Consider the following 288,358-nt stretch of genomic DNA (forward strand, 5'->3'; position numbering starts at 1 on the left):
CAACAAAAAAAATGCAAGTATGAAGATTGAATAGGTGAGTCTATAAGGTTAGTGATCCTCTAAAGGTAACTTCAACTTTCTAGGCCTAGGTAAGAAGCCACTGATTTTGCTATTCATTTCTATTTTTATTTTATTTTAATTTATTAATTATTTTTGAGATATGGTCTCACTCTGTCACTCAGGCTGGAGTGCAGTGGCATGAACACAACTCACTGCAGCCTCCAGCTCCTGGGCTCATGCAATCCTCCCGCCTCAGCCTCCTGTGTATCTGGGACCACAGGCACGTGCCACCATGCTGGACTAAATTTTTTATTTTTCGTAGAGATGGGGTTTCATTTTGTTACCCAGACTGGTCTGAAATTCCTGGGCTCAAGCAATCCTCCAGCCTCAGCCTCCCAAATTGCTGGGATTACAGGCATGAGCCATCCTGCCCTGCTTTATTTTAAATATACTTACTTAGTCCTCACCCAGCCTCCTTCTGGGGCTGGCTGTATCACATCCAAGGCAGTGTTCCAAATGCTTACCTCTGTTCTAATGTGTGTCTTTCTCACCAATCTGTGGCAACAGGAGAAAAACACAGCATGGACAATGCTGGGAGCTTGTCAGCAAGTGAGATTTAGTCCATTTAGGAGCAAAGTCTTTAATTCTGAGATAGTATCTTTCACTTCCCTACATTTTGGGTTTAAAATATATTTCCTTTTGTGAAATGATCATGATAATTTATGGTAGTTGATTCTTTTAAAAAATTGTCTATGCTTGACAGAAAAAGTGACAGCCTCTATTTATTTCATTTATTTACATTTAAAAAGTTATGCTTGTTTGTGTAAACCCAATATCCAGGGACATTTGTTCTAACTTGGAAGGAGTCAATATCCTGAGAAGGATGGATGGACCGAGGGACAGAAAGCTCAATGATACTTTGAGCAATGACCAAGGAGAAAGAGCTCATTAATGGACTCCAAGTTTATGAGGCTCCCCCCAAATCATACCTGCCTTTCTGCTCCCCACCCACCTTCTTCATCATTCTCCTTCTGTGGTTTGTCTTTACACACTTAATCTACTTGGGCTCCCTGCCTTCTACTTGCTGGTTTTGACCTCTGAGTTCATTTTGAGTCTACTTTCTGAATTACTTCCTCCCTTCTCCTTTTTACTTCACCTTATTGTCCTGAAAAAAAAAAAAAAAAAATTCAATGCCTGTCTCTTTCTGAAAGACATCCCAGGTAACCCACCTGGTCCAGAGCTCCTCTCCTCTGAGCCGCCTCAGAGTCTATCTACTTTGATGACCATTGTGGGAATTCCATGGTGAGAATTGCCATGGGCTTTGTGCTTCCTTTATTCACTGAGTTTGCTGATGGAAAGCACCTACTATGTGCAGAGTACTGAGCTGGGGGAGTGGTGATACACTAGAGTGAGCAAGGCAGACTGTTTTCCTCCTTTATGGAGTTACATTTTAGTAGAGGGAGACAGACAACAAACACATACTAAACAAGATGATTGCAGGTGTGGATAAGAGTTGTAAGAATAAACCAAGCTGATGGGAGAGGGAAGCAGAAGGACCACTTATTGTGGGATGATCCGAGGAAGTACCATTTGAACTGAGATCTCAGTAAAGAGGAGTTCATATTTTAAAAATCTGGAGGTAGAATGTTTCAGGCAAATGCAACAGCAAACACAAAGGCTTAGAAGTAGTAACAAGCTCAGCAATTTTGAGGAACACTTATGAAGCGAAAGTCCAAGTGTCATGTCACTGCTCTTATTAAAGTTCCTCCAAAGCACATTACCCTAAAGATAAAATTTCAGTCATATCAGGCTTCTCATGATCTGGTTTCTCCTCTTCTCTCCAACCACACTTCTGATCACTCAACCATGAAATTCTGTACTGAGTGTTTTTCAAGCTTAAACTTGAATTAGAGCCACCTGGAGAGCCTGTCAAAACACAGATTGCTGGGTTCCATCTTCTATAGTTTCTTTTGCTGCGTAGAAGCTCTTAAGTCAATAAGGCTATGGTAGCGCCTCGGAATTTGCATTTTTGTCAAGTTCCCAGGAGACGCTGATGCTGTCAGCCCCGACTCCACTTCAAGAAACACAGCATTACTGTAAGCAAAGTGAGTTCTGTCTTACCTCTGGGTCTTTGTACATGGAGAGCTCTCTCCTTGAGGTGCCTCTACCCTTTCCCTGCTTCTTTGGCTTGGATCACTAATACTTTGGGTCTTAATTTTCCCTGATTGCACCAACACAGAGAAGAATTCTTTTTTCATGCATCTCCTCAGCCTTCTAAGTTTAGCCCTTAATATCACAGATTACTCCACCCACACCCTGGATTGGAGGCAGAGATATTTTCCTACTACTTTGTTGAAACCTCAATACTTGGTATAATGCCTGGCACTTAGTCTGTGCCCAATAAATTTTGTTAATGTGTTACAATAATTAGAAAGGGCATGTGACTTGAGTTACTTTTTTAGCAGTCAGCCACACTCTCTCCGTGGTTTGGGGCCAGAGCCATGTTAAGTGGTCCACTTAATATTAACTCTGGCTTCATTCAACTCACGTGGAAACCCACTGATCTATCTTTCCAGGTCAATGCCATCTTCCTTTCTTATTTATAAGTTTCTGTAAGCAGGGAGTCTAGCCATCATTTCTGAATTTCCCAACCTCCTCATCTCCCAGGAGACCCCATTCAGCCCCAAAATCACCTGGTCTTGCTGCTCTCTGGTCACTGTCACATTCTTCATGTTTCTCAGACATAGGTTTTTTTTTTTTTTAAGGTTTCTTTTTTTTTAAATTATACTTTAAGTTCTGGGATACATGTGCAGAACATGCAGATTTGTTACATAGGTATACGTGTAGCCATGGTGGTTTGCTGCACTCATCAACCCGTCATCTACATTAAGTATTTCTCCTAATGCTATCCCTCCCCTAGCCCCCTACCCCCCAATAGGCCCCAGTGTGTGATGTTCCCCTCCCTGTGTCCATGTGTGTTCTCAGTGTTCAACTCCCACTATGAGTGAGAACATGCAGTGTTTGGTTTTCTGTTCCTGTGTTAGTTTGCTGAGAATGATGGTTTCCAGCTTCATCTATGTCCCTGCAAAGGACACGAACTCTTCCTTTTTTATGGCTGCATAATATTCAATGGTGCATATGTGTCACATTTTCTTTATCCAATCTATCATTGATGGACATTTGGGTTTGTTCCAAGTCTTCGCTATTGTGAATAGTGCTGCAATAAACATATGTGTGCATGTGTCTTTATAGTAGCATGATTTATAATCCTTTGGGTATATACCCAGTAATGGGATTGCTGGGTCAAATGGTATTTCTGGTTCTAGATCCTTGAGGAATCATCACACTGTCTTCCGTAGTGGTTGAACTAATTTACTTTCCCACCAACAGTGTAAAAGTGTTCCTATTTCTCCACATCCTCTCCAGCATCTGCCGTTTCCTGACTTTTTAATGATCACCATTCTAACTGGCGTGAGATGGTATCTCATTGTGGTTTTGATTTGCATTTCTCTAATGATCAATGATGATGAGCATTTTTTCATATGTTTGTTGGCTGCATAAATGTCTTTTTCTGAGAAGTGTCTGTTTCTATCCATTGCCCACTTTTTAATGGGGTTTTTTTTCTTGTACATTTGTTTAAGTTCCTTACAGATTCTGGATATTAGCCCTTTGTCAGATAGATGGATTGCAAAAGTTTTCTCCCATTCTGTAGGTTGCCTGTTCACTCTGATTAGAGCTTCTTTTGATGTGCAGAAGCTCTTTAGTTTAATTAGATCCCATTTGTCAATTTTGGTTTATATTGCCATTGCTTTTGGTGTTTTAGTCATGAAGTCTTTGCCCATGCCTATGTCCTGAAAGGTATTGCCTAGGTTTTCTTCTAGGGTTTTTATGGTTTTAGGTCTTACATTTAAGTCTTTAATCCATCTTGAGTTAATTTTTATATAAGGTGTAAGGAAAGGGTCCAATTTCAGTTTTCTGCATATGGCTAGCCAGTTTTCCCATCACTATTTATTAAATAGGAAATCCTTTCCCCATTTCTTGTTTTTGTCAGGTTTGTCAAAGATCAGATGGTTGTAGATGTGTGGTGTTATTTCTGAGGCCTCTGTTCTGTTCCATTGGTCTATATATCTGTTTTGGTACCAGTACCATGCTCTTTTGGTTACTGTAGCCTTGTAGTATAGTTTGAAGTCAGGTAGCATGATGCCTCCAGCTTTGTTCTTTTTGCTTAGGATTGTCTTGGCTATATGGGCTCTTTTTTTGGTTCCATATGAAATTTAAAGTAGTTTTTTCTAATTCTGTGAAGGAAGTCAGTGGCAGCTTGATGGGGATAGCATGGAATCTAAATTACTTTGGGCAGTATGGCCATTTTCATGATATTGATTCTTCCTATCCATGAGCATGGAATGTTTTTCCATTTGTTTGTGTCCTCTCTTATTTCATTGAGCAGTGGTTTGTAGTTCTCCTTGAAGAGGTCCTTGTAAGTTTTATTCCTAGGTATTTTATTCTCTTTGTAGCAATTGTGAATGGGTGTTCACTCATGATTTGGCTCTGTTTATCTATTACTGGTGTGTAGGAATGCTTGTGAGTTTTGCATATTGATTTTGTATCCTGAGACTTTGCTGAAGTTGCTCATCAGCTTAAGGAGTTTTGGGGCTGAGACAATGGGATTTTCTAAATATATAATCATGTCATCTGCAGACAGAGACAATTTGACTTCCTCCCTTATTTGAATACACTTTATTTCTTTCTCTTGCCTGATTGCTCTGGCCAGAACTTCAAATACTATGTTGAATAGGAGTGGTGGGAGAGGGCATCCTTGTCCTGTGCCAGTTTTCAAAGGAAATGCTTTCAGCTTTTCCCCATTCAGTAGGATATTAACTATGGGTCTGTCATAAATAGCTCTTATTATTTTGAGATATGTCCCGTCAGTACCTAGTTTATTGAGAGTTTTTATCATGAAGGGGTGTTGAAGTTTATCGAAGGCCTTTTCTGAATCTATTGAAATAATCATGTGGTTTTTGTTATTGGTTCTGTTTATGTGATGGATTATGTTTATTGATTTGTATATGTTGAACTAGCCTTGCATCCCAGGGATGAAGCTGAGTTGATCGTGGTGGATAAGCTTTTTGATGTGCTGCTGGATTCAGTTTGCCAGTATTTTATTAAGGATTTTTGCTTTGATGTTCATCAGGGATATTGGCCTGAAATTTTCTTTTTTTGTTGTGTTTCTGCCAGGTTTTGGTATCAAGATGATGCTGGCCTCATTAAATGAGTTAGGGAGGAGTCTCTCTTTTTATATTGTTTAGAATAGTTTCAAAAGGAATGGTAGCAACTCCTCTTTGTACCTCTGGTAAAATTCAGCTGTGAGTCTGTTTGGTCCTGAGCTTGTTTTGGTTGGTAGGCTATTAATTACTGCCTCAATTTCAGAACTTGTTATTGGTCTATTTTGGGATTCAACTTCTTCCTGGTTTAGTCTTGGGAGGGTGTACATGTCCAGGAATTTATCCATCTCTTGTAGATTTTCTAGTTTATTTGCGTGGAGGTGTTTATAGTATTATCTGATGGCAGTTTGTATCTCTGTGGGATCAGTGGTGATGTTCCCTTTATCATTTTTTATTGTGTCTACTGGATTCTTCTCTCTTTTCTTCTTTATTAGTCTAGCTAGCAGTCTATCTATTTTCTTCATCTTTTCAAAACACCACCTCCTGTATTCATCGATTTTTTGAAGGATTTTTCACATCTCTATCTCCTTCAGTCCTGCTCTAATCTTAATTATTTCTCATCTTCTGCTAGCTTTTGAATTTGTTTGCTCTTGCTTGTCTAGTTCTTCTAATTGTGATGTTAGAGTGGCAATTTTAGGTCTTTCCTGCTTTCTCCTGTGGGCATTTAGTGCTATAAATTTCCCTCTTAACACTGCTTTAGTTGTGTCCCAGAGATTCTGGTATGTTGTGTCGGACGTAGGTCCTTAAGACACCACAGGTGCCTTCTACTCAGCATGACAAAAAGCAAGTGGGGTGGTTAGGAGCTGGACACTTAGCCAGAGAGCTCAGTTCAGTCACACTGGATGATGAATATAGAAATACTCCCATTTAACTTGGGAAATAGCTTCTCCTATGATCTCACTCCAGTGCCCACGCCCTCTTCACTGACTTGGCCACTGCAACCATTTCCCTGGCACGCAGCTGTCCTATACCCAATATCCATCTGATGGGTCAGAGCCATGCCATGTGAGTTCATTTATTTGTTTTGTTTTGTTTCGTTTTGTTGAGACAGAGTCTCATTCTGTCACCCAGGCTGGAGTGCAGTGGTGTGATCTCAGCTCACTGCAACCTCCACCTCCTGGGTTTAAGCAATTCTTCTTCCTCAGCCTCCCGAGTAGCTGGGATTATAGGCACACACCACTGTGCCCAGCTAATTTTTGTATTTTTAGTAGAGACAGGGTTTCACCATGTTGGTTGGGCTGGTCTTGACTCCTGACCTCAAGTGATCCGCCCGCCTCTGCCTCCCAATGTGCTGGGATTACAGGCATGAGCCACTGTGCCCGGCCCATATGAGTTGCTAAGTGCTTTGAATATTACTCCTGGGTAAGAGCATGGGCTTTGGGCTCAGAAAGACCAAGATTTAAATTCCAGCTTTTCCATCTACCACCACTGCGTGACCTTAGACAAGACATTTTATCTCGCTGAGTCTCAGCTTCATCATACACAAAGGATGGATTCCAATAACAGCTCCCTCATTGTGTTGCTATAAGAAGGGAACGAGATGACATTTATACTTAGTTCCAATGCACGGCACATAAGAATCATTCAACAAATGCTAATTTCTGCTGTTATTAAAATTATTGTTATGAGTATTCTCACGAAAGAAAAATACAAAGAAGCTACAGAATGTCATTCCTAAGAGGATCCTCAAGCCCAGGAGTTGCAATGTTCAAGAGGGGAAATGTATATGCATGAAAAAGCCTGGATGAAATTCCATTAAGAGTGGTGGGGTCTGTGGCAAAAGGAGAACATTTTCCTTACCTACAGTCACTCACATTCTCTTTTCTTAAATAAATTGTGGCCATCAAACAAAACCACATCTGTAAGCCAGATTCATACTCTGGGCTGCCAGTCTGAGACCTCTGAGAGCCTAACCCTGTAATTTTACAGATGGCAAAACTGAGACCCGGACTTAGGAGTAAGAGTTGCCTAAGTTCAATGAGGACCAGAATGCTGGCCCTTCAAGCCTTCAATGCATTGCCCAACCTCATCTAAAGTCCTCCTTGAAGGAGACCAGATTGGGAGTTATGGCTTTTTGCTCATATTCCTGAATAATAGATCTAGGGACTCCTTCATAATGTCTAATTGAAAGAGATTTTTAAAAAACAGCATTTATCACCTTTCTAAAGACAAAATTCTATGGCACATTTATTATAATCACGAATACATCCCCCTCATCCCCCGCCATGGAAAAATAAAAGGGAAATCCACTCTAGATGTTCTGGCTGTCTGACCTCAGACAAGTCCCTTCACTTCTTACGGAGACTGCTTCAAAGGGTCACTGAGAATTAAATGTGAATATGTACATAAAGCGCTCATACCAAAGAGGAAAGATTAAATGCTCCAGAAGTTATTCTGGGTTTTTGGGTTATCAGGAGCTTACATAGAATCTGGCTTGCCTGTAAGGCAAACTAAGTTTCCAGGAGGAAAATGATGCATTAACAGTTGTGGTCACATCACAACACTGACTATCGATTTGTTCACTAATTACTTCTGCAACATCCAATCAGGGGGCAGGGTGAAAGGGAGGGTGCTGCTGCAGAGAGCTTTCTCCCAAAGCCCCTGGATGCAGAAGACACTCGTTTTCAGTTCTACCTCCAAATCTTCTGTGTACAAGGGCATATGAACAGCCTTGATTTTCTCTTCCTTGTCCTTTTTTTTTTTTTTTCTCCCAAACCAAAGGTCAGTTGCCTTTGTCTTCTGCTTCAAAGCATTCCAGGAGAGAATTCTGTACTCCTTTCAGTAGAAAAGAGTAACAGACAAGACAAAGCAAGCACATTCAAAAGTTGCATCCTATCTTTAAAGGCAGAAGGCACTTGAGGCTATATATATAGTATAGACACACACACACACACACACACACACAAATAAGACGAGCCATGACAGATAGAGAGATGCTTTTAGATGCAAAACTGGATTCTTTTAGGCAAGTTTTTTTTCCACCTTCCTGTTTATAGGAACAGAGGTTTGCACATCCATATTTAAATATTATACCAGCTTCGTACAACAGGTGAGATGCTCGCAGTGTGTATATGTCAAATACATGTTGTTCGTAAGTAAAGGAACTAAGCTACACACCTCTACACAAAAAGGCTGTCGAGTCAAATGCCAGAATTACTCACAGATAGGTAACAGGGTGCACACAAATGTTAATGGCTTGAATACTTCAGGGTTTCCATAGTGTCTATCTCTCACTGATGCTCTTGTGTACTACTTGTGCTTTTAAAAAACGGAACAATTCTGAATGAGGAATATTCTTAAGTGAAAAGATAAACCATAAAAAATGTTTAAAATTACCTGAGGAGAGGGAGGGAATAGGGTGGACAGGAAAGTGTGTGTAGGCTTGTCTAAATATACCTCCTTGGTAGTTTTCACTTCAGAGCCATGTAAATATTTTACATTTAAAGAAATAAAGTTATATTGAAAAGCAATCCTTAAAAATAAAAAGTAAACAAATAAACCTCAATGCAATCCCATTCCAGTTGACTTTAATATACAGTCCTTTGACTATACATCCAAATGAGAGGCAAAAAAAAAAAAAAAACCTTTAACTGAATTTAGTAATCATATTATGGAGGTAGGATAAGTATAGTTGTCCTAAAATGTGCATGTGTGTGCGTGCATGCACGCATGTGCGTGATATGGGATAAATGCATGAGTAATTATGTGAGTGTCACTAAATGTAGATTGTGGGCATATCAGAAAAGAGACACAGAGGTACAATTTATGAGGTTAAAAAAAAAACCTGTAGCCCTTATTTTAACTAGAAATACAAGTTAAAACTCATGATACATTTTTGGTCTTAAAATAAAATTTCCTAGGTCTGTATGCTAAAAAATCCTAGAAACACTGACCAACTAATCCAGTAATGATGAGAAACTCTGACACCTGTTGAAAGGAACCATTGCATTTTGGAGAAATGGCTGATTCCTGGTCTGGGTCAGGATATTTATAAGTTGAGCTTGGAACATCTTGACATATCAGAAAGTGAGAAAGCCACTGAAAGCCTTCTAGGTCATATCAAAGGACTCAGGAACCAATTGAATAGGCTCTCCTGGCTAAAGGTGGAACAATTAAAGCCTCAATAAGAATAATAATAGGAATTAATTGAAGCACATAAAATTTATTCAAATCTGAGTCCATTATAAGGATTAAAAAATGGCAACAGCAAATAACCAATCAACTCAGTAGTACCTTATAAGGATACTAGTAGCCCAACCCATTATTTTTATAAGCTAGAAAATAAAAGGCAAAGAATCAAATATCATTCTGCCATTTCTATACTAATGGTGCTCTAAATTAACCAAATAGTTGATGAGGGATATTTCTTTATAGAAGTATTCCAGCTAATACCTGAAAGATAAATGATAGATTAGAATATCACTATTTTGCAACCACTAAATTATAAATTATATAAATTATAAATTAATAAATTAAGCAGTGATCTTCAGTGTCAGCTAGCATCACAAGAAAAGAGAAAACCATACATTATTAACCTCCTGGTAGATTTTCTTTTGAACCTAAATCTGATTAAGCCTTCAGCATACCACCACTTAACAAAAAATAAAGAATGCAGAGAAACATGTTATCAATGCCACAGACTTGCAAAATCAGCAAAATACAGATTCTGGAAAACTCTAATAGGCAAATAATCAAGTTTCTTACGAAAAACAAAGAAGACGGAGGTAGAATGTTTGTGTGCATGTTGGCAATGTCAGAGAACCTAGAAATTAAAAGATATTTAAGGAGATCTATCACCCAACCATGAGGAATGGGCCTTATTTGAATTCCAGTTCACACAAGCCAATGAACAACAAACAAACACTTAAAAGGCAATTGGGAATGGGGGATATTGACTGGATACTTGATGATATTCAGAAATTATTGTTAATTTTGTTTTGTGTGATGATATTGCAGTCATGCTTTTAAAAAGGAGTTCCTGTATTTTAGAGATGCACCTTGTATTTACAACTGGGAATAATGCAATGTCCTAGATTTGCTTCAAAATAATTTAGTAGTGTGGAAAGTGGGTGAGGGTACCAATGAAACAATTGACTCTTTATTGATCAGTGTTGAAATTAGACAATGGGGACATTGGGGCTCATTAAGCTAGTCTATTTTTGTGTATGTTTTAAATTTTTCATAATAAAAAAGTTTTTTAAAACTGATTTATTCATTACTTAACAAATTTACCTAAAGAGGACATTTTAGAAATGAAAAACCAGTATCACATGCCAATGATGGGAAATAACTATAAAAATAAATTCAGTGAAAGCAAATCAAGGTTATTAAATTGTAATTGTCCGAACCTCTGAATCTGAAGTCACTTTCTTGTTGAAAAGCAAATGCTAAGACAGGTTCGAGACATTTCAAGAAAATCAAGGTGTGTAGACTTACTTCTGGAGGTAACCCAATGGCTAGAAAAGAGAATTGAAAAAGAAATAACTTTCTCACATTATGACCATGTATTCCAATGTTATTTGGTGTGCTTGATCTGCCTGGATATCACCTAAAACATGCTTGGGGCAGGGGGATACCACTAGGGTTCCAAGCCTCCTCACTTTGAGAAATAATGATATAAAATAATTGGCTTTTAAAACTGGGTGTAGTAATGGTGATTCCCTCATTTTGCATTTGAAAGAAAAATGAGACTCATTTAAAAGGAAAATGAGACTCAGAGAGTATAATTTCACTGCACGCAGCAAATTTTTTCACTAATTCCAACATTCTGCCTCCATTTTTTCATCACTATGTTCTCTGGACTTCAGCCTGTCTCTTAAGTGTACCCAACTCTTTCCCAACGTGTGGTCTTTGTGCATACTGAACTCTTTTCCTGAAATGCTATCTCCCTTCTTCACTTGGCAAATGCCTCTTACTCTTAGTTGAAACTTAAAAGCAACTGTCTTGGACAGACTTTACCTCTATACACTCAGTAAATTCTCTTTACACTTAGAAAATTCTCCACTTATCCAGTTTTACATTGTTTTCTCCTTTGAGGCATGGTTATTTTTTTATGATGTTTAACATAACTCAACTGGACTGAAGAGTTCAGGAGAGGAGGACCCATTTTTGTCCCTGTCCGATCGCTGTGCCCAATACATACTTGCACATTGAATGAATGTCACTTCAGGATATAAAAATCATATTAGAGGCAGTACATAAGAATGATTAAGGGCTCTGCAAGTCAGACTAACTGAATTCATATGTTGGCTCCACCTTTTGCTAACTGTGTGTCCCTGGTAAGTTACTTAAACTCTCTGTGTTTCAGCTTGTAAAATGTGGTTAATAGCAGGGCCTAATCCATAGGGTTTTGGTGAGCATTCAATGAGTTAATATTTGTAAAGTACTTAGAAAAATGCCTGGCACTGGGTACTGTGTAACTATATACACATATATTGTTATAATTGCATATTATTACTGTTGTACATACTACATAGAGTATACATAAAATACAGTGTTTTTCTCTCATCAATTCACAGTTAAGTGAATATATACAATACCAGTAAGCACAGTGTGAATACTATATTGTCATGTGTAATATGACTATAAAATCATGCCTCATTACCTGCGGGACTGGGTAACTTGAACATTCGTATAGTTTCGTACTGTATATGGAATCTACTCATTACACCAGCATTTATTGAACTTTTACTATGTGCCAATTCTATACTAGGCATTTGTGACTCAAATAAGAAATAGACATAGTCTGTTCTTTCAAGGATCACCCAGTCAATACTATGACAAGTAACCCTAAATAAATTATAAAGTATACCCATGGCTCAAAGGAGGTCCAAGAGAGGAAGATTTTATTATGGGTATGGAAGGCTAGCAATGCATATGTTAAGACTTCTGAGATAATGTGATTATGAAGTATCAAAGAATGAATAGGACATTTTCAAAAGGACAGAGATGTCAGAGGGGTTTGTTTTGCATGGTTTGGAGAGTTATGGAGTAGAACGGGGTATATAGAGATACGATGAGCAATGTGAAATAACTGGAGAGTGAAGTTCAAGGACAGATAGAAGGCAAGCACCAGATCATGAGAGCCGTAATGCAGAGGGGTTAGCACTGACCCTACTAATTTGGGGGAGTCAGTGCAAGGTTTTCAAGGAAGGAAGTTATGAGCAGGCCCCCAGTTTGAAGGAAAAAAAAGTCCCTAGAGAGAATAAGTACAAACGATAGGTTAGCAGAAGGTGAATTCTTGCAGCAGGAAGACAGATTAGGTGGCTGGTACAATTGCTCTGGGGAGGAATGGTCCCTTTATTCCAGTCTTGATTTTGAGCATCTCTCTCCTTCTCCTCCCACTGAGATTCTTCAGTTTGGTTTTCTTCAACAAAATCAATATGGTAGCCTTGGAGACTCATGTCTTTTCCTGCCAACTACCTATAAAATACCAAGTTGCACATATTAGGGTAGTACCAGGCAAGTACTCTTTGCTGTTGTGCAGAAAGAAGGTGGAGCCTCCGAAAATAACATCCTTGGTAGCATAAATAGATATGCAGACTAATGGGCAGCTCTAGACATGGACACAATATATAGACAGGATGGATACATTTTACACTCACCTAATGTTACACTTTTCTTATCCCGTTGCTGGAGGTCAGCATAGCCTAGACTTTAGATTAAGATATATCTGGATTTGAAAGCAGACTCCTCTACTTGCTAGCTATGCAACTCTGGGCAAGTGATTCTCCCACTCAGAGACTCAGTTTCCAAATCCGCAAAATTTAGATGATGACGGTTCCTTTATCATAGAGCTGTTGTGAGAATTAAGTGTGATAATGTTTATCAAGGGTTTAAGCACATGTTGTGACTAGAACATAGTAACATATATCTGATAAGTGTAGCAATTTTTATTGTCTGAGATGGCAATGAATCCATCTGTCTTGTAGAATTTTGGGATCTATGCAGTTGGAAGGAGGCTTTCTGGTTTATCCATGCTAGTCCAGGAGTATCTGAAGTAGTACACATGTATGTTCCAGAAGAGGAATGGACAATAAACAACAGAGGTGGGATTCAGGTTAGACACAAGGTAGAACTTTCAAGAAGTGAGGATTAAAGGAAGAAGTCAAATTGGGAACGAAGAAGTCAAGAAGTGAGGATTGATAAACCTTGAGTAGTGCAATCATGTTTTTCTCCCCAAATAAATAATCTTGTAATTTGAATGTTTTAGCATGATCTTGTTTAAAGACTTAAAGACAGATGAATTGGTCTCATTATCATATTTCCCATCATCTCAGTAATTATTTGAATCTTTCACTGTTCCCTGGACTTTTAGAAATGGGTACAGACTGTCGAGTTCTCTGATGCTGGTAGATAATGGTTGGCTCCATTGTACTCAGAAAAATCGTGGACACAGAAAGATTAAGAGATTTACCCAAGGTAACATGGTAATGTTAGTGAGGTGGGATTTGAACTGCCTCAGGAGAAGGGGTAGCTATTTCTCTGAGCTGGAGGTGCGTATCTTTGGATCACTAAGGAGAAGGATGCATAAGAATCTTCTTGGCTCCTGCTCTACAGTGCCTGGGTTTGCAAATTTTAGAATCATTTCTCCCTGCTGTCCCCTTTTTCAAATGAAAGAACAATATCAATCAGGTAAAGAAACATTCTCTAGACATGGATGGCAAATTGATTTTATCTGGAATGCCAAGACCAACCTATTAGCAGTGGCTATCTAGAAACTGTGTGTTGGGAAGGATTCTGAGGGTCGGTCTGAGAAAGAGTATTGTGAAGGATCAGTGATGTCTACCATCAGTATAGCACAGAGGGTAAGGAATAATTGTGCCATAAGTTTATATTCATAAACCAGCATATTAATAGGTCCTTGTTTATGGGGTGGGCTGGCCTGCATCTGGGGAAACAGAAAGCAATACCCTGAAGGAACGAGACACAAGATGGTTCTATTTTAATAAGGTGATGGAGGAACTGAAGTTCACGTTATACTGGAGAAGCCAGACCTAAAGTAGAAGTCACTGTGATAAGATGGAAAGGGGACAAGTGTTAGTCAGTGGGGACCCAGAAGGTGAATTAGGCTGTGAACTGCTTCAGGGCGGGGAATATGTCTGGTTTGTCTTTGAGTCCTCCATGCCCAGGACTGTGCCTGGCCAAATGCAAGATTGGGCATCAGTTAATGATTATTGAACTGAATATGGCCTGACTTAACATACTAACAGGTGATTATTCCAAGATCATCAGCAAGAAGAGCTACCATTGAATGGTCACTTGCTATAAACTGGACAATTTGTTAAGTCCTTTACAGGTAATATTTCATTTAATCTTCCCAACCACCATGTGATATCTCCTTTTTTGCAAATGGGGAAACAAAGGCAGAGGTTAGTTATTAGCAGAAGCTCATACAGCTACAAAGTGGCAGAGCTGGGCTTCATATCCTAGTTCTCTCTAAATCCACAGACTGGGCTTTTAACCACTTGAGTAATTGATATTTTTGAGTAAACTGTGTTTCAGACACCATTCTATAACCTGTATGTGTGTTAATTCTTTCAGTCCTCACAGCTAGTTCATCTAAACATATTATTTATAATCTTTATAGAATCTTCATGAAACCCCATCTCTACTGAAAATACAAAAAAATTAGCTGGGCCGTCGTGGCAGGTGCCTGCAATCCCAGCTACTAGGGAGGCAGAGACAGGAGAATGGCTTGAACCCAGGAGGCGGAGGTTGCAGTGAGCGGAGATCATGCCACTGCACTTCAGCCTGGGCGACAGAGTGAGACTCTGTCTCAAAAAAAAAAAAAAAATTCTTCATAGTATTGATAAAAAACTGTGACATAGGTGGCCGGGCGCAGTGGCTGACCCTTGTAATCCCAGCACTTTGGGAGGCCGAGGCGGGCGGATCACGAGGTCAGGAGATCGAGACCACGGTGAAACCCCGTCTCTACTAAAAATAAAAAAAAAAAAAAAAAAAAATTAGCCGGGTGTGGTGGCGGGCGCCTGTAGTCCCAGCTACTTGGAGAGGCTGAGGCAGGAGAATGGCGTGAACCCGGGAGGCGGAGCTTGCAGTGAGCCGAGATTGCGCCACTGCACTCCAGCCTGGGCGACAGAGCGAGACTCCGTCTCAAAAAAAAAAAAAAGAAACTGTGACATAGGCAAGTGAAGTCACTCCTCCAACGTTACACAGCTAGGAAATGGCAGAGCTGGAATTTGAAGCCAGGCATTCTGGATTCCAAGTCCTGAACTGATTACTGCAGACTCCCAATTTAGGAGCCTTAATACCAGGTGCTTCTAAATATGTTACTCATTGTTATCTGATTTATTTTTAAATGGAGGTCCATCCTGATATGCATAGTATCCCACTCTGTCCTCCACCCCACCAAGCAAAAACAGAAACTGTATTTTTCACAGATTTCCTTTGCTTCCTACTGGATCACCCTGGGGAAGTCTCTTGGTCATCCTCGACTTCTTCATCTTTAAAACAGAGTAAGATCGAATAGCAGGTCTACGTTTTTTAACTTTTATTTTAAGTGCAGGGGTACAAGTGCAGGTTTGTTACATAGGTAGACTTGTGTTATGGGGGTTTGTTGAACAGATTATTTCATCATGCAGGTATTTAGCCTAGTACCCATTAGTTATTTCTCCTGATCCTCTCCCTCCTCCCAACTTCCACCCTCCAAAAGGCCCCAGTGTGTGTTGTTTCCACCTATGTGTCCGTGTGTTCTCATCATTTAGCTCCCATTTATAAGTGAGAACATGTAGTATCAGGTTTTCTGTTCCTGTGTTAGTTTGCTGAGGATAATGACCTCCAGTTTCACCCATGTCCCTGCAAAGGACATGATATTATTTTTATGGCTGCATACTCTTCCATGGTATATATGTACCACAACTTCTTTATCCAGCCTATCACTGATGGGCATTTAGGTTGATTGCATGTCCTTGTTATTGTGAATAGTGCTGCAGTGAACATACACATGTCTTTATAAAAGAATGAGCAGGTCTACTTTTAGTTCTTGGAGAAATCTTCACACTGTTTTCCATAGTTGTTGTGCCAATTTACATCCACATCAACAGTGTGTTCCCTTTTCACTGCATCTACACCACCTATTTTTTTTTACTCGGGGTAAGGTACTATTCGGGTGACAGGTATGTAAAAGCCCATCCTTCATCACTACACAATTCATCCATGTAACCAAAAACACTTGCACCCTTAAAGCTATTGAAATAAGATAAATAAACAGAATAAGATCAGCTTTCTCTCCCACCTCACCCGGCTACTATGGGATTTTAAAAAGGCAATGTCTTGCACATGGGAGCTCTATCAACATTTTAGGCATCAGGAGCAGGCACACAACTGGAAGATGTTGATTGATCTTGTGGGAGTAGGATCCCACCTACCTCTCTCCTGCAAGTGACTCAGTTCATACCCTAAATGTCATGACTAAGGTTAGTTTTAAAGATGCCAGGCTACTTAAGAAGCCAGCTCTAGATTGCATTTACAATGATACCAACTTCTGATTGGGAAATGGGGGTCTAGCCCAATCAGGGAATGGGGGATTTGGGGCACAAGGTAAGAGGGAGAGGAAGGGAAGGGGTTAGCCTAGTCTCCACTTTGCTTCACCTTCAACCTTCCCAGGCCTGACCCCACCTCTGGCCCTCTCCCCCGGCAACCCACATAAGAAGCCAGCAAATGCACCTCTCGTTGTTGACCAGAAGGGGTCACTGCAGAGCGAGTAGCGCTCTCAGGCACTCAAATAAGCGGACGCAGGCCTGTGGAACACACACGCTTCAAACGTAGATACCCTTTGGGACGGGTACTCATTTACTCCAAGATTCTTTCTTCTCCTGCCCCATCTTATCCTCTCTGTTGGCCTCTTCCTCTTCACCTCCTAGTTACTTCCTGTTCCTCTTCAGAGAATTTCTGGAGTTCCCATTGTTCTCCGGACACCCCCGCCCTACCCCGCCCTCATTGGGTCCCCATTGTTATCTGCATTAGCAAAGAGCAGGAGTTTATTCTCGCTGTGACTGGGACTCCGCACCAGGTGCTTGGAGGCCTTTAAGACTGAGTGAGGCCTCCTTCCAGGAATTTACAGCCTGGAAAGTGGAAGCGGGGTTGGGGGGAGGGGGGGGCGTTAGGTGGGAGATGGGGGAGCAGCAACTCTGCTAAGATTAAAAGACTTCCAGGAAGGCAAGGGCTGAGGGGTCCCGCCACGATCTCTTTTTTTAATAATGAAAACCCTGGGGGAAAACAAGAGTCATTCTAACCAGGTCCTCTGTGTCTGGGGTTGATTTGGGATTCTAAACCTCCACTTGCTTGGGATTACGATTGAACTGCGAGGCGGTAAGAAGATGGGGAGGAGAGACCGAAAAGTAACTATCTCCCTGCTAATCCTCGAGATTTTCCTCTCCAATCCTCCTACTAAGCGCTTTCTTTTCCAAAACGTACTCCTTTCCCGAGACTAGCGGCATTAGGAAAAGTGGCTGCAGGCGGATTCCCCAGGAGTGGATGGGGGTAGGGTGGGGTGGGAGGGGAACTCTTTCCTTTGGACGGCGTTGGCGGCGGGGACGCTGGGCAGGCCGGCTGTGAGACACAAAAGAGATACCCTTGACAGCTCCGCATGCACAGATGTAACGCTGCGCCCCTTGGCGGGCGGGGGCCCGGCTGGGCAGATGGCGAGAAGCCGAATTGGTGAGGGATTGTCGATCAAATGGTACTTTCTGGATGGTGGAGACCTCGCTAACCCCCGGCGCAGGGGACCCTCTGTACCGGCCTAGGCCGTCTCTCCCAAAAGTGAGGGTCTGGGGGAGGCCGGCTGGGGTGGATAGATTAAGTTTTTTTACGCCCCCCCCCCACCCCCCCGCAGAAGATCAGCTACAAGACTTGTGAAGGGGCTGGAAAGAAAGGTGGCCTGGCCCCAAGGGGGCACCCAAGAAAGGGCTGAGGAAGGCCAGCGATGGTGGGAGAGGAGACGGGCCTGGGAAGCAGGATCTCCTGCCTGGCGCAGATTGGGGTGCCAGGATGGCTTCTCAGAGGGGTCAGCGCTGCAACTCGGTCGCCGCGGGGCCCTGGTGACAGGCGCACGCCCCGCCCTTTCTCCTCCCAAGACCTGCGGGCTTTTGTTATGCAGATGGCGGCAGGAGGCTGAGCCTGAGGAGGAGGGGGGTGGTGGGGAGGAGGAGAGACGGAGAGGGGGGAGGAAAGTGCAGCTCGCGCGACCAGCCTCCTCTTCCAACGTCACATTGTGCGAGAGACAAAACCCGGGCGCGCCGGAGCTCACACGCGCACGCACACACATCCGACCCCGTCGCCTCTTCTCTCCTGGTGCTGCCCAGAAAGCCGGCCCTCCCTTCCCTTCTTGGGACGCAGAGGCTCAGCCAGCTCAGAGCGCAGCCTGGAGCCGACCCAGAAGGGCGAAGAAAGCCCGGCGGACCAGCCTCCTTTCTCTGCTGCCTGCCCGGGCTGGGGCGTCCCATCCCCCGCCCTGAACTCCGATCTCTCCCATCCCACCCCTCTCTGGGTTTCACCCGGACAGAACCCGGAGCTGGGTGTCGCCCCCGTTTGGAATCCACGTTTCAGCACTTTGGACAGCGCCCCGGGCGCCCCGGCCCCTTTGGGTTGGCGATGGCGAGCGTTCAGCAAGGCGAGAAGCAGCTTTTTGAGAAGTTCTGGCGAGGAACCTTCAAAGCGGTGGCCACCCCCCGTCCCGAGAGCATCATTGTCGCCAGTATCACGGCCCGCAAGCCGCTGCCAAGGTAATGATCTCCTTCTTAGAAGGGGGGATCCTGAAGGTCCTCCTTTCTGGCCTGTGCCCCAGGGCCCGGAGGGGTGGATGCAGGCAGCCGGGCCAGGGCGCCTGTCTTTTCCCGTCACTACTCGGCGGCTCCCGCTGAAACATGGGAACTCATTACTTGTGTGCTTGTGTGAGGTGGAAGATGGTGAGAAGGGACAGGAATTCTTTGGGGAAAGCAACGCTCATTGGACCCCCGTAGCTCCTATTCAAGAGGTTTTGCTACCTGAGGGTGGGCGGTGCAGGTGGGGTACGACTTGACTGAAAAACTTTTCTTGGTGTCACAGAGTCCAAAGGGCAGGTGGGCCAAGGAATGGTGGATTTGAGATGTTTGGGGGGTGTTGTACCAGAAAAGGAGAATTGAGCCAGCTCAAGCAGCGTTCAGAGATAGCACACATTTCCATCCTCGGCTCGGAAACTAGCGAGCTTTGAACATTTTTGACAAAAGCCCATATGCTGTTCCCTCAAATACACCCAAAACAGCACCCTCCTCCACGCCTTTCTGACGGCTGCTGCCGCTGCTGCTGAATTCTCTCCTCTCCAGCATCCAAAACCAAGACTCTGAGCTCAGGAGTCAGGGAGGAGCATTCCAAGATCGTGAAGATGATCTTGGAAGAGTTTTATTTTGTTTGTTTTTTGTTTTTTTTTTTTTTTTTAAAAGAATCGGATTGTTTTGAACTCAGGGATGAGAACAGATCCTTGGATGGTGGTAGACATGGAGCTGATGGAAGGAAGAATAAGGGAAGAAATGAAAGAAAGAGGGGAACAGGAGGTGGGGTGACAGGGAGAGGAGGTTGGGGGAAAACGGAAGCATTCCAAGACAGAGAAAAATCCAATTCTTTTCATCAATCATTCAATTTAGTGGAGTTTAAGAATGAAGGGAAGAAGGCTGTGCCCTCTGTCAGGGAAAATCAAGGTAGTATGAAAACTCATCTTTTGCTGGTGTTGGATGAGTGGTTTAGTAGGAGAAAAGAAAGAAGTGGACCAGGAGGACCACTTGGAGGATTTATTAATCCTGGCAGTCTGCATCAGGGAGCAGATTGAAAACATGTCTGCAAAAGTGCTTCGGACAGACTGAACGTCTGTTCTGGCACAACTGATTCTGAACTTTCCAGTGAGTGTGAGGTGGAAGACGTATGGGGAATTGTGTCTGAAGAATCAAAGCCAGGCTGGAGAAGTTTTCGTCTTCACTGTCTTATTGAGGATCATACAGGTCTTTAGAGAAATGGGCGTCCCATTTTAGGAATGGGTGGACAAGCAACACAACAGGCCAGTAGGGTGTAGCAGGCTTCAAGCTGGAGCAGCACTAGCCAGTGTTTGCAGACGGGAAGGAGGGGACACCCACCCACCCACTGACACAGGCTGGAGAAGGGGAACAATAATACCAAATGCCATTAAAAGCTGATGCTTCTCTGCTTCGAAGGAGGTTCTTTGTATAGAATTTTGACGTCAGTGGTTTTTATCTTCTTGGGTTTCTGCTATCTATTCCACCTTTGGAACGTACCTACTGTTGGCTGATCAGGTGCTGCACTGGCCAAAGAAAATGCCCTTGTAGAAGGAACTAGAGGAAATTTCACAGGAAACTAGAAGTATGGCATTTAGTCCAGAGTCTTCCATCTATTTTACGGGTGGCAGGGAGAGGAAAGCGGATTCTTGGTGGTGTTTTGATTCAGGAAAGCACACCCAATGTCCACCTTGCTTGGTACTTTCCACTTTTGTCTGTCTGTCTGTTACTGTCCTCCCCTTTTCTTGGTCATATTTGCAATCACATGAATGGCCCACAGGGTCTTTCAACCCTCATGCTTTCTGCAGCTTTTTGCTAATTCTAATGTAATCCTTCTGAGACTTTTATAATACTCCACTCCCCCTCTGCAACCAGTATCATTTCACTCTTGGTGCCTTTTAATGTCGTGGGTCTCCTTTGCCCTAGAAACCACCCCTGGGGTGAAAGCCTGAACCATAAGCCCTGGATTTATGTCACGCTAGGAGAATCCTGTGTAATACTTCTGTAATAGGCGTGGCCTCTCTGTAGAACAGATTCCAGTTTTATAGCTGTTACTCCTGGTTTGGGGTAGAGAGTGAGAAGAGAACATTTGTTTCCAAGTCCTCAGGAAAGGTTGGATTGGAGTTGTCTTTTAACAGACCAGATAAAACCTAAATCATCCCCATTCTCACCCAAGCCAGCCACATCCAGTGACATTCAATTTCCACTTCCTTTTCAACAGTCTACACTTACTTAAGAGTGAAAGTGCCATGTTTCCAAAGCTGAGTTCTCAAGAGGAAAGAAGACAGAGGCATTGGCACAATATCAGCTGGGTTTGGGTGGCTTCCTCTAGAGGCAATCTGGGGACTTGGTCTCATCAGAAATGTTGTTTAGTTCCATGAGTCAAGCCCAGATCACAGTTGGCAGACCAGCACATGTAGCAGTCTGCAGGGGGATGGTAGGGAGTGAGTGGAGGAACCACTAGTCAGTCCTGTTGGTGTCACACTTAATATTTGTTTATAGATGAAGGCCACCCCCCTGAATAAACTTCCTCAGGATATTTTAAGTCTATCCCTGAAGGTAATTTAGTACCAGGATAGAAATATATATTCAATTCATTGATTTCATAGCAATATGTGTACATCATGCAACTGCAATCTAAGCAACCCCCTGCTTAGTCTCTCTTTCTCCTGTCCCCCTCTGTGAGGCATACTTGATGAGGCAATAGCTTTATAATGTATCAAATTGCAACCAGATGTCTGCCTCAAATGTCAGAACACTATAGCAGAGTGGGAAGCAGTATATCATAGTGGTTAAGAGCTCAGACTTGAGAATGAGACAACCTGGATTCCTGTCCTGGTTCTATCATTTACTAGCTGTGTATTCTGAACAAGTAGTTTTACCACACTGAGCTTGAAAATAGAAATGATAACAGTAGCCCCTCAGACAGCAGGTTGTAAGGATTGAGTTAGGTAAAGCTCTACCTCTGTGTGTGGTGCATGGTGTTGTTTAGAAGACATTGACTCTGGAACAAAGCTTCTAGTGGCCAAAAGGAAAGCGACAACTCCTCATCATTGTGTTCTCCATGCCTACCCATTTCTCCCCCAAGTAATGCTGACCATTTTTATTGGGATTTCAACTCCTGACGGACAACTACATTCAGATGAAGTTAACACACATGAGGCAAGGTAGAGAGTGGTCCCATAATCCTCGTCTCTGAGAAGAGGTTAGCTGCTTTCTGATCTGACTGTTTCAGTTAGGGGGTTGGGGATAATAAATAATTATCTGGATTCAGAATTGACTGGTATAACATTTCCATAGAGCATTCTGTTGGTTTGTATAGAGAAGACCAGGTACTGTCAATCTAAAGAAAGCTCGAACTCCTTGAAAAATCACAATTTTAATCCCACGGTTTCATCAAATCTACAGTGACTATGTGATTTATAGTTTATATCAAAATGTCCTTAAGAATGAAAGAGGGTGTCGTTAGTAATTATTCTAGGATGGAAGATCTAACAGAGATAATCCCAGGCAAACCAGGATGTATTGTGGTCCTTGTCAAACTTTATCTACCAGCAGGAAGGGAACCAGCAAGAATCGATAAGATATGTGAATCTCTAAGGTGTAGAGAGCCACCTCCCTTTTATCCCCACCCAAGAAGGGTGGTCATTTTGCCTGGCATTAACTTAATTCCCTTTTTTAATTGCTTAGCCTAGAAAAGTTTGTACCTAAGAAGTTTCAGCTCGGTGAAAACCTAGTGCTTAAGGCTAGATCAAGCCACAGTATGATTTCATATCACCGTATCGACCAATAGTAGCAGCTAAAGGCTTAATGAACATGTAAAAATCATTTGAAATTTGCATATCAATTGTTTGTGGATGCATGAGTGTTAGTAAAGGGCTAGAAAAGATATCCCCTTAAAGAAAATACACATTTTCCTTACAATTCTTTTAGCATCTATTAATCTTCTTCAAAAATCCTTTCTATGCAGAATAGACCAGAAACAGACTTCAGCCCAGGCCCTGTCCAAAAGGCCATAAATTCCAAACTATTGGAGATTTTACTGCATAAAGGGAAATTGTAAGGCAGAAAAAAAATGCCTTTGAACCATTTAATTCAAGACTCCCCGCGGTGCCAAGAGATCAGTTAGCATGTTTGTGCTGACTTGATCACCAGGAGCAGGGTGAGGGGCTGTTGAGAGGCGATTTTCTGGCAGCAGCCTGTGGTTAAGAGCCAATGTACTGAGGGTCACAGAAAATGCTTGCCCTGGCGGTGAATGAGCATTTTTCTCTAGGTAGGGAGCGTTATTGTTTGGGTCAAACCTTTCTCCTTTTGAAAGGCGAAATTTGTTGAATGGGATACAGGGGTTGGTTACAGGGGTCATTTCTGACATTTTGCTGTGTTCACCTGGCAAACGTGCTATCTTAGAGAACCAGGATGTGGTAGACGTTCAGTGAATGTTGGATGCATTAATTAGATGAATATGCATGGTTCAAACCCAGCAACAGATTAGCTCTCTCCTCACCCCACCTCCAATTCTGAGACACTGAGGCTTCTGATCAATGCAACTTGAAAGACACACATGCTGCAAATAGATTTGACTCTCCCTGGTGTCAGAATGAGGTTCCCTAGATAGAGACATCTGTCTGGCTGGGCAAGTAGACATGTTAGCCAGTATGGAGAGGCAGGAGGTTGGACTAAATGCCACTTGGATGTGCTTTCCAGGCCTGTGAGTCTCCATTACCTCCACCCGTGCTCCAGGCCACCAAAAAAAGGGAATATCCCTAAAACCCTAATTCTTTTAATAGGGAAGGAAGCCTGGGTCACATGCCTTCTTCTCCATGAACACTTCAGGCGTGCTGCAGAAGCGCAATACATTAAAAAAAAAAAAAAAAAAAATCTCTTTTTTTTTTTTTTTTTCAGAGCGGCTGGATTTACCTTCCTGTGAAGTGGAAGAATTCACAGGGGCTTAGCAAAACTAGAGCTCTTTAATTGCTTGTTTCTAAGACTTTCACTGAAGTGTGAGAGAATATTTCTGAGGTGGAGGAAGTAGAATGATGAAGAGTTTGAGCTCTGAAGTCAAATCTATCCAGGCTCAAATCTTTCTTTGCTACGTGCAAGCTGCAGGACCTGCTAGCCACTTCACCTCTTTGTGCCTCAGCCTCCCCATCTGTGAAATACTCCTCTGCTGGGGTTGTAGTGAGGAGTGAATGGGATAATTTATATAAAGAGCATGGCACTGTGCCTGGTACAAACCCAGAACTCCATAAAGCAGATGCTCTTGTGTACTATGCCAGGGGCTACCCAACGAGATGCAGAGAGGGGGGATGCTGAAGCCCCTTACTACCTGGGCTGCGCTTGTTCAGCAGTGTTGCTTGGGTTCTGTGGACTGGACTCCTGAGCCACTCCAATGCTCTGTATTCACTTTTAAATGTGGCTTTGGTGCTCCCTAAAGAGCCACTGGAGATCGGTAGAGCTGTTTAAAATATTTGACAGACCCCAAGGGCACACTAATCAAAGGAAGTGTTTTATTTCATTGGTTGCAAATGCTTACAGGCTATGAGACTTGGCAAGCAGCTTGACTTTCTCAATCTCAGTTTTCTCATCCATAAAATGGGGCTAATAATAGCAGCTCCCTCCAAGAGCTGCTGTGAGGACTGGATGAGCTAATTTATGGAAAGTGCTACTTGGCACCCAGTCAGGGCTCCATCAGTGTTGGCTCTTGCTATTAATAATAAATGATAGGTTTTTTCATTACTATTTGCCAGGCCCACTGGGGAGAAAAAAGTTGAATGTCCTCTTGTGAGGGCCTCAGAGTTTAGTAGCAAAGGTAGACACAACGTAAGTACATATTTCATAAGGGAGATAGTCTTTTTAATTTTCAAAATTTGTTTTCACATAATAACTGTACATATTTGGGGGTACATAGTGATGTGATACATATAATGTACAGTGATCAGATCAGTGTAATTAACATATCCGTCATCTCAAACATTTATAATTTCTTTTATTAGAAACATTCAGTATTTTTCTTCTAGCTTTTCAAAACTGTAAAACATATTATTGTCTTAAGTACAATAATATAGGGAGAAATAAAGACAGAGGAATGTTAAAAAAAAAAAAGGCAGCAAAAGGAGAGACCCTTAATGAAGCATGGAGTCCCTTGCTTATAGTCACACAGTTATTTTTAGTTACCTGATCTGCAAAATGGGGATGATTCTTCTATTTCATCAACGTTATCTACAAATACAAGGAATGATCAGAGAAAATGAGAACTTTGCCCCCAGCAGGGTCCCGAAGACCATTTCTTTTCCTAGGAGAAAAAGCAGGCTAAACTATCTGAGGGGGAGCATTAACTGCTGGGGAATAGTCAATGCTAGTGGAGGGGAGCCGTGGAAGGGAGCTGCTCATATAATGTACATTTTCCAGCTCAAGGATGCAGTCTCTGGCATGGGCTATTAGGCTTCTTGTCCTTCATGGACTAGCTCTGGCTAATAGGAAATCCAGTCTGCATTTCATGAACAACCGCCAGTGATGGGGGGATTATAGCAAGCCTGCAAATGTTGAAGATAAAATCAATCACAGGGGAATGAATACACAAAGTGGAAGAAGCTGCATGTTGGCTAAAAAAAAAATTAAGTTGTACTTTCATTCATTTATTCAGTCATTCAACATTTTTATTGAACCACTACTCAACGTAACAGTAAATGAACACAGGAACTCCCTGTTCCCATGGAGGAGAAAGACAATGAGTGGAGAACCAAATAAATAAATGAGAGCTGGTGGTAATGCGTTCTGTAAAGAAGAATAAAGCCAAGGAAAGGAACAGAGGGTGAGGGAATGAGCTGCTTTGTTGGACAGCATGATCCCTGAATGAAGGGAGAGGTGAGCTGTGAGGATAAGTGAGAGAAAAGTGTTTGAGGCAGAGGGAACAGCAAGTGCAAAGGCCCTGAGGTAGAAGGATGCTTGGCGTATTTGAGAAATAGCAAGGAGGTCAGTGTGGCTAGAGCAGAGTGAGTGAATGGGACAGTGACAGAAGATGATTCCCAGGATGCAGGCAGAAAACAGATCAAGTGGGGCCTTGTAAGCCAGTTCAGGAAATTCCTAGGTCCTAGGCTGGGGGGGCAGGAGGTGGTCCCAGGGGGGTTCTTGCCTTCTCAGGCAGAGTTCCAGATCTGATCTGCTTCTCTTGACTCCTCTTTTCCTGACTCTGATGCAGCCAGTGATGACTTTGAACAGCAGTATCAGAAGGTTGGCTGGGCCCCTCCATGTGTTATGGACAAGCATGAAATTTACAGTCTCTTTGATTATGAACAATCAGTAAAGGAAACTTTAAAGATGCTGTTTAGACTTCCAAATAGCAATGATAGATTTTGTTCCCACAGTGCAAGGGTTCGGTCTCTCATATTCATGCATGCAAACCTAGACTATCCCTTGCACCCAGTAGCCCCCTCCACTGCACACTCTTGAAGCTACAGTCTGCTCTTTCTCTCCCTCTCCCTCTGTGTATCTCTCCCGGCACCTGTCCCCCCACACCTTCCAGCCCTCCACTCCATTTAATATTTTGCTGAGGGAGCTCCCATGTGCTACAGCCTGTGTGCGGAGCTCTGTGAAATAAAACACTGAATTAAGATGTCATAGAGACAAAGCCAAACCAAATACAGGAACAATGCCGAACCCTAAAACAGTCATTAAGTAATTCATGTCTACATGTGTCTGTTCAAAACAAATATTAAGATCCTCTGGGCGCAATATTTCTCATCCGGAGAATCCCCTGGTTGCTGGATTCCCAGAGCTTAGATGCCGCTGTCGGACAGCTTTGCTGAGTACAAACACCAACAGATCACTGTTCTCTGGCTTCATTAAAAGTTAAGCTTAGGCAACTGAGCAGGAATTTAGAAGACAGTTGCCACTTCTGCAGAAAGAGAGGTGCCATTTGGGCCTGAAGCGTGCATCTTCATGGTGTGTGTGCGCGCTCGCTTGTGGGAATGTGTGTGCTAAGAGCCTTGTGTTACTATGTGCCTTGCCCTGTGCTGAACACATTTCATCTCTTTTCCAGTTCTATCCTTATAATAATTCCAGAAGAGAGGCGTCTTCAAGACCCTATTTTACAGATGAGAAAAGGGAGGCTCTGAGAGTAGAAATGATCTGCTCACAGACACGTGGCTGGTAAGAGTCAGAATTGGAATGAGAATCCAGAGCTCTTAACCAACATGTTTATAGGATAAGACACTTTGCAGAGGAGGAAAAAATGATATCAGAGAGGGGAGGTAAGCCCTGGGAATCCAGCAACCAGGGGAGTCTCTAGATGAGAAACCTTTGCATCCAGAGGATCTTACTATTTGTTTTGAACAGACACATGTAGATGTGAATTGCTTAATGACTGTTTCAGGGTTCGGCATTGTCCTATTTGGTTCAGCTTTGTCTCTGCATCATCTTAATTCAATGTGTGCTCACGATCACATGGTGTGTAAGTGATGAAAGCAGGAGCTGAATTCGGGTCTGTCTGATTGCTAGTATATTCTTCTCTCCTGGCTGGACTTCCTGTCACTGTGGTTTGGGTTCTAAGGTTGGGGGTGTTCTTGTTTTGTTTTGCTCAACTTGTTTTATGTTCAATCAGTTTAGGTGATTGCCATTGTTATAATCCCATCTCATACCACTTGCAGCAATACTGCTTTGCTCTCTCCTTGCCCCTCTTATCCATTATCCACATAGACCCAGAAGAACCTCTTTGAAAATCACGTCAGACCATGTAAGCCCTCTCTCCCTCCATCTAAAGCCCTCTATCACTTTCCCTTGTTTGTGTTTTTTTCGTTTGTTTTTGTTTTTGTTTTTGTTTTGAGACGGAGTCTCGCTCTGTCGTCCAGGCTGGAGTGCAGTGGTGTGAACTCAGCTCACTGCAACCTCTGCGTCCCAGGCTCAAGGAATTCTCCTGCCTCAGCCTCCCAAGTAGCTGGGATTACAGGTGCCCACCACTGCACCCAGCTAATTTTTGTATTTTTTTAGTAGAGACAGAGTTTCACCATGTTGGCCAGGCTGGTCTCGAACTCCTGACCTCAGGTGATCCAACCTCCTCAACCTCCCAAAGTACTGGGATTACAGGCATGAGCCACCATGCCTGGCCCCGTGTTTTTTTAAGTATACAGAGCCAGCTCCCTGCCATGGCCTCTAGCCTCTTCATGGTCCAGTTCCTGCCCACCTCCCTGAGACCATTTTTAAAATACCACCTCTCACTTCCTCTGTTTAGTTGCATCTTATTCCTTTTAGTTACTCACATTTCCCAGGCTCTTTCCTGCCATGGAACCTTTGCACATGCTGCTAGGAAAGCTCTTCCTTTCCCCTGGTGCCTGATTTATACCTACTCCACTTTCCAGAGCTCAGAGCAAATGCTGTTTCCTCAGGGATCCTTCCCAAATGCTGCAGACTGAGTCATACCCCTCATTACAGGCATTACTTTCTTATCACTGTTTTCAACACGTTTGTAATTGTATGTGGATCTGGGTGATCATTGGCTAAAGCATACCTCTCCTAATGGTTGAGGCCTCATGAGGAGAGGGACTGTGACTATGAGCTCCTTGTTGAATGCATCTCTTTCCCCAGATACACGGCAGGGACCAAACACATGTTGGTAGAATGCATGAACTGTAGCACTTTCCCCTCATCGAATCACTTTCACACCTAATAGTCTGAACCATACAGAATTGCCAATATTCAAAACCAGTAATGTTATTTCCTCTGATTCATAGGAGAATTGTTTGAACCACTGGGGATGGGGACCATGCCCGACTCATTCTTTGCGGTATCCCAGCACCTAGTACAGTGGTTCAAGGTTGGTCATCTTTAAATATTTGTTGAATAAATTGTTAATGAGGACAATACAGCCATAAGCACAGTGTACAGATGAGAAAACTCAGAGACCTACGGAGGTGTAGTATGAGAATCGTAGAGCTAACAGGACCTTAGGGATCGCCCGGTCTCATTTTACACGTGGAGGGCTGAGGGATAGGTTTGATAACATGCTTAACATATTGGAACCATGGTGCGCATGTGTAATTTGTAAATAAATACACATATATTGGGGTTTTGTTCTCAGCATTTCTCACTGAGAGAGGTATGAGATAAAAGCAACTTTGGGGTCCATTGATCTAATTCAGCTCCTCTTTTAGCAGAAAGAGACACTGAAGGCTGCAAAAAGAGAGAGATTTGCCTAAGGTCTGTAGCTTGTAGGTGAGCTCTGGGTTCAGAGAAGTGATGTTTGCCCAATGTCAGGGCTCTTGTTTGAACTTCTCTGCTGCAACCAGGTGAGCAGCCACCGGTTCTCTCTGGTGACCGCACCCACGCTGTGAGACATGACATCCCGCCCCCTCAGGGTCTCCTGTGGCACCTGCTGCCCACCCACTGGTCTGGGGATCCTGACAAGATGTCCATCTGCACCCAGCTTGTGCCTGGCAGAGCAGGTGAGCAGCTCTGGGTGTTTCTGGAATCAGATTTCAGAGCTTCCAGCTGATAAGGGGTTTTGTTTGGCCAGTGTTTTGCCCCAGCCTCCTGTCCACAGCCAGGTGGCAGGTGATTCTGGGACCCAGCCCACACCCAGAAGGGGCAGGTATCTGAGCAGTGGTGCAGGATTTATCATATGGATGGTTGTTTGCTGCAGGAACGAGAGGCCATCATCATTATAGCACCTTTCAATGGTCTGTTCTTTATAAATCCTCACTGCCTCACTGTGGCATTTAGTCTACCAACAGGATGAGAGGGCAGCCAGGGGGGACCTTCAGAACTCAAATATAGCCTCTTCATTTGATGGATGGGGAGACTGAGGCACAGAAAGAGCACAGGGCATTCCACATTGCATCAGAAAATTAGTGCCAAAGCTGTAGCTAAAATACGAGCTGCTTGGCACCCAGTCCCAAGACACCACGCTGCTCAGAATTCCTTGGGGGAAGAAGACAGAAAAATCAATTTACTCACATTTTACAAATGGACTAATGAGGCTCAGAGATGTGAAATGATTTTCCTAAAGTCACACCATGAAATAATGATATATCATTATTATCGTCACTGTTAAACAGTTACTATTGATCTTGTTTGATCTTCACCACAGTAAGTACCAGTGTTATGTCCATTTTAAAGATGAAGAAACTGAGGCTCAAGGTCTTATAAAGACCTGGAATAAGCTCCAGATCTCTTGACTCCAAGTTCAATGCCCTCATGCCACTGTGGGGAAAGATTTCTGACCCCAAAGAGGTTGTTCACTGAGCAGGGATCACCAGGCAAGGGTGGGAACGGTGTGACCATCTTTGATCACTGACCCAGGATGCACTGCCTAAGCAATCCCATTCAATCCCTCTCATTTCTATTCACCCACAGAATGTGCCAGCGTCATGTCTTCTTCAACTGCTCTGTATATACTGTATCTTTTTCCTGCATGGAGAGTCCCTTAGAATGACTTTCCTCTTAATGGCCTTGGGGGCATGGAGGGATTGGAATGGGCCCCCAAAATTGAAAGGGGAACCCAGAGATCAGTAGCCTTAGGAAGAAACACCATGTACCCCATTATGGCAGGGACCAGATTGAAGGGGAACAGGCCCCAAACTGCAGTGGGAAGAGTGCATGAGGGTCAGGAAACCTTCTTTCCATGGTAGGTCCTGGTTATATATGGCCCCCAAATAACAGACACCTTGACAACTAGAAGAAGTAGGGGTGGCCTCAAGACTGCTGTAGCCCAACCCTCCCTAACTCTTCATTTTACAGAAGGAATCTGGCACAGAGTAGTCAAGTCACTTGCCTAAAGTCTCACAAACAATCAATGCCGTTGACAATGGGTTCATTGTAGGGCACTTGTGGGTTTTTGGAAAGAGAGAAACTATTATGATTGCTTTCTGCTGGGTGCTGTAACACATGCCTGCAGCCCCAGCTACTCGACGGGTTGATGCAGGAGGATCTATCCCTTGAGCCCAGGAGTTCTGGGCTGAAGTGCACTATGCCAATGGGGTGTCTGCACTAAGTTTGGCATCAATATGGTGACCTCCCAGGAGCTGGGAACCACCAGGTTGCCTAAGGGAGGGTAAACCAGCCTAGGTCAGAAACAGAGCAGATCTAAACTCCCATGCTGATCAGTAGTGGGATCGCACCTGTGAATAGCTACTGCATTCCAGCCTGGGCAACATAGCAAGACCCCAACTCTAAAAACAATAGTAAAAATAAATAAATAAAAACGATTGCTTTCCACTCACCACTCCTATCCACACCCCAGAACACAGGTTGCTCCACCTTGGCTGTATAGCATTTATGTCCTTTTAACAAATCAACTCTCAAACTGTCCCCACGTGGTGGTTTGAATGCAGGAGCTAGAGGCTATGGTCTAAGTGCTCCTAGATGCTTTTAATGTTTTCCAGGGAAGCTCAGGCTGAGGCTTCCACCACAGAGACTCCCAGCTTGCAACTTGGGCAAGATGCCATTTCAGCCACCCTGATGTTTACTATCCCTACTCTAGTTCTTAAAAGCCTTTTGCCTTTCTTCTCCCTGGAAAATAGTGTGCTCTGCATTCCCACCCCTCCAATCCTCCAACCTAAGGAAAGCGTCAACTCCCAGTCACCAAGCAAATGTTAGTTCTGATGCACGCCAAGGGAGGGGTGTTGTATAGTTAGAAGAGTTCTGGCTTTGCAGTTAATGTGTTTGGGCTTGAATTCTACTCCACCACCTAGCAGCTGTGCGACCTTCGGCAAATCCCTTCACTACCCTGAGCCTCAGTGCCCTCATCTGTAATATGGAGACAAAAATCCTTAACTCGAGTGGTTGCTGATTCCCGGTATGACTGAGCATTTGCAATGGTTGCCTTTGGCCATTCAGGCTCATGTTCAAAAGCGAGTCAGTTTGATGGTGGTGGTGGAGTGAGAAAAGACACTGGGATTATACCCCTGATCAAGAACGCTAAACCTCACAGTTCATGGGTTCCATTCTCTATTATGCAGATGGAGAAAATAAGCCTCAGAGAGGGAAAGGCATTTGCCCAAAGTCACACAGTGAATGGGAATCCAGGTCTCCTTACCCCTAGAGTTCACTTCTCTGCCTCAGTGACCTCATAAATGTCCATTTTAAAACTTCTTCATCTGTCAAAAGGTTTAATAATAGTTACTAATAATAGTTTCTGACTACTTACTATACACCCACCACTGAGAAAAGTGCTTTATCTGCAATACGTCACTTAATCTGCTCAACTACTTTTTGAGGTAGATACTGTGACAATTTCCATTTTGTAGATGAGAAAATTAAGGATCAGAGAGGTAAGCGATTTGTCTAACTTACACAGCTAGGTAATGTCAGAGCCAGAATTTGAATCCTGGGCTGCTAACGCTCACTAACTCTAATGGGGAACACCTGTTCTGCCAATCTCCTGAGAAAAGGAGAGAGGAGAAAACAGGAGCGCCATATGGAAACTAGGAAGTGCTTGACAAGCTGTTTACATCTTCCAATATGTGGCTCCATTCTGCTCCATCCCAGTGCCACAGTGGAGCATCAGAGAGAATGTGGCTCAGGATATCTGTCCACCTGCACTGCCCCATAGTTCTATTTTGGGACTTGCCAGTTTGATGCTACATTAATGTAGAACCCTTTCCAGAAACAAGTTTCCCTAGGAATGAGAAAAAGACAAGGAGAATAAGTCTTTCTTGAGTGAGAAATTTGGGACTTCTAATTGCAATGCTTACCCCAAGCTGACCCAGTTAGGTGCAGCCATTATGCAATCATGGTTATTCTTCAGATGCACAGTACTTTATGCTTGCTGAGAACTTGATTCATGCATCTACCCATCCACCCATCCATTTTTCATGCATTTGCTCATCATCTATTGCTGCATCATCCATTTATTTATCCACCACCACCTATTCATCCATCCGTCCACCCTTTATCCATCTGTCAGTCAAGTAACAATTGATGCATTTATTATTTCATTCACCCATCCATCCATTTTCCAACAGTTTCTCTATTCATCCATTCTACAACTATTTTCTTTTTTCTTTTCCCATTGATCTACCCGTCCATCTACCCATCCATCCTCCTCTGCATCTAACGAGCATTTATGGAGCATCTAATTTGTGCCTTTCTTCACCATTTCCCCACATTTATGGTAAAGTGAGATTTATTTATTTCATTCAACTGACAGTGGGAATTACCAGCTCAAATTATTTTTTTCAAGACCACACAGGGATAAAGTTAAACCTGATCTTCCAGTCCTAGTTCTGTCCAAAACACCTATAAAACATTGTGGGTCCAAAGAACCACAGGCATCTTGGGTTTGTTTTTCTTCTCTGAGGTCTTTTGCTGTGCATATTTAAATAAGCATGCATATTCATTTATATCAGAAACAAAGGATCACAACGAATGCTATGATCCTTTTTCACTTGTGCAAAAAGATTTCACATATGCAAAAAACAAAAAATAAACTTTTCTCTATTCTCAAGTAGCTTACATTTTCATATGGGAGACATGTTTATGAATAACTAGTGACTAGAAAGCAGGGCAGGAGTTAATAGTATCAAAAAGAAGATTAAGGCCAAGGCAGGTAAAGTGACTTGCCCAAGGTCATACAAGTTAATACAAATGCTGTGTAATTACTTCGATTCCTAAACTAAGCTCGGTGTTAGGCAATTTATAGACAGATTTCACTGAATCCTCACCTCAACTTTGTGTAATAGGTATCATTGTCTCCATTTTATGGATGGTAGATGTGAGACTCAGAGAGTCTAAGCAACTTAGTCAAGGTTATCACTTGGTAAGGGTCAGAGTTAGCCCAGGCATGCTTGCTTCCACAGTTTTCTCTTTCATAAAACTTTTCCCAGAGTCAAAGTATGGAGCAAAAAATGTCACTTGTGAGGCCCAACTGTTTTCCTGCTTCTGAGTTTCTAGGTGATTACTTCAGTGGAAGTCCATTCCAAGACTGGGTTCAGATAGAGGAGGAGGGTTCTGCACAGGGATGAGGTGGACTGAATGAGGCAGTGGTGGAGTAGCGATGGTCCCAGCCTGCACTGGGCAATCACTCAGAAGAATCAACCAGCCAGGAAGTGTCTTCTCAGCAAGAAGGTTATCCATGAAGAGGAAAAACCCTTCAAGACAAGGAAACAAGAGATATTAGTTAACCATATGTGCTCTTGACCACAGCTCAACTCAAAGATGGCACCCCAGAGGGGCATGAACTGAGTCGCTGGTAATGAGGAAGGTGTTGGGAGGAGTGGGGTAAACATTCTCTAAGCACTAAATTTGGTAGGGATTTCCACTTCCTTATACTCACTTGTGGAGTGATTAAAAAGAGCCTTGTAACATAAAGGAGAACACAAGCCCAGTGAGGTTGTTTTATTTACCCAGGGCTGCCCAACTTGGCAGAGCTCTGGCTATTGGCCATCAGTCCACACACGTTACTGTGGACGCATCCATCATCCCTGCCATGTGGCACCTGTCTGGTCTTAGGGATCTCTCTCTCTCTCTCTCTCTCCCTTCTCCCCAGCCTGGAGGCAATCTCTTTCTGTTCTGGAGAAATCTTTCTTCTTTTGCATTTCTTCATGATTCTCTTCTGAGTCCATAAATCCCTTTCCCTAAGGGCTTTGACTTTTCCAAAAAGCAAACGCGAAAACACTCTCATATTCTTTCTGTTTTCAGCCTGACACATGCCTCCCTGAGGCAATAAGAGTAAAACCCATGGCCTGCTACAATGGTAAAAAAGAACAGGGGAAAATATAGGGAGAGGGAAAAAAATCCACGTAGATCAATATCTCAAAATATTGTCCCATTGCACATGCAACATATCCTTTAAGCTGCTTAAGCTTTTGAGGTGGATACTATCATTATCTCCAGTTTACAGAGGAGGAAGCTGAAGTGTGGGGACACTATGTGCCTTCTTCAAGGTGACACAGCTAGGAAGTGGATCCAGGATTCAAACCCAAGCTAGTAAGGCACTGATTGTCAAGTTTTTAACTACCACATCCTACTGACACACTACCTGTGTGGAAAAAATATGTATCAAAATTGTTCCCTAAGGAAAATTGACTTGCCCAAGATTGTTCAGCAGGTCAGTAGAATGGGAGCCAAGTTTGCTGGTCAGAGGCACATCAATCAGGATCTATATTTAATGGACACTATTTGCATACATCTGGGTCTAAGGGTCACGTAGCTTGGTCTCTGAGGAGGCTACATTCAACACCCAAGAAAAACGTTCAGAAAGGAAAGAGATATTTCTTAGAGTGCCAGCCAAGCTCCAGAACTGTGCAACTGAGTGGATAAGAGCAATATGGCAAAAAAAAAAAAAAAAAAATCACAGCGAGTGTCAACATCTCTAACCAATTGGTAGTGGTGGTCTGGAGCACTGTGTTGAGATGGACTCTAGGGCTATATCTGAGATCAGTAGCAAAGAGTGCTTGGATCAATTAGTAATGTCTGTCATCCTTGCAGGAAACGGAGGTTGTAGCGTGCATACTATGTATTTATCTTTCCCCCACCTGGAAGGGGATGCTACAGCTTTTGGAAGAATCAGATCAAGTGCTAACTATTGAACATTTACTACGCTGTTGGTGCCATGCTCACCGCATTCACTATTTCATTTAATGTCGTCACTGGATTCCCTCTCCTAACACTTTTTGCAAAGGAGAAAACAGAATGTCAGAAAGGTGAAGTTACTTGCTCAAGGCCAAAGAAGCTGGTCCATGGCTAACCAGCTATGACAATTACTGTGAAATACATAAACGATTAGGTTGATCAATAGAAATGTCAATAGAGAAACAATCCCAGAACCTGTTAATTGGTGTTTGAATGTATATATTTGGCCAGAGGGCTTTGTCTTATTTATCTCTCTATTCCCAGTGACTAGCACAGGGCTCTGGACACAGGTGATGCCCAATTCATATTTATGTAGAACTGTGAATAGGCACTGCACAAGACAGTGTTTCAGGGTGTAAAGAGATTTTATTATGCATATAATGGGAAAGTGTCGAGTTTAAGGTTGGGCGTGACTAAGTACACAATAAATATTTGTATAATCCAAGAGTGATAGAGGAGTTGGCTACTAGGTGGGATCAGGAAGACAAAATGAAGACAATCTTAGTGAAGACAGGACAAAGGTATTCTTTATCCTATCTGGAAGGATGTGAGGGGTCCAAGGACCCGGCCCCCACACGGCTGATTCCTAGGCTACCAGGCTATGCAGGCACATTTCATGATACCATCAGGCAAGTCCAGGAGGGAGAGTCCTGCACCTGGGGTGCTATTTCTGGCCGTGTGTTCTGCCAGCAGTGTGCTGGGAGGCTGCAGGAGCCGGATCTGCTGCTGGGGCTCTGGAACTCAGAGTCAGGACAACGCCAGCTTTGTCTTGCCAGGGGCACCTGAATGTCATGGCAGGAGGGGAAGGCAGCAGGGAGGGGCAGCCTCAGGGAGCCCAATCTTATTCCGCCACATCTTTTCCCAGCTGTGTCCCGCCTGTGTTAAGTTTGAGGGTGATTTATCTTATCTGCAGCATTGGCATATTGCATTTTAAAGAGTCTCAAATTATGAAATCACTGTGAGATTGGAAGAATTATTTTTTTCCATTTCATAGATGAATCAACTAAAACTAACAGAGTTATTTATAATGACAACAGTAACAACAGTGTATGTTAGGCATTATACTAAGCATTTCATATACTGTAACTTATTAAAGCCTTATAATGCCCTGTAAGACAAGGAATATTCTTATAGCTATTTTGCAGCTGAGAAAATTGAAGCTCAGAGAGGTCAAAACTTTTTCAAACCCAGTCCCATCTGATGCCAGAGCCCATAGTCTTAACCTCTATCCTATGCTACTTCCGTGTCAATCAACTAATTAACTTGTTAATCATTTGCATGTATACGGTGTTTTAAATTTCCCACATGCTTTATGTATATTTGTGCCTTAGAGCGGTGCTCTAATACTAGGCACTAAGTAGAAGGAGTACTATGTTTTGCTCACATCCTTTGACACATCAAAGCTAATGCCAGGAGCTGGGAAGGTACTTACTGCTCTGCACTGTACTTTGTACTGTATTATGACACATGATATTTTGTATTTTGTATAGAACACACTACACAATATGATACTTTGTACAGTACAGCAAAGTAACCCCTGTACTACACTATATTTGACTTCCCCAAGCCTCAATTTTGTCATCTATAAAATGGGGGAAATAACTTTTTCCTAAGGCCTGTGACCACTGGAGATGATAAATGGGAAAAGAGCCTGGCACACCTCACACATCAAAGAAGTGCAATATGCTGCAGCTGCCCAGCCACACATCTCAGAGTCATTTTACAGGCGTGAACAAATATTTCTCTTGCTAAAGTGAACAAGGTGACTGGCTAAAATAAGTCTAGTCCTCTGTAACTGAAGCATAACACAAGTTTATTCTTAGCATCCCCTTTGCACTCCCAGTCACTGGAAAAGAAAGGATTCAGACCAAGGAGCAGTGAACTTTCCAATACATTTGACCCCAGTGAACCCTGTGTTTCTTGTGACTGGCCCTGTACTAAGACCTCAGTGTTCTTGGTCTCCATTTAGGCAAGGTCAGACCAGAGCTTTAGTCAGAATTGGTTTAAACTATTTCCAGGTGCAAGAGGCATCTCTGGGAAAAGAGAGGCCAAAGGACAGAGAAAATATATTTACCATTGGAACATAGATTTTGTGAGTACAAGTCATCTGGCCACGCACGGCCCTGTCCTTGGGTTATAATTATATTCTTTCTGAATTTTCTCAAGAAACAGCTAGAAAGGGAGGCATTTTGCCAGAGCCTAACCTAGATGGAAGCTTATCACTGTTCATAGTCATGGGATCATTTGGCCAATGGGGGAACCTGGGAGGCAGGTGAGAATTTTCTTTCATTTCCTATCCTCTTTCCTATGAATCTCTCAGACCAGCACCATTTTTCTGCCAAGAAAAGTGGTCTCTGGCCATAAGGAAGTGTCTCTTGGCTGCACACACCATTTGGGCTCAAAGAATAAGCAGAATAGCGCCATCTTGGATTGTTACAAAAAGGCCATTAAATGAGGGTGGCATAGTTAGGGTAGGTAAGATTATCAGCTAAAACAGACGAGCTCTGGGATCTCAGTGGCTTCACACATACATTCATTTCTTGCTCTTAGTCCTTCCTATGTTGGTTGAAGGAGAGCTTTGCTTCTCGTGGCATACAGGGACCCACCCTTATGGCATGACTTAAAAGTTATGTGACGTGGTGGTGCAGCTGGAAGATGAGGAAAGTGCACAACGTTGGAGAGGCCCCACCTACTCTTGACTGTCTCTGCTGGAAGTGACTCAACACTCCTCTTTAAATTTCATTGGTGAAAGCTTGTCACAAGGTCCCCTGGGTGCTAAGATAACTGGGAAGGGCAGTCTCGTAGCATGTCTGAGTGGGAAGTGAAGGAAGCTTAGTACCAACCTCTCTCAAGGTGCGAATTGCCTTTCAGGCCAGGAATCACATATTAAGGTGAGCATCTCAGGCTTCTCTGATAAGTTCTTTCTCTGTATGAGTGGAAGAGGGCAGGAAAAATAACAGTTACTATTTATTGAACAATTACTATGGACCAGGCACTATGTTAAATTTTCCCAAGCCTTACTATGTTTCATATATGAACCCTGTCATGTATGTATTGTTATTTCTATATTATAGATGAGGAAAACCCCCATGAGAGAAAGTAACTTGATCAACATCACACAGCTAGGTGGGAGTGGTGACTTATGCCTATAATCCCAGCACTTTGGCAGGGCGAGGCAGGCAGATCGCTTGAGCCCAGGAGTTTGAAACCAGCCTGGGCAACATGAAAAAACCCCACCTCTATAAAATAAACAAAAATTAACCAGGTGTGATGGCTCATGTCTGTAGTCCCAGCTACTTGGGAGGCTAAGATAGGAGGATCCCTCGATCCTGGGAGGTGGAGGTTGCAGTGAGCTGTGATCACACCACACCACTCCACTCCAGCCTGGGTGACAGAGTGAGAACATGTCTCAAAAAAAAAAAAAAAAATCACGCAGCTAGAAAATGCTGGAGCCATGATCTATTCTGATTCTGATCCCAGGTCTGATTCTATAAACTGTGTTCTTACGCATTAGACCACACTGCCTATGTGAAATACAGCTTTCGATGTGGCCCTGAGGGATTAAACATGACGATAGACGAAGCGCTTAGCCCAGTTGCCTGCCATGCCGTTAGTCCTCATTAGATGCTGATTATGAAAAGAAAAGAAGCAAAAAAAAAAAAAATTTTTTTTTCAAGTTTCTCTTTGATCTTTGAGGAGTTATCTGCTCTGATGGTTTTTTTCCCTTGCAAACTGGCATCCCATTTATTCATTTGCACATTGAGTTAATGTATCTACTGAACGTGTCCTATGGGCTTATCAGACACTTGATATATGAAGATGAGCCAGATACGGTCCCTCTGCTCAAGGAACAGAGTGAGGGTGTGGGATGGATTCATTCTCTCCAAATTCTTGGGGATTCTGAGAAATGGCACTGGGGTTGTCAGAAACCTGGGGTCTGGTTGGACATTTGGGACAGGATGAAAATCTAATTGATTTGAAGTGTTTATTTCCCATTTGTGGGGCAAACAAGTAAGAAGGTAGATATAAGGAACTATAATATTTTTATTTAGTTCTCTCCAGAAAGTTTTTCCTGTCTGATACAGCCTTATCTCTATCCAGCTTAGGGCCACAATAGACACCATTACAGTTCTCGGTTACCCTAGGTACCGTGTTTGGTGCAGGACTAGCATATGATACTAGGAGAGCCAATATCAGCCCTTCCCTGGGGCTAAGTACGGAGAAGAGTGACTCTCACTGGGCTCTGGTGGTGACAAAGGCCATGCTGGACAGGAAGGATCACAGTAACACCCAGCATCTATTAGGCATCTACACCAAGGCCAGTGTTTACACCATGCTGCTGAACACTGCATTTGAATGAGATTGCTTCAACCTCACAACCACCCTTTAAGGCGGGCACATTTTCATTATCCTTATTTTACAGTTGAGAAACCTGGAGCTCAGAGGGGTGACAACACTCATTCAAGGTCCCACAGCTAGTAAGGGGTCAAGCAGGGGTTTGAATCCCACACCATGTGCTCACAGTCACCATACTACACCGCTACCAGTTATCTCTATGGAGCTACCTCTGCGTCCCAGCAAGGAAGGGCATATGGGAAGATGGCTAGGCTTGGGCTGCAACCTATGTTCAAAGACCGGGGCAAGTAGATTTAACCCAGCCATTTGGACTGTGCTCTCACCAGCCCCCCTCATCCCCCGCCACCAGCGTCATCCAATCTAAGACCCAAACTGAATAGCTGTGAGCCTTCACAGTTTCCGGCATATCCTGAGCCCCAGCCCCCAGGGCTCTGTAGCATCCTTGATTTTTGATTCTCTCAGGGACATGCTATAAAAGATTGAAGTCAGCAACTGCGTAGATTGCTGTCAAAAATGAGGGCAATTTTATACATGTTTTCAGTTCCTATTTCCCCTCCTTGCTTTCCTCCAAGGATTTGAGGTTGTTAAGCAGGAGAGCTGGTAGAGGTTTCAAGGGGAGGTCACCAACTGGAAATGAGGCACCTGCCAGATAGAGATAACTACACATGGCTAAGATACCACACCCAGATCAGCTTCAGAAGGAAGCCCTCCTAATGGGCAGCAGAAAGATCAGAGGGACACTGGAAGGTCTTGTCACCCCCAGTTCCCCAAGGGCTTGCTGCAGTGGCTTGAGGTCAGTCCTTTCCATGTATCTCCTCCACCTTCATATCTCAGTGAAAACCTTAGACCTCTTATCTTCATGGCCTCTTTTTCCCCCAAAGTTCTCTTAAGCAAACCATCATAGAGAAAATGCTGAATTATTCTTTTCTTCTCTCTATAGATGATATTACTAAATTGTCATATGAAGAGATGATCAGAATATGCAGGCAAAAAGTACAGGGAATAGAGTATGATAGAGATGTTTCAGGCTGTTAATTATTAATGAATTAATTGATCAGTTATTTAATTAATAAAAATTATGTTCTAGTCTGGATTTTGGATGTTTGTGGTTTCTCTCAGCTTTTAAAAATGAGTCATGTGTTATTATCATCTTATTCTGAATATCCACCTTGGTACCAAACTCTTTTTGAAAATTTGATCTTCTTCTTCTTAAAGAGGCTTCCAAAATTGTGCAAGCTGCAGGTCCCACACACCTGGTTATGCCCCTGGTTCTAAGATTCTTAGATCATAAGATTCATGGTTCATATATTCCCCAGATCCAAGGTTTGTCATCTCCTGATCCCTTTAGGGTCACAACCATTCTGCTCCTTGCGTCCTGTGGGATATTGTTCATTAGAACATCTGATTCCTAGACTTCACAATCCTGGAAGTTTTCTGTCTGTCTTCCAAACATTTGAAGACTAGGACTGCAAGGTCCAAGGGGTTTCGGAAAGTACAGTGGCTTCTGAAGGCAGCTGCTCCTGAGAGGGGGAGGGGAGCCTACAGCAGAGAGTTTCTGAGGAGGCCTAGTTTTGTTCAGATTTCTCCATTCATTTGGATTCCTCCATTTTCCATCCTGCAGCTCACAGATGGATTGACAGAACTAGCCTTCTGCTAGCAAAGGGTGGGTCAGAATCAGGGCTCCAACCCCCTTCTTTTACAGGCAAGGAAATTGACCAGAGTATGGCAGCCCATTCAACAAGTCAGCCCAGCTGATAGCTAAGACTCCTTTTCTATTCTCTCGGCTCCCCCAGACTCAGAAAAGAGGACAAGAACTGAGGAGGCACTTTACTTCCTGCCGAGGAAGAAGCGGGGAATGATTTTAAAGGCAGAAGTGAAGACGATGTCCAGTGTCTGAAAAATAAAAATCTCCCCATTGCCACCAAACCACAGACCCTTCTTCCAGGATCCATTTTCCTTTGTTCCTTGGCGGAACCCGAGGCTCCCCGCTCCACTATTATTTCACTGTATTTCAGGGGCACCCAACTGGTTCATCCAGAGAAGATTAAAACAGGCTGCTAGCAGCATCACAGTTCCTGTGGCTTCAGATTTCGGTGTTTCTAATAGCACAAAAACCTATTTGAAATAAACATAATAAAACTTTTACAACAGGCTCACTGTAGGCCCCTAAACTCTGGCTGACTCTGGGGGAAAGGAGGAGAAGGGACAGTCAGGAACAGACTGCTTCTGGAGCTCTCAGCTCAAAGCATTCAGGGATTAACACTTTCCTGTCCCAACCCTGGAGAGGATGGATTCTAGTCTGTCAAAACAGAAGGGGCCCCATTTTATAGACAGGGAAACTGAGGGAAACTCAGCTGTCTCACAGCTCCTCTGAGACGATAAATGGAAGTCTTTGAGGAGCGTGTGGTGCAGTGGTTCTCAAACTTGGAGGCTCACTGGAATCAACTGGGAATCTTTAAAAAGTACTGAAACCTAGGCCCCACCTCTAGACATTCTTATTTAATTACTTTGGGAAGAGACCTGGACATTGGGATTTTCTTAACTGCTCCCTAGGTGATCCTATTGTGCACCACTGCTGGAAACCACTGGTGTGGTGGAGAAGGGACAGGGAGGTGTATATTTACATCTCTGTCCACTGTTTTATAACTGTGTCCTTCAGCAGTCACGTGGGCTTCAGTCTCCTTCTTCTGTAAATTAGAGCTAACTGTGAAACCTACCTCATCCAGGGTCCAAGTGGGAATTAAATGAAATTATATGCATTAATTGCTTAAAGCAGTGCCTATCACAGAGTAATTGATCAATACATGTTTGCATTGTTGTTACTGATGTTACTGTTGTTACTTATCACTAATGTCATCGTTTCAAGGTCTCGGGATGGGAAATGAGGGAATACAATCCCCACATCCATTGATGGTTGAATTAGGATTCGGGAGATCTGATTTCCTTTTTGACTGTTCTGACAACAAACAAGCTGTGTGACCTTGGGCAAAGCTCTTAACCTCTCTGAGTTTAGTTACCACATCTTGCCAGATGGGTCTCACAGCCCCTGGCCATCTATTGTCCAGAAAGCTGTGAGATTCCAATAAGATAATGGATTTGAATGAGATTTGAAAACAGGAATGCACCAGAGGAATTTGAGATATTACGATTATGACGCCCATTGCATCCCCTTGTGCCCTGGCTGGCCCATCTGTTCTGGGAGCTTTCCGTTCTCTCTCTGCCTCCTTTGGCCGCCAGTCCTGAGCTGCTCTGTCTGACATTTGGGCAGTTTCCAGAGAGGATTCTGTCCCTTTTCCATCTGCTCTCAACTTAACTCTTTCTCTCCCCTCTTTTGGTCTACCAGGATCTGATGCTAGGGTGTGAGGCGATGGTGTGTGAGAAGAGACACTAGGGAGTGACTACTCCTTCTTTTCCTGGGGTCAGGAAGTAGTCAGTGATCTTGGATTTCTCACCATGGAAAAGTTGAAAAGTCCCTATGAAACCTTTTAGGTAGACCAGGAGATGAGGTAGAGTGGGAGGTAGAGCCAGGATTTGAACCCAGCTTCCTGGACTCCCAGATAGACCCCTTCTGCTCCCCACTCCCCACTCCACCCCATTGCCCTGAGCTCTTGGGGATGGGCTCTGCAATATGGGATCCCTCCTGGCTCCTCGGTTGCTCTTGGAGAAGTTACTGCCTGTGGGAGAATATCAGGACATGGGGGTTTGCTGCTTCCTTCAGGAGCCTGGGCTGTCTCCCAAGGAGAATTTGTGTCTTGGCCAGGTCATAGAGCTTCTGCAAGACTCAGTTTCCTCTGCTATGCAATGGGAAATACCACCACTGATTCTATTGGTCAAATGCGACCATAAGCAAGAAAGAGTTTGCAACTTCTATTGCCTGAAATGCCAGTGCTCCTGCTGGAGATGGGCATGGAGGTGGGTTGAATCTGCCAGGCTGATCTCCCCTGGCTGCAGACCGAGGCCAAGGCAGAGGCATCTGGGCTGCTCCAAGCTGTGTGGGCTGGGAGGAGCCTGTGAGAAGGCAGGGCCTGCTTGGGATTGGCAGCTGCGGGCCTGCTGGCAGATGGTCTCCTAAGTGGGCCACCTCAGGGTCAGCTTTACGGATTTGCACATTAACCCTTCCCTCCCCAGCAGCCCCTTAGCTGCTGGTTCTTTTTGACTTTGGCCTAACTGAGCTGTAGACTAGACGCTGGCCCACGTCTTGTCACTTCCCAGCCCTCTCTGAAGACACGAACCATCCATTGCACGTGGAGTGCAATTTAAAAGTGTGCAGAGTCAAATTCTGAAACCTCGTGACACTCAGAGCTGGGCAAAATTGAGGAAAGAATATCCTTTTAATATTCATCACTTGTATTAATACCAAGTTTTGTAAATACTGATGTACAAAAAACAAAATATTACTGTGCAGGATAACCAACATAAATATTTTGGAGTTTATCCTTCTAGACTCACTAACTTACTCTTATTTTATCTCTCTGTTTTCTCGTCTCTCCCTCTCTCTCCCCCTTTACCAATATGAGATAATGTTGGACATGTTTTTTTTATTGCAGACTTTTTAACAAATTTAGCAATACAGTCTGAGTACCTTGCCATGTAAATATCCATCCATCTCATCATTTTTAATGCCTTTATAATGTTCTATTATAGGCATCTATCAAAAGAAATTCACCCATCTGCTGTTGTTGGATGACACCATTAGAGAATGAGGAAACAAACTCAGAGAGGTTCAGTGACTTGCCCAAGGTCACACAGCTTAGAAATAACAACCAGAACTTGAATTTTGGTCTTGAGTCTTGAAATATGGTTCTCTTTTTCGGTCAGAGGGAGTGAGGGTTTAGCAGCACTCCTCCTGTAAACCAATATGGACCAATCCCACTCCAAGAGGGGCTCAGACGAGTGTTGCTTTTTGGTGGTCGTTTGGCTCAGTTCTGGGTTTGCATATGAGCCCCATCTTGATTGGCTGTGTGCTTCTGGGTAGCCTGACTCCCCTCTCTAGTGGGGAGGCCTTTCTGGAGCCTCAATTTCTTCTTCCATAAAATGAGGCTATTAAGATCTAACTTGTCAGGCCATTAAGGGGATTTGTTAGAGAAGAAATTGCCCAGGTATTTGGCACATAGTGGGTGCTCAGCGGTGAGGCTAATACTCTTCCATTGCTGCCAGAAGTTTTGGTGTTATAAGAATATGAATAGGCCTGGAGCAGTGGCTCATGCCTGTAATCCCAGCACTTTGGGAGGCTGAGGTGGGCAGATTGCTTGAGCCCAGGAGTTCAAGACATGACAAAAGCCTCATCTCTACAAAAAATACAAAAATTAGCTAGGTGTGGTGGTGCATGCCTGTAGTCCCAGCTACTTGGGAGGCTGAATCCAGGAAATCGAGGCTACAGTGAACTGAGATCGCACCACTGCACTCCAGCCACAGTGAGATCCTGTCTCGAAAAAAAAAAAAAAAAAAAGAACAAAAAGATTAATGTTATCTAATATCTATCCATATTTTCTGCTCTCCACTCTCATCTCATGTAACACCTAATCATGTTAGAGTTCTAAAGGTAGTAGTAGCCCCAGTCCTTAGCAAGTCTCCTCACCCTGCCTCAGTTTACCCACCTGTGAAAGTAGGCTACTGCCTTTGATTATTTCTGAAGGTGATTCTTTTCCTCACCTCCAGCTCCCGGTGAGAACGCATGTTTATCTCCTGATAGGCACAGGCCTGGTCTTGAAATCCCTCCCTCATCAGTACTGTCTTTCCCCTCCCCCACCAGCCAGAGCCAACGGGCCGCCCCTTCCCCCACCAGCTCTCCGGCCTTTGACACTAATTGATACGGAGTTTCCCCTTCTAATCCTGCCTCTGCCTGGGGCCCTTGTTCCTAGGGCATCTGCTTAGTGAGAGGAGGAGGAGGCAGGACCGACCGCCACCCGCCTGTCTGCCATCTGGTCCCCTTCCCCTCCCTCCTCTCATTGCCACCGAGGGAAATCTGTAATGAATCCGTGGCCCCCCGCCCAAAGGGGTGGGGTAAGACCGGTCACACGCTGGCGGTCTACACACACGCACACACACATACTCACATACACACACTCACTCGCACACGCAGCTTGTAGACACAATCATTAGCAAAGCTTTTGTGCGGCCCTCCCAGGCCCGCTCCAGCTGAACAGCTGCTGGGAGAGCTCCAGAGCGAGATGCTAACAGGAGGGGAACTTTAATTATCCCACCGAATGGCATCTTTGGCAGACCCCGGGGACTGGACGAGATAGGGAAGAGGGAGGAGAGCAGGGAAGAGAAAGACAATTAAAGTAGAGAATCCGGGGCAAGAAAGGGGTGGGATGCACAAGCTGATGGGGAAGAGATGGTAGAGGTTCACCTCTGCTCCCTGTCTCAGAGGGCCAGATCTCTCCCACCCAGGGGCTGAAGACAAGACTTGGGAAAATGACCACTTTCTTCTCCTCTTCTGACTGGGGTTACTCCACGTGACTTTCTCTGCCTCAGCCATCAGAGCTGCCTTCCAAAAGCTTGGCATGAAGAGCAAGGCTTTGAACTCTGCACACCTGGGTCTAATTTAGTTTTGCTCCTTGCCAGCTGTGTGACCTTGAGCCAACTACTTCACCTCTCTGAGCTTTGGAGTTCTTCTGTGCAAAATGGAGATCACAGCAGTACCTACTCACCAAGTTGCCAAATCAGTTAATATCATTCATTCAAACAGCGAATGTCCACTGAGTGCCTGCTGTATACAGGCACTGTGCTAGGAGTCAGGGATACAAGAGAACATATGATAGGGGGGTGGGAGTGCAGACAATAAACAAGGGAACCAACTAACTACAAAAAGGGTATTGTGCTTAGGGCCCAAATACCAATTGCTTCAAGCAACTTTTTCAGATGTTCCCCCTTTGACTCCTGTCAGAACAATTTTTCTCCTTTCTTCCTTAATTCCCTAGCTGATGTTCATTACTGCTGTAACTGGATCCCATAATATTCCATGAATGTTTACCAACAGGAGTGTATTTTCTTTGTATGGGAAGCTCAGTGCTTGGCGCATAGGAGGCTCTGAGAAAATATTTTCTTTTCCTGAGACGGAGTCTCGCTCTGTCCCCCAGGCTGGAGTGCAGTGGTGCGATCTTGGCTCTCTGCAACCTCCGCCTCCCAGGTTCAGGCAATTCTCCAGCCTCAGCCTCCCGAGTTGCCAGGACTACAGGCGCCCACCACCACGCCCGGCTAATTTTTGTATCTTTAGTAGAGACGGGGTTTCCCCATGTTGGCCAGGCTGGTTGTGAACTCCTGGCCTCAAGTAATCCGCCCGCCTCAGCCTCTCAGAGTGCTGGGAGTACAGGCATGAGCTACTGTGCCCAGCCTCAGAAAATATTTTCTGAGATGAATCATTGCAAACCCCACATATATTAAGTGGTTGAAGATGAGAAGTGCCACCCCTTACATGGGAGGCCAACAAGGGGTTTGTCCACTTTGAGAGTTCTCTTTGTTCAATCAGGGTTTAAACTACACATTTTGTACCCTCCAGATTGACTAAAACTAAAAACAGTGTGGTAATATCACATTTTGGCAATGATGTCGGGGAATAGATACACTCATACATTGCTGTTGGGAGTGTAAACTGTTGCAGCCTTTTGGGAATATGATATTTCGGCATTTATCAAAAATTTTTAAAATTCACCTACTCCATGAGCAGCTCTTGATCTCAATACTAAAGGAAAAAGGAGGTGAGTTCAAGAGTGTTTATTGCAGCCATGTTTATTATCAAGAAGAATCTGCAAATAGCCCAGATGCTCTTAATTAGGAAAATGGCTAAATAAATTATGAAATACTCATAATTATGGAATACAATACAACAGTTGAAAAATGTGGTAAATTCATGTGTATTGACAGAGATCTCTAAGAGACTGTGACAGGAAAAAGCAAACTGTGGGATGACACACAAGTTGTAATGTTATTTTATATAATATGTGTAGAAAAAAGCATTCTTGCTATCTATATATATATATATACAAAAGAACACTACGTACTGTATATAAATATATATGTCTAAAAAATGCTTCAAAGGATATACACCAAACTGTCAATGACAGCATCGTGTATGAAGAAGAGGGGGATATTTTAGCTTTATCTCTGTGACTACATATTTCATAAAAAATGTTTTCATCATTCACTAGCTTTCCTCCTGTATTAGTTATGTATATAAACATGAATTTGAAAAAAAAAAAGGAAGAGTAGGTGGAAGACACATAAATGGCAAAAAACAAATAAAGTCCTATGAAGATTAGATTTCCATAGTCAGGTTTTTCAACCTTGGCATTACTGACATTTAGGGCCAGCCAGATAATACTTCCTTGTGGGGAGCTGCCCTGTGCACTGCAGGATGTTTAGCAGCATCTCTGGCCTCTACCCACTAGATGTCTTTAGCACCTCCCTCCCTTTGGGCTGTGACAATCAAACGTGTCTCTAGACCTTGCCAAATGTCCCCTGGGGAGCAAAGTTGCCACTAGTTGAGAATCACTGATCTAGAGATACATTTCAATCTACCCCTAGATGATCTAGTCAGAAAAATCTGAAATGCTGAAAACCTCAGGACCATTAAGCCAACGTTTGCACACCAAGAGATGTCTAAGACTTTGGAAATTAAAAAATAAAAGCCACATTGATTTGTGTCTCCTACCTTCCCATGGGTTTGGGGAGTGCCAGAGCTGCACAGTGAAAGGAGGAGCATGTGTTTGGAGTCTGACAGTGCTAAGCTCCCTGAGTCTGTCCCTCCTATAAAATAGGGAGACTAGTGCCATTGCCGAATGTCAGCTGTGGGCATCTTACTGCACATAGCTTGAGCCTTGGAATTGGAAGACCTGGCTGCCAATCCCAGCTGGGCAACATTGGGCAGGCCACTTTGCCTTCCTAAGCTCTAAGCTCACCTGTAAAATGGGGATGATGGTAGTGTCCACCTCATAGGTTGAATTTGAGGATTAAGTAAGGTAACATCTGCAAGCATTTAGCACTGTCCTGATATCTGGTTAAGTGCTCAGTAAATGGTTGCTATAATGCTCTTGGTGACAATGTTTGTAAATTGTATATTAGACAGTGTCCTGATATAAATCAATAGTTTTTACATGGAAAAAGAGGACCAGAGTTTTTCTTTTCCACCTCCCTGGGATCATCGTCTGGGAATTCGGATGTCTGCCCTGAAGTGAAAGGGCACCAGTCATTCATTCGTGCAGCAAGGGTTTATAATTTGCTGACCAAGGGCCACTTCCTTAAGATAGAGATGAATGAGTCCTGCCCATGGGGGGATGGAAATGCTGCATCGTGACCTGGCATCTGAACTGGACTCACCTGGGTGTCTTTTTCATCAAGGTTGCCATGATATATCTCCCGAGAGGATATCCCTTGACTTAGCAACATTCCTCAGAGACAAAGCTTTCTGTGAACTCTGTGAATTCTTCTCTCCCGGCCACATTCCCTGACCCCAAACTCATCCTTTCCCCACTTTGGAATTGTAGGGCAAATTTATAACAATTATAAGAACACAGTTTTCTCATGTTGTTCTCATTCTTCTACCTGTCCTTTTCTTTCTCAACTAACAGACTCCCCCAAGATGATCTTTGTCTGCCACTGAGTCCCGCTCTCTTTCTTCAAGGGCACCCCTGATCACTGAGCCACCTTCTTCAGCCACGTGTGGACTCTGTCCTTGTTCTTTAACCCATGATTCTCTGATATTTCTCTGCAAAGACCCTACAATGTTCCTTTATTTTTATGCAGTCAGATACTTCTCACTTGTGCATTTCTGCTTTTCTTGTCCCTATTGATACTTCCTCTGTTTGGTGATTTTCTCTGTTGATATTTACATCTCCATTGACTCCTACCTAAGACATAGACGACCCAATTACCTTCTAAACCTTAGGGAAGGCGCCAAAGAAAAATCTCACCAGGTGTTTTACATCAACCTGGGAGGTAATGCTATTTACTCTCAGCATGCACTAGGCCACAGGTGGAATTAACAGAAGGAAAGGTGAATGCTGGATCACCCTCTAGCATCTCCAGATATGCCTTCACAGTGGGGAAACATAATTATTGTTTCCTTAACTAAGTTAAGTGACATGATCATCAAGGATACTAAATCAATGTTTGCACATGAGTAACAGACAAAATTTTGGAGTCAATCAGGCTGTTTCCTTTCTGTACCATTTTGCCCCTCCTGTAGCATAAAGAACATCAACAACAACAACAAATCTGTAGCATTTCCAGTTTAGTGATGAGAAAATCAGGCCCAGAGAGGCTGAGCAATTAACCCAGTGTAACACAGACAAAACAGAACATGAACCACGGTTAAGATTCAAATGATCTGATTTTCAGATTTTAAGTTCAGTACTGAATGACCTGCTTTCTTCTAAAGATTTTGTAAATGAGTTTTAATCATAAAAGTTACACATGACAATGGTTTATAAAAAGTACTGCAGAAGTACAAAAAAAACCCAAAATTTCCTTCATCTCAACTTTGTACTCCTTTCTTTTAGACACAACTGCTATTGTGCTTTCTAATGTATTCTCCCAGAAATATTTTATATGAAAATACAATGTATTATGCTGGGAAACTTGCCTTTTCTTCTTAACTTTGTATTTTGGATTTTTAAAATATATGACTGCATTTAGAACTACCCTGTTATTTTTTTAATGGCTGCATTGTATTTGATTGTATAGATGCATCATTTATTTAATCAATATCCTATTGATTTATAATCAGGTTGTTTTCAGGATTTTTGCTATAACAAACAATACTACAGTAAACATTTTGGTACATTTATTTTGGCCCACCTTGGAGCGTATATCTATACTATAAATTCCTAGAAACGGAATTGTTAGAAATTTCCAGAAAATGATACTGTCTCATTGCCCACCCCAAAGTGTGCATGCTATCCTCCCTTTCTTCCCAACCCAGGGTATAAGAATCATTTGACCATTACTTGATCATTACTTGACAAGCTGGGGAATTATCAAGCTCTTTCATCTATCTCATTCTGTGAGTTAGAAAGTAGTATACACTTGTTTTTATTTCTCTTTCTTTAATGAGTGAGGGCACATATCTTTGCATGTTTGTTGACAATTTTATATTTTGCTATGATTACCTTTTCATGTCTTTCATCCATTTAATAGAATTTGATTATTCTTTTTTTTAATTTGTAAGAGCTCTTTGCATATTAAAGGAATTATTCTTCTGTCATATGTGTTGCCTCAAACTTTCTGTTTGTTTCCTATGAATACAGAGATTTAGAACAGACAAAAAAAATTATAGGTAGCTTTTGGAGAAGGGATAGGAATTAAAAAGGGATTTTATCTCCTTCCCCAATCCCCACCCCCCACCTCTCTCACAAGAATGACTTGCTGTAACAGATGGAGAGCGATGAGTCAGAACAGGTATGAGGCTCTACTCTCTCCTCCTGCTGGACCTGGGTTCAAAGGAAGGCAGGTATTAGAGGAAAGAAAAACTGTCTGCAAGGGGGCTTGGGCTATTTCCCAGATCCAAGCTGCAGTTGGCAACCTGATCCCCATTCCCAAAATGCCACTCCATGTTTTTAAAGACTAGACACAAGGTAGCATATGGCTTACAGGAACCTTGCAATTTTTAAATTTAGGAAGACACAGGAAGTGAGGAGGTGAGAAGGGAGGTACAGCGGGCTCCTCTGGGGTTGTTTAGCTTCAGAGGGTTGGGAAGGGATGGCTTTTTCTGCTTCATAAGAGACCAGCTCATCCCTGGCCACTGAAACCATGGGAATATCTTATGATTACATACAATTCTGTTAAAGCAAAAGTACCCTGCAACCCAACTACACCCCTTCTAGCTTGGAGAAACCCTCACATGTGCCCAAATGTTGTTCAAGAAATTTGTTGAAAAATTGAGTGATTGGATTGATGTTTATGGCAGCATTGCTGTAACTGTGAGAACTTAGAAACAACTTAAGTATCCAACAAAAGGGGAATTAATAAATACTAGATTGTGATCTGCCAATAAGATGGAATGAAATGAAGCAGTCAAAATGAATGAGGCTGAACTATAGGTGTGGATATGAGAAGTTTACCAAGGTGTTTGTTGAGTGAAAAATGGCAGCCGCAGGTAGATATGGAAACAGTATAACCCTGAGGAGTCCAGGATCATCCTCTGCCTCCCCAGCATATAATCAATCCACCAGCAGGTCTATCACTTATAAATAAAGGCAGAATCCCTTTTTCTCCATCTCCAGTGCTACCGAACTAGTCAGAGCAGCCATCACCTCTTCAACCAGACTTACACGGACCATCTTCCATAACCCCCTCTGCTACTGACATTGTTTACTCCCCTCCAAGCTGCGCTGCATGCAATAGCTACAGTGATCAATTATAAACCAAGCCAGTTCCACATCACTCCTCTGCTCAAAACCTGTACTTCTGTGCTCTGAATAAAGCCCCAAGCTCCTGTCAAAGCTTCAGCCCCCACTTTCCTTCCTCCTTTGGCCCTCACTCACCCTTCTACATGCTGTTGCCTTTTCTTCTTAACTTTGTATTTTGAATTTTTTAAATATATGACTGCATTTAGAACTACCCTGTTATTTTTTAATGGCTGCATCGTATTTGATTGTATAGATGCATCATTTATTTAATCAATATCCTATTGATTTGTAATCAGGTTGTTTTCAGGATTTTTGCTATAACAAAAAATACGCAAATTCCTCAGACACGCCATCCTCATCCCAGGCTTAGAGTCCTCGCACTTCACCCTGGACTGTCCTTCCCCCTGATTTGTGCATGGTCAAGTCCTCCTCGTTCTTCATATTTCAGCACAATTATTGCATTCTTGAAAAGGCCATCTCTGATGACCTGTAGTGGTGGTCATCAGACCATGTAAATACACCCCCTGCAAATTCACGCCCACCAAGAACCTTTGAATGCGATCTTATTTGGAAACAGCATCACTGCGGATGTCATTAGTTAAGATGGTCACACTAGAGTAGGATGAGGACTTAATCCAATACAATGGTGGCCTTATGATGAGAGGAGAAGACACAGATGCAGAGAGAAGAAGAAGGTGAATGCAGAAGTTGGAATGATGCTGCCACAAACCTAGGAATGCCAGAGCCACCAGAAGCTGGAAGAAGCAAAGCAGAATCTTTTTCTAGAGTCTTTGGGGGACGCATGGTCCTAACAACACCTTGATTTTGGATTTCTAGCCTCCATAACTCTGAGAGAATATAAGTCAGTTGTTTTAAGCCGCTCAGCATGTGGTACTTTATTATGGCAGTCCTAGGAAATGAGCACACTCCCCCTAGCCCTATTCAGTAATGACCTTTCACATCACGCTCTATGAGGGGGACTCTTCCTGGAAATGAACAAGGTGTGGTTTTTGCCCTCCGGAGTTCAGAATTCAATAGGATGTAATTAAAAAAAAAAAAAAAAGAAAAAGAAAAAATAGACTGCTGCACTTCCCCAGCCCAACTTCTAATCAAGAATTATGAAAACCATATAACGCAGACTTTGTATTTTCCTTTTGTCTACCAGGAGACTCAAATACAAATTTATGGTTCAACACTTGTCACTCTGGGAAAGGTTAGACCTTGCAGATCCCTGTTCCATGTTCTCCTCCATCACCTTGGCTACTGAGTGCCATTTATTTTTTCTTAATTCTGACATTGCATTGTTTGTTTGTATTTTTACCTCTTTTACTATGTTTTGAGGGGCTTATTGGTAGTTTTCATTTTTCCTTTACAATATCATGCTATGGAAGTGCTTGGGAAAGGCAGGGTAGCATACTGCAGACAAGGCAGGCTGACTCTGAACCCCAGCTCTGCCAGTTCCTGGTTGTGCAACCTTAGTCAAGTTACTTCATGTTTCTGCACCTCAGTTTTCTCATCTGTAGAATGGGGATTAAATACTACTTACTTCACAGGATTGTTGTGATAATTAAATGAGATGATATTTGTAAATACTATGGTGTCTGGAATATGAAAAGTACTATCATGCTTGTTAAAAAGCAAACTTTAATATCTGCATGGATTATAAGACTTTTTAAGATGGAGTTCAAATCACCACAACCTAGTCTATAAATCCCCTGAGGTTGTTTTATTCCATTTTTAATCTCCAGCTTCTATGATTGGCACAGGGTAGATGACTGATAAGTCTTCCTTGAATGAGTGAATGAATGAAACCCATCAAGTGCATAGTGGTAGAAAAGTCATTCTCCCTTTTTGGACTTTACTGTTCCCATCTTGAAACTGACACACCCTTATAATTTCTTCCAGTTCTAAAATTCCCCGATGCTATGCCTGGAAAGGCACATCAGCATCCCGTTTCCTTGGGCTAGGCATTTCCTTCTTTCTGGATATTTACCTCTGGAGCTTTGACTAAGCCCCCTCAAGACTGTGGGCTTGTGTGTCTGGGCTGAGGACTCAGCATATACTAAGTGGGCAGATGGCTGCTGCATTCCCTGGGCTGAGGAAGATGGGAAGCAGAAGGAGGCTGGGGAAGAGTGTAAGGGGGTGGCAGGAGTGGGAGCAGGGGAGGAGACATGGGTGGGTGTGGCTATGCAGATGAAAGTGGAAGACTGGTATCTTGGGGACTAGAAGAGGAATAACAAAGAGTGGAGTCCATTTTGGGAGCAGTCGAGAGTGAACGTTTCTGGCATCCTTTGGGGAGGGGTCCGTCTCGTCTTTGCTCTAGCAGAGACCCTCCCTCACTCACGTTGAACCTTCTATGGGCTCATTACACCACAGTGAACTCATTCTGCCTCACTCCTCTCAGCTTATCTGCTCCCACCCACCTGCATGCTGGTAGCTCCACACTGCCCATCTTCTAAATTCAGGCTGACCTGAGTTCAATCCTGACTCTGCCACGTATGGGATATGTTGACTTGGGCAGGTTAGTTAACCCATCTGAACCCCAACTTCCTCATCACTAATGTGGGGCAGAATAATTTAGCAGGATCATTGTGAATATTAAATAAAACAATGTCAATAAAAGGCTCAACACAGAGTTGTTGTCAAGCAAAAGGGGCTCACTGCCCCCATGTGCTATGAGCCAGTACTATGACATGGATTTTTGAGAAAAGAAAAGCTTTACATTGAAAGTCAACTCCCAAGGAGACAGGAGTCAAACTCAAATCTGTCTCTCTCTGCTGGCTTTAAGGCAATATTTGCATTAGAAAGGCTATGAGGATAGATTCTGAAACTAGTAGGTGATTGGTGGAAGAAAAGGGGGGTTTTGGAAAGTCCTTGGGCATGCACAGTTATCTCTGTGTGCTACTTCATGGGTTCCATGTGCAAACTTGAGGAGAGTTAGTATGAAACATGCTGAGGAAATTCAGCATGGACTCCAGTTGGCCATCTTGGTTCCAACTGACTTCAGCCATTTTTTTTAACGAAGGAAGTTTCAGTCTTTCACCAAGTTGTTCCTTTTCTTAACTGTCATCTTGCAAACTCAAGAATTTTTTTGTTAGTCATTGGTTTCTTTAACTCTTTGGGTCACAGTTTCAGTGTTAGGATGTAGTATGAGTTCAAAACATTACAGCTATTGCAATTATTACAAGAAAAAGAGAAGAGGGAGAGGTAGAGAGAAAGGCATTTGTTCAGATACCTGAAGAAAAAGAACAGGAAGAAATGGGTTTAACTGAGAATGCTGGGTGGCCACTCGTATTGAGAAAGAATCCAATGGCTGGTACTCTAGAGTAATGGAAAGAATTACTCTATCTAATTTGTTTTGTTGTAAGTTAGAAATTTTGTATCCTCAGTTTTTTAAAAAGTAGGGTATCCCTACTGTCAAGTACTCTAGGAATCATAAAGACCCCACTGGAAATTCTAGGGAATCAAATCTGCAATCACTCACCCTCAGGAGTGGCTGAAATTTGTGAGTCTCCTTCAGAATGATTTGGTTGCAAAAATCTCAAACTTAATGAAGCTCACATGGAAAGAAAGAGATTTATCACAGGGAACTTTCCCAGAACTGAACTGCTCCAGAATGACAGGTATGGTCCCCAACCCTTCATAACCTTCCTGGTCCGCTCCCTAAAGCTGACGGACTGAATCTCCTTGCCACAATGCCACCTTCCCTGCAGAGAGGATCTGATCGGTAAAGGTGATGTGTAAATCAATGTGACATAAATCAAATTCTAATTCAAATGCTCTGTGGGCCAGCTACTTAAATATTTAATGGAGGCTTTAAAAAGTTGAGCCCCAAATCCTTTGTGCAATGTGAACAATCAAATCCTAATCAAAGACACATCAACCATCCCTGGGTTGAAATAATGGGTGTTCGGCAGATGGGGGCTGCCTACAAATCTGAGCCTGCTGCCTCATTTCCTCTAGTCAACATGGGTAGAAAGGGGATTTTAGTAACTCCCTGAAGCTTCCCAGGGCTTGAATTCCCCTCCTCAGCATTTCCCCTCCACCCACTCACTCCAGCTGTGTTTGTTTTAATTTTTTGTTCTCAGCCTGAGACCTCAGACAACAGCAGTTCCTTGCCTTCTCTGTTGGCAACTGCTCATGCACCGTGTTACCTTCCAAAATTACACAGTTTATTAACTTGTTACCCTAACCTACACCACCCTTCATAAGAACTCCCTTCTCTGCTTGTGAACATCCCGCCACAGGCTTCCTGGGATTAAACTGCTTCTCTGAGAAATGAAACCATTGCCCAGCCCAACATCCCCTTTCCTGCTATTTTATTTGAGGAGTAGGGTTCTGTGGTTATTGATCATTTGAGAGGTAAAAGGAGGATGTTTGAAGGGAAAGGAAACACCAAGAAAACTTACAGAGTGGCAGGGAAGCCTGAGAGATCTCATAAACTAATGGCTTTGAAGCCTTCATGGGGACTCACATGCTTTGAGAAGCTGGAAAGCTCTGGACAGATCCCCCTGGCCTTCCAAAAAAAAAAAAAAAATCACACACATGCAACAGCACCCAGGCTGCTGCTTAACCATACAGCACCTTTGTATGAATTAGGGAAGGGAGTTGCTTTCTCTGGGTGGCACTGTGTGGTCAATGGATTAGGGTAAACTCCAGCCCTCACTTTCCTTCTCAACAGGGCATCCTCGTACATATCAAAAATTGCACCACCGGGGTGGTGGTGCTGCATGGGTCCCCCACAAGTTCCCTGCTCTCTGACTTAGTTCACATCCCTTTATCATACTGATGGGACCCTGAAGCCCAGAGTGAGGAAGTGACACTGTCAAGGTTGCAACGTGTGTTATTTGTCCTTGCTATTTTATTTCCCCATACCCAACATACACAGACCCTCTCACCTGCCTCCTCATTAAATAGCCCATTGATTATGCTCACCGTACTAAAAGGCAATATGACCAGTATGGTAGATAAAAATCTGTTGCCTAAATTTCTAAATTAAATCCTTGTAGAAGATGCTCACATCCAAGTGTTGGTAAACCCAGTGGCCCCGGGCAGGGAGGAGCTATTCGTTTTATCAGTAACTGTCTGGGTAGAATGATCCATTTCAAACAGCCCAGTGAATGAAATCATGAAAAGGATAAGAGTCCTGATGGAGGGGGAGTGAGTCGGAGCTGGTGGCATTGAAAAGGTGTAGCTCAGAGCCAGCAGACTGGCCTGAAGAGGATCATTCAGGTGTGTTAAAGACAGGCCCGGTGTGAAAGCACAAATGAATTGCTCGAAATAGATGAGATTTCTCTCCGTGGTAATTGCAAGAGGAGCTGGCGAGAGGTTTTATATCAAAATCACAGAAAGGAAAGCGCTGGGGAAATAAAGAGGATTTTATTTTGGAATCCAGAATGAGGAAGGACTTTTACAAAGAAAGCTGGGAGAGGGTGTTCTCTTCCAACGAGAGAATAGCCCTAATGGGTAGACAGGAAAAGGAGATGCCTTCTCGCCCGTAGAGGGCGCTGTAGAGGCAGCGGGAAAGTGATTCCTAGAGACGGTGGGGATGAGGCGCTGTATTCTGCCGGTTGTCGGGGTGACTTTACCTGCGATTCCTCTTTCTGAGCCTTAGTTTCCTCAAAACCCAGACAAAACACATCTAGACGTCAGGTAAGTCAGGGAAAGGAGGTGAGAGAATCACTGCAAGTGAGTGTGAGAAGGGTGAGGGGGTGCTTCTGGACACTGGGAATATTTTGTTTTGCAATCTGGTAGACATTGATGGAGTTCTACCGTGATCATTTGGACACTGTTCTGTAAGTATATTCTAGTTTATTTAAAAGTTTACTTAAGAAAAAAAAAACAAGTGATCGTACGGTCATAGTGTCTCAGAAGAGATGGAACCTGTACTTCAAGGCAGAAGATAAAACCCTGTGGAAAAGAGGCAGAATGACTAACAGAAGAGATTGGCTAACTTGAAGCTCTGGAAGGCTGTGCTTTCATCAGGGTACAGGTTCAGAGAATAAGAACACATAGGACTCCTTGAGTCAGATAGGCAGGCAGGAACTTGAGCAGACTAGAACTTTCCAAGGACCCAAGATGTCTGTGTGCACACGAGTGTGCACCAACTACCGCCAGTGGTCATTATAGCCGGATGTGCATTTTGAGGAGGTGCCTTCTCATAGATGGCTGAAAATTCCAGCTTTTGTCCCCTCCCACTGGGGACCCCACCCCTGAACTAAAGTTAGCAGAAATAGATGTGCTTGCGACTTGATCAAAAGAGAAGAATGCTTGCTGAGGATGAGGCTTCCAGCTTCATCCATGTCTCTGCCAAGGACATGATCTCATTCCTTTTTGTGGCTGCATAGTATTCCATGGTGTATATGTATTACATTTTCTTTATCTAGTCTTTCATCGATGGGCATTTGGGTTGATTCCATGTCTTTACTATTGTGAATAGTGCTGCAATAAACATACATGTGCATGTAACTTTATAATAGAAAGATTTATATTCCTTTGGGTATATACCCAGTAATGGGATTGCTGGGTCAAATGGTATTTCTTGTTCTAGATCCTTGACACAGGGAGGGGAACAACACACACTGGGGCCTGTTGGGGGCGGGGGGAGGGCAAAGCATCAGGATAAATAGTTAATGCACATGGGGCTTAATACCTAGGTGATGGGTTGATAGGTGCAGCAAACCACCATGGCGCATGTTTACCTATGTAAAAATCCTGCACATTCTGCACGCATCCTGGAACTTAAAATAAAATTTAAAAAAAAGAAAGAGGAGAATGCTTATTTTCTTTCTCTGATAGACAAGCCTACACTTGACTCTGATGATTTCACATTTTTTGGTTACTTCAAACAAACAAAAACCCTTTGTCAAGACCCACTCTCTGCTGAGCACTGGTCTAGATGCTAAGGATTCAGTCACAACCATGGTTATTACCCGGTGGGGCCAAAATTCTAGGTAGTGATTTAAGGCAAAGAGATGATCTTCACCAGCCTTCCTTCACAAGGAGATCATCCCCAAAGCAGCAATAGAAATGTAAGCCAGATGCCAGGAAGAACTTCCTGACTGCAACATTAGTTGACTGTCTACCTGATGTGAAGGAAGGAAGCTTTACTAGACATAGATTTCATGTACCCTGGAAACATGAGTTTCTAGCCATATCTTATCTAACATTTGCAGAAGGATTGTAAAGTTTTGTCACATGGTCACATATATCTCAGCATTATCACATATATCTCAAACTGAGCATGGTCACATACGTCTCAAACTGAGGCCCAGAGAACCTTTATCACTTAAAGTGTTTTCAGCTACAGTTTCCAGAAGACATAATAATCAGGGAAATGCATTCTCCTACTTCATAAAAGTCCAGAGGCAGGATTGGTTAATTCAGCAACTCAAATAGACTTCAGGTTTGGCTCTGCCATTTTCAGGGTATTAATGATGTTTCCCCTCACCACTGCAAGAGGGCTGCAGTGTCTCCAGCCATTGCATGCAGAAACGATGAGCAGAGCATCTCCTTTTGTGTCTTTTTGAGAACAAACAAAGCCCTCTCTTGAAGCCCCCCAGAATTATACTCCATACTTTTACCTACACCCGTCATGGTAAGAAGAATGTACTTTCCATGGTTGGCTTCCATCAATTCATTATCTGGGGTTGAGGGAGAGCTCAGTCTCCTCTGATGAGGTACACTGTCTTTCCCTCAATCCAAATGCTTGAACAGGAGCAGGATAGTGGTTAGCAATTCCTTGCTCCCCTTTTAGAAGAAAGTATCTGCTAGGTGGATAATGGTGTGTCTCAGTGACAAATTAGAAACCATGAACTAATCCCTAGGTCACAAAATGGAGATGAAACTGGGTGATTTTGCATAGAGGTGAGCACTCGGAACAGCTTAGTACTTGAGAGGGACAGTTAGTTCCGTTTATCCTTTCTTCCTCCTCGACCTAGTTTCCCTTAGGTGAGGGTGACTATGGAAGCCAAGCTCCCAAAAGACACAGCAATTCCTTTGATCCCTATCAAGAGCCAAATGATAAAGAAAGAGGTTGCAGGTATCCAGTCACATGGCTAAGGGCTTTTAGTTGTGTCCTAGGCTAGCAGAGCTTGAGCAGTCCTTACCATCAGGCTCTGGTCTCCCGAAAGCAGCCAGTGTGACCTTCCCGACATGCAAACCAGATTATGTCACACAGCTGCTTAAAACCTTCCAACATCTTTTCATTACTCTCAGGAGAAAACTCCAAATTCTTATCTTGCTATCCTAGGTCTTGAATGATCTGGTCACTGCCTCCACCTTCTACATAAACTCATCCCATTTTCCCTCCCATTTCTTTGTTCCTGCCTCAATGAGCCCTTTCTTTGTCTTCATTGTTTCAGACCCAACACATACTAGGTGCTCAATACATATTCCAACAGATAAATACTATTCCTCAGCCAAATATTTTACTTACCCCTTCCCCTACACCCCACATTTTAATTAACTCCTTCTAATGCTTTGACCTTAACAAGACTTTCTCTTGCAGATGAGACCCTTCCTGTAATTCTCTCTCATTGTACTCTTGGCTTTTCTGCATGTTACCTATCACATTTATTTTTATTTGTTTATGTGATTATTTGTTGAATGCCTACTTTCCCCATCTATTCATGTATTTCAAGTGGACTGTTTGACTTTCTCTCTTGTCCTCAGCTATATACGCAGTGTCTATACCCAGCTCCTGGCCCATCCTGGGGGCTCAAAAATTGTACCTGAAGCCCCAAGAAGGAGGTGCTCTGCCCAAAGTCATCCAACATGTTGAGGCTGACAAGGGCCAGAACTCAAACTCTGCTGACCCCCAGCTCCAAGTTTTTCCCGAGTCCAGCCTGTCCTCACCCAAGCTCACTGCTAGCTTGCAGCATATCTCCGTGTAGTTACCAAAGGTGCCCTCTCTGTGTTGTTGAATTCTAGCCGATGCAGTCTCACTGCAGGGCACGCAGGGTGGCAGAGGGAATGTGGGCTGGGTTTCAGCCCCTGCAAGCCCCCTAGGCTGGGCGTCTTTGTGTAACTCATCAACACACACACATAGAAGCCCTGCTCTTCACAAGCCCATTTTCTATGTCTATTCTACTCAGCGCATCTCCTGTATGTCCTGGGTGCCCCCTCCCCTAACAGGCAGCTTGTCAGCTTTGATCTTTTAATCCAGGTTTCTCCAGAGCATGATTGACGTGCATTTAAACTGAGCTTCCCTGGGGCTGAGAACTGCTCCTGTCTAAATCCAAGGATGGCCAGGCTGGCCAGGCCTCTAAGCTTGATCTTAGTGCCTTAGGATCTTTTCCAATCCCTTTACGTCCAACCCAGGCTGATGCTGGGAGTGAGTGTAACATGAGTGTTTTTTAGGACACTCTATCCTGAAAAACAAGGATTCTCTGTGTCTCCCTAGCCATGTACGGCGACAATAGGAGGAGAAGGAGATCATCGGGCCATAAGCACTCACTGTGTGCCAGGGCCTGTTCTGGGGATTGGACAAATGGGGAGTGAGAGGATACGGTGCTGCCCTACATAGAGCCTCATTCTATGTGGGGAAGCACTCAAGTCAGAAATTGCAGCATAGATGGATGGGTGCTTTGATGGAGGTTGGAAGAATGTTCTGGGCATTCAGTGCAGAGACACATAACCCTGGTGGGTGTGTGTTAGGGTGTGTGTGTGTACTTGTGTGTAGGGAAAGGGAGAATAAACAATTCCAGGAAAAGGAACATTTACATTGAGATGTCAGCCAAACATGGAGTGTAGGAGGCAATGGTATTGGGGCAGAGGATCGGGCAGTGCAAACACCAGTATGTAAGGGGAGGCTGTCTGCATTTCAGGGCAGTTGGAGTATATGGTGCAAGGAGTATGCATGGGACATGAGGCTGGACAGTCAGGCAGAGTCCAGATCATGGAGGTTTGTTAATCCAGGCCTGCTTAGATGTGGGTGTCAAGACAAGATTGCTCATATATGGATTTTTTTTTTTTTTTGAGACTGAATTTTACTCTTGCTGCCCAGGCTGGAGGGCAATGGCATGATCTCGGCTCACTGCAACCTTTGCCTTCCGGGTTCAAACGATTCTCCTGCCTCAGCCTCCCGAGTAGCTGGGATTACAGGCATGTTCCACCACGCCCAGCTAATTTTGTATTTTTAGTAGAGACAGGGTTTCTCCATGTTGGTCAGGCTGGTCTCAAACTCCCGACCTCAGGTGATCCACCTGCCTTGGTCTCCCAAAGTGCTGGGATCACAGGCGTGAGCCACCGTGCCCCGTCTCATATACGGATTTTACTAGGGGAGCTGCCCAAAGGAGAAATGGGGAGGGAGGCTGAGAAAGCATCAGACCTCCATGCAAATGATCAGACCTTGGGCCAAGGACAAAGGGGAGGAAGAAAGATTGGGCAAAAGCATCCTAGCCTGCTGTGCAGTTTGAGAAAGGTTTGGCAAGGCACTTTGGAAGCCCTTAAACCAAAGTTGGCTATCAGCGGAGTCCTCTGTGTTCCTGCCTTAGAGTCACGGCCACCGAGCCATTGGCTGGAAGCAATCTGTGGGAGGTTTGATCTTCCACAAGGTCAGGGCTCCACATTGGAGGTCCTGGTGCCCTCTGTGGTTGAAGATCCGGGTGGTAGATTCTCATGGCCGCCACATCTGGGTTTGGTTTTATTCTAGGGAGAATAGGAAGCCACAGAAGATTTTAAGCAATTTATGTCATGAAAAAAATCACTCTGTGGCTATGGAGGAGATACGTAGGAAGAGTTCAATAATGAAATTAAAAAAGAAATTGTGAGGTGGAGCTGCTGGAGAGGTTCGGGAAAGAGATAATGTTGACCTAGACTTGGAAGGTGACAGGATCACATAGAGAAATGGACAATTTGAAGTTATATTAAGGAGGCAAAATGCACAGAACTTGGTTCCTCTATGTGAGCGGTAAGAAAAAGGACTCAAAGAGGAAGTAACAGAGGATGAGGGCCACATCTATAAGTGTCACTTGTGTGCTAGACATAGTGTATGTACAATGATCTCATTTTATCACCACAATGATCCTTTTTCTAAATTAATTAATGTTTTAAATTTTAATATTTATTTATTTATCTATTTATTTATTTATTTATTTTTGAGATGGAGTCTCACTCTGTCACCCAAGATAGAGCGCAATGGCGCGACCTTGGCTCACGACAACCTCCGCCTCCCAGGTTCAAGTGATTCTCATGCCTCAACCTCTCGAGTAGCTGGGATTACCAGTGTGCACCACCTCACCTGGCTAATTTTTATATTTTTCATAGAGACAGGGTTTCAACAGAGGTTAGACAGAGGTTAGCCAGGCTGACCTCAAGTGATCCACCCACCTCAGCCTCCCAAAGTGCTGGGATTACAGGCATGAGCCACTTTGCCGTGCCCACAATGATTCTTTAAATCTGGTTCTAGGCATAGCATTGGAGAACCCCCAGTTTATCCACAACACCTCGGGTGATCAGTGTAAACTAATCATGTTAATCCCATTCTCACACCTGCAAATGTTTTAGGAATGGGAGAAGTCTGCTTAAGAGGCTTTGGGGAAAGATTTCTCCTTCTCAAGAAGGAGTCACATTTAGATGCTTCCTTTATTCCTCTGGACGCTGATGTCTGGGCGTGATGTCTGGGACTGCCTGGCGTCTTGGAATCCCAAGGGAGGAGCTGAGAGCTAGCTCTCCATCAAGAACAGGAGGGAAAAAAAGATGGGCCCCAAATGACATCATGGAGCACCAACTAAACCAACACAGGACCACCCACCCACCCAACCAGACTCCTGGGAATTGAGATCCTGTATTTCTCTATGGTTTGCACCAATGTGAGTTAGGGCTTTCTGTTTCTAAACTCATGTAAAGTATCACCCCTGTTTTATAGACAAAGAAATGGAATCTTAAAGTCACAGAATGGGTAGATGGCAGAGGAGGGACAAAATCCTAGGTCTTCCTGAAAGATCACGTCCCTTTTTCAATGGCAATTTTCCTTCGTGATGTCAACTCAAGTCACCTGACCATGAGAATGCTAGTAATCTTATCTTATAGGATATTAATATATGGCACAATGAGAGTCAGATCTACAAGCATTCATTGTGCCCTTGCTGTATACCCTGCATGATGCAAATGAGCTACATATCAGCCCTGCTCATGAAGAGTTTATGATATAACTGAGGTGAGATGAACACAATTGGAGACTATAATAATAGATAACTTGGGGGGCACTCATTATACACTAGACAGTGGGCAAGTATTCTACATGTCTTGTTAGGCTTTACTCCCCACAACAAACAACAGAGTATTTATTATTACGATCCCTGTCTCCATATTACAGGTATGTAGACACTGAAAGGATATGAACTCTCCCGAGATCACAAAGCTTGTATAAATGGAATTTAGAGCAGTCTGAGTCTGACTTCGGAGCCTGTACTTTTATAACCACTATGTTCTTTTGCATTCCCATATAGAGATTAATTAATGCAAGACAGCATCAACCCAAGTGGAGTATGCACAGGATAATAATAGCAAAGATTCTTAAACATATGCATGCAGGTGCTTTGCACGTGTTGTTGCAAATCCTTAGTGGGTCTCAAACTTCAACATGAATTGGAATCACCTGGAGGGCTTGTTAAAGCACCGAATGCTGGGCACCACCCCTAGACTTTCCAGCAGTTTTGGGGTGGTGGTCTTAGGATTTGCATGTCTAACAAGTTCTCACTTGATATTTGTTCTGGAGATCACATTTTGAGAGCCACTGCCTTAAAATAACTTTGTGAAGGAAGGGTGACTACCCCCATTAAACAGATGTGAAAAGTGGCTTAGCATAGGAAGCTGATATGGTTTGGCTGTGTCCCCACCCAAATCTCATCTTGAATTGCAGCTCCCACAATTCCCATGTATTGTGGGAAGGACCCTGTGGGAGGTAATTGAATCATGGGGGCAGGTCTTTCTGTGCTAGTCTCATGATAGTGAATGAGCCTCATGAGATCTGATGGTTTTATAAAGGGCAGTTCCCCTGCACAAGTTCTCTTCTCTTGTCTGCCGCCATATGAGACATGCCTTTCGCCTTCTGCCATGATTGTGAGGCCTCCCCAGCCACACAGAACTTGAGTGCATTAAACCTCTTTCTTTTGTAAATTCCTCAGGCTCAGGTATATGTTTATCAGCAGCATGAAAATGGACTAATACAGCAATTCATCTGTACATACCTATAATGGACAAATTCCAGAGCCAGGATTTGAACTTGGGTCACCCTGGCTCCAAAGTCCATGCTGTGTTTATTGTACCATGATGTCCCCAGATATAAATGCACCACAAATTTGGGAGGAGAGACAACAGTGGGCTGCACATGCAGGAGAGACTTTTTCGAAGAAAAGGCCTTGAAGGAAAATAAATTTGAATCGGTGATCCCTGGCTATAGGCAAGATGAGAGAAACACTGGACTTGCCAAATTATAGCTGATCGACACTTTGCCTGGGGTTTCTACGTAGCAGGAGGGATTATGGTGAGGACACACAGTCAGGATTGTTCCATAAAAGGGAGCAGGAAAATAGCAGGGATCTTAGAGACAGAAAGGGAAAATGCAGAAGGCCACCACTGCAAAAAGCACACAGGTGGGAAAATACTGTGCCCCATATGCAAAGGTGAGAAATAACTTACAATATCTTTTTTCATGAGAGGGATGGGTAGGCATTACACCATCCCCATTCCCTCAAGGAAGAAGGAGGAGCATGGCTTACATATACTCTCACCAGAACCTGCTCCCTTATTCCCATTCTAATTTCCTTAATCAAAGCAAAGGACAAGGACAGTGATTTCTCCTTTGTCACTGAGTGGAAAATGATACTATTCTAAGAGTGATTGAAGGCGCTGGGTATGCTAAGCTGATGAAGACATGAAGATGCAAGCATGTGAGCAAACAGAGGAGAGAAGGTTTGTGCTGTGTGATTGCCAAGATAAGAAGTTGGACCAATGGGTGAAAATTCCAAGCTAATAATGTGCTAGAAATTCTTCATGTCATCCATTCAACAACCATTGGGTCATTCAACAACCACTGAGGCATTCAACAACCAGTCATTAGGAGGCCTCTGTGTGCCAGGGACTGTCATAGATGCCTGGTGAGTCAAGCAGAAGTGATCCTTGTCTTTCTGGTTGGCCTAAATCCATCTTGTTACAACCTAGACTTAGCTTCGAAGTTGAAGTATTTTAAGACCTTTCTCAGTGAAAGAAAATGTAGAGAGTCACCAACTCACTCTTCTACACATTTATTTCTTCCTGCAGTGATAAAACATGTTTTGATGGTGATGGAACTTGCCGAATATGCCAAAATCACATCACACAGATCCCCTTCTCCTCCAGGTAATGGGAGCCTTGGATTAAATGCAGACATGGCAGGGTCAGACACACACTACGCAGACAGCACCAGGTAAATCTGGTACGAGCGAATTCTAATGTAGGGGAATAGGTTTCTCGGTGAGGATGACCTTCCAGCTAATGGCCCATCCCTGGGGACCCATGCAGCTGTCCCAAGGCATTTCTGGCATCTGAGAGAGAAAATCCATCAGCCATTCTTGACTAAGCTGGGGAACATTTCAGCTTTCTAATAGGGTTATTAGCTGGGTAACAGATGAAATGGAACAGCAACAGAAGGGCAGAGGTAACTGAAATGCAAGAGAAAAATGCATAATGATTTTCCACGTTCTTTCAGCACACATATTTTCCTCAAAATTCCCTCTACTGCCCAGCATTATGAAATGTTGGGAACCAAGGGATTTGGAGAGGGCAACTCAAAGAACCAAGGGTATGACAGAGGATGGGAAGAACCTCCCCACAAGGGAGGATAACAGATTTCCATAAGGCAGAGAAGTAATCCAGTAGAGCTGTTGATGATATCACAGGGCACCTCTAAACACACTCTCAGGGATTCTGCAAGCCCAGGAAATCAGGCAGAGTGATTTGTGAGCAACAAGGGACAGTGTTCTAAACAGAGAGTTTAGTTCTGGCTTAGGAATTTATTCCATTGTTGACTTGTATTAATTAATCTTGATTTTTGATTACAAAAAAATGTCTGTTGTGGGAAGTACAGAAAAAAAGAATATAAAAATCACTCCAAATTCTATCATTTGAAGGTAAACATTATTCACTTTTTATTGGTATATCTGCAGTCTTTTTCTCTATGCATATCTGTATATCTCTCTTGCAAAATTACATTCATATTTTCATTGTTTTATAAACCACTTTTCTCACTTAACAATATATCATGAAATTTTATGATGCTCCCCCATATTGTATTTTTCATAAATACTATTTTTATGTCCATATCATGTGAATGAATTAGGTTGAAACACATAAAATTAGTGCTATTCGACCTTTTTTAACCTGCAAAAATGATTTCATATGGTTCACTTATATTATAATTGATTTCTCCAGCCTTATATTCATTGACATTTATGCTGTTTCCAAATATTCTCAATTATTAAAAATTATTTAAAAATTTGCAGTGAACATCTTTGTGTTTAGATCTTTGCACACATCCATGATTATTTTCTTCTGGTAAATCCTTATACACTAGATACGTACTGCCGGGTAATAAGTTTCCACAAATTTAGCATTAAACTGCTAAATTAAACAACACATTAAACAACACACATTTTATTTTACAGTTTCCATGGATCAGGTTAAGCTGGTTCCTCTGCTTCAAGGTTTCTCTTAGGGCTGCAACCTAGGTGCAGGTGAGCACTGGGTCTCATCTGAAGACTCAACTGGGGAAGGGTATGCTTTCAAGTTCAGTCAGGTGGTTGTTAGCAGGATTCAGTTTCTTGCTGGCTGCTAATCTGAGACCTCCCCCAGTTCCTTGCCAAGTGGGCTCCTTCAAAGAACAGCTCACAGAATGGCAGCTGTCTTCATTAAAGCTAGCAATGGAGAGAGTCAGATAGTAAGATGAATGTTGCAATCTTATGTAACTTAACTAAGACATGATAGCCCATCATCCTTGCCATATTCTATAGGTTAGAAGGAAGCTCTAGGTCTTGCCCACACTCAAGAGGAGGGGATTGTACAAGAATGTGAACACCAGAAAGAAGGGATTATTAGGGATCATCTTGGAGTATGCCTACTACATTCTAGAAGTGGAATTGCTAGGCAAAATGATGTGAACATTTTTAGGGTTTTGAGATTTACTGATAAATTGACCCCTGGGATAGCCACAAAAGTTAGTCTGCCCTCTAGGAGTAAATGAAAAAACCTAGCTGCCTAAAGTGTCATCATTTTTAAAGTCTTTTCAATTTGATAGGAAAACCATGATATCCTGTTTTTACTTGCATTCCTTTGAGAGCTCATTTATTTCTTCCTTTGCAAATTGCTAATTCATAATTTTTGCCCATTAAAAAAAGCTGTTCAAAATTTTAATAGAATAAAGATTTTATTAACCATTTGTCTTTAATGCATATCTTAGATATTTTTTCTGATTTTACCATTTGTTTTAAAGTCTTGGTTGCAAAATTTATAAAAATATTTAATTTTTAAGTGGTCAAACCCAGCAATATTTTACTTTATAATTTCTTCTTTTGCTTTTTTTCCTAAAAAGCCCATCACCCCCAGATTAGATAGATTACTATCTAAAGTTCATTTTTGATAGTAATTAGTAATTTTGTTGTTTCATTATTTATCTTTAACTCTTTAATCCACAGTTCATCTTTTCCTCACTCTTCTTACCTGAGCAATGAGTGATGGTATAATAATATCTCATAGTGTATATCCTGACTGGGAATGAGGGGTCCCCTCCCAAGAAGGGGTATTAGAATCTCTCTTGTTGGTATGGAAGGGAAGGATGGTGTGTGGAAATACCAATCCTGTTATTTCAGTTTTCTGCACTAATTAGAACTTCTGAGGGAAATTGTAAGATAAAAAAGACAGTAGTGAGTGTCTTTTTCAAGAATGTCCCCAGTGTTTCACCACTAAGCATGGTGTTCTATGTAATACATATTCTTGATCAAATTTATTTTTTGTGCACAGACACTTCAAATATATCTGTAATGAGTATGGAATTTGGAGAGGAGAGTATTAATTTAAATGATCCCAATATTTTTTCTTATTTGACTTTTTGGAATAAATCTCATTGGTTGTGGCTCATTTCTCTCTTTAAAAACTTCTGTTTTCCATTTGGTAATAGTTTATTAATAATTTTGACATTTGTATTTAAAGTGAGATTGATTGCTTATTTATCAAGATTAGGGTTATGCTAATCTCAAATACTTTGGGAAGCTTTCTCCTTTCTCTATGTCTTGATATAATTTATGAAGTATGATATTGCTGGTTCTTGGAGGTGGAAAAGATCTTACTCTAGAGTGGCCAAGGCTCAAGACTTTTAACAGAGTTAACCGTGAAACAATCCTTCAGATTCTTTATCATTAATAGTCTCACCAATTTTCTGTCTCTTATGTTAATATGGTGATTTATGTTTCCCCTGCAAATTGTCCATTTTGTTGAGAATTTAAAATTTATCAGCTAAAAGTTATAATAGTCCCATAATATTTAAATCTAACTTTTGATCTATAATTATATTCCTAATGATATGTATTCTTTGTTCCTGCTGTATCCTCGGTTAGATATGATGAATCACCTATTTTATTGTTGATTTTTTTCAAGATCCAGTTTTTATATGTATATATCCATCCCATTAGCTTTCAATTTTTAAAAACTTCATTAATGTCTTCACTTATTTTTATTATTCCTTCCTCCTTTGTTTTAATTTTTTTATGAAAATGTTCACACTAAAAATTAGGGCAAATAATATAATGTATGCTTCCTTACAAATTCATGAGCAATATACAACAAATACCAAAATTTTGCCACATTTGCTTCATCTTTTCTTCTTTTCTTTGTATTATTTGCTGAAATGTTTTAAATAAAACCCCAGAGATTATGTTATGTCACCCCTACACACCTCAGAGTACATCTCTAAAAAATATTTTTCTCGGCCGGGTGCGGTGGCTCACACCTGTAATCCCAGCACTTAGGGAGACCGAGGCAGGCAGATCACGAGGTCAAGAGATCAAGGCCATACTGGCCCACATGGTGAAATCCTGTCTCTACTAAAAATACAAAAATTAGCTGGGCGTGGTGGTGTGCGCCTGTAGTCCCAGCTACTCTGGGGACTGAGGCAGGTGAATCGCTTGAACCCAAGAGGCAGAGGTTGCAGTGAGCAGAGAATATTCCACTGCACTCCAGCCAGGTGATAGAATGAGACTCCATCTCAAAAAAAAAAAAAAAAAAACTTTTCTCACCTTCTTAGACATGTTTCGTGTTTCTTTCTCCACCTTACTGGATTGATTTTTCTTGGTTTATTGATTTTTCATTCTTTCTTTTATAATAAAAAAGTGTTTAACACTATTGAATTTTCTACTGAGTATAGAATTAGCAGCACATATTAATAAACTTGATATGTAATTTTCCCAATGTCAGTATGTTCAAAGTTGGCTACAGTTAAATTTTTCAGTCTTGTTCTAGTAACTATATAGAAGAAACACATACATTCATATATATCCTTCTGGTGTTTTTGCTGAAGTATTTTGGAAACAACTCTTAACATTAGTTTGTTTCACAGGTTGGGTTGTCTGGACAGTAGGGTCTCAGATGGAAATTAGCATGCAGGGGACTTAGGAGCAAGGGGCCTTGGGGTCAAGCGACACTTGTGGAAAGAAAGGAAAGAGAGTAGGACTGGGCAGAGGGAGAAGTTGAGCTGCAAGGAGGTCTCAGTGGAGGCCTCAGCCCACCCCACAGAGAGCTCTGAAGGATCTTTTCAAGTTGTCTGGAGCTGAGAACAAGAGGACAGGGCTTTATTCCCCACACCAATCATTGAAAACAGGCTGCCCCAGGAAGGGGACATGGCTTTGGGCTCTTCAGTGGGAACAGACTCTGGAGAGGGCCGACAGCTGAGTGCTGTCTGCTGGAAGGACTCTCAGTGGCTGGGAGGATTCACTCTTCCTTGTTGAAAATGAATCTGGGTGGGGCATCCCAGTCGCTATCACAGTTGCAGAATTTCTAAGTTTGGGGATTTGTTTGTTTAGTGTTCAAGAATCATGCTCATTCTTCAGCAATCTAAAACCTAATGCATGCATATTACTCAAACTCACTAATTTTACCTACTTGGTTTAAAGAAGAATGTTAAAGTAGTCTAATAAAATTATGATTTGGCTGTTTCTCCTTGTATTTTTATTTTTCGTAGTTTTTCCTTTATACCTTTTGAAGCTGTGCCATTCAATACAGAAATGTCTACAGTATTGCATCTTCCTTATGGCTTAAATCTGCTGCCCCTGCAAAACACCCTCTCTGAATATTGTTTTCTCTTGCCTTGAAGTATTTGTTTGTGGACACTTTCGTCCCTGGTTCTTTTGGTGTGTCTGATGAATCTTTAGCCATACTTTTATTCCTAATAATTTTTTTTGTCATTTTTAAGGTGCATCCCTTATAAAAATCATATAATAGACTTGGATTTTTATTTTTTACTCACAACTGAGAATTTGGGTGGTTAGCACTGAAATTTAGCCCCTTTACAATTACAGTCATAACCAATATAACATCTTGCTTTATGAGGCAAAATTTCCAGGCTTCTTTAAATTTTACTTCATTCCCTGTCTCTCACTATATGAACTATATAATCATTTATTTTGACTAATTTCTTACTTGGCCACAGTATATTCTTGAATACTTGTTTTCAGAGTGTATAAATTAAAAAATTAATCCTTGTATTTAAAAAAATGTGGCTTTTCTCCTCTTCAATTGGAATATTACCTTCATTAACTGTATAATTCTTGGGTCACAATTTTTTTCCCCTGGAAACTGCACTGTTTGTATTGTAGAGAAGAAATTTGGGGCCTGCCTAGTTTGCTGTTTCTTAGCAGTAGTAATTCTCCCCTGCTTTGCTGGTAGAATTGCTTCTTTGTTATTGAAACTGAAAATGTTTGACCAATGTGTTTAAGTGTTTATTGCTTCTCACCATTTTTTCCTTGAACTTAGTAGGTGCATTTAGTTTGCAGAAAGAAGTAATTATTCAGCCAAGCAAAGTTTTCTTCACTACTTCTTGGTACTGTTGCCTCTCCTTCCCATTCTACAATTTTGGGTGTTGTGAATCCATGCTCTGTATCTTTTATTTTTCCTTTTTCATTTCCATGTTTCTAAGTTTTCTTAACCTTATCTTTATTTTTTAAAAATTGATCCTTTATCATTTTCAATCTACTGTTTAATGCTTCAATGGCAATTTTATTTTTAATTGAGTCAAGTTGTTTTTCATTTCCTTGGCATTTTCCAGATTTCATAGGTGCCCCTCTCTGATTATCCCCTCTGGTTACAGAGATGTGATGCCCTGTTCCATCTTATCAGGAACATTTCTAAACCTTTCTGCTTGTAGTAACTCTATATTGTTGAATATCCTTCTTTATCCCCTTCTTCTGTACTTTGAGTCTTTTCATATGGCTAAATGTCTTTATCTGCTGGCCCCTGACTTACAGAGTGAAGTCCTTGATTCTAATAAATTGGAGGCCTACATATGTTCTAAGAGGGGCTTAGTCGATCTCTGATTGGATATTTCAGGCCACATGAAGGGAAAAGGGAAAATTCTTATTGTCATTTTCCTTTTCCTTTTCAAAGACTCAGGTGCTTGGAGAGATAAGAGAGATAGACGGAGCCAACGATATCTTTGACAAGGAGTTTTGCCTGCATGGAAAAATTTCTTTTTCTTGTTTGTGGGGAAGCTAGAAGTGGTATCAGACTTCAGTCAGCAAAATCTCAGCAGTGTCCCACGTCTTCACACTTCAAGTACTCTGTGAACCAGTGCCACAGTCTCCACTTGGTGTGGCCATTGTCTCCGCTTTGCTTTCCAAAGACAATACCAGTGGATTCCAAAATTTGATCTCAATGTCTTTGATAGCCCACCCTGGCTTCCAGACAGGTGTTTGTAAGGCTCAGCCAGGGTCTCTTCCATTTGCTTCCAGGCCCATCGTTCTGAGCATACGGTGGCTTGCAGCTGAGCTTGGGCCTCCTTCCACACTCACTCTGACAACCCCATATCCTGCTGCTATTTTCCAATGTGTCTTTCTTTGGCTGTGAGAGTTTCCCTTCCTCAGCTTCCAGCAGAAACAGTGTCTTGAGGTTGAATAAAGGAATAAGACAGGTTTCCCTCAATGTGTATATTTCGCTCATCATCTCAGTGGCAGTTTGAGGACCACCAGTGGAGGAAGATGGATGACATCCCTGAGGAGTTCTTGCTTGCCAGTTAGATTTCAAATAATGTCCCAGGGAATAATGGTCCAGGTTTAAGGGAGAAGGAAAGGGGAAAAGATGCAGTGAGTGCAGAAAAGACAAGGAAAGAAAGAAGACCCTGAACAGAAAGGAAAACGGTACGGCCAAGTGTTCTGTGATGCCCATAGGTGCCTTATGAAAGTACCCACTGCTCAAGCCAGCTGTGTGCAGGGTTTCTAGGGCAGTCCCACCACCCCAACTTGTGCTTCAGGGATATGATGATGTTAAGGGTGCTCTTCCGGGAGGGCTCCTTGTCCATTCTCTTCGTTGCAGCCACTCACGCTTCTGGGGAAAGAGGACACACAAAGAAATTTCTGTCCCATTCCCGAAAGGTCTTAGAAATGGATCGTGGTGGAAACAAGAAGCGATATCAAACACAAGACCAAGAGAGGTCCACGCCCCCTGCTGGTGAAAACAATAAATAGCTCCACCATTTTTCCTGGGCGTGGTTCCCCCCAGTTCTTGGGTGGGTGGAGCTTGGTTTGGTCTGTTTTGCTCAGATGGCGATGGGGGTTTGGGGGATAGGGAGTCCATGGGAGAAAGAGAGAGAGATCTACCAGAATAAATGACACCCAGACTGCAAAATACCATACCATGTGAGGGGGAAAATGCCCCAGGAGTTAAGGATCGTCATCAGAAAATAGATTTTCCAGTCCAGAATGCAAACAGATTGCGGGGCCTTGTAGGTGGAGCTGCTGGGGAGGCTGGGAGGCAGGGGGAGAGACAGGGTGTCACCAGCCCTTCAGAATGAGGATTGGATTTCTGTTGAATTTTTTATGGATGCCTGTAAGCCTCCCCATCACATTATAGTCCGGATGAAAAATTATCCACCAAGGAAAATAGATCTGGGTGAATCAAGATTTCATTGCCAAGGGCCGAGTTATCACATGGAATTTCTTTGTGGGTCAACATGGCTGATTTATTTATATGTGTACCCTGTGGGTGTCTATTAGGCCTCCCAGACTGTGATCACCATGGGGACAGCTGGCTTACATATATGTGTTGCTGGGCATGTGGTGGAACTGAAGCTGAACATTCACCAAAGAGAAGGGGAAGGAAGGCATGGAAATGTATTTGAGCTGCTTCTAAGCAGCCAAGGCCAGAGCCCAGATCTAGGACTTGAGATATCTGGGTTCTCATTCTAATTCCATTGATTGCTGGATACGTAAATTTGAATAATAACATCACCTTGCTGAATTTCAGTTTCCTCAACTGTAAAATGAGGATAGTAATATTCTCTGCTGAGCCAGCAGGTCAATGAAGTATGACAGTGGCTGAAATTCTATAGGAATGACTAACTTGGGTAGGGATTAATAATGCTATTATATCTATTTATTTAGTCATTCAACAAACACTTATTGAGCAACTACTGTGGGCCATGCACTTTGCTAGGTGCTGGGGACACAGCAAAGATCAAGCAGGCACTGCCTCTGCCTTCTTTGTGTTGACAGTCCGGTGGCAGAACAGATAAGTAATCCTCCTGTGCCTTGCTAATACACCTGATTCTTTATCCTTGAAATTAAAAACTTTTACCAAGATTTCTAGGTGTTTGTCTTTTCTCATTATTTGTTCCTGGAACTCGCTACATCTGTTTGACTTGCAGACAGTTGTTCTCAACTCAGCAAAGTTTGCTTTATCATTTCTGTGTGCTGTTTTGTCTCCTTCTTATCAGACAGTATCAAGTGTTCTGGATTCATGCTCCACATTTTTTCATGTTTCCTCTTCATTTTCATGTCTTCATGGGATGCTACAAGGGGGTTCTGTCCTCAGGAATTTGCTGGTGGTATTCCTGCTGCCCGGTGAGATCCGATGTATTATCAGCTATTTGTAGAAAGCCGTTATGATCCTCCCTCACTGTCCCTCATCCTCCAAAAAACGTACTGTTATTATGGGAGCCAGAGAGGTGCAACTGAGGAGCTGAACTGGCCTGAAGAGGTCCAGCTGATCCCTTGAGGTGGAACACCACCTACTAAGAGCAGATCTTGTCTACTTCAGCTCCACATTTCAACGCTCAAAATGGAAGGGTACTGAACAGGGAGCTGAAGAAATAAAGAAAATCTGGGATGGGATTGGGTTGAAACACAACAAGCATCATCTCAGCTCTTAGGAACATGCTAAGAGTTGGATCAAATCAGCTCTCGTCACCAAACTGGGGCACCAACACTCCATATCCTGCCATAGGGCTTACCTCTGCTTTCATAGAGGAAAAGATCACAAGCCAAGCTCAGTGATGTTGCAGTCAGGGTTGACACACTGTGCAGCACACCAAGAAAGCATCATGTATGTGATAGCCTATGTAAATGGCGTGCTCTTGAGTACACGCAAGGGTTTCTCCTGGAGGGCCTGGCTGGGGTGGTCCCTGAGTGACGGAATTATGGGTGACATCAACTGTTTTCTTCTCTATTTTATTCCTGGGTATTTCAAATGTCCTATTATTTTCACATTTTTCCACTAGTATTACTATTTCTATACAATTATTATTTGTTTGTTTAAGGAGTTTGGTAAATCACTCATCACTTCAAAGTTTGAACAAATATGCAGGGTGACCACCTGATCCCTGTTGGTGTAGGACTTCCCCAGTTTTGGCACTGAAAGTTCCACATCTCAGGATGCCCCTCAGTCTTAGATAAACTAAGATTGTTGGACACCTTGCCGAGGTGGTATATAAACCACACGGCAGATTAATAACCAAACAAAAAACACAAAGTGTTATCATAAATATGCAGCGCTGAACTTGAGAAGGCTGCAGTAGAAAATGTGACCTGGTTCTGAGGCTGAATGAGGATATTTGCCTTTGATACCTGGGCTAAATCCTGAAACTGAAACCCACATTTGCAGATGTGGGCTGGAGAGAGAGAGAGCTTTTCTCAGCCACCCATACACCAGGGCAGGAAACAGCAGGTGAAGCACACGCATTGCCCCACACACCAATAAAGCCTGTCCCAATTATTTCCATTCTCTGACCATTTGGATGCCAACTTTCACATAGAGGGGAGTGAATATGGGGAGGGCAGAAGATCAGAAATGTTAGTTATATGCAATTTTCCCAATATGGAGAAAGAGTGGATAGAAGTCACCTCCCCTAAGGGACAAGACATGTATATGAGAAAGGAGAAAAAAAGGCACCTGTCCCAACATTAACAACAATAAGAACAATAATAATAATAGCAGCTACCTTTTATGTTATGTTATTTTATTTTATTTTATTTTATTTATTTTTCCATAATTTATTGGGGTTCAGGTGGTATTTGGTTACATGAGTAAGTTCTTTAGTGGGGATTTGTGAGATCCTGGTGCACCCATTACCTGAGCAGTATACACTGCACCATATTTGTTGTCTGTTATCCCTCGTCTCCCTTCTACTCTTCCCCCCAAGTCCCCAAAGTCCATTGTATCATTCTTATGCCTTTGCTTCCTCATAGCTTAGTTCCCACATATCAGTGAGAACATATGATGTTTGATTTTCCATTCCTGAGTTACTTCACTTAGAATAATAGTCTCCAGTCTCATCCAGGTCATTGCAAATGCTGTTAATTCATTCCTTTTTATGGCTGAGTAGTATTCCATCATATATATATACCACAGTTTCTTTATCCATTCGTTGACTTGATTGATGGGCATTTGGGTTGGTTCCATGATTTTGTAATTGTGAATTGTGCTGCTATAAACATGCGTGTGCAAGTATCTTTTTTCAAATAATGACTTCTTTTCCGCAGGGTAGATACCCAGTTGTGGGATTGTTGGATCAAATGAGCTACCCTTTATTTTTATTTTTATTTTGGGGGGATGGAGTCTCACTCACTCTGTTGCCCAGGCTGGAGTGCATGGCATGATCTCAGCTCACTGCAACTTCTTCCCCCCCCGGGTTCAAGCAATTCTACTGCCTCAGCCTCCTGAGAAGCTGGGATTACAGGCAAGTGCCACAATACTCAGCTAATTTTTGTTTTTTTTTTTTAAATAAAGGCGGGGTTTCAACATGTTGACCAGGCTGGTCTTGAACTCCTGACCTCAAGTGATCCGCTCGCCTCAGCCTCCCAAAGTGCTAGGATTACAGGCATGAGTCACCATGCCTGGTGGTTGACTATTGACTACTCTTTATATCCAGGCATTATGTTAAGTTTCTCACATATATAAGTTTATTTTATCGTTAATAATTCTGTGAAAGGTACTTATATTACCCCATCCTTCAAATGAGGAAACCGAGGCACAGAGAGGTCAAGCCATTTGCCTAAGACACCCAGCTAATAAGTGCAGAGCTATGATTAAAATCCAGTTCCACGTGAGTCTAATTAGATGGTAGGTTGGAGTCACACCTCTAAATTAATATGATTTTGATTGGGCCGCTTAACTTGTGGATGCCTCAGTTTCCTCATTTGTCCAATGAGGATAATATGCCTTGATTAATCTTACAGAGATATTCTGAAGATCCAGTGAAATGGTGAGTAGGAAAGTACTTTTCACAACTTACCCATATAAATTATTTTTTACATAACTTACATAATATCAATGGCATTTCAATTTCAAGAATAACACGATGAACCCTACAAGTTTAAATGACAGCCCTGCAATATGGATCCCATGGACATTTCAAAGTTGCACTCTGTGTTGAAAAGCAGAGTCAGATGATAAGGTGAGGCCTGTTTCCAGACCAAGATCTCTGATTTCTTTAGCTTTTGTAGAATGCCTTGTATTTTTAGAGAGACCTGCTGTGGAATGGGTACAAATGGAGAACAACCAGTGCCCCACTTGATTCTTGACTGGAGATCAGGTAGTGTTGAGACTCCTATTTTTAGAGAGGGAACAGTGGGACAGAGGAGATTAGATGCTCTGGATGGTGGTCAGAGGGTGATGAGCATTCTCAGTGAAAGCAGGAGAATGCCTACTGTCTACAAATTGCAATCTGAGCTCAATCTTCTCAGCATGGCTTGGTCCTACCAGGGGCCTTGCTTTAAGGTGGTGGGGAGAGGGTGGTAACAAATCTCTCCACGACCCTGTATCTCTTGGAAGATACAGGGTCCTGTATCTTTTTGTTTTTTGTCCTCTTTTTTGTTTTTTGAGACAGAGTTTCGCTCTTGTTGCCCAGGCTGGAGTGCAATGGCACGATCTCAGCTCACCACAACCTCTGCCTTCTGGTTTTCAAGTGCTTCTCCTGCCTCAACCTCCCAAGTAGCTTGGATTACAGCTGCCCACCACCATACCCAGCTAATTTTGTATTTTTAGAAGCGACGGGGTTTCTCCATGTTGGTCAGGCTGGTCTCGAACTCCTGACCTTAGGTGATCTCTTGGAAACTTTAATGTCATTTGTGGTCATGGAACCAATGTCACGAGCTAAGAATGACCTTGGAAATCACTCAGTCCAATGCCTTCATTTGGCAGATGACAAGAGTCTCAGAAAGACTCCAAGACTTTCCCAAGAACACGCAGTCAGTGGCAGAGCTAAGAACAAGAACTCAAGTCTCCTGACTCCCAGGTCAGTGGTCTTTTCATCTGACTAACTGCCCTATAATGCAGTTTGAATCCCAGATTGAGGAGGCAGGTTGTACAGTGAGGTGGGTGGGCTAGAGAGAGCTGTAAGCAGGCCTGGTGGGAGAGGAAAGGAGGAGGGGTCAAAGGGTGGGCAAGAAAGAAAAAGAGGAGAAAGAGGAGACATGTGGAAGGAACGGAGAGGCAGCGACAAAGAAACAAGACTTGCAATAAATAGGAGAGATGCTATGGAAATTACTTTTTGAATGGTATTTAATTGGTTTATTAGTGTAATTCAGTTGCAGTTTGATTTGATTCAGACTTCTGATGTGTGTGATCCACCATCCACCAAGGACACTGCCAGCCTTACACAAGCAGCAGCAAAAGGCAGATCTGAGAGGAAGAAGGGGTGGTAGACAATGGAAGATGAAAGAGAAGGTGAAAAGAGGACAGAGCAAGAGGGGAGGAGAGGAGGAGAGGGAAAGGAAGAGAAAAGAAAGGAGAAGAGGAAAGAAGGGCAGGAAGAGGGAGGAAGGAACTGAGTGGTGGAGGGGAGATTGGAGATGGAGGCAGAGAAGAGAAAGAAATGAGGAGAGAAAGAAGATAAGAAACAAGAAAGAGAGCCAGAGATGGGGGCATGTGATAGAGTGACTATGAGAGGCATGAAAGGGAAAGCAAGGGCCAGGAGAGATCAAGAGAGATGAGGGAAAGTATAAATACAACAAAGAGGCTGGCAAGGCTGCGGAGAAATAGAAACGCTTTTACACTGTTGGTGGGAGTGTAAATTAGTTCCACCATTGTGGGAGACAGTGTGGCGATTCCTCGAAGATCTAGAGACAGAAATACCATTTGACCCAGCAATCTCATTACTGGGTATATATCCAAAGGAATATAAATCATTCTATTATAAAGATACATGCATGTGTATGTTCATTGCAGCACTATTCACAATAGCAAAGACATGGAATGAACCCAAATGCCCATCAATCATAGACTGGATAAAGCAAATGTGGTACATATACACCATAGAACACTATGCAGCTATAAAAAGGAATGAGATCATGTCTTTTGCAGGGCCATGGATGGAGCTGGAATCCATTATCCTCAGCAAACTCACGCAAGAACGGAAAACTAAACACCTCATGTTCTCACTTCTAAGTGGGAGCTGAACAATTAGAACACCTGGACACAGGGAGGGGAACAACATACACCTGGGGCCTGTTGGGGTGGGGGAGGGAGAGCATCAGGATAAATAGCTAATGCATGTGAGGCTTAATACCTAGGTGATGAGTTGATCTTTGCAGCAAACCACCATGGCACACATTTACCTATGTAACAAACCTGCACATCCTGCACATGTATCCCAGAACTTAATAAAATAAAATGAAATTGAAAAATAAATAAATACATACATACAACAAAAAGAAGTTTAGGAAGTCCTGGGAGACCAAGGAAGTCAGCGGGGCACAGAGCAATAGATGTGGAGAGACAATGAGAGACAAAAACAAAGAAAGGACAAAGAAAAAAGAAAGGGCATGGGGAGAGAAGAAAAGGGCATAGGGGAACAGTGAGTTACATACACATGCACATGTACACGCATACACACACACACACACACACACACACACACACACACAAGTCTTGGGCATCTCCTGATGCCCTTGAGGACCCATTGGCTGGACAATCCCTGGACTTTTGTTTTTTTGTTTTTTGAGACGGAGTTTCGCTCTTGTTGCCCAGGCTGGAGTGCAATGGCACGATCTCAGCTCACCACAACCTCTGCCTTCTGGTTTCAAGTGCTTCTCCTGCCTCAACCTCCCAAGTAGCTTGGATTACAGCTGCCCACCACCATACCCAGCTAATTTTGTATTTTTAGAAACGACGGGGTTTCTCCATGTTGGTCAGGCTGGTCTCGAACTCCTGACCTTAGGTGATCCACCCGCCTCGGCCTCCCAAAGTGCTGGGATTACAGGCGTGAGCCACTGCGCCCGGCCTATTTCCTATACTTCTAACACTAGGGTAGCACCAGGACCCAGCCACCCTCCAGGCTATTTTCCAACCCAGGAAGACTTTCTATGTCAGTGGTGCTAGTCCCTCCCCAAACCTTCTAGTGACAGCGGTGGCCCTTAGGTGCAGCTCCTGTCCTTAGATGCAGCTCCTGGTGGGTACCTTGGGAGATAAGGAGGGCGGGCTTGGGCAGGTACAGACAGTAGCATTTCAGAGCTGCACAGGCCCAGAGTTTTTATTAAAGCTAATCCTCTTCCTTTCATAGATGGGGAGACAGGACTCCAGGGAGGAGAATGGAGTCAGAGGCAGAGCTTCCTAAGCCACGTGTCCTGCCTCCCAGAGCCCCTACAGCAAATTCTTGGTACAGTGCCATGCCATGGTTATGGGCACAAGCTTTAGACCCAAACAGACCCATCTGTGTAGACTTGGGCAAGTCCTTTAGCCTCCCTGAGCCTCACTTTCTGCAAAATGTGGATTGAGACAATTCCTAGGTCATAGGGCTGCTGGGAGGAACCAGGGAGATAAAAATATATGGAAAATATCTAGAAAAAAAAGCCTGGCACATACAAAGTGCTTGATATATTATGATTTTTACTATTAATAAAAGAAGGCACCTGAGACCCACAGCAGAGTTGCAGGGGGGTTCTCCTCAGCTAAAATTTGAGAAGGGCAATGGGGGCATAGTGGGTATGAATGTGAACTCTATGCATCAGAATGCCTGGGTTTGGTTTCCAACTCTGCCGCTGAGTGACCTTGAACAAGTTAATTACCTTGCTGTGTCTCAGTTTCTTCAACTGTGAAATGGGAATGAAGCTAATTCCTACCTCATTGGATTGTTCACGAGAATCAATTAATACAAGTACTTAGAACAGGGTCTGGCCCATAGTAGGTGTTAGATGCATGGTAGCTCTCATTGTTAGTATCATCGCTGGGCTCAGCTATATGGATGTGGGGACTGAGATCTAAAAGGTGGACACACCCAAGGTCACATGCAGTTAGTGCAAAGCTGGGATTTGAACTCAGATCTGCTTGCAGGCTCAAGACTTCCCAAGACTCCAGAATCCCTGTTCAGAAATCTTTCCACATTGCCACACTTTCCAAAGAGGAAGACCCACCCCCGCCCCTTCCCCACAGCCAGCACCACATGTCTTGTTCTTTCTGACTTAAATTTTAACTGTATCTTTGATGAAAACCCCTCCCTTCCATAAGGAGAAAGGGCAGAGTGTGTTATAATCAAGACTTAAGAACTCCCAGTTCCTTAGGAACTCTGCCCCCTACGCCCCACATTCCCCTTCCCCCCTGCCCCCCACCCCACACACACAGACACACCCTGCTTCTCCATCTGTGATTACAGAAACCAACTCCATGTGGCTGATGGTAATCGGTTGGGAACCCTGGCTAGATTTGTCTCTAATACCGATTCTAGGGACCTGTAATTTTCATCAGCACCGTGTGACTTTTTATGGAACCATAAGATGCATGGCACAGCTAATGAGCTGTAATTCTGAAGAGCTTCTGCCTTGATTGGGACTAATTATTTTTATAAAGAAAATAATTAGGCCAGGCATGGTGGCTCAAGCCTGTAATCCCAGCACTTTGGGAGGCCAAGGTGGGCGGATCACCTGAGGTCAGGAGTTTGAGACCAGCCTGGCCAATATGGTAAAACCTCGTCTCTATTAAAATACAAAAAATTAGCCAGGCATGGTGGCAGGCACTTGTAGTCCCAGCTACTCAGGAGGCTGAGGCAGGGGAATCGCTTGAACCTGGAAGGCGGAGGTTGCAGTGAGCCGAGATTGCTCCACTGCACTCCAGCCTGGCGACAGAGCGAGACTCCATCTCAAAATAATAATAATAAAATAAAAAATTATTATTATTATTATTAACAATCCCAGTGACCCACCGATGGGGAAAGGAGGCCTGCTTTGGGCACCATTATATCCCAGGGCTGGTTTTCAGAACCTGTTGATCTCTTCTTAGCCTGGGACTGAGCAGAGTGAAGGGGAGCAGTGGTCCCGTCTTCACCCTCATCAAAGAGCTTTTGCAATGGGGCCCTGGGAGCAGGAGGAGGAAAGTCCAAGTCTGACCTCAGCCAAGAAAAAGAGATCTCTTGGCCTCTATCCACATGAAACTCACCCAGAGAATCAGGGAGCTAGAAGGGACCCTGGAGCTCTGAAATAAATCTGGCAGTCTGGGTTTGGATTCCAACTACCTAACCTTAACATCTCTGCATTTTGGGTTGTTGGCGGGCCCTGGAAGGATTTTGTAAGGATTAAATGAGACAATCTGTGAAAGAAACATCTAGAGCTTAATGGAGACATCTCGTAAATAACTTTTATACATGATTCACAGTTCAACATCATCAAAAATGCCCAGAGAAGGGAGAGCGTTTAACTAAGGACACACAGTTGGCAGCAAAACCAGAATCAGAACCCAGGTCTTTCCAGGCCTCTGCGTTGCTGTTTTGTGTTTGTATGTTTGCTTTTAATTTCACCATGGTAAACTCTCCATTATCCAATCTCTCTGAAACATCTTGAACACTGATGATATGGCCCTTATTTAGTCTGAATTATCTGGATACAATTTGGTCTTCTATTTCAGCGGTGTAAGGAAGCAGCACAGTCTGGATCATAAAAATGTGTGGACTCCGGTAAAACCCCGCCTCTACTAAAAATACAAAAAAATTAGCCGAGCGTCGTGGCAGACGCCTGTAGTCCCAGCTACTTGGGAGGCTGAGACAGGAGAATGGCATAAACCCGGGAGGCGGAGCTTGCAGTGAGCCGAGATCGCGCCACTGCACTCTAGCGTGGGTGACAGAGCGAGACTCTGTCTCAAAAAACAAAACAAAACAAAAAAATGTGTGGACTCTGTCTTCACACAGTTCAATGTTTTATGGCTTAGCTACACCATTTCCTTGCTGGATAATCTTGGGAAAATCTCTGAAACTGCTCAGTTTCCTTATCTTTAGAATAGAAACAATAATGAAATTTACCACAAATTTTACAAGATAATAAGCATAAAGTGATATTTAACAAGCATGTACATTTGTCAGCTAATGCCACAATAATGCTGTGTAACAAACCACATCAAAACTCAATGTTTTAAAAGATTAATCATTTCTTTTATTATTAACTTTTTATTTTTTTTAATTTCAATAGGTTTTTGGGGAGCAGGTGGTGTTTGGTTACATGGATAAGTTCTTTAGCAGTGATTTCCGAGATTTTGGTGCACTCATCACCAGAGCAGTGTACACTGTACCCAATGTGTAGTCTTTTATCCCTCACCCTCCTCCCACCCTTTTTCCCCAAGTCCCCAAAGTCCATTGTATCATTCCTATGCCTTTGCGTCCTCATAGTTTAGCTCGAATTTATGAGTTAAAACATTAATCATTTATTCTCACTTTGCAACTACAGTTAGTTTATCTAGGCTGAGCCCAGCTGGGCTTGGGTTTAAATCTGTTTCACATGCACTCATTTCCTTGGACCAGTGGTCACCTGGACAAGTTCCAACGTGATGGTAGAAGTGCAAGGGAGGCAAGTGGGAAAGCACAATCTTTCTTAAGGCCTAAGCCTGGAGCTGGTACACTGTCATTCTTTCCCTACTCCATTCGCTAGAGCAGGTCACATGATCAATGCCAACACTGATAGGTGGACAAATAAGCCCACCCCAGTAGGAAGAACTGCAAAGTCATATGACAAAGGGCATGGAAGACACACGACAAGGAAGCAGAACAGAGAACCATAATGCAACCTGCTACAATACACAATTGATGCTAGCAGGTCTTATAAGAGACAAATGTTGCAACTCTAGGTCTTGAGATATAATTCTGCATTCTGTGTGCATGTTACTTTGCAGTTTTCAGAGTTTCCCTGTCTCAAATATTCTTTTATGTTGCCCCCACTGCAACCCTGTGAAACAAGAATTAGAACCCCTGTTTTACAGTGAGGACACTGGATCTCAGGGTGATAATGCAGCTTGCCCCAGACCACAGCTGGAGAGGGCGGTAAAGCCAAGACCCAGCTCTGGGTCTCCCTAACCCAGTCCCAAATCAGGGGTGAGCCGATGAGTGCAAATGAAGGGAAATAATTCTCAGTGGCCTTTACCTTTCTTCTTCTTCCTAAAATCAAATCATCAAGACATATTTAGCGAGCCCATGTGATGGAGGTGAAGGAGCTAGATAACACACTAAGAATAAACATGAATTGTGAGCTCTGGAAGATATTCTCATCACTTGCCTAGGATAGAGTTTTCCAAGTCCCTCCTAGTGTTTAAGAGCATGGGGAACCTGAGGCAGGGAAAACCGGGTTCAAATCCTGCCACCAGCTCCCATTCATTATTTATACCTGGACATTTGAATTCTCTGAGCCTTGGTCTCCTTACCTGTAGAATAAGGATAATAATAACAGCAATTGCAGGCGGGGTACAGTGGCCTGTAATCCCAGCACTTTGGGAGGCCAAGGTGGGCTGATCACTTGAGGTCAGGAGTTCGAGACCAGCCTGGCCAACATGGAGAAACCTTTTCTCTACTAAAAATACAAAAATTAGTCTGGCATGGTAGCACTTGCCTATAGTGCGAGTACTCAGGAGGCTGAGGCAGGAGAATCACTTGAATCCAGGAGGCAGAGGCTGCAGTGAGCTGAGATCACACCACTGTGCTGCAGCCTGGGCAACAGAGTGAGACTCTGTCTCAATAATAACAATAATAATAATAATAATAATAATAATAATAATAATAATAACAGCAACTGCATCAAGAAGTTGTGAGGACAGATTCATTCATTCAAGACATCTTTATTAGATACCTACTGTGTGCCAGACACTGTTCTAGGTGCTAGAGATGTAGCAATAAATACAGGAAAGCCTTTGCCCTTATGAAGCTTAAATTTTTGTGGAAGAAGACAGGCTATAGACAGATACACAAGCAAATACACAGTGTGAAGGAGAAAAATGACACATGGTAAGGGGGATAGGGAAAGCCTGGCATTGGGCGGGGTCCCAGGTTGTTTTTTACATCTGGTGTTTAAGAATCTCACTGATGAAGATTCTTGTGACTGATGAAGTCACACTTGAGCAAAGAGTCAAAAGAAGTGTGGAAACAATCCAGGGACATCTGGGGGAAGCATATCCCAGGCACATACAAAAGCTGGTGGTGGGTGTATACTTGGCCAATGTCACTGGAGCAATTTGAGAGAAGAGGAAAGTGATAAAATGAAATTAGAGAAATAACAGGGAGCCAATTTGTACAGCAATTTTTTTCGTTATTAGCAGGACTTGGCTTTATAATTTGAGCGAGATAGGAAGCCTCGGTTTGAGAAGAGGGCTGGCATGATCTGACTTCCATTTGAAAGGATCGCTCTGGCTATGGGGCAGAGAGTAGCTTTAAGGGAACTAGAGTATGAATTTAATGAGATAATGCATGTGGAGCTCTTAATATGGAGTCTGATCAGTAGTGTATTCGTTTTCTAGAACTACCATGACAAAATGCCACAGACTGAGTGTCTTAAACAGTAATAGTTTATTTTCTCATTGTTTTGAAGGCTGGAAGTTCAAGATCAAGGTGGCAGCAGGTTTGGTTTCTTCTGAGGTCTCTCTCTTTGTCTTAGAGATGGCTGCCTCACTCTGGGTCTTTACATCATCTTCTTTTTATACATATCTGTGTCCTAATCTCCTACTGGATTAGGGCCCACCCATAGGACTTCATGATACCTTAATTACCTTTTAAAAGGTCCTATTTTCAAATGCAATCACATTTTAAAAGGTCCTATTTTCAAATGCAGTCACATTCTGAGGTACTGAGGGTTAGGACTTCATTATATGAATTTTGGAGAGACATAATTCAGCCTCAAACAAGTAGTAATCTCTGTGCCAGGTACTGAGAAAGGACAGCAAGGACGCTCACTTGTCCTTGGCATGACATGGTTTTCAGCACCTTCACCATCTTTAACAGAGTTCTGGATCTGTTCTGGATTTGTTTGATCTCCTTTCAAGAAGTAGTTGTGATCACCTACATGTGCCAGGTTCTAGTGATGATAATGATGAACAAGACAGGGCTCTGCTTTTAAGGGGCTCTTGAGGATTTTGCTCAGCATAGCTAATTGCATGAACAAATTCATCCTGATGCATCAGTGGGTGTTCATAAATTTTCCTCTTGAGGTAATACGTGTGCCTTTTAGAGACCTTGCAGTTCAATGGGGTGTATATGGTGGAACTTGCAGCAGAGTGACAGGCCTTTAGGGGTAGGTATCTTTTGTCATGAAAGCTCAAAGCACACATTGCCTTGTATCCTGTCTTACTTGTTAGTGTCCAACAGTTCAGTGAGAATAAGAGCCATGTCTGCCATTTTCCACTGTATATCCACTGTGTGGCCTCTTGGTTGGCACCTAATAGGCATTCGACAAATATTTGTTGAATGAATGCATGGACCTCAAACTATGTTATCTAGAACTGTGCTGTCCAATATGGTAGCCACTAGCCATTTGTGGGTATTTATAAATTAAATGTTTATTATTAAATGTATTATTTATTTAATATTAATTTATTATTAAAATTAAAAATTAATTTTCTAAGTCACCCTAGCCACATCCCAAGTGCTCAGTAGCCACTGGTGGCTCCCATATTGGACAGACAGATACAAGATGTAGACCATCTCTGTCATCATGGAAAGGTTGCAGAGCCAGAACAGTGGTTCTCAACCAGGAGCAATTTTTTCCTCCAAGAGAATTTGGTAGTGGTTGGAGGTGTTTTTGGTTGTCACAACTGAGGGATTGCTACAGGTGGCTGCTGGATAGAAGCTAGGGATGCTACTAAACATCTACAGTGCAGAGGACAGACCCCCAATAGTGTCATGGTTGGAAAACCATGTTGTAGATTATCAGCTTCCAGGACAGCCCAAAGATTTCTACCTGAAGCAATTTGTATTTACATAAGATTGTGATGCTATTGTGTGGGTGACAGCTCACATATTTACAACACTCAACAGTTCACAAAGTTGAGCCATCCAGTGTAATCCTCCCAACACTGGGAGAAAAGTAAACTCCTACTCTACTGGGGAAAACAAGCAAGGCTCAGAGATGTGTCTTAGAGGGTGCTAAAATGGAACTCAAGTGTGCAAGTTACAGGGAAGCTGCTTTTTTTCTTAGTTAAGAAAGAATTTTTCCAAATATTAGAGGTTTCTGAAAGTGGAGGGAATGAATCTTCTCGTATTGAAAGTACTCTAAGATTACTCCATGGGGCTGTATTTCTCAAAGTACCTGTTAGACTACAAAAAAAAATTCCATGACCCCAAATTTCTAAGAAAGACTACACAATACTTTCCCTTCCTTGGCCTTCATGTTGCACTGAACATATTAAAGTCACTGATAAGTCCTGCAGCAACAAAGTCTGGTTCTTTTGTTTAATCTCTTGTTTCTTAATCTCATTTGAGTATACAATCCCATCCCCACTCCATTATAGTGGAGCAAGCAACGATTAAAGTATGATAGAGCCGATGTTTGGTAGAGCACATTTTTGGTAAATGCTGCTTTACAGCATCGTCAGACACGGTAGGTAATAACAAACAATCTTTCTGTCTTCTGGGCCCACCTGCACTTCTATTACTATCTAGGTAACCATGGGCAAGTTTTGGCATTTGGTGAGAAACATTTAGAATGTCTGGATTTGAGCTAAATGACTTACCCGTGGCCACACAGCTAGAGTGTACCATTTTAGAGCTTGGCTGGCATTTATTTATCATTTTCCTCTTTCTGCCTCTCGGGAATCTATTTGATCAGTGTGAAGTCTTTCTCCTCAAGAGGCTGAATCAGAAGCAATGCGCCCAATTCGTCTGCTTGATGCCACACTCCCAAGGGGAATTACATCACCTGCTGTGTTTAGAATAATCACCGTGGCAACTGTGGCTGCTCTCGTGTATGTGGACTGTTCCCATGTAGCAGTGATGGGTGCTGGCTCATATGAAAGAGAGGGACAGGTAGTGAGTTTCCACTGCTAAGGACCCTTAGTTTTCATGTATGTCTGTCTGGTGATAACTGGGTGGGTGGATATGTCAACATGCAATTTGGTGTTTCCAAGACTCACCTGGGAAAGACATGTATAAGCTGTAAACTTTCTTTTATAGCTTAGTTTAATTCCAACCAAGTACTGGCATAGAGATTGCCTAGGATGTTTAACTGCTTTTTTGTTGTTGCTGTTCTTGTTGTTGTTGTTGTTTTGTTTATTTTTTTTTATTGAGACAGAGTCTCACTCTGCCGCCCAGGCTGGAGTGCAGTAGCACGATCTCACGGCAAGCTCCTCCTCGCAGGTTCACACCATTCTCCTGCCTCAGCCTCCCGAGTAGCTGGGACTACAGGCGCCCGTCACCACGCTGGACTAATTTTTTGTATTTTTAGTAGAGACAGGGTTTCACTGTCTTAGCCAGAATTGTCTCGATCTCCTGACCTCATGATCCACCCACCTCGGCCTCCCAAAGTGCTGGGATTACAGGCATGAGCCACCACACCCGGCCTAAGATGTTTAACTGTTGAGAGACAGAGAGGACGTGGTGTGGCACAGGAAAGGAAGGTCCTTCGGTAATAAATAAATTGGAGATTGGAGTGCTATGTTTTTCAAATTTCTGTACCCAAATTATTATTTGCCTGAGAGATTTGATGTGGCTGCATAGAAACAGAATGAAATTTCACGGAATCTCATGGTGAGAAAGTGATTGTGCTTTCAATTCGCTTTGTCTCCTTCCAATTGTCAGAGAGTTGTCTCAGTTTGGGGCTACAATGTTTTTAACACCTCTCAACACCTGCTAATCTTCCCTTTTTTTTAACAAAAGAAGGAGCAAGTGTCAGGCTCAGAGCCTGGGGCAAGTAGCAGTGTATAGCTGGAATTTAATAATGTTCTCTTGTTTTCATTTGTATCTATTTTAAGGCCTTCTTCTATTTATAAACAGGACACTTATTTCCCATTTACAATTGTAATATGAAGTTTCCTTTTTAATTACATGTATTAAGTTAAAAAGTAAGCCAACTGCAAAAATAATAATAAGCAAATAATAGTATAGGAAACACATGCATAAATGGACAGCAATCATTATTGGTCTTGTGTGGGCAGCTGAGGCTTAAGAAACATTCTGTGGGAGACGTGGCTTAGGAGGAAGGAAACCTGCATTAAGAGCCAGCTCCATCATGCACTGCGCTGCCTTGAGAAAGGCTTGTGACTCTCTGAGTCTGTTTTGATGTCGATTAAATGCAGATAATAAATTTCTTATCTTATCACATAGTCAATGTGAAATAATTATATAAAGCACATAGTAGGGACTCAACAAGCGGAAACACCTGCTGTGCATATTTTGTGACTAACATATCAATTTGTACACGTGGCATCTCTAAGGGTCCCACGTTTGGGGTAAAACAACCTTCCTTGTGATCAAAATCCCAACAGTAGTTTTTTTTTTTTTAATTTTGTGGGTATGTAGTAGGAGTATATGTTTATGAGCTATTTTGATACAGGCATGCAAAGCACAATTATCACATCAGGGAGAATGCAGTGTCCATCCCCGTAAGCATTTATGCTTTGTGCTACAAACAATCCAATCATACTCTTTTATTTTAAAATGTACCATTAGGTTAATATTGGCTATAGTCACCCCATTGCGCTGTCAAATAGTAGATCTTATTCATTCTTTCTATTTTTTTTACCCATAAACCATCCCCACCTCTCCCCTACCAACCTCCCCACTACTTTTCCCATCTGCTGGTAACCATCCTTCTACTGTCTATGTCCATGAGTTCAATTGTGTTTATTTTTAGATCCCACCAACAAGTGAGAGCATGCAGTTTGTCTTTGTGTGCCTGGCTTATTTCACTTAACATAATGATCTCCAGTTCCATTTATGTTGTTGCAAATGATGGGATCTCATTCTTTTTATGGCTGAATAGTATTCCTTTGTGTATATGTACCACATTTTATTTATCCATCCACCTAACAGTAACACTTTTTGAACACTCACTGTGCCAGATGCTGTTATAATCTTTAGATATGCATATCATCTCATTTAACATCCTCATTGATTCAGTGAGGCGGGGAATATTATTATCCCACTTCACAGATGAGGCATAGGGAAGTAGGGTAACTTACCAAAATCAAACAACTAGAAAGTGGGAAAGACAGACCTCAAATTCAGTCAGCCTAATTCCAGTGTGCATGCACTTAACCATTCTCAGAAACCAGACTTTCCTACGTTTTGTGGACCTACAGCAAAGCTTTGTTGTTGATGATGAGGGTGATTGTATTAGTTAGGAGTCCTTTGTATACAAGGGATATAAGCCACACAAAGCTGGATCCAATAATAAACGGGATGTATTGTCTCTCATACATGAAAAGTTGAATGGCTTCAGTTCCAGATAGATCCAGGAGCTTGAGCAATGTCATCCCTGTATTCATTTCTTGACACTATTCTCCATGGTGTTGATTCCATTCTTATGCAGCTGTCCCTTGGGGTGGCAAGAGTGCTACCAGAGCACCACACTTTTATCCTTTTTTAGCAACCTCTAGCAAAGGACAGTTTCTTCCTAACAGTTTCAACACAAGTTCCAGAATTGAGTCTCCCTGGCTCTGGTTGTCCTGGCTTTGATAGGTGCTCATCTCTGAACCAACCACTGTGGCCAGGGGCATGTGATGCTTAAAATGACCAGGATGGGGTCGTGTCCCCTCTCTGGAGCTGGGGTGAAGCCACCTCTGCTTGCATCAGATAGACTGAAAGTAGAGAAGGGGCTGGTCCCTCAGAGAAGAATCTGCTGCTCGTCATAACAAGAGAGAATGGATGCTCAGCAGGGAAATTTATGCCCTCTGTGAAATCTTATTTTTAATCTTCATTGAGAAGATTCATGGGCTACACAGGAGGGAACAGACTGGAGTTTCGTCACTTCTCTCCTACTGGTTTGCTCTGTGACAGACAACCCAATAAACTCTAGTGGGTCTCAGTGTCTTCAGTTGCTACATGGGGCCAGTAACTCCTTCCACACATGCCTCACAAGACTATTCTAAAAAGCACATGCAATGATGTTATTTATAAATGTAATTAACATTGTGGCTTTTTTCCCCTCCAGGGTTTCCATAAGACACATATTTTAGTTCAGGGTTTTTTTCCAAGTGGCAAGTACCACTCTCAAAATCTCAGTTTAGTCAGCCTCTGCTGGATTTTGAAGACCTGCCTTTATTCCTCCCCGCAAGACTGAAATGCCACACATTTGGTATCGACTCAATAGCAGTTTCAAAGAGGGCATGCTATGTGCCAAGCACTGTGCCGGATATTTTTATATGCCACCTCATTTAGTTGTCAGATGATCCTGTTCTGTCATGAGTAATTACAGGGAGAGAGAATAACACAGGACAATTAGCTCTGGAGAGCTGAGTTCAAATCCTGATTCTGCCTCGAATAGCAGCAGGACCATGGCAAGTAACTTAACCTCTCTGAACTTCAGTTTCCTTACCTGTGAAATGGGAGCAACACAGAAGTTATGTCATAAAGTTGTTGGGAGGATACAAGGAGCTAATACATATAATGGGCATTTGCCCAAGGTCACAGAGTAAGCGTAGGTGCCTGCCCTTTCTGCTTCCAGAACCCATGCTGTACTGCCTAACAATAGAACCAAATCTCTTCTGGGGCCATGTAGGGACGTCCTTTAGCTTCCAGCAATTGCAGGGTCTCTGGGCCCCTCCAGCCTCTCCAGATTTGCTCTGTACACCCTGGCTACAATTGCCTGCTGCAATGTCTTGAAATAACTCTGCTCTTCCGGCCAGCCCCCCTCTCAGCCTCCCTCCCACAAGGCCCAGAATAGCCATGTACATCCTGGCTCCAAAACAGCCTGCATGATGCTCCCTCCCCTTTGATAATAGCTCGGCTTTGTCTAAGTTCTGGCATCTCCAGGACCACAGTGCCTCGTGCAGCCACAATGAGGCTTAAGTATGCTATGCTATCATGTAGAGATGTCATTTGATGTCAGCTACAAGGAGATGTCACCTCATCATTTTACCTGGGTGGTTGGGGAGGCAGGAAAGATGATGTTATCTCACTTTGCTGATGGAGAAACCAAAAGATTAGTGACAGGTCCATCGTGATGGTCTCATGTAACATTCCAGTGAAGCTTTACCATTGATTAAGAGAGCTCACATTTCTGTCTCACTTAGAATCTCTTCGCTATGACCTGCAAGGCATTCAAAACCTGGTGCCTGCCCACCTCTCTGATCTTATCTTCTGCCTCTCTTTTCCTTTCCTGTTTTTCTGAAGTCTTTCTCACCTCTTTTCAGTTTTTCAAACCCACTAAGCTATCTGTCCCACCTCAGGGCCTTTGCACATGCGGTTCTCTCGGCCTCACTTGTTCTCACTTAGCCTTCTTTTGCATGCATGGCTATTTTTTTCTTGTCATTCAGATTTCAAGCAATTCCCTCCAAGTTGCTCAACCCTTCTTCCTTTGTTGCACAAATCACAAATATAATTACACATATTTTTTCCCAGAACACTTATTTATTTAATGTCTGTCTCCCATGCTAAATTGTGAGCTCCATTATAGCAGAGACCTACCTGTCTTGTTCATTAAGTTTCTGCAGAGCCCACTACAGTACCTAAATCTTGGAATCTTTCTGGCAGTAAATATTTTTGAAGGAAGGAGAGATGGGTTTGCAGCAATGTTATTTGGTAAGCAATATCACTCCCATTCAACAGATGGTAAGATACAGGCACAGAATATCCAGGGATTTTCCTAGATCACCTCAAGGCTAAGAACATAAAAGAAATGAAACCCACATCCTCAGACACTTGGTCCATGGTTTTTATTCTTTCTTTTTTTTATTAGGTGAAGAAAGAAATAGTTGGGTTTTTTCTTCAATTTTTATTTTAAGTTTTGGAATACATGTGCAGGATGTGCAGGTTTGTTATATAGGTAAATGTGTGCCATGGTGGTTTGCTACAAAGATCAACTCATCACCTAGGTATTAACCCCAGTGCCCAGCATCCACTAGCTATTCTTCCTGATGCTCTCCCTCTCCCAGCCCCCTGACAGGCCCCACCATGTGTTGTTCCCCTCCCCGTGTCCATGTGTTGTCATCATTCAGCTCCCACTTAGAAGTGAGAACATGCAGTGTTTGGTTTTCTGTTCCTGCATTAGTTTGCTGAGAATAACAGCTTCCAGCTCCAACCGTGTCCCTGCAAAGGACATTATCTTGTTCCATTTTATGGCTACATAGTACTCCAGGGTGTATATATACCACATTTTCTTTATCCAGTCTATCAATCATTGATGGGCATTTGGGTTCGTTCCATGTCTTTGCTATTGTGAACAGTGCTGTGGTGAACGTACGTGTGCATGCATCTTTATAACAGAATGATTTATACTCCTTTGGCTATATACCCAGTAATACGATTGCCAGCCCAAATGGTACTTCTGTTTCTAGATCTTTGAGGAATCACCATACTGTCTTCCACAATGGCTGAACTAATTTACACTCTCATCAACAGTGTAAAAGTGTTCCTTTTTCTCTGCAACCTTGTCAGCATCTGTTGTTTCTGGACTTTTTAGTAATTGCCATTGGTCCAGGGTTTTTTCTATCCCTCACAGCTGCTTTCAGAACAAAGGCACAAAACCATGATCTTCCCCAAGGGATGCCAGGAAGGACATCTCCTGGAAAATAGACTCTTTGGGCTGATTCTTGACCTACAGATTTAAAAAATCACGGGAAAGAAGATGGGGAAGGGAGTTCCCAGAAGAGGGAACAGTAGGTGCAAAGCATGTAACTGCCTCATTGCAAGCACTGGGCATATAAGAAATCTTTTCTTGATTTACTCATTTGTTCATTCATTTATTCGTATGAAATTTATTCTATATCTACTAGGTATTATACATTTTGGGATGTACTAAAATACATAAACAAATAATAACATTTAACACTAATAATACTAAGTATTAATGAAGTCATTAATAAATAAAAAGGATTAACATGTTGTTAACAAATAGTAAAGATGAACAATAATTACTCAATCTTTACTGAGTCCATATTGTGCCCCAGACACTGTATTCAGTGCCTTATAACAATGAGATAGATATTCCCTGAGACTGGTATGGAAGTTGTCCCCATTTTACAGAAAGGTAGACTGAGGCTTGAAGAGGTTAAATAGCTTTCTCATATTACTCAGCCCAAAGGTGGCAAAGCTGGAAATGGAATTCAGGCACTTTGAGTCAAAAGTCCAAGTTCACAATCTATTGGTCACCTTGCTCTTCCTACAGCCCTTCTATGGTACAGGGTCTAGCATATTATAAAATATTTCTAATGAAAATGGCACGAGCATTCCTTAGAAGTGTCAGCTACTATCAGAAATCTTTCCCCCCTCCCCACTTCTTTTGATGCTTCCTGGAGGGGAGACAAGCCAGTTACTGTCTGGTCTCCCTAGAGGACACACTCCAGCTCCATTCCCCTGCCTCTCTTCCTCTTTTTCCTCCCTTTTTCTTTCAGAGCCATTGTTCTCTTAACATGTTTTGCCTTCTCTCTAAGGCTTCCCCTGCCGATAGCAGCTGTATTTGGTGCCATCCACCCCATCTTGCAATGGTGTGTATGAGTCCTGCAGTGAAGAGGTCTGTGATCACCATCCCACCCGCAGCAGAGCCAGACAGAAAAAGTTGCCTTCAAATCCTGCAATTACCTCTCCTTAGATTGCAGCTACTTAGCTGGAGACACCTCCGCCCAGCCCTCCTCTCTGCCCAGCAAGCTGAATGTCTGTGAACAACAGGGCAGCAATTCAGGGCCTCCAGAGCAGTCCTCAGCCCTGTAACCACTTCTATTTGGGTCTTGGCTTAAGAAATATTGATTCTACCAATTAAATATCCCTTTCCCTACCCACCCTGTCCCTTTCTACTTTACATTCAACCCCTTGACAACTATGTTGAAAAGACTCAGAATGCTGTTTTTATTCATTCATTCATTCATTTGTTCATTTGTTCATTTTGTATGTGTGACAGGTGCTGTGCCAACCAGATACAGATACCAGTTAATAACATACCTGTTTGTTTCTCTCTATGTAGTGGGGTTACAGAAGAGGCACATTTATCAAGGACTTGGGGAGCCAGAGGAAGCTTACAGAGGAAGTACTGATTAGGATAAAACTTAAGGCATATGCAATCATTGGCCATGGCCAGGAAAGAAGAGATGAGCGGTGCATGTGTCCCCACTATGTGCCAAGAGTGATGTGAAAGAGGGCCTGGCCCACCTAGGAAAATGTCTCCCTGGCTACAGTGTAGGGTGAAAGTTGAGAATTGAAAGAGTGGAAGCTGGGGAGGTGGAAAGGGATCAGATTTTGCTGTGCAACATAAAGGACATGATCTTATCTTAAAGGCAGTGGGAGCCACAAAAGGTTTTAGGCCGTTGTATCTTCTCCACATCTCATGTCACTGCTACCCTGGCTCTTGACTACTCTTCTATATCTTTCTAACAAGAAATTTTTATCAATTACCAAGTCATATCCTGTTAGCTCAGGACTATCTATCCCTCAAGCAAACCAGATTTCAAGATTGAAATGTCCAGAATCTCTGGGGAAAGGAGAGAGGGTGCAGAGTCCCTTCATGTTGGGGGTCAGTGGAAGATTTGTGTTGACTGGTTCATCAGCCAGTTCTCTGCTTCATGTCAATCCAATCTTCTGTATGCTGAGGAACCACGATTAGTAGAGTGAAAGCCCTAGGGTGGAAGTTGAAAGTCTGGACTAGGCACTGCCCTGACTTTGTGTAGATTTAACCCACTTTTCCAGATCTCAGTCTCTCTATCTATAAAATGAAATGATTAGAGGCTCTTTCAGCTTTGATATTTCATGAACTAATGGGTATCCAGGAAGAGCAAACTGATATCTGAGAAAACAATTACCTGAAAATACCTGCATATTAATATACGATGCACAAACTCTTCTCCTTGGAATTACTCACTTTGGTGGACAGATGAACAAAATAGGAGAAAATAAAATAAAGTGTCCAGGAGAGCCATGGATCCAAAGTGGAAATGTCTATTGATATACCACTCCTATCTCACACTGTTGAACATGGATGGGCATTTTCACATGTATCCATTTGAGCATTCCCACACATTTATGTGACATGGATAACTACTTGTGTGTACATTAACACACATGCATGTACACGTTCACACTCACACCCTCATCCGTTTACCCAAATGCACTGAGGGCTTTCAGTATCTTAAGTGTTCCTTATGGGAGTCAGGTCTCTGAGTGTTCTGTAGGAATTAGTAGAGTTTGTGTATTATCTGTAATTTCTTTCACAAGACCCCCTCCCAAGTATGGCCCAAAAGAACAAAAGAATGAGGCCCAGGACTTCAACTGTGTAACACTCAGCTTCTCATTCTATCTTTAGCCCTGGAGAAATTCTCTCATATGCTGGATCCTCTGCATTTTACATTCCAGGTTTTCCAATTCGCAAAGGACATAATGACCTCTGAAGACAGCTTCTGGGATGAGATCAGCTCACGCCCACTCTTATCAAACATCTTATCAACCTAACTCATAGTGTGAGATGAAAGGAGGAACACAATCCCTACTTGCCAATTAAATCCTGGTCACTGGCTAGTTTGCTTTAAGAATGGAGCCCTATACACTACCACGTCCCTTCCCCACCACCTCCTGTAGGACACTGGAGTGTTACTTTCTGTTCTTATCCGAGCATGCCTACTCCCTCCGTGCACCTCTTAGTGTGGAATATGTGTGTGTGTGTGCATGCGTGCGCATGTGCACATGCAACAGCGTGTGTGACAAGGCTGTGTACTCAGCAGCAGAAAAGTCCTTGAAGGTTGAAGGAACGAATAATGGAAGGAAAACAATCGCCACCCTGTCAAGCCCCAGACCGAAAATTCTTCAAGATGAACTCAAAAATAGCAATGTTTCCCACATATTAATTATCTTGTTCCGACGGTGGGGGCAGAGTGTCCTTGAAATGTGGTTAGAAAAGAAAAAAAGGTGTAGCCCTGCGTGTGCACTTGGGTGTGTTGGCAGAACTTAGGCTCAAATCCAGGGGCTTTGCTGATTCATGTTTCCTAGAGCCTGACGGTGGTTCAGCACCAGGGACAGCGACCGCTGATTAAATAACAGGCTGCAGTGAATCCAACCATGAAAGCACTACCTGGCTGTTGCAGCCGTCCTTGCCTATTGAACCTACTAGTTACGTTACTTTTCAGGTATCTCTCACCTTTATGGAATGTGTGCTATTGAAAAGTTTTGTGTAAATCTATATTTTATAATGTGACCGATCTTGAAACACATTTACTTATTTCCAATCTTCCAAGGGGTTGAGGCAGGAAGCTAGGAGCTTTTGTCCCCCTCATTTCTGAAAAGATAGATGTGTCCTATAACTTAGTAGTTAAAAGTGTGATAGGATATACCAGAATTTCTTGGCATTATTGACATTTGGGGCTGGATAATTATTTGGGTGACTGCTCTGTGCATGATAAGACACTTGCAGCTTCCCTGGCCTCTTCACACTAGATTCTTATTGTATTTCCCCAGTTGTGACAACCAAAAGTGTCTCCAGACATTTTTAAATGTCCCCAGAGGGAAAAAATATCCCACCTCCATTGAAAATCTATGGATAGATGTGCAGTCATGCGTCACTTATAAATGGGAATACATTCTGAAGTATGCATTGTTATGCAAACATCATAGAGTGTACTTACACCAATCTAGATGGCACAGCCTACTTCACACCTAGGCTGTATGGTACAGCTTGCTGCACCTAGGCTACCAACCTGCACAGCATGTTACTATATTGAATTCTGTAGGCAACTGTAACACAATGGTAAGTGTTTTTGTATATAAGCATATCTAAATGCAGAAAAGGTACATTAAAATACAGTATAAAAAATTTTAAAAATGGTTTATCTGTATAGGGCACTTACTGGAGCTTTCAGGGCTGGAAGTTGCTCCTGGTGAGCCAGGGAGAGAATGGTGAGTGAATGTGAAGAACAAGGACATTACTGTACACTACTGTAGACTTGATAAACACTGTAAACTTAAGCTACACTCAATTTATTTTTTACATAAGTTTCTTTCTTCAATAATAGATTAACCTTAGCTTACTTGTGCTTTTTGGACTGTATAAACTTTTTCATTTATTTAAGTTTTTGATTATTTTACAGTAGCACTTAAACGCAAACACACTGTGCAGCTGTACAAAAAAATTATCTTTATATCCTTATTCTACTAGCTTTTTTTGATTAAAAATTTTTTTTTACTTTTTAAACTTCTTTCAGTTTAAACAATTTAAAACTTTAAACTGTTTTAAACTTTCAAACTGTCTTAAAAACTAAGACACAAACACACACTTTAGCCTAAGCCTATACAGGGTCAGGATATCAAGACATCACTAGGCGATAAGAATTTTTCGTCTACATTATAATCGCATGGGACCACCATCTATGTACAGCTTGCCATTAACCGAAAGATTGTTATGCAGTGCACAGCCATACCTGGATTTGAATCCTGGTTCTGCCACTTATTAGTGGCCCTACGCAATGGGCCTACCTGATTCATGGCTTTAGTTTTTCATATGCAAAATGAGGGCAACATTAACATTACCTTATGGGGTTACTGTGTGGACTGAATAAGATATTGTTTGTCAACTTATTTAGCAAAGTGATAGGCACATAGTAAACCTTCAATAGATGCCAGTGTCATGAATAAGGTTGTTTTTGTCATCCTCATGATCATTATCATCTCAGCCATTTAACTTCAGTGGTTTAGGTTGTCATATTTCTAAATAATTCATTTAGAAAACATTACTGGTGTCTGCTAAATACTTGGCACTCTGCTAGGCAATACATGTTCAAAGATGAACGCGTCACAGTCTCTTTCCCCAAATAATTAATAAGTTCCAGATTTAATGTCATTGTTATAAATGCACATGACTCCCATGGCCATGTATGCATGAGACTTTATCATGCATGTATTAGTAAGGATAGGCTTGGTTGTGCTATAGTAACAACCAGCCCCCGAATGTCAGGGACTTAAAACAACAAAGGTTCCTTTTCATGCTTATACTACATGTTTGTCATGGGCTGACCAGAGGCCCTGCTCCATGTTTTCCTCTCTCAAGAGCCAAAACTGAATGAACCATCTAGAATGTCTGTAGTTACTAAGGCAGAGGAAAGGGGGAAAAGGCGAATCACTCTTGCCTTAAAGCTTCTAGCCAGAATTTTCACACATCAATTACATCCACACTTCACTTGTCAAAGAAAGCCATGGCACCATGGTACCTAAATTCAAGGGGAAGAGTAAATGCAATCCTATTACGTGCCTGGAAGAAGAACCAAGGTATTAATTAACAGCCTTAATAACTACCACACAACAATTTTACAAATGCTAGACATTGGTCTCTGGGAAATATTATGAGTAAGAGTGAAAGAGTGAATCTTGTGAGTAAGAGTAAAACCCTTCCCACTAATAGAAACAATTCAGTAGTTTCATCCTCTGATAATGAGTAAGGAATATCATCAAACACAAAATATAGTATCCTATTCTCTTGCAAATGAAGACGGGAAAGACAGAAACAGAGAGAAATGGGGAAATTGAGATCAGTGGAGCCTCTCATCTCCATTCCTAAACCCACGTAAGAGCCCCAGGCTTTAACATACCATGATCCTGGGCTATATACTAACAACATAAGAAGAGCTCATACTTTCAAAAAGAAAACAAGAAGCAAAAAATACCCCCAGATCTGGTTGATCTTATCTTCTGAAAATAATTAACAAGAAAATTTTAATGGGAGCAGGGTGAGAGCAACTCCATTGATTTACAACTCAAATAGGAATAATCCGCATCCAGGCTTCATTGGCCATTTCATTTTGGCTTCCAAAAGCCCCATTATTAATTCATTTCTAAAGTGATCTCTCTCATTCCCAAAGGGTATATCCTGGTAACTACGTGCTTACAATACTCTATATGATTAAAATTTAACAAGCTATGTTATTGGCAAATAAACTATTTATTTCAGTGCTGTTGCCAATGCCAAAAGGAATGTTTCAAACAAAGGAATGAAACTGACACACTAAAGAGATTGTCTTTAATAATTTACAGTAGCCAAAAAATGCACACATATAATTTTTTTAGTGATGGCATGGGAGTATGAAAAGCCAGAGGAGTCAGCCAAAGTCCTCTGGTTTCCTATTTATTAAAAGAGGAAAACCAAAAACTTGAACTTAGGTTGGCATGTGGTGTAGTGGAAAGAACATTTCAGAAAACTAGCTATAACCCTGCTAGTAACCTGCTGTGTGGCCTTAGGCAAGCCACTTAACCTCCTCATTTCCTTCTTTTCAAAATGAGGCTAAGAAAAACCTTGCTTATTTAAAGCTTAGGGGTTTGTCAGGATAAACTGAGAGAAAAGATATAAACGTACTTTGGAATGTAGAAAGTGCTTTATAAATGTCTTATATTGATAAGTGCTTCTCTTCCTTGCTCCTCAAACCAGACACCAATTTACCTGGCATAAATTTGTGGAAAAGGGAGAAAAAAGGTTTTCTCTAGCATTTTTTTGGATGTGTATTGTCAGGAAAAACCCCAAGCAAAGTTCAGCTTCAGTTGATAATGAAGACCAACTGATCTTCATTAGTTGGTCTGAGCAAACTGCCCCTATCAATCCTTAATTCCCCTGCTTTACTGATAACAATATTAGTTATGATTTGCTTAGCATTTAACTAACATATACTAGGAATCATGTTAACCTCTTTATATATATTATGTATTATCTCACAGCTACTTCAATGAGGTGGATACTATTAACATTCTCATTTTCTAGAGAAGAAAATTGAGGCTCACAGAAGTAGGTTACTTGTCCAAGGCCACCCAGCTAATAAGGGGTAGGACCAGCAATCAGGAACCTACTTCAGATCTGTCCAGCTCCAGAGCCTCAATTCTAAATCTCCTGTCTCCTTTGGTTCTCACATTGGTTGGGAACACACTGTTCTGAGTTGACCCCTGCCCTCCAACAAAAATGTAGACAGCTCCAAGTGAGTCACATCCCCCAACTGAAACAGGGAAATATCAGCCAATTTGAATACCAGGCCCACTTGACTAAGGGTTGTTTCCATTGAACTACATAGGACCTAACACAGTTGACAGCCCAGAGTAGGAGTTTAAAAAAATCCATGGGTGGCCAGGCACGGTGGTTCATGCTTGTAATCCCAGCACCTTGGGAGGCTGAGGCGGGAAGATCACAAAGTCAGGCATTTGAGACCAGCCTGGCCAACATAGTGAAACCCCGTCTCTACTAAAAACACAAAAATTAGCCAGACGTGGTGACACGTGCCTGTAGTCCCAGCTACTTAGGAGACTGAAGCAGGAGAATCACTTGAACCTGGGAGGAGGAGTTTGCAGGGAGGCAGAGGTTGCAGTGAGCCGAGATTGTGCCACTGCACTCCAGCTTGGGCAACAGAGCAAGACTCTGTCTCAAAATAAAATAAAATAAAAAAATCCATGGGTGAGTGGTTGGATGGACGCATGGATAGATGGATGGATGGATGGATAGATGGATGAGTGGATGGATGGATGCACAAATGGGTGGATGGATGGGTGAGTGGACAGATGAAAAAATGGTAAGTGGGTGAATTAATGAAGGTATTTTCCACTTAATAGAAGAATAAATAGACAAGCTGATTTAGCAGCCGTGAAAAAAATAGTCTCCAATTCCTGTCTGCTTTTGAAGTCTCACCTGACAAATAGTAACCCCTCAATATGCCTTACAGAATTTTTATTATTATTCACCAATATTAGCTACTTGTCACTTTACTGGTTTCAGGCTTTGTGTGCTCATTGAAGATATCATTTTTAGTCTCAGTCCTAATGTGTCATTGGCCAAGTGCTGGTTTAAGCTTTTTCTCTGGGTAATAATAACAATGGCTATTATTTATTGAGCTTCTTCTATGTGCCAAGTACTGTAATAAAACTTATACTTGATTTAGTGTAAATACACAACAAACTCACAGTGTTGACATTCCCAATCCCATTTATAGATGGAAAGAAAAAACCTGAATGAGGTCATCTAATTCTGCCCGGCTTAAAGAGGGAAAGAAACTGGATTCAGCTCTCAGTGAATGTGGTTGCAAATTGAGTATGTTTTACTCTACAGTGCTGGGTCTGAAAATCTGGCCCCCAGGTCAGCAGAATCAGCATCATTTGGGAGCTTGTTAGAAATGTGAATCCTTGGGTCCCAACCCAGACATACCAAATCAGAAACTTTGGAAGTGGGGCTGGGCAATCTGTGCCATATAACAAGCCCTCTAGGCGTTTCTGATGCACATTCCGGTTTGACAACCACTGCTCTAGTCTAGAAATGTTGCTTCCTTAGGTTGCAAGGATGCAATTATACTAAATCATCTACAGCCCTTCACCTGATATTCCTTGTTACCAGAAGCAGTAACAAGGAACAAGTTACTGCTTGTTTAGTTTGTAAGGACGCATTTATACAAGTCATAACATGTTTATATTTCATTTATACAAGTTATATTTATATAACTTGTATAAATATAACAATATAAGCATATATAAGCAATATAAACAAGTTATATAATATATAATATAATAATTATATATAATATATATTATATAATATATAATATATAATATAATATATAATAATTATATATAATATATTATATATAGTATATTATATATTATATATAATATATAATATTTATTATATAATATATATTAGATCTAATATATATTAGATCTAATATATATTATATCTATATTGCACATTATATCTAATATATATAATATATAATATATCTAATATATTATATTTTATATATTATATATTAGATATAATATATATTTATTATATCTAATATATAATATATATAATTATTATATTATATATTATATATAATTATTATATTATATATTATATAACTTGTTTATATTGCTTATATATGCTTATATTGTTTATATATGTTTATATTGCATTTATACAAGTTATAACTTGTTTAGGTTGTAAGGATGCATTTATACAAGTTATAACAAGTTACTGCTTGTTAGGTTGCAAGGATGCATTTATACTAAATCATCTACGGCCCTTCACCTGATGTTCCTTGTTACCAGATGCCTGGAGTTAGGAAGGGAACTTGTGCTGGAGAACGAGTTACATAGTTCCTCCCTCTTTTGTAAATCCACCATCATCTCTTGTCATGATGATGAATTCCTGTAAAAGCCTCCTACCTATCTTGCTGCTACTGGCTCTAGCTCCCCCTCCCCCACATGATTCTTATGTGCACACACACATCCATTCATTCTATCCATACATTTACCAAAGCCACACAGAGTGGACCTCAGTATGTCACTCTCTTGCCTAATAACCATCAATGCCTCCCCGCTTCTCTCAGGTAAAGTCCAGTCACCTATGCATGGCCTCCAGGCTCTGCCCTTCTAGTCTCATCTCACAATTCTGTCACTCACTCACTTCTTTCTGCTTCAGTCACTGCTTTTGCGTGTCCACCCCAAATTATCCCCTTTCCTTCATTTTTTTTTTGTATAATCATGCACCTTGTATATCTCCATCAAATTAAAACTTCCGCGAGGGCAGAAACCATCTTTGTTTTTCTTACCATCGTATCCCCAGCGCCTAGCACCATGTCTGACACAAAGTAAGTGGTCAAGAAGCATTTCTGAAAATAAGACCTGGGAGCCCATTGCTTCTTATCATATTTCTTATTGTAACAACCCCAGTATGGTTCGTTATCTCTTCATGAGTCTATCAGGTCAGATCTTGGGCTCTAAAAGTCAATAAGCCTTGGCAGGGTGCAGTGGCTCATGCCTGTAATCCTAGCACTTTGAGAGGCCAAGGCGGGCAGATTACCTGAGATCAGGAGTTCAAGACCAGCCTGGCCAACATGGTGAAACCCCGTCTCTACTAAAAGTACAAAAAATTAGCCAGGTGCAGTGGTGCGTGCCTGTAATCCCAGCTACTCGGGAGGCTGAGGCAGGAGAACCACTTGAACCCGGGAGGTGGAGGTTGCAGTGAGGCAAGATCATGCCACTGCACTCCAGCCTGGGTGACATAACAAGATTTCGTCTCAAAAAAAAAAAAAAAAAAAAAAAAAAAAAAAAAAAAAAAAAAAAAAGAAGAGGTCAACAAGCCTGGATTGGAATCTCAGCTCCTCCACCTACACATTATGTGGCCTTGGGCATATGATTTAATCTCTCTGAATCTCAGTTTCCTTATCTGTAAAATGGAGGTAATACAGTGGGTGGAGAGATTAAATTAGATAATGCACATAAAGCTCTTAGCACCATGGCTGGCCATGTTAGGGCTAATGATTCTTTTTATTAAATCTGGCCCCCACATCTATATTGCAAGTTCTTCAAATGGTTGGTGGCACACACATTGCCTAGCAGATGTTCACAGAATGCAAGTCCACTAGGAATGTCCAAGTGGGGACAGAGCCCAGGACCGTGGCAGCATAACCTGGTGTTTAAATACTGGGCTTCAGATTCAGACTGAGAATTATCTGGCCCCCTCTCATCTTGGCTTTATGAGCTTGGACAAGTTTCTGACCTTCCCTATGCTTCATTTTTCTCATCTGTAATAGCAGTGGTAACCTAGGGCCTGTGTCATAGCTGTTGTGAGACTCAAATGCGTGGAGAGCACGTAGAACCATGTTCAGCTGGAGCCGGCACGTGGCAGTCACTGAACACCTGTTAGCTGTCATCACTGTCACAGCCATCATCATCACTATTGTGACCCAGCCTGGGAGCTGCAGGACGAAAAGGGAGCCAAGGCAGTCTTTGTGCAGACTGCTTCCGCCACCAGCCTAATTTCGTTCTCCTTCTCTCTCTCTTTCTGACTTGGTCCCTTTAGCAAAGAGGAGAGCTGGGCAGCTGCAGTGAGGGTGGGGGTGCCTCATCCAAACTCCACTTTCTTCTCCTTCTGTCCATATGCAAAATCACCTTGAAGAGCCGCTGTTTCCACAGCTTGGGGAGTTTTAGATATTCATCTGCCATGCCACAGACCCCTGGGCACGGGAATCCACACTGGCATGCCACAGAGATTCTATCGCTCCTGCTCAGGACTCATTCTTTGCAACACCTTCCATCCAGGTGTCAGAAACAGGTGATGGATTTCCAAAGCCAAGAGATAAAACCACACTTGTTCCCATTAATGGATCTTTTTTTTTTTTTTTGAGACGGAGTCTTGCTCTTTCACCCAGGCTGGAGTGCAGTGGCGCGATCTCGGCTCACTGCAAGCTCCGCCTCCCGGGTTCACGCCATTCTCCTGCCTCAGCCTCTCCGAGTAGCTGGGACTACAGGCGCCCGCCACCACGCCCGGCTAATTTTTTGTATTTTTAGTAGAGACGGGGTTTCACCGTGGTCTCGATCTCCTGACTTCGTGATCCACCCGCCTCGGCCTCCCAAAGTGCTGGGATTACATTAATTGATCTTAAAAGGAAGGTGAGTCTTAGAAACAGAGAGGAGGGGGATGGCAAGCAGAAAGAAACAAGAGGTCTGGAGTCTGGGAAGAATCCCTACATGAGGCGTGGGGAGGGGAGGGCGACGAGTGATGATTTGGGGTTTATCTCATTGGTATTTTAAACCCTTTCCCCAAAGATACTGTTCTGGGGTGTCCTTTTTCCTGCCTGTGTAGCTCCAGGGAACAGGGAATTTGGGATTCTGCACTAAGCCCACAGATCTAATTCAAGGTGGCTGAGGGAGAAAATCAAGAAAAAAGCCATCAGGCTTAGGGAGATATCCTTGAAGGAAGTTCAAGGTAAGGCAAAAATAGAAACGGGAGAGCCCCAAATAGTAAAGTCAACATTTAAGGGAATGGAAAGCAAGTGGTGGAACAAAGTGAGCGGTTTAGCCTGTTATCGCCGGTTCCCACCCCTGGCTGGGCATGAGAACCGCCGGGAGACCTTTTTATAAATACAGATGCTGGAGTCCACCCCTCCTTCACCATGACCGATTAGATCAGAATCCCCAAGGGTGGGGCCAAGGAATTCATATTTATGGGAAGTGCCTTCTGTGATTCTGAAGTAGCTCGACCAGCACGGGGTGTGGACACACGTTGGGAGGCCGTGGATTTAGATGATTAAAATATAATCCTAGCAGCTGGAGGCCACAGCATCAGCTGCATGGCACTCTAAATCTGACTGGAGCTGAGCCAACATTTTTGAACCTGGGAAAAAAGACCCCTGTGTACAAAAGGAGAAAATGGGTGGCTGGGTGCATCCTCCCTACAAGCGACTGGAGGATGTGGGTGCTGACCTGTGGGAGAAATTCCTGGAGCACCCTGAGCCAATGAGATGTAAATCCAAGCTCTTGCTTCTTGGCTGAGTAAGAGAAAAGAATGAATTTTTCTGTTTTCTGGGCCAGTTTCATGGAGGCCACCTTATTTCTTAGATGGCGCCTGGAATCAGAAAACCACCGTCAGGTTACCCACTATCACTTAAGCTATGGCTGATGGCAAGCGTAGACCCAGGCATGGCTAGCTCTGTGCATTTCCAGCACTTTGGAGGATAACAGAAGAAACTAGCCTTTAAACCAGGGAATCTCAAAATTAAATACCTACCAGGGTTGTATAGATACCATAAGGGCAGAGTGAGCCAGGTGGGGACTAACGTGAGTTGTGAATTGCGGGGAGGTGTTAGGAGCCGGGGGCACTGCTAACCAGATCCAGCTGATGATTGCCTTCGGAGAGGCATGTAGGTCCCTTGCTTCCAATCTTGATCCTTCTTAAAATTAAAATTTGTGCATGAAGTACCTGATTTTGAAATGTTGGCAATGAATTTGAGTTTATGAAAAGTACTCTACAGTATAAGCAAATGTGTCTGCAGCCACCTTCCTTCCAGAAGCTTCTTCACACAGGGGAGAAAAAAAATCTAGCCACTTTCTACCTGTCCACTAAATGAATAGGCCTTTCAAGCATACATTCACTCAATGTCTATTTATTGGGCCAAGCACTGTTCTAAGCATGAGGGATTCAGCTGTGAACAGGATAGACCACAGATCTCAGCCCTCTAAGTTACAGATCCCCAGATTTTAGACTAGGGGCCTCTTAGAGTTCACCCATGTCTGCAGTTTCCAAACTATATTCTGTGGAGCTATTTCAGCTTTTGCCTTGAGGAGCAAAGAGAAGGTTGAGTGCCCAGATCTCCAAATTACCACCCCCTGCCGCACACAGAAGAGCTCTATTTTTATCGGTCTAATATGGGGAGGTTTTAGGTGACCACCAAGTTTATAAATAGAAAAACTAAGGGCGAAGAAGGTGGCATGATATGTCCTAGGTCACATACAAGTGGTTGGTCACCAAACCAGCATGAGAAACCATTTTCCTGGCTTCATAAAAGATAGAATGGACTGAGAAACTGCTGCTTTCATATCCATTCAGTTCATCCCGTTTTATGGTCCAAAGTCTACCGTTCCACTATTCCCCTGGAGTCTGACTGGGCCATGCCTCCCTGACACCTGGAATGAAAACCAGATGACAGCAGACTTCGTGGTGAGGGTCCTGGGACTTGTCCTCGCTGGCCTGATTTCAGAAATGCCAGATCTGCCCCCTCTTTACTCCACTGCCTCTGAGGCTCAGAGATCAAACAGAGCAGGGAGGTACCAGGACTGGCTATGAGCTGATGAAGCTGGATGCTTGGGTATGACCTCTCCCATGGGGGCTTAGGTGTGTCCTCCCTAGGACTCAGGTTTTCCATGGCAGGCCATATTACACTGTGATATGATCAATCACTTACATGTTTGTCCTCCCACAAGCCTGGTAGCTTCTTTAGCTCAAAGTCTGGGGTATGTTTCAATCATATGATTCCAAACGTAGCCCTAGTACCCATCACAACCAAACATTGAATGCCTGAGAGATAAATAAATGAATATAAATGAATCTTAGTATGAGAACAATAAAAAACGGGAGGCAGGATAAGCAGTGGTTGGGAGCACAGATTTTCGTGTAAGACACAGATGTGTGTTGGAATCTTAGCTTTGGCCTTTTCTAGCTGTGTGATCTCGGGCAAGTTGCTTACCCTCTCTGAGCCCCAATAATGCGATTGTGAGAATTAAATCTGTCTATGCTTGTAACAAGTCAGCACATATGAAGCACACATAAATAGCTGCCATCATTGTAATTTCCATTTGCTTTCTAATTTTTTTGCAACATTTTAGGGGGAATTTACATACGATAAAATAAGTATTCAATACCAATACCATGAGTTTGCACAAATGCAAGCCCCTGGAACTTACCCTCCATTAAGACATAAGACACTTTGTCACCTAAAAAAATTCCTTCAGGCCTCTCCTTAATCAGTCCCTAGTCCCCAGAACTAATGACTGTTGCCTGTTTTAGAACTTCACAAAAATGGAATCCTACTTCTTATGTGTGGCTTCTTTTGCACAGCATGGCAGCTGTGAGATTCATCATGCTGCATGCCGTTGTCACTGTTGTTACTTTTCAACAAAGGTCTTGGCACACATCCGCTCCATCAGACTTTGAACTCTCTGCGGGTGGGCTGCATGTGTTTAGGACTTTGCCTTTCTGGCACCTAGCCAGTGTCTGGCATACAGTCCATGCTCATGAATTATTTGATAAGTGAATGGCTGAGTCTTCGGCGAGAAATACGAGCTCACGTTTCAGAGTAAAGCTCTGCAGCATTTGATCATTGCCTCTGCCACCTACCAACTGGGAAGTTGTCAGCTTCTCCAAGGCTCAGTTTCTTCATCTGTATAACAGGTACTAATAATAGTACTACCTTCCTCATAGGGTTGTCATAAGGACAAAAGGAGATAATGCCTTGCAGACACAATAGTAAGAATTCAGTGAAAGATGACTGTGAATTGCTGTTCTGTCCGGCCATCCTATTTTAATAAATGGGATTCCTTTCCCCCTACTTATTCACTCCAAACTCTAGTAGAAACCAGACTTATAAGGGGAAGAGGGTGTAGCAGCTGTCATAGAACCTCAGAGGTAGTTGACCTAAAAATAGCCCCTTCCTCTCTCCTTCCTTCCCTACCTGCTCCCCAGGCAATTAGTCCTGATCTCTCATTTGAGGGAAGGATGAGGAAAGGGAGCAGGGAGGGAAGATCTATTTTTTTCCCCAGGCTGTTAGGGAAGGGAGGGTGAAGCTGCTCTCTCTGAGTTGATTGATGTTGCGCTTGGGGATCTAAATTCTCTGATGTAATTACACTGTGTGCTCCGTGCGATAAGGAGATTAATCAGTCCATTACGCAGGGGCTGTTTTACCCGCAGATGGAGGTAATTGAACAGAGACGTCGGACACCACCAGGTCCTAGCCAGCCAGCCGGTCTGCTCCGGTTATAGGCAGGTGGCTGGCCACTGGGCAGATAGGCTATCTTCTCCAAATAGGAACAACTTCTGTTGCTACCACTACTAACTAGCTTGTTTTTGAGCCTCCCTGAGATTCCAGGCACTTCACATGCATGCATTCTCACAGTTGCCCTGTGAGTTGGCCATGATTCCTACCCCCATTGTACAGAAGGAATAACTGGGTCTCAATACTTTAAGATGTCTGTCCAAAGGTCACACAGTCTGTCAAAGCTCAGATCTGAATTTAGCTCAGGTGAATTCAAAAGTGCTCACAATCATCATTGCCTCCAAAAGAGAACAGAGAAATGAGACAGGGCCAACAGCTAACAGCCAAGTTGTCCACTACTGGGGGATCTGAGTGAGCAGGCAAGACAAGAGGCATGTGTAACACATGAAAAGGAAAAAAAATGCGACACTCCAAGGAAATAATTGAGTCTGGGAACTAGATTGCCAAATGAATTGCCTGGTCTGGGGGAAAGGAGGGAACTGTAGTGATGTATTTGAGGCAAGTGGTTAAGAATATTGGGTTTGATCTTGGCACTAACTACTTACTTGCTGTGTGACCTTGAACAAGTGACATAACTTCTCGGAGTCTCTATTTCTCTCTCTCTCTCCTCTTTTGTTTGTTTGTTTGTTTGTTTGTTTGAGACAGAGTCTCACTCTGTTGTCCAGGCTGGAGTGCAGTGCAGTGGCAAGATCATGGCTCACTGCAACCTCCGCCTCCTGGATTCAAGCGATTCTTCTGTCTGAGCGTCCCAAGTAGCTGAGATTACAGGCACCTGCCATGCCCGGCTAATTTTTGTATTTTTAGTAGAGATGGGGTTTAGCCATGTTGGCCAGCCTGGTCTCTAACTCCTTACTTCAAGTGATCTACCCACCTCAGCTTCCCAAAGTTCTAGGATTCCAGGAGTGAGCCATGGCACCCGGCCTCTCTCTCTTTTCTGAGACAAAGTCTCACTCTGTTGCTCAGGCTGGAGTATAGTGGCACCATCATAGCTTACTGCAGCCTTGAACTCCTGGACTCAAGCGACCCTCCCACCTCAGCCTGCAGAGTAGCTGGGACCACAGGCATACCCTCTGTGCCTGCTAATTTTTTAAATTTTCAATAGATAAATAGACATAGGTCTCACTATGTTGCCCAGGCTGGTTTCTAACTCTTGGGCTCAAGAAACTCTACTGCCATCCTTGGCCTCCCAAAGTGCTGGGATTATAGGCAAGAGTCACTGCACCCAGCCAGAGCCTCTACTTCTCATCTGAAAACTGCATTATAATACCTACCTGATAGGGTTGCCATCGACTTAAATAAGATAATATATGTAAAGTGTTTTTAAAAGAGCCTGGCACTGAGTTTGAGCTCATTCTTAATAATGCTGTTGCCGATGGTGGTGGTGGTGATGGCAAGGGGAGGGCAGTTTCAGATATTACGAAAATTTCCTGCTTAGGCTTAATACTCTTTCTTATCTTCCCTTCCTCTGAATGCTTGTCAATGGACTTAGGAAAGGGAAACAGGGAAAAAAAATCACATTTACTGGGTATTTCTGATGTTCCTGTCCCCATGCAGGCCCCTTTACCCACATTATCTCATTCAATGCTTACCATAAATAGCTCCAAATAATAGATGTTCTTTTCAGTGTACAGACAGAGCAACTGAGACTCTGAGAGGTTAAACGGGGCAGAAGCACCATCTTTGTGAGCCAACGAAGGTCGTGGTGTTTAGTATAAAAGATTATTGCCCAACTTCATAAATGTTTATTAAGTGCCTATAAGCCTTGTGGTAAGGCTACAGATGCAAAGACAAATATATGACCTGTAGCCAATGGGCTTCCAGTCAGGTGGGCTTGAAAATCACATATACATATGAAGAGTAAAAGAGTAGGTATCACCTCTGGCTCTATATTGGAATAAATTGCTGGGAGAAAGGAGATGCTTTTAAAAAGTACCAGCACCTTATCCCCTGCCCTACAGATTCTGTTTTGTTAATCTGAGATGACATCGATCAAAGACAGCCTACACAATGACATTTTTTAAACCACCACACCCCCGACCCTGTGATTCTTATAGAAGCCACAGGTCTAGGGGCTTAGGAGATTATTTAAAAGCCCTACACAACCCTACAAATAAGCCAGTGAATTCATCCCATCACATACATATGACACACTAGCTACAAGGCAAGTTGCAGTCCTTGCCCTCATGATATATTAGAGACACACTTTCTTGTGCCTCACCTTTCTTGGTGAGAAAAATGAATTACTATGAGATGGAAGAGAAAATCTATGAGGCCAAACAATGTGGAAGACACTCACAGAAGGTAGGATTGAGGACTCCAAGGGAGCGGGGATTTGAGTGAGCCCTGATGGATAAGCAGTGATAGAGGCCAGTGTCCCTTCTGTAAGGTCTGATGGATCAGGTGAAAGTCAAAAAACCAGTGGTCACCATCCCTAAGCTCCAATTGAAATAAATGTTAATTGGTTCAAAACTTTGAATGAGGTTCATCATTTTGGATCTTTCTTATTCATTCACAAAACATCTAACAAATATTCTGACACAATGTACCAGATATTGTTTCTTCTTATTTAAAAATATGAGCCCTAAAACTTAAAGTATAATAATAATAATAATAATAATAATTTCTACATGCAAAAAAATTAGCAAAGTAAAAAAATAATAATTTTCTGATATTAATAACTACTTATTGCATCAGCATGGGATCTGGACTGGATGATGATGATGACGATTATGATGGTAATGATGGTGAGGGTGATGATAATAATGATGATGGTAATGATGATGGTGATGATGATGGTGATGATGGTGATGATGATGGTGCTGATGGTGATGATGATGTTGGTGGTGATGGTGATGATGATGGTGGTAATGATAATGGTGATGATGGCAGCAATGATGGTGATGATGATGGTGATGATAACAGTGATGATGGTGATGATGATGTTGATGATGGTGGTGATGGTGATGATGTTGGTGGTAATGATGATGATGGTAGCGATGATGGTGATGATGGTGATGATGATGATGGTGCTGATGGTGATGATGTTGATGATGGTGGTGATGGTGATGATGATGGTGGTAATGATGATGGCGATGATGGTAGCGATGATGGTGATGATGATGGTGATGATAATGATGATGATGGTGATGGTGGTGATGGTGATGATGATGTTGATGATGGTGGTATGGCGATGATGATGGTGGTAATGATGATGATGATGGTAGTGATGGTGGTGATGATAATGGTGATGATGGTGATGATGATGTTGATGATGGTGGTGATGGTGATGTTGATGATGGTGGTGATGGTGATGATGATGGTGGTAATGATGGTGATGATGGTGATGGTGATGATGGTGCTGATGATGCTGGTGATGGTGATGATGATGATGGTGGTGATGGTGATGATGATAGTGATGATGGTGATGGTAATAATGGTGATAATAATAATGATGGTGACAATAACAGTGGTGATAAGGATAGTGACAATGAATGATGATGACAATGGGAATAATGATGATGATGATGACAATGATGATGATAATGACAGTGATGACAATGACAGCTGCCATTTATTGAGGGTTTACTATATACCAGCCACTGTGCTTAGCATTTTGCCTGGATTAACTTACTTAATTCTCATAATCACCCTTTGAAGTGGACAGTATTGTTATACCCATTTTACAAATGAAAAAAAAATGGCTTTGAGAGGGTTATTTGCCTAAACTTGTAAGCTAATAGGTGATGGGGATAGAATTCCAGGAGATGGAAGCATGGTATCAGGAGAACCCTGCATTCAGACACAGGATGCTTGGGCTCCTCCCTGCCGTTCACATGGCTTTGTCACTTCAGGCAAGTTACTCTCCTCTCTCTGCTTCAGTTTCCTCATCTGCGAATTAAGTCTTTGAACTCCTCATATATTAAAATGATATCAAAGTTGTAAAGTAAGAAATGTAATAAAAGCGTTTGAGGAGAAAGAAGTAAGGGCTGGTCACACTGAATAGAAAATTTATTTTGGGAAGTTGTCGAGATCTGAAATTCAACCACCCCAAGGAAGTGCAAGAGTACAGCTGGCGCTTTGCTGATTCAGAGGAACTGCTCTCAGGGAGGTGGAAGCCAAATACACAGAATCTCTGTAATCAGAGAAAATGTCTCCATGATTTGCCATTATAATTCTCGATAGCAAACTCTGGGGCTCCAGCATCAATACTAATAACTTGTAGGAGGTGGGGGTTAGGAATGAATTAAGAATTTTTAAAAACTGCTTTTTGGTAAAGCACTGGGAAATGTTCTGGGCTCCTAAATTTAAAGGCGGTATTTTTAGCACCTGTAATCAAACTGACTTGCGTAAACACATCTGCTGGAGTACTGGCATCAAAATGCCTTTGGTGTCTTTGTTGTATATCTCTTGCAATTCTCCTGAGACTGAGGGAGAGTTTCACTGATTTTCTTCCTTTTGGTATGCTTTTCCAAATCAGCTGAGTGATAAAGTCAAATGGGATATTTCTTTTATGTCGAAAGCTGCTGGGTCCCTACCTACAGAATGGCAATAAAATTCTCAAACTTTAGAAAATGTAAGAATCACCTGGGAACATTGTGTAAATGCAGATTCCTGTGCCTTGCCTTCAAATCCTGGGGTCTGATGTGGGCCCAGCAGTTTTCGTTTCACAAACTGTCCTAGGTGATTTTGATATAAGTGATCCATGGGCCACACTGAGAAATACTAGACTTGGAATTAACACACTTATGATTCTGGCTCCATCACATACCAGCTGTTGACCTTGGGCAAGTTATTTTATCTTTTTGAACATTAATCATCTCATCTGTAAAGCGGGATATTAATGGTACCTACCTCCTAACTTCACTGAGAGGATTAAATTTGTCATATTAGCTTAGCACAGTGCCAGGCATGTAATAAATGACCCACAAATGTCAACTATTATCATTATTATTAATTATAACTCGCTGGGCAAGTTATTTTCCTTTCTGACTTCTGGTTCCACAACTGCAACATGATAGCAATTATAATAATATCTTAAAATCAACTTTAATTCAAGGGTTATGTATTAAGTGAGAAAACGTCTACAAAGCTCTTAGTACCCTATCTGGCACACAGTAGCTATCCCATAAATATTTGTTCAATGAATGAACAAATGAAGGAATGAATTGAATGAGTGGTCCAACAATTACCTTCCATAAACTACAGACAATAAGAGTGATTTTAGGGGAACTTTCTCTCTCCCCAACACTATAAAGTGGACCCTTTCCAGATGCCCAATGTGTAGGGTTCCTGATCTCTCAATCTTCACTTCATGGAGTCACTTTGCCTCTCACTAGCTCAAATCCTAGCCTCAACCATGCTCAAATGCATCCAGGCATATCCAGCTGAGGTCTTCTTCACTGGGTCTGCCTCTTGGTCGTTCTGAAGACCTTCCCCTACCCAAAGACAACATAAGCAGCTTGAGGGGTGGCAGGTGGAATGTACATTATTCACGTGTCTACTGGATATCATTTTCGTGACTTTGGGAAAACCATAGCATATAGCCTCAGCCCCCTCCTCTATAAAAGGAATCATTAAGAGACTCTATTCATCCCTTATGTCCTGGTATTATAAGCATCCATTTGCCCACTAGTTGTGTACTGAGCTATGTCTTATCATGGGGCAGAGATACCACCTTAGTCAGCTTCCTGAAGCTCAGGTGCCCAGTTTGATGTTGGGCAATTATAGGTGCACAATTAATGGGGGCAGCATGTTTGAATGACTGGACAGCTGAATCAATGGTGTTCATTTCTAAGAGCCCTAGTCACTGCTGCATATATCCTTAAAGGGCCAGAAGAATAAGGAGACAGTGAGCCTAATCACACTCATTCATAGTCAAAAAGGCAAGAAAGCATCCTGAGAGAAAGATGGTGTTGCTGATGACTCGTCTTGCAAGGGGGAGGCTATACGTCATCCAGTGTCACTGGCAAATCTACAGTCATTCATTCCACAAAGCCTTTAAGCCGGGCATGATGGCTCATGCCTGTAATCCAAGCACTTTGGGAGGCCAAGGCAGGAGGATTGCTTGAGCCTAGAAGTTTGAGGCAAGCCTGGGCAATGTAGTGTGACCCCGTCTCTACAAAAAAATTTAAAATTCAAAAATTAGCCAAGTGTAGTGGCATGTGTCTGTAGTCCCAGCTACTCAGGAGGCTGAGGCAGGAGGATCACTCAAGCCCAGGAGTTTGAGGCTGCATTGAGTTATGACCACACCACTGCACTCCAGCCAGGGCAACAGAGAGAGACTTGTATCAAAAAAATAAAAAATAAAAAGGTGAAAAACAAAGCACATCTTTAAGGATGCACTCTGGGCTGGATGCTGTGTTAGATTCTGTGGACAAAACAGACCAAAATCACAGGAGAGGGGCTGCACACCCAGCCAGGTGAGGGGGTGGTACAGGAGGATGTGATGCAGGCGTGAGTGAGTTAGGGATGGGAGGGAAAGGCGTTGCAGGTGGAGGGAACTTCATATGTGAAGACATTAAGTCATGACAGCAAGAAAGGTTTGGGGTGGCACCATCAGGTTGGTATTCTTGGAACCAAGGATACAGAAGGAGGAAACAAGAACTTCAGAAGTGATGGGCTGAGATCGGATCATGTCTGGCCTCCTGAGCCACAGTCGGGAGTCTGAACTGTTCTAATCTCAAGAGGAATCCAAAGGATTTTAATCATGAAAGTGACTCAATGAGGTATGCTTTATAAAGACAGTCCTAGCTGCAGTGGACAAGAAAGATTGGCAGGGGAGAGATGGGAGACAGAGAGACCAATTAGAAGGCTACAGTCCAAGATCTGAATAGTAGGGATACTTGTCAGAGCAATTTCTTTGAGGCATTTGGTCTCTGATTGCCGGTGATCTTCCCCAGCCTCGTGTGTTTGCAATGACTCTAAACTGCAGAGAAAAGCCATTTAATCATGTTCACCTGCCGCATTGCACACTTAGCCTTGCCCGGTGGTCTCACACTTTGTCGGGAGAGTTATGAGTTGTACTGCAAAGGAAAGAGGACCTTGGGGGTCAGCTACCTCTCTGTAAACCCCCAAAGCATCCTGTATTGTCACAACCTTAAAAAGTGCTGGCTATTATGCCCCATCCTTTCCACCCATGAAACTGTTGGGATCGCCTAGTCAATTACTAGGCAAGTGGGGTAACGTGTATTTCATTAGAAGCCTCTCATTTCAGATACACAAGGCCGTATATGAAATGAAATGTTCTGAAGTTATTTTTTTTTTCAGCCAGTGATTAGGCATTGTAATTAAGAAGGCATTGTGCCTGATTTCCAATCTTTTTTCTTTATTTAAATTTAATTGATTTTCTCCTTGATTTAATCAACCCGAATTCAGCTACCTGGTGCCCCCTCCACTCAAATGCTCAGGAGAACTCTGATTCTTAAAGATGTACATCCATACCTGGAAAACGTGGGGTGTCAGCCAGTCTTAACCTCTAACCTTTGTTAGCTGGTATGAGAGATGTGGGGATCTCTGGGACCTCAGTTGTTTAGGGAGGAAGGAGGAAGGGTTGGTTTTACATCTTTGAAACCTGGCTTTGCTGCGTGACCTCAGGTGAATTCCTTAACCACACTGTGCCTCAGTTTCCTCTTCTTTAAAATAGGAGAAAAAATATTGTCTTCATAGCATTGTGGTGAGCACTAAATTATGTATAATATAATTATATAATTAACATATATATATTGCACTTAGAACAACGACTAGAATATAAGTACTAAGGTATTACCTGTTATTATTTCCACACCCTTGACTATGTGATAACTCATTTAATTCTCACAACAATGGTCTTAGGTTATAAACATTTAAGGTTATGAAAGAGAAACTCACAGATAGTAAGTAGCTCGACTCAAGTCCTGATGTTAATTCCAAAGCTGACACCCGTGTGTCATCTCTCCCACCATGTGACTCCTTCTTCCCATGTTGCACGTGGGAAAAACAGAAGTTTCTGAAGTTAAGTTCCTTAGTCAAAATCCTCAGCTAGGGGTGGCAGAGCCAGGACCTGAACCAAAGTCATTCTGGGAGCAATTACCATTGCATTATTCCTCAGCTATCTCTCAGAGAGAGAGCAGGCAACAGCTTCAAAGCCACACAGCAACGAAGGCTGTGAAGTGCCCTAAATCTACTCATTCGTTAGTCCTCAATCTTTTTTTTTTCAAGAGTCCAGACGTATAACAGGTGATATTTACATACATAACATAGCCCCATGCATAAGCCCAAGATCACGTGATGTTAACATTCTGAGCACACAAGCCCCAATCCACACCTTTCTTTCCTGTTTAAGAAAGCATAACAGAACATAACTGAGGGTAAGGAGCTTTATCATAGAAGGAATTTGGAATCCATTTGCTTGTTCATTTAACATATATTAACTGAGCCTTTACTGTGTACCAGGCACTATTCAAAGATCCAAGAAATAGCTGTGAATGAAACAGACCAAAAACCCCTACCCTAATGAAACTTAGATTCTAGTGGGAGTAAGGGGCTCATCCAATAAACAACATAAATATGTAAATGATTATATTATATTACAGGGTAATAAATACTATAGAGAGAAATAAAGCAGAAGGAGAGAAACATACGATGGGGAGGGAGTGCCATTTTAAATCACGTTTGTATAGGGTTGTCAGGGAAGACATATCACTGAGAAGGTGACATTTGAGCAAAGACTTGAAGAAAATAAGGAAGGAAGTTGTAGCTATTTGGAGAAAGAGTGTTGTAGCCCGTGCAAAGCTCCTGAGGCAGGAGTGTAACTGGTGCATCAGGGAACAGCAAAGAGACCTGTGGGACCAGAGTGGAGAGAACAAGGGGAAAGGAGCAGGAAGTGAGGTCAGAGTGGTAATAGGGGCCAGACTGTGTAGTTACTTTGGCTTTAGGGAAGTGATCAGAGGGCTTTGACTGGAGCAGCAACATGATGTGGCTTAATTTTAGTAGAATCCCGCCAGCCACCTTCTGGGGAACAGGATGCAGGAAGGCAAGAAGCAGGGAGACCTATTAGAAGGCCTTTGCAATAATGCAGGTGCAAGATGATGAGGGCTTGGACAAGGATGCTAGCCATGTGCAGGAGAGAAGTGATTGGATTCTGAATGTACTTTGAAGTTAGCATCTAGATTTGCTGATAGGTCAGAACGGGGATCTGAAAGAGAGAAGTCAAGGACGATGCCAAGGTTACCACCAGAACAGCTAACAGGAGCTGCCATTAACGGAGATGATGAAGATTCATGTATTTATACCTTTACTTTAATTGGAAACCATTCTCAAATTTTAGTCTTTAATAATCATTAGTAGCAAAGCCATGACAGAGCTTACAGTTGATCATGACGGATCAGCATGCCACACTGTGGCTGACAGCCACTGGGTTGATCTGCAGGGAGAGATTGTTTCTCGAGTTTGTAGCATTCCTGGCTTGGACTTGTGGGTCCCAGGATCAGCCTCATTATTCGGCAGGAGTTATAGACAGTGGGCTGAACTCCCAGCAGGGGCCTCTAAAGGGCTCAGCCGCTCCTTTGAACATGAGCCAAGACCCTCCACAAAGAGAAGTCCCACACCCTGTCCAGCCTCTGTCCCTCCTCCTCTTCCATTAGATGTAAAGCCACCCCCCATCCCCGCCTCCACCACGCTGGCCTCATCATTTCTTTCTTAGCATCTCCCATCTTCCTTTCAGCCAGTGTAATTTGGGAAAATGCGGACCTGTAGGGGCTTTGGCAGAAAACATTTGATTGATCTTCTCAAATGGGCTGCTCTCTAGCGAGAAGGAGAATGTGCTCGTGATTTCCCCCCCCTTCTTTTAAATTGCAACAAAAGGCAAAATCCTATTTTCTTCCTCAGACTGTTGCAGCGCATAAGGATGCATTTGAATGCTGAGCCAAGCCAACCTAGCTGGTGATTCAGCCCCGCGGGCGCTGTGATGGGATGAAGGCTTCACTTGCTGCCAGCCCTACACCCAGCAGCCCCGTTTGACCTCCTCATCCTGGAGCCAGCCCCACCCTGGGCCTCCAGCCAGGGGAAGCAGTTCTGGCAGAGTGAGCAGTGACAGAGTTTCCAGAAGAGCCCTCCAGTGTAGCCTGAAGCACAAGATGTCAGAAAAGCAGGGGTCTGCTTGCTACTTTGCCACTCACTGGCTATATAATCCATAGCAGGTCAGGTCCCTTCTCTGAGCCTTATATGGAGAAGGGTTTGGACCTGGGGACTTTAGCATTCTGCCTGATCTTTATGCCCTAAGACTGCTTAGCAGAGCAGAAGCTCAAGAAAGATCTGAGGAAGGAGAGAAAGAACATAGGAAGGAAAGCGGGGAAGGAGAGGAGGATTTGATAAGGGGAGTGAAGTCTGGTGTTTCCCTGAATTCAGGACCCCCTTGTGAAAGCTCCAGGGCAGTTGGGCAGTTAATCTTTTTTCTGGAGCACAGCCATGTGCTGCAGCCCTTCAGACCCTACTCAATTCCTAGGCACAGCCAAAGTAGCCAGTGTTGTCACTGACCTGCCCATTTCCCCCCGACCACCCACCATTTATGAGCACACAGGCTTGACTTCTAACTCATGGGACCTGGTACTCCTTACCTGAGTGTACTCTGGTCATGGAGCATTTTCATTTGGCCTCATTCAGCTTGATCACCTCCTGTCCATTTTTCAGATTTTAATATAGGCATCACTTCTTCCAGGAAGACTTCCCTGATTTCTGCCATACACAAGGCAGGAATTAATGTCCCTTTGGAGCAGCCTTCAACCAATGACTGATGGGAGCTGGTGGATAAATATCCCAGCTCCCTGGTGCTTAGGTGGAACAACTCTGAGGTCTATAGCCTACACAGGTTCCCAGGATTCCCCAGAGATATTAAGCTCCAGTCACCTGCAGCGGTAACTGGCTTTCTTCCCTGTTTCCCTTCCCAATGTCCTTACCAGAGCATCCTAGGATCATGTCACAAATAAATTACTTGCCCCAGAATTCTTATGTCTAATGTTGCATATAAGGGAATGGTCCCATTCCCAAGATGGCCAGGGACATTTGCTGGTCAGCTGGTGCTTTGGAAAATGGACTCAGAACTATTGTGCTCAGAACTGAGCTGACAGCGCAGCTGCCCAGAACATTGCTAGGTACCTACAGTGAGCTTGGATTTGTGCTAGAGGAGATAACAGCAGCTGGGCATCTAAATACATAGAGGAGATCCAATCAATAGGACTTGGCCATGCAGAGATATAGGGAGAAGGCATTCAAAGTGGGCAGAACAGCACAGACAAGACATAGAATTTGGGATTATTATTTTTTATGTCCTGCAAAGCATCACTGAGCTATTGCCATAAGCCATGCACATTACAAAGTGCATCACCTCATTGAATCCTCACCACAGCCCTACAAAGCAGGCGCTATTACACTTCCCATTTTACAGGTGCAGGAACTGAGGCAAAGAGAGGGAAATTCATTTGCCTGAGGTCACATAGCAAGTCTGTGGCACAGCTGGAATTTGAACCCAGCCCTCTGAGTTCAGAGAGTCTGACTGCTGTAGAAGGTGAATATTGGAGGAGAGGAGAGGGAAGAGAGCAGGGGAAAGGAACTCCTGAACACCAAACAGAGGGATTCTATTGTCCTCTGCACCCTGGAACTGAGGAGTTACCTCTTCTGGAAGGTGGTAGGGGAAGGCAGGCAAACAACTGGACATCACAGCAGGATATGAGGACTAGAGTCATGCACTATTTCTGTGTGCAGCATCCTCTGGGGAAACCCATCTGCCCTTCAGTACCTGCTTATCTTGAAGAAATATGTATTACAGAGCCCAGTGCACTGAGATTCAGGAATTGCCTCCAGTGGACTATGTGTAGCTACATTGATAGTGAGATACACTGCCATCTGCTGCCTGCCCCCTTAGTTAACCTCTCCCTTGCTGGCTTGATTGGGCTATTTCTCTAGTTGGTTCTCTCATTCAACCAATGTTTACTGAAGACGGATGGAGGGCCTATCATTTTCTTAGGTGCTGAGGATAAGATGGAGCAGAAGTCTCAGGCTATGCCTCAAAATTCTCATAGGCCAGTGGGGGAAAATAGAGAATTGCAATGGAGGGGAATTGGGCACACAAAGAAGGGACACAATAGGCTGAGTAGTCAGGGGAGGCTTCCTGAAAGAGGTGACATCTGAATTGAGATCTGAAAAATGGGCAGGAGATGATCAAGTTGAAGGAGACAAGGTGAATATGCCAGTTTTAAAAAATATTTATTTATTTATTTATTTGAGACAGAGTTTTGCCCTTTGTTGCCCAGGCTGGAATGCAGTGGTGTGATCTTGGCTCACTGCAACCTTTGCCTCCTGGGTTCAAGCGATTCTCCTGTCTCAGCCTCCCGAGTAGCTGGGATTACAGCTGCCCACCACCACGCCGGGCTAATTTTTGTATTTTTAGTAGAGATGAGGTTTCACCATGTTGGCCAGGCTGGTCTCGAACTCCTGACCTCAGGTGATCCACCTGCCTTGGCCTCCCAAAGTGCTGGGATTACAGGCGTGAGCCACTGAGCCTGGCCAATGCCATTTTTAAATTAGCAAACACAGAGCACTTACTATTTCCGGCACTATTCCAACAGCTTTACATATTTTCACCATTAATCCTTGCAATAACCCTGTGAGGTAGGTACTATTATTACCCTCATCTTACATACGATGACCTGAAGCCCAGAGAGGTAGTCAATTGCTCAAGGTCACAGAGTGGCAGCACCAGGGTTTGAACCCAACAGTCTGGCTGCAGGCCATGCCCTTGAGTTTCATGCTCTACTGCATCTGGCAGAAAGAACAAAAACAGCCAAAATGCTGGGGCTTTTCAGAGCACTGCAAGGCCTTCAGATGGTTTGAGCATGGTGAGTGAGAAGCAGCTGAGAATGACAAACCTGGAGAAATAGCTGGGGCCAGAAATTGAAGACGCATGAGAGTCATGTTGAGAAGTTTGGACCTGCTTTTGGGGGCTCTGCACAAGAGAATAACATGATCCTACCTGCACTTTGGAAAGACAGCTTTGCCTCCTGCATGGACATCAGGCTGGCCAGGGTCAGAGTGAAAGCTAAAAGATGCTCTGGAGGCTGCTGCAGTTGTCTGGGTGAGAGACGGTGGTGGCTTGGACCAGGAGGTGGCAATGGAGATGGAGGCTGAGATGCTTTGGAGTCAGAATGGGCAAGAAAGTGAGAGAAAGAGGACGGAGGGTGGTGGCCAGGCTGCTGCTTGGATGAGTAGGAAGCGGGTAGAGCTAGAGAACACTTTGTAGAGGAGGTGACAGGTTGACATTTGGTCACATTAAGTTTGAGATGCCTGTGGGACTTTCACGTGGAGAGGTAGAAAGAACACTCAAGCCTCTTGAGGAAAAAGAGATGACCAGGAGGGCCAAACACCTGGGCACTTACTGTTAACACCCTTTTTGTTCCCCAAAGCATCCCAGTTTGAACAATGGATTACATGGCCACCCTTAACGTAGCTAACCTGCCTGTATGACACATCTGGGTATTGACAACATCTGGGTCCAGGCTCCACCTCCCTCATAAACACACACATAAAGATACATCCTATATACTTATTTGGATATTCTTAGCTGGATGTAAGTAAAAATATGGCTATGAATATGCAGTTCCTAGAGAAGCAGTTTCATTGTGGCTGAGGGATGTTTGATCCGTCTAAAGTGCTTTGCTTCCATCCTGTTCCCAACCCTTGTCTCAGCCACAGGTCCCACCACCAGGGGCTGAGAAATATTTGTACAGGGAAACAAGACTCTGTCTTCACCCCACCAGCCAAATAGGTAATTGCTGGAATCAAGCCATAGCCATGAATTTTTCTGAATGTTCTGGCCTTTTCTACTCAAACTACACTCTAAAGCAACCAGAGTGGTTGATGTTTCCCTCCCTGAAAAAGAGGATGCCGTAGTGTACATCCACAGAGGCAAGTGCGCTCTGGGCTTATGCAGAAGGATGCAGCAGGGTCCCTTCATGGGAAAGGGGGAGTGAGCTGGTGCATAGCTTTCTGGTTGTGTGTTTCTTATCTGTATCAGCCATATAGATCAAAATAGCTGTAGGAAGAAGCCAGAGCTTTGGCTAGATGGTTGATCCCTAAGGGCAACCAATACCCCCAGAGTTTTGAGCCTAGAAAAGATCCTTCTCAAAGTCCTTGCCACTGGTTTCTTTTGAAGAATCTCACTCAGCAGTGTCCACTGTGACTGAAGTCTGGAGGTAGAGTTCCAAACCCCGACTCTAAACACCAATCTCACAGCTGTAGAAGGACACGAAGCTTTCTTGCCCCATTATGTGATGCCCTCAGATGCCCAAGGTGGGAGGCAGTGCTGGGGCTGGAGGATCTACGCGTGGTTCCCATGGTGTCCAGCCCAAGAGGTGTACTATGGTGAAAGGGTTAAAACCATGGACTCTGGAGTCAGATTGTCTGGGTTCAAATTCCATCTCTACCACATTTTAATGGGATCTCCTATGACTTCAGTTTCTTCATTGGTAAAACAGGATTGATCATTATACCAGCCTCTAATAATTGTCATGAGAATGACAAGATCAAACATATGCAAAGCACTTAGAACAGTACCCAGCGCATAGCTGGTGCTCCATGAATATCCACTGTAACTAGTGGTAATATCAGCATTGACAATGGTGCTGTCAGCCATAAAATCCAACCATAGAGATAGATGCAGGTGAAAGAAGCCAGGAGAAGGAATAAGGAGGAAAGGAGTGGAAACAGGGCCTTTTGCCTGCCAGGGCCTGGCTCAGAAGCTCCCAGAGGTCCATGTAATGACATTTCATTCAGACATTTTTTTTATCGGAATGAGAAATGAAAGTTCTGTGTCAGAAATCATTGCAAATTCCAAATTAGTGAGGTTTCATGGTCCCCAGAAAGGAGCTGGAGGGAATATTGGTCGACGGGGTGTTTTTTAGCTGTCGGAGCAAGCTGGCTGATTGATTGAGTGTCTCAGTCTATAGACTGTGCAGACAGCAGCCAGGGAACTGGGCGTAGGAGAGGAAATAGGGAGAAGATGGAACAGCAGTCAGCATGGGGGATGCAGAGACATGATCCGCAGTGGAAAGAGACATAATTACAGCAAAAACTGTGTAGACACAGGTCTGTCTGGAGTGGGGGCCATGCTTAGTCTGGAGACCAGGTACATCCAGCCACCATTCCTTGAAAACCCTGGACTCCCTTACTTGCTCACTGTGTGTCCTCAGGCAAGCCACTGCACTGCTCTGAGCCTGTTTTCTCACCTAAAAATGACCCTTACAATACCCACCTCAAGAGTTTACTATGGGACTTAAATGAAATAATGGGTTTTAATTGTCTGATGAGGTGCTTAGTACATACTAGGTGCTCAATAAATGTGAGGTCCCTTTACTCTGACACAATGAATTGGAGAAGTTGGTAGACCCATGCCTCAGCCTTTGAACATAATTGCTGTGTTTGGAGATGACAGCTCTCATCCTTAAATTGGGGGCTTATGGGCCACATTGGTAGGTTCTGGGCCCTACTGTGCTGCCCCACAATGATTCAGAAGGAGATAAAATGATGGGGATGACTTCCATCCAGAGAAGAATCTGACTTACAAAAGTCCTGGAATTGGACAGCTTCATCAGAGGTCACTGGGGCCAGTCCCCTGACTTCAAGTTGCGCAAAGGATTCCAGGCAAATTAAAAGTCATGCACCCCCTCAACGATGATTGGGAAAGAATAATCCACAGGGCTCCTCATGAAGCAGAAATTATTTCTTATATTGGAGTGACTGAGCCTCTTTCAATAATAATTGCAATGATAATTATAATAATAAAACATTGTGCTTAGTTTAATGTGTATTTCCCATAGCCACTGCCATACATAAGGTATTATCGTCCCCATCTTTAAAATGAGAAAACCGAGGCTTAAATAGATGAAGGACTTTGCCCAAGGTCACCAGTGATGTCTTGGAGGGATTCACAAAGAGATGCTGGAACACAGTGCAGTAAAGAATTGATTCCTGTTGGAGGGTGCAGGGGTGGGTAATAAGTCGGGGGCCACAAAAGGAGGTTGGGATAGTTGAGCTGAGATATGAAGGATGAGTGAGGCTTCTCCTGACAGACAAGGGTAGAGAAGCCACTCTGGGCAGAGGGATCAGCTTGAACAAAGACAGAGAGGTTGGAAGACTAGGTCCCAAAGGCTATTTACAATGAATAATTACAATTACAGTGACAGCTAACATTGATTAAGTGCTTACTCTGCACAAGGAATGGTGTTAAGCACTTTGCGTGCATCATCTCCATGAGCTGGACACTATCGTTATCCCAGTTTTTGCAGAAGAGAGATGAAGTGACTCGCCCGGGATCACCCCTTGAAAATGGCGGCAGGATCAGCTTTTCAGCTCGAGTCTGCCTGATTCCCAAGCCCCCGGTGTCTACTAGTTGTTCAGTCCCTGCCCCTCGTCAACAGAGAAGCCATGCAGTTTAAAGAGAGCCCATGTGAGAGCCCATCTTAGCACAGACCCTGTGCCCATGTGGTCGGGAGGGTGCTGTGCTAAGATGACCTAGTCTGTTTTTGCTGCAACCCACCGCACGACCCCAAGTCCTCTTGGAGCCACGGGGAACCCACCAATTGGTAAGAGATAATCATGAAGCTGACTGCCTAATAAAGATAAAGCTCTGTAATAAACCCACAATCCTGAGGTAATGGGTTTGACTTTTAAAAGGCAGATAAAAGTCCCAACGGAAGGACAGACATTTCCTATCAACTCCTTATTGAGAATCACTGTGGAGGAGGCATTTCCTACAGGTGGGAACAGCTGGATGCCTGGGTTGGCATTGAGAAATGGCCACTTTTGCATAAAGCCAGACATCTCCTCTCTCCAGAGCTCCCTCTCTCCCACGGAGAAAGCTTTGTCAGAGAAGAATGATAATGACAAAGGATGGAGCCTACGGAATAAGCCTAAAGGAGGGTGAATGGAAAGGGTGGATTTGAGAGCTTGCTGATGATTGGTGCTGGAGCTGCAGAGGTGGAGTCTTCTGAGAACTTTGTGCTGATTGGTGGAGTTGGTATAGACCACCCTCTCTATTCATCCTGCCATCATCCTCAATATCATCATCATCATCATCATCACCATTATCACCATCACTGTCATCATCAGTAACATTATCACCATCATCACCATCACCGTCATCATCATCAAACATATATTGAGCATTTATTAGGCAACTGGGAAATATGCATTTTAAAACTGCCTTATGAAGCAGGTAATATTAACATCTCTGATAACATTTCCCATTCTCAGATGGGAAAACTAAGTCTTGATAATATTAAAGAACTTCCTGTGGGTCACACAACCAGGAAGCAGCAGAGCAGAGATTCAAACCCAAGTCTGTTTGACTCCAGACAATACAATCTGGCTCCTCTGTTGACAAGGGACAGGGACCAAATAACTAGGAGACCCCAGAAGCTTAGGAATCAGGCAGACTCTAGCTGAAATGCTGATTCTGCTGTTTTCAAGCTGTGATCTTGGGCAAGTCACTTCATCTCTCTTCTGCAAATGATGGTTAAATGCTTAACCATCATTTTGCATTTAGTATTAATAGCTTGATAGAGGAAAACATGGTCTGGGTCTATGTCTTGATGGAATTCACAAGAAAGAAAGCATGAGATAGGGGTCTGGGTGCATGTGACTTATTGAGAGAGGAGAAAGGGAGTGAGGAAGCGGGATAGGACAGGGAAGAAAGCTAAGAAAAGATGTGGTTTCAACTGGACTCAAGCCTCAGCCTGATCCTAAGGGGAGCTCTGGAATGTGGATTCCACCATAGAATTGGTCTGACCTTGAGGCAAGGGGGCAGGTCTTTCATACTCCTATGTCAGCCAGTCATTGGCTATGGGCCTCCCTCCCCACATCCCACCAGGAGTGGGCAAAATCTTCTGGAAGGGGCATCCCCGAGGCATTTGCAGCCAACATTCCCACCTATCTGGAAAGAGATCTAGGATCTGACCAGCAGCATCCACTGTGCTGCAGACAAACAGAGCTGATGGTCCTTTCTCAGCCCCTAACTCACCAAGTGTCCTTGAGTGTAGCACTCGCCCCTACTGGACCTCAGTTTCTCCAGGCTTGGACTCAATGCTCCCCAAGGGCTGGCCCAGCTCTGACAAGTTCTCACTCTGATCTGCCAACAATGCAATGGACTAAGCTGGCAATCTCAGTTTCTGTAACCCAGGAGGAGAGACAAGGAGACCCCTCTGGTGGCCCCAACAGTATGAAGCAAGGTATCTGACAGCTTCTCCCACTGAAGCCCTTTATCTCACTTCTTACTGTGTTATTTTAAAACTAACGATCCCAGACCGCAGCAGCTCACAGCCTGCCATGGAGATGTGTGGCTTGTCTGGTCTGTCCTCTCTGCAGATTTCAGCAGTGGCTTACTTTCTGCTTGTTAGGAATTTTCTCCCAAGCCTTAGCCTCTGGCATGAGTGTGTGTGTGTGTGTCTGCAGAGCGGAAAGTCCTAACTGAGCCATCCTCTCAGAAGCCCCCTGTCTGCAGTTCTAGCTGATGACAGGATCCTGTGAGTGACCCTGCAGTGGAGGGAGAGACAAATTTATCCCTGGGCTGTAGAGAGAGAAGCCTGAACTCAGCAGGAATTGGGTTCCTGTAGCATGTCTAGGTTCCAGCAGCATTTCTAGGTTCTGAAGTAGCCACTTGGCTTGGTGGTAGGAAGCCAAGCCTCAGTGCAGGAGGATCTCCTGGGACCCTCAAGGGCACTGCAACCTCCCATCCCTCTCCTTCCCAGAATCCCTTGCCTTGGCTGTTTGAGGAAAGGTAATCAGAGTCACAGTGAGTGGGTCCCCAGAGGCAAGCTTTGCAAGTGAGGCTGGAGACCAGTATCGTCTGTTCCTGGAAAATGTGGCTGATATTCAAAGTACCACCATGTGCCAGATACTGTCTAAGTGCTGGACATGCATCATCTCATTTCATTCTTGCAGCAACCTTGTAAAGTGATTGCAACTTGCGGTTTCACCAGGGAGGTGAAAGGACTTGCCCAAGGTCACCCAGCTGGTGAGTGGTCAGGCAGAGTCTATCCGATGGGTCTACTGACTATGCACTCCCAACTCTCCCGGGTTAGTAACTCTGTCCCCTCTGTGCAGCTTGCCTTGTATCCTCTGAGCACACATGCCTTTCCCCAGTCAGGATGTCTCCTTTCTCAGCCACTTCCACCCCATACCCCTATATGAGAGTTTCTAATGTACCTGCTGCATCCCTTCCTCTGGACTGTGCACTTGAGGGAGAGGCTTATGTTTGGATCATCTTGAAACAACCCTCCTCAGGAGTAAAATGATGCTTAGCAGATGAGTGAATGAATGAATAGCTGAGGAATGACTGGATGAATAAATGCACAAACAATAAATGAATCACTGCGTCTAAATAAATAACTTGGAGCTGTCAGTCACTTTATATTTTAAGAGCCAGTCCACCAGGCTGGGGCACTTCTATTGAGCCATCTTGTTATTTAAAACCCCACTGGTAGAATGCCACTGGAGCTTACCTCCCTCCTCAACTTTCACCCTTCATCTAGTTAGTTACTAGCCTGGTGTTCCATCTTACTCCCAGAAGATCCAGTCTCCTGGCTTTAAACACTGTCCAAATGCTATCACCTCTCAAACGCATTTCCCTAGCTCTGATCTCTTCTCTGAACTCCAGGCTCATGTACCCACTTGCCCACCTGCCATCTCAACAGAGATGTCTAATTGGCATCTCAAAAACTGAGCTTTAGAAGACTCTTCCAAAACATGCTTCCCCATCTGCAGTTGTTCCAGCTCAGTGATTGGCAGCAAGATCCTCCCAGTTGCTCAGACCTAAAACCTTGGAGTCATCCTTGGCCCCTCTCTTTCACACTCCATAGCCAATCCATGCAAAAACTCTGTTGATTCCACCTTCAATAAAAGTCCATAATCTGACCACCTCTCACCACTATTGGAGAAAAAACACTGACCCCAGCCACCGTCTTCTTCATATGGATTATTGTAGTCATTTCTTCACTGGTCTTCCGTATCTATTCCAGATCCCTGGCCATATATGCTCAGCAAGATGCCAGAGGGATCCTTTAAAACCTAAGTCAGAACATATCTATCCAATGAAGCCTTCAATGGCATCTCATCTCACCGAGAGGAAACAGCCAAGTCCCTGTGAAAGCCCACCAAATTCTTATACCTGATCCCTCATTACCTCTCTGACTTTACCTCCTACTAATCTCCCCCTTGCTCCCTCAGCTCCAGCCACACTGCTAATTCTTCACTGCATTCCGTATGTTCCTGCCTCAGGGCCTTTGCACTGGCTGCACTCTGCCTGTTATGTTCTCCTGGGCATGCTCAAGGCTCACTCCCTCAACACTTTCAAGTCTTTGCTCAAATCTCACCTTCTCAATGAGGGCTTCTCTGATTACCCAGTTTAAAATTGCAAGCCCCTCCCAGTAGTATTCCATCTCCCCCCTAGCACTTATTACCTTCTAATAGTTACCACTTAATTATGTTTATTTTCTGCTCTCTTCCTACCACCACCCACTGCAGTACAATGCAAGCTCCACTAAGCAAGGTTTTTTTTCTCTATCTTGTTCCCAGTGCCTGCACATAATAGATGCTCAATAAATATTTGTTGAATGAAGAATAAGTGAATGGTCCTTGGAAGCACCTCTTGGGAGCAGTTTACACTCTTCTAGATCTTGTACCAAGGCTCCTCCTTTCCTGGGTTGGGGGTTTCCTCTTAAGCTGAGGGCTTCTTTCCACTTCCCAGTTCCCTCTTGCTTGCTTAGTCTTTCTTCTAATAGTGGCTGTGATGATCCCCAAAAGAGACTCACTTGTCCTGTCCCTCCCATGGCAAGAAAACATAATTAGCAATTCGCCCTCCCCAGAGAAATCCTAACTCTGTCTGCAATTCCAGCTGATCCCCAGGGGCCCCTGGGCTGGAAGAAGAGATGTTATTCTTGCCCGTGGTGACACAACTTAGCAGAATCAGGACTTGAACCCAGGTCAGCAGGACTCCAGGTCCCATGCACTTTCCCGGCATCACCTAATTACCTTTTGAACACCCTGCTCAAGTGGAAAACTATGACATTTTGGAATTCAGTCCCTTCCCTAGTTGGAGGCAGCCTGCATTTTAGGCAGTCTCAACAATCGAATCCAATCCACTTCTCAGCAGTTTTCTCTCTCATGAAGCAAATAGGCAATCGACAGGCCAGCCTGTGGAGGGAGAAATGACTGGGTGGATGTGGGGTTGATTGGAGGGCAGTGGTTGGATGTGTTCTGTGATGAGAGTTCAAAACCCAGTCAGGTTGGGTGCCTGACCTGCTTGGCTGAGTTGGGCAAGAAATGCTGAGCTGATTTTTCTCCATATGGTTCTTTTGTCCTTTGATCTGAACTTGAGAACCAAGCAATTATTGATATATGAGTGTTTACCACACACTCATAAGCACACACACTCACACACGTCCACACTCTTACACACTTGCTCTCAGCCCTGAGAACTGGACTAAGCCATTCTCATCCGTTGCCTGTGGAGAGGGAGTGGTGGGGAGCTGTGCTTGTCTATATTGCTCATCCCTCAGGATCAAGTTCAAATTCCTGGTAGAATCTACAACATGGCTACTCAGAGTGTGGTTCCTGGAGCAGCAGCCTCACCTGGGAATTGGTTAGAAATGCAGAAACTCAGGCCCTCCCCCAGACCTACTGAAGAACCAGCATCTGCAGCCTGACAAGATCCCCAGGTGACCCACGCACATGAGGGCTTGAAAAGCACCTGTCTACATGGCACTGAAGAATCCAGCCCCTTTCTTCCTTCCTAGATTCAAGTCTTGCCTCCCACCCTCCACATTCACTCTCTGTTCTAACTTACTGCATCCCCTGCAGTCACACAAAGGTCCACTGCTGTGTCTTGGTGCTGGACCTTTGCACTTGATCTTCCTCTTTTTTGCTCCACTTTCCTGACCAATTTCTATTCATCTGCTAGAAACACATTCCATGACCACCTGCCCACATTCCCCAGGCAGGTTTAGGTGCCCTCTCTGCGGGTCCACTGCCCCCCTAAGCCACTCTTTATCAGAGAAATTATTATATACCACATTGTAATTCCCGGTTTAGGGATCTGTCTCCGCTTCCAGGGTGAGAAGTCCTGCAGGGCAGAAACAATGTCTTGGTTACTTTTGGGTCCTTGAAATCTGATACTAAGTAGGTGTTCAGTAAACAACTCTTGAGTAATGAATGAAATAATGAGAGAAATGACAGCCTCATAAAACTTCCTTTCATTTTTTATTCAATTTCTACTAAAATGAGCATTACTGCCCCTGTATCCGAATGATGTCTCCCACAGCAGTGCTGTGCAATCCCCGGTTTTCCTCTAAGCTCTATTGCTTTTTCCAGCCACAATGGCAAAGCTCAAAGGGTCACAGCTCCTGAAGATTACCCCCATCCAGGCTTAATGAACTGGATTCACCTTGAAAACGACTCGGAATGCCAAGACCTCAGGCCAGGACATTATTAACACAGCCCAGACTGAGGTCCCAGGAGCCAAGGCACAAATTGGCCAACTTCATCTTGTCTCTGGGCTAGGTCAGCCCCATGATAACTCTTGGGCTTTCTGGTGAGCATTTAAGCACGGGAGTCTAGGCCTATACTCTCTATCAAAACAGGCAGAGTGTGGGTGTCTGGCAAGTGTGGGAACAAGGATGGACCATTCACAGCCCTAGATGCACAGGTAGAACAAGTACCTGGGCTATGAGCCCTGGATGGAAGCAAGTACTTTTGCCTCTCCAGGTTTCAGTGCCTTCAGCTATGCAAGGGAAGGAGGTTCACCATGCTGCTGCACACCCCACAGAGGGTTATAGGAATCAATTGAGACACTGGATTAGTAAGTCCTCTATACACAGAAGGAGCTATTTGTGGAATAGAGGCAATAAATATCAGAGATGTCTCCAATCTCCTGGCCAACTGCCATTTCTGTTTGCGGAATATAAGATTCAGGCCAAACCTTGAGATACAGAGCCTCTCCAAACACATGAGACCAGTCCTATGTTACAATGTAATTACCAAGACTCCCCCTGTACCTCCACTTATCCTTTCCTATATTTTCAAAATGTTTTCTACTAAAAATACAAAAATTAGCCAAGTGTGGTGGCGGGTGCCTCTAATCCCAGCTACTCGGGAAGCTGAAGCAGGAGAATCACTTGAACCCGGGAGGCGGATGTTGCAGTGAGCCGAGATCATGCCACTGCACTCCAGCCTGGGCAATAGATTGAGACTCGGTCTCAAAAAAAAAAAAAAGAAAATGTTTTCCAGAGTCTGCTCAGTGGCCCGGGCTGGAGTGCAGTGGCACGATCTCGGCCCACTGCAAGCTCTGCCTCCCAGGTTCACACTATTCTCCTGCCTCAGCCTCCCAAGTAGCTGGGACTACAGGTGCCCGCCACCACGCCCGGCTATTTTTTTTTTTTTTTTTTTTGTATTTTCAGTAGTGACGGGGTTTCACTGTGTTAGCCAGGATGGTCTCGATCTTCCTGACCTTGTGATCCACCCGCCTCTGCCTCCCAAAGTGCTGGGATTACAGACATGAGCCACCACACCTGGCCTCTCAGTTGATTCTTATAAACAGGCAGGGCAGCCGCTGATGTTCTTGCCAGTTAATATCTCAGGGTCTCAGTTTGTTCTTCACAGTAAGGATAGTAATGCTGGCTCATGGGTTTCTCTGAAAACTTCAATGAGAAGATGAGTGAGAAGTGCTTAGTTAGCTCAGTGTCTGGTATGCAGGAGGTGCTTGATAAATACCAGCTGCTGTGATGATCAAGTGATGTGGAGAGAACACTGGGCTGGGAGTCAAAAGGTGGCAACTCTACTAGCCAGAGCTATGATGAGTCACTATTTGCCTTGGGCAAATCCCCTTGCCTCTTGGGCCTCCGTTTCTCCACTCTGTACAGGGCTGAGCTGGATCTGGGGTTCTTCCCGCTCCACCATTGTTGGTCTCTGATTCCCCAAACAGTGTTTAACTCAATCTAGTGCTTGGGGCATGAGGATCTGCACCCAATGCTGGGCCAAATGAGCACTTTGTTGGGAGCAGCTGGCTGATCGGCTCAGTGAGCAAGAGCTTTGATGGGAAGCGGGGAAGCAGCTAGGGAGCCAGGCCTCTTGAGGAGTTTTGCAGAAAAGTTCAGCCCTGACTCTTATCGGAGCCTTGGAATCTGCCGGTTGCCATGACTACAGAGACAGCATCTAAGCTCCAGGTCTCTGATTAGCAGGAACAGAGCCGGGAGGCCTTGAGGAATTCGGCACTCGTGGCTCCCTCCCTCCGTCTGTGAAGCGGAGTGTGCCGGCCCTTGACTCCACTGTTTTAGCTGTCCCCAAAGATTTCGGCTTCTTTTAAGTATTTTTTAAATGCGTTATAGAAGGAAAATGAGGCAACTGCCAGTACTCCTCAGCAAAGATGGAACACAGAATTTTTCATAAGGACCTGCAAAGATGCAAGGCTGGAGGCAGAGAAGGGAGATGGGTGGGGCTGTGGAGGGCTGGGGGCTGTGGCTGAAGCCTGATTCCACTGCAGCGCTGAGTGACCTCAGACTCTTTATTTGTACCTCTGCTTCTTTATTTGTAAGGAGAGTTACGATCCGATCTGTGGTTCCCACATGAGATCGGTAATCACAATTCATTTGTTCACCCATCCATTTATTCATTTGTTCATTCAATGAATGTTCATTGAGCAGGAAGCTACACGACGTCAGCCACTGTATCTCTGGGGATTCAGGGGTGAGGAAAGAGACGAGTTCCCTCTCATAAAGCTTACATTCTAGTCCAGAAGACAATCATTTGGCAAATAGACACATAAAATGATCATTTCAAACAGTAACAAACTTGGTGTAGAAAGACACCACAGGCTACCGTGATTCCCAGCACAGGTGGAGCGGAGAGCAAGGGAGTCAGGGAGGGCCTCTCTGAAAAGGTGACTTTTGAATGGAAAGAAGGAGATGGTCATGCAAAGAGCTGGAGGAACAGCATACCAGGTGGAGGGAAAAGAAAGCGCAAAGGCCCTGAGCATTTGAGGAGAAGCAATGATGTCATGTGGCTAGAACAGAGTGAGATACAAAGAGGAGCAGGAGATGGGTAGGAGAGGGATTGAAAGGAGGGTCACAGACCAGATCGTGCCAAGTGTTTTAGTCTGGATAGTCAGTTTGGATTTCATTCCTGATCCAATAGGAGGCTGAATTGCCTGCGATCTGTCTTTAAGATGCAGATTCCTGGATTTCACCCCTTAGAGACTCTGATTTACCACAGCTAGGATGGGACCTAGGAATCTGTATTTTTAAAAGCTCCTTAAAGGCCTCTGATACTGTGCCAGTCATGGAAAACCCTCAGCTACATGCTGTCTGAGTCTCGTTAAGTTTTAACAAAGCTGAGAAGCAGCCTGTTGGAACATCTTGAAAAAAGACTTTTAATGTTATGGTATATTACATAGGATTTCCTTCTTCCTCCCCTCAGCACTTCCTCTCTGCCTGGCAGAATTCATTTTATTTCTGTTGGTTTTATTGCAAAATTCCAGGTGGGGTACCCAACACCAGGAAGGTGAAATCAGTACTATTGGAGAAAAAGAAAAATCTACCACATCAGACGGTATAAAATTACATAAATTCCTGCAACTCCATTGTGTCTTTCCTCACCAAATCATCTTCAAGATTTCCCCATATCTGATTCCTGACCCCTGTTGCTGACAATGATGGATGAGGCACTGTCCTCACCCGAAGCCTTACACCCCAGGGCTCTGGCAGTAGCATCCACCAGCTTCCCCTGTACTTCAGATAACTCACGCCTCTACTATCTCCATTAGACAAGTCACTGAGACTTCCCACCCAATGCCAGCACACTCACCATGTGTTTATTCACTGCCAAATTCCTCACAGCTGTCAGCTTTTGCCTATCATGGGATTACTTGTGGTATCGATTTATTTTCTACAATGCCCCAGAGAGTTCAGAATTATATTCTTATGTATCTCCACCTTGACATAGTAATAATATGTGACTTGCAAGAATTGGTTACAAAGGGCAGCTTCTGCCTTGCTGTCTTGGATTGATCATTGTCAGGGAAGCCAGCCACCATGTTGTGAGGATACTCAAGCAGCCGTATGGAGAGGCCCATGTGAAGAACTGAGGCCTTCTGCCAACAGCCAGCACCAGCTTGCCAGCCATATGAGCGAGCCACCTTGGAAGTGAACTATCTTATGTGTCAAGGCTTTGCTGGACAATACACACAAATCAATAAGCTCACTGATCTTTTCTAAAAGAAATATGAGATTAAACAGAGAAGACATGGATTGAGCAGTCTGAGTAGACCGAGGCATTGGCTGAGTTATTGACCCTTTCTAAGATTCCATTCCCACCAACTATAACATCAGGAAATTGGTCCAAAGCATCTCAAAAGCACTTTCTAACTTTTTGAAACAATGTTCTCTTTGGCCAATTCATCACCACTTTTATTGATTCACTGAAAAAATATTGCCAGATGTTCACTAAGCAGCAGGCTCTGGGGCAGTAAGACACAGTCTTGCTCACAGGGAGCTCATAGTCCAATTTGATAGAAGACAATTAAATGACAACAACATATTATTAAGAGTTGCTGGCAAGGGAGCAAAGGCATACCACGTCCTAGAAAAGGGGATCGATCTTCCCAAAAGCTTGCTCCGTACTCTACCTTCTCCATCTCCTCAATGTTGATGCCATCCTTCCAGTTGCTCAGCCTCAAAACCTTGGAGTCATCCTTGACTCCCCCTCTCTTACTTCTCACATTTAGCCAGCAGTAAATCATGTCAGTACTACTTTCAAAATTTGTTAGAATCAGACCACATCTCATCCCCCGCTCCATTGCTACTACACTGATCGGAGCTTGGACTATTGCAACCATTTCCCCATCTCTGCCCTTTTCTCCCTTCAGCCTTGTGTCCCTCCACCACTAGAGTGATCGTTCTCAAATGTAATCCAGACCCTATCACTCCTGTTCCAAAGACTCTTCTCCCATCTCAGCTACAGGGAGCCCCAAAGGTCTTCCCATGACCTGATCTCTGATCTCACCTCTTGCCACCCTAGCCCTTGCTTGCTGTTCCTTATTATTATTACTATTATTATAGACAGAGTCTCATACTGTCACCCAGGCTGGAGTGCAGTGGCATGATCTTAGCTCACTGCAACCTCTGCTTCCTGGGTTCAAGCGATTCTCGCCTCAGCCTCCTGAGTAGCTGGGATTACAGACGTGCACCACCACACCAGCTAATTCTTTTATTTTTAGTAGAGACAGGGTTCTGCCATATTGGCCAGGCTGGTCTCAAACTCCTGACCTCAAGTTATGCACTTGCCTCGGCCTCCCAAAGTGCTGGGATTACAGGCATGAGCCACTGTGCCCGGCCGCTGTTTCTTAAAATATGCTAACAATATTTGAACTTGCTATTCCTTCTGCCTAGGGCACACTTCTCACTTCCAGCAGATACCTGTGTAGAAGCTATATATAACTGTTTAACAAATTATTCCAAATCTTTTGGCTGAAAACAACAACAAAGAGTTATTATGGTTCATAGTTTCTGTGACTCAGGAATTTGGCTGAGTGCTTCTAACTCATCATCTCTCATGAAGCTGTGGTTAGATGTCAACCAGGTTTGCAGTCTTATCATAAGGCTTGACTGGAGCTGAAGAATCCACTTCCAAGGTGGCTCACTCATAGGGCTAACAAGTTGGTGCTGACTGTTGGCAGGAGGCCTCAGTTCTTCTTCACATAGGCCTCTCCATATGGCTGCTTGAGTGTCCTCACAACATGGCTTCCACCAGACTCATCAACCCAAGAGAGGAAGGCAGAAGCTACCTTTTGTGACCAAGTCTTGAAGGTCATACATTATTACTTCTACTACATTCTTTTCATTAAATGTGAGTCACTAAGCCCATCCGCTATTCAAAGGGAGATAAATTAAGTTCCATCTTTTGATCTTTTGATGACAAGAGTGTCATAGAATCTAAGAACACATTCTAAACCACCCAAACTTTAAGATTAGTCCTGAATCCTTCAAGTCTCCACTCCCTTGTTACTTCTCAGGAAGGACTTCTCTGATTATTATATACAAAGTAGCAGCCGCTCTTCCCATTTCTTAGCTCTGTATGCTGCTTTAGTCACACCAAAATTTATTACCATTCAGCTGAAAATGGTGGCTCACACCTGTAATCCCAGAACTTTGGGAGGCCAAGTCAGGAGGATTGCTTGAGCCCAGGAGTTCAAGACCAGTTTGAACAATACAGTGGGACCCTGTCTCTACAAAAAAAAAAAAAAAAAATCTGGGTTTGGTGGTGTGTACCTGTGGTCCCAGCTACTTGGGAGGTTGAGGTCAGAGGATCACTTGAGCCAGGGAGTTCAAGGCTGCAGTGAGCTCTGATTGTGCCACTGCACTCCATCCTGGACACCACAGTGAGACTCTGTCTCAAAAAAAAAAATGTGTTACCGTTCAACAAGCCCTATTTTTACTTGCTTATGTATCTATTCCTCCATCTAGAATGTAAACATTCTGTAATCACAGGAGACATCTCTGTCTTGTTCACTGTGTCTCCACACCTGAAACTGACCTAGATACAATGTAGGCACTCAGGAAATTGAAGTTAATGAATGCAGGTTACCCTAGGCCAGGACAAGTATGGGAAGAGGCAAGCCTTGCTGGGTGTTAGGAAGAAAATAGCTTTGTTGTCAGACAGCAGACAGGGCAGCATTCCTCAGAGATAAATGGGAGAAGTAAAGGCATGGAAAGGTAACCCCCATAGCAGGGAGGTTTAGGGAAAACTGAGGCTGAGCAGGATGGAGGGGAGTTCTGGAAGCACAGAGTTTGCAGTGAGAAGGGCTGAGAAGCCCTAATTAGAATCTCCATCCCTCCAGGGCTTGCAGTATCTACCAGCTCTGCTTCTAAAGATGCACTCATAAGTGGCTGACAGAGATGGATGTGTTTTCCTGCCCTTCCTTCAATATTGACCGGGCTTGGCTTGCTCTCTTAGAAGCCCTAAAGAGCAGGGGGCTTATCAGATGCATTCATCTTGAGTCATAAAAGCAGTCTGGATGCACTGATGCAGAGCCTGCTGCATGAGACATGCTAATGCCTTTGATCAATGCTTGACATGGGGTCTGAAGGCAGGGTGAGCAGGGAGGGATGCTCTCTGCGTGTCACCAAATACGCCTGCGACTCTCAAACTTCTGACTCTTCCTAGTTAAGAGCCAGGAACTTGAGTGACAGTCTCTTCAAAAGCTGAGTAACCAGGCAAGTTCTTTGCCCTCTCAGGAACTCCCATGAAGAGGTGGGACTCATAGGCGACTCCTCAGTATTCTCTGCAGCCTGTGTCATTGGCAGAGTTGGGGGCTGCTGGACTGCAGGCCTTCATGGGAACTGCCGTCCCAAGTGGGTGGCTCATACCAATTAAGGACATCAGATTGGAGATTTGGTTTACAAGGAAGTAAAACCAAAGAAAACTGATTTTGAGGCCTTTCTGCTTGTATATTTTATCTCATTTTATTTTCAAAATAGCTCAGAAATACATGAATTGATACTATTCACTATTTTATAACTGAAGAAACTGCAACTCAAGAGATGTTGTGACTGGTCCCAGATACTATAGCTACTAAATAGTTAAGACTATTTGAATCTACATATATGTAGTCCATGCAGAGAAATGGAATAGAAATGGCAAAGGGGGATTTACACTAATACTATCATCCTTTGGCCTCCCATTATGTCTTGAGAAAGGAAATGAAATGCTGGCTTCCAGCATCTCTCTGTGATCTAGTCCAAATAGAATAAGCTATGCTGCTATGACAAATAAACCCGCATCGAAGTGGTTTAACCTAATTTCAGTTTATTTCTCTCCTGCAAAGTCTGATGTGGTGAAGGCATCTTTCCTCCATCAAATAGTTTCACCTTTCAGAATGTGTGGACTCTAAAGTCAGTATGACAGAGGAAGGGGGAGCTGGAGAAGGCGCACGGATCTTGATTGCCTTGAACTGGAAATTACATGTGTTCCCTCCTGCTTAGAGACCATTGGCCAAAGATAATCTCATGGGCTCAACATAACTGCAAGGGAGGCTGGAAAATACTAGGAATTCTATGAATATTTAATGAACATTAAGTGTCTCTGTACATTCTAACACTTTTGTGTCCTTATTTCTTCCTCTGTAGGACAGAGCCCCAGAATAGCTCCGTTGTCCCAGCTCAGGATGGACCCTCAGAAAAGCTGGGTCAGCATGTGGCCACCGAGCCCTTGGGCACCAACAGCTGGGAGAGAGACAAGACCTGTCGGGAACTGGGTGCCACCAGAGGACACAGGTGAGATCCAATGGGGACGTCCAAGCTGAAGATACAGAAATCAAGTCTGCCTCTCTGGCCATGGCTCGCCTCCCTCTTATGCAAGTTCCTCTTTCAAACCCTTAAATCAAGGGCTAGTAAATATTTACCGTAGAGGAAAAAATCATAAATGTTTTAAGTTTGTAGACCCCAGTGGTTTCTGTCACAACTACTCAACTCTGCCACTGCAGTGCAAAAACAGCCATTGACATTATGCAAACAAAAAAGCATATCTGTGTTCCAATAAAATTGTATTTATAAAAGCAGAAGGCAGGCTAAATTGGCCCACTGGCTGTGGTTCAGCAAGCCCTACCTTAAATGATAGAGTTCCTTTCCATTTTAATGGCTCTATGAGCCACTGACTCCCCAAATCATAGTTTCAGCCCAGACCTGTCTCAGGAGTTCCAGGTCTCTGTATTTTTTCTTTTACTTGGTTATTTAACCAGTACTTTTTGAGCGCCCACTGTGTGATGGGCACTGTACTAGCACACATATACAGAGAGCACTGTATACACATACTCCATAAAAATACTGTATACTCAGCATTTTTCTGAGGCTGGGAGAAGTAAAGTGAGTTCCCCAGAATATGACAGCCAGTAAGTGGCAGAGTGAAGTTTTGAACTCCAGACTCTCTGATCTTAAATCCTTTACTAAAATCTACTCCATTATTCTATGGATGCTACTGAAAACAACAGCAACAAAAACATTATCCCCTGCCTGCTATTTTCAGCATACACTTATAAAGTCTGGCCCATCTTTGGCCTCTGGAAAATCTATTTCTAGAAGATGTGATTACTGAATTTTGGAGAAGTGGCTTGGGAAACTGGAGTCATTTTTTTCTTTTTAATTTTTATTTCGTTATTATTTTTTAACTTTTATTTTAGGTTTGGGGTTACATGTGAATGTTTGTTGCGTAGGTAAACACGTGTCATAGGGGTTTGTTGTGTATATTATTTTATCACCCAAGTATCAAGCCCATTACCCAATAGTTATCTTTTCTGCTCCTCTCCATCCATCCACCCTCTCTTGTCAAGCAGAGCCCCAGTGTCTGTTGTTTACTTCTTTGTGTTCATAAGTTCTTGTAAGTGGGAGTTAAGTGAAGTAATTTTCAAAAATGAAGTCTACCCCCACTACCTAGGCTGCCCTCTCAGCTACAGGCTTTAGTTATGCTGCAATTTCAAAGAGAGAGAAACAGATAAGCCCTATCAACTTGGAGAAGTGAAGTTCAACCTCATGTCTGGAGAGTTCTCCCCAGGAAACAGGAACAAAGTTGTTTCCGTGACAGGCAGAGGGAGATAAAGAGAGAAGTGAGAAGGAAGGGAATTTCCCTACTTTTAAAACACTGGGCCAGGCATGCTGGCTCACGTCTGTAATCCCAACACTTTGGGAGGCCGAGGTGGGAGGATCACTTGAGGTCAGGAGTTGGAGACCAGCCTGGCCAACATGGTGAAACCCTTGTCTCTGCTAAAAACACAAAAATTAGCCAGGTGTGGTGGTGCACACCTGTAATCCCAGCTACTCTGGAGGCTGAGGTAGAAGTATTGCTTGTACCCAGGAGGAGGAGGTTGCAGTGAGCCGAGATCGCACCACTGCACTCCAGCCTGGGCAACAGAGTGAGACTACGTCTCAAAATAAAAAATAAAAAATATTGTCTCCTAGGTGGAATTTGAGTGTACAAATCTCGACCGTGTCACTTACGAACCGAGCAACCTTGGGCAAGTTTCTTTTCCTCCATGGGCCTCAGTGTTCACAGCTATAAAATGGGAATGTTGAGGTATAATTCTCAAGGTCAGGATGAAGATTAAGTTAGACCAGGCATGTACAGATTGCGGCAGTGAGACTAGAGCAGAGGAAATCCTCAGATATGTTAGTGAGAGTTTCATGAAGCCAGAAGAGAAGATTCTGGTCATGCAAATCTAAAAAAATGATGCCATGTCATACAGCATCTCTATTGTAGAGCTGCTGTGCTCTAGTGTACAGCGTCTGGGCCTCTCGCTCCCTTCTATCTGTGACCGACCCTCTGATGTGACAAAACCGCAATAATGATGATAACAATAACAGTGATAATACAAGTAATCAGAATTATATAATAAATTTATTATTTAATAATTAATTATAATTATAATAACAGAAACCCCTTATACTGTCCTCTTACTCTATGCAAGACCAGGGCACATTACCTAAGTCAGCTCCTTTATTCCTGGAAGCAAACTTAGGACACAGGTGCTATGTTTCTTCCCATCTTGTTGATGGTCAAGATGAGACTCAGAGAGGTCTCTGGGCCCTGTTGTAAGTAAGAGAGCTGGACTTTAAATCTAGGTTTGTCAGCTTCTGGACCAGCATTCCTTACTGCTGCATACTTTACTGCATATGTAACCTCTGCATATGTAACCACTCTGTTGGAACCACTGCTTACTTCACCACTTCTTTTTTAAAAATTTTTTTTATTATACTTTAAGTTCTAGGGTACATGTGCACAACATGCAGGTTTGTTACATATGTATCCATATGCCATGTTGGTGTGCTGCACCCATTAACTCATCATTTACATTAGGTATATCTCCTAATGCAATCCCTTCCCGCTCCCCACACCCCACAACAGGCCCCAGTGTGTGATGTTCCCCATCCTGTGTCAAAGTGTTCTCATTGTTCAGTTCCCACCTATGAGTGAGAACATGCGGTGTTTGGTTTTCTGTCCTTGCGATAGTTTGTTCAGAATGATGGTTTCCAGCTTCATCCATGTCCTTACAAAGGACACGAACTCATCCTTTTTATGGCTGCATAGTATTCCATGGTGTATATGTGCCACATTTTCCTAATCCAGTCTATCATTGATGGAAATTTGGGTTGGTTACAAGTCTTTGCTATTGTGAATAGTGCCGCAATAAACACACATGTGCATGTGTCTTTATAGCAGCCTGATTTATAATCCTTTGGGTATATACCCAGTAATGGGATGGCTGCGTCAAATGGTATTTCTAGTTTTAGATCCTTGAGGAATCACCACATTGTCTTCCACAATGGATGAACTAGTTTACAGTCCCACCAACTGTGTAAAAGTGTTCCTATTTCTCCACATCCTCTCCAGCATCTGTTGTTTCCTGACTTCTTAATGATCGCCATTCTAACTGGTGTGAGATGGTATCTCATTGTAGTTTTGATTTGCATTTCTCTGATGGCCAGTGATGATGAGCATTTTTTCATGTGTCTGTTGGCTGCATAAATGTCTTCTTTTGAGAAGTGTCTGTTCATATCCTTTGCCTGCTTTTTGATGGGATTGTTTGATTTTTTTCTTGTAAATTTGTTTAAGTTCTTTGTAGATTCTCAATATTAGCCCTTTGTCAGATAGGTAGACTGTAAAAATTTTCTCCCATTCTGTAGGTTGCCTGTTCACTCTGATGGTAGTTTCTTTTGCTGTGCAGAAGCTCTTTAGTTTAATTAGATCCCATTTGTCAATTTTGGCTTTTGTTGCCATTGCATTTGGTGTTTTAGTCATGAAGTCCTTGCCCATGCCTATGTCCTGAATGGTACTGCCTAGGTTTTTTATGGTTTTAAGTCTAACATTTAAGTCTTTAATCCATCTCGAATTAATTTTTGTATAAGGTGTAAGGAAGGGATCCAGTTTCAGCTTTCTACATATGGCTAGCCAGTTTTCCCAGCACCACTTATTAAATAGGGAATCCATTCCCCATTTCTTGTTTTTGTCAGGTTTGTCAAAGATCAGATGGTTGTAGATGTGTGGTATTATTTCTGAGGGCTCTGTTCTATTCCATTGGTCTATATCTCTGTTTTGGTACCAGTACCATGCTGTTTTGGTTACTGTAGCCTTGTAGTATAGTTTGAAGTCAGGTACCGTGATGCCTCCAGCTTTGTTCTTTTGGCTTAGGATTGTCTTGGCAATGTGGGCTCTTTTTTGGTTCCATATGAACTTTAAAGTAGTTTTTTCCAATTCTGTGAAGAAAGTCATTGGTAGCTTGATGGGGATGGCATTGAATCTATAAATTACCTTGGGCAGTATGGCCATTTTCATGATATTGATTCTTCCTATCCACGAGCATGGAATGTTCTTCCATTTGTTTGTGTCCTCTCTTATTTCATTGAGCAGTGGTTTGTAGTTCTCCTTGAAGAGGTCCTTCACATCCCCTGTGAGTTGGATTCCTAGATATTTTATTCTCTTTGAAGCAATTGTGAATGGGAGTTCACTCATGATTTGGCTCTCTGTCTGTTATTGGTGTATAGGAATGCTTGTGATTTTTGCACATTGATTTTGTATCCCGAGACTTTGCTGAAATTGCTTATCAGCTTGAGGAGATTTTGAGCTGAGACAATGGGGTTTTCTAAATAGACAGTCATGTCATCTGCAAACAGGGACATTTTGACTTCCTCTTTTCCTAATTGAATACCCTTTATTTCTTTCTCCTGCCTGATTGCCCTGGCCAGAACTTCCAACAGTATGTTGAATAGGAGTGGTGAGAGAGGGCATCCCTGTCTTGTGCCAGTTTTCAAAGGGAATGCTTCCAGTTTTTGCCCATTCAGTATGATATTGGCTGTGGGTTTGTCATAAATAGCTCTCATTATTTTGAGACATGTCCCATCCATACCTAGTTTATTGAGAGTTTTTAGCATGAAGTGTGGTTGAATTTTGCCAAAGGTCTTTTCTGCATCTATTGAGATAATCATGTGGTTTTTGTCTTTGGTTCTGTTTATATGATGGATTATGTTTATTGATTTGCGTATGTTGAACCAGCCTTGCATCCCAGGGATGAAGCCAACTTGATCATGGTGGATAAGCTTTATGATGTGCTGCTGGATTTAAAATAATGGTTTGCCAGTATTTTATTGAGGATTTTCGCATCAATGTTCATCAGGGATATTGGGTCTAAAATTCTCTTTTTTTGTTGTGTCTCTGCCAGGCTTTGGTATCAGGATGATGTTGACTTCATAAAATGAGTTAGGGAGGACTCCCTCTTTTTCTATTGATTGGAATAGTTTCAGAAGGAATGGTACCAGCTCGTCTTCGTACCTCTAGCAGAATTCGGCTGTGAATCCATCTGGTCCTGGACTTTTTTTGGTTGGTAGGTTATTAATTATTGCCTCAATTTCAGAGCCTGTTATTGGTCTATTTAGGGATTCAACTTCTTCCTGGTGTAGTCTTGGGAGAGTCTATGTGTCCAGGAATTTATCCATTTCTTCTAGATTTTCTAGTATATTTGCAGAGTGTTTATAGTATTCTCTGATGGTAGTTTGTATTTCTGTGGGATCAGTGGTGATATCCCCTTTATCATTTTTTATTACGTGTATTTGATTCTTCTCTCTTTTCTTCTATATTAGTCTTGCTAGCAGTCTACCCATTTTGTTGATCTTTTCAAAAAACCAGCTCCTGGATTCATTGATTGTTTGAAGGGTTTTTTGTGTATCTCCTTCAGTTCTGCTCTGATCTTAGTTATTTCTTGCCTTCTGCTAGCTTTTGAATGTTTTGCTCTTGCTTCTCTAGTTCTTTTAATTGTGATGTTAGGGTGTCAATTTTAGATCTTTCCTGCTTTCTATTGTGGGCATTTAGTGCTATAAATTTCCCTCACACACTGCTTTAAATGTGTCCCAGAGATTCTGGTATGTTGTGTCTTTGTTCTCATTGGTTTCAAAGAACATCTTTATTTCTGCCTTCGTTTTGTTATGTACCCAGTAGTCATTCAGGAGCAGGTTGTTCAGTTTCCATGTAGTTGTGCAGTTTTGAGTGTGTCTCTTAATCCTGAGTTCTACTTTGATTGCACTGTGGTCTGAGAGACAGTTTGTTGTGATTTCTGTTCTTTTACATTTGCTGAGGAGTGCTTTACTTCCGACTATGTGGTCAATTTTGGAATAAGTGCGATGTGGTGCTGAGAAGAATGTATATTCTCTTGATTTGGGGTGGAGAGTTCTGTAGATGTCTATTAGGTCTGCTTGGTGCAGAGCTGAGTTCAATTCCTGGATATCCTTGTTAACTTTCTGTCTCATTGATCTGTCTAATGTTGACAGTGGGGTGTTAAAGTCTCCCATTATTATTGCGTGGGAGTCTAAGTCTCATTGTATGTCTCTAAGGACTTGCTTTTTGAATTTGGGTGCTCCTGTATTGGGTGCATATATACTTAGGATAGTTAGCTCTTCTTGTTGAATTGATCCCTTTACCATTATGTAATGGCCTTCTTTGTCTCTTTTGATCTTTGTTAGTTTAGAGTCTGTTTTATCAGAGACTAGGATTGCAACCCCTGCTTTTTTTTGTTTTCCATTTGCTTGGTAGATCTTCCTCCATCCCTTTATTTTGAGCCTATGTGTGTCTCTGCAGGTGAGATGGGTCTCTTGAATACAGCACATTGATGGATCTTGACTCTTTATCCAATTTGCCAGTCTGTGTCTTTTAATTTGAAGCATTTAGCCCATTTACATTTAAGGTTAATATTGTTATGTGTGAATTTGATCCTGTCATTATGATGTTAGCTGGTTATTTTGCTCATTAGTTGATGCAGTTTCTTCCTAGCATTGATGGTCTTTACAATTTGGCATGTTTTTGCAGTGGCTGGTACCAGTTGTTCCTTTCCATGTTTAGCGCCTCCTTCAGGAGCTCTTGTAAGGCAGGCCTGGTGGTGACAAAATCTCTCAGCATTTGCTTGTCTGTAAAGGATTTTATTTCTCCTTCACTTATGAAGCCTAGTTTGGCTGGATATGAAATTCTGGGTTGAAAATTCTTTTCTTTAAGAATGTTGAATATTGGCCCCCACTCTCTTCTGGCTTGTAGAGTTTCTGCCGAGAGATCAGCTGTTAGTCTGATGGGCTTCCCTTTATGGGTAACCCGACCTTTCTCTCTGGCTGCCCTGAACATTTTTTCCTTCATTTCAACTTCGGTGAATCTGACAATTATGTGTCTTGGAGTTGCTCTTCTCAAGGAGTATCTTTGTGGCGTTCTCTGTATTTCCTGAATTTGAAGGTTGGCCTGCCTTGCTAGGTTGGGGAAGTTCTGGATAATATCCTGAAGTGTTTTCCAACTTGGTTCCATTCTCCCCATCACTTTCAGGTACACCAATCAGACATAGATTTGGTCTTTTCACATAGTCTCATATTTCTTGGAGGCTTTGTTCATTTCTTTTTACTCTTTTTTCTCTAAACTTCTCTTCTCACTTCATTTCATTCATTTGATCTTCAGTCACTGATACCCTTTATTCCACTTGATTGAATCAGCTACTGAAGCTTGTGCGTGCCTCATGTAGTTCTCGTGCCATGGTTTTCAGCTCCATCAGGTCATTTAAGGTCTTCTCTACACTGTTTATTCTAGTTAGCCATTCATCTAATCTTTTTTCAAGGTTTTTAGCTTCTTTGTGATGGGTTCAAACATCCTCCTTTAGCACAGAGAAGTTTGTAATTACCGATCATCTGAAGGCTTCTTCCCTCAACTCATCAAAGTCATTCTCCGTCCAGCTTTGTTCCACTGCTGGCGAGGAGCTGTGTTCCTTTGGAGGAGAAGAGGCACTCTAATTTTTAGAATTTTAGCTTTTCTGCTCTGGTGTCTCCCCATCTTTGTGGTTTTATCAACCTTTGGTCTTTGATGATGGTGATTTACAGATGGGGTTTTGGTGTGGATGTCCTTTCTGTTTGTTAGTTTTCCTTCTAACAGTCAGGACCCTCAGCTGCAGGTCTGTTGGAGTTTGCTGGAGGTCCACTCCAGACACTGTTTCCCTGGGTATCACCAGCAGAGGCTGCAGAACAGCAAATATTGCAGAACGGCAAATGTTGCTGCCTGATCCTTTCTCTGGAAGCTTCGTCTCAGAGGGGCACCTGGCCATATGAGGTGTCAGTCAGCCCCTACTGGGAGGTGCCTCCCAGTTAGGCTACTTGGGGGTCAGGGACCCACTTGAAGAGGCAGTCTGTCTGTTTGCAGATCCCAAACTCTGTGCTGGGAGAACCACTGCTCTCTTCAAAGCTGTCAGACAGGGATGTTTAAGTCTGCAGAAGTTTCTGCTGCCTTTTGTTCAGCTATGCCCTGCCCCCAGAGGTGGAGTCTACAGAGGCAGGCAGGCCTCCTTGAGCTGCAGTGGGCTCCACCTAGTTTGAGCTTCCTGACCACTTTGTTTACCTACTCAAGCCTCAGCAATGGTGGACGCCCCTCCCCCAGCCTCGCTGCCACATTGCAATTCGATCTCAGACTGCTGTGCTAGCAGTGAGTGAGGCTCCGTGGGCAAGCCACGTGCAGGATATAATCTCCTGGTGTGCCATTTGCTAAGACAGTTGGAGAGGTGCAATATTAGGGTGGGAGTGTCCCGATTTTCCAGGTACCCTCTGTCATGGCTTCCGTTGGCTAGGAAAGGGAATTCCCCAACCCCTTGCACTTCCCAGGTGAGGCGATGCCCCGCCCTGCTTCGGCTCATGCTCCGTGGGCTGCACCCGTGAGATGCCCCCGTGAGATGAACCCAGTACCTTAGTTGGAAATGAAGAAATCACCCGTCTTCTGCACCACTCACGCTGGGAGCTGTAGACTGGAGTTGTTCCTATTTGGCCATCTTGGAACCTCCTCACCACTGCATATTTAATTGATGCATGTTTAACTACTGTGTACATAACCGCTGAGCACTTAACCACTGAATAGTTAACCTCTGCTACTTCCCCAAGATGTGCTTAACTACCACTTGTTTAACCACTACAGACTTAACTGCTGCACATGTAACCACTGCATACTCAACTGATGCTTATTGAATTGTTATATATTTCATCACTGTATTTAGCCATGCATATGTAACCACAGCATACACAAGCATTATGTACTTAACCCCTGCACCCGTAACCAGGGTATACTTAACAACTATTCTGCCCCTTCCTGACCCTCTATGATGGTACGTGTAGAACTAGTGTAGGGAAAAATAGCGGGTAGAAGAAATGTAGACCTACCTGGGTAAAGGTGTTTGGGATTTATTGAGGGAGTTGATGATCCCCATCTCACACACCTCAAATGTCTCCAAATTCAAGGGCTTTCTGAGTTTTACCCCATTACTTAAATGCAAATCAAGGATGATGTTCTCAAATCATGCTCCCCTGGGACCCTGGGATTCTAGAAGTTATAGCTGACTGAAACAATAGGCTCTTTCTTCATTTTGTAAGACACACTCTAAAAGATTTTTTTTCTCTCAAGTTTTTGTCCTTTCATTTCTTCCCCACTCAAATTCCCAGTAGCTGTTGCACTGGGAAGTGTTTCTATGAAACAAGATGATTTAACAAGAAGCTCAATTATTTCATTCATTTATTCTCTCTTTTGGTCACTCAACAAATATTGATTAGGCTTTTGCTCTGTGACAAGCACTCTTTAAGGAAATAATTTGGTGGCTGGGCACCATGGCTCATCCCAGTACTACGGGAGGTCAAAGCAGGTGGATCACCTGGGGTCAGGAGTTCGAGACCAGCCTGGCCAACATAGTGAAACCCTGTCTCTACTGTAAAAATACAAAAATTATCCTGGCTTGGTGGCGGGCACCTATAGTCCCAGCTACTAGGGAGGCTAAGGCATGAGAATCGCTTGAACCCAGGAGATGGAGGTTGTAGTGAGCTGAGATCATGCCACTGCACTCCAGCCTAGGCAAGAGAGTGAAACTCTGTCTCAAAAAAAAAAAAAGAATTTGGAAGTAGCCCATCCTGTTTACTCAAGCATCCTGTTTGCTTCCTGGACATGCATACTGTGCCTTGTGCTTTATAACATATAAACGTAGTTAAGCAGCTAGCTACTTAATTCCTGTGATACTTATTTTTAACCTGCTAAAAGGGACCCTCTTAGAAATGCAAATCAAAACCACAATGAGATGCAATCTCACGCCAGTCAGAATGGCAATTATTAAAAAGTCAAGAAACAACAGATGCTGGCAAGGTTGTACAGAAATAGGAATGCTTTTACACTATTAGTGGGAATGTAAATTAGTTCAACTATTGTGGAAGATGGTGGTTCCTCAAAGACCTAGAACCAGAAATACCATTTAACCCAGCAATCCCATTACTGGGTATATACCCAAAGGAATATATGTCATTCTGTTATAAAGATATATGCATGCATATGTTCATTGCAGCACTATTCACAATAGCAAAGACAGAAAATGAACCCAAATGCCCATCAATGATAAAGAAAATGTGGTATATATATACCATGGAATCCTATGCAGTATTCCATACTATGAACAAGATCATGTCCTTTGCAGGCACAAGGATGAAGCTGGAAGCTATTATCCTCTGCAAACCAATGCAAGAACAGAAAACCAAACACTGCATGTTCTCACTTATAAGTGGGAGCTGAACATTGACAACACATGGACACAGGGAGGGGAACATCACACACTGGGGCCTGTTGGGGGAGAGTGGGGGCTGAGGAAGAGCATTAGGGAAAAGAGCTAATGCATGCTGGGCTTAATACCTAGGTGATGGGTTGACAGGTGCAGAAAACCACCATGGCACACGTTTATCTATGTAATAAAACTGCACATCCTGCAAATGTAGCCTGGAATGTACAAAATTAAAATTAAAATTAAAAAAAACTTAGCACATCAAAAGTTCCACATTCAGGAAAGCAAATTAGTAGAAAAGCTCAATAAGATAAATAGTCTCTCCTCCAGCTGTTTAAACAAAATGACATCTGATAATTTTTTTAAAAGTGGCTCTCTTGAAAATATTATAAATATAGCTATATGATTCTTATTTGCTGGAGATAGAGACCCAGACATATATTCTAACCATTTTATCATTCTTTCTACTAATCATAATGATCCAGATTCTTAAAATGGAATTAAATACAGCAGTACTTTATGATATTCTATAAAAAGTTGGGTAATTTCCAGATGATTGGCCACACAACCAAGTTTGAGAAGGCAGCTGGTTTTGTGGGGAAAATCTCAGGGTAGGAATCACACAGGCCTTGATTCAAATCCTAGCCTGGACACATTCTAATTGTCTAGCCATCAGCAAGTTAATTAACCTTTCTGAGCCTCAAGACAGTAAAAGTCATACCATTCTCAAAGTGTTTGTATCCTAATATATAAAAAACTTGGCACATAACAAGTGCATAAATGCTAGTTGTGTCACTGCTAAAATAATGACAATAATATTAGTAGTAAGATAATGTTTTCCCCGTGAGGTTCCACTAGGTTGGCATGGTCCAATTCCCAAGCAGTTTTTCATCTAAAACCATCTTCCTTTGCCACGGGATAGTGTTTTTAAAAAAATCCCTGGAGCCTGCCCCAATTATAAAAGAAGATAACTTGACTTCATTTAACTGCAACCTCAGCATTTGAATTTAATTGAACAGGAAATAATTATTCTTGAAGAGCGGAGGTTTTTGAGGTTCTGCGAGGCAATATAAGATACGTATCTCGTTACATTAGACCTTGGCAAATATACTTTTAATAATCAGCTGCTACTTAACATACCTTCCGCATCCTATTAAATTTCCAGCAGGAACCACGGACACGATATATTTGGGAGGGAGGGGGCTGAACGGCTGATGAATTATTTAAAAAGTGATTTATTTACCAAGGCAAGCCATTAGCAAATTCAATAATAAATCTATTAAGGAGTAGTTAACCTCTATAACTCTGTTTTTAATAATCAGTCGGTGTTTGGGTAACGTACAACGTCTGTCTCATTAACTCGGCATTAAGTCCTTATTTAGGTACTTAGTCTAAAGTGTGACCCAATCAGCCATGAGGTGGTAATGAGGCACTGGCTATGGGTCCTTGATCATCCAAGAACCTGGGTCCTTCCCTGGCTGCACCAGCTCTGGTTGGGGAGTTGGGGAACCATGAGTTCTCTAATGCTCCTCTCTTTGCTCCTCACAGTGCCTCTCATGACAAAGACTTGACACCACCACCTTCCTCCAGGGGAAAGAAGAAAAAGAAGAAATCCACTCGGAAGAAGAGAAGGAGGTAAGAGCACCAAGAGGGAGATAAAACCTGTAAGATGCAGGCAGGGGCAAAGTATGGGTTTCAAAGTCAGACAGTGACTCCCTCTTGGGTTCAAGTCCCCTCTCTGATGCTTAACTAGCTGTGTGACCTTGGGCAAGTCACTTTACCTCTCTGTTCCTGTTTTTATTATACTTCTCCAAAATGGTGATAATATCTACCTTTTGAGATTTCATGAAAATTACATGAAAAATTCATGTGGAAGCAGCTGTCACAGTATTTGGCACGTAGTAAATGACTAATTAACAGGAAGCATAGTCTTTTTTTTTTTTGAGATGGAGTCTCGCTGTGCCGCCCAGGCTGGAATGCACTGGCGTGATCTCGGCTCACTGCAAGCTCTGCCTCCCAGGTTCACGCCATTCTCCTGCCTCAGCCTCCCGAGTAGCTGTGACTACAGGCACCCGCCACCATGCCTGGCTAATTTTTTGTATTTTTAGTAGAGATGGGGTTTCACCATGTTAGCCAGGGTGGTCTTGATCTCCTGACCTCGTGATCCGCCCGCCTCGGCCTCCCAAAGTGCTGGGATTACAGGCATGAGCCACCGCGCCTGGCCGGAAGCATAGTTTTTAGCATGAATATTGAATTATTTTTTGAGAGCTTACTGGATGCAGAGGACTATGCTATGCACTGTAATCTTCATTATCTCTTTTATCCCTGACCATTGTCTACCAGGAAAGCATTATTATCCCCATTTTAGAGATGAGAAAATAAAGGCTCACAGAGGGGGTGACAGGATCTACAGGGGCTTGATCCTAGGTCCTCAGTTGGTTCCACTACACCCACCTACCTAGTTAAATGTCTAGGATAATAGGTGGGTTTTGGGGGTGGGGGGAGTTGTTTGTTTGCCAGCTATTGACTGTTTGGTATCCTATGCATTTTTTCTATGTCCAATTCCTTTAAAAATTTTTTACATTTAAAATGATTTCCAGATTTGCTTGTAGGCTGCCACTAACTAGACTAAAAGCATCTCTAGTGTGCCAACCCCAGAGGGGCAGGCTTAACCCTTAGGGCTGCCAACTGAGAATCACAGCAAACCTCTGAGGCAGTATTTATAGAAACCTGTAGGGGGCAGCAGAGAGAAGCATCTGATGACTTGGGCTTCAACTCCAGGTTTTCTGGAACCTTGTTTCACAGACACCTCTTAGCCTCATTCTAAAAGGACAGGCTCAAAGAGGACCCAGGGGGAAATATGGATGAAGACTCTGCGTCCTAGCCATTGTAGGATAGGAGATGAAATTGGGGCAAGTGCTGTGGGTTTCCTAATTTGAGGTGTGGGCCAGAGAATACACTAAAAAAGGAAACCTCAGATATTAAGATTCACTAATTGACTCGTTCATCCAATGAATGTTCACTGAGCATGTGTCTGGGGACAAACGTTATGATTCCTTGAAGGCTGAATTGTTTCTCAGCCATTCCCTTCTGCAGACATGTTTTGTTTGACCTGCAAAGTGATTTGATTTTTTTTTTTTTAATTGGTGGTCAACATTTCCAAATCAGGAGATTTCATATGAAAATATGGAGTTTTGGAGGCTCCTTCAGAAAAGGCAGATGCTGTAGAAGCCCAGACCTGCATTCCTACACAGGATCTTTGGCTAATCTGAGAAGAAGACCCCCCCTTCCAGCCAGAACCTCTCTGGTTCCCCACAGTCCCCACTACTCCCTACTGTCTTCCACCCAGCCTGCTTCATCCATTCGTGTTACCTGAGAGGGCCCTGTTGGCATAGAATTTGTAACCTCTCATCTGTTTCAACCCTGGTCTTTTGTCAGCGGGGAAATAAGAGACTTAGAGAGATGAGCCTTGACATGCCCAAGGTGGCTCTGTGAGTTGGTAGTAGAGCCAAGATTGGAACTTAGGTCACCTGAGCCTCAGTCTTGAGTCATCACCATGGACTTAGAGTAGCTCTGTTTCTCAGGTAACACTTTGATGGCACTATCCATGCAGCCGCAGCCTGGCAAGATATCCTTCAGGGGCTCAGTCTTCCCAGGGAGAAAAAGGATGGGGCAAAGGAGAAACCCTGAGACTTTGAGAGGAGGGTTACAGCTTGAAGGGAGAACAGCAGGCAGAAGGAAGCCTTTCCAGCTTGCCCGGGCAGGCAGCTATGAGGTGCTATGGTGACTGAGAGCAAAAACCACTGGGATCCCAGCTCATCTATTTCCTAGCTGTGTGTCTTTGGACCAGTCACTTCACCTCTCTGAACTTCATTTTCTTTGTCTGAAAAGGGAGGGTAGCAATTGTACCTACCTAAGAAGTGTGTGGAAGGATTGAATAAGATAATGTTTACAAAACACAAGGTAATGGTTTGCATTAACTTGTTAAAAATTCAAATCAAATAAAAAGGAAAATTAAATTTGTGAGCAATTAAAAATTGCTTACAAATGCAAGCTAATATCAGCGTGGATATTATCCTTGATGTGTGTTCCTGAAAGAGCTAAAACCCTACATAGGGACTGGGGAAGGTTCTTTTTGAAACCAGCCTCGGCCTTTAAGAGCCTCCTTCTGAAGTGTGTCTCCTCGGCCCTGGCAGGTCCTCATCCTATAGCCCATCGCCTGTCAAGAAAAAGAAGAAGAAAAGTTCCAAGAAACATAAGCGACGCAGGTATTGTCCTTTTTCTCTGCAAACAAGACCTCCCCAGGTGGAGTGGGGAGGACAGTTGATGGCACCAAAAGGTCATCTGGAAGCATATCATGTCATTTATGTAAAATAATTATGTCTTTTTATGTATTTGTGTCTTGTATAAGCTGAGACTGTGGCTGCGAAGACTAGAGGTCCACACATGCTAACTGAGGCCAGAGGAGGACTTGATTATAAAGAAGCAGCAGTGACTCAGGGATCAGCCAGGCCTGAGCAAAGGGCTAGAACAAGGAGTGGAAAGCTGATAGGACCCACTTGGGACCTGAAGTGCCCGCTGTCTCCTGGTCCCCATGAGGGACATGGCTGCACCCTGTCCCATCTCTCCATGTTGCAGGCCAAGTTACAAGGAGACACTGAATCTCGCTGTCTTGTTCTTTATTCCAAATTCCCAAGGAAAGGCCCCTCTTGTCAGTCCATCGCATGCTAGAGAATGGGATCAGGTTGAAAAACATGGCTGTGCTGAGATTGCCCATGCTGGTGTGTGGGGATGCAGGGATGGTAGTTACAGCACATTATGAACTGGGCCCATGTTCCTGGTGTTCACTGTGCGTGTGCACACACACACACACACACACACACACACACACACGTGTATGTTTACAGGGGAAGGAAAAGACTAAAGGATACTGTAGTCCCGGCACTTTGGGAGACCGAGGCGGGCAGATCACGAGGTTGAGACCATCCTGGCCAACGTGGTGAAACCCAGTCTCTACTAAAAATACAAAAATTAGCCAGGTGTGGTGGCACGTGCCTGTAATCCCAGCTATTCGGGAGGCTGAGGCAGGAGAATCACTTGAACCGGGGAGTCAGAGTTTGCAGTGAGCCGAGATCGCTCCACTGCACTCCAGCCTGGCGACAGAGTGAGACTCTGTCTAAAAAACAAACAAACAAACAAACAAACAAAGGATATACAACAGAGGGCTCAGGTTTGTGGTTTATGGCCCAAACCAACATTTTATTATTGGAAGATTCTGCAATACAGAAATTCAGTTTTCTAGTTCCTTTGTAGAGTCAGAAGGTCTGTCTTCTCTGGGCCTATTTTCCCACGAGCAGCCATCCCCTGGAGCTGAGGAGTTGCCGTGCATTTAGACAGAGTGGGTACTTGTGCTCCAGTTGGCCTTAGGACCTGTCCAGCCTGCTCTACCCACTTACAAAGCCTGCTTGGCCCCTGGAGGCAGGAAGTTTGAAGCTCCCTATACAAGTTATTTGCTGTAGTGAGCTGCGGATAATGGGAAAAGAGTGATTTATATTTTATTTTTGCGTATCCGTATCATCCAATTTTCCTACATCAATTGTAGATTACTTGTGCAATTAACAACAGAATGAATGAGAGGTAAGAGGTTGTTTGGGGTTTCCCCTGCATCTCAAGTCCAGTTCAAAGTTGCACCAGTGTGGCTTTTCCCAATCCAGGGATATGACCACATCTCAGTGCTGGTTGCTAGAATGGCCTCAAACTCAGTTTGCTCTCACTGGTTATGTCAACCACCTGCCCAGACCTCCTGACTGATGTTTTCTGAGTTTGTGTTACTACAAGGGATGGGCAGACTAATTAGTGAAACGTTGTTAATTTGGTGTCAGAAATCTTTCCCAACATGGAGTCCTTTGTAGAGGCAATGGCCCACGCTTATGATTCTAGACGGCCACCTTATCACCTTCCTTTGCTGAGCAGCTCCTTCCAATTTGGGGGTTCGCTGGGGGAAGGAGGAACAACTTTCCCATATTTGGGCTCTGGAAGCCAGGTGGCTTCTCACTCACAGGTTCCTTCTCATGAGAAAGACACTGACAGACAGTCAGAAACAGGCTTTTCCTACCTGGTCAGCCCAGGTCTTAGAGCTTTACAGAGTAGGGGGTTCATATGAAGGAGATGATTAGGAGGGGAAACTCTGTCGCTGTTCCTTCCCAAACCCTGACCTCCTGAGCACCATCCTACTCCTGGTCCAGCCTCTCCGGGCTCTTGAAATGTTTGGTTAATGATAGCTGACACTCTTGGAGATGGGACCTAGGGGTGGCGAAAGCACTGAGATTTTTTCTTGTCTCTCCTCAGTTAGGAGGATTCTGAGTTTTTAAAAAATGTTCATTTTTCTAGCTAATGCATGCTGCGCTTAATACCTAGGTGATGGGTTGATAGGTGCAGCAAACCACCATGGCGCACATTTACACGTAACAAACCAGCACATCCTGCATATGTACCCCAGAATTTAGAATAAAAACTAAAATTTAAAAAAAATTATTTTTCACATCTATTTATTGAACACCCATTATGTATCATGAATGAGGATTCTGAGTCCCAGAAAAGAAACCAAAACCCAGTCCCTGCCCTCCAATTTCTCATATTCTAGTGGGGAAAATGGGTCATTCTAATATGGAGAAGTCTGTACCCTGATGATGATAAGCTCAGAGGCTCACCCAGAGCTTGGGGGAGTAGACGGGAGGCACCCAACCAGCCTGAGGGACTCAGAAAATGTTACAAGGAGAAGATGGCCTCCAACTGGAGCACTGAAGAATGAGAAGAAGCTACATGGGTGATGCTGTTTGACTCTGAGCAACTTAATCAACTTCTCTGATCTTCAGTGTCTTTGTAAAATGGTTGTTAATAGTACTCCACAGGGCTTGGGGAAGATTGAATGAGACTGTGTGTGACAGGTGCTAAGTACAGAAGCTGGCACACAGTAAGAGTTCCACATGTGGAAGCTGGCTGTCTCCTAATGATGGCAGCGATAATGAGGATGAGGAGGAGAGGGAATGCACAGCAAGGGAGACAGAAGATGAGTTGGAGAATGGAGGAGGGGAAAGGCAGGAAAGGCAGAAGACTCTCTCTTACATTTTCCTTATCCAGCCTCATCCAGGACAGATTTACTGACAGTTTTGGGGGAGCATTGAAGCACTGGTAGGCTTTGATCTGGAAATTCCGAATCAAACCAGTATCTCCCATACAATTTTCATAGTCCCTGAAATCTAAGAGAGGAAGAGGATTAGTTAGGTGTCCTGACCCCCTGTAGTGTGATCACAAACACACTGATAACCTTCATACCAGGAAAAAAAAAAAAAACTTTCAAACTCACCTATATTTACTTTCTCGCCTCCCTCCCTTCCTTCTCCCTCCCTCCCTTTCTTCCTTCCTCCTTTCTCTCCTTCTCTCCCTCTCCCCATCTCTCTCTCTCTCCCTCTCTGCCTTTTTTCTTTCATTCTTTTTTTCATTTTTTTTCTTTCTTTCTTTTCAGGTCATTCTCCAAGAAGAGAAGACACAGGTAAGACTCTTGTTCTCTGACTGCCTGTTCAGTTTTCTGCTTTCTCAGCCAGCTTTGGGCAGCTTCTAGGTCAGCCCTTCGTTTCCATCTGTGCTCTTAGGCATGACCCCTTCGTCTTTCTGGGCCTCAGTTTCCTCCAAAATGAAGGTCTGGGCTGTTTTTTTCTGAGCATTCCAAGCCAGCTTCCATCAGGCCAGGTGGTTGCTCTTGGACCAGCCCTATGATGTCTCAACCCCAGAATGCCTCGTTACCCCTGCCACTGGTTGGAATCTTGAACTGGGGCACATAGGGAAACATCAGTCCTGTCATGCCCCCAAAACCTTCCCAGATCTGGCCAAGGAACAGGGCCAAGTCCTCGTATACTGGACACATCGGGTGAACACAAATAGTTATTACTCATGGGGTCCTCACTCCAAACTGGATCCTGAGCTAAGTCTCTTCCATGTGTAGATGTATTTAATTCTCATTAATCCCTACCACAACGTTGCACAGTGGATATGTTTATTGTTCCCATTTTACAGATGAGGAAACTGAGACTAAGGTAGAATGTAACAGGAATGCCCACAGATAGAACCAGAAGGTATCAGAGCCGAAATTCAAACCCAAATCTGTAGACAGAGGATAAGGAGAGTGATGATGGCTTCTTAAATAACAATAACCACATCTAGAGCAATTTGCAAAATACAAAGCCCTGTCATTTATTCACTTAATAAATAGATATTTGTTGCCAATGTCATCTGTCCACTCAGCTCTACAGCTCGAGTAATGGCCCCATTTCACGGTTGAAGAAACCAGATTTTAGAGGGACGGGTAACTACCCTGATGTCACACAGCAGCTAAGAAGCAGAGGCGGATCTTGGGTCCAGTTGAATTTGGATCTGTCAGTAAGATGCTTGGCTCTCCCACTGCCTGGGGTGAGTCTCAACATGAAGATAGATCCTGTGGCTAGCTTCAAGGTATAAGATAGTTAGATGAAATAAAATTTCCCCTTCCCAGGTCCTAGGTCAGTAACAGGTTCTTGGTGACCCTCTGCAACCAGTCTAGCTTAAACTACCAAATAGTGTGTTTATCCTCCCTGATCTCTATTTGATTACACTGAGACCCCAAGTCATTCTTATCCATTGTACTCAGACCCCAGCCCTATGACTCAAAAAATAATTTAAACCCGGATACTTGAATATGAATGGGCAGACCATTTCAGAATCTACTAAGTTTCATGAGAACTCAAATATATTCCTGGATATTCCATTCACTTCTCTTATAAATTGATTGAACAGCCGTCAAGAGCATGGACTCTGGGGATCCATGGTCTTGGATCCATGGCCACATCCTAGCTCACCTGTGCAATCCTAACCAAGTTTCTTTGCCCATCTGAGGTTCAGCTTAGAATGAGCACTTGTTAAATTGTGCCTCCACCCACAGGTTGTGGAGAGAATAAAATGAAGTTGTTGACAGAAAGTATTCAACAGAATGCATAGCCTGTAATTAAAGCCTCAAAAAATGGCAGACATTGTTATTACTACCTTTACTGCTGCCATTATTATTAACTTAGCAAAGCTGAACTTGGCATCCTCCACACTCCATTCTCAACATATGGGTGTGCGTTGGTATCCCTAGCCGAACTTGCTACATGAAAATGTTGGCAGTGAATTTTCCAGTCTGAGGCAATGATCGGTGTCCATTCCAAAACAGCCTGGATCTCACACTGTGTGTTAAGCATTTTAACTACTTGTTTATCTTTAACTAGAATTTTGCGTCTTTCAATTAATTGACCATTTCTCGTTTAGCTCCTCTAGCCCAAAAAGCAAAAGAAGAGATGAGAAGAGGCACAAGAAACAGTAAGTAGATACTACCTGGAATGTACTCATCAGTTTGAGGAGTTGGGGCATCTGGCTTCTTAAAAGCCACAGTCTTAGAGTTGCCAAATAAACAGGGAAAGGGAGGAGAAGGTGAGCGGGTGAGAGGAAGGAAGGAAGGAAGGAAGGAAGGAAGGAAGGAAGGAAGGAAGGAAGGAGGAGGCAGGCAGGCAGGCAGGCAGGCAGGCAGGCAGGCAGGCAGGCAGACAGGAAGGCAGGAAGGCAGGAAGGCAGGCAGACAGGAAGGCAGGAAGGCAGGAAGGCAGGAAGGCAGGAAGGCAGGAAGGAAGGAAGGAAGGAAGGGGAGAGGAGGGGACAGAAAGGCATAACTGCGTGTGTTGTAGGTTTAAGTATGTATGAGTGCACCGGGTTGTGTGCATGTGATGTGTATGTGTATGCACGCTTGTTTATGTTGCATGAAAGTGTGCATATGTGTGCCTGGCGTGTCCTTTGTGAGTATACCTTGTGCGTACATTGTGTGTATATTTATACGTAGTATGTATATATCTAGTGTGCACCGTGTAGATGTCTGTCCATTTTTACATTTTTGTACACTGTGTGTACAAACGTATACAATATGGGAACATTGTGTGGTCTATATTTGTGCCTACACCAATGCATTTGTGTGTCTGTGCTTATGTGAGCATGAACGTGAATGGTATACATAGGGCACACTAAATTCTATGCACTCTGTGTGTGCACTGTGTAAGTACCTGTGTATATTTGTGCACAGGGGTTGTATGGTGGTTCTTACCTGTGCATGGGTGGTCATGGGGGTGTGATCACATGGGTGCACGTGTGTGAGCATGTGTATGAATTCATGTTCTGACTGTTGGATTTACAGTGTGGAGATGTCTGTGAAGCTCCTAGCTCCAGTCTTGGGGCCCCAGCTGTTTCACAGTTTATAGCTGGCAGTAGAAATTCAAATCAGCCACTGCTGCCTGTGGAGTTCAGTTCCCAGCCAAATTAAAAGTAAATTTGGTTACAACCTACCTACTTCATATCCTGCAAATGTTAGTGCCTGTGTTTTCCAATCAACTAATATTTTATCTCCTGCCAAGAAGCTTCTAAAGAGAGGATCAAAGACAATAAGATGAAAGGTAGTTGACTGCCAGGGAGGAAAAAGAGGAGGCAGGGATGCAGAGGGAGGGTGCCCAGCTTTGCTGCCCCAAACAGCCTTTTCACCCAAGGTCAGGACGAAGGAGGGCATTTCAGCCACCACCACAGAGGCCTGGGGAATGCTCCAGAAGAAAACAGTAGAGCCTTGAGTTAGCTGAGGGAAGAACCTCCTTATCATCGAATTTGTTCAGCTCAAGTCAAGAGACAATTATTAGCCACATGTATTGAATGTGCTTTCGCACCAAGCACAGATAGAGTACACGTTCTCAGCAATCTCGGGGTCACTTGACCAGTGGGGCCCCAGGGTAGGCAGCCACAGAGTCAGGGGGTAGGCCCAGACCTCAACAGTGCTAGGAAGGACCATCACTGAGATAAGGACTGCCTGCGTAAGGGCAGCAAGGTGGCCACCCTCCCCGGTAGCAAGAGCTGGATGAGCCCCAGAAGTTACTAGCAGGGCATCAGAAAGCTTGTGCAAGCCAAAAGACAAGAGGCAAAAGAGAAAAAAGCAAGAAGAATAAGGCTAGGAATCTTGAGGATTCAAGAGAAACGATGGCTTCTTACCAAGTCCACGGTCAGGGCTGCTTCCAGGCAAGTGGCTGCTGGAGTGAGTTAGCCTCCTTTCATTCAACATCCCTTAATAAGGCCCTAATACGTGACTGGTCTTGTGCTGGGCCCACGGACAGAGATGAACCAGACACTGTCCTGGCCTTGAAGAGCTCACAGGAGCCAGACGTAGGGCTGGTCACAGCACAGCAGACGAAACCCTGGGCATTGTGGGAACACAGTCACTGGGAAAACGGCTTGGTGGTCTCCCGCTGGAGGCAGCGTCTAAGCTGCAGGTGAGGATGGGAAGTAACCATTCTAGGCTGCAAGTTAAGCAGGTGGTTTAAACTCTCTGTGCTTCAGTTTCTTCATCTGTAAGATGGGAATAATAAGAGAACCTGCTTCATAGGTTGTTATGAAGAAGAGATGAATCCCTTTAAGAAAAATGCATAGAATACAGTGCCTGGCATGAAGTATGCGTTAGACGTGGGTTACCTGTCATCATCACCATTGTTATCATCATCATCCCTAAGACACCATGAACTGGGAAATGTGTGAGCCAGCATACATACAGTTCAGAGCTGCTTTAGCCCACCAGGCCAGGGCAGAAGAAGACAAGCAACTAGAAGGCCAGAGAACTAGGCAAGGGCTAGCTCCTGAAGCTGCCTGAGGTTCAGGATCAGAGTTTGGACTTGATATGACAGCAATGGGAAAGTTTTAAGCAGGGAAGGGATATGGTCTGATGATTACATTAGAAGAATCCCTGAGTCCTTTGTTGAGATAACCAAGTTACCTCCCAACAGAATCATCTCTAACTCCCACTGACTTTCTCGTTTGGCCCAAACCATTGGCATCGTTTATATATCCTCAATTACCACTGCCGCTGCCACTACTATTTCTGAATTATTACTACTTAGAAGTTGCTGAAGTAACCTGTAGTAACACCATTGTTAGTGGTAGTGGTAGTAATTGGTGTTGTTCTAATTTTTGTTTTTAATGAGGTTTGTAGCCCATCCTGAAAGGCTTTTGACTCCATGCTAAGAACCTGGACTTAATTTTCCAGGTCTGAGGTTGTAAATTGGCAGCCCGCAGGCCTAATTTACTCCGCAAATGTGTTTCATTTGCCCAAAAAGGTGCCTTTTAAAAAAATGAGCTTCCATTTAAAATAAGAATATTTTACCTAAAAATCTGTATTTCCACACTCACTTGAAAAATTAGAGGATCACCACACAAATATTCTGCAGGCAAAGCAGCTCCTTCTGTTTTAACTCGGGCCTCCGGTGGATATTGTGTTAGTGCTTGGCTGATTCACATATTTACGCTCCCTGAATGGCCCCTGAAGCTCTGTGACATTGAGGCGCCTGCCTTGAGTGATGCAGAGGAGACATGGGGAAGTGACTTTGCCTAGGGTGTCATCTGGGGAGCGGGGAGGGCCCTGAGTCATCCACACTCCCTCCAGAGGACCCCTTTCTGCTCACCCGTGTTCAGTACCATTGGTTATGGAACCCTCCACCCAATACCCAGGCAGGAAGCTGAACTAACGCATGGAGTTGAGGGAGATGGAGAACTTTAGGAGGGATGGTGACGAGTGCAAAGCAAAAACGGGTGTCACAAGATCAAATCTCTCTCTCTCCCTTTTTTACTCTCTCTCTCCTCTCCTCTGACTCGTTCCTTCTCATCCCCCCAAGATCTCGAAGCCGGCCCCGAAAGTCTCACCGCCACCGCCATCACCGCTGCCCCTCGCGGTCCCAGAGCTCGGAGTCCCGCCCCTCAAGCTGTGAGAGCAGGTAACCCCTCGCCCCAGGATCCTCTTCTGTCAGCCACAGCCGAGCCCAGGCTAAGACACTGTTAACACTAGCTTCGCCTCCACACTTCCAGCACAGGGTTTGGCCCCCTTCCTCACACTCGGCAGCTGGCACCACTTCCCTACAGAGAAAGGGCTGGAGAGGCCGGGTGTGCTGGCTCACGCCAGTAATCCTAGCACTTTGGGAGCCCGAGATGGGCAAATTACAAGATCAGTAGTTCAAGAACAGCCTGGCCAATATGGTGAAACCCTGTCTCTACTAAAAATACAAAAAATTAGCTGGGCGTGGTGGTGGACGCCTTTAATTCCAGCTACTCTGGAGGCTGAGGCAGGAGAATCGCTTAAACCCGGGAGATGGTGGTTGCAGTGAGCCGAGATCACTCCATTGCACTCCAGCCTGGGCAACAGAGCAAGACTCCATCTCAAAACAAAAACAAAAACAAGAGAAAGGGCTGGAGACCAAAAGGTCTTGCTGCCATCACTTTTAGGAATAACAACACCACACTAGCTGCTTTTTCTTTTTTTTGTTTGTTTTTTTTTTGAGACAGAGTCTCACCCTATAGCCCAGTCTGGAGTGCAGTGGGGCGATCTTGGCTCACTGCAACCTCCACCTCCTGGGTTCAAGCGATTCTCCTGCCTCAGCCTCCGGAGTAGCTGGGACTACAGGCGCCCGCCACCACACCTGGCTAATTTCTGTATTTGTAGTAGAGAAAAGGTTTCACCATGTTGGCCAGGCTAGTCTCAAACTCCTGACCTCAAGTGATCTAACCATCTCGGCCTCCCAAAGTGTTAGAATGACAGGCGTGAGCCACCGCGCCCAGCCCTAGCTGCTCTTTGTACATCCACTTGCAGGATCCTCTCTACAACCATAAGAAGTGGGCATTATTGTTATCCCCATTTTAAATATGAGAAAACTGAGGCATGGCGGGGTTAAGGAATTTGCTAGTCTCTTAGCAACTAAGTGACAGTTAGGATTGAAATCAGGGAACGTGGCTCTAGACTTCACACTCTCACTAAGGGACCACTCTAAACACAGAGAAGCTAAGCAAACTATGTAAAACCAAACAGTGCAAAGTAGAAAGTTCACTCTAATGCCTTTTCAAGTCAGTTTTCTCCTAACCTGGACTCTCTCTATGCTAATACATTGGTTGTCCCAACCTGAGAAGGCATCTTGTTGATGAGAAGAAGGAGGAAGGGAAGGAGAAGAGCAAGAATAAGAACTGGGGCTTTGTTGGTGTTTGGAATTGTCGATGTTCAATGGGGACACTGAGACCTCCAGCTTCCAGATGTGAGGGGCTGCTTTTTTCTTTCTCAAATGCATCTCACACTTGACTCTCTGTTCACATCACCAGGGTAGATTTTAAAATTTCATTGCCCTGGCCCCACTTTTCCCAAATAAAGCAGAATGTCTATAGGAAAAGGGAGGAGGGGCTGGGTGCAATGGCTCACGCCTGTAATCCCAGCACTTTGGGGGGCCGAGGTGGGCAGATCACCTGAGGTCAGGAGTTAGTGATCACCCTGGCCAACATAGTGAAACCTCGTCTCTATTAAAAATACAAAAATTAGCCAGGTATGGTGGTGGGCGCCTGTAATCCCAGCTACTCGGGAGGCTGAGGCAGGAGAATCACTTGAACCCAGGAGACGGAGGTTGCAGTGAGCCGAGATTGCACCATTGCACCCAGCCTGGGTGACAAAAGTGAAAGTCTGTCTCAAAAAAAAAAAGAAAAAGAAAAGGAAAGGAAGAAAGAAAAAGGGAGAAGAAGAAGGTAGAAGGGAGAGAAGGAGAAAGAGGAGGCAGGAGAGGAATATTTACCCAAATCCTGCTCTGTGTCAGACACTGTGCTAAGATTTTCAGTACATTTTCTCTCTCATTATTCCGATAACACCACGTGCTATGCTGGTGCTTCTCTACTTCTGCTGCCCTTTTTCAATCACTTGGGAAGTTTTAAAAGATGCCAGTGCCTGGATCCCGCCCTCTAAACGTTCTGATTTAATCCAGATGAGATGAGATCAGAACAGTGAGATTTTTAAATCTCCCCAGGTGATGTGTGGGAAGCATTTGAGGAAGAGGCCCCTGGTACCTACTATCACAATTAGGCCTTGGTGTTTCTGCTGAACATCAATAATTTCCAAGAATATCACCATCCAACAAGGCCACTCTGCAGCCCTGATTGCTCAAGACAAAACTAAGCTCCCTCTGTAATCAAGTCTGAGCCCAGATGAGAACGCTGCAAAACACAAAAGTGACCAAGCATCTCTCTACCCTGCCTAATATGAGTGACAGCTGCTTCCTCGGCAGTCAGCCTTAGCCTCGGTCTAGACCTCCCTCTTTCTAGATAAGATTGATGAAGACACCCAGTCAGAATTACCCGCACTTCCTGGCAGCATCCAATTCAGAACAAAGCTCCAGATCTGTAAATGCTCCCCAAACCACCTATCACCAGCCCAAAGCCTATAATAGGTTCTTTCTAACACCCTCTTACAGAGACGCCTGAAACTTCCCTATGGTATCAAGGAGTGACAACAATGTTTGTTCAACCCCAGGTGGACTCCTGGTGGCCTTTTTCTGGAGGACGTTGGCCAAATGAGCTAAACCACACCTCTGATCAGAGACAACTGCCTTTTGGTGGGCAAAGGGATCTGAGCGAGGTCACATAGCTAGGAAATGTCTGGCAGAGCTGGAATAGGCAACAGGTTGGTGTGACTCAGCCTGAGCCCTTCACCTACACCCCAGGTTGAATTATCTCTCGGCAGCTAAGCCCTACTGGCCTGGGCCAGAGAATCATACAAGGCTCTAGCAACTTACCTGTTAAATAAATGGCTAACATCACAAACACTACCCCAGGCCTCCTCTGCTGTCCCATCTCCTCCTGATGGTGTTGGCATCTGAGCTCCCAGTGCCTACTGAGCTGAGGAGCTTCCTAGCAGAAATGGAAGCAAACTGAGAGCTGGCACACAGGTTGCACATTCAGTAGAAATGTGATTTCCAAGCCACAGAGCAGTCAGGGGCCCTCCAGGGCACGAATCCCAGGCGCTAGTTCCTAGAGGGGCAAAAAACTGCCCTGGCACTTGCTCTGCCACTTTCAGGCTGTTTGACCTCAGGCAGATCCCTAATATCTCTGAGCTTCAGCTCCCTCATCTGTAAAATAGGAAAGTAATATCTTGCCCTGTCTATGTCTTCAAGTTGTAGGGAAAACTGTGAAAGTGCTTCAAGAGAGGTTTATACATACCTGCAAATCCATAATGTGCTATTTTTATTACTTCCGTGGCTCAGAGAACTAATGAGATAAGCAGAGTCTGAGTATGCCCTTTCTAAGAAGTCAGACATGCCTTTGGTTTTTACTGCAGACCAAGCAGCCAGATCTAGACGTGACAAACTTGCAGAAGGCATCTCTGTCATTTCTGTCAGCCATTTTTTTCACTAAAGTTTTGGGTGACAGTCAACAGGATGTCTTTATTTCACAGATGGCGAAGTCACATACACAAAGACACACAGTTATACACAGTTACATTTATAGACAAACACATGGAAACACAGATGGACACACCCAGACATACACATAGTCACATGACAGACAATCAGAGAGGCACACAAGTGACGTTAAACTGAATAACTGAATCTGGATGGGGACCTTTTCTGTTTTTAAAGCTGCATCCTCAGACCCCAAAGCAGTTCTAGGTACATGAAGTAGTATTTGTCAAATGAACAAGTAAGAGAATGAATAAATAAAGGAATGAATAGACGGACGGATAGGTGGATGAATGGATGAATAGATTGTTGGTTAGGTAGATGGATGGATGAATGGCTGAATGGTTAGATGGATGAATGGATGAATGGTTAGATGGACAAATGGATGGATGGATGGATGGATGGATGGATGGTTAGATGGTTAGTTGGATGGATGAACAAATGGAAGGAAGGACAGATGGATGGATGGATGGATGGATGGATGGATGGATGGATGGATGGTTGGCTGAGTGGTTGGTTGGTTAGTTGGATGGATAAATGGATGGATGGATGGATGGATGGATGGATGGATGGATAGATGGATGGATAGATGGATGGTTGGATGATTGGATGGATGGATGAATAGATGATAGTTAGATGGATGGATGGATGGATGGATGAGTGGATGAATGGATGGATGGATGAATGGATGGATGGATGGATAGATGAATGGATGGATGGGTGGATGATGGATAGATGGTTGCTTAGATGGATGGATGGATGGATGGATGGATGGATGGATAGATGAATGAATGGATGGTTGGGTGGATGGTTAGATGGATGGATAGATGGTTGCTTAGACAGATGGATGGATGGACAGATGGATGGTTAGATGGATAGATAGATGGTTTCTTAGACAAATGAAAGGATGGATGGATGGTTAGATGGAGGGATGGATGGATACATGATTGGTTGGATTGATGGATGGATGATTGAGAGATGATTAGTTAGATGGATGAATAGATGGTTGCTTAGGCAAAGGGATGGCTAAATGGTTGGTTGGATGGATGGATGGATGGATGGTTGGATGGATGGATGGATGGATGGATGGATGGATGGATGGTTAAATGGATGAATGGATGGTTAAATGGATGAATGAATGAATAAATGGATATACACACAGTCCAGCTTTCATACACACATGCAGACATACCTAGGAACAAAATCACATATGAACATATACAAACACCCCCAAACACACTTTATCATCCTCAGATCCTGTTGGTCCTGCATCCATCTCCCTACCATGCTCCCCTTCAAAAGACCCTCAGGTCTCTCTCCCCCATCCCCAGGCACCGCGGCCGGTCCCCTGAGGAAGGGCAGAAGTCCCGCCGAAGGCACTCCCGCCGCTGCTCCAAGACCCTCTGCAAGGACAGCCCTGAGGCCCAGTCCAGTCGCCCACCCAGTCAACCCCTCCAGATGCTTGGCTACCTGTCAGCCAGGGGTGTAGTAAGTATTCTTCACAGCCTCCTCTGCCAGCCTTGGCCACGACACTTGGGGGATGTGGAGGCACAAGTTCAGGGCAGTGTATGATACACTTTAATTCAATTTCTGACAAAACATCCCACTGGCTCCAGACCTCATTAATGATGAACCAAATGATCATTCACCAGACTTTGGCAACACTGGCTTGGGGATTTTGGGGGGCAGGGGGAGAAAAACTAAATACCCAGTTTTTTATCAGGGGAATGTTGACAAATAAATACTTGTCTCCAGAGTGATATCTGCAGGAAGACGTGTTTAAGATACCATAGGAGGATTTTTTGTTTGTTTGTTTGTTTTTGGGAGAGAAAGGAAAAGAAGGGCTCTTTGACATAACAGAGGCACTCCAGCTTTTACATGAAGTCTGCATCTTTTATGCCAGCTGGCTGGCAGCATTGGTTGGCAGCTGGGATTTCATTTCACCTATAAACATGACCTTGAATTTATATGAGAATTTTCTTCCAAGGAGGTCATAGCTCTTGACCTGCATCCTCTCATGTAGCCACACAAGGTCTTGGGAGTTGAGGGCACAGCTGTTCTCACTAGTCCCTTCTACAGATGGGAAAGAAGAATCAAGGCTCAGAGAGGTTAAGGGCTGGAGTAATGCCCCAGAGCAAGGCAAGAGTTAATCCAATTTAGCAACCCAGCATTGAATAGAATTAAGCAATGCTGCCCCAAGTCAACAAGGGCAAGCTGGAATTTGACTTCAGATAGTTTGACACCATGAGCAAGAAACTTAGAAATGGATCTGAATTCAGTCCCAGCTTGGCCACTTCCTAGCTGTGTGGCTTTGGGCAAATTACTTAATCTCCACTTTCTCATTGGTAAACTTGAAGTAAATACCACTTCCGTATGGAATTGTTGGGAATATCCAATAAGATAAAGTATGTGAAGGCCTTTTGTAGACTCTAAAGAGACAGACAGATGAACAGGAAGAGAGTCAACATTGATAGGGTCTACAATTGCAGCAGACAGCTGTGAAAGGGATTGTCTTCTCTAGCTACATGTGAACTTGAAAATTTCAGGTAGATGGTCCCTAAGGAAGGATGAGGTGGAAGCAAGGAAAAGTTCAAGGGTGCTTGTGGGGATGTCAAGAAAGGGAAAGCAATGACAACAGTTGGGCCTGGTTGACACAATAATTATCTGCAGTGCATTCCAGGAATCTTCTTTACCAGTCAAGGCACCCAGCATAACCAAGGTCTAATTTTACCCAAATCCTCTGCCTACCTGGAACCATCTGCAACTGTCCCCAGACTCCTTCTTGGTAGAGATGTCTGTGGTTACTGAGTCCTTGCAGATGGCAAATGCCCACCTGCGTACTCTCTCTCTCACAAATATCCTAAAAAGGGGTCTTCCCAGCAAGATAGAAAGTCTAGAGGCCTAGGTTTGAGTCTTGTTTTGGCTGGACTTGTCATTTTACCCCTCTCAGCCTCAGCTTTCTCACCTGAGAAATGGGCATGATTATCCCACTTGTCTCCCAGGAGGATTGTGGCAAAGGTAAAGATAAATTTGAAATATGAGCATCAAGAGGTAGAGGAATGTTTTTAAGTTCATAAAGGATGCCTAATTGCTCTGGTCATGGTATTTGTGGTGGTCCATCTGGAGGTCCCAATTGATCCTAGCTAAAAAGTGCCATTAGAAGCAACTGGCTTATACTTTCTTACATGTCTGGGATGGTTTTCCAACAAGACATGTCTGTCAAGATGTTACAAAAAGCTGGGTCTGTCCTCCCACACAAGCTGGGGAGGTTACCAGATTGACTATTGGTAGTTTGCTTTCCTAAAACACATGGTTTCTTAATGGCTTTGAGGTACAGTGCCTCACTGTTCTTCATGAGCTTGGCCCTATCAGAAGAGCTAAAAGCCAGGGTTCACCTGTACCTATAAGAGAGGCCTTAAGAGCTCAGCTAGCCTAATGCTCTGATTACTAAGAAAGGAAACTGAGATACACAGAAGGGAATTGATTTACGTGGGCCATGGCAAGACAGAGTTGTTTAAAAACATGGAATTATTAATTTGTGGTCACATCACGTCCCTGAGATAGTAGTAATTACTTAAATGTTTCTGAGCTGTAGTTTCCTCATCTGTAAAAAAAAATAATAATAACAATATAGATAATAACAGTCTCTTCTTCAAAAGGCAGCTGTTGAGCCCAGTACTTGATACAGGTGCAAAACTTGACAAATAATATGATGACAACATTACAGATCCTGGCTCTGCACTTACCAGCTTTGACTCCTTGAGCAAGTTTCTGTGTCTCAGTTTCCTCAAAAACTGCAAAACAAGGATAGCAATAAGACCTACCTCATAAGATTGTTATGAGAATTCAATGACAAAATGTAAGTAAAAGTTTTAGAGTATAACAGGCAAGAAGTAAATGCTGCATAATGCTTACTGCTTGTGATAGTAACAGCAGTAGAAATAATAGTGGTGATAGTAGTGGTGGTAATAGCAGTGGTGATAGTAGTAGCCACAATAGTAGTAGCAGTGGTAATAGCAGTGGTAGTAATAATAGTAGTATTGTTCCAGGTATAGGCTAGGCTGGGACTAGAGCCAAGGCCCCTGCTTCCCAGACCAATTTCTTTCCATCCTAAATGGTAGCTGCAGCCCACATGACTACTCTGCCCCACTTAAGGTTGCCTGGCTCCTGGAAGAATCACATGGCCCCAGATCTGGTTTTTTGAGTGCTCCTCATGCATGGCCCTTTCTCATCTTCTCTATTACAAAAGCAGAGATGGAAGAAGTTTCCAGATTGGATCAAAGGTTTTCCAAGAGTCCTGGCCCCAAGTTTTTCTCTCTGTTAAAGCTAACAGCAGAGTCATTTTCATTGAATCACCTGTCTGATCATTCATTTAAGTCTACAAACACCTATGGAGCATCTACAAAGGGTCAGGCTCTGACTTATCTCAGGATCCAATTACTAAGAAAGAAATAGCCTGTGCCTTCTAACGAAGGGAGACAGACAAGTTAAAAACAGTTAAAGGCAATGCACAACAATTGGTGTTCAGATGCTTAGTTGGGGTACAAGGTTAGCAGACAGGGGAGGGGACTGGGATTAGGGTTAGGGTTGGGCAGAGAAGGTAACAATTACCTGAAAAGCTAAGGGTGAGCCAATGAAGGGGGAAAATAAAGACTAGAGTTGAGGGTTGAGATAAAATTCCATGGCAAGATATGGGCTCTGGAGGTAAAGAGGAGCCCAAGCATGAAGGATTTTCTATGCCATATTTGATTACAGATATTTCACATGCACAGCTCTTTTAAAAACTCAAGGACAGTTGCATAATATCAAGGGACTTATTTACAAATATGAATATGCAAATTTGGGGGTTGGTTCTTAATGGAAATCTTAGTTGGTGAGCTAAAGGTAACCTGAGGCTCTCTTGCTTGGTCAGCACCCAAATCCAAATAGAGGATCCCAAGATAGTTTACCTCACACATGGTCCTTATCTTCACTCCACCATCTCTGTTCAAGGCACCGGGGAGGCAGAGAGATTGAAAAAAAAAAAACACACACACACACACACAAAAAACACTCTTCCTGAACTCCAGGGGCTCACAGTCTAGTAGTCAGAAGAATGCTGCAATATAGTGTGATCATTTTGTAATTAGGGCTGGGATTGAGTCAAGAGCACCAGTACCTTCTCCAGTTGTTAAAATATTCAAATACTTTCATGCCAGTTGGTAAATAGGCCCTGTCATTACCTCACCCAACCCCAGTCAACCTAGCCATCCCTTCTCTCCCTTGGCACTTTCTGGATCTTCTCAAAATCCTGAAACAGAAAAGTGACACTTACTTCCCTTCAGCATCAAAGCCAGCTTCCTTTGTGGTGGGGCAGTACCCACAAACAACTAGTTACTGAAATATTGTGAATGTCACTCCTGGCAGTGATGAAAGCAACTACAATGTGTTATGGAAGCACAGAGTAAGGGCCAGACAATGTTGTCTTGATGTCTGAGAAGGCTTTACCAATATTTGAGCTGGGCTTTGAAGGATGCATAGGAGTTCATTGGGTTGCAATGGTTGATGGACAGAAGGAGGGGAAAACACCACTATGTGTCAGGCACTGTCACATACTTTACATAATTTTTGCCTCATTTGGTACCTAAAACAGTTATTTGAAGTAGATGCAATTATTATCACCATTTCGAAGATGGGAAAATAGGCCCTGTGAGGTGTTGGTATCTAGGATTGTAACCAAATTGGGAGAAAGGGGAGCTGTTATGAGTTGTGGTTTGTGCCTTGAAAGCTTGCCCTGATAGCTGGCATGGAGGGTGGGCTGGATGATGGGAAGGTGGATTGGATGATGGAGAGGCTCATGGCTCCAAGGATTAGCCAAGCCCTTTCCCTATGATATGGGGCTCTCTATCAAGTCTATCATAACCAGAGAGGAAATCTAGAAGGAGGCTGATCAAGACTGGAGCTGGGCCAAAGATAATGGCAGGTTTCTTGTTTCCTTTTCTTGCCTCCGGCCTGGGCCAATAGTTGCTAATCCCTGACAACAAAAACCTGTACAAATGTCGAAACCAAAAACAATAATAATAAAAGCAGAACTCGTAGTCTATAAAAGAGGATCTCGTGAAATTTGTAAACTGGAAGAGGCAATATGATTAAGACATGAGCTTTGGAGTAGATCTGGGCACCCTGGAGTTCTTGATCACTCCCTGTGAGACCCTGGGTGACAGTAATAACTAATGCCTGTTGAGCACCTGCCATGCACCAGGTGTTTACTGAGCACCTACTATGCACCAGGTGCTAGGCCAATTCTTTACCTGTATCATCATCATTGCATTTATTTTTATAATAGCTTTTCAATGGAGCTTCCATGAATATCTCCACTTTATGATAAGGAAACCCCAGCCAAGAAAAAATAAGTAAAAGGCAGCTATTCAACAGAGAAGCTAGGGTTTAAATCCAGGGAGTCTGACCTCAGAGTCCACATGTTTAATTACATGACCTCCTCTGTGCCATTTCACGTCTTTGGGCCTCATATCCTTATCTGTGCCTCGGGCTAATAATAATCATACCTACTTCTAGGATTGTTATGAGGATGGAGTAAGATAAGGTATCCATTCATTTCAAAAATAAGCATTAAGCATCTACTCTTCTGCCCTCATGTAGCTTATGCTCTGTGTGAAAAAATTTATCCCAATGCTTGGGACATAACCCTCAATGTATCCTAGTTGCCATAGTATTTTTTGTCATCATAGCAGCTTTACTAAACTTATCCCAAGTAAACCCAGAGATGATGTTCTCAGAGTATCTCTAGCCTCAAAAAGCTGAAGCCATCCAAGATCGCAGGTGAACTTCACAACAACCCCAGGAGAAAGGCGAGATGGGAATATGCTTCCCACTTTGTAGATAGGGAAAATAGGGCTGAGGGAGAATCTGGATGGCTCAGGCCTTCTGACCCCTAGTCCAGGCGCTTGCACATTCTGCAAAGCCTTTGAGCTCTTGCTCAACTGGGAGACTCAACATCCAACATTCAATACCATCATCATAGTTGAGAGAAGAGAGGAACCAAAGTATAGAAGGTGGATGAAATGAGATTTGGGGATTTTCTGGGCCATTGGTTTTTGTTTGTTTGTTTTGTTTTGTTTAATGGGAGGACATAGCATTGTCAACTTTTGCTAAGGAAGAACAGAAAAAAGAAAACCACCATTTTCTATCACTAAAGGGAGATTTTACCACCAGAAGAAGTAAGAAAGACATGACCTTGGAAGAAAAAATGAGTCTTTAAATCGAAAGTATTTAGCAGGATGAAAAACTAATTACATTGAATTTATTTTTTCTTGTTTCAATTTGGGCTGGTGAAAATGTGTCTAACTGGGTCCTGGTGGGGATTTCTGAGAACAGGTGGGCAGAGGGTCCTCAGGAGAGGCTTCAAAGAAAGGGTGAGCCTAAAGCTGTCGTTTCCTCTGGCTCCTGCTTAAGGAAAAGAATAAGGAGGCCAGACCACCTCTGCCTACCAAAGGTTCAATGCAGTGCACAGCCCCATGGGATAGCCCCAGCCCTAAAGAACTTTGTCATCTTCCCACAATGCCCGGCACATCTCTCTTCTCTTTCTCCATCTCCTCCTCCTCCCAAATGAACTCCCACCAGGTCAATGAATCCATTCTTTTGCTGTCTTCCTAATTAGTGCACTAAGGAAGATGAACAACAGAAAGGAAAATAAACTTAATGTCTTTGTGAAACAAAAGCTTTTTTTTTTTTAAGGAATAACCAGAACCCTCTAGCTAAAAGCTCTGCCATACAGCTCCATACTCACATGAGAATTTCCAGTCCCCCATATGGCAGGGAAGAAAAACAAATTTATAGCTGTCTCTCTCTATGGGGCCATTTGAAGCTCAGTAAATGGACTTGTTCGGTTTAATTGGAATTCTCTTCTTGATTGTATTTTTGTAACCGATTAGGCCGTGCTGCCTCTTGATCTCAGAATTCAGCTGAAATTAAATTTTGAAGTGTAAGTGAGAGGTTGCCTTTTTTCCCTGTTCTTGATTAAATAATGATTTGAAACAAAAACAATAAATAACAGTGCCGGCTTCCCTGGAGGGCTGAGAGAGACTCCCAGTGAAACGCCAGGGAGCTGGAGTTCGTGGTGGGGGGATTTAATTACTTATTAGAAAAACCTGAATGTGAACACTGAGTATATTAAGGAACAAGGAGATGAGGCGAGCTTTGGAGTGGAGAGAGAGAGAGAGAGAGAGAGAGATACTGGAGCTTCACATTGGAGGGGGTTGAGGGAGTAAAAAGGGAAATAGTTGCTCACTTCCCCCCCAATGGCCTTGAGTTCATGAAAAGCATTTTGTATTTAAAATTTTTTTAATTAAATTTTAAAAAGTCTGAGATTGACTACCCTGACCCAGAAAGAAAGAGTTTATAATAACTCTGAGGTCTGGATATGGTTTAATGGATCTGGTCTCCTGGTTCCTTTCATTGACAAAAGTCCAAGGGGGATTGAACAGGTTGAGATGGGAGAGATGGAGCAATCCACTTCACAGATCTGGAAGGAAGAGATGAAACATAGAAGATGTACCAGGTTTATGTTACTTACAGAGGGATCAGAGTAGCAATAAACTTTTAGAACAGAAGGTCTCCAACTTAGATGTCTTGGTGTCCAGCTAATAGATATGAGTAACAATGATCTCGTGGGGTTTGGGGTCAGGAGAGCTCATGCCCCATCTAAAAGGGGCAGCTGTAATTGCTCTCAGCTGATTCTTGCCAGGCAGGGATTTGGGCCCAGTGTTGCCAGATCTTATTTTTCAACAGAAACTGGAAATGGGGTTGTTATGTGAAACCTCCCCATTCTACCAATGTTGGCAGTTAATTCCAATTTACTTCCTGACATACTAAGGGAGCTAACGAAAGCATGTCTGAAACAAAGCATAACTCGGCTCACCAGTTTTCCAGTGTTGACCTGGGGTATTGAAGCAGATAGTGTCCATATATAGATCCTCACCCTCTGCAGTTTGGGGCACATGGCTGACTTCCAGCTTCTAGATGGTAGTCTCTGCTGCCAAAACCTATTTTCTCTGCCTGTTTGGAAGTCTGGACATACTAGAGAATTGATGCTCCAGTGTTCAGCCTCCAGCCTGTGAGTAATGGGGAACTGGTGTATAAATATCCCAGCTCCCTCACTCCTTGGTTGAGGTTAACTCTGGGGTGCATGTTCTACACTGGTTCCCAGGGTGTCCTCACCGAGATTAAGCATCTGCTGCCTACTGTAATAGCTGGTTTGATAATGCATCTTTTATTGTCTCCCTCTCTCCTCGACATCATTTCCACACTCCATGACAGAGGTTCCTTCCCCTCTCAAATTATTAGCATTCATTTTCCATCTCGATTTCTAAGAATCCAGATTAAACAGGCATTATTTCACTTGGTCACTAAGTAGATCTTGTGGAAGCTGGATTTTCATGCCATACCCCGAAAGTAGGCTTTTATGTAGACATCATGGAGGGTGAGGGCTGAGATGGAAGAAGAGGTAAAATTGGACCAAAGAAGAGAACCCTGGTGTGAGGGTTCTAGCTCTTAAAAGGGGGTGCTGGGTACCTGGAGGGCATTATTACCAGATGACAGAGGACCTGGAGTGGCTCTTGCTAACAAGTATCTTGGGGACAAAGAGCAGTTGCATGCACAGAGAGAAACTCCCAATGCATGAAGAGGAGCTCTTCAAAGACGAATTATGAGAGGCCTATTGTATAAATAAGAAGGCAAAGAGAAGCAAAGGAGAACCATCCTGTTGTATCAATGTCGGAGGGGGGTGACTGTTTGCACCTTACGTGCCAGAGAGAGTAGCTAACTAGGAAGGCAATACCCAGGGATGGAAGGGCAGAGGCAAGACCATGGGAGGTCCCTTTGTCAGCCCATCAGATGCTCACAACTCTAAGGTCTCCCCTGCACTTTCATGGTCAGACCTCTCCCATCCTGTCTTGGGCTTCCCTCAATTGTGTCTTCCTTCCTCCTCTTCATGTGGAGTGAATGGAGAGCTCTGGAGAAGGTGGAGTCTGGGGTTTAGGAGACCATTAAACGATCTGAACATCTCTGATGATGACTTTGTGAAAATGCTCCTACCACCTGGAAGGATAAACAGAGCCCATCAAGACTTGTAAAGACAATACCAAGTAGAGTTCAGCTGAAAAGAAGCAGGAATGAATGTCTTCAGGTTACCACCTCCTCTCTACCAGAGGAATCTTCTAAGTAGGCCAGATGGAGTGAGACAACTTACTCACTCCAGATATACCCGCTAGGGACATGATGTCATGCCAGTTGTGCCCTTTGAGAGGGTGACGAGCATGGAGAGCAACTGGCAGATCAAAACCCCCCTGCCCTCCATTTACTAAGCTCTGAATATGGATGCAGGACTGCTTCAGCCCAGAAAAAGGTGTACTATCTCTTTTCTAACCTATCTGGCCAGAAAGGGCACCTTTTTCTAATTCTTGACCTATAAGGAGCACCTTTTTTTTTCCTTTAAAAAATTTAATTATTATGGCTACATAATGGTTGTATATATTTACCGGGTATATGTGATGTTTCGATACAGGCATACACTGTGTAAGGATCAAATCAGGGTAATTGCGCATCCATCAACTCAAGCATGTATCATTTCTTTGTGTTAGAAACATTCCAATTACACTCTTTTAGTTATCTTAAAATATAAGATAAATTATTGCTAATTCTGCCAGGTGTGGTGGCTCACACCTGTAATCCCAGCACTTTGGGAGGCTGAGGCGGAACAGATCACCTGAGGTCAGGAGTTTGAGACCAGCCTGGCCAACATGGCAAAACCCCGTCTCTACTAAAAATACAAAAAAAATTACCTGGGTGTGGTGGCAGGCACCTATAATCCCAGCTACCTGGGAGGCTGAAGCAGGAGAATCGCTTGAACCCAGGAGGTGAAGGCTGCAGTGAGCCCAGATCACGCCATTGCACTCCAGCCTGGGTGACAGAGCAAGACTCTGTCTAAAAAAAAAAAAAAAAAATATTATTGTTAACTACAGTCGTCCTGATGTGCTACCAAATACTAGATCTCATTTATTCTCTCTAATTGCATTTTTGTAACCAGTAACCATGCCTACTTTATACTCCACTTCCCACTACCCTTCCCAGTCTCTAGTAACCATCATACCATTCTCTATAGGAGTACCTTTTCCTAATAGGAACAAAGTCACTATGCAGCCCGGCAGCCTTGCTGCGTGCAAATGACCAGACTCAGTCCGTCTTTGAACTTGAGCTCCCATAGTAGCAGAGAGTGGAATAAGAAGTAAGAAGACCCAGCACAGCTTGTTTCATCTGAAAGGTTTTGCAGGTCTGAAATTTCTCACCTGAAGCCTGGAGCTTATGCTGTTGAGAATCTGTACAGAGCTTCTGCGTGCTTTCTCCCAGGGTCCTGGGTCTGAGGGGTATCAGGGGGAATGAGACAAAGAACAGAGGGATTTCTTTCTCTTTGCCAGGGGTCTGGACCTCAAACTTTCTTCTAAGACCTTCTGTTCAACAGCACAGTAGAGTGGCTCTAGTAAACAATAATCTATTGTATATTTCGAAGTAACTAGAAGAGAATAATTTTTTTTTGGCTAGGCTGGAGTGCAGTGCTGTGATCCTGGTTCACTGTAGCCTCCACCTCCCAGGTTCAAGCAACTCTCCCACCTCAGCCTCCCAAGTAGCTAGGACTACAGGCACATGCCACCACACCCGGCTAATTTTTGTAGTTTTTGGTAGAGACAGGGTTTCGCCATGTTGGCCAGCCTGGTCTCGAACTCCTGATCTCAAGTAATCCACCCACTTGGGCCTCCTAGAGTGTTGGAATTACAGGCGTAAGCCACCATGCTCGGTCTTAGAAGAGAATAATTTGAATGCTCCCAGCATAAAGAAAAGATAAATGTTTAAAGTGATGGATATCTATCTCTATTACCCTGATCTGATCATTACACATTATGTGAATGTATCCAAATATCACATATATTCCAAAAATATGTACAGCTATTATATATCAATAAAAATAAATATTTGATTCTAGAGGTTCTCTCGAGCTCACACACCTAGCCGAGCTGGTCTTGAGACCCCAAGCTTCAGCCAGGAGTCCCCAAGTTTCCTAGAACGATTCTCAGTGTGATGGAGGCTGGTTTCTTCTCAAATTCCCAAAGCTGGCAGACACCCAGCTGGATCCCATCTGGGCCTGATCACCCAGTTGTATCTACAATAAATTAAGTCAGGCAGGCTCACAGAGGCTTCCAAAGGACCAGAGAGCAAACTTGTTCATTAGGCAAAATTTACTGAGTGCCTCCTCTGTGCCAGGCATTGGTGCATGCTGGGGTGCAACATTGAACCTGTCATGGCCCTGCCCTCAGCAAACTCCAAACCCAGTCAGAGAGACGGCCAATAAGATAAGCAACTACTCTACTGAGGAACAGGGCTGTGGCAAACAAATGACACTCATTTTTGAATGAGTGAGTGAATTCAAGATTCAGTGAATGAATGAAGTACTATCATTGTATTGTGCTATCCTGGTCTGGAGGATGAGAAGGCTTTCTAGAAGAGGTGATAGGACACCTGGAGGATGAATAAATTTAGCCATGTGAAGTGGGGAAGAGAGGAGTATTCTAGGCAGAGGAAATGGCATGTGCAAATGGCCTGGGGTTAGAACAAGATGGGATGGCAGAACCAAGAAAACTCGAATCTGAATCAGTCAGCTTAGGTTATAGGGGCCGGGGTGGGATGGTGTGGAAGAGATGCTATTTGTGAAGTAGGCAGGACTGGGGTGTAAAAAACAGTCATCCATGTCAAAGAGTTTAGATCCATTCAAAGAAATGGGACTTTTAAACATGCGGGAGAGGTTGGTATTTTCAGGCACCAAATTTAACCCAATGAGAACATTTCACTAGTGCCTTTATCCCTGTTTTCTGGTGATGATGGAAAAGCATAATGCCTTGTAGATTTCTCAGTTCTGACCACACAAGTTACATGTGGATAAGTCACAGCCAGGTGGTGATACTCTGAAAGTATCCCTGTGAGCTCAGAGTGTTGGGTTGAGAAGATGAACAAGGCCAGATCCCCTTCTATATCCACTAGCCCAGAGGGGCCTCACATTCAAGAAATCCTTGCCTACGGGGATCCATGGTGCACCAGGAAAAATGAAATTCGTAGTCAAGACTAGGAACAAGTACTTGGGAGAGAAAGGCCCAGCCTGGCAGCCTCCAGGTAGCAAACCACAAGATAATGAAAATTATTGTACTCACAGGCCCCTGTCCTTGAGTTCTTCCAGCCTAGCTCCCTCCAAGACGGGCTTGCTGGATTCACTTGTAATACACTGGCTACCAACCATTCACCATCTCTGGGGCAAAGTTTCCATAATCCCAACCTTGTACCAAGCCTAAGGCAGAGATCGCAGATCTCAGGGTCTAGTTGCCTGGCATGATACCTTCCTGACAGAGGTGGTGGAGATACACGTGTTACCATTGAACTCCAGAGTTGAGAAAGATGTGGCATCTAAAATGCAAAACAAGAAGACAAATAAATAGGAGGACTGAATGGGAACAGGGCCTCTACATTATTGTTTTAAAAGTCTCACTCTAGAAAACTCCACCACAGCAACCTTATTTTGAGGTCCCTTCCCCCAAAGCAAAGCTATCCAGGGTGCCATGCAGGTAAAGTGGCAGCTGTGCTGGACAGAACTTGCTAAAGCTAGACTATCACCTTGCCTGTGTGCAAAGCCTCCTGGGGGAATCTACAAAGGAATTCCTGCCTCCCCGGCCCCAGGAGCTGACATCCTGAGCGCTGGAGTTATGCTATTCTCACAGTTCCAATGTGTCTGTGTTTCACCCTCATGACCAATTGCTGAGAAGGCAGAAATGGTTCTTAAGAAATTCCAGAAGTAGAAGTCCCCCCTCCTTTAGGGCCAAGATGCACAGGATAAAGTTGGGGGAAAGAGTAGGCTCTTTATGGTGAAAGCTGCCCTAACATTTGTGGGGTCAGAGCAAAGGTATAGAAGAAGACCCATAAATTAGATGTCCAAATGTTTATAAATAAGTCACCAAACTTAATATGTTCTCTTATCTTGGTCAACATACCTTCAAAATGATCTGAAAGCTAGTTATGAATTTAGAATCTTGGACCATTTCAGAGTGCCAGGATATGACATGGCAGTGGGGGGAGAATCTGGCCCTGGAACCATCCCTTTCTCTCCCTGCATCTGGCACATCCAACACCATGATGGGGCTTACACACATGCATATAGACCCCTCAGCCTGAACATCCAAGTTCTGTCCAAATTGCTACCCTTGGACCTAGGAGTGTGGACACTTGAAGCATGGTCTACCTGCGGGAGAATGGATCCATGGATGAGGTCTACAGACACCTGGAAAGGGGCATAGGAGTCATTTAAACAGAGAATTCTGGGATCTCAGGTACCCAGAGAGTGGTTGAGGCAGGCAGTAGTCTTAAGGGGGTGCCTTCTTGGTCCCCCAGATTTCTCATCCCATAGGGATGGTTATCTCTGGAGAAGGCCCAGGGCAGGAGTCCCTCCCATCCGCAGCAAAGCATGGTACTGCTGGCAGAGGCCAGCATCAAACTTACTGTGTCATCCCAGCCACAACAGGTCTGAATATTTAAAGAAACCCCCCGCCATCCTGCTTCTAAACGCGTGCCCGCCTTTCCAAGTGCTGGCTTTCCATCGCCTCCTTTACTCCTTCATTGGTCCTAGATCAGCCCTAGACAGGGTTCTGGGGGCCCCTCTTTATTCCCAGTCACCCCAAAGCCCAATCTCCAAGCCCCTTCCAAAGCCCTCTGCTGCTAGCGCATCCTCCCTCCCTCGTGCCCCCTCGATATTCACACCTAGGTAGTAGATGCAATACTCTAGCTGCCACTGGCATATTCCACAAGGGTTTCCTGCTCCAACTTGGGCCCTAAGGGATTGATTAGGTTGGCTAGGTTAGGTCCCCTTTATGACAAAACCAAAACAGAATTGATGCCCCCACCTGTCAAGGGCACTTAAAAAACCAAAACTCAAAGTTCAGGGCCAAGTTTGAGGATGTGCAGAAAGGTGTGTGTTTTTTCTTGTCAATTGCGACTCTAATGATGGACTCACGTTGCCCGCTCTTCCCTTTCTCTTACACCTTACCTACCTACTAAAGGAGGAGTTCTTGCTTGGTAAGTGGATATAATCCGCAAAGACATGAGAGAATTTATTAGAAGCCACTCAAGAGCCTTAGCTACCTTCTACAAGGGGAAAAGGACACACACAAATATCTATAGAGACCCTTTTTTTCGTTTATTTTTGGTCAGACTATTTAACTTCCATTTTTTTTGTCCCCTCCTTTCTTTTCCCCTTTAGTTGAAAACTGCTAAAATGTCAGTTTGCGACCTTGACTTTATATTTAAAAAAACAAAAACAAACTCTCATCTTTATTTCATTTCTTTTCCCCATGTGATATTTGTTTAGGGTTCTATTCAGGCAACTTTTTCTTTTCAAAAAAAAAATTGTTAAATTAATTGAGGATTTGGTTGAAGTTTAAAATTTTGGCTTTATCTGCTTTTGTTTTTAATTTCCAAGATATATTTTTTCAGGCCCATAGTTCCATTTCTTTTTCCCCTTTCCCTTCCTTTATTTTTTATTATTGTTTTAGGTTGAGTTAAGGGTGTTTACACCCCCTTTCTATTGAGTTGACTCTTCTGTTTAATTCATTAGAAATTAAATTTTGTATAATTTCCTTTTTCTTTTGTTTAATCTGAATCGCATGCTTTTTCTCTGCATGATACCTAAATTTTCCAGTTATCCTAGCAGGGGGTAAAAAAAAATCTCCTTTCTGTGGTATTCCTTCAGGAATTTGTGCTTTTGTTTTTTGGCGTCTCTTCTTTCTTCTCCTCTCTCTCTCTTTCCTTTCGTTACAGTGCATCATGACGGTAAACATTTCTTGGTTATTTAGAAACAGCCCATGGGCCCAGCGCTCAGCAGTGTCCAACGGGTCTTTTTGCTTTCAGATCACTGGGTCGGGGTCTGCTGCTGACCTCTTTACCAAAACAGCCAGCCCGCTCACCACCTCGCGAGGACGTTCCCAGGAGTACGACTCAGGAAATGACACGTCCTCGCCACCCTCCACGCAAACCAGCTCAGCCAGGTCTCGGGGCCAGGAGAAGGGGAGCCCCAGCGGGGGCTTGAGCAAGAGCCGGGAGCTCAACAGTGGCAACACCTCTGATTCAGGGAACTCCTTCACCACCTCCTCACCCCAGAACAAGGGAGCCATGTTGGAGAATCTCTCCCCCACCAGCAGGGGTAGAGAGTCAAGGTCAGTGCACCGCACGGGGTCGGGGGTAGAGGGTCTCCCACCTTGGCTCCACCTTCTCATGCTCTCATCCCAGCCTCCCCTACTCCACCCCCAAGATTATTTTATTTGTAAGAGAGATAAAACTCAACTCAGACTGGCTTAATTGTTCAAAAACACTAGTGGCACTAGCTTCAGGTACAGCTGGATTCAGGGGTTCAAAAATATGTTGCTGGAAATCTGTCTTTCTGATTACATCTCTTATTCTGCTTCCTCGTTCTACTGGCCTTATTCTCAAGCAGAGCCTCCCAAAGCATTGTCAAATATGCCAAGCAGCTAACATTCTATTGGTTTAGCCAGCCAACAGGAGAACAATGCTTCTTTCTCAAAGATTTCAACGAAACACCAAGGCAGGTGCTCATTGGTTCTGTTTGGCCCAGCTTAGGTCATCTGCCCATCACTGTCCCAGGGGATGCTATGCTCTTGGCCAGAATGTGTCACATGCCATCGCTAGGGCTAATGAGTTGAACCTTCCCACATTCCTCTGCAGGAAAAGCCAGGTTATTGGTATCAGGAGAGATGGAGGCTAGGCAGGCAAAAAAACAGATGACAATTTTACCAATAATCTTAGAAGGAAGTCTAACATTGGCTAGGCGTGGTGGCTCACACCTGTAATCCCAGCACTTTGGAAGGGTGAGGCAGGCGGATCACCTGAGGTCGGGAGTTCGAGACCAGCATGACCAACATGGAGAAATCCTGTCTCTACTAAAAATACAGAATTAGCCGGGTGTGTTGGCACATGCCTGTAATCCCAGCTACTCAGGAGGCTGAGGCAGGAGAATTGCTTGAACCCTCGAGGCAGAGGTGGCAGTGAGCTGAGATTGTACCATTGCACTCCAGCCTGGGCAACAAGAGTGAAACTCCATCTCAAAAGAACAAAAAAAAATGAAAGAAAGTCTAACATTAAATTCATTGTAAGTCACTGTCATTTAAGAACATATCACAGTATTTACCCAAATGAATTGAAAACTTATCTCTACATAAAAACCTGCACTTGGATGTTACAACAGCTTTATTTGTAATTGCTAAAACTTGGAAGCAACCAGAATATCCTTCAGTAGGTGAGTGAATACATAAATTGTGATACGTCCAGACAATGGAATGCTATTCCGTGCTCGGAAGATATGAGGTACCACGCTATGAAAAGACATGGAGGAAACGTACATGCATATTACTAAGTGAAAGAATCCAATGTGAAAAGGTCACACACTGCATGGCTCCAACTGTATGACATTCTGCAAAAGGCAAAACTATGGAGACAGTAAAAAGATAAGTGGTTGCCAGAGGGTGAGGGGACAGAGGGATGAATAGGCAGAGCACAGAGGATTTTTAGGGCAATGGAACTACTCTGTGTGATACTACAATGGTGGATGACTGTCATTATACATTTGTCCAAATCCATAGAATGTATAACACCAAGAGGGTACTCTGATGTAAACTATAGACTCTGGGTGATAATGATATGTCAACGGAGGTTCATCGATTGTAGCAAATGGACCACGCTGGTGGAGGATGCTGATAGTGGGGAATAAGGCTGTGCCTGTGTAGCAGGAAGAAGTATGTGGGAGCTCCCTGCGCTTTCCATTCAATTGTGCTATGAAACTAAAACTGCTCTAAAAAATACAGTTTATTAATTATAGATACAGATATACCATAGTATAATTTATCAACGTATCAGAGAACATTGAGACTTCTCCATTTTTTTACCCATCTTCACACACTCACTAGATGCAGTTTTCCTGCAGAAAACTCTTCCATACAGTTGCATATGAGCCAGTTGTAATTCTACTTCGTCATCCGCTTACTCTCTCACTCAAGAAATCACAACAAAATGCTAATCACTGAGGGTACTGTCATCATAATAGCTACCAAAATTTACTGATCACTGAGTCTGTACCATTCATTCTGTTGTTTATTCCTCAACTTGTTTAACAGGCAAGTCCTCTCTGCCAGACACTCAGCCTGGTGCTGGGGATTTAAAAATGGAACGGTCCTTTTTCTCACGAGCTTATAATTAATGAGGCAGATGCACAGGTGCAGGATGGGTGGAAAAGCTTTGCTGGTGCCCTCTGTCATGCTAACAGTGAGGTTTTTCTACTTCTGAGGGTGGGAGTTTGCCTTTGTTCCATGTAGCCAAAATTTTCAAAAGATGACTAATGCCTTAGCACTGAAGCAGCTAACAGCTTCTTCAAAGACAGAGCACTCTTTGTCCCTAACACATACCCCACTTCAGTCCTGGAAAAACAGCTTGACATCCACATGCAGAACTGCCTTCCTGTTTGCCTGCCCCAGGTTATCCCTGGCCTCAGCTCACACCCAAGCTTGGCTGAGAACCTGAGCTGGGCCAGAGCGAATGTCAGTGTCTCCGAGAACAGGCAGTGAAGTTCCCAGAAGGGAGGAGGAGGACACATGTTTACTGATATACTGTAGTGCTATTATGCAGGAAAAATTGAAATAGCAGTAACAACAATAATAACGGCAGTTCATATTCTTTGAGCCCAAATCACATGCTAGGTACGCTGCCAAATGCTTTCCAGAAATAATCTTCCTGGGGCTCCTCAAAACCTTTATAGGATAGTACTATTTGTAACCCTTTTTTACCTGATGGGGAAACTGTGGCTCAGAGTGGTTGAGAAACTCAGTTAATAAGTGGCAGCACCAGAATTCAAATACAAATATGTTCCCCAAACAGGAACTAAAGCCTGAGAGACATCTAGCAGTTACTTGTTTAACTTGATCTCCATGGACAGCCAAATTAAGTAATTTAGACCCAGCCTTTCACTTTGAAATATAAATGATGGTTGAGCCCATGGCTATTTATGTCATGCCACTTATGAGCAGAGAGGGCTCAGTAAATATGGGCTGAGTGGAAGAGACATCAGCTCTAAATCAAAGGAACCACAGACACTGAAGGTAGGGAGCTGGTGAGGTGGGAGGGGTGGGGGCTCTGGAGCTGCACAGATCAGGGTCTGGGGCTCTGGGCGGTTTTGAGCAAATAACAAACCCTTCTGAGACTTCTCTGTAAATTTGGCGGTAATAACAGCATTGGCGGCTGGGCGCAGTGGCTCACGCCTGCAATCCCAGCACTTTGGGAGGCCGAGGCGGGCGGGTCATGAGGTCAAGAGATCAAAGCCATCCTGGCCAACATGGTGAAACCCCATTTCTACTAAAAATACAAAACCTAGCTGAGTGTGGTGCTGTGCACCTGCAGTCCCAGCCACTCAGGAGGCTGAGGAAGGAGAATCGCTTGAACCTGGGAGGTGGAAGTTGCAGTCAGCCAAGATCACATCACTGCACTCCAGCCTGGCAATGGAGTGAGACTGTCTCAAAAAATAAATAAATAATGATGTCAGCTTCAGAAGGTTGTTGGGAATGAAATGATTGTGAAATTCTCAGAATATTGAAAAGGTCCCCAGGGAGCTGTCTCCAGGGAGCTCAATATCTGGGACAGAAGAGACAGCCTATAAGAAGAGACAGTCTTATACAAGTATAAGACTAAGTAAGCCGTATGGGGATAGGCAAAACATAGGAACTAAGGTCTGTGGTAACACAATGGAGGTCACCCAACCCAGACAGGGGACACACGGTGTCAGGGAAGGTTTTCCAGAAAGGGTGAGGTCAAGCTAAAGCCAGAATCATAAGTAGGAGTTGCCAGATGAAGAGGGAATGGAGAGGGTTTGCAGATAGCCAGAATGTTCTGAGGCCTGGAGATAAGGAAGAGAATAGGGATATTTCAGGAGGAATAAGTAGTCTATGATAGCTGCAGTCAGAAGAGGAAAGAGTCAAGACCTGAGATCGGAGGGGTGAGCAGGGGCCAGGCCATCGTGAGCCTTGAAAACCATATTAATATGATTTGAACTTGATTCTTGGCCCAATCCAAATAAATATGCCTTCACTGAGCACCTAACGGAGCTCAGCCTGGCCCTAGGCAGGGTGGGAGTACAGAAGACAGCACCCTAGCCTTCTGATAATCCTGAAGCCTCTGTCTTTTGGGAGGTCTCAATTCCTCCGTCTGCAAAATGGGTTACATCAAAATTTCCCAAACCTAAGCCAACAACAGGTCATCTTGATTTTTACCATATCCATGTACTACTGATATTCCTGTTTACTTTAATAAACTCATTTTTTAAAATATAAGTAAAAGGAAAATTACAGTACTATCTGAAATAGAAAATTAGAATCAAATGTCCTTGGCCGGGCACAGGGGCTCACGTCTATAATCCCAGCACTTTGGGAGGCCAAGAGGGGTGGATCATTTGAGGTCAGGAGTTTGAGACCAGTCTGGCCAACATGGTGAAACCCCATCTCTACTAAAAATACAAAAATTGGCTAGGTGTGGCAGCACGCACCTGTAATCTCAGCTACTCGGGAGGCTGAGGCAGGAGAATTGCTTGACCCCAGAAGGCGGAGGTTGCAGTCAGCCGAGATCACGCCACTGCACTACAGCCTGGGTGACAGAGTGAGACTCTGTCTCAAAAAAAGAATCACATGTCCTAAATAAAAGGTACCTATAAAAATACATATGATTAAAACAATGGATTTAATCCTACTAGCTGCAGTTGCCTACCCAAGGCTGAGTCTGAGGTGTGCTTCTCTCTTTAGAGAGATTACAAAGTGCTAACACTTGATGTTACAAACCAGCTAGCACCCAGTGGGGGCTTTCTCATTAATGTAATCAGAAGGACAGAAAAAGACTAGACAGGGAATAAATTTCTCACCATGTAATTTGATATTACTTACCATCATGCCCATGCCTGATGATATCCTAAAATACTCCACTGTGGCCCCAGCAGTATGTGTTTCACACTTGAGGAAATGCTAACCTGAATTGTCTACTTTTAAGGTATCTTCTGTCTCTACTCCTCTAACATATGTGGCCTGGGAAGTCTTTCCAGAGAGAATAGGATGGGAAAAGGGGCAAAGAGGGCTCCATGAGAGCACCACAGCCTAGGCCAATGTGGGGAGGTATTCACGCAAGATGCTCCCAGAGTAGTGGGCAGTCGGTGCTCATGGACGTTTTCCCACCTACAGGGGATTTCAGTCACCGTGTCTGGAATGTGCCGAAGTGAAGAAGTCCAGTTTGGTCCCATCCACAGCCCGGAGCTCACCCATGAAAGGGTGCTCCCGCAGCTCCTCCTATGCCAGCACCCGATCCTCCAGTCACTCATCCCGATCCCCAAATCCCAGGGCTTCCCCCAGGTACACCCAAAGCCGATCCACCTCTTCTGAAAAAAGGTGAGTGTGGTTTTGACCTTTGCTTTGCAGCACCTTTCTCCTTAGGAAATTAGTTACTTGCAGATGTCCTTTGACCCATGGGGGAAAGAAGTCAGACGGACTTAGGTTTGAATACTCGTTTTGCCCATTTCTAGCTGGTGGCCTTGGGAAAGTCAGTTAATTTCTCTGAACCTCAGTTTTCCCATCTGCAATATGAAAAAACAGCAATTCTTACCAGAAAGGATTGTTCTGAGGACTATAAGGCACTTAGAACAGTACACAGAACATAATGAATATCAGTTATATGATATTATATGAATATCATATTATATTATTATTATATGATATTATATGAATATCATAATGAATATCAATATTGCTGCTATTGGCATGAGAATGAGCTAATGTGTATCAATTAACTTCTGCATAGAAAATTATCCCCAAACTTAGCATCTTTAAAACAAGTGCGACTTAGTTCCTGATCCTGTGGATCAGCAATTGGGCTGGGTTCAGCTGGGTGGTTCTTCCGATCTTACTGGGCTCACTCATATGCCTTTGATTGACTGGTGGGTTGGCTGGGGGCTGGAGAGTTTGAAAGACCCCAGCTGACTCATCTCTACTCCATGAGGTCTTTCCTCCTCCAGCAGGCCTGTCTTGGTTTGTTCACATGGTGATGGCAGAATTCCAAGAGAGAGCACAGCATTCCGCAAGGCTTCTATGCTTGGAAGTGATTAGCATCCCTTCTGCTATTCTATTAGCCATAGCAAGTCACCAGACTAGTACAGATTCAAGGGTATTCCTCCCAGTGAAAGGAGCTGCAAAGTCACATTGCAGGGGATGTGGACACTGGGAGAAGAAAAATTATGGCCATTTTTGCATTCTGCTACCCAGTTTCAATAGCTGTTGGTAATTGCTTGATTGCCTCATGTAGAATAATAGTGTAGCAGAATGAGACATGAAATCTCAGAAATTGGAAGATTCTATCCAAACGAATCAACCCATAAATTCAGGGAGTCCAGCTTTCCTCTGCAAAAAGAAATTCCCAATAGGAGCCTGACTGTTCCTCTTTTGCAACTATACAATCAAAAAACAGTTGCTTATTTAGCTGGTCATCTCAAGACTGGTCCATTCCAAAAAATGAGACAAGGCAACTGACAAAAATATTCAACATGATAGAGTGACATAAATAGAAGAGCAAATCAGGCTAAAAGAAAAATTAAGGAAAGAAATATAAAATTAAGTCAGGAGACAGTCCCAAAAGCACGTCCTACCACTCTGTACAGTTGCTATGGAGGTAAGCTGCAAATATGACGTCTGAGCTCCCTGGCAGACAAAGCAAAGAGGAAAATTACTCCATCATTTACTATATTATTAACAAAAAAATGGATAAGAATTGAACCAGTTGCTCAGAAGAGCAGCTATTTCAGGTTTTTAATTCTATGAAAAATGACTCAGATGGCTCCACAGAAAAGGGACTCTATATGGTGCAGTGAATGGAAATTCTGATAATATCCTTTCAAAGTGTCCAAAAACAGGTTTCATCTTGACTCTTTCTTGTATCTCTCAATGCATAGCCAAAGCACAAGTTGACAAAAGCACATTTTTCCAGGGACCATAGCTGGACACTGCCGAGGCCACTGAGAATGGAACAGCTATTCCTGCCCCTCTTCTCTAAAAGTGGGAGGCATTAACAGAAAGCAAAGAAGACTGGGAGGAGCATAAGGATTAGCCATTTAGATGCACAACAATATAGTCTACAAAAATCAAGAGCACTTTGAAACCAAACAGACGTGAATTAAATTTGGCTTAGAGGCAAACAGACCTGGGTTCACATCTCTTACTAGCTGTGTTTAGCAAAGTGCATCATCCTCTGTGCCTCTGTTTCCCCATCTATAAAATGAAATTGATAATAGTACCTAACCCTAAGATGTGTTGAGGATTAACTAATACACACAAAGCACTGGTTCAATGTCTGGCACATAATAAAATATGTCATAGTCATAGCTAACATTTCCTATGTCCTGTCTAATTGGTACTTAGCATAGGTGCCAATATGCTATGTGATTTACCCGAATTCACTCATTCAATTACAATTGTCTAGGGTAAGGACTATTATTACCTGCATTTTATAGACAAGAAAACGGCCCAGAGAAACGAAATCATCTGCCAAGGTCACACAGCTAGTAAGTGGCCAGGATAGTAGGCACAAAATAGAAGTTGTTGGTATCATTATTAACCACCGGGTGGGGAGGGGCTTTCACTCTTTGATTGGGGCCCAGTTCCTCTGCCTGGCTTCCAGAAAGAAAAAGGTCACTGCCCAGGGACCCGCTGAATAAAGCGCAAGCCGTCTTGGATAACCCAGGCGGACACTCAGCAGGCTCCTCAGAGGCTGTTACCTTTCCCCCAGGTCCTACTCTCGCTCTCCCAGCTATTCCTCCAAGTCTGGCAAGAGGAGCCCGCCCAGCAGAAGCTCTCGGTCCCGCCGCAGCCCTAGCTACTCCCGCTACAGCCCCAGCAGGTACCGGCCCCGCCCGGAGGCTCCGGCCCCGCCCCTCAAACTACGCCCGTCCTAGGCCCCACCCCTTTGCTCTGATCCTCCTCTCTGGCCCCGCCTCCCCGTTCTCGGGCCTTCTTCCTGTTAGGTCTGACCATGACTCAGCATTCTTACAGTTCCCTTTGTCCAATCAGGAGTGGCAGCAAGGCACCAAATATACCCTTGTTTCCTAATGTCTCCAGCCCAAACACTCCCACAGACATACCCCAGAATTCACATCCCCAGCCCTCAGCCTCTACCGACCATCCCTATATTCAGAGCCCCCAGTTCTTACCCACGCACCAGGGCCTGCGTAACATTCACGTCCTCACCCCTGCAGCACCTGCCGTGCTGTGATGCCCACCTGCAAATGCTACACCCCTGCACAAGCCCAGCCCCCACCCCTACGCCACTAACAACCCTCGCAGACTCTTCCCGCAGCCCCGTCATCCTCCCTCCGGTCTCCTTTGCGGCAACGTGCAGACCCCATCCCCTGCCAGTGGGGTGGGAAAGAAAGGGAGTGTCCCTCTCCCACGCGCTCACGCAGAAAATCCAGCCCAGCCCCAGCTCCGCAGTAACCCCCCGCGCCCCTTCAGGGAGCGGGATCCCAAATACAGTGAGAAGGACTCGCAGCAGCGGGAGCGCGAGCGAGCGCGTCGGAGACGTCGGTCCTACTCGCCCATGAGAAAGCGCCGGAGAGACTCCCCGAGCCACCTGGAGGCCCGGAGGATAACCAGGTGAGGCCAGGGGGAAAGGGGGACCCACCTTCACCCTCGTTCCCACTCCCATTCTTACTCATTCGAGCCTCGGGCTCTCCCTAGGCCTCCTTGGGGCTGGGATTCAGGATTGTGCGAGCTTATGGTCCCCCCAACCCCAACATCATTGAAATTACGTGTCTGTTCAAAGCCTTGGGACTGAGTCTCCCAGCTCAACCAGCAGGGCCTGCAAGAACGGGGCGGGGCCAGCCTGAAGAATCGGGTGTGGCCTGGGGGTGTGGCCAAAGCGTGAGGGTGGAGCTGGGGCCGGGGAGGTGGAGCTGGGGCCGGGGAGGCGGAGCTGGGGGAGAGAGTGGCGTCAGGCCAGGGAACGGAGGCCAAAGCAATGGGGCAGGACCTTGGCCTGGTGGCGGATCCCGAGCAGTGGAGACAGACCTCTACCCTCAGACCTGTACACTCAAACCTATATGTAATTATACCTTGAACCACGTGTGGAGAGGACAAACAGGATTGTTAGTTCCCAAAGGGACCTAGAGAGAGCCACGGTGGATAAGCCGGAGAGCACTGGATGTGGATTGGAATCCTGGATGTGCCACTTTGCAGGTGACCTAGGAAAGGCTCTTACCTTCCTGAGCCTCAGTTTTCTCACTCATGAGATGTTGGAAGAAATAACTCCCAGAAGTAGAGGATGAAATGAAAAGGGGCAAAAAGATGTGAACGTGCTTTGTAAACTTAAATGCAGACCACACAATGTGCCATTGTTGATTGAATGGTCAGAATAGGTGGATACCTTTCCTGGAACAGGTAAGTCCTCAGAAGAGAAAAGCTCTAGCAGAGAGGTCTGAGTGCAAGCAAATTTCTCAGGCCTTGAAAGCTGGGAGAATGACTGAATGCTGCCCTAAGATTGACTTGGGCTCTTCCTGCTGGCCTTCCAGGCATCTGCCACTCAGTCCAGACACTGGACTGAGGAATCAGGGATTCTCCCTGGAGATGACCTGGAGGAGGAAAAAGAATGTGTGTCCCAGATAGCAAGACTGGGGTGATGGAGTCCCCTTCTCAAATATCCCACAAGGCACCCTGCCTCAGCTTGTAAAGATTTCCTAAACCCTCGGGAGGCCAAAGCGGGCGGATTGCTGGATCTCAGGAGTTTGAGACCCGCCTAGGCAATATGGCAAGACCCTGTCTCTACCAAAAATACAAAACACTGGCCAGGCATGGTGGTGTGCACCTGTGGTCCCATCTACTCAGGAGGCTGAGGTGGGAGAATCATTTGAGCGGGGTGGAGGTTGCAGTGAGCTGAGATCACACCACTGCACTCCAACCTGGGTGACAGAGCGAGACCCTGTCTGAAAAAATGTAATTAATATAATATAATACAATGTAATTCCTAGCATAATTTCTAAACCCACTCCCTTGATCCAACATCACATAGCTATTAAGTGGCCAGGATAATAAGCACAAAATAGAAGTTGTTGGTATTATTATTATCTTTGGGGTCAACTTAGAGGAAAGCTAAGATAGAGAGTGGCATTTCCAAATGGCTGTCTAGTTTCTTTAGTCAATCTCAAATAATTCATCTTGATTAACCCATTCAGTGTTTCCCAATCTTTAGTCATTCACCAGTATCTTGACCACATATGCCTTGTCTGTTTATCAACTGTACTATTCTTAATTTTCTTTAAATAGACATGACCCTTTTCAAAGGTTCATACATTTATTTCTAAAGGAAACTTGATAGAGTACAGTAAATGGAAAATTAGCCTCTTTTGCCATAAATAGATGGTTCTAGTAAAAGTAAAAACAGAAAAACAAAACTATGATTAAAGTTTAGATGTAGATTCTGTTGCAAGCTGGAGGCTCTGAGCTCCAGGCTTGCTTCATGAGGGGAAGAAAAAAGTGAGATAATCATTTTTCAAGATATATTAGCACTAAGCTGAGACTTTTACTTTGATGTGCTCTCAAGACTGCAAGAGAAGTGGAAAGGGAGTATTTTTTCCTAAGGGACTGGGAAAAGGGAGGATATTGGTTTCCCTTGGGACAAGACTGGGGCTCGCTGCGGGGAGGCACGGAGAGACCGGCCCTCATCTCTCCTCTCTCTGATCTCTGCAGTGCCCGGAAACGCCCCATCCCCTACTATCGGCCCAGCCCCTCCTCATCCGGCAGCCTCAGCAGCACCTCCTCCTGGTACAGCAGCAGCAGTAGCCGCTCGGCGAGCCGCAGCTACTCCCGGAGCCGGAGTCGGAGCCGGAGCCGGAGCCGGAGCCGGAGCCGCAGCCGGACCCGCACGAGCAGCAGCTGTAGCTCCCGCAGCCCTAGCCTGGGCTCCCGCAGCCGGAGCCGGAGCCGGAGCAGGAGCCGGAGCCGGAGCCGGAGCCAGAGCCGGAGCTACAGCTCAGCAGACAGCTACTCCAGCACGAGGCGCTAAGTGCCCCTGAGCCAGCTGCCCGTGGGGGCCCCTTCGCGCTGCCAGCCTCCCCCAACCACCTGCCCTCCCCGCCTTCTCCTTGGTGACAGATAGTGAGGGCTCCTATACCTTGTCCTTCCTGCTTCCCTAGGGGAAGAGGAGAAGAGGGTAAGGGGGCTTCACTCTCTAGATCAACCTGCTAGGAGCCTCTACCAGCACCATCCTGGGGCCCAGCTCAGGCCTGGGCATATGGAAAGAACCATCATCTTGTGGCACAAAAAAAGAAAAAAGAAAAGAAAACCTCAAGGTTTTGTGAGAAGCAATGGGTCTGTGACTCAAAAATTGAGCCCTGGCCAGGAAAATGTAGAGACAGTTCTTCTCCTCCACTGCTCGCAGGAGGCCCGTGGTAATTCTCCCCACCTCCCTGGGTGCTCCCCTAGTCCAACTTCATGGCTGCACGTGGATGGACCCCCATGTCGGAGAGAGGTGAAAGAGGAGACCAGTGGCAGTTCAGGTTCAAGATAAGGGGGTCAGGCCTTTAACTTCCTCAAACAGGCCAGAGCAAAGGCTGGAAAACACTTGGGTCCTAGAAGAAGGGATATCCTTGAATACCAGACATGGACATTTGACTTGGTGGGAGGTGTCAGGAGATAGGAGTTGGTTAAGATGATAGATAGGAAAAAGGAAGGGGTCAGCTGCTGCTCCCAATATCTCAGCATGGTAAGGGGACAGAGCCCAGCAGATCCCAGCTGTGGAGAGGCCACTGCATGGCTGACACAAAACACCTCTTGGCCATTCACAGGGGCCCTGCAACGCCACGAGAAAGGAGATAGTGGAAGAGTCAGGACAGGTTGGTCTCCAGCCCCACTTCCCAAATATGCCTCAGCCCCACTAGCTGGCACCAAATTAGTTCCACGGGACCATCTGCTGAACATTCCCCAGTGCCATGGCCAGTTGCCAGGCCCCAGCGCCAGCCAGTCTGGCCTTACCCTCTGGTTGGCGCCTGCCAGCCCCCTCCCCTCTGCCCAGGCTGCCACGCCCTGGATGCCACCCAGTGCAGCCTGGCACCTACCCATCCACCCTTCAGCTTAAGCCACTCCCCTTGCCTCTCAGGAATTTTGCCAGGATGGGGCACAGCGGCTCAGGTTTGGGGGAAAAGACCCGAATCCAGAGTGCAGGGGAGAGGGGCTTGGATGTGCCATGTCTTGGGTTCCTGCTGGCTTCTGCAGTTTCTTGTCAGCTTGGGAAAGACCCACCTTTATTTTTGCCCTCACCCCAAGTCCCCCCCCGGCTGGGGCTGGGCAGAGAGGGTAAGCTGATCTCCGATACACAAATACCACCAGCTGCTTCATCCACAGAAGGCGCTAAGAACAGGGAGGTGAGGAATAAGATCCTCAAAATAAACTCTTGGGCATCCCCCTCACCAGCTGACTGGCTTTCCGGAGGCCTGTGGGTGAGTTTCAAGTTTGTGGTGGCAACAGCAGCAGGACAGGGCACGGAAAGAGCGAGGGAGAGAGGACCCGTCCCAGCTTTTGGATATTTTGGGTTATGGGGAAGCTGGGGCCAAACATTCTTTATCCCTCCCACCCCAGGGAAAACATTTGGAAAATAGTCCTTTTTCTTGGAAGCAGTGACGTCTCCCTACCCAATCTTTCCCATCCTATCAGCCCATGGGGCTAGAGACTGCCATGCAACCACCACCACGACAGCCCTTCCTCCATCAGAAGAGAGGAGCGAGGGCCCCGGGCAGCAGTGGACGACCCGGCCTCCCCATACCGGGCCTCTGGCCCAGACCTAAGCCCTGTCCACAAAGACTAATGGCTGCCAGTGCTGTCACTGCAGAAGGCCAAATGGCAGGTGCCTGGGACAGGGGCAGGTGCCCCAGGGAGGGCAAGTACAGCCACTGTAAATAACCCTAATCCCCGCCCAGGAACCCAAACTGGACTTCAGTCTCCCTCCATGGAGACAACGGCTTCCCAGAGCCACCAAAAACCTTAGCAAGACAGCTGTGAGAGGCATCAGAGCCTCATGTTTGGACTGCCTTCATCAAGATAACTCTAGGGGACCATTTTGCCTGGGGCTCCTAGCAAACCATTTTATTTATTTTATTTATTTATCTGTTTATTTATTTATTTATGTGATGACTGTCTCTCTTTCTCACCATTAGCAGTATTGAATTATTTATTTATACAGAGGTTTTTGTGTGTGTGTGCGTGTGTGTGTGTGTGTGTGTGTGTTGGGGGGATCTCCTAAATTATTTTTGTGCATCTCCTTCTTTTTTTCTGCTGTTTTAATGGATGGGATTTGAGAGGCCAAAGGTGAGTGGGCTATTGGCCTTCTCCCTGAAGGCTCTAAGCCTGGAACACCCGGGAGTTGGCCCAGAAGGAGGCACATCAGTCCCAAAATTCATCACTTAACCCAGTGTCCAAGAGGGTCAGGCCTGTGCCCCAGCCTCCTGTCCCCCAGGAACCTCACAGGGGTATCAAAAAGATGTAAACAGCCTGGAGGCTTATGAGCTATGGTGATGAATTGACACAGTGGAGTTGCAACTTAGGTGGGGGTTGGAGTCAAAAGTTGGCAAATGGGGCCAAGGCTGCACAAAGTCGAAATCCCTTGTGAACGTCCCTTAGGGAGGCACGAGATTGGAGACAGATGTGCTATCTCCTAGCAGAGTGATGAGGCTTCAGTTGAGTATTTACTGAAGTAGTTGCCTTGTATTTTGAGGGCCATGGTGGATGAAAATGATGTCTGGTTTAGTACTGGAATTGCACTTGGGGTTGACAAGATGCTCACACCGTGAGAATGGAGGCAGGAATTGAGCTGACTGAGGGAAGGTGCACCTTGATCTCACCCTCACTCCAAGGCACATAGCAGGATCACTCCCTAGCTTCTCTGAGCACACCTAGTTGGTTTCATGTGTGTTACACATGCTTCCACTCCACAGTACCTAATTTCTATCTGTCCCCTGAGATCTGAAGGCTACCTTGGGAAGAGGCATCAGCCATCTTGCTTGAGAACCACCAAGCCAAAAGCAAAAGCTTTTATCTATGATCTCTTGCTGTTCCTTCAGGGGAAAGCACAAAGCTATTTCTGAAATTAGGAAAAAAGAAAAAAAAAAAGGTGGAAGGAGCAGCCAGATGTTCCACGGGACCCCGCCAAGAAGGTCATTTCCAAACCCATCCTGGAAGGGCCCAGGATCCAAAGGTCATCAGTCCTGCTTATCTGACCAGCTGGCAGTGTCTTCTGGCTGCTGGCCGGAGACAGCTCTTGCCCTTTCCAAAGTCACTGTCCACTGCCTTGCAATTGCCAGCTTGTCTGGTCCAGCTTTGTGTTTGGTGAGACTTTTGCAACATCCCTGGTTGTTTCCCTGGCAATGTGACTATCCAGCCCTAACCCAAAGCAAGGGAGGAAGTTTACAAGAAGGCTGCTTAAATGCCTGCTTCGGGGAAATCTCTGCCTCTCTCTCTCTCTCAGAGTATTTCTCTACTTTCTTTCTTTTACATTTCCTTTTTTTCTATCCAAAAACAACGTGCTTATTGAGGCACTGGTAACCTTGATTAACCAGAACCTCCCATTCCTGGTATTGCTGTTCCTACGCCCGTTTCACCCTCATTACCTTCTGCTTCCAAGGAATATGACAGATCACCAGGATGCTGCTCATCATGAGGATTTATCTCAAAAACCAACATCCAAAATGGGAGGGGGATGTGGCTTGAGGTCAAGCACCATGCATCCCAGGCCTTTGACCTTCCCGCTATGGAAGTGCACCGGATGACAGAAACTGAATACATTGCTCCCTTTCCCTAGGGCCAAGTTCCCATCTCTGTTAAGTGGAGGGATCTGTGAGATAAAAATTCAAAATGTTGGCCTGAGGCCTGAGAGTGTCACCAAAGACAGAGGGAGCTTCACTGAGACTCAGAGGGAAAAGGAAAAGAGCCTCAAACATTTTTAGGGGGTTCTCCATCATGAAAGTAAAAACGAAAAGCAAGATTTGATCTCCCTTCAGTTAATTAGGCAAGGCTAAGTAACTCAAAGCCCCCAATTAGTAACATTCTGGTTCATTGAGGTTTGACCATATTCCTATCTGCATTCCTTCCCTTCTTTGAAAGACAGCTGATCTTTCAGAAGCAGAATAAAATTAAGATGTTAGAACAAAGGTCTCAGTCTCAGAGAACCCCATCACTTCATTTGCTCAGACCCATCCTCTTTTGCAAAAGGGTTTGCTTGGAGAGGCCAAAATTCAGGGTGCTCTCAAAGGCAAAGAAAGCACATTGTTTTCCTTCTCCAGTCCGACTTTCATCTTTTCTTCTGCTGTTTTCTTTCCCCTCTTCTTTTTCCACAAATGTTCAAAATGGTCTCATGTGCATGTGTCTTGCCCCGCTTTCCCCTTTAGCTGAACAGAAAATTTTGTCTCATAGTAAAACAAAGTCAAAAAACAGGAGTCCTCCAAACATGCCTCCTCCCGCGCTGACCAACCGAGTCCAGCTGAGAAACTTATGCTAGATTCAATGTTATTGAGCAATGCTTTATCGAACTCTCGTTCTTCTCACTTCTGCACCAATGAGCCAATGATACTGACACAAATGTCATCTCTCCTCTATCTGTGGTGGTTGTTTTTGGAGTTAAAGTTTTTGTATGTGTTTTTTTAGTTCCTTTGATGGCTGTTGTTTTGCACTGTAAATACCATGATGGGGGACCCCCATCAGAACATGGCTTATTTAATAATTTATTTCCTATTTATTGAGTAATATTGGGAAAAGAGAAGGACCACCTCTTTCCCTGAATTGCTGTTGAGAATTGGTCCATCTCCCAGCTCCGGGTGCTGCTGTCTGCAGCAGGGGCATTACTGCCCAGGTAATGAGTGCTAGAATCACCAAGCAAATTGAAATTGGCAGAAATGGAGGCTTCAGTCATACAAATTCGACTCAAATGGAACTAAAACACTAGTTATCTCTGGGAAAACCTCATTTAGATGGAAATTAATTGAAGAATAAAATGCCTACGCACGAACCAACTTCTATTAAAAAGTCACAACTCCTTGAAAAAAAAAAAGAAAGAAAGAAAAATTGTAAACTCTTTTTTTTTTTCTGGCCAAGGAAAGCTATGCCTCATCTTCTAATGAGCCAAGCCAAAAAGACTGCAATGATATTCCTATGTGTTTCTTTGGCCTGTGTATCAGTCTGAATGAAATAGAATGGGTCTCTAGCCTCAGTCTTGTCGTCTATAAAATGGGGCTTGTCCTATATACTATCTGCAAGATGTGGGAAATGGGGGCTCAATTTCTGATGCTATGGACTCCATACTGTTGGATATATTGTCCCTTGTGTCTTCTGCTGACTGTAGATTAAAGGGTGTCAACCAAGGAAGGAAACAAAAAAAGTAGGGCCTGGACTTCATTTGCAGAGTGAGGTCACAGTTGCTGAGTCCCACAGTCATATATGGGAGACCTCAAGTTGCTGTCACCTTGATAACTCTTGTTTCCTGGGTTAAAGCCCTCTGTATTTAGTTTGAACTTCTCTCCAAGCCCCGTGGTCCAAAGTCATCACGGGAGAGACCAAGATGGGCTTACCTTGCCCTGCTCTGGATTTAACCACTGTTCATTGTCAGGCTATATTTTTGTACAATCATTCAAATAATCCAGTGACGTAGGTCATATTGCCACTTTTCAGAGGAGAAAACTGAGGCCCGGGGGGGGGAGTTGACATGCCCAAGCTCCCTTGAGCTCAGATTGGCTTGACTCAATGTCCAACGTTCCCTTGGTAGCTTTTTCTCCGGGGTCCTGTGCTATAAGAACTTCTCTCTGCACTGTATTTTTTTTCTCTCAATTCTTAGCTATTTCCTCAAGCAATGATTGGCCAAGGACCTAGCATAATCCACCACATTGGCCAAGGGGACGTGGTGCACCCCAAGGCCATTTCTCTACATTGGAGGCTGCGACTCTCCTCTGGAAAATTCCCAACCCAAGGACCCACCATGAGCCCAGCTCAGCCTGACCAGACAGCCTCTGCCTGGAGCATCCACATCAGATGGAAAGAAGCTGCTGTGTCCTCCAGCATCCTGGGACCCTGTCCTCTGCCCATTGACACAGCAGCCATGGCTTGCTTGATTTCTGGTCTCCAAAGCTAAGCATAACCTTCCCGGGGTTTCTGGTTTTCAGCCTGTACGAAACATGTCTCTGTTCTAATTAAAGGTCCCATGGTATGGTGTTCGCATATATGGCTCAGTGTTCTCTGTTTATATGGGGTACTCGTAATTAAAAAGTGGGGAGGGAGACAAGGAGCTAGAGAAGACTTAAGTAGCACCTGCTGCGTGTCATACATGTTCACACTGCTCAGCTCACATCTTTAATCGTCCAAACAAACCTGTATGTATTTTGGGTTTTGGGTTATATATACAGCATATATACCAAATATATATATGTTTTATATATACATATATCTGTGTGTGTGTGTGTGTGTCTGTGTGTGTGTGTGTTAGTAGCAGCTATGGAGTGCCTTAGGCGACCTTTTTGGAAGCATTTTATATGTATTATCTTAGTCTTCAGCAACAACCAACCCTATGAAGTAGGTATTAGGAACTTCTTCTTACAAATAAGGAAACTGAGGCTTAGAAAAGTAAAGTCACCCAGGCACAGTGGCTCACACCTGTAATCCCAGCACTTTGGGAGGCTGAGGTGGGCAGATTACCTGAGATCAGGAGTTTGAGACCAGCCTGGCCAACGTGGTGAAACCCCATCTAAACCCCTACTAAAAATACAAAGATTAGCTGGGCATGGTGGTGGGCACCTGTAGTCCCAGCTACTCAGGCGGCTGAGATACAAGAATCACTTAAACCCGGGAGGCAGAGGTTGCAGTGACCTGAGTTCATGCCACTGCACGCCAGCCTGGGCCACAGAGAGAAAACCCATCTCAAAAAAATAAAAAGAAAACAAGAAAAGCAAAGTCACTTGCCCAGGGACCACAGAATCCAGAATTGATGATAATATCCAAAGCCCAGGTTGTCAACTTCTTTGCTCTGTAGCACTCCAGTATGTGTAATGAGTAACCAGAGTTCTTTGGTGGAACTCTTTTTCCCTGAGATCTCCTTCATGGTTGGGAGGAAGGACACAGATTTTGGAGTCCAAAGACCTAGATTCAAATCTAGACCCTGCCATTACCAGCTAGGTGGTATTGGGAAAGCACTCTATACCTTGTTGGTGCTTGGTTTGTTTGCTCATCTGTAAAATGGGATAGCAACAGCCACCTCCCTGGGCTGCTGTGAGAACTAAATGAGATGGTGGCTTTAAAAAACAATGAGGCACCAAAAGTAGTCAGTGACTGTTAATGAGCAACATGACTATTTCCTAAACTGAGACTGAGCTATGGTGGTGACGATTAATAGTCCAAAGTAGCCAACTTGGATCTGCAGGAGCCCTGCAAGGCCCCGTGGAAATGTTCTCAGTGTGGAATTAAATTGTTTCTTTCCCTCCAGAGCAGGGGCTGAAAACACCCCCGGGGACTGGCAGGTGAGGGAAGCAGACAAGGTTAGAACTGTGGAGAACTGGAGAACTCAGTAGACCAATGCCAAATAGAAATCTCAGCTCAGAGTTGTCAAATCTTCCCATCTTTTAAGAGAGCCTGAATTCTTCCATTTTAAAATCTGATTTTAAAATATTTATAACTTATTGTTTTTTCAAACACTATGTGGGTCCAAAAAATTACGCGCGCGCACACACACACACACACACACACACACACAGTCCACAATTGAGTTGATTATCAACTGGGGAGAAAGATCAAAGAAAACAGGTGACTGCCACTGCTCCCCTTGTATCCTGCCCAGCAGAAATTTCCCTTAGGAGTCATTGGATGGGATAACCTCCTTTGAGTAAATCCGTGACTATATACCACCCTCCCCAAGTCCCGCCAAACACGCTGATTTCTTTCTTCCCAAATAGGTTTGGATAAAGCAACAACCAGTGTCCTCCTCTGAGGTTCCAACAATAAATAATGGTAATTCATAATAATAAACATTTATGGATCAGTTATCACCTGCCACACCCTTTGCATGCATTGACTTACCGTCTTTGTGGAGGGTTACCTAATATTTTTACTTTTAATTTTTTGGGGGTACATAAACTTATTTCATTCTCATAACAACATCATTTAGCCCCATTTGACAGAGAACAAAATTGAGGCTTATGGAGGGAAGACCACATAGCTAGTAGGTATTTAAACTTAGGTCTGTGGGCTGCAGGGCCATTTCTGCTACACCTCTTTACCCCCTGAGGGGGGATCTCCATCAACTCAGAGCTTGCCAGCCTTAAGGGCCCCTGTAACTTCTTCCCATAAATTGTGGCTGCCAGGAGACTGGAGGATGCCTTCACCTTTCTGTCTCCTGCTCCAGCCCCCAGTTACCGGAATCCATGTTTGTTTCTCCAGCAATTGCTCTCAACAGGCCCTTCTCCCAGCCCAGGTGTCTGGGCTGCAGAGGAGACAGACATCCTTCTGGAGAGGTCTCTCTCTCAGGCCAGATTAACAGCTGTCCAACGATGGAGCGGAGGTGGCAGGCATTCAACACCCCACCTGGGCAGCCCTGGGGACACACACAGCCCTTCCATGGGGTGAAAGCAAAGGAATAAGCAGAGGGGCGGGAGGAATATGAGAAAAATCCTCCTGAGAAGCAGGGACCAAGACTTGCTGCATGGCCCTAAGTAAATCAAGCCCCTCTCTAGGACCTAGTTACGCTACCTGTTAAAAGGTAATGCACTAGACCAGTGGTCCACAACCCTGGCCAGACATTAAAATCATCTGTGAACTTCACAAAACCACATATGATGGAGTGCCACCCCACCCCAAATAATAAGAATCTCTGAGGGTGATACTGAAGTTTCTTAAAGGCTCCCTAGAGCATTCTGATACGAAGCCAGGATTGAGAGTCACTGAATTAGATGGCACCTGAAATGCCGTCCAGTTCTGGTGTCTTAGGTGTGCTACTAGATGTCATAATGGGGACAATAAAACCAGCACAAAAAGCACCCAACACATATAGAGCCTGCTATGCGCTAGGCATGCTTCTAAGTGCTTCACATATATGAACATAAATTATATATTCACTGCCACGACATCCTTATAAGGTAGATAGATACAATTTTTGATGCCTATTTTGCAGATGCAGAAACTGAGGCACAGACAGTTTTCCCCAGGTCACATAGATAGTAAGTGGTAACAGCTGAATGCTAGGGTAAAAGTGACTCCAAAGAGGCACGTGAAACAGCCTTGTGGGGTCGAAGAAGGCATCGCAGAAAAAAACTGACCTCTAGGTTGATCCTGGGAGATGAGCAGGTGTTGGTCAAGCAAAGGAAGGGTTAAAAAAGAGGAGGGAAAGGGCCAGGCACAATGGCTCACGCCTGTAATGCCACCTCTTTGGGAGGCCAAGGCAGATGGCTAACTTGAGCTCAGGAGTTCAGGATTAGCCTGGCCAACATGGTGAAACCCCATCTCTACTAAAAATACAAAAATTAGCTGGGCGTGGTGGTGCATACCTGTAACCCTAGCTACTCCAGAGGATGAGGCAGGAGAATTGCTTGAACCTGGAAGGAAGAGATTGCAATGAGCCAAGATAGCGCTGCTGCACTCCACCCTGGGTGACAGAACAAGACTATGTCCAAAAAAAGAATAAAAAAAGGAAGGAAGGAAGGAAGGAAGGAGAAAAAGAAAGAAGAAAGAAAGAAGAAAAGAAAAGAAAGAAAGAAAGAAGAGAGAAAGAAAGAGAGAAAGAGAGAAAGAGAAAGAAAGAGGAGGGAAGGGAGTCATCTCAGACAGGCCAAATTGAGTGTGTACAGGGCCAGAGTCAATGACACCCATTTGCCTCCCCCACCTCCCCAGCGTATTCCTTCCATGAAGCTTATTACCACCTATAACCAGTTTGCTTACTTGTTTACTTGTTTACTGCCCATCTCCATGAGGACAGGAGTCTTGTCCACCTCACTCATCTCTGTACACCCAGCAGCACGTGGCCAGCTGTCAAGTGATTGAATTTGCCTGGAGTGCCAGCCTCGCTCCCATCCAATACCCATTCATTCTTGAGCTGGTTAATTTTTAGCTTATGTCGGGGATGGGGAATGGTACTAGGAGGACTGCAGCAAGGCTGTGACATGTCCCACACAGGGACTCTAAGGATCTCTCATGCACACTCTCTTCCCACCCTGGGAGTGAGAGAAGGCAGCATGCATGGTAGGGTAGACATGAGCACATACTGTTTGTCCAGCATTGTTGGAAGCATTGGATATATACCCTTAGATGAGAAAATGGCACAATTTTTAAAAGGCAGTGGCTGAAAGCAAGGACTTGTGAATCAGACAGACCTGGATTGGAGCCTGACTCTGCTACTTCCTTACTGTGTGTCTATGTGTAGTGACCTAACCTCTCTGAGCCTCAGGTTCCTTATCTTTCCAATGGGAACAGTAAAAGGATCAATCTTATAAGACTGCTGTGAAGATTGGTAGAGGTGATGCCTGGAAACGACTTAGCAAAGTGTCTGACTGAGTGTTAGTTCCATTGTTGCTGATCATTTTTAAAAAGTGGGAGGCGGGGTGTGCAGTGGCTCACGCCTGTAATCCCAGCACTTTGGGAGGCCGAGGCGGGTGGATCACCTGAGGTCGGGAGTTTGAGACCAGCCTGACCAATATGGAAAAACCCCATCTCTACTAAATTTACAAAATTAGCCGGGCGTGGTGGCACATGCCTGTAATCCCAGCTACTCGGGAGGCTGACGCACGAGAATCACTTGAACCCGGGAGGCGGAGGTTGCCGTGAGCCAAGATCATGCCATTGCACTCCAGCCTGGGCAACAACAGCGAAACTCCATCTCAAAAAAAAAAAAAAAAAAAGGGTGGGGGTTGGGGGTAGATGCTCAGTTGCCTATGTAAGCTCATGATAATTTCTGGGAGGATTTCAGGTCACCTTGGCAAAAGATAGAACAGTATCTCTTCCTACCTTTCATCACCGACACCACCAGATTCTCAAGAGAGGCACTCCCACCTGCCACCCTCCATAAGGATCTCTTCCTCTCAGAAGGATCTAAAGCCTCCTGAGAACTTGGCAATCTCCCTGTGTAGATCCCCACCCTGATCTTTCATCAACATCTTCCACCCAAGTTACTGTAGCACGAATCCATCAGTGGGAAGACACTGGGGCACTGTTCAGACCTTTCTACCCATAGTGGGTTTACAAAACAGGTTTACCACTCCCTTGGAACGCTGTCACTCCACCATTGTGTGGCTATGGCCAACCTATAGCCAGATGACTCATGGAAATTTTTCTTTTTGTCTTTTTTTTCCCCCTTTGCCATGGAAACTTGTCAAATGTTTTCTGAAGGTATAATACCGTGTCCCTTAATACACTGTCAAATTGAAAACCAAAATAACACAAATCACATCAAATAGAGTCATATTGCCAAATGGAAAGGGGTTGGAATAGATGTACACACACACACACACACACACACACACACCGAGAGAGAGAGAGAGAGAGAGAGAGACAGCAGGATTTGTTTTTTCCCTTCAGTCTCTCTCACCTCAAAACCTATTTCTAGATCAAGGTATCTTAATCTAAAGAAAACCGTGCCCTCCTGCGCTTGGGCTTCATAGAGTCTGTGAATCATCTGAAATTCCAAGCCAAGTTTTCTGTATTAAAATACCAGCATTTCAGTGCAGAAGAGATATATATTTCCACTAGTTTTCCAAGGGATTCAACTCAATGAAACCTTCAGGATGCTTCTGCAAAACCCATCTTCATTCTCTCCAGATGTGGTGGAGTTTCTAGTTGCCTCCTAATAGCCATTCCCCCTTCATTCATAGTAATAAAAATCCCCAATTTGCAACTGGGGTTATAGCCACCCAGAATAAAGACTGCATCTCCCAGCCTCCTTTGCAGCTAGGGGTGGCCATAGCTGCAAGACGTCTGAGCTATAGACAGAATTCTTGGTGGTAGTGTCCAGAAATTTTTATGAAAGAGATTTGTCATGTGCTTTTTCCTTCTTCATCCCTCTCTTTTTCTTGCTGGCTGGAATGTGGACATTATTGCTGGAATGCATGTGACTCCCTGGTTCATGAGGTGGCTTTGGGAATAGAGTCCATATGGATAAAGCACTAAGATAGAAGGGGTCTCCAGCTTGAGGACGTGGTGGAGCAGGGACACATATTAGCCTCAGACAGAATTTCTCTGGACTTCAACGTTAAGAAGAAATAAATTTATTCTCTTGTTTCAGCCACTGTTATTTTGACTGTCTGTTGTTCACAGCTAAAGCTACTCACAACTCAAATTCAGGGTGAAGCTAAGACAGTCCCCAGAAGGAATATGTTGTTAATCTCTCCTTCTCTATACATCCTCCCCAGCTCCACCAGTCTTCCTCCTGCTTCCAGAACAAAGCTTGAGAATGCTCTCAGCTGAACGCTCCTAAGATCTGTCACTCTCAGACCTAGAAGAAGCTGTTTTCAAAGCAGTTGTCTGGCAGCAAAGTCACCAACTGGTCAAACCAGATTGTGCTCTGACTGCAGAGGTATCTGGGAAAGGGGCCTCAAGATTACAGACCTTCCATCTCTCCCTTTTCCAAAGATCTCAGAGCCACCCTCTGTATAAGGGGCTCATGCTGGAATTCTTCATAAATGCTCCAAACGGAGAGGAACATGTACCACTTTCCCAGCCAGGCTCTAAACAGAGGAGGCAGAATGATTTACCCCCTAATATAATTTTAGTACTGGGCAAGTTCTTTTAAAGCAATACCAACAACCACAAAATTACAGAATTAGGGAGACTCTCCATCAGAATAAGTCAGGTTATGCTGCAATAACAAAGAAGTCCAAAATCTCAATGCCTTGAAAGAGCAAAGACTTCTTTCTCAACTGTGTCCATTGTGGGCCAGCAGGGTCAGTCTGCTTGTTACTGATGTTGACGACTGTGATGCTGATGATCATAGGGCAGAGGGAAAAAGAACTCACCCAAGGGTCCTGCCTACACGAGCCAAGAGGCTCCCATGGGCTCCCAAGGTGCTTTGAACTGGCAGTGACAGACATCACTTCTGCTCACAACTCATCAGCCACAACTAGTTATATGGCTCCTTCCAACCACAGTGGCATCAGGAAGTGCATTGCTACCTCACAGGTGCCCAGAAAGCAGGAGGGGGAAGAGAAACCAGAAATGTTTGGCAAACAGCACTAGTTACAACCTCAAACCACCCATTTCATTGAATCCTGCCTATGGGTCAGGTACTGCTCTAGGTGGCAATGATACGGCCATGAACAATCAGACACAAGTCCCTGCCCTCTGCCTGCATGGAGCTTACCTTTTAATGGAGGAAGCAGAGAAACAAATAACTAGAGATGTAAAATGTAACTATCAGTTAATGGCAAGTGCTGTGAAGAAAAGTAAACCAGCTAATGTGAGAGTGTGACTTATTAAGTGATTACAGAAGATTTCTCTGAGCAGTTGAAATTTAACTAGAGACACAAATGAATGAAGAGACCTGCCTTATGGAGGGGGAAGAGTGTTCCAGTCTGTGGGAACAGCAGGCAGGAAGACCTTTAGGCAGGAACGTGCTTGACTCTTCCATCTGAGGGTCAGAAATGGGGACCCTATGATTGAAGCCCATGACCAACGAGTGAGTATTAGCAGGAAATCCGACAAGAAGGTTAATCAGGAGCCTTCCTTTTTTCTTCATAAAATTTTGTAGTATTGTCACCAGAAATGGGTCCTGATCCAGATCCCAAGAGAGGGTTCTTGGATCTCACACAAGAAAGAATTCCAGGAGAGTCCATACAGTGAAGCAAAAACAAGTTTATTAAGACAGTAAAGGGGCTGGGCATAGTGGCTCACGCCTCTAATCCCAGCACTTTGGGAGGCCCAGGTGGGCAGATCACGAGGTCAGGAGATCGAGACCATTCTGGCTAACACGGTGAAACCCCGTCTCTACTAAAAATACAAAAAATTAGCTGGGCGTGGTGGCAGGTGCCTGTAGTCCCAGCTACTGGGGAGGCTGAGGCAGCAGAATGGCGTGAACCCGGGAGGCAGAGCTTGCAGTGAGCCGAGATTGCGCCACTGCACTCCAGCCTGGGCGACAGAGCGAGACTCCACCTCAAAAAAAAAAAAAAAAAAAAGGAATAAAAGAATGGCTACTCCATAGGCAGAGCAGCCCTGAGGGCCGCTGGTTGCTCATTTTTATGGTTCTTTCTTAATTATATGCCAAACTAGGGGTAGATTATTCATGAGTTTTCCCAGAAGTGGGGGGGAAGGGCAATTTCTGGAACCGAAGTTTCCTCCCCTTTTTAGACCATGTAGGTGTAAATATAACTTCCTTACGTTGCCATGGCATCTGTAAAGTGTGATGGAGCTCGTGGGAGTGTCTTTTAGCATGCTAATGCATTATACTTAGTGGATAATGAGCTGTGATGACCAGAGGTCACTCTCACTGCCATCTTGATTCTGGTGGGTTTTAGCCGGCTTCTTTAGGGAACCTGGAACTTTGTGACCTGTATCTTGTGCCGATCTCCCATCTCATCTCAAAGACCTTGTGACCCAAGGTCTTTGTGACCTGTACCTTGTGCCAAACTCCTACCTCATCCTGTGACAGAATGCCTAACTTACTGGGAATGCAGCCCAGCAGGTCTCAGCCTCATTTTCCCCAGCCCCCATTCACCATTGAGTTGCTCTGGTTCACATGCCACTGACAGTATCTGAAATTCTTTCTATTGTTTATTTATTTTGTGAATCCTAAAAATCTGAGACATGTCTCAGTTAATTTAGAAAGTTTATTTTACCAAGGTTGAGGACACGCCTGTGATACAGCTTCAGGTGGACATGTGCCCAAGGTGGTTGGGGCACAGTTTGGTTTTATACATTTTAGGGAGACAGGAGACATCAATCAATATGTGTAAGATGTACATTGGTTCAGTCCAAAAAGGTGGGACAACCAGAGGAGAAGGTGGGACAACTTGAAGTGGTGCAAGGGCTTCCAGGTCATAGGTAGATAAGAGACAAATGGTTGCATTCTTTCCAGTTTCTGATTAGCCTCTCCAAAGGAGGCAATCAGATATGCATTTATCTCAGTGAGCAGAGGGGTGACTTTGAATAGAATGGAAGGCAAGTTTGCCCTCAGCTGTTCACAGCTTGACTTTTCCCTTTAGCTTAGTGATTTGGGGGCCCCAAGATTTATTTTCCTTTCACAATCCGTTTATTGATACACATGAAAGCAGGGACTTTTGCCTCATTTACTGCTTCATCTCTAGCCCCTCGGCTAGTGCTTTCCAAGTGAGAACGTAACAATTGTGGAATGAATGACTCCGTGAGTAAATGAACAGACTGTGTCTCCCACTCCCCGCATCTGCTCCTCCTCACGTGTTCACTGAGTGGCACCACCATTCACCCCGTTGAAAGGTCTGAAAACCGAGACATGCATTTGATGCAAACTTCTCTTCCCCTCTCATCGCAATCGGCAGTCAAAATGCTCCTGCTGGCCGGGCGCGGTGGCTCACGCTTGTAATCCCAGCACTTTGGGAGGCCGAGGCGGGCGGATCACGAGGTCAGGAGATCGAGACCAAGGTGAAACCCAGTCTCTACTAAAAATACAAAAAATTAGCCGGGCGTGGTGGCGGGCCCCTGTAGTCCCAGCTACTCGGAGAGGCTAAGGCAGGAGAATGGTGTGAACCCGGGAGGCGGAGCTTGCAGTGAGCCGAGATCGCGCCACTGCACTCCAGCCTGGGTGACAGAGCGAGACTCCGTCTCAAAAAAAAAAAAAAAAAAAAAAAAAAACAAAATGCTCCTGCTTCTTTAATAGATCATGATTTTATCCACGCTTTACTGCTCCTCAGCCAACAACCCAGCCAAGGCTGCCATTTCACTGGGACCACTACAAGAGCCTCCTAGCTGGTCTCCCTAAAGCCCCCATAAGATCTTCTCCAAAAGCAGACGGTGATTTCCTGGAACTCAGTTCTCATCACAGCACTTTCCTCCTCCAAAGAATTCAATGGTTCTTCAATCTGCTCACGACGAAGTCTAACCTCTTAATGGAGTCTGCAAGGTCCAATGTGATCGAGGGCATGCCCACCTCCCAGAGCTTTTCCCCTGATAACCTATGCTGACAATTACTCAGGGAGATAGGTCTTGAGAGCATCTCCATTTTACAGATGACAAGACAGAGGTTCAGAGAGACTAAGTTCCTTGCCCAGAGCAGCAGAGCTAATGGGATTAAAATCCATATCTGGTTGAGTTCCTACCCACTATGTTTTACTGTCTGTCTTAGGTGGGAAATAGCAGCCCGGTCACTTCCTGAAAATTCTGGTTAGTTGAGATATTGGTTCCCTGAACCAGGAATAAGTATTTGGACCATGAAAGATCTCAGAGGCCTTGATTTAGGCTCAGGTATAAGAAATAGAGCCCCTGAGAGCCCGGCTGGGGATGTCCCTCCTTGAGGATGGGTGGAGAGAGGGCAGGATGATCCTCTCCGTCCCATAGCTGAGCCTGGACTCCCTTCTGTTGGCGGCACCTGCAGCAGAGAGGAACTCCCATTGAGCTTGAGGGGCCCCCACCCCTGCCCTAGCTCCAAGTGGCTTTCACATTAGTATCATGTAAGGATCCTCTGCTCGATGCGTGATAGCTCCTCCCAGGCACTCTCCCAAATGTCAGCATGTTCTTGGTGTCATTTGTTCTGCTGAGAAAGTTTGGAAGGGCTGAAGAAGGTTTCAGAGAGAGAAGCCCAGCAAGAAGGTGGGGGAAGCCGGGCGCGGTGGCTCACGCTTGTAATCCCAGCACTTGGGAGGCCGAGGCGGGCGGATCATGAGGTCAGGAGATCGAGACCACGGTGAAACCCCGTCTCTACTAAAAATACAAAAAAAATTAGCTGGGCATGGTGGCGGGCACCTGTAGTCCCAGCTACTCGGAGAGGCTGGGGCAGGAGAATGGCGTGAACCCGGGAGGCGGAGCTTGCAGTGAGCCGAGATCGCGCCACTGCACTCCAGCCTGGGTGACAGAGCGAGACTCCGTCTCAAAAAAAATAATAATAATAATAATAAATAATAAATAAAAAAGAAGGTGGGGGAAGAGGTGGTCCAGTGACCTGAAGTTCAGCTGTGTTCTGCCGGTAGATCTGGGTTTGGAGGGCCAGTGCTCTGGCTGGGCATACACTAGGGGTCGGGTGGCACAGGCTCCCTGGGCTGCTGAAGGTACAGGCTTTGCAGCCATTCATCCCAGATCTGACCCTGTGCCTTAGATTGTTCAACCGTAAAATGTGGTTAACAACAGGACTTCTACCTCCAAGGGTTGTTATGAGGATTAAAAGAGGCACAACATATAGGGCATTTAGCAGATCTTGGGACGTGATAGTTCTCAAATAATGATGGGTATCATTACTGTCATCTTGTTGTTGTTATTCACAGAATCACATAGTGGTTAAGAACAGACTCTGGAGCCGGATTGCCTAGACGTGAATCCGAGCTTTGCCACTTAGTAGCTGTGTGACCTTGGGCAAGTTATTTAACCATTCTGTGCCTTGATGTTGTCATCTGTGAATGGGGATAATAATACCTACCTTAGAGCAATTCAGGCGAGAATTAAATAATTTGATATATGCAAAAGCACTTACAACTGGTGCTAAATGTTAAATATGCACTTATTATTATTATTACTACCGCTATCATTATTATTTGCAGAGGTGGTCAGGGAAGGCAATTCCTGGAAAGAATTTTGGAGAAAATAATAGAAGAAAGCTAGAGCTCCAATAAATAAGTGTTACTTTCCCAAGATTGTGAGGGCATAGGCTCATTTAGGGAGGGACCCAGTGCAGGCTGTTTGTTTTATTTTGTTTATTTATTCATTCTTGCTGGGGTGTGTGGCAGAGAAAAGAGGCCTGGGCTTAAAGTTCAGACAGACCTGGGTTCAGAATCCATAAGCTCGTGGCCTCAGGCAGGTCACCTCATGTCATTTGCCTCAGTTTCCTCATCTGTAAAAAGGGAATAATAATAGTATAAAACCTCCAGGGGGCTGTGATGAAAATTAAAAAGAGCATGCTTGGGAAGCCTTGGTGCCCGGCACCTTCTATGGACTGCAGAAATTAGTTAATATTCTGATGTTGTTACTGCGTGTGGAGTCTACCCAGCAGGAGCTAGGCAATTCAGACCCAGGGTTGCTGATAGGACATCATCTACTCGTCCAAGATATGCTGGGCTTCTACAGAGCAGCAGGCACCCTCTAGGCGCTGGGGATGCCGCTATGAACAGGACACCCGAGGGTCCTGCTTTCATGGAGCCAAAGTGCGCTGGGAATTCCATTAGTGTCATTGTAGGAGGGTCTGAGAAACAAAAGAAATAAAAAGGCATGAGCATGCTTACTTCTTATTTTCTGGAGAATGTGCTGGGATCCAGGGCCACCCAAAAGAACTAACTCTGAGATGGGTCTTCAGACCCTGGGGAGGGGCTGTGGGCTGAGAATCCCCTAGGGGAGGGTAGGAAGTTTTTGTTTCTTACTACATTGAAAAGAAAAGGCACAGAATCTGGCAGCTATGTCTTTGTCCTACTTGGTCCCAGCACTACCTGTGTGGCTTCAGACCACCACCGTCCCCACCAGCTGGGCCCCAGTTTCGGGCGTGCAGGGTGATCTCCCCCTCCTCCTGGGCTGTTTTGAGAATTAATAGTGGTATGCCTCGTATGAAAGCTCTACAAGGATGGCAGCCAAGAGAAACGTTGCTCTGGTCCCCAGGATCTAACATCCTTCCCCTGCACCACAGTCCCCTCTAAGGTCTCTTCTTCCCTGGCAGAACCAGCTTGGAGGCCCCTTCTTCTCCCGAGCCTCCCCTGAGCCTAGCGTCATATTTTCTTTCACCTGACTGGTGACAGCCCATGGGGTTTAGTGACTGCTTTCCTCATGTGTTAGCGACTCCTCACCAGGTGGCCGAGTTAGCAGGAGCAGCTGCCTCTCTCCTCAGCTTCCTGAAATGAAGGGCTGGCCGGATCCAGAAATGCAGTGAGAGCCCAAGGGGGAACAGGACACCAGGCAGTGTGGAAGGATCGCTGGGCAAGGCTTGGACAATATTGTCCCGTAGTGGTTATTACCGTGCACTCCCAAGTGCCCCCTGGCTTGAATTCCAATCCTTGGTCAGCTGTGTGGTCCAGGGCAGGTGGCTTGACCTCTCTGAACCACAAGGATTCCATGAGGTCATGGATAAAACTGTTGACCACAGGGCCGGGTACATGGTTGGTGTTCGATAAATGTGAGCCATGACTTTGACTTCAGAGGCAGTGTAGCAGATGAGACAAGAACCAAACTGCCCAGGTTCGAATCCCAGCTCTGCCACTGACATAGGCATATCAGGTAATCTCTCTGTGCCTCAGTTTCCTCATCTCTAAAATGAGTTTAATAAAACATCCTTCCTGATGGGCATGGTGGCTCATGCCTGTAATCCCAGCACTTTGGGAGGCCGAGGTGGGTGGATCTCCTGAGGTCAGGAGTTTGAGACCAGCCTGACAAACAGGGTGAAAACCCATCTCTACTAAAAATACAAAAATTAGCCAGGCGTGGTGGCAGGTGCCTATAATCCCAGCTACTCCGGAGGCTGAGGCATGAGAATCACTTGAACCCGGGAGGCAGAGGTTGCAGTGAGCCAAGATCATGCCATTGCACTCCAGCCTGGGCAACAAGAGTGAAACTCCATCTCAAAATAAATAAATAAAAATCCTTCCTAATAGGATTGTGGGGAGAAGTAAAAGAGTTTAGGCACATACACTTATAGTGCTCAGAACAGAAGCTGGCACGGGGCAAGTGCCCCATAAATGCTAGTGATTGTTATTTCTATTTTCCACCTTTGCATCCTCCCTTTCCTCCCCCTCATCCTTGAAATGAGAAGGTGGATTAGGTCATCACAGTTCAGTTCCCTGCTCCTTCGCCAGTCTTCCCCTCCTTCCAGGTCCCCTGGTCCCAACTGAGCCTGGTTTGAGGCAGACAGGTCATCTAGGGGTTTGGGGATGGCCTGGGAAGGGAAAAGGAGGGGAGTTTCTTCCTGAACATAACCACCAGCAGACTCGCTGATAAACAAACACAGCGCCATCGGCGCTTAAACACACACTCACTCCTGCACCCACTCAAATCCACACACAAACTCATTCCACCCTGTCCCACCCACTCAGAAACCTCACTCAAACCCCTGCCCAGGTCCCAGGCAGGGCCAGGTTTCTCCAGTGCGTCATGCGGCATGCAGTGATTCTCCCCACAACTGGTTTCCAACTCAGCCGGCCCCGCCCAGCTGTAATTAAAGAGAGAGCTGAGGCTTCTGTGCCCAGCCATAACGTCAGCCTGAAGCTTCCAGCCTGATGAGCTCACCCCACATCCAGTGGGGGCCCAGTCACTCAGGACATGTCATGCTGTGGGGTCCCCACCATTCTTTCTCAGCTGGGGAGGAGGGCAGGAGTTTCTGTCTGTCGGTTAAGCACAGATCCGGGATTCAGAACAACCCAGGTTCCCACCCAGGCTCTGCCACTCCATATCTGTGTGCAAGGGCCAAGCCTCTGCACCTCTGTTTTTTCACCTGCAAAATGGGGATGATGATAATAGTGACGTTTAACTATCGAATCAGGATTTAACTCAGTAATGTCTGAAATGTACTAACTCTAAAAGCAGATGCACAGGAGGCAATGGGTGACAGTGATTGTTTTTCTCCATATTATTATTTTTAGCAAACTGCCTCATGCACTCACTGTTTAATATCAAAACAATTTCTCAACCTATGACTCACTGAATTCCTGAATATCCTCAATTTACCCTCATCTGGTGAAGAAGGCAGGGCTGAGACCCGAAAGCCCACGGAGGGAAAACAACACGCCTAAATTTGTCTACCTGTTGCGGACAGATCAAAGATTAGAATCCAAGCCGAAGAGCCCTCCAGGCCAAAGGAGGATTTGTGAATTCATTCTTCCAGCTGCATGGTAAGAGCAGGAAAGTCTAGATTTGGGGCTTTGAGTTTCAGACCAGACATCCTGCCTGAGTATAACACCTTTCAATAATTATCAGTATTAACAGTCATAATAATAATAGAAGCTACTATTCATGAACACTTCTATGGTAGTTTTCTCATCTGTAAAATGGGATAATACTGGTACTCTTACCTTACAGGATTGCTGGTGAGGATTAAATGAATTCATATTTATAAAGCCCATAGAGCAGGGCCTGGCATATGGCAAACATTATGTAATTGATAACTCGAAATTGAAAATACAAAGAGAAAGAGAATTACCTCCTGTATTCCTCATGGTACATCTGTGAGTTGGCTACTGTTATGTCCATTTATAAGGAGGAAAACTGACAACCTGGAGGTGCCTGGGAATAATGTTACTGCCTATGAAGATGCTTTGCTTGACCAAACATTCATCGGATTTCTGAATCTTCTCCTAAGCCCATCTGTGAGGTTCCTTATAAAAATTCAGTTTTGGGCCAGGCGAGGTGGCTCACGCCTGTAATCCCAGCACTTTGGGAGGTGGAGGCAGGTGGATCATGAGGTCAGGAGTTCAAGACCAGCCTGGCCAAGATGGTGAAACCCAACTCTACTAAAAAATACAAAAATTAGCCGGGCACGATGGCAGGCGCCTGTAATTCCAGCTACTTGGGAGGCTGAGGCAGGAGAATCACTTGAACCTGGGAGGCGAAGGTTGCAGTGAGCCGAGATGGCGCAACTGCGCTCTAGCCTGGGGGACAGAGTGAGACTCCGTCTCAAAAAAAAAAGAAAGAAAAATTCAGTTTTGGCATGAACTCTGCTAAGTCTGTTTAGCAGCAATCACCCATCGTCGATTTCTGATCACCCTCGACATCTGATTAGTTTCCTCATCCTCCACCGTCCCCCAGGTGATGTCTGAGCACCCTGGCCTGTCTTCAGCAAGAATCCTCTTAGGTTAGCTAAGCCCGAATCCCTCTGACCCCTGGACTTTCCTCCTAGTAAATTTCCATTCGCTGATCCCCCCACCTGCTTCTTGGGTACAAATTCACACTTACCCATGACCTGCTGGGAATCAAGTCTAATCTTTCTCCCTCACTGCAAAATCCCATTGCAGGGGTCCCCACATCTATGGAGAAAGTTTCCCTGCCCAGTAAAGTCTTGCTTATCATACTTTAACAAGCGTCATATGAATATATATATAATATACATTAAAAACATTTTTTCTTTCCTTTACCACTCTCCCCTTAGGGCATTGAGGCTCTAGGAGCTTGGCCACCTTGTAAGTCGGGATTCCAACCCAGGGCCATCCTTCAAATCCACTGGGCTTCTGTTTCTCTCTTCCCTTTCTGCAGGTCCCCAGGGGGAAGGCAGGATACGACATGCTCTCGGGAAGGTATTTCCAGAGGATGACCTGAGCCCTCAGCCAGGCTCGGGGTTATTAATAGCCAGGCCTTAGTACCCCGCTCTGGGAGGGCGGCTCCAGCTCCCGGAGCAAGCGGAGGGCGGAGCTGAGCGGAGTGGCCAGGGGAGGAGAGAGTGTCCGGAGAGGCCGGCTGAACTTGCACGCGGCCCCTCCCAGCTCCCCCCACAGCCCAGCTGTTCCCTCCGCGGATTCTCCGGGGCTGGTTCATCACCTCCGAATATTCTTGTGACAGGAGACGCTTGCAAAACCCGCCTCCAGCCTCCAGCAGCAAATAAATAGAAGGCTTGCCGCCCAGGCGGAGCCAGAAGAAGTTTCTAGGCGCGCGTGCCCTGGGTTTATTAAGCTCCTGGCTCCGCTCTAGACCTCAGCGGCTCTGGCTGCCAGCCTGGGCAGCCTGGAAGGACGGTGGCTTGCCGGTCTGTCGTGAGGCAGTGCGGACGGGGACCCTCTGGGATTCTGCTGGACCTGCCCGGGGGTTACCTTTGGGGGCTGGGACCCCAGCCGAGGGGACACAACCGTCTCTGGCAGTGGTTGGTTCTGCTTCTCCCTGCAGGAAAGCAGCATTTTCGGAAGCTGAAGAATAAGCTAGCCCAGCCACACCACCTTGTTGTGTGACCTTGGGCAGGTGGTTCTGTCTCTCTGAGCCTCTGTTTCCCTCTGAGCTCAGCAGCCACCATGGCTGATGGTCAGATGCCCTTCTCCTGCCACTACCCAAGCCGCCTGCGCCGAGACCCCTTCCGGGACTCTCCCCTCTCCTCTCGCCTGCTGGATGATGGCTTTGGCATGGACCCCTTCCCGGACGACTTGACGGCCTCTTGGCCCGACTGGGCTCTGCCTCGTCTCTCCTCCGCCTGGCCAGGCACCCTAAGGTCGGGCATGGTGCCCCGAGGCCCCACTGCCACCGCCAGGTTTGGGGTGCCTGCTGAGGGCAGGACCCCCCCACCCTTCCCTGGGGAGCCCTGGAAAGTGTGTGTGAATGTGCACAGCTTCAAGCCAGAGGAGTTGATGGTGAAGACCAAAGATGGATATGTGGAGGTGTCTGGTAAGTCAGGGGCAGGACGGAGAGAGAATAGGGGGGCGGGGGTGTAGGCCTCAGCCCTGGGAATGGCCAGGAGAAAGTTTCCTGAGAGTAGACGCTGGGACTGTGTGACACAGGTGACCTCAGGGCTCAGGAATGCAGCCCGCAAAGTTATCTTTATGGAAAACTTCTCTCCCGGCTCCCAGCAGAGATCTTAACCTGCCTGACTCAGCTATTGGGGCCTCTGAGTGCTGATCAATCAGGGTACAGACAGGAAAATAGAAACCATGTTGGATATTTTGACGGAGGGCATTTAATATAAAGAATAGGTTAAGCAGATATCAAAGAATTAAAAAACAAAGAAGAAACGGGGTTTTGTGCACTCCAGCGTCACAACACAGAGTCTAGAAGTGCACGTTAAGGCTGAACAATGATAGTGTTAATAACCACAACTGGTTTCCAGTGAAACACCTCTCCTTGTCCCAGACAGGGAAACTGAGGCTTACCAGTAATTGTAATAACACTAACTGGTAACTCTGAATGCTAACTATTTGCTCAGCACTTTGCTAAATGCTGTTGCCTATAATATCTCCGCTAATACAACAACCAGAGGAGGTGGGTACTGTTTATCTTCTTTTTTTCAGATGAGGAAACTGAAGCACAGAGAGATTAAAGTAACTTGTTCAAGGCCACCAAGGATTCAGACCCAGGCTGTCTGGGAATTAGGAGGCCAGAAAGAAGAAGTGATGATTTGCTGAGCACCTGCCAGGTGTCAAGGGCTGGGCTGACATTCTTATACGTCTTCTCCAAAATCATCCTCAGTCCAGTCCAGAGTAGCAGGGGTGTCTAGGCCCATCTTGCAGCTGAGGAGGCTGAGGCCTAGGTGGGACTCGTTCACAGTCATGCCATGAGTCAGCAATAGGAGTGGAGTAGGGACTGGGCCTATCCACAGCTTTAGGCCTAGGGCTCTCACTGCCACATCCCACCCTGGGAGAAATAAACATACTAGGGGGAAAAAATGAGAGAAGACAGGAAGCTCAGCCCCTGTTAAGCTGGGCAGTAGAAAAATCTTTCTTTTCCTTCCCTCCTGATTAACGCTCCATTAAAAAGAATGTGTTCCCGGCAGAGGCTTGCCTTCCAGAAAATCAGTCAAAGCCACTGCAAACACAGGCTGGGCAGGAACAAGCCCCAGCAGCGTTCAGGGGGAGTTTCAAGCCAGTCATGGTAGAATTATAAACATCAGAGGCTCCAGCGGGTGTGGTGGGCCGGGAGACACACTGGGGCCACGTGCTGATGACAGGGTCAGCCAGATCTCTGAGTTGGCTGGGGGGCAGGGCACGAGTTCCAAAACTGGCTCCAACTCTAACCAGCAGGATGTGCAGATTACTTCACTTTGTGCTTCTGTTTTGTTTCCTCATCTGGAAATTAGGGTTCAAATGGTTGTACCATAAGGATTGTTGTTTTAAGTGAGGCGATGCTGTAAAATGTGTACACACCTGTGAACCCAGAAAATCTGAGACAGATCTCAGTTCATTTAGGAAATTTATTTTGCCAAGGTTGAGGACACGCCCATGACACAGCCTCAGGAAGTCCTCCTGTCACATGTCCAAAATGGTCTGGGCACAGCTTAATTTTATATATTTTAGAGAGACCTGGGACATCAATAAATATATGTAAGAAGTACACTGGTTCGATCTGGAAAGGCAGGACACCTTGAAGCAAAGGCAGTAAGACTTGAAGCAGGGAGGGGTTTTCCAGGCCACAGGTAGGTGAGAGACAAATGGTCACATTCTTTTGAGTTTCTGATTAGCCTTTCCAAAGAAGGCAAGCAGATATTCATCTATGTCAGTAAGCAGAGGGCTGACTTTGAATAGAATGGGGGGTAGGTTGGCCCTAAACAGTTCCCAGCTTGACTTTTCCCTTTAGCTTAGTGATTTGGGGGCCCCAAGATTTATTTTCCTTTCACATTTCTATGACCTGGAACACAAGGAATTAGTACTATTATTGCCGTCGTTGTTGTTATAGTGCCAGGCATCCAGGAAGGCCCCAATAAATAATGAATAATAGATGTTCTTTGAAACCTGGGTTCAGATCCCAGCACTGCTGTTCACTAGCATGGTGGATGTGGACGAGAAAGTCTTTTCATCCCTCTGAGCCTCATTTCTCCTATTCGCAGAATGGGGACCATAATAATATCTGTCCTGCAAGAGTGTAGGAAAGATTAAACATATGCAGACTATCTATGATAATATATGCAGAGGGTCTATAAAATGGAGCTAATAATAGTTGCTTGCCTGGCACTCTGTAAACGGAACAATTATCACCATTCCTTCTGTCCTCGTTTTAATTAGGGTCTTAGATGCTTCCAGCCCAAGTCCAAGGGTCTACCCGACCCTGTAGCCCGTCTAGGAGACCCTCTGTCCAGCCTGGAGGGCTTTTCACCGTCCTCTTTTGTAGGTGCTTCATAACAGGTGGGGTCTGGCAGCTCCATGTTGAGATCTCAGCTAAGTATCTTACTAATCCAGAGGCTTTGGGTGAGTCACGCAGTCTCAATTTCCACGTCTGTAAAATGGGGTCATTGGGAGCTTAAATAAGACAAAGACAAAGCTTTTCAGATGTGCAATTAGGGACATCGGCTAGACAGAATCCAAATTCCCTGAGAGTCCATACAAGGGCTTTCATAAAAGGGGTTTAAAAATAAAATTGATATCAGGAGCTCTATTTAAGAAGGAACTTTCGGGCCGGGTGCGGTGGCTCATGCCTGTAATCCCAGCATTTTGGGGGGCCAAGACGGGAGGATACTTAAGGTCAGGAGTCTGAGACCCCCAGTCTGGCCAACATGGTGAAATCCCGTTCTACTAAAAATACAAAAATTAGCCAGGCGTGGTGGCGAGTGCCTGTAATCCCAGCTACTCAGGAGTCTGAGGCAGGAGAATCGCTTGAACCCGGGAGGTGGAGGTTGCAGTGAGCTGAGACCGTGCCACTGCATTCCAGTCTGGGCAACAAGAAAGAAATTCTGTCTCAAAAATAAAAATAAAAAGCAATTTTCAAGGGAAGTTGGAAGTCAGATCCAATTTCCCACCCTATACCACAAAATGACAAATCCGTTCCTCCACAAGCACGTGCGAAAGGCCTACATGTGGTGGCTCAGTGGCTCCTCACAAGGACCTCCTAGGAAGTGTGGGTAGGTTTGTTAACACCATTATACAGGTAAGGAAGCCGAGGCCCAGAGAAAGTAACTCACCTGAGATCACCCACTTCTCCCTGGCAGTGTCTGACATTCAATGTCAGGCCTCTCTGGCTGGTTCTGAGTCAGGATGGCTGGATCTACTTCTGGCGGTGTGGCCCTGAGCAAATCCCACAGCCTCTGGAACCTCAGTTTTACTGTTGGTCTTATGAAGAGGTAGACAAGATCAGAATTTACCAATGTACTTCAAGCTGTTACTAGGCATCAAGAAACAGGAGCAGGAGAGTTCAAGGTCTTGTATGGTACCAGTAAAAACAAAATTATAAACAGGTCTTCTCACTGCAGGACTTATCAGAGCCTTTAAGTCACTAATGTAGTTTATGAATCTCTAAGAGGCAGCTCTATCTTATCTGACCACGTATGAGTGTCTCATTCAAGGAAGTGTTTGGAAAATGCTGGACTAGACAATTTCCAGCAAGCCTCAGATTCCCCTGCCCCCATCCTGCAACCACCAGCCAAGAAATGTTCCCTTCATGGGCCACTGGGCCAGACCCTGGCTAAGATAGAGACTGGAAAGCCCCAAGGCCTTATTTCCACCCCTTCTCCTTAGTCCCAGGGCCTCTGCCTTCCCTGGAAACAGCACTTTCTTTCTTTAGCTGGGCCAATAGTGTTCCACCTACATTTCTCTGAGGCATGTTGAAAAAAGCATGTCTGCAAGGGGTCTCTGACTTCTCCTAGCCTCTGGATGTATTTCTAAAAATCATAATAATTACTTTTTTCAGTTTACGAAAATAAAATGTCTTCATGATAGAATATGTAGTTAGGAAAGCAAAATAAGAAATTAAAAATCACTCATAATCCTTAAGCTGCCCCAATCTAAGTAGGCAAATGATAAGCAAATTGAGTTTCAAGATGATCCTCCTAGCAATACTCTCTTTAAACGAGGTTAACCCCACCTCCAGGCCCCTCTTTTGGAAATCTTGGAGCTTTCCCTGCTCAGAGATCCTCCCTTCCCTCACCCCAATACCTATTTTCAGAGCAGACAGAGGCACCTAGTTTCTGAGGAGCAGTCCTTTCCCCAAACATCAAAATAAACCACAAGTGTTTACCTTCACTTGGTACTTTTACAACTTCCAAAGCCATTCTGTGACTCGCTTTCATTTGCTTCCTACAGTAACCCAGTAAGATAGGTGTCATCATTCCCATTTCAGAGAAGAATAAACTGAGGCTCAGAGAAACTTAGAGATGTGCCAGGAAATGTCAGAGTAGAGACTTAAGTCCAAAACCCAGTATTCCAGAACCTGTCTGCCTGCTTTTGAATCTTTGCACCAGTCACTTCCAAGCTGTGTGACCTTGGGTACAGCACTTAACCTCTCTGAACTTCAGGTTTCCTATCTACAAAATGACAATAATGAAAGTGCCTGCTTATATTATTATTTAAGGTTGTTGCCAAAATTAAAGGAGTTGATATAGATAAGGTGCTTAGAACAGTGGCTGACACCAAGGAAGCACTATATTACTTTGCTATTATTATTTATATTATCAGTTTTTATTCCCAGACACCAGCATGCAGGAGGATTCTAGGATGCAAAAGGGCTGAGTCAGAGGCACTGGCCTGTCCCCAGGGGCAGCAGGTCTCCCGGCGCCCTGGCTATGGGGAGGGTACCAAAGAACAGACAGTGCTCTTCTGGGCACAGGCCTGTGCTAGAGCCAGGCAGTTGGTGGACATGGAGTTGGCAGCACAGGACAGACTCTTTAAGCGGCCACACATTCACAGGAGAGCATGTTCTGGTTAGCCAGACACTCCAGTTTAAAATGAATTTCTTTTCCTGAGAGCAATTTAGCAATATAGATTAAGCCTTAGAAATTCTGGAAGTTGCATTAGTCCTCAGTTAATCCTAAAGAAGTCATAGGGCCCGGTGTGAAGCTCTAGGTACAAGAATGTTCAGGGCCGTGAAGTTCTCTCCAATGATGGAAACTCTTCAGCGCCCCAAAGGAGGGGATTGGTTAAATTAGCTCTTATATATTCCTCAATAGAACACTGCAGCCATTAAAAATTATGTTGTCAAAGAGTATGTGGTAATATGGAAAAGTAATTACAATGTGTTAGCGAGAGAGAAAAATAAGTTCCAAACATAATGCAGAGAACTATCCCATTTGATAGAATACCGATATACATGGATACTATGTAACATTTACACATTTCTGAGAAACATAGAAAAGTCAGAACATATAAAAGATATTATTAGTAGCTTCCTTGGGGTGACAGGATTATGGGTAGTTCTGATGGCTTTTTTCTTTTTTTTTAATTTTTTCTTCTGTTATTGTTGTTGTTTTTAAATTTAGAGACCAGATCTCACTCTGTTGCCCAGGCTGGAGTGCAGTGGTGCATTACAGCTTACTGTAACCTCAACTCCTGGGCTCAAGCAATCTTCCCACCACAGCCTCCCAAATAGCTGGGACTACAGGCATGCACCATCACACCTGGATAATCATAATCATAGTAATTATTATTATTATTTTGAGACAGAGTCTCACCCTGTTGCTGGGCTGGAGTGCAGTGGCATGATCTCGCCTCACTGCAACCTCTGCCTTCTGGGTTCAAGCAATTCTCCTGCCTCAGCCTCCCAAGTAGCTGGGACTATAGGCACGTGCCACCATGTCCAGCTAAATTTTGTATTTTTAGTAGAGACGGAGTTTCATCATGTTGGCCAGGATGGTCTTGATCTCTTGACCTCGTGATCCACCTGCCTCGGCCTCCCAAAGTGCTGGGATTACAGGCATAAGTCACCAGGCCCTGCCTATTATTATTATTATTTTTTAGAAACAGCGCCTCTCTATGTTGTCCAGGCTGGTCTCAAACCCCCGGCCTCGAGTGATCCTCCTGTCTCAGTCTCCTAAAGTGCAGTCATTATAGGAGTGAGCCACTATGCCCAGCCTATTTTCTGCATTTTCTAACATACACATGCATTATCTTAAAGCACAAAAAAAGATATTAACAAGGAAATAATTAAAAGTAATTAGCTATAAGTTGTCAGTTTAAAAAAATTTGGACTGCTCTATTCAACAAAGTTGTTTACATTCTAGATTTCAAGGCCCCTCAGAAGCACCTCCCTATGTAAATGAGAGTTCTTGCCTCCAGAAGGTGTCCCCACAAATGAGGAGTGAAAAGTAACAGCCGAATGGCCCCAGTGTTGTACTAATCTTGTTTGTTTAAAAAGAAACTACAGACACTCTCTCTATTAAAGAAAAAAAGAACGAGGAGCGGCCGAGAGAATCAGAATGTGCTATATACATTACAAGATCAAAACCAGTTTAGGCCCAAGTCTTCTTGTAATTTCATCTTTTTCCTCCCTAAGGGGGTTGGGAAGCCCTCTCTTACCACAGGTTAAGAGGCAAGAGGGCTGGTGGAATTTCACATCCACAGTGCCCTTAGGAAAAGCTGGGTGTTTTTGGCAGATTGAAGCATTCTTTTTCCAGGCTGTGCTTTCACTACTGGGTACAGATAACGTGGCTTAAAGAGCTAAGTGGGAGCTGGAACAGACAGGAATTCAAGAGCAGAGGGACATCAAGCCCTAGAACCTGGCCTAGACTCAGTGAGAGCCGATTCAAAGCTCAGAGCCACCAGGGACCTGCTAGGTGACCCTGGATCCAACACCAGGCGACCCTGGATCCAAAACCAGGCCTCAGTTTCCATGTCGGAAACAAACAGAGAATGACGTCTGGGCCCAGAGTTAGGAAAGCTCTCTGTTAGCTATAAAGCAAGCTACACGGCAGAGTCGCCCTCAGCACGTGACCCTGCTTCAAGCCTGCCACCCAGTCTGAGATGTCAGCCCCAGGGTTCTACTGGCAGGTTAGAGAAGAGGAGTCACGTGGGAGACTTGGAAGATTTGGTACAACACATGGCCCAGTTTCTGTGATTTCCTCAGACTAACCCTTAATTACCTGCAAACCACAGTCTACGCCTCCTTTCCATCAATTATCTTATTTCACCTTCATAGCCAGCCTTGGAAGTGGACTTAAGTGGGTCTGTATGGCAGACAAGGTCCTTGAGGCTCAGATAACTGGAGTCTTTAGGGTAGGCGTAAGCCACACAGCAAGGCAGGTCCAGGGCCAGGATTTGAACCCAAGCCTCAGTCCTGAAGGATGCCCAAGGAACATAGATGCTGACACTCCACACTTCTCTTCCTTCCAGGCAAACACGAAGAGAAACAGCAAGAAGGTGGCATCGTTTCTAAGAACTTCACAAAGAAAATCCAGTAAGTAACCTGGAGTCGTGGAGCTCAGGGTGGGAGTGGAGGAGGGGGCACACCTGGGACCCATGATCTGGGGTTTCTCCCTCTTGGGCATCTCTCTTTTAAGACGCCTCCTTAGGGCAGGGAATTGAACCCTCACACCTAACGAGGAGAAAATGTCCCAGCAGACCTGTAATAGGGTCCCAGAAGGGGCAGCACATAGATTGCATCATCTCATCTGCTCGGTGCCCTGTGAGGTGGGTATTAAAAACCCCATTTTATTTATTTATTATTTATTTATTTATCTCGAGACCGAGTCTTGCTCTGTCACCCAGTCTGGAGTGCAATGGTGTGATCCCAGCTCACTGCAATCTCCACCTCCCGGGTTCAAGAGATCCGTGTGCCTCAGCCTCCCGAGTAGTTGGGATTACAGGCATGTGCCACCATGTCCGGCTAATTTTTTGTATTTGTTTAATAGAGATGGGGTTTCACCATGTTGCCCACACTGGTCTTGAACTCCTGGGCTCAAGCGATCCACCCACCTCAGCCTCTCAAAGTGCTGGGATTAGAGGCTTGAGCCACTGCACCCGGGGAACAACCCCCTTTTATAGACTAAGCATCTGAGGACAAGCAAGATAATGACTTGTCCACAATCTCACAGCTCCTACCCACGGGGCATAGCTGAGGGAGGACCCTGTCACCATCCAGAAAGACCATCCCCTGATTCCCAAAATGCCCCAGCAGAATATCTTGCAGGCTGCTTGCTCAGCCTCTGCCCTGCCAGGAGAATGAGCACCTTCTCTAGAGCACCCACAAAAATGAAGTTGGAAAGTGTCCTGAGAGCGTGCATACTACCCAGAGAGGTTTGGAGGCTGAGACATTGGGACAGAGGAAGAGCTATTTTGCTGAGGGGAGGGAGTAGAGGGGATTCATGTTTAACAGGGAAAGGGAGCCTGGGGGAACCATGAGAGCAGCCAAAGACAATCAGGCTGAGGCCATGAACCAAAGCCACCAGTTACTACCTAACTGGCAGTACCTATAGGGAGAAGAGTTGCACAGTGTGGTCACGATGGCTGCACTTAAACAACTGCCAGGTGCTTCATACATACCTTCTCTCTAATCAGCAATCAGTGTCACTCCACTATGTGCATTTCTGGCCCCTAAACTCTCTCTCTCTCTCTCTCTTTTTTTTTTTTTTTTTTTTTTGAGATGGAGTCTCACTCTGTTGCCCAGGCTGGAGTGCAGTGGCATGATCTCAACTCACTGCAACCTCTGCCCCCTGGGTTCAAGCAATTCTTCTGCCTCAACCTCCCAAGTAGCTGGGATTACAGGTGCACACCACCATGCCTGGCTAATTTTTGTATTTTTAGTAGAGACAGGGTTTCACCATGTTTGGCCAGCCTGGTCTCCATCTCCTGACTTCAAGTGATCTATCCTCCTCTGCCTCCAAAAGTGCTAGGATTACAGGTGTGAGTCACTGCGCCTGGCCCCTAAACTCTTTTCCAAGCCATTGTTGCATTTAGTCTTTGCAGCAAAAGTGTGCATCGGGGAGAAGAGACATGACCCTCCTTGCAATACGGGGAAACTAAGTCTCCCACAGGTGAAGGGACATACCCAAGGTCTTTACAACTAGAAAGGGCCCAGAATAGATCCCTGACCTCTGAGTTCCACGCTCAGTCCTTGAGCAAGGAATGCTGTTTCCTCATCTGTGAAAGGGATGCTGATTCCAGCCTTGCAGAGTTCCTGGCTGAAAGTGACATGAGGTCATGGCCCAGCGTAGGTCCTCATAAGTGGCAGTTCATTATTACTATTGTTATTGTTGACTCTTAACTTTTCCATCAGCCTTTGCAAAGAAATTCTGTGTATGGAGAGATCCCACTAGCTGAATTCTGAGGCTTCTTCCAGCTTTGGGATTCTACATTCCTGTCTCTTCCCCCACGGGTCTGTCCCTGGCCCTCCCAGAGCCTCTGCAGTTCTTGGAAGCCTGTGGACACTTCCTGATAAGGCAAACGCCGAACCATTTGTTCTTCGTGTTCGCTGGCTTGCCTGGCATCTCCGTGCCCCACACCTATCCCTGGTACAGCAAGCAGATTAAACATTGCTGAGGGAGAGGAAGGAAGGCAGCAGGGCGAAGCTGATGTCAAGGCTCAAAAGAGGTCTCAGGGTGGAGTCACAAGCAGGGCATAGCTGTAAAAGGGACTGAGTAAGAAAGAAGTGAATTAATCATCTTAAAAGGGGTGTGTGTGTGTGTGTGTGTGTGTGTGTGTGTATTTCACATGCTCCAAGGCCTTAGGGGAGATAGCTTGCTGGAAGTAACCTGAAGAGAAATGCCTGAAATTGCTCCAGGCTGGTGCTCAGCTGCTGAGCTGGGCTAGTTGTTAAAATATTCAGCAGTCCCCAATCTTTTTGGCACCAGGGACCAGTTTCGTAGAAGGCAATTTTTCCATGGACTGGGGAATGAAACTGTTCCACCTCAGATCATCGGGCATTAGATTCTCATAAGAAGCATGCAACCTAGATCCCTCGCATGCACAGTTCACAATAGGGTTCAAGCTCCTATGAGAATCTAATGCCACTGCTGATCTGACAGGAGGCGGAGCTCAGGCAGTAATGCTGGCTGAACTGCTGCTCACCTCCTGATGTGAGGCCTGGTTCCTAACAGGCCACAGATGGGTGCCAGTCCATGATCCGGGGGATGGGGACCCCTGAATATTGGCTAGCTATTGACCTGAGCCCTCCCTAGCCAACCCCAGTCACTCTGATCCTGTCCCCAGGACCCTCTAAACCTCTCCACCTTCCAACAACTAAAGGGTCCCAGGACCCTCCTCCATCACTATGACATGCACCCATCCCTTCTGAATGGTCAATGCCCAGCTGCACCAGTTGTTAACTATTTTGAATCTCAGCTCCAGGTGCAGGCAGTCCTGGCTCCATGAGAAAGTGAGTGGGTAACTTGGGGCAACTTGCTTAACTGCTCTGACCTTCCATTCCCACATCCCTGCATGGAGGGGTTGTGATGGGAGTGAGAGGATGTGTATAACGCATTAAGCATGGAATACAGACTCAGGGCTTGGTCCATGGGAATTAATATTATGAAAAGGCTTCACAAGGCTGGACTCACACTCCAGCAGCTGGGACTCCTGGGAGCTCCTGGCTCTGCCCAGACTCTAGACACCAAGGAGTCGAACTGGAGCCTGGGACACCTCTGGACCAATCTCAGGAGGCCTCGTTGCCTCCTCTCCCAGGGAAAACTCCAGTCATTAGAGGACAGGGAGATTCCTTCAGCGAGGCTGAGACCCTTGGAGATTTCCACCTAGGCAGGATGCTGCAGCTGTTTGCCTTAACCATGGCAAGGAAATTCATCCCAACACATCCATCTCTGTGTGACAAGCCCCATTTGGACTGAATAAGGAGGAGAGGGAGAGGTCTTGGGTCTCAGCTTTCAAAATCCATGATCTTCCTATTTGGTTAGGGGAAACCAAATTACAGTCATTTGCAATACCATCATTCACATCCTATCTTCACTATTTTTTGCCTTATATGCATACATTGCTGTACCATGATTTACTAAAGGTTTTTTTTTTCTTTTAGATCATCTCATTTTTGATAAAGTTAAATTCTCTTCACTAAAATGTTCACTGAGGAAGGCAATCATGAAATAAATCCAATGAAAGCAAACTGTGGTTAAATTCTAACTAGATAATATTGCCTGCCTAAGGGCCTCAGCTCTCTCATTGTTAAAAAGGGAAGGTAGCAAGTGATAGAGGCTACAGGTGTTAAAGGCATATTAGTACTTAGCAGAGACATTCCTTCAGATGTAAGTAGAAGCACTGAAAGATAATTGAAGAGGAATTACTTTCCCACCAAGTGGGTTCAACATGGAAGTCACCTGGTGAAAGACCTTGGACATGTGTGTCTCTCTGAGCCTCAGTTTCCCCATAAGTGATATGACAGCATTGTCATAGACAATCAGGAAGATGCTTTGGGGCCCTGATACTCTGTGGTTCAATGATCCTGCAATTTGTATGATACTCCATCTTGCTGTCAAGATGCCAACATGTAAGGCCAAAGACTGCAACATAATTCTCACTCCATCCTAAGAGGTGGGTACTATTATTGCCCCCTTTTTTTCTGCAAAGAAATAGGTTCAGAGAGGCAGGATCACCAGCCCCATGTTGTGTGGTCAGGAAGAATCCGAATTTGAATGCAGGTCGGCCTGCCTGCAAAACTCATGCTCTAGGCCACAGCCACGCTGTGACACTGTACCTGCTGTGCATTGGGTTGGTGTGCACATGGTTAAACAGTCAGCCCATCCCCAGCATTTGGAGGGAGGTCTAAACTTTTGACTTTGTCTCCGCTTCAAAATCTTGACTTGGCAGCTTTCTAGTTCCCTCTTTTTCTTCCAAATGGGCTTCCCAGAAGCACCCTTGTTCATCTCCATGGTTTCAATTTGGCAAGGAATCTCCTGGGAAGATATGGCTCATGTGGCTACAGGTTGCTGTACCCACAAAAAAAGAAAGAAAGAAAGAAAAAAAAAAAAAACTCCCCAGCCCCTCCAGAAAGAGTCCTGCCCATGATCAGGAACGGGCTTACCTCATGCCTTAGTTCTTTCATCAAGACCCTTGTATTTATAATAGGCAGAGCCAGCATGGACCAGTGGAAAGCTTTTGATTGAACTTCCGGGCCTTCCTGCCATAGTCCTTCTTTCAAATGTCTGGTGCTGGGGGAGGCAGGAGAGCATCACGATCAGATACGCTGAGTTTGGAGACCAGGATTCTGATTCCAGTTCCTATCTGCCATTTGCCAGCTGAGCGACCTTGGGCAAAGCAGTTCACTTCTCTGAGCCTCAATTTCCTCATCTGTAAGATGGGGACAGCAATGGAATCTGCCTGGTGGGATTATTGTTAATACCAAAATGATATGACTCAGCTAAAGTACCTGGCACATAGAAAGTACTCAGAAGGCCATGGATTTCATGATTAAAAAAAAAATAATGGCACCCCAATGAGACCACTAATACATCCTCACAGTTTTAATAGTTTGTTGAAGAAACCAAATTCTCAATAGTCGCAGTCACCCAAAGCAATCCAAAAATCATAAAAATACCTTATTAGAATTTGGACCAGATTTAGGTTTAGAAATTCTATCTTTGATGCTTTCTCACTAAGCTTGTCACTTGATTTCCCCCAAGTCTCTGTTTAGTGATCTGTAGAATGGGCATATTAATTCTTACCTCTTAATCATCCTCTTATAATACTCCAACCAGGTATTGTCTATAATTGAGTTTTAAGAACAAGATAATTGGCTGGGCTCGGTGGCTCACGCCTGTTATCTCAGCACTTTGGGAGGCCGAGGTGGGTGGATCATGAACGAGGTCAGGAGTCTGAGACCAGCCTGGCCAACATGGTGAAACCCCATCTCTACTAAAAGTACAAAAATTAGCCAGGCATGGTGGTGGGTGTCTGTAATCCAAGCTACTCAGGAGGCTGAGGCAGGAGGAGAATTGCTTGAATCTGGGAGGTGGAGCTTGCAGTGAGCTGAGATCATGCCACTGCACTCCAGCCTGGGTGACAGAGTGAGACTCTGTCTCAAAAAAAAAAAGGAAGAAGAACAAGATAATAATGATCTGCTAAGTGATTGTATTAGTCTGTTTTCACACTGCTGATAAGGACATACCTGAGACTACGTAATTTATATATATATATATATAAAAGAGGTTTAATGGACTCACAGTTCCACGTGGCTGGGGAGGCCTGACAATCATGGCAGAAGGTGAAAGGCACGTCTTACGTGGCAGCAGACAAGAGAGAAAATGAGAACCAAGCAAAAAATCTTATAAAACCATCAGATCTTGTGAGACTTATTCCCTACCATGAGAACAGTATGGAGGAAACGGCCTCCTACCCATGATTCAATTATCTCCCATCAGGCCCCTCCCACAACACATGGGAATTACAGGAGCTACAATTCAAGATGAGATCTGGGTGGACACAGCCAAACCACATCAGAGATACTTAGGGTATGAACAAAATCAAGGCCTATTTTGAATACCATCAAGTATGTTGCCATCTGAAATCTACATGTGGCCAGCTTGGCCCCTTTTATCCGCCAAGGTACCTAGTGCTTGCATCACCATTAATGCATTTTGTAGTGAAGCACTCTCCAGCAAGCACATGTCAGATGAAAATGTGTTGCCTGCTATGCATAACACCTTACGTGCGCTCTATAAAGGGATGGTAATGGTGCCATTTCTGCTAGTAATTGTGGTCAGTAGTGGGTATTAAGGTGATGACTTCAACCTGGGACCAAATATGTGGGCCACAGCTCTCCTTTAAGTTAAGAACTGCTGTTCAAACAGCATTTTACCATTTGTAAAGCATACTCAGATTCTGAAGTTCAAATACTCTACAAGTTCGGTATTATTATCCTCATTTTGCAGATGAGAAAACAAGCTCAGAGCAACTGAATAATCTTCCCAAGACTACACAGCTAGAAAGGGGTAGAGCCAGGATTCAAACCCAACATTGTATGTCCCCAAAGCCTAAGCTCTTATCAAAAATATTTCCTCTCAAGTGAATAAAAGAATGTTTAAGCTATATTAACAATAATAAATGAATAAAATCGTGTGTTTCTCCTAGGCTTCCTGCAGAGGTGGATCCTGTGACAGTATTTGCCTCACTTTCCCCAGAGGGTCTGTTGATCATCGAAGCTCCCCAGGTCCCTCCTTACTCAACATTTGGAGAGAGCAGTTTCAATAATGAGCTTCCCCAGGACAGCCAGGAAGTCACCTGTACCTGAGATGCCAGTACTAGCCCATCCTTGCTTTGTCCCCAACCCTAGGGCTTCTCTGATTCCAGGATACATTACTTTAGCTGAACTCAGATTTAGTGCAAGTAAAATGTTAGGGGGTGCGGGGGTGGGGACTGACCACGGATTCCCTGGATAGTGTAGTGGTAGATTTGCCCACAAGATAGCGCAATTGGCAAATCATGCTTGGTTGCGTTAGGCCAAAATACTAGTTTTTCTTTCTTTACCTTTTCTATCTTGATGAAAATGTTGCACATTCTATAGTTGCAAAACACATAAAAGGGGACTTAACATTTCACATTGCATCTTACCTTGCAGCAAATGCAAGGGTTACTTTTCTCTGGGGACCTCCCCCATCACCCGGGTTCCTACTCTGGGCTCCCAATTCCCATGGCTCCCAAACCGTGCCGCATGGTTTGGTTAATGAAACCCAGTAGCTAACCCCACTGTGCTTCCACATGCCTGGCCTATAAAGGGTGATATACAAGTCTTATATCCCCATATGGAATTTATCCATCAACCACATAAAAACAAACAGTGCCTTCTGCCCTCTGCCCAGATGTTACCAGCATGTTCCCAAGGTTTCCAAGTTAGCACTCCCTAAGGACTCTGGGAGCCTCTCAGTTTATGATCTGGCCAAGGTCCCCCCTTTCTTCTGTCCCCTATGTTTCAGTCGGGATTTTTACAGAGGGAGCTGTCTCCAGACAGCTCCATCAGGAACCAAGCAAAGGCCAGATAGCCTGACAGATAGGCTAGTGGTATCGTGTATATGGGCGGGACGTGTGTGTCATTGTTATTTGAGTTATGCTGTTGTTTAGGGGGAAATAACAGTAAATAATTAATAATAATAATAATAATAAAGGAGCTGATGTTCTTAGCCTTTGTGTGGTTCTTTTAAGGAGGAACTAAATGTAATACCACCTAGATATACAACATCAGTTAGCAATGCTGTGGCTTCAAGTAATGTTACTTGATGAATAGTGGCTTAAATGATATAAATAGCTGTTTTCTAACTTCACAAAAAGTTTACAGGTAAGTAGATACAGAGTTGTTTTTTTCAGCTGTTATGCCACCAAGAGCCCCAGATATTTCCATTTTTTTCTCTGCCATCTCTGACAAGTGTACATAGTCACAATCTATCCTCATGGTTGCAAGATGGCTGCAGCAGCTCCAGGCATCTCATCCTCATATGACAATGTATGGGAATAGAAGGAAGTCATGAAAAGGTATTATCCCCTAGCTTCTTTTATCAGTGAGCAGGATATCTTCCAGAAGCTCCCAGCAGACTTCTGTTTCTATCTCATTGGCCAAAAGTGGGTCACATGCCTACCCTGAGACCAATTTCTGGCAAAAGGGAAAAGGATGGTCATGACAGGCTTGGATCAACATCTTCTGAGGCCAGCAACATTGCTGCCTGAACAAAACAAGGTTCTGTTAGGTAGGAGGAAAGAGGCCTAGCAGCTCTGAGGGCAGTTAACAGTGCTGTGGCTGTCACAGGTTAGGATGCTGCCAGGAACACAGATCCCTGACTGTAGGGCGGGAGGGAGAAGGGCTGCTGTGGTAAGTGCCAGGAGACCCAACTCAAACTAATTTAAGCCAAAAGGGGTATTTATTGGTGTACATAGCTGAGAAGTCTGGGATAAGAGCTGCTTGCTGGTACAGCTGGATTTGGGGCACTAATGATACCAACAGAATTGTTTCCCTCCATCTGACATGGCCCTGCAGTGGTGGCTTCATTCCTACTCTCTCTGTTGCCCCCGCTTCCCACGCTCTCAGCCCTCCATGCCCCCATGTCCTCTCACTGGGGCCACAAGGTAGCTGCAGTCACTACAGCTCCACATCCACATTCCAGTCCTGAGGGAGAAAAGCCAGTCTTTTCCCACAGCATCTGCTATTTTGGATAGTCATTCTTTTTTTATTTATTTATTTTTTTTAGACAGAGTCTCACATTTTGTGGCCCAGGCTGGAGTGCAGTGGAGCTATCGCTGTTCACTGAAAGCTCTGCCTCCCAGATTTAAGCGATCGATTCTCCTGCCTCAGCCTTCCCAGTAGCTGGGACTACAAGCGCCCACTACCACGCCCAGCTAATTTTTGCATTTTTAGTAGAGACAGGGTTTCACCATGTTGGCCAGGCTGGTCTGGAACTCCTGACCTCAAGTCATCCGCCTGCCTCGGCCTCCCAAAGTGCTGGGATTACAGGCGTGAACCACAGCACCCTGCGCCCCATTCCAGAGAGTCATTCTTATTGGACCAGCCTGATCATATGATCATCCCTGGGCCAAGGGCAGGTCAAGAAATCAGTACTTTGATTGGCCAGGCCTGGGTCACATGCTCCGTCCCTGCAGCCAATCCCATTTAATCCCACAACATTCTGGGAAGTGGATGTTGTTATTTTTGCAATGAAAAAGCTTGAGGCCAAGAGAGAGGCGGCTTAAGTAAGTCACGTGATGACAGCAAAATTCGAACTTACATGTTTTCTTTTGGAAGGTCAATAAGGAGCTCCTGGGCTGCTTCTCAAGGGCACCTCCAAACCCCCAAAAGACAGCAAAATCAGTGACTGAACACCCACTGTGCTGGGGCCTGTATTGGGAGCCAAGGGCATAGCAAACCATGAGTCGCAATCCCAGCCTGCAATGTGCTCTCAGTTCATTAACAGAGACAGGCAAATAAAGAGTGGCCCTCACTGAATCTTTGATTTGAGCAGACACCATGCTGGGTGCTTTATGTATATTTAATACATTTAATTGCACTACAATCATACGAGGTAGGTCCAATTTTCTTTTCTTTTCTCTCACTCTTTTTTTTTTTGAGAGGGAGTCTCACTCTGTCACCCAGGCTGGAGGGCAGCGGCACGATCTTAGCTCACTGCACCCTCCACCTCCCAGATTCAAGTGATTCTCGTGCCTCAGCCTCCCCAGTAGCTGCGATTACAGGTGCCCCACCACGCCTAGCTAATTTTTATATTGTTAGTAGAGACAATATTTTCACCATGTTGGCCAGGCTGGTCTGTAACTCCTGACCTCAAGTGATCCACCCGCCTTGGCCTCCCAAAGTGCTGGGATTACATGCGTGAGCCACTGGGCCCAGCCGAGGTAGGTCCAGCGTTTATCTCCATTTTTCAGATAAGCAAAAGTGCCCTGCCCCAAATCATATACCTGGTAAGCAACTGGCCCAGGCAGCCTGACTTCAGGACCTTCACTCTTCACTATTACTCTGTTCTGACTTTCTCCTAACAAAGCAAAGATGTGTGCCTTAAGTGAGTCCATCCAAATTATGGGAAGAGAAGAGAGGTGTTTCAGATTGGGGCTTTGCGGAGCGCAGGGGGATCAGGGGTGTCTTCTTAGAGGAGGGTTCACTCGTGGCAGGCTTGAGGATCAAGCACAGATATAGGACTTGAGCAAGCAGGGTTTGGGGCACGGAGGTGCCTCGCAAGCAGAAGAAAACACATGAGCCAAGGCAAAAGGCATGTCCCTTTTAAAATCCTTTCATCGTTCCCCATTGTTTACAGGATTGAGTGCAGACTTCTTTGCAAGACTTATTAGGCTGCTGGATCAGTCCCTGGGTGACCTTTTTCCACTACAGCCCAAACCCCCACTCTCTCCCTCCTGCCCCACCTAACTTCCCTCTGTTCCTCCAACCAGACAGGCCCTTTCTTGCTACCAGGACTTTGAATACACTACTCTCTCTCTTCCAAGGATTACTGTCCCACCCTCTTCATTGGCTAATTCTTTGGGGTCTCTGCTGGGCCTCCTACCAGGCTGGCTAGAGCCCCCTCTCATTTACTCTTATCCCAACACAACACATCATACTGTAACAGCCTAGGCATTTGTGTAGCAGATAAATAATAGTAACAATAACAAAAATCAAAACTGATCCTAGCTACTCTGCTTTCAAGGAAGGGAGGAGGAATCATTTCAAGCCTAGGGGAAAATCCTTACCCATCTGATATTTGTTCAACAAACATTTACTGGACACCTACCACGTGCAAGGCACTGGGCTGGGTGTTAGATACTGTTTCTTCTCACTTTAAGAGCCTGGTGAGAGGAGGAAAGTAAGATTGTTATTTCCAAGTTCTCTAGTTCTAGGCCGCTGAATGGTGAGACCCCAAGCAGGTAGAGTAGAAGCCATCCATGAGAGGGTTCCCGAGCCAAGGGCATGGAGAACCACACAGATCCGCCCAAGCAAGTGAGCAAGGGCTCTAAAGCAATGGGGCCTGGCAGCGTGTTGGATGGCTGGACTGTAGTGATGTAACCGCCCAATGGGTTCACCTGCTGCCTAGATAGAGCCGATTTATCAAGACAGGGGAATTGCAATAGTGAAAGAATAATTCACGCAGAGCCGGCTGTGCAGGAGAACTCAAATCAGTCTCTCTGAGCATTCGAGGATCAGAGTTTTTAAAGATAGTTTGGTGGGTAGGGACTTGGGTAGCGGGGAGTACTGATTGGTCAGGTTGGAAATGGAATCACAGGGTGTCGAAGTGTGGTTTTCTTTCCTTCCTTCCTTCCTTCTTTCCTTCCTTCCTTCCTTCCTTCCTTCCTTCCTTCCTTCCTTCCTTCTTTCCTTCCTTCCTTCCTTCTTTCCTTCCTTCCTTCCTCCCTCCCTTCCTTTCTTCCTTCCTCCTTTTTTCCTTTCTTTCTTTCTTTTTTTAGAAGGACCCTCTCTCTGTCACCCAGGCTGGAGTGCAGGCACACTGCAACTTCCACCCCCCAGGTTCAAGTGATTCTCCTGCCTCAGCCTCCTGAGTAGCTGGGATTACAGGCACCTGCCACTGCGCCCAGCTAATTTTTGTATTTTTAGTAGAGGCAGGGTTTCACCATGTTGGCCAGGCTGGTCTTTAACTCCTGACCTCGTGATCCACCCGCCTTGGCCTCCCAAAGTGCTGGGATTATAGGCGTGAGCCACCACACCCAGCCAAGGTTTTCTTAATGTCTTCTGTTCCTGGGTGGGATGGCAGAACTGGTTAGGCCAGATTACCATCTGGGTGGTGTCAGCTGATCCATCCAGGGCAAGGCGTGCAAAATATCTCAAGCACTGATCTTAGGTTTTACGATAGTGATGTTACCCCCAGGAGCAATTTGGGGAGGTTCAGACTCTTGGAACCAGAGGCTTCATGACCCTAAACTGTAATTTCTCATTTTGTAGCTAATTTGTTAGTCCTACAAAGGCAGACTGGTCCCCAAGCAAGAAGGGGGTCTTTTGAGGGAAGGGCTGTTATCAATTTTGTTTCAGAGTCAAACCATGAACTGAATTCCTTCCCAAAGTTAGTTCGGCCTACGCCCAAGAATGAACAAGGGCAGCTTAAGGGTTAGAAGCAAGATAGAGTCAGTTAGGTCTGATTTCTTTCACTGTCACAATTTCCTCAGTTATAACTTTGCAAAGGCAGTTTCAGTGAGAGGTGATCAGTGACAGGTGATCAGTGAGGAAGGCCAGGTGGTGGGGGGAATCAGAACCTAAAATATGGTGCACAATATTTAATTTTAAATTCTTTCCATTGTGGCATAAAACTCATATGCCAGTACAACTTTAGGGGAAGTCTTACACACCCGTAGGTGCTTTCTATGAGTGGTCTTGCTGGGTGAGGATGGATCAAGGTCAAGGATAGTCCAGAGCAAGGTAAATGGAGAGAATTCTTCATGGGCAGGAACTTGGAGACGGAACCACAAGAACGGTCTCCTGAGAGGCTCTTGGAGAGGGTACTTGCTAGGGGTATGAGTCATTTTTATTTAAATATCTCAAAAGAGTATGATTTTTCCCAGATACCCAGACAGTTGCCCTGGTAGACTACAGACAGAGAACACACATTGGTGCTTCTTTCCAGTATCCCTAACTCGTAACACAGTGCCTGGTGCGGACGAAGCATTTCATACTTGCCAGATGGATACGTGAATGGATTGATTGAACAAATAAAATCTAAACTCCATTCTACTGCCTTCACAGTCCCACATGATCTGTCCCCTGTCCGGTCTCCAACTTCGTCTCTTGGCCACCTTTCTGTTCTTCAGACACCATGGTCCTTCTCACCCCAGGGCCTTTGCATTTTCCTTTCCTTAGGTTGTGAACACTCGGCCCCCAGGTCTTTGGCTGCCTTCTTCCTATCCTAATTTCCTCAGATCTCCCCTCCCCAACCCTACCCCTGCTTGCTCAGGCCTCACAACCACCACCTCCAACCACGGACTGTTACATAGATCACACTGCTTTATTTCCATCAAAGCACTTCTGAGAACTGTGCTTGCTTGGTTGGAAACACACGTGCCTGTTAAAATGTAAGCTACCCTCAACACACATCACTTACGTAGATACACCCTGGAACGGAAGCTCCAAAAGAGTAGGCATTTTATTTGTCTGTCTTGTCCGCTACTGTCTTTTATGCTAAATGTAATGCTTGGCACATCAGAAACAATAAATATTTATTAAATGGATGGATGAACGAATAAATGGTGAGTGTGGGTCACCCTGGGAAATTAGGCTAAAGGCATAATTTCAAAACCCAGAAACCTGGCTCATTTCCATTCTGAGAGGTTCAAGCTCAAAGACACAAGACTTGGCATCAGAATAGATGACCTGACCCTTCCCTGGAGATCTTCAATCAAATGACAGAGAAGTATTGTTCCAGAGCTCTCACTTTGATGATACTGGGAGAGGAGATGCCCAGAACCTTCTTGCAGCCCCCTGCCCTGACCCAGCTCTGACAGAGCTTTATCCACAGCACACCTCCACCCCCTCCCAACTGCCTTCTAGCCAGCTGGCTGCCAATGGTGATGTATAGAGATGACTTGATTTGACCTTGAAGGGAAGAAACAAATTAATGTGTCTCAAAATAAATTCCGGGAATCAGTGGCTGGCTTCTCCTCCAACCCCTCCCTTCAGCGCTTCACGAGTAGTGCATCGTATGTGAAAATCAATACTGTCTCTTAAATGAGCCAACACCTGGAGCTGGCAGGATGTGGGGCTGCCTGGAGGTCTCCTCCCACCCAGTGTCCTGGGCCCAGGAGTTGTTAGAAGCAGTGGGAGTCTCAAGGCCTGCTGTGGGCCCAGCTCTCAGGTTGCTGAAGGCTGGCTGAGCAAACCCACCTGTCCCATAGCTGGAAGGCCTCCCAGGTATAAGCAGATGTGGATCACCTAGTGGATCCCTTGGGAAGGAGGAAGGGCAGCCACGTGGAAGGGCATTGCCATTGCCATTCTCTAAGGATGACTTGGATATGGGGGGGCAGGGCAAGAGAGACTCCACGTCTCACTACCCAACTCAGCAATTCGATGTATATTTACTGAGCACTTGTGCTTGGCACTAAATTCAACTGGTATGCCCAGGTATAGTATGCCAGTGTTCAAATAATGAAATACCTCATTACCGCTCGGTGAATAGCACTGCCTGAGCCTCTCAAGACCCCCAGGGTCCTGGCCTGTATTAAGCATGTTTTCTTATTCTGATGCTTTGGCATTTGGATCCTGGCTAACCCTGGAGGGACTGCCTGTCCCAGGGCCAGCCAATTTCTGGAGATAGAAAAGGACTGTCTGGGAGAGGAGCACATTTTTCATATGCGAACCAAACCCTCCAGAACCCAGACCCCCAACCAGCTCCTTTATTGTGCTTTTCAGCCCTTGGGTCACTCTCCACCTGCCCTAATCACCCAAGGCCAGGAACCAGAGAAGCAGAGACAGCCCCTATGTCCCAGAGCCTGCTGCAATTATTCAAATGAGCCAATTCAAAACCTGCATGCCCTGCTTCACCCTTTCCTTCCTGCAGAAGCCATAATAAAGGCTCTCGCTCACATTTTCTTCTTACTCCCTCTGCCTCCTGAGGGACCCTGGAGTTTCCCTTTGTGGCTCCCCGTGGCGTGGGGTGCCCTCGCTTCTTAGAATCTTCGAGTATAACAAGCTATATTTTCAATGGCAGTCTTCTCCTTTTCTGTTGTCCACATCTAAATAATGATAATACCTACAATTTCGTTTTTTCCTTTTTTTTTTTTTTTTTGAGACAATCTCACTCTGTTGCCCAGGCTGGAGTACAGTGGTATGATCTTGGCTCACTGCAACCTCCACCTCCCAGGTTCAAGCAATTCTCCTGCCTCAGCCTCCTGAGTAACAGGGACTACAGATGCCCGCCAACACACCCGGCAAATTTTTCTCTTTTTAGTAGAGACAGGGTTTCATCATATTGGTCAGGCTGGTCTCGAACTCCTGACCTCAGGTGATCCACCCGCCTTGACCTTCCAAAGTGCTGGGATTACAGGCATGAGCCACCACGCCTGGCTACAATTTCAAATATAGCCACCGCCCCCATCACCTCCAACTCCCTCTAAGAATCAACAGCTGAAGTGTTAATATCTCTTCAGCAGGAGGCCTTTGGACCAGTGGCTGTTCTGAAAGATCAGTGCCGTGTCCTACCAGTTAAAGATTTTGAATATCACACGAACACACACACACACACACACACACACACACACACCACACTGGCCTACTATGTGGCAGCTATAGCACTGGGCCTTGGGGAACACACACATGGGCCTCTGCCTGCACCCAGCCTGGATGCAGTAGTTACTGGGGGCTTCTAGGAAGAAATAGAAGAAATGATGTCCAGTTGAAACCTGAAGGGGGAGTATTAATAATAATGTTATTGAATGTTATTAGCTGCAAGGCACTTTCTGTGCTCTTCACACTCATTTAATCTGTAGTCAATCCTGGAAGGCAGTTGATCCAGAAATGTGCCCAAGATCCCACAGCCTGGAAGTGATGAGCCAGTTTTAAACTATAGCAGGCTTGTTCCAGACCAATGTGTTAGCTAGGCCAGGGAGCGGGGAGGGTGAAAAGAAGGGTTAAGAGTTTCTGGCAGAGGGAATGATAATGCGTGGATTTAGTAGGTGTGTGTATTTTAAAACAAAGGAAACCCTTAATTCTCACTCGGAGCTTCAGTTTCTCTATCCGTAAAATGGGAATAATTAATAATCACGTTTAATATCCCCCAAAGAATTGCTGGGATGATCACAAGTTTGTAAAATAAACAGGGCTATTGCTTAGTTATTATCACCATCCCAGCAGCTGAGAGAAGCAGAGAGAGCAGAGGAATGACAAGGACCAGCTGTCTTGGAAACGTTGCCTAGTGACCTGATATGGGACAATTTCATTTTTCCTGTGCCTGCATGACACACCAGCTTGTTCTGGATCTGACAGTGACAGCTTACAAAATCCACAGCAGACAAGATGACAGAGCTTACTGCCAATAGGCAGGCATGTATACACACACACACACACACACACACACACACACAGGCCCATGCACACCTCAGATCTAAGCCAGCACAGACACAGTCGTTGGAGAACAAAGAATGTCTTTGCCGAAGGGACAGAAATGGAGACTTTCTGGCTGTGTCCAAGATTTCATGCTAGATCAGCAGTTCCTAGAGTGGATTCTATCAGCAGAAAAGGAGATGGGAAGAGTTCCACAGTCAAATAAGTGTGGGAACTGCTAGGTTAGACAAAGTTAAATACTCCTCTTTAGTCTGGTGATACGCATTGTGAACCTCCAAGAGGAAGATACAGCTGGTAGCTGTCATTGCATAAGAGATTACCCTAAAATTTAGTGACTTGAAACAGTTATGACTGCAGTTCTGAGGTTCAGGAATTCAGCTGAGGCTCAGCTGGATGAGCCTGGTCTAAATGAGATTGCAGTCAAGATGTTAGCGGGGACTGCAGCCATCTGAAGGCTAGACCAGAGCTGGAGGGTCTGCCTTTAAGCTCACTCTTGTGGCTATTGGCTGGAGGCCTCAGTTCCTTACCACGTGGGCCTCTCCATGGGGATGCATTAGAATCCTCATGCTATGGCAGCTGACCTCCCTTAGAGCAAGTGAGCCAACAGAGCATGAGGCAGAAGCCCAATGTGTCTTTTGTGATCTATCCTGGAAAGTGGCATAGCATTACTCCTGCTATATGCTTTTGGACAGCACCACTATAAAGAAACCCTAGAGTGGATGTGAATTTGTTCCAACCTCAGGCAAGAGAGCTGGGCTTTAATGCTTCTGCACCCAATACCCATTGTCTAATGTCTGCCCTGGGGTGGAAATGGGGCTGTAAACTCCCAGTCAGGACATACACATCACGTCCTTTGACCCTGTGCCTAAAATGGCTCTAGTAGCCCCAGGGAATTCCCCACAGAAGAGTCACAGGTGCAAACTCATGGAAACAAAAGCACCCAGAGACCAGGGGAGGCATATACAGAAACAGTAGAAGGGAGCTGGGGGATGCGGGCTGCCGTGTCCGCTGCTTTTATATGCATGAATAAGTGGAAGTCAGAAGTGGTTCAATTGCAGGGCATCAGCTGGACAAATGGCCGAAAGAGTATGCAACCACTAAATAACATGCTCCTGAAGATGATTTATTGTCACAGAAATAACATATGGGAAGAGCCAGCCCCAAATAATCGGTATGTATGATATTCCATTTAAAATAAATAAATATAACTTTGCATTTCTATTTTGTTTTAAAATACCACTATTTCTTGGCCGAGCACGGTGGCTGATGCCTGTAATTCCAGCACTTTGGGAGGCCGAGGCAGGCAAATCGTTTAAGGTCAGGAGTTCAAGACCAGCCTGGCAAACACGGGGAACCTCATCTCTACTAAAAATACAAAAATTAGCCGGGCGCGGTGGCTCACACCTGTAATCCCAGCACTTTGGGAGGTCGAGGCGGGTGGATCACGAGGTCAGGAGTTTAAGACAAGCCTGGCCAAGATGGTGAAACCCTGTCTCTGCTAAAAATACAAAAATTAATGGGGCGCGGTGGCGGGTGCCTATAATCCCAGCTACTCGGGAGGCTGAGGCAGGAGAATCCCTTGAATCTGGGTGGCAGAGGTTGCAATGAGCCGAGATTATGCCACTGCACTCCAGCCTGGGTGACAGAGGAGACTCTGTGTGAAAATAATAATAATAATAATAATTAGCCAGACGTGGTGGCAGGCGCCTGTAATCCCAGCTACTCGGGAGGCTGAGGCAGGAGAATCACTTGAACTCAGGAGGCAGAGGTTGCAGTGAGCCGAGATCGTGCCACTGCACTCCAGCCTAGACAACAAAGTGAGACTCCATTTCTAAAAAACTTTTAAAAATTAAAAGGAATACAATTTTGCTTTCTATTTTGTTTTAAAATCCACTATTTCTTTAAAGAAGTTGAGTGTTCACATTACTTTTTCCTTTGTGCTTGTTATGGACTGTGTCTTTTCTGTCCCACCAAAAATCACACGTTGAAATCCTAACTCCCAATGTGATAGTTTTAGGAGTTGGGTCTTTGGGAGGTGATTAGGCCATAACAATGGGGCCCTCGTGAATGGGATTAGCGCCTTTATAAAGAGGGCCCCAGAGAGCACTGTCATCCTCTTCCTGCCATGTGAGGGCACAACAAGACGCTGGCAGTGTACAACCTGAAGAGGGCCCTCACCACCACCGGACCATGCTGGCAGCCTGGCCGTGGGCTTCCAGCCTCCAGAACAGTGAGGAATAAATTTCTACTGTTTGTAAACCACCCAGTCTGTGGTGCTTTATTATATCAGCTCGAACTAGGAGCGGTGCTTTTCTGTGTTTTTCAAGTATTCTTCATAGAGAACGGATTGCATTTCAAACAAGAAAAGTAAACGTAGCTGTTAGGTCTAAGAGATTCTCATAAGGAAATCTTTGATTTAATATATCACCTGATGCAAATTTTATTTCCTGTCCTAGAATAAGGCATTGGTGTAGCCGTGTGAGGTTATCCATACACACTCCAGAGCAAGACGGCCCTAGTTTGAATTCTGTGCTATCATGTATTAGCTGGGTGACCCTGAGCAGATTTCTTAACTTCTTTGTGCCTCAGGCTCCTTGGCAATAGCATAGGAGTGATGATGGAGTACCTCGTAGAGGTGCGGAAAGGAATAAATGAATTAAGGTACGTAAAATACTTAGAGCAATTGCTGGCAAATAAAAAGCACTTTGGCAGCACAGACCTACCTTCCCCCACCCCTCCCTCATCTCTAATTAGTCTAAATGGCTAAGGCCTTTTTTTCCTCTCTTTTCCCTCTCATTAAAGCTACCCTGTTCCACCTTCTGTTGCATTCCTTGGGGATCCTGCCTGGTGTAAGTGGGTAGTGATGAATTAATCAGGTTGGCCAATCACATTCATCTATGTTCAGGCCTTACCTCCTCCAGGGAATGCCCTCTAACCCAGTTTTGAAGGCTCCAGAGAGCCCTGTACAGGCCTGGGGTGGAGTGGGGGGTGGGTAGACACCTGTGGCTTCTGCCTGGCAGCATTTATTTGTCTTTACTCTGGTCATAGTCCCTCGATACCTCTTTGGGCCATCTTTCTCACCACTTTGTGCAGATTCACTGGGAATGTCCATCAAAGGACAACCTTCCTTCACTAGGGGTGGGCACATGGCCCAAGCTAAGCCAAGCAGAGCCTCTCTCATGGGAATTTGAACCTCATGCAGAGAGACTTGAGGATGGGAAATAGTTGAAGCTGATGCATTCCAGAGACAGTGTCCTGAGATGTCCATTTTCCTTGCTCCAGATCCCCAGAGTGGCCCCATTCTGTCCTTCCTGACATCTAAATAGTGTTCAACTTTTCTTTTCAATTAAATGAACTATCCCACATCCCTTTCTCCCCAAATTACATAAAGTCTGTTTCTTTCACTTAAAAACAAAGAATACAAGCTGCTATGCTATAGTAAGTACACTAGGAGAGAGGGAATGAGAGAGAGAGAGAGAGAGATGTCAGGCTAGGCAGCATAGCATCTCCCATGCTACCTGTATGGTGACACCTGAGTTCTAAACCAGCCAAACTACTCACCCCTTCTGTGACCCTGGCCAAGTCCTCTCGCCTCTCCCCATCTTCCCCCAACCCCCATTCTCCTTTGCAGAGTTCTCTTCCTAGAGGCGTCCAGTGAATGCAGTTGTGCTGGAGTCCCCTCCTAAGGCCCCCATGCATTTTCCTGGGAGTATCCCACACATTCCATAGCCTTCTCTAAGCTAACACATCCAAGTCCCTTCCAGATCAGCTCTCTGTGGCTTCAGGTGGCTCCTAGACATCACCACTCACAGGATTCTCAAACTGCACATCTCCAAAGGAGAATCCACTATCTCTCCCTGCAAACTGCTCCCTTCTCTTCCTTCCCCCAAGTTAGTACTCAGCACTAACACATTCCCCGCAGAAACCCCAGAGCTCTTCTAGACTTCTCTCCTTGTCAGCCTGTCACCAACGTGCTGTCCACACTCTCTGATCTGTATCTGCCAATACTGTCCTCTGCCATATGAGTTCTCCTGTTGTCCAGCAATTGTCACTTTACAAAATCCAGTCATCCATTTATTACTTAACCCTTAGAACAAGTCGAGGAGGTGAATGGATGGTATTATCTCAATTTAAGGAAACGGAGGATCAGAAAAGGAAAGCCATCTGCTCAGGGTCACACAGGAATTAGAAAGTAGAGCTGGGGTTTGAACCTAGAGCTGACTGAGCCTAAAACCATGCTGGTCCCTCCAGGACCTCCTCTGTCCATGGTGCCTGAATGCAGGAGGAGCAAGATCTGAGCCCGTCTCTCTCTGGCAGGTTACTAAGGTCCACGGCGCAAACAGCAACAGTGTTGTTCATGAGCTCATCTGCTCCATCTTGCTCCACCCAGTCCTAATCTGGGCTGGTGACCTGGGAATTCATCTCCCAGGCAACCAGAGTGATGCAACAAACAGAGGGAGCTGCCCAGGCAGGATTGGTGCAAGCCCAGGACCGTGGCTGACGTTCAAGGGCTCCAGCCCAGAATGCCCCCTCTGTGGAATTAGCACCATGTGCCCCGGATGAGCCAGAGGAATCCAAAACCCAGTCCTGGCAAGAACAACAGAGGCTGGAAACTTGGGGAGGCTTGTGACCTGCAGTCATCACAAAACACTCATTGTCCATCCTGGGATACGGGGGAGGGTTCAAGAGACCTACATTTTATGTCTTGCCCCAAGAATTACTAACTCTGCATGCAAGTCATCAGGAAATCCTTCGCTGCCAAATGTATCCAGTGTCCAAACACTTCTCACCACCTCCCCTGCCTCCACCTTGATCCAAGCCTATGTTACAGCAGAGGTTGTTTCCACATTTGTCCCTACAGTCAATTTTATTTTTTTTTTTGAGACGAAGTCTTGCTTTGTCGCCCAGGCTGGAGTGCAGTGGCGCAATCTCGGCTCACTGCAAGCTCCGCCTCCCGGGTTCACGCCATTCTCCTGCCTCAGCCTCTCCGAGTAGCTGGGACTACAGGCGCCCGCCACCACGCCCGGCTAATTTTTTGTATTTTTAGTAGAGACGGGGTTTCACCGTGGTCTCGATCTCCTGACCTCGTGATCCGCCCGCCTCGGCCTCCCAAAGTGCTGGGATTACAAGCGTGAGCCACCGCGCCTGGCAATTTTTTTTTTTTTTTTTTTTTTTCTGAGACAGAGTCTCGCTCTGTCACCCAGGCTGAAGGGCAGTTCAGGTCACTGCAGCCTCTGCCTCGCAGGCTCAAGTGATTCTCACGTCTAAACCTCCTGAATAGCGGGAACTACAGACATGCGCCACTGCACCCAGATAATTTTTTTGTATTTCTAGTAGAGATGGAGTTTCGCCATGTTGGTCAGGCTGGTCTTGAACACCTGGCCTCAAGTGATCTGCCCTCCCCGGCTTCCCAAAATGCTGGGATTACAGGCGTGAGCAACCATGCCTGGCCAATTTTTTTTTTAATTTTTATTGTAGTAAAATATGTAACATGCAATACACCATTTAAATAATTTTCACAAGTGGACAACTCAGTGGCATTAATTACATTCAAAATGCTGTGCAACCACCACCACTGTGTTCCAAACTTTTCATCGACCAAAAAAAAAAAAATAAAACGCTGTAAGCATTAAGCAACAACTTCCTCATTTCTCTCTGCACCCAGCCCCTGGGAACTTCTAATCTACTTTCTGTCTCTAAATTTGCCTACTCTAGACATTTCATATCAGTGAAATCATACCATATCTGTTCTTTTGTGTCAGGCTTCTTTCACTTAGCTTAATGTTTTCAAGGTTCTTTCATGTTATAGCATATATTGAAACACCATTTCTTTTTATGAGTGACTAATATTCCACAGTAATATTTTATACAATAAAAAATATTCAATATATGCATGGCATATATTGAAACATCATTTCTTTTTATGACTGAGTAATATTCCACATTGTATGGATATGACATTGTATGGATATGACATGCTGTGCATACATGTATCTGTTGATGTATACCCTGCAGTCAATTTGAACACTAAAGCTGGATTGACCTTGTTAAAATATTACTCAGTACAAATATAACTCAGATCAAAGCCTCTTAAGGCTCCTGTATTCAGCAAAATCCATAGTCCTTATCATGGCTACAAAGCCCTAAAGGATTCTCCCTACACACATACACACACACACGCATACACATACACAGGCACACACACACATGCACGCACGCACACATGCACACACATCCTTGCATGTACACCCTGTTCCCTTTGTGCCCTTTCAGCCTCATCACTTTCCCCCCTCCCCATCCCCACTCCACTCCTTGCTGCTCCGGAATGCCCCTGGCACACCACCACCCCAGGGTCTTCGAACATCCTGCATATGCTCTTCCTCAAGACATCTGCATGGCTGAGCCCTTCATTTCCGTCAAATATTTGCTTAAATATAATCTCAGTGAGGCTCAGCCTGAACACCCCATTTGAAACTGTAGCTGTTCCCCTTTGTTCATCATTCCTGATCTCCCTTATCAGATCTGTTTTTTTTTTCATAGCACTTGCCACTTTCTGACATATTCTATAATTTATCTATTCATGACTCCATTCTTTATTATCTCCCTCCACTTCTAGAACGCAAGCTCTACAAGGGCAGGGATTTTTTCACCTGTTCCATTCATCAACGTGTCTGAAGCACCAAAGACAATGGCTAATATCCAGGAGGCACTCAGTATAAATATTTGTTGAGTGAATAAATATAAGTTGGGATGAGTTGCTGCACTTCTGTGGGCCCCTGTATCTGTGAATTAGAGATTACAATCTGTCCCTGGAGCAGTGGGTGTTAGGGTGGGAATCATGTTAGATAACGATTGTTACCACCCTTCATACATCATAAGGTATTATACAAGTAAGAGAGGGTGGAGGAAAACTGATCTTCCTTGAGTACCCTTGACGTCAGATACTTTCCATAATGTATCTCGTTTCATTATTGCCATTTTACAGATGAGGAGACTGAGGCTCAGAAAGGTGAAGTAACTTGTCCTGACATCACAGTGTGTAAGTGTGGGGTAGTCTGAGCTTCAACACAGCTTCTGGGATTTTTCTTCTTCTTTTTTTTTTTTTTTGAGACACAGTCTCGTTCTGTCACCCAGGCTGGAGTCCAGTGGCGAGATCTCAGCTCACTGCAAGCTCCGCCTCCCGGGTTCACGCCATTCTCCTGCCTCAGCCTCCCGAGTAGCGGGGACTACAGGTGCCCGCCACCATGCCTGGCTAATTTTTTGTATTTTTAGTAAGTAGAGAAGGGTTTTCACCGTGTTAGCCAGGATGGTCTCAATCTCCTGACCTCGTGATCCGTCCGCCTCAGCCTCCCAAAGTGCTGGGATTGCAGGAGTGAGCCACCGTGCCCGGCCTAGGGCTTTTTCTGTAAGTTGAGTCCAGCTCTGGTATTTCATAAGCCTGAAAGCAAACTCCTTCTTCACCAGGGACCAGTGCTGGACCCAGGAGAATAATAAGAATGAAGCTATGAACAATAAACACCTTTTATTAAGAGCTTCATACATATGTCAGGCTCACTTTTCTAGGTGCCAGGTGCTTTCTATGTCTCCCCTCACAAGAAAGCAGGGAATAGGTATTATTACGATTCCCTCATAACAGATGATGGAGAACCTGAGGCTCAGAGAGGTCAGGCCATTGACTTGAGGCTACACAGCTAATAAATAGCAGAGACAGCATCTAAGCTCATAGCAATTTGATTCCGATGGCATCTTGAAACGGGAGATGATCATAGGAATATGGTTTCTCTAATGCTATGTATGTCCCCCACCTCCACGACCACCCCCAAGGACCTCCCCACCCAAAGCAGACCCAAGATGGTGCTTCTGTAGGCGGGAAGGTAAACGACACCAACCCTCATGCCTGTGCCCTCCATGTGAGCAGCAGGATGCGAAAGGAGAAGGCATGGGTGGGAGCTGGGATGGGGATCCCACGGGCCTGCATTGTCAACCTAGATAAATGAATGAACCACTCAGCAAACCAGGGCACTTCCACCCCAGAGCAGAACTGTCACTGGTAAATAAATCATTGAAGCTCTACCCTGGACGTGCCAATTTCAGCGGGAGACGATGAGTGCATTTACCTGCTTGGCGACACACTGGATGTCTTCAGGCTGTGAGGGCTATGAAAATACTCCCCAGCATGCACTCCGCCCGAGGCTGGTTCCAGGGCATGGGTGGCGGGAGTGGGGAAAAGATCTCCTTCCAAGAACTGTGTGCATCTTAAACTTCCCACAGTTCCCCCGATTCAGGGGCCTGATGCTTTCTACGCCTTTTAAAATAATAATCATAACCATCATCATCATGATAAATAGCGTGTATTGAGTGCCTAATATGTGCCAGGCATTGTGATTTTAAAAAATATCCATTATCTCCCTAACTGGCTAAAATGTTGAGTCTCTGCTGCATAGGAAAATGACTTCTTTGAGGTTGTCTATTCTTTACAATGATTCCCAAACATTGAGTGATGTCTAAGAGAGGTGGTCCAGCTCCAGGTCAGAGCTTACCTTCCAAGAACTTCCCCAACTTCCCACTATCACCAGCAGCGGTAACCACCACCACTCCAAGCCTCCTCTCTCTGGTCAGACTCCCAAAAGGAGACAGCAGAGGATAGTGAAAGGAGACCAGTGGGAGGTGGGAGAGAAGAAACTGGAACTGGAAAAGCCCAGCCCTTGGGGAGATAAAGAAAGTTGAAGCTCAGGGACTTAGGAACCAAGTTCTTGCCATTCAGAGGAACCTGATCACAATGTCCCACCACGTTCCGCTGTGCCCTGCCCCAAAATTATTGTCTTGGGAAGTAAAGCTATCAAAACTCTATTATCTTTGGGAGGGGTTGGCAGAACACTCCTGGTGTCTATGGAGACGTGTGTTAGATAAATGGAGTGAAGGAGGAGAAGAAGGAGATGCTGTCTAGGCATTAGCCTGCTTCTTTCAATCAATTCTTGAAATGACCCATTTGACAGAGGAGGGCACTTGGCTGATAGAGGGCTGTTGTTTTGAAGTCCCAAATGTTTTCCATTAGAAGTTTCCAAGTTATTCCAAGCCCTCCTACATCCTGTGGAAAGACCCCTGGCCCTACAGCCAATGGCCCAGTCAGCCACAAAACACTTCTCCACCTCTCACCTCTTTGAAAACAAGAAATAAATAACCAACAATCAGAAATCTGCAGTTGTAAAAATCAAGTTGTGAAATTGTCTTTATTTATATCATCGCGATACATTGAAAAGATCAGCTTACAAAATAGCAGGTACAACAGGATACCACTTAAAAATTGCGTAAGAATGAAAGTGCTGGAAAGAAATATACCCAATATTAACAATGATTTTTTTTTGGAGTAAGGGAGAGCAGATGTATGGGTGATTTTTATTTTATTAGTTTAGCTTATCTATAATTTTCTAATTTATCAGCAAGGTACATGTGGGGTGTGTCTTAACTGAATAATAAACAACAAAATAAAAGGTTGTTTTTTTCTCAAAAGAAAGAATGGAATAAATACTTTGGAACCCGTATAAAGTTGCTGCAGGGAAACGGTGTAAACATCTACACCAGTGGCCAGCCTTGTTCTTCCACAGTTCTTTGTGCTTATTTTTATTTATTTATTTATTTTATGTTTCAGGGAATCTAATACAACTGGATCTAAGCTTAAGCAAACACGTGATGAGGGAACAAGTAAATAGGCAGGTGGGTCATCAGGATTTCTATTGTGTTTGTTTCTACCAGACACAGAAAAAAGAAAGGGGCCTGTGCTTTTGACTCACAATTGCCTCCCCCTGCATCGCCTGGTTCCTCTAATGTCCAAATGGAAATCCTGTCAAGCCCCCTTAGAGCTCCCCAGCTCCTTCACATCCAGCCCTCATCCATTCAGTTCCCACTAACCGGGCACCACCTCACCTTTCATTTCTTTTTTCATTGATTTGGTGACGTTCATATGCCAGAGTTCAAATCCTCGCTCTGCTTAGTTCAAATCTCCACTCTACCTGAATGCAAATCCCACTCTACCTGAGTTCAAATCCTCACTCTGCCAGAGTTCAAATCTCTGCTCTGCCTGAGTTCAAATCTCTATTCTGCCTGAGTGCAAATCTCTACTCTGCCTGAGTTCAAATCCCCATTCTGCCTGAGTTCAAATCCCCACTCTGCCTGAGTTCAAATATCTACTCTACCTGAATGCAAATCCCCGCTCTACCTGAGTCCGAATCCCCACTCGGCCTTAGCACAAATCTCCACTCTGCCTGAGTTCAAATCTACATTCAGCCTGAGTTCAAGTCTACACTCTGCCTGGGTTGAAATCTCCACTCTGCCTGAGTTCAAATCTACACTCGGCCTAAGTTCAACTCTCCACTCTGTCTGAATTCAAATGTCTACTCTGCCTGAATGCATATCTCCAGTCTGCCTGAGTTCACTTCTCCACTCTGTCAGAGTCCAAATCGTTACCCTGCCTGAGTGCAAATCCCCACTCTGCCCTCAACTAACTAGAGGATCTTGGGCAAGTCACTTCACCTATCCAAACCTCAGCATCCTCATTAGTAAAGGGGTAATTTTCATTACCAACCCCTCGAGTTGACTAAGGGAGATAATGCTCACAGCGTCTTTGGGACATGGCAGTGAGTGGCAGGCAACATGAACCCCTCTCTCCCTTTTCTCTTCTGCTTTTTTGTTTCCTCTCATGAAGGTGCCCAAAGGGTCAAATGGTGTTTGGGGACACAACAGTGCTTTCTTATCCTCTGAGGCTTCAAATGCAACTCATAGCCTTTGAATAGGGTTGTCATCTCATGACTCCCATGGTGATTGCAGGATGCCTGGCCTCAGACCGGCTGAAAGCCAGACAGACCACCAGTCCACCAATTTCTGAATTTGCCAAAAATGTTCTTGAAGACTAGCCTTCCTGAATATATTCAACGGATATTAATATGGTCTTCTTAATATATTAGTCTTGAACATATTCAGAGAACATATCCTTCTCAGCAGCATTTTAAGCTTAATTTGTCTAACACTAAAAATCATGGGGGCTGTTTAGCTTTCTTATGACTATCTTCTAATGAAGAATAGATTATTGAATATCTTAAACAGAGTCTTGAATATAATTAAAATATCCTGGCTACATTTTTGGATAAGAGTATTCAAGAAGCATAAATTCACTGAGAATTACCATTGAACTGATTAAAAGAGCGTATTATGAGAATGTAGTCATTGACTATGTTCAAAAGCAGGATGTTCGTCTTCAGTAATTATATTTGGTAAGTGTTTTCCTTAAAATACGGTTTTGGAAAACTGGCAAATTTAACCAACTGGATCGATTGATATCAAGCATCTTGATTATTTTAGGGAACTGCTGATCATGGAGTTGATTTTTGATAAATTGGCCAAATTGACTGTGAACTGCTGGGGCAGACAAACAGAGTGCCCCCTGTGAGGTCTGCGGGGAGGTCCACAAAGATTCACCTCCAACTTCCTTTGCACCCAACTTCGGCCAAAGCCCTAACCCTCCAGCTCTACTCCAACTCTCTGGAGCACCCCTACTCTCTCTGGGCACTGAAGGCCACCCACATTTTAAGAGGACCCTGTCCTCTTTATTAGCTTCCACATACACGTATGTATTTTTTCTTTTTTTTTTTTTTTTTTTTGAGACGGAGTCTCGCTCTGTCGCCCAGGCTGGAGTGCAGTGGTGCCACGTAGCTCGCTCCGGCACCATCTCCGCGCCTCCGAGCTGGCTACAGCCCCCCCCAGCTAATTTTGTGTATTTTTAGTAGAGACGGGGTTTCACCGTGGTCTCGATCTCCTGACCTCGTGATTCACCCGCCTCGGCCTCCCAAAGTGCTGGGATTACAAGCGTGAGCCACCGCACCCGGCCGTATTTTTTCTTTTTGAGACAGAATGTCACTCTGTTGCCCAGGCTGGAGTACAGTGGTGCTATCTCGGCTTACTGCAACCTCTGCCTCCCGGGTTCCAGCCATTCTCCTGCCTCAGCCTTCTGAGTAGCTGGGATTACAATCGCCCGCCACCATGCCCAGCTAACTTTTTGTGTTTTTAGTAGAGGTGGGGTTTCACCATGTTGGCCAGGTTGGTCTCGAACTCCTGACCTCAAATGATCCGCCCATCTCAGCCTCCCAAAGTGCTGGGATTACAGGCGTGAGCCACCACACCCGGCCCTCAAGTATGTATTTATGCTCCAGGAATGTGGACCATGGACTAAGAGCCAAAACTCAAACACGTAACTCTGAGTTTGAATCCTATTTCTGCTGCTGACTGGCTGTGTGATCTTAGGTAACTGACATAACCTCTCTGGGCTTTAGTTTCTTCTGTCAACCAAGGTGAAAATAGTTCCAACTCTAGAGAATTGCATCAAGGATTTCATGAGATCAGCACTTAAAGTGCTGAGCACAGTGCCTGGCACACAGTAAGAGCTCAATGCGTGATAGCTCTCATTGTCATTATTGTTGTAATCTGACAAATTGGGTTCTAGTTTTAGGGAAATCCCTTCATGTCTCTAGTCTTTGGTTTCCTTCCCTGTAAAATTTAAAATGGTAAAGGCAGACTAGATCCATCCTTCTCAAACAGAGATTAGAGGCTTCCAGAGGGCTCCCACTGCACTTTCAGGAGATCCACGAGATCAAAACTATTTTTTGTAACACTACTAAGGTGTTATTTGCCTTTTTCACTCTCATACTCTCACGAGTAGACAGAAGAATTTTGCAGAGTCAACATGACCGGTGATATCACAATAGAATGAAGGCAGGAGCAGCAATGAGAATCCAGTCATCATTGAATGTTGAAAATCTGAGAGATTTGCAAAAATATAAAGCAATGTACTTCTTCTCGGTTTTTTGGAAAATATAGTTATTTTTCATAAAAATATGATATTTTTGTTAACATCACATGGGTTGCCTATTGTTTTTAAATGGATTTATAAATAAATATTTAAAAATGTGTCCGTTTTAATTTCTAAAGTAGTAAATAATGATAGTTATATCTATACAAGCACATTCTTTGGGGTCTTCATTAATTTTTAAGAGTCTAAAGTGTTGTTACATGCCAGGCCCTCAATATATGTTGCTCATTCATCTTCATTCATTTATTCATTCTGCAACTGACATTTAAGGAGTACTTCCTATGTGCCAGGCACTTTGCAAGTTGCTGGGGGTATAATGGAGAAAAAGACACAGCTTCTGGTAGGGAATACATGAACATACTTGTTCATTGAGTGATACAGACACACAAACCCTGTGATAGTCCTTATGAGGCAAGAGGAAGACAGGCTTGTGTGAGCTTTGAAGTAGGGTGGCAGGAGCAAGATGACACCACAGGCAAGGAGACCAGTGTTAGCAAAGAATGCTCAATCACGTTTGCAGGAACGCGCTTGGAACTAAGAGGGAGACTTGGGCGAGGAATCAAGGTGGGGCTCAGAGGGGCACACAGGGTTTGAGGGTTCAAACATCTTGGACTGTGATTCAGGAATGATGACCTCTGTCTTTGAGCCAGGTGAGAACAGCACCTCAGAGAGAAACAGCCACAACGGACATGGGTTACCTAGGAGACATCTAATGCTCTGTCTTGCAGCTGTCCGTATGTGTGCTTCTTTCTGCCTGCGACATTATGGCCTGTCCTCAGTTTTCTTCAGGTGGCCAATGCTCCTACCTTTAGCACTCTGCTTCTTCTGGCTGTCTCCTCTAATACCCGGGGCTCCCAAAACAGACTGCATAACCATCAATGCACCTGTCACTGGATCATCCACACCTATTTCCCTCCCTTACTAGACTGTACGTTTCTTTTTTTTCTTTCTTTCTTTCTTTTTTTTAAAAAAACAGAGTCTCTCTCTGTTGCCCAGGCTGGGGTGCAGTGGCACAGTCTCAGTTCACTGCAATCTCCACCTCCTGGATTCAAGCAATTCTTGTGCCTCAGCCTCCTGAGTAGCTGGAATTACAGGCGTGCACCACAATGCCAGGCTAATTTTTGTATTTTTTGTAGAAAAATGGTTTCACATGTTGGCCAGGCTGGTCTCAAATTCCTGACCTCAAGTGGTCTGCCCTCCTCGGCCTCCCAAAGTGCTGGGATTACAGGCATGATCCCCTACACCTGGCCCTTTAGACTGTAAGTTTCTTGAAGAATAAAATGGCGCTCTGTCCCCATCATACTTGCAGGGAATAGCTCAGAACTTGCATGCAGTAAGTGTCTTCAGCAGCAGCAGCATTGCCGTCATCATTATTAGAGCCATCATTTGGGTTCATGTATTTTTTTTTTTTTGCACTGTCATCACGTGCTAAACATTTTACAAATCTGAACTCATAAAGCTTAACTCTTTTAATCATTATCACGATACCCAGGTGGTATTAGGTCACACTCTATGAAACTGCCATTTTTTGTAGGTTAAAACAGTCCAATATTAACAGTTTCCTGTGGTTCGATCAAATGTCTTTTAGTGCCCCCATTTGACAGATGAGAAAAGTGAGGCACTAAAAGACAATTATTTGATGAGTAATGAATAAATGAATGAATATTGGGGGAAATTCACCCCCGATATTTCACGTAGGTTCTTTTCTATTTTCCCTAAGTGTTGGCCGATCTGAGAAATAAAGGGAAAGAGTACAGAAGAGAGAAATTTTAAAGCTGGGTGTCCGGGGGAGACATCACATGTTGGCAGGTTCCGTGATGCCCCCCAAGCTGCAAAACCAGCAAATTTTTATTAGTGATTTTCAAAGGGAAGGGAGTGTACGAATAGGGTGTGGGTCACAGAGATCACATGCTTCACAAGGTAGTAAAATATCACAAGGCAAATGGAGGCAGGGTGAGATAACAGGACCACAGGACTGGGGCAAAATTAAAATTGCTAATGAAGTTTTGGGCATGCATTGTCATTGATAACATCTTATCAGGAGACAGGGTTTGAGAGCAGACAACCGGTCTGACCAAAATTTATTAGGCAGGAATTTCCTCATCCTAATAAGCCTGGGAGCGCTACGGGAGACCGGGGCTGATTTCATCCCTTATCTATGACCATAAAAGACAGCTGTCCCCAGAGCGGCCATTTCAGAGGCCTCCCCTTAGGGATGCATTCTCTTTCTCAGGGATGTTCCTTGCTGAGAAAAAGAATTCGGCGATATTTCTCCTATTTGCTTTTAAAAGAAGAGAAATATGGCTCTGTTCCACCCGGCCCACAGGCAGCCAGAGTTTAAGGTTATCTCCCTTGTTCCCTGAACATTGCTGTTATCCTGTTCTTTTTTCAAGGTGCCCAGATTTCATATTGTTTAAACAATTTGTGCAGTTAACACAATTATCACAGGGTCCTGAGGCGACATTCATCCTCAGCTTATGAAGATGACAGGATTAAGAGATTAAGGTAAAGACAGGCATAGGAAATCACAAGAGTATTGATTGCAGAAGTGATAAGTGTCCATTAAATCTTTACAATTTATGTTCAGAGATTGCAGTAAAGACAGGTGTAAGAAATTATAAAAGTATTAATTTGGGGAACTAATAAATGTCCATGAAACCTTCACAATTTATGTTCTTCTGCCATGGCTTCAGCCAGTCCCTCCGTTCGGGATCCCTGACTTCCCACAACACATGAATGAATGAATCCTTAGATATGAGAAAACTGATCTATGGTGAGCCCGTACTGTGCACCAGGCCCTTTGCAGGCATTCTTTCATCTATGTAATGTGGCCTCATCCAAAGAGATTTTTAAGCAGGGCAATGATCAGTCAGATTGCGTGCAGATGCATTACTTCATTTAATTCTCACCATGTCCTGAGGAGGGAAATAGGCAACTGTTACCACTATTGGAAAGATGAGAAAACTGAGGCTCAGAGATGTGAAGGGGCTTTCCAAGATCACACAGCCAGGCAGCGACAGAGGTAGGATTTGAACCCAGGTCCATCTGATTCCCTTCTTCAAGTCAGACAACACATAAGGGAAGCTTCTCATTGTTGTGTAGCAGGTGGGAAGCTCAGAGCCCCTCATTATGGAGGGAGCCTGTATTAGTCAGCTCTGGCTGCCATAACAAAATACTCCAAATGGTTTTGTTTAAACACAACTGAAATTTATTTTCTCACATTTCTGGAGCTAAAAGTCCAAGATCAAGGTACTGGCAAATTCAGCTTCTGGTGAGGGCTCCCTTCCTGGCTTGCAGACAGCCACCTTCTTGCTCTCTGAGGGAGGGAGAGAGAGAGAGAGAGACAGATTCTCTTCTTATAAGCCTACTAATCCCATTGGATCAGGGCCTTACACTCATGACTTCATCTAATCTTAATGACTTCCTTAGAGGTCCCATCTCCAAATACAGCCACATTAGCAGTTGAATTTCGGTGGGGCACAAACACTCAGTCAGGGTCATTTCCAGTTACCCCCACCTCCCTGCTCTGAATTCTACAATCCACACCCCACTGAGAGAGAAACTGCTAGCGGCGAAAACAAAAGCCTCCTCACTCTTAAAGGGGAGAGAGAGTAAAGGCAAAAGAACGATTCACCCAAGCAGCAAATATTTACAAACTTGCCAAAACCCTCCCTGACTTCCCACACAAACGCAAACAGACACGGAGGCTTACTGCTGCTCAGTTTATTGTACTAAAAATATTTGCCAGCACAAGGTTTTTATTAGTAGTGTGATTAGGATTTTTTTTTCCACAGACAAAATCATTACTGGAGTAGGAGGCTGTGGACATCTGAAGAAATACCACAGAGGAAGCCTACACTGCCATCTTTTCTCACTTTTTCTGACAGATCTATATCAATTCCTTTTTTTCCCTTCCTTAATTCTATTACTTTTAGCTACATAAAACATTTTGTTACAGGAAAACCAGAAAACCCAGAAGAAAATGAAAATCATTCACATTCCCTTCTTTCAGAGAAGCTATAACTATTACATTTTCATTGCTTTTTTCCCATCAACTTTCACATGCACCAACATATAGAGAGTATTGTTTTTAATATTATTTTACAGAAATGGTGTCAAACTTGGTGTATTTCCTCCTCTTTATTAGTACATATCATGAGTGTCTTTCCTTGCTAATAAATATAGATTGAGTTAATGTTTAATGGCTGCCTACTATGAAATTCTGTTGTATGGATGTCTTATAATTTATTTAAGAACAGTCCTATTGATGCACCTTTAGATTGTTTCTAAGTTTTCATTCTTATAAACCAAGCTGAGATAAGCATCCTGGCAGCTAAATATCTGTACTCATTCATGCTTTCTTTCTTAGGATAAATTCCTAGAAGTAGTATTTCCAAATAAATAGATATACATAGTTTTGCTGGTACTGTATTGTTGCATGCCCATAAAATATATATGTATTACATATATATAATATATATACACACACACACATATATATATATACACATATATATCAAAATGGAGAGTTTTCATTTCTCCCTTTCCATTTTCATTGTTGGGAAACATCTCTGAAAAGTCAGAAGTTTTTAAAAACATAATAACTGTATTAGTCTGTTATCATGATGTTAATAAAGACATACCTGAGACCGGGTAATTTATAAAGGAAAGGAGGTTTAATGGACTCACAGTTCCATGTGCCTGGGGAGGCCTCACAATCATGGTGGAAGACAAAGGAGGAGCAAAGGCATGTCTTACATGGTGGCAGGCAAGACAGCATGTGCAGGGGAACTGCCCTTTATAAAACCATCAAATCTCATGAGACTTACTCACTGTCACGAGAACAGCACAGGAAAACCTACCCCCATGATTCAATTACCTCCCACTGGGTCCCTCCCACGACACGTGGGGATTATGGGAGCTACAATTCAAGATGAGATTTGGGTGACATCACAGCCAAACCATATCAATGACACATCAACATTATACTATGAGAGTTAATTGATCATTAAATTGGAGTTGCATCGCGTATATTTAACTAACTTGAATTCAACTGTCTTTCACTAAATGTAAAACATCATCAACTTTAAGATACACTATTATTTTATGTAAAATTAAGAAAGAAAATTAAAAGCTCTTTCAATTAAACTATGACCCAATGCCTTCTAGTCCAGTGCCACACATTGATTGATCACAGCATTCCTCATTTGAAATTCTTTTCATCTATTCTAAAGGATCGCCTCCAGTTGCCTGGCTCAGTGTATAAAAAGAAACCCTTTTGCACATATTTCAGTGACATAATGTAACATAGCTTCATCTACTTGTGGTTTCTTCCTTTTAGGGGTTCAGCAAAGATTTGGTTGTTGCTTTGCAGGAAAATATGAAACTGGAGTCATTCCCCCAAACACAAGAATGTGATTCACTAATATCAAATTTCCACACCACTGCTCTGTTTGGGGACTTTTCTGTATATACACAGGCTTTCCATTTCAGTGCCACATCATATCAGTATAATCTTTTTGAAGACATTTTAAGTGGCAATTAAAATCAACATGTGAAGTACTTGTAATGTGCATAACTCAGTTGAAGTGATGACAATGTGAGCAGCTAGGACTGAGTTTGCTTGGGCACAGGGAATGAAACTGTATCATGCCTGCTGGCTGGCTGATAGCAAATTGTAAAATACATCTCAATTTCAGGGATGTGAAAATTAGAAAAAATGTGCATATTAAAATTGATGAAATGTCATTAAGGAAGCTTCAAAAAGTTCAGATAAAAAAGGGAGGAATTTCAGTACAAATAGGTGGGCAATTATGCTTCCTTCTTCCACTTGGTAAATGTGTGTCCCATGACAGGCATGAGATAGGACAAATACGTCTGTCTAACTCTCAGCTGATGCCATTTCCCACTTGCAAAGAGAGGGCATCTCAGCCACATTGAGAGTGGTTCTAGAATTTAAAGATACAGTTACATATAACTATTTATTAATTTTCATTTTTTTTAGAGACTGGGTCTCACTCTCACCCAGACTGAGGTACAGTAGTACGATCACAGCTCACTGCAGCCTTAATCTCCTGGGCTCAAGCAATCCTCCTGCCTCAGCCTCCCGAGTAACTGGGACTCCAGGCATGTGCCACCACGCCCAGCTAATTTTTACTTTTTTAAGTTGAGAGAGGGTCTCGTTATGTTTCCCAGGCTGGTCTTGAACTCCTAGGCTTAGGCTATCCTCCCACCTCGGTCTCCCAAAGTGCTGGTATTACAGGTGTGAGCCACCATGCCCGGCCTATATACAAATATTTAGATAGACAGATGAGAGACAGAGAGAGAGAGAGAGCACACAATAGATATAACTCAACATGATCCCTAAACACAAACCCAAGAAACAGCCATATGTTTTAATTCTGGAGGAAAACTTAGTGAAAGACAGTATATAATTGCCAAAAGTTAGATGCAATTAAGATGTCCTTTAACAGGTGAATGGATAAGTAAGTTGTGGTACATCCAGACAATGGAATATTATTCAGGGCTAAAAAGAAATGAGTTATTGAGCCATAAAAAGACATGCAGGAACCTTAAATCTACATTGCTAAGAGAAAGGAGCCAATTTGAAAAGGTTACATGATTCTAATTATAATACATGACATTCTGGAAAAGACAAAACTATGGGGACAATAAAATGATCAGGGGTTGCCAGGGGTTGCAGGGAGAAAGGGATGAATAAGTAGAGCACAGAGGATGTTTTTTCTTGTTCTATTTTATTTCAACAGTTTTTGAGGGTACCGGTGGTTTTTGGTTACACGGCAAGTTCTTTAGTGGCAATTTCTGAGATTTTAGTCCACCCAACACCCAAACAGTGTGCACTGTACCCAATATGTAGTCTTTTATCCCTCACCCTCCTCCCCCTGCCCTGAGTCCCCAAGGTCCATTATATCATTTTGTATGACTTTGCATCGTCATAGCTTAGCTCCCACTTGTAAGTGAGAACATACGGTGTTTGATTTTCTATTCCTGTGTCACTTCACTTAGGATAATGATCTCCAGCTCCATCTAAGTTGCTACAAAAGACATTCTTTTTCCTTTATATGGCTAAGTAGTATTCCATGGTGTATCAAAGACTTAAATCTAAGACCTGAAACTATTAAAACTCTAGAAGATAACATCAGAAAAACTCTTCTGGACACTGGTGTAGGCAAATAATTCATGACTAGGATTTTTAGGGCGATGCAACTACTTTGTATGATGCTATAATGGGGGATACACATCCTTATACATTTGTCCAAACCCATAGAATGTGTAACTCTGAGAGTGAATCCAAATGTAAACTACAGGCTTTAGTTGATAATAATGTCCCAGTGTTGATTCATCCATTGTAATAAATGTACCACGTTAATGTGTGGGGAAACTGCATGGGGGTGGGGGTTGGGATGGGGAGTGGGGGCTCTGTATTTGCTGCTCAAGTTTTTCATAAACCTAACTGCTCAAAAATGGTCTATTCATTAAATACAAATATATACATCATATAAATAGGAATTAAAAAATATATATGGATATATATCTTTTAAAAACCACTGCACAGAAATAATCACTATTTAGTGGTGAAACTTCTAGTCTTGTTTCCATGCAAATATATTCCTATTTAATTGAGAGCATCCTCAACAAGGCATGCACATTTTTAAGAGATTCAGTAAAAATACACAAATTTTCCTGCACAGAGGTATGGATTTCCACTACCCACATAAAGCACCAGTGCCCTTCTTCCTGCACCCTGACCAACACTGGAACCCCAGCCAGGTTCACACGCAACCACTTGGCTTCTTATGTTTGTTTTATTTCCCACAGCAGGTGAGGAGGTGCTCAGGGATGCCCCTCCGCTGCCCACCATACCTCGCTGTGCTGGGAAGGAGGAGATGGCATTTGCTTTGGCTGCCTGTCTGAGCCCCAGGACTTGCTGTCTCTGCTACAGAGAATGCAAGGAGTGGAGGCTGAAAGGCTCGTGAGGCAGGATGAGATCTGACTTTTTGCCAGGATGAGATCAATGAAGCTGTTGCAGTCTTGTCGGGATCAAGTCTCGTCCCCCTACGCCTCCCCCAAACTCTGGTTCTCTTGAGATAAAGCCAAAGTCAATTCTACAGAGCCTCACACTCGATTCCAGCCCAAGAACAAGACAGCCAGAGGTTAGGAGAGAGGCTGGGAGTCAGATTGACTCTGCTGGGGTTGCAGAACTAACTGTATATGACTATGGATAAATAATCTTCCCCCAACTTGTACGGTTAGTAAATATAAGAAATTTAAAATACCGTGGGCTCCACTGCTGGCATTTAAATGCTTCCAACATTTAGTAGCTGTGTTATCTGGAGCAAGTTACTTAACCTCTCTGAGGCTCAGTTTCCTCAGTTATAAAATGGGCATAATAATGCTCACCTCAAAGGATTCTGGTAGGAATTAAAGGAGATAATTCATGTAGAGTGCTTAGCACATCAGAAGCCCTCCATAAAGAGCAGCTGTTGTGAATCTTCAAGGACCATTGAGTCCACCCCTCCTCCCTGCCAAACTGGCTTGTGTTTGGGGTGGCAAAGGCTCAGAAAGGAAATACCTTGCCCGTAGTCACAAAGTGACTTGCTACCCATGTCTGGAAGCTCAGTTTTTGAAGCCTCAATCCAGCGCCTTTTTTGTTACCCAAGCAAGAGCCCCTCTTGCAGGACACAAAGTGCGGAGACCATGACCTCCTTTCACTTCCTTGGCTCTCGTCTGCCTCTTGAGGCGCTAATGAACCACCAGGCATGTGGAGTCAGCCTCTCAGACAGTAGCTCTCTAACAGGGACGTTATTTAGGACTTGAGTCAGTTCAGCATGAAATGTAATCACTGGATCAATATTGTGACACAGCTTGTCAGAGAGCCAGGGACTGGTCAGGAATACCCGGTTGCCAAGAATGCTTTTGTTTGGTTGGATTCTCCTTTGGATCTTAAAAAGCCAGTCCTGAAGTGTGGGGAGCAAAGAGGCTTCCATTCCCTGAGTAGGGCACCTTGTCTCCAACTAACAGCAAAACCCCTAAGCCCTCATTTGCACTCATCTCCCTCCAGTGAAGCCTGGCTCTCCATATTCTCTCACGATTACTTGTGTAATCTCACCTCTGCACCTTTGCCCACTAAGGTCCCCCAACCTTGAGGGTCATCCCTTGCTAGATCTTTCTAACTTGTCTCTCTGCTACCACTCTGAGCCCCTCCTTCCTTAATTCATAGAATGACACCAGTAGCGGATGATGGATGCATTGACCAAATCTTCCTTCAAGCATGAATAACTTATTTCCCAAGCTGACCCTTCCAAGGTCACATTCTCTTTCCAAGACAGGTTGTATAGAGACTGGTCATTGCAGAAGCAGAAAGGCCCAGCCTCCTTGCTCAATTTGGGATAACTCTGAAGGGCCATCCCAGGCTCCAAGCTTCCCGTGGCATTGGCTGAGCCCTTCCTTGCAATGCATCACATCCCGACTTCCTTCTGCTTAGTGCTGCTTCTTTCACTTACCTTCTACAAGTGTAGATCCCAAGAGCACCTCTCAATAAGCTTCCTGAAAAATGATCTCTATCTCAGAGTCTGCTTCTCAGGAACTCAACAGCAGAGTGATTCTTTTAGGCATGGATCCAAGTATCTTACTTCTCCATTTAAAATCATCTGATGGCTTACCACTGCACTTGGAAGAAAATTCAGACTGCCCATGAGGATTGTAGGGCCCCAGGTCAAGGCTGCCTAATAGCAATACACATAGGTAGGTAGCACATTTAGAAAGTAAAAAAAAAAAAAAAAATCAGATGATATTAACTTCAATAATATGTTTTATTTAATATATAAATATATATTTTGTTTAACCCCAAAATCAAACATATTATCATTTTAAAATGTGTTCAGTATAAAATATGAATCTTTTACATTCTTTATTTTTCATTCTAGGTCTGTGCAATCTGGTGCATATTTACAATTACAGCACATCTCAATTGGGACTCCATGCATTTTTTTATTTTTTATTTTTTTTTGAGACAGTCTCATTCTGTCACCCAGGCTAGAGTGCAGTGCCATGATCTCAGCTCACTGCAACCTCTGTCTCCTGGATTCAAGCGATTGTCCTGCCTCAGCCTCCCCAGTAGCTGGGATTACAGGTGCGCGCCACCACGCCCGACTAATTTTGTATTTTTAGTAGAAACGGGGTTTCTCCATGTTGGTCAGGCTGGTCTCCAACTCCTGATCTCAGGTGATCTGCCCACCTCAGCCTCCCAAAGTGCTGGGATTACAGGCATGAGCCCCATGCCCAGCCAGGACTCGATGCATTTTAAGTGCTTAATGGCTATGAAGGGGACAGGGAAGCTCTCAATGACCTGGTCCCTGCCTTCTTCTCACCCTCACCTCTATTACAGTCATTGCTGCTCTCTGTGTTTGAGGCTTCCTGCTTTTCTTTCAGTTCCTTGAATACCCCAATCCCATTGATGCCTCGGGGACTTTGCACCTGCTATTTCCTCCACCTGAAATACTATGTTCCCAGCACTTTGCACAGCTGGCTCCTTTGTGTACTCAAGTCTCCACTCAAATGCAATCTCTTCCAAGAGGCTATTCCTGAAAACTCCATCTAAAGAAGTCCCCCTCCCCCAACATCATTCATCAAAGACTCATGCCAAGATACTGTCCACATAGCATGTATCACCTTCTGAAATGATCTTATTTACTATTTTTTCATGTATTTTATTGCCCGTCTTCCTCTACCAAAAAGTGAGCCCCAGAGATTTGAGTCTGTTTATTCATTCTGCATCTCTTTTTGGGCCGAGGACAGACTTTGTCATTAGCACTATCTCTTATCTCTTAATACTTATTAATGCACAAAAAACTAAGAAAGCATACATTAAGAATAAAATACACATCTACAATATTTGCATATATAGGTTTGCTGGGGGAGAAATTTCTTTTTATAATCACAGATAATCTAGTGTCTGAAATACCAGGCATGTGCAGTCAGCTAACACAAGATTCAGTATTTACTGGGTATTCATCACAGATTTCACTCATTCTTACTTCCTCACAATATCACCTATAACCCAATGACTCCCACATACTTATCTCTAGCCACTGACTCTCACCTCCAGTTTCCAATTATCTACGGGATATATCAGTGTTGCCATCTTCTCTTCTAGTTATCTCTATTGTAGCACTTATCCAGGGCATAATAACTCCATATTCTCCTTTGCCTTTTACTACCAACTGCTGGATGGCTGATTTACCTCTATCTCCGTAGTATTTATGTTCTTGAGTCATACATTTGATGTTTTATTAATTAAATATAATACATTACCATGCTAAAAAACAAACTTCAGAGATAAAATTCCATAACTTTCTCCTGTGTGCTTTATTATAATCTTGCTTGATATATAATTATATATGACAGACTACTGTCATTAGGAGATTAACAGTTTGTGTACATACACATATATGTCCCATACACTTGTACACATGTGCACGCACACGGATCCAACAGAAACCCTGCTCTCATGAAGCTTACCCTCTAATGGAGGAGAAGGACAATAAGTCGTATACACATACACGCACACGCACCCAGGCACACAGACATATACACAGATGCTCCTTGATTTACAATAAATCCATCATAAGTTGAAAATATTGTAAGTCAAAAACGCATAAATAGGCTGGGCATGGTGGCTCACGCCTGTAATCCCAGCACTTTGGGAGGCCAAGGCTGGCAGATCACCTGAGGTCAGGAATTCGAGACCAGCCTGGCCAACATGGTGAAACCCCATCTCTACTAAAAATACAAAAATTAACCAGATGTGGTGACAGGTGCCTGTAATCCCAGCTACTTGGGGGGCTGAGGCAGGAGAATCGCTTGACTCTGGGAGGCGGATGTTGCAGTGAGTTGAGATCGCACCACCGCACTGCAGCCTGGGCAACAAGAGGGAGACTCCATCTCAAAACAAAAAAAAACGAAAACAAAAAAAACCCGCATAAATACACCTAACTTACTGAACATCCTAGCTTAGCCTAGCCTAAATTTAACGTGCTCAGAGCATTTACTTAGCCTATAGTGGGGCAAAATCATCTAACACAAAGTCTATATTATAATAAAGGGTTGAATATCTGATGTATTTTATTGACTACTAATGATTACACCAAAATTGTATACATGTGCAAACATGTATACATATATAAACATGTATACCTATGTATATGTATATATGTTGGTAATATGTACTATGCAGAAAAATCAGGGGAAGGAAGTCAGAGAGTATCAGGGGGTGGAGTTGCCTTTTTAAATGGTTGGGGTCAGAGAAGGCCTGGATGAGAAGGTAGCATTTGAATAAAGACTTGAAGGAGGTGAGGAAATGACGGCTAACTGAGAAAGAGTGCTTCAGGAAGAAGGTTCAACAGTGCAAAATCCCTGAGGTAGGTAGATGCCTGACATGCTTGAGGAAGGCAAACAAGACAGTGTGGCTGGAGGGAATGAGCAAGGAGGTGAGTGGGAGGGGATGAGATTAGAACTGGGTGGTGGGTGGGGTCATGTGGGGCTTGATAAGCAGTTCCAAAGACATTTGCTTTTACTCCAAGAGCACACCAGAGGCCACTGGGGAGTTCTGAGGAGAGAATCACATTTTAGCAGCAGTATTGTTTTCAAAATACACTGATTAGACTGCAAGTTTGTCCAACCCCTAGCCCGTGGGCCACATGCAGCCCAGGACAGCTTTGAATGCAGCCCAACACAAATTCATAAACTTCCTTAAAACATTATGAGATTTTCTTTGGATTTCTTTTTTTTTTCTTTTTTTTTTTTTTGCTCATCAGCTATCGTTAGTGTTAGTATATTTTATATTGTGTGGCCCAAGACAATTCCTGAAGCCAAAAGGTTGGACATCGCTGGATTAGAGCAAGGGTACAATTGACAGATTATTACAATAATCCAAGTGAGAGACTAGGTCCAAGACAACAATAAAAACTACGAGTTTTCCAACAAACTCCATTCTCTCTTTCTTCCATAGCGATAAGTGAACCGTTGCTGCTCAACAGGGGACTACATTTCCCAGCCTCCCCTGGGGCAAGGTCGAATCATGTGACTAAGTTCTAACCAATGGAATATAAACAAAAGAGATGCTTGCAACACTGCCTCACTTGCTTGAAAAAAATGGTGGGTTGTGTTCTTTTGCCCCCTGCTCGTTTATACAAAGGCACAGGAATGTGCCTGGATGCAGCTGAATCATGCCCATGAGGACAACGGAAGGAAGCTGCATCCCTGTGTGAAGGTGTGGAGCAAAGTCTAATATACTCCTAGGCTGTTCACCTCAGGACCATTTCATGAATAAGAAATAAATATCTGTCTTCTATAATCCACTGTATTTTGGCATTCTTTGTTACAGCAGCTTAACCTTTACCTCAACTAATACACAGAATTTTATGGAAGGTTTAGCAACATCAGAAGTGAATTACATCACAGTGTAGAATAGGAAACAACCTACAATGTAATACTCATCGCCTCCATCCTTAAAGCTCCTTAACCAAACCCTGCAGGGAATTTTTCAGACTGTCTTTTACTTTTCTGATACATGTATTTCTCCAACTTCCCAGGGCCTGGGGACATCCACAAAATTTTCTTTCATTTTATTAAGCAAATGAATATTTTCTGAATCTCTATCACAAACTCCAGGAACTTCCTTCGCATTACTCAAAAGATTTGGTGGTGCACCTAACCCAGGTGAACACCTTGACACGAATAATTATTGAAAGTAATGGCAAAAACCTCAGTTACATTTGTGCCACCTAATAGCAGAAACTTTGATATCAACAGTTTTCCTCTCATTTGCTTTACAGTAAACTTTTCAGCACTTCCTCGTTCCCTAAAAATACTCTCAAGAAGTAGAAGTGGAGAAGGAGGGGAAACATATATTCCTCTAACCTGACCAAACCTTAGCATTTGCTCCTGGGGTTTTAGATGATGCCTTCTCCCATTTACTCAGACCCAAATATTTATACGACAGGCACCCCATATATGCATCCACACGGTTCCTTCTTAGAGACACACACTCAGGCACACGCAGACACACAGACAGCTGAGTCATGCTGGAAGGTCCCTAGTTGTCCATTCTGTTCTTTTCTGCCTTCGAACACCAGCCTTCAACAACACTTCCCAAGACCGCAGCTCTGTGTCCTTCCCACTGGTTGATTCTTTGGGTTTCTCACCAAAATTTCACAGTGGGAACGTTATGCTGGCTCATTTCCTCCCTGTTTTTATGGTCTGTCCTATTCATTAGTAACACTATGAAGCGGCTTGTAAAATGCATCAGAAACAAGCTCTCCTCTGGAGGACCTGAGAAGCCAAGCCCAGGTGTGGCACAGTCAGGCTTTGCCCTCATGACAGAAGGGGTCATATTTCTCCCCTGAACAAGATGAGACATCTAATAGGGTTACCTACTCATGGGATAGCTGTGGCCGGCTGAGTATTCACACCACCAAGGAAGTACATGGGGACAGAGCTTCATGGGATCTTGGAGAATGTCCTCCAAGGCCCTGCTCAGGTGATCTGATCAGAATTAATCCCTTCTGCTGCCTCCCTGGGGTGTGGAGGGAGTCAGGGAGAATCAGTGAGGAATTAATTATATGTGGTTTCTTGTGTCCCTGTGTGGATAGATGTGTATGCGTATTGTGTGTTGACTCAATGAATTGTTAAGTGCGTGCAAGTCTGGATTGGCTATATATGTTAATGTCAGGGTGTTGATCTCGTTCTCTGTGGGTATGTATTCATATTTCATTGTTCCCTGCTTATTTCTCTAGCCCATCTCACACCATTCTATCTTCTAAACATAGGCTCTTCTTGAATTCCTTACTTCTCTCCAATCACGCTGTCCCTCCCTCTGACACTGTCTTTGCATTTTTCTTTGACTCTGTTAGCTCCGTTCCTTTATCTCACCTGCCTTTCCCTCTTCCCTCTTCCCTCCTCCCCCTCCTTCTCCTTGTCATCTTCCTTCTTCTCATTCTCCTCCTCCTTCTTCCTCCTTCTTTCTTCTTCTTCCTCCTCTCTATCCCTTTCCCTCCTCTCCCTCCTCCTCCTCATCCTCCTCCTTCTACTCCTTCTTCCTCCTCTTCCTCCCCCTTCTTCCTCTCCCCTCCCTGCCCTGTCACTTCCACACACTATTTTCTTTCCTCCTTCCACACTCACCTCACCTGACGAACCCCCCCTTCCCCCCTCAGCATGGCCATCACTTCTTCTGGCCTGAGCCCCTAGATGGTAACTGTTCCTACTGGGTAAGCACCCACAAGTGCCTCCCTTCCCCGTTTGGAACTCCAACTAACTGTACTGCCACTGCCTAGTTCACTGCGTCTTCCCTGGCCAGAGTGGCCTTGCATTGTGTCATCTTAGTTAAATTGAAAGCATTTCCCCAAATTCCCTTTCCTGCAGTGTTCTGTGTTAAAGTGGGCCAACCAACTTGGGTGAGCTTTGGAAAGTGGGTGTGAAGCAGCAGTTGTGTTTATGCTCCAGGGGTCAATGTGAGCTGAGGCTCTGCTGCATCTCACACTCATTGTCGTGGATTTGATGGCTCATCTTGTTGGGAGATTGCAGACAGCAGGCAGGGCTGGGGCTCCTCCACCTCCTGCCAGTCTCCTCTTTTACTTTTTCTAAAGTCTGTGCCAGATTTGGGTGCAGCTCCATGGTCCTTCCAAAGCTCACTGCATCACTAAGATTAGAAGTCTGGAGGCACTGAGAGACTGACAGGTTCCAGGGAGGGACAGAGGCAGGTTCCAGTTTTCCTTGGTATGTTCCAGCTCATCCTCATGGGTTCCATGTTGTTCTTGCTCTCTCGCATTTCATGTCCGTAATCACTTACCAATGCACAGCCCTGCTGAATGCAGGTTCAGCATCCAATGCAGGGCAATAGGCTTACATAAGCAGCACCACCAACCGGCACAGTCACGTAAGGACCAACCCTATCATAAACCCCTTATATCACTCATACTGTTTCTGCTTCTTTGACCTGCTAAACAGCCTAAAACCTCCCAGAGGACAGGATTTCAACTCAACTCGCAAATTAACATGATTGTTTACTGTTGAATTCCCAGAATTGAGAATGCACCCACCACTTGGGAATAGCTCCATAAGAATGCCCTGCATTCAACCACAACATTGATGTACTCGCCTCGTGGTCTATGCACATGTCTGCACATCTAGGCATTTCTATAGTTCTTATGAGATCAGCTGTCATAAGAACTGGCAGTGGATCTCATATTGGCAGCCCTGGATCAAATATGTCCTACTTATAGGTTATCCTTGGTCCAGAGGGCTTTTAAATTTTTGAATTAGTTGTAACATTTAGAAGTCAAATTTCACATACAAAATCCAGGTTTTAAATTTTTCTTTATAAAACTGGGCCAGGTGCGGTGGCTCACACCTGTGGTTCCAGCACTTTGGGAGGCTGAGGTGGGTGGATCGCTTGAGTCCAGGAGTTTGAGAGAAACCTGGGCAATATGATGAGACCCCGTCTCTACAAAAGATACAAAAATTAACTGGGTGGGGTGGCACAAGCTTGTGGTATCAGCTACTCGGGGGGATGAGGTGGGAGAATAGCTTGAGACTGGCAGGCGGAGGTTGCAGTGAGTCATGATTGCACCACTGGACTCCAGCCTCAGTGACAGAGCAAGACCCTGTCCCCAAAAAAATCAATAGCTCAAGCAACATGGAGCCGACTTTCCCCATGGCAATAACTGTGTAAAGATGGAGAACTGAGGTACCCTTTACATGGGACTTGTGCCCTCTGCTTCCCACCCCCACCCAGTCCCCTCATTTACATTCCTTTCTGTCCCCTCTAGAACCCTGAGTTTGAAAAGTTCTACCTCTGGCTTCTTTGTCATGGAAAAGAATAAGCTACTTGCGCTAGCCCATATTTCTATGTCTCTGTAACTTGCAGCAGAATATAATCCTAAGTGACAAAACCGGCATCATCGTATTATACTATTAAGAGTCCAAAAAGAGGGATATACAGTATTTGATCGAAATGTCTTCCCTTGAGTTAGTTGCGCACATGTTCTGAATCCAAATTAACATACGCAATGGTCTTTTTCCTTAAATTTAAGCCATGCATTTCCATTTGTACAGTCTCCCCAGGGCAGGGAGATGGGAGTGGCTGCTCGCCTTTGTTTAGCTTGTTCCCCAGCTCTCTAAAAGGCGTGAGACCTTTATTCTAGACTCATCAGTTCCCCATCACCATCTTGGTGCTCTCTTGCTTGGCTCTCTCTCTCGCTCACTCTGTGTCCCTCTCTTCTCCCTGTAGCCGATGACATTGGTCCCTCACTACACACCTGCACATTGTCTCTGGCACGGCTCACAAGTGCTTGTGAGTCACCACACGCTGCCTTTACTGTAGCTTGGTTTCTGGATGGAGCAAATTCAATATGACTGAGCCCACCACTCAGCCATGCTGTCAGCATGACAAGCCAGGGGTGTCCCGGCCTCTTTCTCTGCCTCGAGTTATATTATTTGGTTAGTACAGCTTTATTAGATGCCCAACATAATTTCTACATGCACATTTATATGCATCTTCATTTCTATATGCAAGCTTAATTGTGTACACATATGCACTGGTGTTTCCTATAGCATATATATATATGTGTTATATATATATATATATTCTGTCATTTTTTAATACATTGAGTATGTGTGCAATGCTGTGCGTGAATACATTTATGAGAGAATATCTGTATATTCAAGTGTTTTCTGTAGATTTTGATCTCATTTAATTTATATAAACATCTTATAGATAGCATTATCTGCATTTATAATGAGAACATTCAGGCTTAGAGGGGAAAGTCCTTTGGCTACAGTGACACAGCTTTAAGTTATTTGTTGCAGATGCTCTTGGTGCCACCCCCTTTCTCACCCTCATCCCCTTAGCAAGTGCACCTGTCACCTAACCACTGCAAATGGAGGCTGCTAACAGGTCACACCTGCACGCCTTGCTCACAGTCACCCGGAAGTTCACATCCCTTCGCAGGGGACACCCTGGGCTAATGTCTCCCTGATGTGGAGGCATAAGAGCCCACTAGTTCTTACCTTCCAGGAGAAGGTGAGAGAAACATGTTCAGGCAGAAGGAGGAGTTAGACTAATGGGATTTCAGGAGCAATCTAGTCTGAATCCTTGTCTTTGGCTCTGTCGTTTGGGAACCCGATCTAGACATCATTGCATCAGAATTGGAGCATGGGTTCTATCTAACTACAAAGCCCGGGGCGGTTGCTCCACACCACACTGCATCCTCCCTGGCTGTTTGTGTTACAATTCATGCTCATCCAAGATGATTTTCCTATACCTTTCTCCAGAGGTAGCAATGAATAGGAATTGTTTGTCTAAATGCAAAGCGGAAGCTGTTTTAGACTGTGACGCTGTATAATGGACATTGTGCCTGTTACATTACATTTTATGGTTTTATAGCAATTACATTGCATTTTATGGTGTCATAACATATTACATTTTATGGCTTAATATCAGCTTTAATACAAGACACCATGGCCCAGAATTTTAACAAGGGAAAGCGTCTCCTGGTGAGATGGTAATGGGCTTTCTGCATGACCACATGCCTGCCAGCAGGAGGCCAGGGAAGATGAATCAGGGGACAGATTTCCCTCAAGCCTCCATAGCCACCCCACCCTCTGCCCCCTCAGTCAAGCCTGGCTTTCTTGCTAGGGGTCCTTGTACAAACTAGTTGAACTGATGCTGCTCTAGGCGCGCAGCCCTTTGTCCCTCACTCACCCCCATTTTCTTGTCCAGGTAACAGATAGGATGTAATCCTCTTAAAGCACAAAGCTACTCATGCCATGACTCTGCTTGAAACCTGTGGATAATTTCCCACTGCTATTGGAGCCAAGTTCAAACGAAGCCTATGGCTCAAGGAAGGACTTTCATGTTCTTATCCTCAGGCTTGGCTCATTTATAACCCACCACGTACCCTATGCTAAAGCCACAGCGAGCTTCCTACCATTCTCAAATGTGCCGTGCCCTTTCGCTCCTCTGTGCCTTTGCACATGCTGTTCCTTCTGCCTGGAACCCCTTCCTGGATGTTTTTTTTTCTATTCATTCATTCAGTAAATATTTATTGAGCACCTACAATGCTTGGCATTGTTCTGACAACTGGGAATCCAGCGGTAAATGAAACACACAAACCCTCTACTCTCGTGGAGCTCACCTTCTAGTGGAAAGAGGTGACATGGTATTAGTCTTTCAAAACTCAACTCATGTCACCTCCTCCAGGAAGCCTGCCCTGATGGGCCCAGGTAGTGAGATATGCATTCTATTCCATGCCTGTGTCATAACACTTATCACAGCAATTGTAGTCATCCGTTCACTTCTATGTCTTCCCCAAGGGCAGGGACAATGCCTTACCCATTTTTACTTTTGTATTGCTATCACCAAGCAAGGTCCCTGGTTCAGCAAGTTGATCAAATAAACGAATGAACAAAGCAAGAGGAAAAAATGGTTAGTGTGCTTTAGGGGTGCCAGTGAGATTCCACTGCCACCAGGAAACATTTCCAGTACAAATGTAGCAAATCCTGCCACTAGAAATTCACCCCTTTGGGTTAAGCATTGTCTGTTCCCAGCAGCTCCTTTGAATTCCAATGGCCCTGGGAGTAAGATGTTTGCATGAATAATTCCATCAGAGCTCTTAGGAGCTGGCTGGAGAGAACAGGACTGAAGCAAGCTGCTCACCTGCACTGGAAGATAAAAAGAGGAGACAAAAAAGGAGGCTTTGCCCAGGGCTCTGGCCTGAGTTCTGGAAATTTGTTGCAGATGTTGACAAACACATTGGCCAAAAAGCCTTGGAAATCTCAGCTGTTAGAGGGGTGCTGTAGGAGAATGAAAAGAGCTTGGCATCAGGTTCCAGCCCTGGCTCTGCCACTGACCTGCTGTGTAATCTCTCTGCGAAACCCTCAGTCTCTCTTGGCCTCAGATTCATGAGCTATAAAACAATGAGACTGAACTAGATACAATCAGATACCTTCTCAGGAGTCAGCAGAGCTCAGTGCTTCAAATCCCAGTGCCACATTTATCAGCGGTGACCTTGGACAATCTACTTAACCCTATGTGCCTCAGTTTTCTCATCTATAAAATAGGGAGAGGTATAAAATGTTATACATTCCTCAAAGGGTTGGTTTAAGGACTTAATAAGTTAATACAAATAAAGAATTAGCACAGAATCTGGGGTACTATAAACACTCGATAAAGGTTAGTGATTATTTAATAAACCAAAGGATGAACATTAGAATCTCTGCAAACCACAGAAGGCCAAAGCTGGAAAAGACTCTAATAAAAATAACAGCAGACCTGTATCGGGGCTCACCATCCACCAGACACTGTGCCAAGTGCTTTATAAGTAGTATCTCCTCACAGTAATCCTATGATGTTAGTGTTGTTTTCCCTGATTTACCAATAAAGACCAGAGCAGGTGAGTAATGTCCCCAAGTTCACAGAGGTGGTAAATGGCATAGCCAGGGCTTAAACCAGGCTCTACCTGACGCCAAAGGTTTTTATCTAATATGGGAATCTTCAGCCATTCTAGCCATTCTTTCTCTAATTTTTTTTTTTTTTTTAAAGGGTCTTGGGTCTTGCTCTGTCACCAGGCTGGAGTATAGTAGTGCAATCATAGCTCACTGTGGTCTCAACCTCCTGGGCTCAAGTGGTCCTCCCACCTCAGCATCCTGAATAGCTGACACTACAGGCGTGTGCCACCGCACCTGTCTAATTAAAAAAAAAAATGTTTTTGTAGAGATGAGGTCTCGTCTCGCTATGTCACCCAGGCTGGTCTCAAACTGCTGGCCTCAAACTCCTTGTCTCAAGCCATCCTCCTGCCTTGGCCTCCCAAAGTGCTGAGATTACAGGCATGAACCACTGTGCCCAGCTAAATATTTTTTTGAACCCACGACTGTCTCCTCTCCCTTGGTGACTTCAATTACACATACATTATTAATAGACTGCTTGAAGTTGTCCCACATCTCATTGATGCTCTGTTCATTTAAAAAATATGTTATCTTTGTGTGTTACACTTTGGATAGTTTATATTACTAAGTCTTTGAGTTTTCTCATTTATTCTTTGGAATATCTAATCTGCTGTTAATACACTTCTGTGTAGTTTTCATCTCACACATTGTAGTCTTCATCTCCAGAAGTTCAACTGGGTATTTTTTATGTCTTCTATAGTTCTACAGAACATTTTTTTAAACCTATGGAATATGGTTAGAATAACCGTTTTCATGTCCTTGTCAGTTAATTCTAACATCTGTGTCTGTTCTAGGCTGGTTTCAATGGATTGATTTTACTTCTCCTTAGGAGTCATGTTTTCCTGCTTCTTCGCATGCTTGGTAGTCTTTGATTTAATGCCAAACAGGAGCTGGTCACATGACCTAATTCTGGCGAATGAAACACGGACCCAGGACAGTAACAGTTCTAGTCCGCTAGCCATCGATTGGCTTAGGAGTGAACACGTCACCCAACTCTGCCGGGAGCTTTTTGGGAAAGGCTTCCTCAATCTTAGGAAAGAGATCGGTTCCACTGGATGTGGCCATTTCCTGATGAGACAACAGGGACTGGTGCATTTACTGAGCACTTGCTGTGTGCCTGGCCCTGTGCTAAATGCGTTAAGTCATGTGATTCTCAACAGCAAGCTTTTGTAGTACATAGTATCGAGATGTCTATTTTACAGATAAAGAAACAGGTTCAGCATGGTGAGTGCCCTTTGCCAAGATCACATGGGTAGCCAAGGGCAGAGGCAGAATGGGAAGCTAGGCCTTTCTTCCTCCAGAACCTGTGACCTTAAAACCCTCTTCTATACTTCCTCTGAAAAAAAAAAAGCCTAACCCAGATGAGCCCCCTCATCCCACTGATCAATATTCCTGTTGCTCAGAACCAAGAAATTGGGGCTGACAAAGGGTGCCAAGAAGTCCCCCTAATGAGCTTGTTCAGCTACTCTTCTGAAACAGTGTTCCCTGCTGGGCCCGGGGGCCTCTTCTCTCAATATTGACGTCTGTCTGAGACACTAGGAACCTGCCACGGATGGAGGAACAGATGCTGCTAGGATTTAAAGAGAGAAAGGAAGAGAAAAAACACAAATGCCCTCAATAAAGCTACTACTTAGAACTGCAGGCCCAGCAAACCCCTGTACATCTGGAGACACTGCAGTAGAAGCGGCTAGATCAGAGGCCAGCAGACCTACAAAGTGCTTGGCTGGGCTCCTGAACCCAGGGCCTGCTCAGCAGCGCCCTGGAGAGCTTGCTAAGCTGGGCAAGTCTGCTCTGGCAAAGGGGACGATGCCTCCTTGCCAGGAGTGCTCCTGGGGGAGCTGAGATTCTAGATTTCTCAGCCTGCTCCCAGGTCCTGCCCAGCCCACAGCCCTCTAGAGGACTAGAGTCAAGCTCCAGGAAGGCATGTTTCTGGAGAGTGATAAAGAGGTTGGGACAACAGAACTGTCCTTTTCGAGAAGGGCAATGCTATGTAAGGAGTCCTGGCTGTGGAGTCAGATAGTTCTGGGTTCAAATCCATAATAATAAATCTGTAACCATCCATAATAAGGGGGTTAACCTCTCTAGCAAATGGGGATTTCTGCACTCAACAAATGTGCATATGCCTGGAGATTATGACATACAGAGTCATAGGGATGCAAATAAAATGCCAAACATAGAGCCTGATGCATTAAATGTCCTTAAGAAGTACAGAAGCTCCTGATGCATATGCAGGTGCCACCACCCCATAGCTGCCCTGTCCATAAAGACAGTGTTACATGGCTGTGTAAAATGGGCTTCGGTGACAGAGTTTATTCTCTAGCCTAGCTGCAAACGTGGTCATGCAATCTTGGGTAGTTAATCCATGTGAAGGGTAATTTTGTGTGTCAACTTGACTGGTCCACGGGGTACCCAGACATTTGGCCTATTATTATTCTTAATGGACCTGTGAAGATTATTTCTGGATAAGATTAACATTTTATTTATTTATTTATTTATTTTTTATTTTTTGAGACGGACTCTTGCTCGGTCACCCAGGCTGGAGTGCAGTGTCGTGATCTCGGCTCACTGCAACCTCTGCCTCCTGGGTTCAAGCAATTCCCATGCCTCAGCCTCCTGAGTAGCTAGGCTTACAGGCACATGCCACCATGCCCGGCTAATTTTTTGTATTTTAGCAGAGACAGGGTTTCACCATGTTGCCCAGGCTAGTCTCAAACTCCTGAGCTCAGGCAATCTGCTAGCCTTGACCTCCCAAAGTGCTGGGATTACAGGCGTGAGCCACTGCGCCCTGCCTGAGATGAACATTTTCATTGGTAGATTGAGCAGAGTACACTCTCTAATATGGGTAAGTCTCATCCAATCGATTGGACCAATCCAATCCAACCCAATCCAAAAATTGAGGACCTGAATAGAACAAAAAGGCTGAGTAAGAGGGAACTTCTCCTCCATGACTGTTTGAGCTGGGCTATCCATCTTTTCTGGCTTTGAACTTGAACTGAAACATAGGCTCTTCTTGAGTCTCGAGCATGCTGGCTTTCAGACTGGAACTTACTCCATCAGCCCTCCTGGTTCGCAAACGTTTGGACTCAGACTGGAATAATGCTTCCGCTCTCTTTGGTCTCCAGCTTGCCAAGATCTTGGGACTTCTTGGCCTCCATAATCATGGGAGCGAATTCTTTGTAATTAATAAATCTTTTTCTCTCAGTGGGTTATGTTTCTCTGGAGTATTCTGACTAGTACACTGTACTTTCCTAATTCTGTTTCCTCATCTGGAAACTGATGAGGATCTTTCTTACTTCACGGGTTGTTGTGAGGACAAGCAGTTATGGCATAAATTACAATATAGTTTGCAATGTGCTATGAAATGGGTAAGAATAGGGGGTTTGGGGCCCAAAGAAGCACGTGACTCAATCTTAAAGAATAGCTTCTTATAGAAGGAGAGCAGAAGGAGTGGTTGATGTCCAAAAGAGAGTATGGAAAGCGTGTTTCAGGAAGTGGGAAAAGCATATGCAAAGCCTTTGAGGCCAAATAGTGCACGGCCTTATCAGAAGGTTGAACGTAGCTCAGTATTTCCAGGGCCAAACCATGGAAACCTTGTAACCAAACCATATAACCCTTTCTCGTTACATTAATGGTTTGGTCTTTATCTCGAAGGAAATGGAAAGCTACTGAAAAAATTTTAGGCACAGCAGTGACGTGAATCTAGGGATTTTAAAGAATTTATTTTAAGCTCTCTGAATCTCAGTCTCTTTATGACTAACGTCAAAAAACAGTTCCACCTGCTTCACTGAGTTTTTGCGAAGACCAGCTGAAGTTATGTACCTTAAAGTGCTTTGCAAGTCATTGAGTGCTTGGCAAACAGAAGGCAGGGTTATTAACCAATCAGTCAACATTGTTATATCAACTTCAAGGCTTTCATCCCCAGAAGTTCCTCTAACCAAAGCCACAAGTCAAATAAGATATGGGGTAAGAACTTATTTGGCAAACTCTAAAACTTTTTTTTTTTTTTTTTTGAGACGAAGTCTTGCTTTGTCGCCCAGGCTGGAGTGCAGTGGCGCAATCTCGGCTCACTGCAAGCTCCGCCTCCCGGGTTCACGCCATTCTCCTGCCTCAGCCTCTCCAAGAAGCTGGGACTACAGGCGCCCACCACCACGCCCGGCTAATTTTTTTTTTGTATTTTTAGTAGAGACGGGGTTTCACCGTGGTCTCGATCTCCTGACCTCGTGATCCGCCCGCCTCGGCCTCCCAAAGTGCTGGGATTACAAGCGTGAGCCACCGCGCCCGGCCGGCAAACTCTAAAACTTTTGATGAGAGTTAGAGATTTGCTAGTTGCCTTTCCAGTATTTGTGTTAATTTGGGTCTTACAAGAAGCAGATGCCCAGATGAGGTTAAACATGCAAGAAGTTTATTAGGGGAAAATACCTGTGAGGGAAAATGGGGAGGGAGCCAGGGGAGAGGGGAGCTGGGACATTCACCAGCCCGATGCAGTTCTAATCCCAAGTGAGGGGTAGAGAGCAAGAAAGAAGAGTGGGTAGAGGCATCTTGGACTGCAATGCAAGGTTGTTCAGCAAGGCCAGTGGGGAGTCCTTGAGCCAAAGTCACCTGTCAGGGGAGTCGTGTCTCTCCAGAATGGAACTGCCTTAGTATTCCTGTTGCACTCAGCCACCGGCTGGAAGCAGCCCTGGGGGGACGTGTGGCCGTTGCATAAATGCAATGATGGATTTCAGAGCACAGCAGCTGAAGCCCTAGATCCATCATGCTCCCTGCAGCAGAGATCTGAGAGGTGCGTGCTCACAGTTGCCACAGTACCCAATACCCTTCTTGATTTTTGTTTAGGAATCTGCTCCTTTCCTGCTCTCCGTCCTCATACCCAGGCCTGAGCCAATCAGAGCATCACAGTGCCCTAGGTGCAGCCATTGGTGCATTCACAGACACATAACTTAAGCTGATCCAATCAGAGAGAATTCAGAGTTTTAAGAGGTGCATTGGGGAAAAGATGATCCTATCTTTTCTCTGGATTTGAACCTGGAAGGATGAAATTCAGGAGTCTCCGGGCAGGGCAGCTCACGCCTGTAATCCCAGCACTTTGGGAGGCCGAGGCAGGCAGATCACTTGAGGTCAGGAGTTTGAAACCAGCTGGCTAATATGGTGAACCCCCCTCTACTAAAAACATAAAAATTAGCCAGGCATGGTGGCGGGCACCTGTGGTCCCAGCTACTCCAGAGGCTGAGGCAGGAGGATCGCTTGAACCAGGGAGGTGGAAGTTGCAGTGAGTCGAGATCTCGCCACTGCACTCCAGAGGGAGACTCCATCTCAAAAAAAGAAAAAGAAAAAGAAAAGAAAAGAAAAAGAAAAAGAAAAGAAAAGAAAAAGAAATTCAGGAGTCGAGGCAGTGCCATTGATCACAGGAGGAGAGCTCCACAATCGGAGAAAGAGAAGTTGCACACCAACATATCATTTGACCTCTTTTTTCTCAGACATGCTTGAAGCCAGGATTACTCTCATGACCCTTTAACTTTGAAAAATTTGTGTATTCCAACTTTTTCATTTAAAAAAATGTAAGAGCTTTATTGAGGTATAATATGCAACAAACAGCATAGACTTAAAGTGTGCAACTTGATGTTTTGACATATGTATACACCAGTAAAACCATCTCTACGATCAAGATAAAGAACATATCCATCACCTTCTGAGTTTCCTCCTGCCTCTTTTAATCCTTCTCTCTCAACCTCTGCCTTGGGCAATCTGATTTCTGTCACTGTGGATGTTTTCATTTCTAGAATTTCATATCAATGGAATCATACAGTATATACTTTTTTTGTCTGACTTCTCTCATTCAGCATAATTATTTTGAGATTCATCCATGTTATGTGTATCAACAGTTCATTCATTTCTATTGTTAAGTAGTATTCCATCGGATGGATACATCAGTTTGTTTATCCATTCACCTGTTGATGGACATTTGGGTTGTTTCCAGTTTGGGGCTATTACAAACAAGGCTGCTATAAGCATTGTGTGTAAGTCTTTACAGGAACACACGCTTTTATTTCTTTTTGGTATATACTTAGGAGCGGACAAGATGAATCTGATGGCAGATATAGTTTACCTTTTTTTTTTTTTGAGACGGAGTCTTGCTGTGTTGCCCAGCCTGGAGTGCCATGGCGCAATCTCGGCTCACTGCAACCTCCAAGGTTCAAGCTATTCTTCTGCCTCAGCCACCCAAGTAGCTGGGATTACAGGTGCATGCCACCATACCCGGCTAATTTATGTATTTTTAGTAGAGGCAGTGTTTCAACATCTTGGCCAGGCTGGTCTCAAACTCCTGATCTCAGGCGATCTGCCCGCCTTGGCCTCCCAAAGTGCTGGGATTACAGGTGTGAACCACTGCACCCAGCCTAGTTTACCTTTTTAAAGAAATGTCAAACTGGTTTCCAAAATAGTTCTACAATATTACATTTCTACCAGCAGCATGTAAGAGTGGCATTTCTCCCAGCCTGGTGCAGTGGCTCATGCCTGTAATCCCAGCACTTTGGGAGGCCAAGGCAGGCAGATTGCATGAGCCCAGGAGTTCAAGAGTAGCCTGGGAAACATGGCGAAACCTCATCTCTACTAAAATTTTAAAAAAAGAAATTAGCTTGGTGCAGTGGTGCATGCCTCTAGTCCCAGCTACTCAGGAGGCTGAGGTGGGAGGATGGCTTGAGCCTGGGAGGTTGAGGCTCCAGTGAGCTCTGATCATGCCACTGCACTCTAGCCCGGGTGACAGAGTGAGACTGTCTCAAAAAAAAAGAAAAAAGAGTTTCAGTTCTTCCACATCCTTGCCAACACTCAATATAATTCCTTTTAATTTTAGCCATTCTAAAATAGGTGTGTAGTGGTATCTCATTGTTGTTTTAGTTTGCATTTTCCTAATGACTAAGGAGATCGAGCACATTTTGATGTGCTTATTTGTCATCTTTATAGCTTCTTTGGCGAATTATCTGTTCAAATATTTTGCCTAGTTTTTAACTGGGTTATTTATTTACTTATTATTGAGTTTTGAGAGTTCTTTACATATTCTAGATGCAGATCCTTTGTGTATGATTTGCAAATATTGTCTTCCAGCCCTTGGCTTGTCTTTTCATTTTCTTCACAATGTGTTTGAAGAGCAAAAAGGTTTAATTTTAATGAAGTTTAATTTGTCAATTTGTTCTTTTATAGATTGTACTTTAGGTGTCAGATCTAAGAAATGTTTGCCTATACCAAGATCACAAAAGTTTTCTTCTATATTTTTTTCTAGAACAGAGTTTCTCAACCTTGGTACTCTTGACAAATGGCTTTAGATAATTCTTTGCTGTTGGGGCCATTATGTGCATTATAAAATGTTTAGCGGTGCCTCTGGCCTCCACCCACTAGATGCCTATAGCATGTTCACTCCACTTATGACAACCAAAAATATCTCTAGACATTGCCACATATTTCCTGGGTGGTGGGGTAGGGGGTGTCAAATTGCCCCCATTAAGAACTACTATTCTAAGAATTTTATAGTTTTAAGTTTCGCATTTAGATCTATGATCCATTTTGAGTTAAATTTGCTTTCATACAAGGTATGGATCCAAGTGCTGTTTTGTTTTTTGGAGTGGTCTTTTTTGGCATCTAGATATCTAATTCTTCCAGCACCATTTGATGAGAGGGCTTCCTTTTACCACTGAATTATCTTTACACCTTTGTCAAGACTCGATTGTTTATATATGCATTTGTGTATTTCTGGACTCTCTATTCTGTCCCATCAGTGATGAATATGTTGGTCTATTTTTTTTTTTTTTGCCAATGCCATACTATTTGGTTACTATAACTGTAAGAGTCTTGAACGTGATTCTTCTTTATCAAAGTTGTTTTGGCCATTGTAGATACTTTGCATTTCATATGAATTTTAGAATCAGTTTGACAATTTCTACCAAAAATAAAGCCAACTGGGATTTTGATTGGGATTGCATAGATCAATTTGGGGAGAACTGACATCTTATCAAAATTGAGGCTTCTCACATATAAACATGACATATTTCTCCATTTATTTAAGTCTTCTTTAATTTTTTCTTTAAATGTTTTGTACCTTTCATTGTACAGTTCTTTCACCTTTTTTGGTCAGATTTATCCCTAAGTATTGAATTTGTTGTAAAGGGTATTTTAAATTTCAATTTCCAATTGTTTGTTGCTAGTGTATAGAAATAAAATTGATTTTTGTATATTGATCTTGTGTCCTGCAACTTTGCTAAACTCATTAATTATATATGGTAGTTTTGTGTAGATTACATAGGATTTTCTACATAGATAATCATGCTGTCTGCAAATAAAGATAGTTTTACTTTCCAATCTGGATGCCTTTTGTTTCTTTGTCTTGCCTTATTTCACCAGCAAGGACCTCCAGCATATTGCTAAATAGAAGATGTGGTAGTATATCCTTGTCTTATTCTGATCTTAGGAGATAGTATCTAGTTTTTACCATTAAGTATATTGTTAACTGTGGGAATCCCTTTTAAGATTTGTTTAGTGTTCAGTCTAGGGATAATTATTCCCTACCAATGAGTGAGACCCGTCTGTAGTCTATTCAATGCCCTGAGATCCATGAGGTTTTCCAGTCTGGCAAATGGGAACAGACATTGTTCTTGGTCCTATGTAAATGCCAACACTGTTATTTCTAATCCTTTCTGATAATTCTTTCCCCGAACTTGGGTCATTTCCTCAAATGTGCAGGCTGATCCCTCCTGTCTTGAAAATCCAAGGATACTCTTTGGCCAATCTTTGGCTTTGTCCCTCTGTGCAACTCTCTTCTCTCCACTATTCCAATCTGGGTCCTCCAGACACCTTGGCCTCCCCAAACTTTCACTTCTGTCTCCTTAATTTAGGGAGTCTCCTCGAATCCTCCTCTTCAGGCTGCAGCGCGGAAAGTCCCTCAAAGCAGTATGCTGGAGCAAATCCAGGGCTCAGTTTGTTTCCTGTCTTTCAAGGTTAACTGTCCTCTGTTTCCTGAGGTCCAAAGTTAGAAAACCATTGCATCATACATTGTATCTATTTTTTGGTTGTTTGAAGCAGGAGGAAAAAAATCTCATTCCTGCTACTCCCTTCTCATGAGGAGCAGAAGTTTGTTCAATTGTTGAACTAGTATATTCCAAGTTTGTGTTGGGATTCCCATTGTTGCTTGCAAAAACATGCCAATTATTATAGTTACATAACCTGTCTGGCCTGGGAAAGATTGAGCCGGAGTCTTATCCTGCTCTAGATAAAATGCCAGAGAAGGGCCAGAAGTGATGGTAATTCTTTTTAATTATTCCAAAATAAGGGGTTTGGACAGAAAGTATTTGGGTGGTATTGAGAGGTGGTAAAGCCCACAGAATCTGGAATTACAAAAGACTTGGGTTTGAATTCTAACCCAGTGACCTTCTAGTCATGTGTGACCTGGGAAAAAGTTACTTACATTCCCTGATCTTCAGTTTCCTTATCTATGAGATGGGAATTAATTATAACTGTACCTAACTGATAACGAGATTGTTTGAGGAGTCACTAGAATGATATCTGTGAAGCTCAGTGCCTGGCAGGTAGTAAATTATATACTACTATATGAAAAATGATAGCTGTTATTATCATTAACATGCTATGTTATACTGATTCAATCCTTTTGACAATGATCTAACTTTGATTTTGCCTTGTCTGCATCTATAACCCTAATAAAGCTTAGATTTGTTACATATTTGAGTTGGATAAGCCTAATACCCTGTCCCCCAAAATTGTGTGAGCTGTGATGTCAGCCCCAAAATCAGTAAGAATCAACAGTGGCCTAATTTAGTTGATCAAAGCTGAGAACAAAGACTTGGGATCTGGTTCCCATGCAGATATTTGGGCCCTGAATTATTTAAATTATTTGATTGGACTGTTGTGCTGAAGATGTCTATCACTGGGACTGCCCAACCACAGAGCATCCTAAAGGGAAATGCCCCACCTCCATGCCCTGGTTAAGATATGAGCCCAGTAACCCTTGACTCTGGCCCACTGCTGATTGGACCACACCTGATTAGATATGAGCCACCAGATCAGGTCTGATCCAGTCAGTGACATAGGCCTTGGCCTGGTAAAGAAGAGAGGAGTCTCTCTCTTCTGGAAATTTGGACTATGTATAGTATATCCAGAGAACTAAATATACCCGGAGACCAAAATAGTTATACTTTGGCACTGAAGTAGCAAAGTCATGAGGTTGACTTCTGGCTGGAGAGGCTCTGATAGACCAGAAGCAGGCAGAGGTTTGGAGAAAGCAGAACCATGGGTAAGCAATGAAAGGGTGCCCCCAAATCTCAGATTGAAAGGTAATCCCCAGTGTTGGAGGTGTGGCCTGGTGGGAGGTGAGTGGATCATGGGGGTGGACTTCTCATGAATGGTTTAACACCATCCCCTTGGTGCCTTCTTTGCGATAGTGAGTGAGTTCTTGTGAGATCTGGTTGTTTAAAAGTGTGTGGCACCTCCCCTTGTTCTCTCGCTCCTGCTCTCACCACATGATACATCAGCTCCCCCTTCACCTTCTGCCATGATTGTAAGCTTCCTGAGGTCACCCAAAAGCTGAGCAGATGCCAGCCATGCTTCCTGTATGTACAGCCTGCAGAACTGTGAGCCAGTTAAACCTCTTTTCTTTATAAGTTACTCAGATTCAGGTATTCCTTTATAGCAACCCAAGAATGGCCTAACACACCCAGTAAGTAGAGAGAGCAGAATGAACCCACAGAGGAAACATGGCAGGCTAGAGCCCAGCTAGTCCCCAAGCCTGCTGAATTCCCAACAGTTTCCATTTCATTTCTGGCTCCTGCTCACAGCTATCTCTTTTCAAAACAGCTTTTTCTGTTTTGAAAATAACAAGTAACACATTATCACTGGAAAAAAAAAATCAGAAGAACCCCAGAGAAGAATCTAAATGTAACACAAATTCTCATCTTCCCAGAACAGTGCATTTCCTTCCTGTCTTTTTTCCATGCAATCACAGATATAAATTTTTTTCCAGAAAATTTAGATCATATTATTTATTAGGTATTTTATTTGTTTACTGTAACTTAACAATGTATCATTTCCCACCACTTTAGGAGGCCAAGGTGGTAGGATTACTTGAAGTTGGGAGTTCAAGACCAGCCTGACCAACATGGTGAAACCTCGCCTCCACTGAAAATACAAAAATTAGCTGGGCATGGTGGCAGGCACCTGTAATCCTAGCTACTCGCTGAGGCTGAGGCAGGAGAATCGCTTGAACCCAGGAGACGGAAGTTGCAGTGAGCTGAGATCGTGCCACTGCACTCCAGCCTGGGCAACAGGGCGAATCTCCACCTCAAAAAAAAAAAACAGTATAATTAACTGTTCCCCATCTCAATAAATATTCTCTTCTAATATTCTTTTAAATGATTTTCTAGTATTCCATCCTAAGGAGATGTCATCATGAATTTATATAATTCCTTGTCATTGAACAATTAGGTTTTTCAATGATTTTTTTCTTTGCTTTTCTAAATAATGTTGCAATGAACACAGCTGCAGCTAAATCTTTGCACACATAAGTGATTATCCCCTTATCATAAATTATTAGTAGGCCAATTGTTGGGTCAATGGGCATGCACATCTCTTAAATCTCTTATACATATTGTTCAATTACGCTCCAAGAAAGCTGTAAAAATTTATATTCCTACCAGTAGCGTGTGAATGAATCTCACCCAAGGAGGTTTTTGATTGATTCTGCCAGACCTTAGAGACCACATTTCTACTGTCTGCTATATGTCTGGTATACTGTAGGCACTCAATACCTGTTTGTTGACCCAAACTGAAGTGGTTAGGTGTCCTCCTTCTATCTCAAGGAGTGACTAGAGAGTTTTCTTTCTCTTGGGCTAAGTTGAGGGACCTGTGCTCCCTGCAGCCACCACAGCACCTAACACTTTTCCCTGCATGCTCTTCTTTGGGAAAATCATTTCTTTCTTTTTCTTTTTTTTTTTTTTTTTTGAGATGGAGTCTCACTCTGTTGCCCAGGCTGGAGTGCAGTGGCATGATCTCAGCTCACTGCAACCTCCGCCTCCTGGGTTCAAGCGATTCTCCTGCCTCAGCCTCCTGAGTAGCTGGTACTACAGGGGTGTGCCACCAGTCATGGCTAATTTTTATATTTTCAGTAGAGACAGGTTTTCACCATGTTGGCCAGGCTGGTCTCAAACTCGTGACCTCAAATGATCCATCTGCCTTGGCCTCCCAAAGTGCTGGTATTACAGGCATGAGCCACCATGCCCAGCCTGGGAAAATAATTTCTAATTTCACCAGGGAATGCAGAACCCCTGGGCAGCAGATCCAAGCCAGAGATCCTCCCCTCTTTCAATCTGTGACCTCCCAAGAGTGGAGTCTGTTCTTTTCTCTCACTAAAACCAGTTACTGAGTAGAGAAAGACAGAAGAAAATGAGACAGATGGAGAGCTCATTAAAACAATCAGTTATTTCAGTGCATTTGGACATGACAAAAGTACACTAGGGTGTGTGGATTTTTAATAAGGCCGGTGCTGAGAGGGCAGCCGCGGGACCGACGGGCAAAGAATGAGACATTGCTTTCTAGAAGGCACCTACTGTGATAATGTTACCTGCCATTTATGCTGCGGCAGAAAATAGACACAGAATCAGAGAACATTAAATCTGAGATAATGGGTTTTTTAATTGTTTTCAAATTTTGGATGAGCATTTTAATTGAAGTGGTTTGGAGGTTAATACAACTTTTGTATTTGATTATCTGGCAAGAAGTGGGGGGGGGCGGAATAAAAGAAAAGTGGGGGAAATTGAGGTAGTCTTAAAAAAAGCCTCTCATAACATGTAGCATGATAAATTCCATTTCTGTACAATCGTTTTCATTATATGTGTCAGAGGCAAAATGATTTCTGTACATAATTAGCGCCAAGATCAGAGAAATGCTGACACCCTGAGGTTCTAAGTTAACCCTCTGCAGGCTGAGAGGCAGAGAAATTTTTTACTCTTTCAATAAACTTTTATTAAGAGTTAGAAGGGATCTTATATTTTGGAGTTGCCCACACAATGCCAGGCACTTTTTATAGTTCTTTTTCAATCTCACAACAACTCTATGAGAATTTTCTTTTTACTCTTGTTTCAAAGATGAGAGGACTAGGGCTCAGAAAGGGTAAATGACTTGCTCAAGGTCACACAGCTGGTTAGAAAAGGCTAAGTTTTGATCCAAACCTAATTGATTCTGAGGTCAGCGTAGCAGAATGAAATCTTACATACCTGGGTTCAAATCCCCACTCTTATAATTTAGGAGCTCTGTGAGGCTGGGTGCAGTCGCTCACGCCTGCAATCCTAGCACTTTCGGAGGCTGAGGCCTAAGGAACGCTGGAGCCCAAGAGTTCAAGACCAGCCTGAGAAACGTAGGAAGACCCTGTTGCTACCAAAAAAAAAAAATTTTAAATTAGCCAGGCATAGTGGTGCATGCCTGTAGTCCCAGCTACTTGGGAGGCCAAGGAGGGAAGATTACATAAGCCCAGGAGATCTAGGCTCTGTTAGCCAAGATCGTGCCACTG

At 44.3% G+C, this 288,358-nt stretch overlaps 2 protein-coding genes and 1 long non-coding RNA gene across 3 annotated transcripts; 2 read left to right on the forward strand and 1 right to left on the reverse strand.

The window, feature by feature from the left end:
• The first annotated feature begins 18,296 nt into the window (after nucleotides 1-18,296).
• Nucleotides 18,297-200,765, forward strand: SRRM4 (serine/arginine repetitive matrix 4). The gene is made up of 13 exons (XM_003279964.4): nucleotides 18,297-18,964; nucleotides 140,559-140,705; nucleotides 152,558-152,644; nucleotides 155,206-155,277; nucleotides 158,535-158,561; nucleotides 160,349-160,399; nucleotides 163,768-163,866; nucleotides 168,684-168,840; nucleotides 183,346-183,650; nucleotides 188,718-188,921; nucleotides 191,308-191,418; nucleotides 192,030-192,170; nucleotides 194,259-200,765. Exons 1-13 carry the CDS (start codon nucleotides 18,834-18,836, stop codon nucleotides 194,572-194,574), a joined length of 1,848 nt encoding a protein of 615 aa, XP_003280012.1. The 5' UTR covers nucleotides 18,297-18,833; the 3' UTR covers nucleotides 194,575-200,765.
• An 11,606-nt stretch (nucleotides 200,766-212,371) lies between these two features.
• LOC115837086 lies at nucleotides 212,372-214,789 on the reverse strand. The gene is made up of 2 exons (XR_004032128.1): nucleotides 214,712-214,789; nucleotides 212,372-212,871 (listed from the first exon to the last, which is right to left on the reverse strand). It is a non-coding gene; the product is annotated as an uncharacterized LOC115837086 (long non-coding RNA).
• Nucleotides 214,790-217,001: 2,212 nt separating this feature from the next.
• On the forward strand, nucleotides 217,002-233,049 carry HSPB8 (heat shock protein family B (small) member 8). The gene is made up of 3 exons (XM_003279967.4): nucleotides 217,002-217,967; nucleotides 225,326-225,389; nucleotides 232,004-233,049. The coding sequence occupies exons 1-3, from the start codon at nucleotides 217,601-217,603 to the stop codon at nucleotides 232,161-232,163; spliced, it is 591 nt and encodes a 196-aa protein (XP_003280015.1). The 5' UTR covers nucleotides 217,002-217,600; the 3' UTR covers nucleotides 232,164-233,049.
• The last annotated feature ends 55,309 nt before the right edge of the window (nucleotides 233,050-288,358 follow it).

The sequence above is a fragment of the Nomascus leucogenys genome, chromosome 10 (genome assembly GCF_006542625.1).
Source record: "Nomascus leucogenys isolate Asia chromosome 10, Asia_NLE_v1, whole genome shotgun sequence".
NCBI classification, from domain to species: Eukaryota; Metazoa; Chordata; class Mammalia; order Primates; family Hylobatidae; genus Nomascus; species Nomascus leucogenys.

What these genes read in the sequence shown, in the direction of transcription:
- SRRM4 (XM_003279964.4), top strand. Translation starts at nt 18,834, where the DNA reads ATGGCGAGCGTTCAGCAAGGCGAGAAGCAGCTTTTTGAGAAGTTCTGG. An exon ending in ACTCGGAAGAAGAGAAGGAG is followed by an intron (nt 152,645 to 155,205) that starts GTAAGAGCACCA and finishes CGGCCCTGGCAG; the next exon opens with GTCCTCATCCTATAGCCCAT. An exon ending in ACCTGTCAGCCAGGGGTGTA is followed by an intron (nt 168,841 to 183,345) that starts GTAAGTATTCTT and finishes TTTTGCTTTCAG; the next exon opens with ATCACTGGGTCGGGGTCTGC.
- HSPB8 (XM_003279967.4), top strand. Translation starts at nt 217,601, where the DNA reads ATGGCTGATGGTCAGATGCCCTTCTCCTGCCACTACCCAAGCCGCCTG. An exon ending in TGGATATGTGGAGGTGTCTG is followed by an intron (nt 217,968 to 225,325) that starts GTAAGTCAGGGG and finishes TCTTCCTTCCAG; the next exon opens with GCAAACACGAAGAGAAACAG. An exon ending in AACTTCACAAAGAAAATCCA is followed by an intron (nt 225,390 to 232,003) that starts GTAAGTAACCTG and finishes TGTTTCTCCTAG; the next exon opens with GCTTCCTGCAGAGGTGGATC.